Consider the following 254,394-nt stretch of genomic DNA (forward strand, 5'->3'; position numbering starts at 1 on the left):
TCTAGACTTGGTGATTAACAAACTCAAATTCTTGTTATGATTAGATCGGTACATCGTAAATAGTAATAACTGTAAGTTATAACAAACTCATATAATTCCCGTGTTGCGATATATATATAGAGACACGGCAAATCACCGATGACAATATTGGCAATTGGCGAGTAAAAAAAAAAATGTCTGCGTCACGCTGTAACGATGAAATTAATAGTAATAGCTACCTACGCACTGTGTTAATAATTGACGATAATAATAAATAATAATACGGCGTGCGTGTAATCGTCACACGCGAGTCCATGCCCTTTTCGTGTTTATTGCTGTCGACTTCTCGTTGTCAGAGGGTAACCATGTAGTCATATCTATTTACTATAATATTATAGAGACTAATATTTTATTGGATGAGGGGGGGGAGAGAGAGAGTCAGAAAGTGGTGAGCCTAGCTGAACACGGAATTACGTCATTGTGCAATCATTATAATCCACAAAAATAAAATAATAAATCATAATATACTTTTGAGTATCGAATTGATAAGACTTTAAGAGTGGGTGCTAGGTTATTTGTCGGACGCAACTTGAGCATCATATCGCGTATGCACATTTTGTTTTCGATTCTTATATTAATAACTGCAAGGATGGACGACGCGTGGACAGTGCAATTTGACGAGTTGATAAGTAGGAGTTAATTGTCCACTGTCCTAAAAAGAATTGAAGGGCTTGCGTCCGCCACCGTGTGTGTATATTGTGTATACTGTATTAAATGTGTTGTGTTCATACTTCATGTCTTCATATATACCTACAACAATAGTATTATCTTAAACCAGAGGTTTCTGGTTAAAACCTTGTAAATTCGATGTTAATATATTAACACCATCAGACTATAATTAATGAACATTAGGGCCAACTATGAATATTAACTGATAACTATTAAGTACTTAGTAGGCACTTATCAAAATATTAGGAATAATTTGCAGATTATTCTTTTGAACCATTTTATATATATAAAAAAAAAAATAGAACTAATTATAGTCAATAGATAATATTTTTTTTTTACATATATCTGCAGTACTCGTATATACAGTATGTTTAAAAAGTATGAAAAAGGTCTTCTTCCATCTTTCACATAATGAACATTTTTGATTTCTTTTTCGATATTAATGAGGAAAAATGTTTTTATTTTAAAAAGAAAACAAATTATATTTGTTAATATTTTTAAAAATCCCTCTTTCATTTAACATGTAAAAAAACAACTTGTGATTTTTAAGCGGCAATAAAATTTTTTTTTCCATATTATTATTGCTATTACTATTTGAGAAAGGAATGTATTCATTATTATAATTATATACCAGGTAAATTTTACGCGAGTGGACAAAAAAAAAAACATGCCTTTTTTATTTTGGGCGCAAATAAGCTATACACAAAACGAATTATACACATGATATAATTTCATAATATAATCTTAAAGAGGACGATATACCCGCAGTATTGCTTATCGCCTTACAAATCGATAACACATCAAAAACAGTTTTGCATGAGATAGTACCACTCAGGCTGCTCTATAGGCTGTAGTGACTCCTTTTTGTTGAAAACCATAGAACTTATACTAAAATGTCTGAGAGTGTTATTAGGATATTTGGGGGAGAACATAATTTGTTATTTAGAGGCCCTTCAAGGATCACTTATAAGTTTGGTACATGATGTGGGCCTTTTAGACTTTGCAACAACCTGCAAGCCTGGATTTAGATAATTTTGGGCCAGTTAAAAATAGTATGTAAAAAAAGCGGGTAAGTGGATATCGCTCTGCTGTACACTGGGGGTGGGGTGGACCTCTGACTAGGGTAGGTTAAATTTGAATGTAATGATAGGTATCATTGTATACGAAAAACGATTCTGAACGGAGATGGTTTATCTGTCTACGATATATTATAGATTATTAAAAATTTTCAAATCTTAGATTTAAAAAGAAAAACTTTTATGAATTTCTATCTAAGATAATTTGAACATTGCCGTAATATTTAGTCAAAATATGAATTTTAAATGCTTATAACAAAAATTTGTGACTATATATTTCTTTTATTTTTCAACTGCTATTGTAAAAATATGTTAGGAGCCTTGTATTAAATTTTCAAGTTTTTTTGGTCGTCCAATATTTTTTTACCGGCACTTCAAAAAAAAATTTAAAATTTAAATGGTCTATAAATAACTCAAAAAGAGTCAAAATTTTGTGAAAATTAAACTGTATATAGATAACACTAACATAAACATTTGGTGAAAATTTCAAGTATTTACAGTGATTAGTTTTTGAATTACAACCATATAAAAATATAGATTTGGTCGAAAACTGGTTTTGCGTAAAAATTCCCGTTTTTCTGTCATTTTTTTTTTGTTTTTCTCGATTTTTTTGAAAACTGTTGGAAAATGTTTACTTTTGACCTTTATAATTCACCATGGATATTCACTTTTACATCGGAAACCACCCCCAAAGTTTGAAATCGAAGCATTATTTCGACTAGTTATGCTGTACACAGACACACAAAAAAAAAAAAAAAAACATTATTTATATGTTTTAAAAGTATACCTATTTCCTGTCCAAAATTGTTTAATATTCATTGTGGCCCATAGGCCATGGATTCTTGGCCCCCCTTAATCAGGGCTTGACAGCAATTTTTATACAAATTATAATTTAAATACATGGTAACGTATTATAAACATCTTTAAACATAGAAACAGCAAGTTCAATATTATTATCTTTTCTTGGTTTGATGTAAAAAATAAAATAAAATTCATTAATTATATTTCTGTTTTCATAAGCCGGAATTTTTGTTTATCAAATGAATAAATGTCTAATTTTTTACAATTAAACATATAATCTATATGGTATTTTATTTAATAATAACTAAAAATAATTTAAATTTTTGGATTACATTAAGGTACATATTTAGAATTTACTATTATTTTAATAATACAGCTCACGGTGCGTTGGAAGCAAACCCTTCTCTTGAAAAAATTCAAGAGCATCTTTTTCGCTGTTTGATAAATTTCACAGATTCATAATTATTTTAAAATTTATAAATACAACAACAGGTAATCGGGCGAACTGTAGTCCGGTAATCACGGCATCGGCGTGGTAGTCGAGATAAAAAAAAGTACCTATAAAGTTATAAATGTTTAATTAAGTTACCTTTAGGTACTGAGTAGATGGCTATAATTGTTTTATATTAATTAATCATAATTATTGGCTTTGTGACTTTATGGAGACACGTAAAAGTGTAAAATACTATAAGATCAGGTGGAGTAACAAACTTACTCGATAGGTGATTACTGGAAGAATGGTGGTGCAGTTCAGTTAATCAAACCAATGTGTTTGAACGTTTTTTAAGATATATTTGTATACTAACAACTGTACAACTACAAACTATACAAGCTCCAATAAAAATGTTTTTGATAAATTCAGAATACATTTTTTCATGAGTATTTTTTCAAGCATGCGTACGTATAATCGACAATATTCTAAGACTTTTGTGAACCTTAAAAAATAAAATTGAATTTACAGCAATAACCAATAGCAATCTGATAAAAATTTTGGTTAATTTTATTACATATAAATCTAAGACCAAGTTATTACCATAAAAATACTGAACACATATCCAAATTCTGTTGCATAATAATGACTAGATATATTTAGTAAAAACAACTGAAGAATTTACCAAACATAAATTTAAAATTCAAATCTCATGAATCTTATAGTGATAAATTCAATCATGATTTTGATGTAAGAAACAAATAATGATAACAATTTGATAACAACAAATAACAATAATTTAGCAATATATTAATTGTACTAGCTGCTATCGGAAATTCGGAGGCTTGATGAACTCACTGAAAGTGGATATCGATTTTGGTGACAATGTCGTTGGAATTATTAAAGTCGAAAGTTTGTTGAGGTTATTTAGATTAGGACTTGTGATAAGAATTGGTGATAAGGCTCGGCAGTTTCGTTACGAAGGCGGGACTGTTTGAAAAACAAGTTTGAGTGTCTAAAAATCTCACATTGCTTATGAAATTGTCAATTGAATAATGCGGTCCCCCGTCGCATGTCCAGTGCTTTTTCGTAAGTACATAAATTTAAATTTGAAATTCAAGTTTGAGTGTCTATAGCAAGTGAGTCACCTCTAGTAAAATTGATAAATTTTCAAGTTAGCAAGCTAGGTAGGCAAACCGATGAAGTCGGATTGCAGACAATGTATTACAGCTAATCAGGTAGGACATCCACCTGCGGTGGATGCCGGATTCTCCGTTCTGCAGCGATAAGTAAAACTCAGCTACCTTGGTAGTGTATACCAACTTATTACACACATTTATAAATTATAATATATAAATATTATAGAATACATTTAACTGCTGTATTTTCCATGATAAACCAAAGGGCATTTTAATCATACGGACAGACAATATAATATCGCTTATAAGTGACGTACACTTATTTGTATTCATTTTGTAACATATATATTTTCTTCGTGGTAATTTGTAATAAAACAAAATCATATTTATCATACAACATACGAAAAATACATATATGAATTTATTGTATCTTAAAAATTAAAAATTCTGGTAACAACATAATCATAGAACTTTCGTAAAATTACTAACACAATTTTTAGAAAAAACACGTCATTTCGAGTAGAATTGCTGGCCAAGCCATAGTCCGCCGCAAATTTATGTACACCTGGATCGACTTTGAATCATCTATCTTAACAGCCTACTCAGAAGATTACTGATACGAAATTTTGATCATTTAAACCGTTTTTATTCAGCAATGCTTACTACATTAAACATTATTTTAACCGATTAAATTCGTATAAATTGTGTGTCAGAAAACCTTAAATCGTATATTTGTGTGTTTAATTATACTATTTGTCATTTTGTCAATCAATAATTATGTATATATATTATACTCGGTTATATTTCTATAAACTGTTAGAATGTAATTTCGTCATAAAAAATTTATGATCTGACCATTATTATTGCATGTAGGTAATCAACAAAATTTATCACAAAGATGATCAAGAAGTTATGTGAATACACTGCAATTTCTGTTTTTTTTTTGTTATAAGATGAAATATAAAATATTGCAATATATATGTGTACTAAATCGTTGTGTATAAATAAATATAAATATATAAATTAAATAAATTACATCAAATATAGGTTATTTATTTTAAATTTATATGTTTGTAGCTAAATAAATAATTTGTTAATTGTATATAATACATTAAATATGTATAACATATATATAAATAGCTTTGTATATCATTGAATTTGCTAATTAATTTATTATAATAATAATGTTGGTTATACAATTTGTGTGCTTGGTAGTTAGACCTAAATAAGCATAACATATTATGCTTGTATATTATTATAATACAAATTACATTTAGACTAATACCATTGTTGTCAATGAATTGTTCTAAAAATCTATAATACATTACATCATCGCACAATCTGTGTGCTTGATTAATAATTATTAGTTAACCACTGATATAGAATACTCATAATAGCTTTTTAACAATCATCAGCAACATTTAAAACTGTGTCTGTCGCAGTACATGCTGACTTTCATAACTAACACCGTCAATTAACTAAATTGGTAATATTATAATCACCAAAATATTCCACTCGTGGTGTAACTGAGCTGCTATTTAATTACCACAAATGTGAACAATTTTTTAGGCTAGGTACTCATAGAATCTACCTTAATTATCAACAGTAAAATTTAATACTGCATGTATCCGTAGCAGTACAAACTGACATTCATAAAGTCTTCGATGAATTAAAGCGTTATTTGATCGGACCCTAAAATTATTGCTAGGTGTAATATAATTTATTAACGACGACCAGAGAATAATCGAACTCCTTACTCCCAAGTCCTAGGTTATAACATAGTACTTCAATAATACGAGTATTATTGTTATTATCGTCAGATAACGAGAATGGGCGTCATGCCGACGATAACAATAACAACTTGGCAAATTAACAGACGTGCCGTTCTCTTATCACGTTCGAAGGTTCGCCGTCGGTGATAAACTGATAATGGCTCACGCGTTTACCTCCACGGCTCCACACGCACAGGTGTAGCAGCCGCCACCGCCGCCGACGATGGACGGGCGGACGGACGCACTCACGCACAGCAACATGGGCGCAGGGTGTCCGCGACGTCGACGGCGGTCATCGGCCGCCCGAAAAAACAGCCCCGCGCGACCTGCGAGGGTTGGCTGTACCGTGGGCGCCCGTGGTAGCATAGCGCCAGAGCGTCGTCCGCCCGCCACCGACACCGGCCACACTGTCGGGGCGATTAAATTTACCACCGCCCATGTGGTTTGTACCAGCGAAACTACTACCACTAATCGCGGGCACTTCCTTTTTCGTTGATCCTACAACTACTCGTGCAGAGGTTGTTGGATTTTATTTTCCTTCGGGTTATCGCATACATACACATATATATATAAAACATTTTTGTGCCTCCTCTCCGCACCCTCGCCCCATCGTACAGTCACGCGCGCACACGCACACGCACATACTCTGTGCGCACGCACACGTACACTCACCGCACGACCGGTGAGCTCTCTTATACGCAAATGCGCGCACACGCACGCGCGACAGTGATATTATATTATTATTATTATTATATTATATATGATTATTATTATTATTATTATTATTATTATTCGCTATTATATTGTTAAACACACACACTCGCATACACAGATACACACGCACGCGTGCGCGCGCACACACAAAAACACGTACACTCACACACGCGCGCGCACAAGACGTTATCTTCAATCGCGCATTGGGTTTTGGTTTTCGACCATTTCGTTTTTAATACCGTGTGACGTCCGGCGACGTGCTCGTACCAATAATAAAATCGTCTCGTGGTGATGTTAATTAACAACAATCGTTCGTCTTCAACCAGACACCACACACACGCTCCCTCTTGTGTCCACCATTTATAACGTTTCGCGCACGGTGTACCTAGTGTTGGGTCCCGTAAAACTATTATTATTATTATTCCGGTACGTCGCCTCTCGTGTCCGCCGAACACCGAGACGAGCAGCTCTACGCACGGCCACCTTCGATCGCGCGCGCAGCACCGTTTCGCCGAAAATGTCGTAGCTGCTCGCGCCGTCGCCACCATCACAATCGCTGCTGCACCTGTTGTAGTAGCGTGGCGATAGACAGACAACGTAGTATAGACAACTTGATCGTGTCATCTGACGGGTCATCTCTACGCTGATTCGGTTGCATGGTAAGTCTAACGATGCTTGTTACCGCCCATCACTGTTATGGTATCAAAAAAATCTACGTCGGCGAATTACCGTGTTGGACGTTCCGACAAAGGCCGCAGTTGAGCAGCGACAATCTATAATGATATTGTGTCGGGCGGTTTTAATAAATTTCTACTTGCTCATATTGCCTGCCTGCCCTGAATGTTTTTAGCTTTGCATCCAACATTTATTGTCTCGAATATTATGTTTTCAAATGTTAAGTAGTGGTCGACAGCTCTCATGTTATGCCGACGAGTTTTCAACTTCCTACTCATGATATAGATACTTGATTATTACTTTCTTAAAGATAACGTTTGCAACCTTTTAATTTGTATGTGGGTGCTTGTTGAGTTGTTATTAATCAAAGCATATATTATATCTGTAACATTCAATTAAAATTACTTGGTACTTCTCATTTAGAATTGACATAGGTTACCTAGCTATAAGTGATCCAATTTTATGCATTTAAAATTTTATTTATTTATATTACCTATATAATTATTTTGTTTGATATATCTATGATAAAAAAGTGTTTAAATTTCAATAACGATTATCCTTTGGCATTTAAAATAAAAATAAAATGACAGTTAGATATAATAGATAGTAGATACCTAATAGTACCTAATAAGTAGTAACTAAAAATTATCATATCGATTAACAGTATTGACTTTGGAAACATTCAACTTCAATGTCATTGATAAAATGTCTCGTAAAATGTTTACTCATCTGTTACCTTCATTAGGTAACTTATATTTTAAACCCGGTTTAAAACCTACAAGTCTTGAATGCTATGATTTTTTTCATATCCACATAGGTTAGGCAATTTTTTTTTGTAATTTGTTAGATAGGTATCAATAGATTTCTTATTAATTGATAAATTAAACCGTACATTTTTTTTACATTTTTTATCATTTAAATATGCCACTGAAGTGGCCACATTCTTTTAGCTATAGTTAAGGTGACCAGATATAAAAATCCAAAAAAAAGTACATTTTAAAACTTAGGTCTTCCTCTTTCATAACTCATAATTAACCAATGTGTGTACTTTTCTACCCATTTTGCCCATACCATAGCTATTAACGGCCATAGGTCATCTCCATTTATATAATTTGTTTTTTTATCTGATTACTCTTATTTTTTTCCTATAATCAACAATTAAAACTTATTATTTGAAATTATGTCAACTAATTTGGTGTGTGTCAACCTAAACTAAAGTATAAATTATTTTTTAAAGGTAAAAATACCAAGTGTAAAATTTTCTAAGATTATCTTCAATTATGTTAGTTATTTGGTATGCCCATTGTTGTAACTATCTAAACGGTCGCGGTGGTAATAATCAAAATATAAAAAACAGTAAAAACACATAAACACGTATTAGCTTATATTTTTTTTAAAAAAGAGTACAATTTCATGTACTTAACACTATTGTTAGGACACTAGAACACACATCAAAAAAAGAGTACTGTCCTGCGAAAAAGAGTACTTCTGGTCACCATATCTATAGTTGCCCTCCATCCTACTTATAGCAGGATGTGGTCACGTTGGCAGTGTGGCTTCTGCTACCATCTTGCAAACTATTCAAATCTACATATTTCTACACTTAATGGAATTCGATACCGTGATTTTCTGTCTTTATCTAACACATGCCGTGTTCTTTGCCAAATGTACTGCTGGATGTAGTGAAGCAATAAGAATTCCAAAAAACCGATTTGAATTTGTTGTCAAGTCTACTCCACATTTTTGATGTTTTGATTTTAACTTCTCCAAAAATTTAAAAACGTAAATTTTTTGAAATTTGGAAGATAGTTTTAAAAATGTGGAAAAGTCGATCTCAAGTAGTCTTGACAACAAATTCAAACCTTTTTTTAGAATTCTTATTGCTACAATAAATTAATTGGTACATTTGGCAAAGAACACAACTAAAATCCTATGTCACATGTGCATTAAACAAAGACAGATAATAACAATATTGAATCTTCTTAACTTAATATTTCTGGTAATCCAGTGAGAAGGCTTAAAAAGCGCTGCTGTTGGGACTAGGCACAATTAAATTAAAAAACAAACTTATGTGTAATAAACAATATAGTTTATCATGTAGATGATTTATATCTGAGTATAACTAATGGGTGACTTCTCTCTTCATGTCTTCAGCTTTTTGTATAATATATTATGCACTTATGCTTATCGTTAAACCATTACAGATTGCAAATATTCCAATAAATGTAAAAAAATTTAAATATGCACTTTGTAAAATTTCCTAAACATTTCTTCGAACTAAATTTGGTAAATCTTTGTCATTTTTTAAACTACCTAGTTACTTAGCTTAAAGTTATTCATATTGAAGGATTTTTATTTTAAAAAGTATCAAAACGCCTAACCAATCGCTATATTAATATTTTTATACTACTATTTATTGATTGATGGTGTTTTATGTTTACAGATTCTGCGGATTGAAAATCATAAATCAATTAAATAAATTATGTATTCAAAAAAAAATAGGCCGCCATCATTGTATTTTACGGCGGTTGAGGTTAGTACCATATCAATGGTTTATAATTAAATATATTCATAAACATAATATTATATTTAAATTACTAACATGCTAACTATCTTTCTTTTATAAAATGTTTCACTCAGTAAATTTTTTTTTAGAATTTAAATAGTACAAATAAATATATCTATTTTTATATGTGTTCTACGTTATACTGTACTTAAATTTCTATATTCTGCTCTCGTTAAGAATATACCATTTGGCTGACCAAACCTCGTCTTGTTCGTGGATTTCCACATAAACAACAAATTCATAGGTAGCATATAAAATAAAATACCATACAAAAATACCCAGCATTTATTCTTTATACATTTGACAGAATATCATAAATATTAAACATTTTAAAAACGAGAATAGCAATAATTCATGAAATCGTTTTATTACCTTGCTAAATGCTGTATTGCCACTGATACACAATGGTCGTGTTATTTTGTTTTATTATATTAGATTGGTTTTCTTAAGCTGTCAGTATATAAACATATTCAATTATGTGGAACTTATATTATGTATTAAAGTTACTTAAGTTCAATTACTTAATAAACTTAAATCTAATATTTTTATTTAATTATTAAATGTTCATATGTTACAGTTAGATTAAAAACTGTTACTCTAGCCTAACTGTATGTTAAATAATACATTTTATTTTGTAGTATAAAAATGTATTTGTATTTATTTTCAAATGTAATAAGAAACTTTTGTATGCATTTTGTTACTAATATACTATTTTTTAACATATTATTTCTAGGTTGATAATTATAATACTTTTATAGATTAAGGATTAAGTATTTATGTTATTGGTGGGTCAATAACTTGAATTAAATTAAATTTAACTAGCTGGGCTTTGGCCCAATTATAAGAAGTCTAATTATGCATGTATTATAAAAACATTGGTTTCTTGCAATATTTTGTGATCCATATCTACTGTACCTTCTACCTACAAAATACACCACTTAAGTATTTTACTACGATTGCAATAATAAAAAATTTAAAATTTAGATACCTAATACAATTAGGCCTATTTTGTTGCACTCGCCTCCAAAGCAGTCACAATTCACTTAATTCATATTAAGATTTTATTATTAAAATTAATATAATAATATATGGTTATAATACATCAATAGTAGTGCAGTGTATCCGTATTTGTCATCAATAAAAAATATTTTCAGATTTTAACTGAATTACAAATTATCGTTCTTTGCTATGATTTACAAATCATAGTATCTAGTTCTTTTGATATATTGTAATAAATGTCACTAATTGACTGAATATGATCAAAATTAATAAAAAGAAGTTCAATTTTACATGTAAAATATTATGGATAAATTTAATTATAGATAATTATCAACTACCTTGGCGTGATAGTGTAAATATGACAAGGTACCCCCAATTGTTAATATAATACTATTTTTAAACCTTACTATCTATATAGGATAAATCTACAGGGTGATTCTTTTATTTAAAAAAGTATCAACTTTTTTCAAAATATTTTTTACATAGTTTCAAGTTATTAAAAAACCAACGTTTTTATTAAATAATTATATTTTTAAATATTTTTTATCCTTATAATTTTTTAAGTTTTTTACTTTTTTGAATGACAACCTAGAGTTTTAATTTCATATTCCAAAGCAGAATATTTTTCTAAGTATTATGATGTGTAAAAATCGAATTTTGGACGAGTAGTTTATGAGTTATAAGTATTTTAAGTTTAGACAAGCGAGTAGTGGACAAACATTTTGCGGGGTAACCCTGACCACTCCACTCTGCCAATCTAAACTTTAAATACTTATAACTCTTAAACTACTAGCCCTAAATTCGATTTTTATGAATCAAAATACTTAGAAAAATATTTAATAATTATTAATTTTTTCTTCAGTTATTACGGATATCTGTAAATGTGATTTTTACTTGTCGTATTTCATAATTCATTGGAAATAGTATAGTTATTATAATAGTTACTTTAATAATAATAACCTGTTAAGGTTTTAAAAATTATTTTATTGGAATCCATCATTAATAATTAAAAATCTACTAATTCCTTTTTAAAATAATTTATTTTCTATTAGTTTATTATTACAATAAGATATAATTTTATACAGTTATTCATATTGTATTTGTACTTCTTTATTTCTAAATTTCTAAATATCTTATATAAAATTAAACAACTAATCTAGTCTTTAAAGATATTTATTTTACAAGTATTCCATTATTTATGTTAAATTATTTCTATATAAGGAATGCTTCCTTACTAACATTAAATTACTTTATAAATACATTTTCTAAACATTCTTAGTATAAAATATAATAAAATTGTAATCAACAAATAATAAAAAAAGTTCTTAATACTGGCAATGTGATTATGAATAATAAATAAATTCACTTTTAATCTGTGTAGTTTATATAGTTAATTTTGTTATTAATTTAATATTTTTTGTTAATTAGATGTTTGAGTCAGTAAATAAAGATACAAAAAAGGATTTGTTAAAAAGGGCAATTCATTTATTATTCGCATGGGAGAAGTGTAGTACTGTAATGTTTGCTGAATCCTTCATTCCTGAATTACATACTTTCATTTCTCAAGCTACCAGGTAATAAAATACAATTTAAATTTGTTTTTATATGTATAATGTACATTATATCTATATATACCTATATACTTACTTACAAAATCTAAAATTGAATTTTGCTAAGTGTATAGTCTAACATTATGTATTACATTAGAACACAGAACAGATTTTATAATACATTAAACGACATTAAATTTATGGATTTGTACTACAAAAAAATTATTTAATTCAATAACTTAAGATTTAAATTTGTAAGCTCAAAAAGCGGCTTACATATGTATATTTATGCAGTTTCCCTAAGAAATTAGTCAGTATTAAAAGTTGTCAATAATTTGTTGTCATCATATTTAATGATGAATTACATTGGGCTAATAAAAACACTACATCACGAAGTAATCCTATTTTACGGTCCATTTTTTCATTATTTTTAAGATAATATAATATATACATATCTATACGAGGTGTGGCTATTAAATTACGAGATTGCCGCCTAGAAAACGCCCTAGACGAGTGCGGAAAAAAACGAGTAGTGTGTTGGGTATCTAGATATCTTATCTATGCATGTACCAAAACATGTTTTTGTCACTATTATAATATTTGTACAGTAGCGGTTTGAAATGAAAGTGCCTTTTTTTTTTTCGTGCCGAAAGCCATGAGTAACGAAAAACAGATCTCAAATTTCTCGTTAAAGTGAATAAAACTCCGACTGAGTGCTATAAATTGTTGAAAGGGGCCTATGGGGACAATTCTTTATCTCGTGCATGTGTTTTTGAGTGGTGTAAGCGCTTCAGTAAGGGCCGAGAGAGCACTGAAGATGACCAGCAAAAAGCAAGGATGTCCAAATATAATTATTCTTAGAATATATAGGGTTTTCTAACTATTAAAAATCATTGTCATGCATTAATAAAAAAAACTTGGTCTCTATTCGTAATATTAAAACATTGTACAATTTCCAATATTTTAGGGCATATAAATGATTTATTTTTATTTAACTATTGTATTAATTCCCCAATTAATTCTATACTAGTTATTAACAAAGTACTTAAAAAATGTTTTAACAAATAAATAAAATAAATAAATTCATACTTTATTTAGGTATTTTTATTACAAAACAGTCCAACATTAATTATTTAGATAAGAAAGTAGGCAATAGAAATAATGGAAAAAAATTAAAACTAAAATTGAATGTACATATCAGATTATTAATATTATTAAGTGGACACCACATCCGCATTGTCTCTGTCTTACAAACGTAGAACATAGCAAAAACTGTACTTGATGGGGATAACTTTTCTTCCTCTGTGTTTATAGTAAAATTATTAGAATTGTACAATGCATAGGTAAGAACTTAATCTGTGTTATAGCATTGTTAATTTTTTGATGGCACAAACCAATAATTTTAAATAATTAAATGAAAAAATAAAAAATAAATGTATTTTCTTCAGAAGACGTGATACTTACATGTGTTGTGTCCTTCTTACAAGTGCGTGACATGACAAATTGTACGCTCAGCATATCACGTTTAGCTCCTTTAGTTTAAAAATTAGGGTGAATTGATCTCTTATAAAATTTAAAGGAAGAATGTTATTTAGACGATCTCATGGGCGCTTTTTACTATATTTTAATTTTTAAGCGAATTGTAAGTATTTTAAGATGTACAAAAAACACATGCAGATATCACGACCTCTTAAATTCATAACTTAAATTATATTTATGTTATCAAAAAAATAACGACACTATTACACCGATCAAGTTCTTACCTATGCATTGTGGAATTCTGATAATTCTATTATAAATACTGAGGGAATATAGTTTTACTGTGCAAAACAGTTTTTGCTATGTTTTATGTTGGAGACAGCACATACGGGTGTGTTGTCCTGTTAAGTTAAAGTAAATAAATATATCTTCAATTAATTTTTTTGTTTTTTAATGTGAGAATATTTTTGGCCATAAACTTTGATAGATTTCATACAGCTTTAGAAATCATCTAAAAATTTTGTTGATCTCTTTAGATTGGTTTCATATTTTAATTTTGTAAAACCACATACATATTTTTCCAACTAGTTCTTACTAATAGAGTAATTTCAGTAGCATTAAAAGTAAATAAATACAGAATAAATATGACTTGCTGTTTGGTTATTTTTGGGTGCTTGAAGTATTAATATCAAAACAAAATTGGATGATTTCAAGGTAAATTGTTAATATTTTTCCATACTACTATAGCATGATTTTTTCAAAAATTTAATATTTCAAACAAACATCTTATTTCACGTTAATACTTAAAAATATAAATCTGGACTTCATAGAAATTATTCATGAGTGTGAGGTTGTAATATTTTTGTGATTTAAATAGGTTGAATTTAATGGGTATTAAGTATTTGTAAAATGTTAAATAGAATTTTCATGTATTATTATACATTTTTTAACACTTATTCTAATTTTTTTTGTTAAAAATAAATAACAATTTTTAAGCATGTACCTATAGTATATTTTACCAAATATTGAATTGATTATAAAATTGTTTAAAATAAGATTTTACAAACTGATAAATATTATTTTACAGAGTTAGACAAAATCTCGGATATATTTATCTATTTTATCTATATATGTATTCAAGATAAACTGCGTCTTTTTATTTTGTGTCTAGGTACTTTTTTACGATTATATTGTATAAATCAGTAAAACATGATTGAGCATAATATATGTTTTTAGCAACTTGATGTGCATAGAATATTTAATGTGACATTGTCACATACACATTGCTAATATTTTTTTAATTATTATTTTCACATCTTATTATAATACCAAACTTAAACCAGCCGTGAGCAGTGTGCTGAGCCCCAGCTTTATCAACAATGATATTGATTAATAAATTATAGATGTATATTTTTGGTACTTTTCGGTTATCGTACCCCCAACGGTCGGCCGGCTTACTGCGGTGGCGGTCGGGATATACCGATTCCGCCATCGTACCCCATTATATTTACCTCAATGCTTTCATCATAAAAATATTTTTTATTTACAAAAATTTTTTTGGTATTAATACTTTATTATAATTTTTTCTTGTATTGATGTTTTATTATACTTTATTGGTATTCATATTTTATTATAATTTCTTTGTACTCATATAATTTCATATTATATTATTTTATTAAAATAAATTATATTTTTGGCAATTATTTATTTATTCGTATGGCAATGAAACTTGACAATATTGAGATAAATATAATGGGGTACGATGGCAGAATCGGTTCGGTATATTCCAAACGCCGCTGCAGTCGGCCGGCCGACCGTTGGGGTACGATAACCGAAAAGTACCATATTTTTTATCATTATTGTCACTAGAAACAATACAATTTGGTATTAAATTAATAAAAAATAATAATATGTAATGTTTAAAATATATATTATTGTAAAATATATCTATATCTTTATCTATATTTGACATAATAAAAATTTAGTGAAATTTCCATTTACCAAATAATATAACAATAATTTTATCAGAAAATTTAAACTCTTTACATATTTTAAAATGTTATAATTATTTTAGTAAATATTTTTGTATACCTAATATAGTTCTAAATTGAAAATGACAACATGCAGTTTTTTTGTCTATCATGTAGATGTTATTTTGTATTTCTATATAATTTGATACGTCAACAAATTTGCTCTATTGTGTCGAAAAAAAAGGTATTTTATGCTCAATAGTGTTTTAGCCATTTAAACTGTTCCTATATTTTTAATTTAAAAATGTAAAATTTATTTTTATTTTTCAACATTTTTTAATAAATCAATCAAATTGAAAAAATGTAAACTATTAAAAAAATTACTATACTTTCATTGATATAGTTATTATTCTACTACTGAGAACTTTTTAATAAGTACACAACACCATATTTTATTCTTTGGCTCTTGTGTGCATAATTTTTTTCATAGAATTGTCTTACACCTTTCTAACCGCTGCCGGGCCAGTATCAACCTGATATTTTAAGCGCAATGTTCACACACAAAAATAGAAATGGTACGCCAAATAAATTTGTGGCACTAGCTGTAGAATACCTAATGGTAGACAGATTCTCCAGCCTCACATACGTTTGGCACAGACTATAGTGTTAGATATAATGTTTGAAAAATTAAATTTTTATCATGGGTAACTTATTCTTAATTTTATTTGTGTGTAAATACTATTATTTTTTTTGACACATTAACATAAGTATTATGTGTATTTTTTATACTTTGATGACTTTTTTATAAATAAATTAAAATAAAACTTATAATCCATAAAAAAATATTGTTCACTATTTAATGTTGTATAATGTATAGTATTAAAATATCTTTTGTTTGATGTCTGTCAAATCTAACACCCAATATAGTAGATAATGTGTTATGTAAAATTGATATTTTTTAAATTATTATAAGTTGTAACATATGCTAAGAAACACTTAAATATGTATACTAATTATACTCCTTAAAAATAAATGCTCAAATATATGGTAAAAACTAAAAACCTTACACAATATATTAAAAACTCCGAATATGAAAAAAATTCATTCAACTTATTTTTTTAGTTAATAAAAACTAAATTAACATAATTGCATCTTCAAAGTTTAGGTTTCAAACTAGTTTGAATAAGTACATTTTTTGTTTTACAATTATCTCAACTATATTTCAACTTATCCAAATCAGATAATATATAGATAGATATATGATGTGTAATACTCAATGTGTTTTCTCATAAGGAAATCTCAAGAAAATATACAATTTGAAGACTTTGTATAATTCCAATATATGTTATGTTTAATTCTATTATTTTTATTTTCTAGGGTATCTGTTATAGTATTTCTGGATCCTGGCTGGAAAACTGTTGCATGGAAAATAAAAAAGCGAATATCTTCAATTTTGGCTCAAATTTTGCATGCTTTAAAACGTTTGAATCAAAAACTACCAGATGCAATTAAGAATTGTCAATTTATGTTATCTTTAATGAAAAATCCTTGGGGTTATCGTAATTTGCCAAAATTACTTTATGGAAATCCATCTCAAAAAGAAGGTAAATTTGTTAAAATAGTTCAGTAAGAAAAAAACCAACTAAATATTTAATTTTTAAAAATATATTTATTTATTTTAGTTTTAAAATTTATCAAGTATGAAAAGAGTTATATGTTTGTTCTGCGTTTGAGAATGCTTTGTGAAGGGAGGTGTGAAGATAAAGCACTCAAACTATCATCATTGGCAATGGATTTGCAAAACTCAAAATTGAATTCCAAATCTCATTTCGAAGAACATGATTATGAATTTATCAGAGATATTTATTATGCATGCCTTGATAGAACAAATAATAGAAAGGAACTTATTGGTCATGTAGGTCTTTTGATATATTTTTATTTATAGTTAACTTGTTGCACTTACTTAAAAGTTAAATTCAAATTTTTATTTTAGTTAATGAAATATTCTCCTGAAAATGATGGTAAAATCTTAATGGAAAATTATTGTAAAAAAATTCAGTCACTTAAAAATTTGCAAAAAGATATCAGACCAAGAATTTGTCAACACATTGTATTGGTTTGTGAGATGGCTGCTTGTATTATGGTTGTGAATTCATTAAAAAATTCTAATATTTTTGATAATATTGCTGACCTTATAAGGAAGTGGAGTCTTATAGTGATCACATTGATGGAATCCGATTTACGATCTGATATGAGTTACTCCAATATAAAACAAAAAATTCGTACATTTGTCAAAGTTGCACCATCAGCTAGTCATTTATATTTGATATGCGATGTTATTTATAGTGAAGTAAGTACAAATATTAAAAACCAATACATTATTTTTTTAACTTGTAAAAAACTTAAGTCTATTACTGTATTAATTTATTTTTTATTTTAGTCACCAAATTTTCAATGTGATTTTGACTTGAAGGAACACTTATATTAATATTCTTAATAACATTAACACATTTATTTTAATTATTATTTTATGGGTAAATATTTAATAAAATACTGACTATGGAACCACGAGTCACATAGATAAATACAATAATATGCCAATTTGTTTATAAATACATTTTATAACTTATAATTTTGTCGTATTTTATTGTTAAAAGTAAATATTAGTTTTTTTTTTTTAATAAGACGTGAGCCGCAAGTTGGGCATCCCTGGCCACCCCTAAAATTATTTTAAACAAGTTATTTTTTTTTATGTAATTTAGCTCGGCAATAATTAAATCTTGTATGATAGTAAAACTTAATAATAGATTATTCTTTTTCATTAAAATGACGTGTAACATAAAATGCCTTAACATTTATCACTTCATGTGAAGTAGGTATAAAATGTATTAAAACATACTAGTAATATGTCAGATAATTTAAAAATAATTATGTATCGTATCAATTTTACTGTAAAGTCTGATTTGATAGTTTACATTTTAAATTAAATTAAATTTTTTTGAAATAATTTAATAAGTTATTTCTTTACTTTGATTATAATTATATGTAACTAGAAATATGATGTCCTTTAAGTATGAATCACATTTTAAATTAATACCATTGTTGTATATAATTTACTTTAAAACCTACATCTACTTGAATTTATAACATTTATTTATGTTTTTAACAGTAGTACATTTTCTTTTTATAGTTTGGTGCTAAATTGCCTCGGACAGTGTATATAGAAATATATATCAGAGCGTTATCAACTAATATAAATGAGAAAGAAAAATGCAAACAAATGAGTGATGGAGATGGATCATTTGAATCATTAAAAAAGTTAGTCCAAGGGTATTTGAAATTGGCTAATCTACTTGAAGATGTTTTAAGCATATGTCGAGAATGTGTATTAACGGCATATTCTTTAATGCCTTCCAGTGATCTTATGATGAGAGTAGAAAGATTGGCGGTTAAAAGTGGTAAGCTTATCCCAACTAATGTTCCTGATATTTCCTGTGACAAATCCAAAAAAGGATCTACATCGAATCTTAAATCAGTTCGTAAACGTAAATCTAAAGCACATAAGTCTGATAAAAACTCAAAATCTGTTCTTGATGCTTCTGTTAGAAATTATTTTAAGATTCATTCTGACCTCAGTTCATTGAATGATCCATTAACACCTATCATGCAAGAAGACCTCATTTCAATTATCAAGTACCCTCGTTATGGAACATTCAATTGGAATCTAGAATGGCCAAGGATGAAAATTTTATGTCAACAATATTTAGAAAATTTAGATTTAGTGTTAAAGCGAAATACACTAAAGCGATCTGATTTAACATATCTTGACATTGATATTGAAGAATACAATAAGTGGACAGAAATAAATATGAGACGATTAACAAATGATAAAGGTTATTTTAGCAGTGATAATAATTATAGCGATAATGAGTCCATAGCATCAATTGCTTCATCAGGAGAAATTGTTAGTTATAGGAATAAACCATCCAAAAGTCGTTCTCGAAAACGAAAAGTTGGTTCGCGTAAACGAAAGACTGGTTCTCAAAAACGACGCAAGGTCAGTCCTAAAAATAAGCCAAAGCCAATTACTACTCAAACAATACCTAGAGTTGGTTTGCGACGAAGCTTAAGATACAATAAAAGTATTGACGAAACGGATGACTCAACTGTTGGTTCCATATTAAATGATGAAGCTCAATACAAGGATACAAATACTAACGATGAAATTGAAGATAATTCTGTTGATTCTGTTTTAGAAGAAACTGTTAAAAATGATGGATTACACAAACAATTTAAACCTCAGATTAAAAAAACACGAGAAAAGAGAATTATCAACAAAAATCAACATAAAGACTTTGACTATTCATGGTCTCTCAGAAAAAAAGGAAAATCTATTAAAAACAATTTATTGATTAAGGAGGCTCTTGAAAACAACAAAATCAACCCAGTAGAAAAACTGAGTAAAGGTGACAAACTCAAAAGCTACTCTACTAATTTTGAACTTCCACATTCCAGTAATGAACATTTACATATGCTATCAGAACGAATACCTCAACTAAGTTCATTAGATTTCATAATGCCAGCAAATACAGATCGTATTGTTAATGTAGTACAAATACAAACAACTTCAAGTACTCTTACAAATGTATCACAAACGCAAACTGAAAGAGTTTCAAATCATCATTCTAATAACGAAACAGAAAAAAAAAATAGCGAAAACCAAACTAATTCTAATTCGTTGGATAATTTTGTTTCGGTGTATCAATCTAATTCATTAAATAATAGTATGAACTCTGTTCAAAATGTTGGAATTCATCAAGGAGAATGTAGTTTCACTGGAAGTGTATCTGTAAGCAATCAAAGGGTTACCACTGATTCAATTGCAAATAGTCACAATACTGTTCAGCAAGATCAAAGTAAACCAATTGGGACACAGGAAGTGTTGTTAGATCAAAATCAAATTAACTTGGATCATCAACTGCAAAATTCTGGAGAGCGACTACAATCTACTATTGAAAGTGCTGTACATTTATCCTCGAATGTGATAGTTCGAACATCTGACGTTATAAATCCTAGTCATGTTACTCAAACTACTGGACAAATGACTTATACTACCAAAAAGCCATCTTCTTATTGTGTTAAGACACGAGACCGGTTTATTGATTTATCATTACCAGCATCAATTTCTTCTATATCAACTAACAGTAATCGTTCTACAAATATTCCACTAGCAATGAACACAATCAAATCAAACTTTGACTCAAAAGTTCAAAAAAATTCTCCAATTCAAACATCAGTAGGCTTGCAAGTCAATTTCAACAACCTACAATCTGATAGTATTCAAAGTATTATGTCTCTGAATGATCAAGGAACACAAGTAGGAACCAACATAACAGACAATTCGACTAATATGTCTTTATTAAATGATCAAATAATGAATTCAGCAAACAGTAGAACTAGTAACTCCTCAATTGTTAATACTTCATTTATAAAGGAAAATTCATTTGATAATTTAAAATCAAACAATCCTAAGATAAATCCAGTTTCAAGTATACAGACTCAAACTTGTGTTAGTTTACCAAATGAAGTTTCTCATCCTAATGCTTCAGTTATATCCTTGATGATAGTTTCAACACAAAGTCAGGTTATTAAGTCCAATGTGCAAAACTCAATGTACACATCCCCACAAAGTCAAAGAATACAGCTGAATGACTTGAGCCATATCTCTCAAACAAACAAATCTGATGAACAAAAAAAGATTGACAATTTAAAATTAATGAGCCAAACATTTACTGCTACATCAGAAGCAATTCAATTTGTTACGAGTAATACAGAATCGCAACGTCTTATTCAAAGTATAGATAAAAATAGTGCACCAAATCTTGCTGTTTTTCAAAGTTCTTCAGAAGGAATTTCACATGTCAGCCAAGAAAATGATTCAAGTTCTAAATCATCAACTAAAGGACGATGTAATATGAGAACTTACGAAAGTAAAACTAGAGCTCTTAAACAAGCTAACATGTCTGACATGTTCGTATTTGAGAAAGGAACATTGTATGCAGTTCAAGACGACATTGTTAGTCATATAGAGCCTACCAAATCAGTCATCTCTCCTAGAAATAATCTTTCAACTAATGTGAAAATGCAAAATCGACAGTCTAAAGAATGTTTAGATAAGCCAAAACTTTCCCCAAATGCATCTCCAAATATCACAATTACTGGTTCGATGTTACCAAGATTTCAACAAGTTTTTGGTAAAACAAAATTTCCAAATTCAGCTGTTATTAATGACACTTCATCTTTGTGTTCAACTAGTTTAGCAAGTAATCTCTCTTCAAATCTTGGGCCAATTATTAATCGGACCAATATATCAACGCCAAGAGTGTATTCGTCGTCAAAAGGTGTACAGACTAATCATGATGATGACACTATTAGCTCTAATATGAATCGTATACCACCTAAAGCAGTAGAAAATAAGCTACAGCATGCTGTTAATATGTCAAAGTCTAGTAATGTTACGGGGATTGGAAACAATAAGAACAATGTTATAATGACATGTAAAGCCGTTACTTCTGCGAACAATATTCCACAAGTTTCAGCCTCGTCTACGCATCAAGTTCTTACCAGCAACATTGAAATTAAAAAAGGACTCAATAATATGCCTATTTCAAAAGTTCCGAGTACATTTACCACCAGTTGTATAAATTCATCAATAGCATCATCTAGTTCTAATTTAATATATTCAATTCCTATATTAAATGACTCAAAATCTACTAATTGTAATATAGATAAACCTTTACAAGGTGTAACACAACTCCAAAGACAACTTAAGATGTCACCATCAATAATTCAAACAGTGTTACGAAAACATCCTACTTGGCAACAAAATAGTTTTCGTCAGGGTAAACAAAGTACAGAAGTACAAACATCTTCAATAGAAAGGATTTTACCTGCAAATGTGCCAAATATTGTCAAAACTTCTGTAGAGTCTTCAAATAATAAAATATCGATAAATACTATTAAACCAAATCTTCCAGAAACCAATGTTAGCACTTTGATGATGGAACAAGTGAGAGAGTTTGAATCAGTATTAGAAGAAGTAAGAAAAACTTCATTGATGAATGAAATGAGCACAGCCAGCATGTTACCACAAATAAATCATGAAATAATACAAATTCCTTCTCCTACAGAAAATGTTGATTTGCTTAATACTGATAGCAACCAAACATTATTTCCCTTGAATAAAAAATCAAATGTAAATAGTGAACGAGATCGTTGTTCATTTTCATTTTTGAACCAAACATTGTCAAATGTAAATGATTTGACTAGTGATGATAAAGAACTCGTAACAATACAACCAGCTATAATTTCAGTTCGTAGTGTTACTCCTACTCCCCCATTAACATCACCTAATAACAATGTGTCTGTTAATCTAGTTGATTCACAGTGTGCTAAGCAGCAGATTGCAAATAAGGTAAAACCTGTTATTAAGACACCAGCAAGTTCTCCATCTACTTCAGCTGTAAAAGTTCCAGTTTTGCAAAAACCTTTGCCTAAATTACAAGAAGATGAACAAACTACTCAACGAATTTATGCAATACTCGATAAATATGCTGAACAACTTCGTAATTCACCAGAGTTGAAAAATAAGCCAGCTCCAAGACGTAGAACTAACCCACCTACAAATCCAAGCCTGAATGCCAAACGTAAAAAGACAAATCAATTAAATTTAAAAACATGTTCTCAACAAACATCTTGCTCATCATCTGGTATGGAAATGAGCCCCACATCTGACATGCAAGCTATTGACAGTGAGGATAGTTCTAATGCTGTAAGTCATTTTTCACATATTATCAACTCTCCATCCAGAAATTCAGATGAACAATCTACGGTGGTTTCAGAAACACCGTTAATTGAAAATTCATTAATTAATGTTAATGATGTTATTAAAAAAATCAATATTGAAGCTGAAATGAAATCTAAAGTTTCTCAATCCACCCAAATTGTTGTAAGTGGTACATCCGGATCTTTTTTATCTATACCTGATGGCAATGCAGCAAATGTTAGACTTCTTGTTGCATCGGGGAGTAATCAAAAGATGTACAGGCTCCACTGTCCTGTAACTGGACCTGGGCCTGTAGTTTTTCATCAAATTACTGCTAAAGATTCTTGCTCAAACGATGTTAAAATGGCTTCTAATATATTAGGACAGAATATTAATGAATCAACTATTTTATCTGCTTTATCTGCTGATAATTTACAAATTGCCAATACAAGTTTAGGAAGTGAAATTTTGCATAATACTTTACAAAACTTTGATCATAAAACAAATAAACTTGATATTCTTTTGGAATCAATGGAAAAAGCTCAAGTACTTGATAATAATCAAAAACAATTGTCATTTCCAGTAATGAAAAAAAATCAAGCATCTCAAAGCACATTTAGTGTCATACATACTCTTCCATGTACACCTAAATTAGAACCAAATGAAAATAATGAATTATTATCTGAAGCTCAAAATAATATTTCAGAAAGTATTCATAAAGATTATTGTGATAATGAACAAAATACTAACATGAACCAAGAACAAATTAATAACTCTAATATGGATCAATTAGTTAATAAACAAGAAAAATTAAGTACAGCTCTTAAAAAAGAGCCACCATTTATTCCACCTGAATCTTTAGAAAGCAGTGGCCTTTCTTATGAAGATATGGAGTTTCCATCATTTGACCTTCATGAAGAAGAAGAAGAAACTAATGAAAACTTGACCAATATTAATAATAAAAGTAGCCAACAAAACACATCAAATGAAAATGAAAATAAATTTGAGAATACAAATGTTAAACAAACATTGGTTGATTGTTTGAGCGATAATAAAGTATCTAATAATGGAAATGATGGGCATATTGTGAAGTGTGAGGATGGTCCGATAGTTAAGCAAGAAAACGACACATGTGATATTACTATTGGGAAAAGACCTAATATTTTAGAACTTGCAAGTCCTATAAAAAAAGATGACAAATCAAATATAGTGATAGACAATGTTGCTGCTGCCTCAACTGCTGAAATACCTTCAACCATCACTCAAACTTGTAAGTAAAATTGTTTATTATTGTTTCCTAAAATCGTGAATTTTTTAGTCAGTTAAAAAAAATAATTATAGATTAGTATAAATTTTCTATTTTTATTTTTAATGTGGCTTAAGTTCTGTACTTTATATTCTTAAACTAAGTGATTTCAGTACTGTGTGAATCATATTAATTACCTTTTAGTAATTTTAACTTTATACTGGAACTGAACGAATAATATTATTCAAGTTTAAATATCTTCTTTTACTAACAAACTAATATAGATAGGAATAAGGTGGACAGGTGGATAGTGCTCTGAGGTACAGTAATTGTTGAGTATAATATCATTGTAATGGATGTGTTAAATATGAATTCAATGATAAATTATTGTTTACAAAAACGATTTTAAATGGAGACTTGATGCTTCAGGCTTGCATACTTGAATGAATAAACAAATTTAATTGTTTAAAAAGAAAATTAAATAAAAATTACTTTACGGTAAACTTTTTTTTTAATTTAAGAGGACACCACAACCGCATGTGTTGTCTTCGTCTTTCAAGTGCGTAACATGGCAAATTTTATGCCCAGCTGTTCCAATTTAGCTCCGTTAGTTAACAACTTAGAGTAAATTGACCTTTTATAAGAATTAAAGGTAACTTTATTATCTAGGTTTTCACTGAGGCTTTTTATTATATTTCAATTTTGAAGCGAGTTATGAGTATTTTAAGATATACAAGCAATTCACAGTTTTAAAAATACTCATAAGTTGCTTTAAAATTAAAATATAATAAAAAGCCTCTGTGAAAACCTAGATGATAATGTTACCTTTAATTCTTGTAAGAGGTCAATTTACTCTAAGTTGTTAACTAACGGAGCTAAATTGGAACTGCTGGGCATAAAATTTGCCATGTTACGCACTTGAAAGACGAAGACAACACATGCGGGTGTGGCGTGCTCTTAAGGTAGATAAACTTATTAAGAATCTTTTATTTATAGGATGCTATACCCATTACCTGCATGTGTGGTTTCTGCCTAACAAATGTATAACATATTAAAAACTGTTGGGTGGGATAGAACCACTCTGGCAGGAGTGACTCCAAATTATACAATCTCTTATTGTTACAAAATCCATTATTTTAATATTTTTCAAACTTGAATAACTTTTTATACTTTTGATATTAAAAAAAGGAAAACGATATTTCTCAGCCAAATTTCTCCTTTTTATGTTGTGAACGTTTTGTTTCTTATTTATGAATGTAGCCTTGATTATTTCTTACGCAAAACAGTTTTTACCATGATTTCAATTTGTAAGTTGGAGACAACACATCAGAGTGTAGCATCCTATCCAGTTTCAAATGTTTGTCAAGTAAAGACATTTTGAATTTTTAATTGAAAAATAATTTTGCAAAATTGGTGTTTTTTATAAATTTTGTCGAAATTTAAATTTCAGACTAAAAAAATATTGTGAATCTGTGCTCATTTTCTTCTTTCTCTAACCTTCTTTTTTGATTTACACTTATGTGGATTCTTGTGTTGTATTTTCAAGTTTTTTAATCAAATGAAAAATTATTTATTAATAATTGAAAAAATGTTAAACATTATTTCTCATGACCATAAATAACTCAAAAAAAGTCAAACTATTTTGAAGATGTTATTGTACATGGAAAATGGGCATATTAAAACTGTTGAAAATGTAAAGGATCTTCAGTTATTACTTTATTAGTAAGTTTTTGAGTGAATCATAAAATTAAGTTGAAACTTGTCAAAAATTGGATTTGTGTATAAATTACCATTTCTTCTAACATTTTTTTTTGTTTTTTTCCAACTTTTTTGAAACTAAAAGAATTTTTAATTTTGATATATTATATGCACCAACTAAAAGTGCTGTAGCCTGGTAACACTTAGGGCACATGGCTCACTTTCCCCCCCTGCATTTTTTTTAAATATTATGTTTGATAAAAATTAAATGTTAATATGGTACGTAGTTTGTATTCTTGTTAGTAAATTTTAATAATATTCAACAAAAATAAAAATTTGTGTTAACAACATATATTGATGTAATTATATTAATATACTTGTATAAAGGATACATTAATTTATGGTTCACAATCATTATACTAATACATTGTCATGGTAAATGTATAGGTATCATAGTTAACATAATTATAGTCATAAAAAAGGTAGATGTGTAGTAAATACTTTATGAAGAGCTCATAAATTTTTATTCTAGCATTGCAAAAACGATAAAAAACATTTTAACATCCCCTCTCTCCCAAAAACAAAGCCCTTTAGAGTGGTCGATGGAAAAAAATTACATCAATGTAAAATCAATACAATTTTTCGGTATAATCAGTATCCAAAATTATTTTTATGATCTATATATTCGATGCGTACCTATTTTGTTTAATTTCTTATTAAAAAATTGCAAAGATTATTGAACAAAATATAAAATGATTTATTTGGCTTATTCATTATTATATTAATTGCAGTTAGTGTAGACAAAAATGTATACCAATACCTACCTAACATTCTTATTATATATATATATATTTTTTTTTTATTGACAACATTAAACACAATTTAATTGATTTGTTGTTTGATTGAAAATACTATTAAACCAATCTGTTGCCTTCATATTATGATTAAATCGATACTTTTTTGTAACCAATCATAATATTATAAGTTAAAATTGTTTTTGATGAACTCAGTTCTGTATTTTTTTGTTCTCAGATAAACAAAAAGACAAATTATCACCAACAGTTGTTAAGATAGAGCTTGAATCAGAAAATGAAAACGAAAGTACATTAAGTAATACTGTATATAATATGCTTGATAATCAGTCTGCTAACAGTACTCATACAAAAATTGGATCATTGACTCTCTGTTTAAAAAATGACAAATCGGCGAAGAATTGGATTAATTGTTTATCTAAAATTATGCTACCAGGAACTGAAAAAATGTTGGAAGGTGAAAATTTAAAACGATTACAGGAATCATTTCAAGGTACCAAAATTAAAACATTTAAAGATTTGAAAGTATTTGTATATGAGCAATGTAAAATATTTGACAATAATGTTGAAACACCTAAAGAATATGATTTATATGAAGATATTGATGGTCTTGGTGTTGATAAGCCAAGCACTAATGAACTTTTTCCTGATGTGGCCATATTAAATGATTTAGACAAATCTCTAAGTCCTACCCTCTGTCTATTACAAGCATCTACATCAAAGTCAAATGATACTAGTCCTTTACAAGCTAGACGTAAATCGGTTTTATCTCATACAACTACCACTACAGTTATTCCAACTGCTGGGGAACAGACAACTGTTGTTTGTAAGAAAAACAAAACAAAAGTATCATTTTTAAAACAAGCTTTGTATAATGAAATGAATCAAGACTCTAATGATAGTGAGACAAAACCATTTATAAATGGTATCAAGACTGTTTTAGATTCAATTGAACAAATTGATTCATGTCCAGAATCACCATCAAATACTACTGCCATGGATTCAGAAACATGCATGTCGGAAGATAGTACTTCAACAATTAGCAGTGGCACACCACATTATAACTTTCGCAAAAGTAAACGCAAAAATGTTGAAGAAGATGGATTTATCGAATCTCAGGTAATAAAACGAATGTATAGAGGTCGCACGTCAGAAGAAAATGAAGAAAAATCTGAACTCCCTAAACTGAACAACATAAAAACCCAGACACCTGAACAAAAGCCAATAGTTGAAAAAAAAGAATGCAATAATAGAAGAATATCGAGTCGCCTTAAAAACAATGTCAAGAATAATCAGCAAGTATCAAGTAAATCTCCACAGCTAGATATTCCATCTTGTAAGTTAACATCAACACGAGCATCCCTCAGGAGAGTTTCTAGGAAAACTAATTAATTAATTTCAGAGTTTAAATATACAAATATGTTATTTATTAAATGCTACTTAAGTTACCATTAATAATGCTGGAGGATTATCTAGTTCAAAAATCAGAAAATATGTACTTGTTAATTTATAATATCAATATTTATTTATGTGTATATATATATACATAAAAAAAAAATCAAAATTGTACAATGTCATTGAGTATTGCCATTATTTACACTCAATTTGGTTTTACTTGTTACTAAAAATTATACAAATTTTTAAATTTTTTTTAACCCAATTATATTTGTTTTTTTTTTTTAAGTGTTGAAAAAGTACTTATTAGTATAATAATATATATTTTTTCTGTTAATTTGAATTTCGATTTTAGTTTATCTTATTTAGTTCAACTACTTATACCGTTAATTGAATACTTAATCAAATATTAGAAAATAATCATTCTTATGCATGATAAAATAAATATTTTATTATCATACAATAATTTATAATGAGTAGCATTGTACATATACATAAATAATTTAGTATTATATCTGATATATTTTTTAAACACAAGTCTTATATTTATCTTGTTCACTTGTGTATTAAAAGTATAAAAATTATTGTAACTATACCATTATTAATTATTATTAAATTATTCATGATATATTTTAATTTCATCTTTAATTCTATGATTACAATTTTTATCATAAAACATAAAGAGATAATTAAATTTTTTTTCCAATATTTTTCCATGTAAGTAAGTAAAAGGGAATAAGGAAAATTGAATCTATATATTAATCTTAATTTCCAATAGGAATCTGATACCTTTGAGCTACATATATTATGCAATACTCATCAATAATAATTAACTGTAAAAAAAATTGTATTATTCATTTAAGAAGTGTATACATATTTTATTTATCATGAAAAATTTAAACCAATATTTTATGATTAATAAAGCTTTTTAAAATTAAATTTCAATATTTTCTTACTTGTACCCTTTGCTTATATGTTAATAATTTTTTTCTAATTTGATTGTAATGTACTATGTATTATTCATACTTTTTAACAGAAAACTTCTAGTAATATCTGGTTTTAATTTATTTTCAGTCAGCTTACAAAACATTTAGTTTTTATTCATTATTTTAAATTTTAACTAAATTATTAAATTATATATATTAAAAATTGTATTGTTTGTATTAATTTTTTCTGGTTTTGAGTGCATTTTGATTTATTATGATTCAAATATATGATTAAATAAGTAAAATATGATCGTATTTTGTTTTATTACACATTTTCTGGTGAATTTATTAATTTGTTATCTTATTAAAATAATTATAACTTAAATATTTTCAGTGAGGTTATAGACATTTAAATTTGCTTCAAAATTTAACAGATATGATGAAATGTATATTTTATTAAATCAGTATTTGTAAAAATTTATTTGCTTCCCAGATAATGTACTTAAATTGTTATCATAACCATGTACAAATATTTGTTATATTTAAGACAAATAAATATTTACTTTTCAAATAGAAATTCAGTCAAATATGTTATTTAATAAGTATATATATTTTTCTTTTTTTGAGAACAATAAACGAAGAGTTATTTTCAATTATGTATATAGGTTTAGTAATATAAGGCGTACAACTTTATTATTAACCAAACATTGTTTTGTTTAATTTGTAAATCTGTTTGTAAAGATTACAATAGTGTACTATTATAATAGATAATTGTTTTTGTTTATTATTTATTTATATATTATACTATTTTGTTTTTGAAAATTACCAAAGAAATTGAATACATGAAAATGTTTATTGAAAAGTTAAAATTAAGTAACTAATTGTATAAATATAATTTTAAAATGCAACATTTTAAGAAAATAATGTATTGTTCATGAAAAAGACTTAATGTATTTATAATATATATTATAATTATTTAAAGAAAAATCCCTCGTCTTTCCAATATGTGTTGTTATTTTATTAATTGAATTTGTAAAAAACTTAAGTTCGACAAAATGACGAACTACTTAAATTTAAACTAAAATAAATCTTAATGTTATTAATTTGTAATAGAACGATTTTAACACTTAATTATTTAATTTAATTTGCTATTACACAGAATTTCCATTTGTAGCTTTATTTTATATTAATTCTATTTATTCATATCTTAGTATTTTCATTGAATAGATGGAATTGTTTAATTTTAATTTTCACTGTTAATATGGTAATCTGTAGTGAGATTTTGTTTTAATTGATTTTATTTTTGACCACATCCCATTTTATATTGTATTAAAATCTATTGTTTTAAAAGTGATTGGTCATTGACAACATTAAACTAATGTTATTTCATTCTAAATAAATAAAATGACTTAGGGATTTTTAAATATTATAAAAATATAAATCTTATTTGCTTCAGTAGATAAGTAATGTGATAGTTTTAAGGATTTATCGACTGCTGTTCATGTTAAACACAAGCTGATTTTTATTTAGTTTACTTTGTCTTTGATTTAATACACTAAATTTGATTTTGAAAATTTTGTTTTGTTTTTTCTTTGTTTTAAGTTAATGAGTTTAATTTTTCCTATTGTAGATTGCATGAATCATTTTTATAATAATTATACTTAAACCTTATACAGTTACAGGGTTATAAATAACCAAACTTAAATTTATCATATAACTGGATATTTAAATTAAGTATTAGTATGTTTTTAATCTAAAAATCTAGTGTTTTTATGTGGACTAAAAATATTCTGTAACTTTCAATTTCAAATTTTACAAAAAAATAAATTACAATATAGGCAACAAGTTAGCAAATATTTGCACATTTAGTGCAATTAGCCAAGTAGCTTTTATATTTTTTTTTATTTTTTTATTCAATTTCTTAAACGTATTAGAGATATTTATCTATTGCCTATTAGGTGTATTCAGAATATTCAGATAGTATTAATAAATTTATTCATGTTTTAAAAAAAATTAAAATTATTTATATTGATAAATTTATATGCATAAACAAAATTAAATGGGTAAATATAAGGTAGCTAACCTTACACGATTTAATCATGGTATTACAAAAAAATAAAAAACCAATTAAACTTATTTTTCAAAAGTTAAAAGATTTGAAAAGTAAATTGTGCACTATATACCTACCAAATATAAAATCAACTTCTTGATTTCTTAAATATTGCGCTAAGATTTTGAATGAATAAAACTTTTAAAATAACACCATGCAATTTTTAATTTCAACTTTTTAGCAGTAATACAGTATCTATTATACATTGTAATAAAAATAATTTGAAATTTTAACAAGGAGAGGATCATGAAGGGATTTTGGTGTACAAAAATATTAAAGTAAACGCCACTTACAATTTACTAAACATTGTATTTTAATCAATAATTCAATAGGTATGTATTATTATTATTTAAAAATAACTGCAATTTTTCCACACATACAGGAACATATGCACTAACAAAACTTTAATAGGTAGCATACATTGGTATAATTTATTTTTTAACAGCTTATGTTAAAAACAAGCTAAGTATCAGTAAAACTTGGGTTTGGCATTAATGAGCTTAAAAGTTATTCTTAAGTTATCTGTTAATCATAATTATTTTTTTTATAGAAGTCGCTTCTTAATGATTTCAATTTTTCCATAATATTTCAAATACTTAATAAAATTCTATTGTCTCTTAAATTAATTTTTTTTTACTAAAAACTACAGACTCAAAATGTATACTATTTTGTAAAATAACTGACATGTATAGTAATAATCAGAAATATCAAATATTATTTATTAGCTGAACCCGTTCACTTCGTAGTAGCCCGTTAAAAATGCTACCTCTTATATGTCTCAAACTGTGTGTTAATTTCATTACCTGTGGGCTGTGATTATGCTAGCAGTATATTTTTTATACATATAGATTATAGATAGGTAACGGTTAAAATATACTAGGTAATAATCTTACTATAATATTCAATTTAGTTTATCATAATATAAATTTTATTCGGTTTATCGAAAAAAGTCTAAAATAAAATGCCTTGTACAGTGAAACCTCCTTTAACGGACACCTCTCAATAGCGGACACCTCCAAATAACGGACACCTCTCAATAGCGGACACCTCCAAATAACGGACGGAATTTTGGGAACGGTGAAATGTGTACTCACTGTATTTCCTCTCTAAATATCGGACACCTCCAAATAGCGGGGACGACGTCTAAGAGACCAAGAGTGTCCGGTATTTAGAGGTTTCACTGTATTCAATTGAATGATATTTATTGAAGTGCGTTTGGATACACAATGATTTTTGTTCTTCCTTCTGGTCCATACACAAATGAATCAGAAGGGTTTACGACGCGGGAGCATACCTGTGAAAATCGTGGATTTTTCATATGTAGTTCACACACTTATGTAGCGATTGTCCTTGTGCTTATTGTTGATCATCATTGCAAAGATAAGTTGCACGCACCGGAAACTGCAAAGTTTGAATTCGAAAGGCATATCTGTTGGAACCATTGGGATGCGTAGTAACAACTAACAGTACATCTTCGCCTTTCTGTTTCCTAACTTTCCGTTTAAAATTATAGCTTCGATAATGTTGTTCATTAACTTTTTCACTGAAAGCCTGGTACTGTTGCAGAGTCGCGGTAAATTGATTTTTCGTAGAAAAATGATGGGTACGCCAAATTTCAATGTTAGAAACTTAGAAAATGCGATGGCATAATATCTAGAAAATCAAATGAATTTAAGAATTAATTTGGATGTTTGACAACTTCGTCTTGATTCATTACGGTGCGATGGACTGATACGATGTCATATCGCCTGGAATTTCGTTTAGAATAGTGATTTTGATAGTGTACAACGTACGTCATAGTTTTTTACTGCCAATATAGCCCGTGCACTGAGCCATCACTGACGGTTTCCGTAATTTTCGTAGATTTGGGAAAACGTTGTCAATTATTAACTCAATGGTCGATACTCGTTGTTGTTATTTTACAGAAATTTGTCGGCAGTGTGATGCATTGTGTTGATTCGTCGATAGCTAGTTTCCCATCCCCTATTTCCAGCAATTGCATGTTTTGCGAAATCATCGGCTGATACATCATTTTTTAGGTGTACACTCATATTTGTCTTCAATTTCAATTTATATACATGTTGCCATAAAACTAATGATTTGAGACATGAATTTAGCTCATCAGCTGGTGTTGAACGTGGCATAACTGGTAAAGTTTGTTGAAATCACCAGACAAAGCTCGTATTGTCATTTTCTTTCGTGCTTGAGGCGTAGAACTACCGACCGATCTTTTTTTGGGAGGCATGGTTGTATAGAAATGGCGTTATTATACAAACAACAACAACAAAAACATAAAATATCAATAAAAACTTTTAATGCTATAGATGCACGTGCGATGAAAACAAATAATTGTTAGGGATAAGAATATCTTTTTATTTTTATTTAATCGCAACGCGATTTTTGTTCAAAAATGTCGGAGCATCTCCCGGAGTTGGGCCTATCTTTGTACCAAATTTAGTCGCAATCGATCCAACTGTTTAGGAATTTATAAAGGACAGATGGATAGAAATCCATTTATACATATTTATATGATATAATAGGTAATAAATTATAATTTATAATAATGGTTGTAATATTGCATATTCAGAGACTATAATATAATATAGGTAATATTGTAATGTCCGACGCTGCCTTAGCACGAGTCATAGATATTATTACCATAACTAATGTTTAACTATTATAAATTAAAAAATAACGAACAGACATGTCATTATTATTCTCTTTATTATTATAAGGCAAAACAACAAAATTAAAAATAGTGGTTAAATAGATACTGTTGCCAACACTACAAATATTATAAACAGAAAACTTATTAATATAACCGTGTCATTAATAAAAAGAAAAATATTACTATTTGTAGGTATCTATTTAGTATCCCACACAATATGTTTGTATCTACTCCCATTAAATATTATTAATATTATTTTTTACCTATCTTATTCATTTATAGTATTACAAAGGGTATTACAGCTGTATTGAATACACTATTGGATTATCTTTAGGTGATTATTTATATTCTAACAATTAATTTAGTAAAGTTTTAGAACATAAAAAGATAAACAATTAATACATAAAAGTAATTAGATTTTTTGTTGAATTTTGTCTTTGTATTTGTTTAGTCTAATTATTGAAATAGATTGTTCGGTAATTTATAAGAAATTTATTATAAAAACCTAAAAGAACCAGGGAACCTATTGCACATTAAAATAGTGAATAGATTAAGATTATAATTCCTATAATAGAGCATGGTGCCATATGGTTCCACTAATGATTTCGGTTCTTAGAATTTCTATTCTCTGAGCCACTTAAGAATTATAAATGTAATGTACTAATGTGGTACTAAGGTATTATAAAAACCTTTAAGAAAATCAGAAAAAGCCCTCACCTTAAAAAATGTTAAAACTTTTTACTGTTACATATTATTTGAAGACATAAAAATAATAATAATAACATTTATCTCTGCATAAAATCATTACATTAATGTATTTGTTCAAAATCTAAAATGATAAAAATTTTATTTTATCACAAAATCTTGGTTTAAAAGTAAAACAAAAAAAGCGGGTAAGTCGTGGATGTCGCTCATCTGCTGTACAGTAGGTTACAATAGTGGGTTACTGTAATGGATTGAATTAAATTTGAATCCAATGATATTATATCATTGTATACGAAAAACGATTATGAGCGGAGACGGTTTATCTGTCTAGGATATATTATAGATTATTAAAAATTTTTAAATCTTAGATTTCAAAAGAAAAATGTTTATAAATTTCTAGCATAAAATAATTTACAAATTTTCGTGATTTTTGCGTATGTTGTCAAAATTCAAACTTTGAATGCTTGTAAAAAAAAATTGTGACTGCATTTCTTTTATTTTTCAACTGTTATTGTAAAAATATGTTAGGAGCCTCTTGTATTTAATTTTAAAATCTTAGATCTAAAAAGAAAAACTTTTATGAATTTATATCTAAGATAATTTGAACATTGCCGTAATTTTTACGTATTTAGTCAAAATTTTAACTTTAAATGCTTATAAAAAAAACCAAGCCTATGTATTTTTAATATTTTTCAACTGCTATATTGTTACAATGTGTTAGAAGCCTTGTATTAATTTTTTAAGCTTTTCTATCCAACAAATAAATTTAATAAATTATTATCGATATTAATTTAAAAAAAACCAAATATGATCGAAAATTGCAAATAGTTACCTATGAATAGTTCAACTTAATGAAAACGTGAAAATTTCATGAATTTCATGTATCTATGGTAATTTGTTTTAAAGTTACAACAAAAACTAAAATCGATTTTTTCGAAAACTGATTGTGCGTAAAATTTCCCGTTTTCCCTTTAATTTTCAGTTTGATAATCCAATTATTTAGAAAAATACTAAGAATTTTTTACTTTTGACCTCCCAAAATACCAACTAGATTCACTTTTTGATCGAACGAGGTACTGAAGTCAAAAATTGAAGCACTTTTACTGCCCCTGCAAAACGTGATGAACTGATGACAGACAAAAAAAAATTTTAAAAATACACATCATGGTAAAATCAATGCATTTTTAAACTGTATTGCAAAAATATACAATTTATATTTAAATGGCCAAATATTTATTATTTTTAATTCATAATATTTAAACACAACATTTTTAATAATATGTGCCTCTGAAACCTTCTTTACTTTCATATTGTTATGAATGTAATATATATAGATATGATAAAAATATAGATAACGAATATTTTAGTTATAAATTATTATATTTTCGTTATAACGTATATTATAATATATTCATTATTCATAAATATACAATAGCGTATTTTTCAAAAATCCATAATATAGTGTGCTAAATATTGAACATTAATAGTCATTAATGGTTACCTAAAAATAGTTGTATTTAATTCAGTTATATATTATAATATGAAAAAATGATTTCATTTGTATTATGGTAATTAATTTAAATATGTACCAACGTTTAAGCCTCTCATATTCGGTACACGCAACCTTCACTTATAAATTATAATTAAAACCATATAAAATAATAGTATAGGCCATCTACCTATCAATTGAAATTATATACATCAATATTATCAAGAAATCATCTGCTTCGAAATACTTAGAAATATATAAATTCGTTTACTTTTGAAAGAAATGCGTGTTTTGCTAAATTAGACATTCTTAAAAAAAAAAAATCACAATCCGGAGTATTTAAAAATCTGATATACGAGCCGATGTGATCAAATTTTTTATAAATTCGTCATAATATGAAAAAATGTAGTTGAGCATGGTTGGCTAATAGTTCTATATATGTAATATAAAAATAACGACGTAGACAGAATGTGTTCACAGGAGATTCCACGTAAAATTACATTATTGGGATTTAATAGTTTTATACTTTTATATAGGTATAGGTACCTACTTGTATATTTATCATACATTTTATAATACGTAATAACGTAAAAATAATTAGTTTAAATATTACGTTAAATTACAAATTTTGTAAATCTAATCTTTGTGTTTATGTTAGGGCAAAGTGGAAAATTCGGACAATGTATACAATGTCCGAGGTATATTGGGCAATGTAAATTGTTAAGTATTTATACAAAATAATCTGCATAATATATTATGTTTAATCATCAAATGATAAATTAGCTTAAATTATACATTTAAAATATTGTAAAGTTAAAAGTACATTTATTCTAACAATTACCTACATAATTAATAATCATTATATGCTACGCCTATTCTCTGATTAAACACACTATATTATAATCAATTATTATCATATATATCATAATTTATTTATTTTTATATTATTATTATTTTTATTTATACTAATTTATTTCAAATCATTTTATTTATTTTTTACTAATTATACTATTTATTACTGCATAATATATTAATATATTATGTTTTATCAAATAATTTTTATATACAATTTTTTTTCTTATAAAGTATAAATAGTTATATAAATATGCTACGTCTATCTTTTGGTTAAACACTAATGACATTTTGTGAATGTACTATATATCCCGATAGTGCTTAAACAAACATTTATTTATTTTCTACATTTTATTTAAAATGGAAAAATTTAATGCGTAAGTAATTGAATATTGTGTTAAATTAAAAAAATGTGAATAATGTGTACCTATTTAAGCAAATTAAAATACGACGAATTAATAAGTTAGAAGTTAGAATAAATGTACTTCACAATATTTTAAATGTATAATTTAAGCTAATTTATCATTTGATGATTAAACATAAAATATTATGCAGACTATTTTGTATAAATACTTAACAATTTACATTGCCCAATATACCTAGGACATTGTATACAATGCCCGAATTTTCCACTTTGCCCGTAACATATATATTTATATAAAAAAAGTAGCCCCACCTAAAAATGCCTATAGTTATACCAATGGTGGGGTGCATGGACGTTACCGAGGGGGGGGGGCAAGACGGGGCATTTGCCCCCCCCCCCTGGAATAATGTTATTTCTACAACAATTGGTAAAAAAATAAAAATAGGTCTACATATATGTTGCCATATATGCCAACACACGGCTATCTATGGAAACTATCCATTAATAACGGTAAAATACGATTGAGAACGTTATTTTGGGGAAAACGATTAAAAATGCTCGATATTTTTATTTTTTTTCCCAACGTTACCAAATTTAATCGAACAATAATTTTAGCACGATAATCGGCTATCGAACGATTTAGAAATTAGAACTTTATACATTTTTGACTGAACAATTGATACGAATATACGATTGATTTTTAATATTTATCGGACGTTTATCGGATTAACCGGATGTTATTTTTAACTTAGATACCAGATAATATACAAGATAATGACTTAATAGACGCGTTGTAGTCGTCGCACAAACGTCAACGAACTATTCGCATGATAGTCAGTATAATTGTCAGTATAAAATATTCTATTACATAGCACATTTATTCGTCAAATAATGGAAAATAATTAAATTAAAATTATACAAAGTGAACGAGGTGAAGATCTAAATATTGCTTTATTCGGAAAAGTGAAGACACACTGATGAAATGGAAGTGTTCAAATAATAAATGTAAGTACTGCAAGAATTCTAACAGACTCGAGAAAAAATCATTGATTCAAAGGCTCGGCACTCGTCGGTAGGTAAGTATTATAATCATTCTGATATCCATATCTCTAAAAAAGGAAAAATTAATTAATATTCATAATAAATATATGTGATATGTAGCAAATAAAAGTTCTAATAATTTATTAAAATATCTAGAGTATGTTGGACTAGATTACACTATACCGCTATAGCTAATTTATAGGTACCTAACTCATTTGTTATTACTAGGGCTAGGATTTTAATGACCCAAAAAACCTAAAAAAATGACATTAAAATAACCTAAAAATGACCTTAAAAAATGCCGAAAAAAAAGATAAAAAATGATTTTAAAATGTTATAAAAATGCATTATAATTATTAATTAATATTTCGGTAAAAAATTATTTAAATTATAATATTATAAAAAAATAGCAAAAAAATGTTAATTTAGGATTTTCTTGATATGAATAATAAAGTTTGAAGTTTGGAATTATCATGCAACGGCCAGCTTAAAATTTTCTGAAAAAAACAACAAAAATACTATAAAATAAAAAATATATACGTATATTTTTTTTATTCTGAAAATTACGAAATATTGAATATGGTATTATTTCTGTTACAAATTCAAAACTTTTATCGAGAACATCTAGTGTAAATGAAAATGTATAAAAATATTACCTAGCTAGATTTCAAAAAAGTATAAAAAATGCCCGTAAAATTGAAAAAATGACCTAAAAATGACCCTAAATCCACAAAAAATGCAAAAAAAGCAAAATAAAAACTATAAATTTGGACTCGTATATGACCAAATCACATTTTGTGCTTGAAAAGCTATGTCTTGTAAATCCTAAAAAAAAATGCAAAATCCTATACTATCCTAGCCTTAGTTATTACATATTTATTACATTTTTGTAATATTCTCCATATTTTACTTTTTTTTTTACATATTTAATACATTTTTTTATAATTTAAAAATTTTAGTCAAATAATAATTTATGGAAATTAAATATATATAAATTAAATAAGTATACCTATATCATTTTTTTAATCGATAAATTTAATTTATAGAAATAGAAATATAATTAATTCACAAATATAAGTATTATTAAGAAACACAAATTTAAGAAGTATATATATTAATTTTAATAGGTAATACCAAATACAATTTTAGAAGTTTTAATAAAAAATAAATGTTATTAATAGGGCCAACAATTATAATTATGCCCTAAAAATCTATAAAATATGCATGTAGTTATGCTCTAAAAAATTACCAAAATATGCTCTAAAACTTTTTATTGTTAGTAATATTCTATTTTTAATTAAATAATTTATTTTTATATATATTATTCAGTATTCTATAATACAATTATTGCCAATGATTTACAAAAATGTGTGATATTTATAAAGTTTTCACTTTCAGCATTTTATAACGATTAATTAAATAACAACGCACCGCACGAGTATTATAAGCCACGACTGACGATTACGATATTATATTATTATGTAGGCTAAAATATAACGGCATACTGGCATAAAATTGTTGACCCCAATGATAAGCGACTAAGGTTAGTAGGTATACTATAATATGAGTGAACAAATTAATTTTTGTGATTCCCGAGTCTTTAAGATCTTAAATAAACTGCAAAGATATACAAAATACTAAAAAATGCAAAACATGCTAAAAAAAATGTCATATAGATTAGATACAGCATCGTTAGGTTATGAAGCAAATTTTAGAATAAACTAGCTATTTTTTGAACCAATCAATAAAAATATACAAATTCATACAATTGTTGGCCCTATTAATTAATAATTAAAAAAAAAACGGTAAGTGGATGTCGCTCTGATGTACAGTAGTTTACAAGTGGGTTAATGTAATAGGTAGATGGTATTAAATTTTTCAATGTTTTAATATCGTTGTATACGAAAAACGGTTCTAAACGAGGATGGTTTTTCAGTCAAGGATATTTTATACTGTATAAATTATATTGTTATTTTTTAAAACAAAAATGTAAGTACCTATAAAATAATTTCCAAATTAATCAAATCAGATTCATTATGTACCCGGCTCACTCAATCGTTCGTAGTATTTACAATTTATTATAAATTATTAATATAAGTCATTAACAACATTAGCTGTTAAAATTAGAATATAAATTTCAAGTACCCACGAATCATATTTTTAAATTACAACAATATAACAAGGTAGTTCTGGCGAGTAACCGTAGTAGCTTGGATTCGGATAGACCAACTGAATAATTTTTGAATTTGTGCACAAATACGGATCCAAGGTCTTGGCTGATACTTGGAATACAGACCGAAATAACCAGCCCTGACTACAGCAGAAAAATAGGGTGGCTATCCTATATACCAGGGGCGTAGGTATAGATTATTAATGGGAGGGGGTTCGACTTAAATTATTAGTAATAGGCTAACGTGAAAAAAACCAAAATACAAATATAGGCATATATTAATAAAATACGTTTAATATTATTTTTTTGAACATTATACAATTAAATTTATAAAATTCGATAATTAATTCTGATTGTATTTATATAACATAAATTATAAAAATTAATAAATAACCTGCTTTGGCTGGAAAATTGTATTTAGTTTACGTGCAAACTGAGATCTGAGACAACTGCAATGCGTTACAGGAGAGACGGATTTAAACAATTGCCGCCCCTAAACAAATTTTTTTTTTTGCCGCCCCATTACGACTTAGTAAAAAAACAAAATAACGAAATATATAATCTATGTTTGGTATTTAGATAATAGATAATATATGTTCCGGCAGTCGTTCGATTATTTACTTGGACGTTTATTGTTATGTATTAGTATTATAAAATAATGAAAAAATTATATTAGCAAGAATATTATGTTATACAAATATTAAACATTTTCATTTTCCATCCTTCAAAGTAATCACCGTACAAAAGAAAATCAAAAAGAAACCTAGAGTATATTTTCAATAAAATATTGGCCTAAAATTGCCGCCTCTAAAAATTTGCCGCCCTAGGCAACTGCCTATACTTTTCCTGACGCTAAATCCGTCACTCGTCGGCCGCCGTCGGGCACGCAATTTTATGTATAGCTATTACAATATTGAATATAACATTAGATATCTATCTAGATAATCATTATTTTTCGTAACAAACGCGTACTTGTAAAATTGTATTACAAAAATATTCATCTTTGTTCTTGATTATACTTTAGCAATATTATTATAGTATTAATTGTTTTCTTATATTTAACTAAAAAGTAATTTTTGTTGTTTGTAGTATCTCATGCAATTTTTTCTTGATTATTATTATTATATATTAACCGATTGGGATTTTTTAATGGGGGAGATTTGAATCCCCCCCTTACCTACGCCCCTGCTATATACATATAAGTAAATTGTTATTTTTAACTGCAAAACTATTGATAGTTATAGTTAGTTCCTAACTTATTTATGTTAAAGAAAACAAAACAATAACAATACGTATAATTTAATATTAAAAAAAAGAATGCATTTGTTTGCCTTGACACAAACTACATTCGGAACCTAGATGAAAACTTTTAATTAGTATTTTTAATAAATTAATATGTGTACACATTTTTCTGCCACTTAATTGGTGACAACTTATAAAGTCATCTAATAGACGAATAAATTAAAACAATTGTATGTGTATATTTGATTGTTTAAAATAAGGTAATTATTTACATAAGTATTTTTCAACGCATAATAATATCCAATTAAATTGAAGTTTGCTTGTTTGCCCTCTTTTTTATTTTTATCGAAATTTTGATGTATAGGAAAATTAAATGTTATATCTGGTGTCCATATATTATTTATAACTGTATGAATTTCACTTTGAGACAATATAAGGTTAAACATATAATATGTCTTTAATTCTTATACTAAATTATTAACTGAAGTAAAATATCAAGAAGGTATACAGGTTTCAAGAGTCTTAATGTCTAGCTCATTTTTAGATGGTGATGCATTTTCTATAGCATAATCTATTATAGTTTCGTTTTCTAAAACATAAGAATATACCTTAATAGAAGCTAGTATTATGTAGTGTAAAATAAACATTAAATACTAAACCACTTAATTATTTTAATTACTGTATCTAATGTACTAACATGGCAGTAATAATAAATAATAATAATATAAATTTGTTGTAATTATATATATGTATAGCAATACTATAAATTGTGTGTTTAATAAACCAGTCTTTGATATAGTAAATACCTAATATACATCAACAATAATAATTATTTATAACAAATGCCGGACTTTAACAAACACTAATCGTTTATCTTCAGATTTAACAAATTCCATTTGTAAAAGTCCAAACTATAATAATCATTTGGATTTTGACCAAATAATTTTGAGTTTCATAGGTTTAACCGAAATCAAAGGTTAACCTATATTCGTACTTTAAACGTAGGTAACATACATATAGATAGGTATATATATTTAGTTCATAATTTGTAACTTGTGGTGTATGTGCTGATATCACATCAAACATTTATCTTAACAAAAATCATTATCCTTTGCTTAATGAATTCGTAGAAATCATACATACATCTACATCATAGACAAATGTAAAATTTCAATAATTTGCTAACTACAGAATATCATACAATCGACTATTGATAATTCAAAGTTGACGGGACTGTTGAAAAACTTATAATATTATCGAGAGTTCGAATTGTTGAGTAGTTCAATGTAACGAGAGAGCAAAAAAAAAAAATTTCGAATTACTGAGTTTAGGAAAAACAATTTTTTTTTAATTTTGTAAATAATTATTAATTATTTCTACAAATCAGATGGTACATATTATATATTATACATGTAAGTATATATACAGGGTGATTCTTTTATCATGAACCACTCATTATTTCAAAAAGTATCAATGTTTTTGAAAATATTTTTTTACAAAGTTTCATGTTGTTAAAAAACAACATTTTTATTAAAAAATTATATTTTTAAATATTTTTATCCTTATAATTTTTAAGTTTTATACTTTTTTGAATGACAACCTAGAGTTTTAATTCCATATTCCAAAGCAGAATATTTTTCTAAGTATTTTAATACGTAAAAATCGAATTTTGGACGAGTAGTTTATGAGTTATATATATTTAAAGTTTAGATTGGCAGAGTGGAGTGGTACGGGGTTACCACGCAAAATGTTTGTCCTCTACTCCTCTTCTCTAAACTTTAAATACTTATAAAGTTATAACTCATAAAATACTCGTCCAAAATTCGATTTATACGTATCAAAATACTTATATTCTTTGTCTGTTGTTTTCTGAAGAGCATATGAAACATCTAAAATCAAATTGAAAATTAGAAAATAATAATAAATAACAATATTAAATACATAAATATAAATAATAAATACATAATATAATGACTGATTTCCATACATTAATAAAATTAAACAATTTGGTAAAATATTTATTTTAGATAGAACTAAATTGTACCTACTATATTGTAAAAACATCTGTACCTACATTTTACTACTATATTATACATTTTCTGGGCTTTAGGCACTAATTACACACATTCAAATAAATAAATTATGCATTAAAATATCAGCTAATTCACCTCTTATGATATTGGATATTTTGTTATGTATGAACCCTTATTTTGTTCCTTTTCCCTCAACATTAAAATATGTAGCCACACTGTTCGTCATTATTGAGGCTAACCAGCGATTAATTGACTTTCCTTTGCTATTATCAGTAATACCAGTTTTTACTAAATAAAATTCCTAGAATCATGATTTAAACCATATATATCTTATAGTAGGTACTAGGTATATAGTTATAATTTAATTTAACAGAATATTTAGTGAGGGAAAGGGAATGTTGAAGAAAACTGCCATACAACAAGTTATCTAGTACCTATGGGAACTTCAGAAAAATAAATTACACATTACAATATGTTAAAATAACAAGTAAACCAATTATTTTAATAATTTAAAAAATCTAGATTTATTTGAACATATTATTTATGATTTTATTTATAATTTTATTTAATCCAGTATATTAATCCGAGGTAGGCACTAGCATAGATAATATATATTATCTATGGGCACTAGTCTAGGCACACGATATATCCGGACATGATAAGATACGATTATTAAATAATGATAACAAATCCAGACATGATAACAAAAACGTCAAAAACATGATTTTGCGTGTGCGCGCACTGAATGTCCGTGTCGTCTCCGTGAACGCATTATATTCACGTTGTGATGGAAGAAGTTATGATGGATAAACAAAAAATATCTTTTTCTTTTAAAAACAAAACAACAGCAATTAATTTAAATCCACAACAAAAGCCAGAGGAAGGTACTGTGGCGGAAGATTTAGTCATTAATTTTCCAAAACAAAAATCTCAGGAAGGGAAGGAGACAAACGCTGAAGATTATAATACTATACCGATCGATAAATTTGGATTAGCTATGCTTCGAGGTATGGGTTGGAAACCTACTAAAGGTGTTGGTAAGAATTCTCAAATAACTTCTGCTAGTCTGCCAAAGATTAGGCCCAAAAGATTGGGTTTAGGCGCTAATAAATCTGTACATAATATGTAATAAACTTATACATTTACTTACACTAATATTTGGACTTTCATTCATATACCTAAGTACACTGTACTCACATAATGATGATACTACAAGTATCTGATATAAATATTCTGCATAACATATATACATTAAAAAACAAATAAACATGTAAGTTATATAGTACATTACTTTTATTTGTTAACAAAACACATCAGAAATTGCAATGTATTTGCATTTGGTATGTTTTGACGTGACTATGATCACTTTTATTATTTATAAATGCAATATTTATAAATATTAAATCATATTCAAACTGTCTGATATTCTTGATTGGAGTACATAAATATATATATTATATAAAAATTGATGAAAAGAATGGTGAATACACCGGAGAGGTATGAATATGCGATTTAAGGTTTTAACGCATACAATTCAATACAAATTTAATGAATTAAACAATATTTGGTCCATAATTCGTTACAGAAAAAAACAGCTTAATTGTTATAATTTTCGCGTCATCTGACGTCTGAAGTAGTGAGTACGCCCTTAGGCGTAAGGTATAGAATCTGTTGGCGTGTAGAACGAATTTGTAGCCGTCAGATTTACGGCGGCCATAAAGAACAGTACGGCTACCCTTTTTTTGCTATTTATTTTTCGATATTTTTAAGTACCCAAATTATTATCAAACAATTGTGTAATTAAAAACGATATAACCTCAAAAACATTTGTCTACGTTGTTCTAATAACTAAAGTTAAATCATATAATATAATATATTGATTTTAATATGATATATACACATTATTACGTGAATAGTTTTACTTTTATTATGAGGTTAATTTTTTTTTTATATAATAGAAAAATACAGTGAGAAGAAGACACTTAAATTGTGATAAAAGTTGAAATTTTTATGTTTGCTTTGTAACTATTATTTTAAAAATGGTTTTTAGATAAATTTTAAATTCTAATGTTTTTGTTATTAGTTTAATAATATACAAGGTGTAACAGAAAGAACTGACTAAAAAAATAAAATAAAAGAATATACTAACCTAACCTAACCGCACCGACCTGTCTACTACCTTATAAACAACCACCACGAATGACTACGATGCGACACCGTCGACTCTTACCCCCATGCCAAAGTGCCTAGGCGGGACGGGAAGACAGGTAGCGCCGGACGAGTACCGGCCGCCGGCGATCTGGCATCTTATGTACGACCGTGACCAGTGGTAATATGTAAACGTGTACAAGTACATTTGCACTACCTATCCAAACTCAAGAAAAATTGAAAACATAAATCATAATAACACAACTATGTACCTGTAATAATTTTCTAACTACACAATATCATACAATCGACTATTGATAATTCGAAGTTGACGGGACTGTTGAAAAACTTTATACTACCGAGAGTTCGAATTGTTGAGTAGTTGAACGTACCGAGAGAGCAAAAAAAAAAATTCTAATTACTGAGAGTTTAGAAAAATTTTTTTTTTAGTTTTGTAAATAATTAGTAATTATTTCTGCAAATCAGATGGTACATATTATATACATATACAGGGTGGTTCTTTTATCAAACAAAACTCATTATTTAAAAAAGTATTGACTTTTTTTTTTCAAAATTGCAGATTTACACTCTTCTTGAATTGTTTATTTTTTTTATATTTTTCACCCTTATATTTATTAGATAAACGACTATCAACTTTTGATTTTCAAATTGTAACCTATACTTAAAATTTCATAAATTAATAAAGCTATTTTTTTAATTAATCATTACCTTAAAATTTCGAATTTAGCGCTAGTAGTTTATGAGTTATAGGTATTTGAAGTTTAGATTGGCAGAATCGAGTGGGGTACGGAGTTACCCCGCAAAATGTTTGTCCACTACTCCGATTGTCATAACTTTAAATACTTATAACTCATAAATTAATCCTCCTAAATTCGATTTTTATGTATCAACATTTTTAGAAAAATATTCTGCTTTGGAATATGAAATTAAAAAACTGTGTTGCCATTCAAAAAAGTAAAAAACTTAAAAAATTATAAGGATAAAAAATATTTAAAAAAAATAATATTTTTTTAATAAAAGCGTTGGTTTTTAATAACTTAAAAATATGTAAAAAAATATTTTGAAAAAGTCAATACTTTTTTGAATAATGAGTGTTTGATATAAAAATCACCCAGTATATATATTGTTTTTAAATGGTAAAATAAATTATTATCGCTCAGTGACTAAAAAACATTGCTTAGATCTATATATAAATAGGTAAAAAGCAAAAATATTCAACTAATGGTGAAACTATGCTATCTAATTGATTATAAAATATAAGAAAACTTTTAATTCTTATAAACTATTACTGTTGTTTTATTGACATTAAACACTATACCTAATTAAATAGTTACATAAATATTATTAATATTTTGTATGATGTCATTTTCGAAATGTATTGACTATTTCTAACCACTGATTGATGTCGATTTTCGGAATTAATTGGGAATCACAACGTATCAAATCATCCACTGTAGGTACTAAAAATACCCGTTTCTGCATTGTTGCGACATTATTGCTGTTATCGCAAAAGACTCTGGCAAGGGTCACTTTTCTGATTTCTGTCAGTTGATCTTGAATTTAAAAACATAGTTTAATTAAAAATAATTCATTCAAAATATTTCAAATGCACTAACATTCATTGAACGCTTTTGGCAAATCGTAAAAATATCTATCTGCAATTCTCGTCCTTACGAACTGTTCTCTGATGATACACCTCATCGTTGGACCAACCATTGCGTCGTCTTCGTGTTTCTCGAATAATGCACCTACCAATAACTCTATTTTTTTCCAATGTTTGTATTGCTTCAATAATTTTTCAGATGCCTATATATAATATTATACAGGAATAAAGTAAGAAGTATCAGACGATTACATATTTCAAATACGTTTGAACTTACACCTTCCACCATGATTTTGGCTAAATCTTGTACATTTCTTATTGCTTTTAGTCCACAGTATTCTCTAAAGTTTGTGTAACTTGGAATACCATGATCGCGGTTTCTTTGTAAATCCAAACTGACAACATCCATCCCAAACAAATTTTCTGGATGAACAGTGTATAAGTAGTTTGTAAGCTAAACAAAATATTTAAACATAATATTATACATAAGGTAGTTAAATATTTTTAATACAATCTATTCTATGTACATCTTCATTATTTATCTGTAAAAAAAATAAATAAATAAGAAATTACGTTATTTTGATCGTATTTTAAGTACCAACCGTTTTTGTAAATAGCATATCGACTTTTTGTGTCTTCTGTGTAGATAGCCCTCTGACAAGTTGATCCATGTGATTCAATACTAAATCAGTCGGTCGGTTATAATGTTCCTTTAGCGAAATACTTCCGTTGAACTCTCGATCTTCCGTATACAAACTAAACAACGATATCAATACAAATTAATAAATTTGATGATTAATTTTCCGTACAAATACACATCAATGGACATGTCAATATATTTTTATGTTTTTTATAATCGAATTTCAGGTTTGCACAATCTTAGTGTCATAGGCATTTGTAAATGAAATTTAAATCAATATTGTTTATGTAGTAACCTATGATTGGGAATATATTCAAACGACTTCTTAATGAAGAGAAGTAAAAGCCGGTAAAGCAGTATGGAGTTTACTTAAATCAAATATATCAAATACACAGCTATTATGGCATCATGAGTCATTTTTATAATATTTACAAAGAACGAACTGATAAATGTTCAAGCATGTGCCATCGTGCCTCGGCATACATTACAGCGATAAATTAATATATTGTACAACGGCCTAGTTTTTCTATTATTATAAAATTATTTTAAAAATACGCATTGAAAAATTATTACATTGTTTGGAGTTCATATGAATTCATTATGTAAATTAATAAATATTTATGCAAAACTAACATTACAAATGCCATTGGTAAAAAAAATATAGCTTGGAATCTACAGGCTGATTCTTTTATCAAACAACACTTATTATTTCAAAAACTATTGACTTTTTTTTTTTAAATTTTAGACCCATCTTGTTCTAGAGCTATATGTTTTTTTTAAATATTTTCACCTTTATATTTATCAGGTAAACCATTATCAACTTTTGATTTTAAAATGACAACCTATACTTAAAATTTCATAAATTAATAAAGCTATTTTTTTAATTAATCATTACCTTAAAATTTCGAATTTAGAGCTAGTAGTTTATGAGTTATAGGTATTTAAAGTTTAGATTGGCAGAATCGAGTGGGGTACGGAGTTACCCCGCATAATGTTTGTCCACTACTCCGATTGTCATAACTTTAAATACTTATAACTCATAAATTAATCCTCCTAAATTCGATTTTTATGTATCAACATTTTTAGAAAAATATTCTGCTTTGGAATATGAAATTAAAAAACTGTGTTGCCATTCAAAAAAGTAAAAAACTTAAAAATTATAAGGATAAAAAATATTTAAAAAAAATATTTTTTTAATAAAAGCGTTGGTTTTTAATAACTTAAAAATATGTAAAAAAATATTTTGAAAAAGTCAATACTTTTTTGAATAATGAGTGTTTGATATAAAAATCACCCAGTATATATATTGTTTTTAAATGGTAAAATAAATTATTATCGCTCAGTGACTAAAAAACATTGCTTAGATCTATATATAAATAAGTAAAAAGCAAAAATATTCAACTAATGGTGAAACTATGCTATCTAATTGATTATTAAATATAAGAAAACTTTTAATTCTTATAAACTATTACTGTTGTTTTATTGACATTAAACACTATACCTAATTAAATAGTTACATAAATATTATTAATATTTTGTATGATGTCATTTTCGAAATGTATTGACTATTTCTGACCACTGATTGATGTCGATTTTCGGAATTAATTGGGAATCACAACGTATCAAATCATCCACTGTAGGTACTAAAAATACCCGTTTCTGCATTGTTGTGACATTATTGCTGTTATCGCAAAAGACTCTGGCAAGGGTCACTTTTCTGATTTCTGTCAGTTGATCTTGAATTTAAAAACATAGTTTAATTAAAAATAATTCATTCGAAATATTTCAAATGCACTAACATTCATTGAACGCTTTTGGCAAATCGTAAAAATATCTATCTGCAATTCTCGTCCTTACGAACTGTTCTCTGATGATACACCTCATCGTTGGACCAACCATTGCGTCGTCTTCGTGTTTCTCGAATAATGCACCTACCAATAACTCTATTTTTTTCCAATGTTTGTATTGCTTCAATAATTTTTCAGATGCCTATATATAATATTATACAGGAATAAAGTAAGAAGTATCAGACGATTACATATTTCAAATACGTTTGAACTTACACCTTCCACCATGATTTTGGCTAAATCTTGTACATTTCTTATTGCTTTTAGTCCACAATATTCTCTAAAGTTTGTGTAACTTGGAATACCATGATCGCGGTTTCTTTGTAAATCCAAACTGACAACATCCATCCCAAACAAATTTTCTGGATGAACAGTGTATAAGTAGTTTGTAAGCTAAACAAAATATTTAAACATAATATTATACATAAGGTAGTTAAATAGTTTTAATACAATCTATTCTATGTACATCTTCATTATTTATCTGTAAAAAAAATAAATAAATAAGAAATTACGTCATTTTGATCGTATTTTAAGTACCAACCGTTTTTGTAAATAGCATATCGACTTTTTGTGTCTTCTGTGTAGATAGCCCTCTGACAAGTTGATCCATGTGATTCAATACTAAATAAGTCGGTCGGTTATAATGTTCCTTTAGCGAAATACTTCCGTTGAACTCTCGATCTTCCGCATACAAACTAAACAACGATATCAATACAAATTAATAAATTTGATAATTAATTTTCCGTACAAATACACATCAATGGACATCTCAATATATTTTTATGTTTTTTATAATCGAATTTCAGGTTTGCACAATCTTAGTGTCATAGGCATTTGTAAATGAAATTTAAATCAATATTGTTTATGTAGTAACCTATGATTGGGAATATATTCAAACGACTTCTTAATGAGGAGAAGTAAAAGCCGGTAAAGCAGTATGGAGTTTACTTAAATCAAATATATCAAATACACAGCTATTATGGCATCATTAGTCATTTTTATAATATTTACAAAGAACGAACTGATAAATGTTCAAGCATGTGCCATCGTGCCTCGGCATACATTACAGCGATAAATTAATATATTGTACAACGGCCTAGTTTTTCTATTATTATAAAATTATTTTAAAAATACGCATTGAAAAATTATTACATTGTTTGGAGTTCATATGAATTCATTATGTAAATTAATAAATATTTATGCAAAACTAACATTACAAATGCCATTGGTAAAAAAAATATAGCTTGGAATCTACAGGCTGATTCTTTTATCAAACAACACTTATTATTTCAAAAACTATTGACTTTTTTTTTTTAAATTTTAGACCCATCTTGTTCTAGAGCTATATGTTTTTTTTAAATATTTTCACCTTTATATTTATCAGGTAAACCATTATCAACTTTTGATTTTAAAATGACAACCTATACTTAAAATTTCATAAACTTAAAAGGCTATTTCTTCAATGAATTTTTACGTTTAAATTTTTATTTTTCGTTAATCCGTTTACAAGATATAGCCTCCCAAAGTTGGGTGGTGTTAGTGTGTAATAGGTGTATGTTAGGTGGTATTTACACACAAACACCATATGAGTGTTGTTTGATAAAAGAATCCCTCTCTATATTATATTATATTAGATTTGTATTTAATGACTAGGGTATTCAAAATTCCTAGTTTCCTACCAATTTTTAATAACAGCGTAACTCGTATATGAATTATATATATATATATATATATATGTATCAATGTATAATACAAAAGCTATAGATAGTTTTGAATGTATAATTTGTTTTTTATACGATTATGATATGCAAATCGAAATTTTCACATAAATACATTTTTGTTGGATACTATGCATTTAAAAAATTAATTTATCAACCAAATGGGAATAATCAAAATGGTATAAGTCGATTTTATGTTAACAAAGATATGAACGAGTTAAGTTAATTAAAACAATGAACTAAAAATTTAAGTTAAAAAAACTAAACTTTTTACATATTAACTCGTTAATCCTCTGCCTTTTAAAAATTAACAAATTATATGATTGTTTATGTTGGCTTTAGAAGTGAGCCGATAAAGTACAAAAAACTCAGTATGGCACATTTGTCCAATCCAGCATTAACTAAATTTGTTCATATTTTAATTATTAAAATCATCACCACAATATAACCAACAAAAACACAAAAACATTGACAATAATATTCTAAAATACTGTTTACACAAACCTAATGGATTCGCTAATCATGGAATTAGCGAACGGTAATATAGCGGTCGCGAAACTGTTGCTAACGCTTGGGTCAGTGCTCTCGTTGTACGCGTTACTGTACCCATTCGTCGACAGTTCAAGTCCGTATCGCCTAATAAAGTTTTGACCTAGCAGCGCTGGCAACCATTCGGCGTACGTGAAGTGCTGTATGCACGCTATCACAATTTTCCTAGCCTCTTGAAAAATACGTTCGTCGTCCCAATGCGGGTTGACTTGGGACAGCAGTTTGGCCAACCGATTATGTTCCCTCATCCACAAAGTGTACATCACCGTCATTTGGGGCAGCTCGTTTGCCCGATTATCGCCAGTCTTATAGCACGTGCCACTGCCAAACTGGCACGCGTTCGAATCGACAACTTCCAGTGGCAAATACTGCGGCTGTAACGTGTCACATTGTTTTTTGTTATAGCACCCCATGTTCGTCAACAATTGTCCATCCGACTTGGTCCTCAACGACCACGTCCGTTTCGCCGACGTACCGTATACCATCGACCCATCTAAATAATGAGTAGCTTGATTCATCTGCGAAAAATTGGTTACAAATATAATTTGTATGATTTATTTTAAATCCGGAAGGTCTGTTGTGAATATTTAATAATGTTATAAAATTGTGCACCTCACCATTTACATAATTTTAGTTATTGAAATAAACATAATATAATATACGTTCATCGTTATAGGATTATCTTATACAATTCTTACTTGTTCCCTGGGACCAAAAGTACAATCGGACCGTACTGCTGGCACCGAGCGCACGTAGTTCATGCACCGAATTATAGTGTTTGGCGTAAGATTCTTCATGTTATAAAATGGATCACCGTCCTCTACCACTATTTGCATGCACAATTCGTTAGTGTCTCGAGGAGATAGATTCAGTCCGTTACGATCACAACAGTTCACTGATTTGTCGCTTTTCACTATACATTTAATATTCGTAAGCATGCATTAATTACTGCAATTAATCAATGTATATGGTTATGTAGTAATAATCTTACTCGTGCCAGAAATTGCTGTATGTGACAGATCGTGGCCTATAAAAATCGTCCAGTACGCCATCGTCATTGTTTTGAAGTCATCTGGTGAATTATCATCGTTGACTAGTGCTACACTAAGCTTTCTTGCATTGGGCGGTGAATGAATTGAATAATGATCCGAAACACCTGTGTAAACAATTAATAAAATCTTAGAATAAAATCGACATATGTAAATCTTAAAACAATATTATTAAGAAATATTACTATATAAACTATTAGCATAGGCGGGAAACAGCAAACGTTTATAAGGTGTAGTCGCCTTTCCTGAAGAGGAACGTTTTAAATTGTTACAAGAACCATCAGGACTACGGTAGTTCATGTTCATTCTTATACACGCAGTTGCATTGTAATACATGGCCAAACACTTGTGACCCGAGGAAGTCTTGTCTAGTTTCACTTTCGATATGTCTTTGGCACATTGTTCTTGACTACCAACATAGTAACTGAAATGATCATTTAATTTATTCATATTAAATTTTTTTTTTTTTACAGATTTATAATATGTATGTATTGTGTGATTATACTTAGGACAGTAGCTTCTAATTATATAGTCCGAAGCTTTGGTAATAATTTCGGCATTCCAATAAACTGAATATCCTTCTTCGGAAAGCTGAGAATTGATCAGTTGTCCATGAGGCGGGCTTCCTATATCCATACCAATATATTGACCAAGATCATGATTTCCGAAACTGCTGGCTTGATCAATATATTTTTCTAATTCTCCGATTTTAATATTTTGGTACCAGTTTCCTAAGGTTATCAAATTCAAAATATGTAAATGTACAAAACAACAACTAAAATTACTATTCATACCTTTACAAAACGACGGTGAGAATACCAACAAACAGATTAACAGATTTATAGATATCGAGGAATTCATTCTGCTAATAATTATCAGCTGTAATCATCAAAGCAATATGTATTATTTTATTAATCATAATTATAATTTTGAATATTAAATACAAATTATTATATTATTAAATTAAATAAATAATATTGATTGCATTAAAATACATTTACCAATTATCATCTACTTCTCATGAACTAATCACTATAACATATCAGCTTGTTAAATGTTTGAGAATTTTTTTTTTTTCAAATGATTTTAATATAATAAACACTAATCATTATTATTTATATGTCATATTAAGAACTAATTACTTTCGTTTATTAAATTTAGTGAATATTTGCGTCTGATAAAATGTATTAATATAGCTGAATTGATGCTATTAACCATGACAAAATAGGTAGGTATGTCAGCAACTTTTTGATACGCATCGTGTTCGCCAACCACTCCACCCCCCGTCTCTTAGCTGGTTCGCCTCTTCTCATTGGTGAATATAATATTCTAGGTCGTTTCATGTTATCACATGTTATCAATAAATATTAAATTCCGTATGGTCGGGTACTGGTAAATACTATTTAAAAAACTTACTTCAAAGGAATAGCATTTGGTTTTAATATTTTTCTACACTTTACTCCGGAAGACATGACATAACTATCATTTGCAAAATGCAAAGAACAAACAACCGCTAAATATAATTATTTAATGTTGAATAAATATGGAAGTCAAGTAGGATACTAAAGTAAATATTATTACTAAAAGTTATTTGTTTTTACCAGAATTAAAATTTATGGATTTCCTATCTGCATCTGTTTGGCCATATTGGTGTATTTGTTTTTCCCAGCAATCCCTTAAAATTGGGTCTTTTGGGAATCGATGTAACATAATTTTAGGATTTTTCACCAAACTTTTTCTTTTGCTACCATTATCACATCCAAAAAACTCACAAATTGGCATTTTGTGTGTAAAAATGTAAATATTATATGTATATATATATATATATATATATATATATATATATATAGGAGTATTTTACTTATTCTATGTAAATCGTTTTATGCAGAATAAAATAAACACAATCAACTTATATAATCTAATATAAACAATTAACAACAAATAATTCGCAAATTGATTGTATTTGTTTATATTAAAATATCATAATACATTGATATCGACGAATAACATAAAAAGAAATTACGTCAGACGTCATACAAGAAAATGATAAAATGTAATTTGTCATAGTAAAAAGCTCGTATTATTCATAAATCATAATTATTATCTCGTCATGATTTTAATATTACAAAATTGTATTTTTGGCGGGTAATTTAACGGCCAATGAAATGAGGCGAACCACGACTATGGCTGGGAACTATATGGGACTATGGTGGGATGCGCTAACAGGACCAAAACTCGTATCGTTGCTGACATACCTATCTATTTTGTCATGCTATTAACTATGATTCTATGTTTTGAATAATGAGATTCCTATGAATATTTTAATACACAATACAACTAATATAGTAATATAAATAAGTATAAATAATATACTATAATAAAAAATAAAAATTGATATTATTTTCTGTTTTTACAATCTTTATTCATCGACTTTAGTTTTAATTTAGTTTCATTAGTCCTATAGGCATAAACAATGCAAATATCCTTCGCGTATACAATATTATCTTTTTACCATTTCAGCTGTTTACAAAAATTTAATTTAAAATTGATGTGTTTTAATTATATAATAACATGACATGATATTCACAACAATTTACACGTTTAATTAATAATGTTGGGTATGTTTAATTTTTGGGCTCTGTAAAAATTTTTAAATCTATCAACTGCTGTATTGTTCGTTCGGTCTTGAAGTATGGTACAGTAGACTGGTAACCATTTATTAATTCTGACAGTTAAAAACTCGAATTAATTTTGGAAATATTTCAATAACCACCACACGAACATACTCCTGTTGTACAACTGTTGTGATATTAATCTTTTCTTCCTGTCTAAATTTATCGAATTTAACCAAGATAGGCGGATGATCCAATATTATTTGGTAATATCAATTCCTTATACATCCTCAGACCTTTAACCATTTTCATTCCTTTTCTATTCTAATTTTTCTAATAGTTTATTAAAAAAAAAAATCTTTTGTACTAGAAGTGAAGCTCGCTAACGAAAACGTCGAAAACCTATCACGCGTATTTTGAATATTCATTATACACTCTATTTGTGTTAAAAATGATTTGTTTAGTTAATGAATACAATTATTTTTATTATTATCCTATGTCATCTTTACTATTTTCTATTTGAATTGGTTAAATTTTTTGATTGCCTGTTTTAACGTATTCATATTTGAATTGGGGCCATCTGTATACCTAAATAGTATTGTTGTATATAAATCATCAAATCATATGTATAAATTTACATTTATTTATGTTAATAAATGTTTAAGTTTCTACGCCCCTCCCCCCCAAAACAACACTATACCACACTACTATATTATTACAATAAGTTCAATGTAAACTTTTTTTTTTTTAGTAATAATTCTCTAATGTTAATCGAATTCGCACATTTTTATTTGGTATCTAACTACCAATCCGTTATTATTGTATAAACTATACTATAAACTACTTATGTGTCTGGCATAAATCTGAAAACTATTAACAAATTATTTATTTTAATGTGGGATATTTAATTTTAAATTTAATAGATATATTTAAGGCCTCGTCTGCTGTTTGTCCTACCATAACTGATATCAAATTCTGGACAGTCAATATTACTTATTATTCTATAAATGAACGTTTGGTACTCACCGTAAATAAAATTGTTTTGTTTAATATACGAATTTTATTCTGTTCTATTCTTTCCGTTGGCTGCTATCGTGCGATTGAATTTGTATTGATTGTATCGTTAAGGCACTAAAAGTACTCGGCTAATAACTGAAATATTTTAACACCTCGAGTTTATCGATTCGTTATCGAGGTATGGCCGAGATTTCAGAGTGCATTTTAATAACTGGTTTTGTTTCTTACTGACTTCGGCCCAGTGGTAGCGGCGGCGCGACGATCCGACGTCGATAATCTGATGCTTGTGGTCATACGAGTGGTTGGCCATGCCTGGGCGCGTATTATCGAATCATCAGTTATGTATTGTAGTGAACAGACACACTACAGAGGCTAACCAGTTTCGGACACTATCAGTTAGTATTCTGAAATACGCTGCCGGGGCATCGGCGAACAAAGAGCATATTGTGTTCAAACCCACCCTACTACAGGTAACCAATACTACCACTACATTTTCCAAACAAACACATATAAGTGTATAAATGAATCACATATTTTATAAGAATTTCGTTCGTTCGGTTCACGAAACTGACACGGTACGCATAGGGTTGCCAACAGTCCAGGTTTCGATTGGAAAGTTTAGATTTTCTGGTTCCTGTTCAGTGTATGACTGTACTGTAACAAAGAGTAGTACTTAATTAATATACAATAACTTTATTTATTATATATTTATTCAATTAATTTACATGTTTTATATACTTTTACTTATACATTCTACTATCAGAAATATAGTAAAAAAAAAAAAAAAAAAAATATAATTAAAAAAAAATTATTTATAATTATTATTTATTTTATCATAAATAAGTTTATGACAATTATAAAGGTTAGGTTTTCGGTAGGTGTCCAGTTTTTGAGATTATAAAAGTTGGCAACCCTAGGTACCACACCGACCTGTCTACTACCTTATAAACAACCACCACGAATGACTACGATGCGACACCGTCGACTCTTACCGCCATGCCCAAGTGCCTAGGCGGGACGGGAAGACAGGTAGCGCCGGACGAGTACCGGCCGCCGGCGATCTGGCATCTTATGTACGACCGTGACCAGTGGTAATATGTAAACGTGTACAAGTACATTTGCACTACCTATCCAAACTCAAGAAAAATTGAAAACATAAATCATAATAACACAACTATGTACCTGTAGTGTTATTAAGATTGTTTTTCAAAATATAAATTCAGAATATTATGAAAATAATAAAATATTTGGATTGGTTTTTTTTTCGAAGGCCAAACAATTGGACAGTTTTCCGCGACGGAACGTTATCGCCGTGTATTATAATGGTGCAGTAGTGCACGCAATCGCTGTGCACATTTGTACAGTATACAAATTAAAACAAGTCCGAAACACGCATCCCGCCTTATAATGGAATCGATTTGCACATTACAAAACTATAATTACATCATAGACAAATGTAAAATGTCAATAATTTTCTAACTACACAATATCATACAATCGACTATTGATAATTCGAAGTTGACGGGACTGTTGAAAAACTTTATACTACCGAGAGTTCGAATTGTTGAGTAGTTGAACTTACCGAGAGAGCAAAAAAAAAAATTCTAATTACTGAGAGTTTAGAAAAAATTTTTTTTTTAGTTTTGTAAATAATTATTAATTATTTCTGCAAATCAGATGGTACACATTATATACATATACAGGGTGATTCTTTTATCAAACAACATTCATTATTTAAAAAAGTATTGACTTTTTTTTTTCAAAATTGCAGATTTACACTCTTCTTGAATTGTTTATTTTTTTTATATTTTTCACCCTTATATTTATTAGATAAACGACTATCAACTTTTGATTTTCAAATTGTAACCTAAACTTAAAATTTCATAAATTAATAAAGCTATTTTTTTAATTAATCATTACCTTAAAATTTCGAATTTAGAGCTAGTAGTTTATGAGTTATAGGTATTTAAAGTTTAGATTGGCAGAATCGAGTGGGGTACGGAGTTACCCCGCAAAATGTTTGTCCACTACTCCGCTTGTCATAAACTTTAAATACTTATAACTCATAAATTAATCCTCCTAAATTCGATTTTTATGTATCAACATTTTTAGAAAAATATTTTGCTTTGGAATATGAAATTAAAAAACTGTGTTGCCATTCAAAAAAGTAAAAAACTTAAAAAATTATAAGGATAAAAAATATTTTAAAAAAAAATATTTTTTTAATAAAAGCGTTGGTTTTGAATAACCTAAAAATATGTAAAAAAATATTTTGAAAAAGTCAATACTTTTTTGAATAATGAGTGTTTGATATAAAAATCACCCAGTATATATATTGTTTTTAAATGGTAAAATAAATTATTATCGCTCAGTGACTAAAAAACATTGCTTAGATCTATATATAAATAGGTAAAAAGCAAAAATATTCAACTAATGGTGAAACTATGCTATCTAATTGATTATTAAATATAAGAAAACTTTTAATTCTTATAAACTATTACTGTTGTTTTATTGACATTAAACACTATACCTAATTAAATAGTTACATAAATATTATTAATATTTTGTATGATGTCATTTTCGAAATGTATTGACTATTTCTGACCACTGATTGATGTCGATTTTCGGAATTAATTGGGAATCACAACGTATCAAATCATCCACTGTAGGTACTAAAAATACCCGTTTCTGCATTGTTGTGACATTATTGCTGTTATCGCAAAAGACTCTGGCAAGGGTCACTTTTCTGATTTCTGTCAGTTGATCTTGAATTTAAAAACATAGTTTAATTAAAAATAATTCATTCAAAATATTTCAAATGCACTAACATTCATTGAACGCTTTTGGCAAATCGTAAAAATATCTATCTCCAATTCTCGTCCTTACGAACTGTTCTCTGATGATACACCTCATCGTTGGACCAACCATTGCGTCGTCTTCGTGTTTCTCGAATAATGCACCTACCAATAACTCTATTTTTTTCCAATGTTTGTATTGCTTCAATAATTTTTCAGATGCCTATATATAATATTATACAGGAATAAAGTAAGAAGTATCAGACGATTACATATTTCAAATACGTTTGAACTTACACCTTCCACCATGATTTTGGCTAAATCTTGTACATTTCTTATTGCTTTTAGTCCACAATATTCTCTAAAGTTTGTGTAACTTGGAATACCATGATCGCGGTTTCTTTGTAAATCCAAACTGACAACATCCATCCCAAACAAATTTTCTGGATGAACAGTGTATAAGTAGTTTGTAAGCTAAACAAAATATTTAAACATAATATTATACATAAGGTAGTTAAATATTTTTAATACAATCTATTCTATGTACATCTTCATTATTTATCTGTAAAAAAAATAAATAAATAAGAAATTACGTTATTTTGATCGTATTTTAAGTACCAACCGTTTTTGTAAATAGCATATCGACTTTTTGTGTCTTCTGTGTAGATAGCCCTCTGACAAGTTGATCCATGTGATTCAATACTAAATCAGTCGGTCGGTTATAATGTTCCTTTAGCGAAATACTTCCGTTGAACTCTCGATCTTCCGTATACAAACTAAACAACGATATCAATACAAATTAATAAATTTGATGATTAATTTTCCGTACAAATACACATCAATGGACATCTCAATATATTTTTATGTTTTTTATAATCGAATTTCAGGTTTGCACAATCTTAGTGTCATAGGCATTTGTAAATGAAATTTAAATCAATATTGTTTATGTAGTAACCTATGATTGGGAATATATTCAAACGACTTCTTAATGAAGAGATGTAAAAGCCGGTAAAGCAGTATGGAGTTTACTTAAATCAAATATATCAAATACACAGCTATTATGGCATCATGAGTCATTTTTATAATATTTACAAAGAACGAACTGATAAATGTTCAAGCATGTGCCATCGTGCCTCGGCATACATTACAGCGATAAATTAATATATTGTACAACGGCCTAGTTTTTCTATTATTATAAAATTATTTTAAAAATACGCATTGAAAAATTATTACATTGTTTGGAGTTCATATGAATTCATTATGTAAATTAATAAATATTTATGCAAAACTAACATTACAAATGCCATTGGTAAAAAAAATATAGCTTGGAATCTACAGGCTGATTCTTTTATCAAACAACACTTATTATTTCAAAAACTATTGACTTTTTTTTTTAAATTTTAGACCCATCTTGTTCTAGAGCTATATGTTTTTTTTTAAATATTTTCACCTTTATATTTATCAGGTAAACCATTATCAACTTTTGATTTTAAAATGACAACCTATACTTAAAATTTCATAAACTTAAAAGGCTATTTCTTCAATGAATTTTCACGTTTAAATTTTTATTTTTCGTTAATCCGTTTACAAGATATAGCCTCCCAAAGTTGGGTGGTGTTAGTGTGTAATAGGTGTATGTTAGGTGGTATTTACACACAAACACCATATGAGTGTTGTTTGATAAAAGAATCCCTCTCTATATTATATTATATTAGATTTGTATTTAATGACTAGGGTATTCAAAATTCCTAGTTTCCTACCAATTTTTAATAACAGCGTAACTCGTATATGAATTATATATATATATATATATATATGTATCAATGTATAATACAAAAGCTATAGATAGGTTTGAATGTATAATTTGTTTTTTATACGATTATAATATGCAAATCGAAATTTTCACATAAATACATTTTTGTTGGATACTATGCATTTAAAAAATTAATTTATCAACCAAATGGGAATAATCAAAATGGTATAAGTCGATTTTATGTTAACAAAGATATGAACGAGTTAAGTTAATTAAAACAATGAACTAAAAATTTAAGTTAAAATAACTAAACTTTTTACATATTAACTCGTTAATCCTCTGCCTTTCAAAAATTAACAAATTATATGATTGTTTATGTTGGCTTTAGAAGTGAGTCGATAAAGTACAAAAAACTCAGTATGGCACATTTGTCCAATCCAGCATTAACTAAATTTGTTCATATTTTAATTATTAAAATCATCACCACAATATAACCAACAAAAACACAAAAACATTGACAATAATATTCTAAAATACTGTTTACACAAACCTAATGGATTCTCTAATCATGGAATTAGCGAACGGTAATATAGCGGTCGCGAAACTGTTGCTAACGCTTGGGTCAGTGCTCTCGTTGTACGCGTTACTGTACCCATTCGTCGACAGTTCAAGTCCGTATCGCCTAATAAAGTTTTGACCTAGCAGCGCTGGCAACCATTCGGCGTACGTGATGTGCTGTATGCACGCTATCACAATTTTCCTAGCCTCTTGAAAAATACGTTCGTCGTCCCAATGCGGGTTGACTTGGGACAGCAGTTTGGCCAACCGATTATGTTCCCTCATCCACAAAGTGTACATCACCGTCATTTGGGGCAGCTCGTTTGCCCGAGTATCGCCAGTCTTATAGCACGTGCCACTGCCAAACTGGCACGCGTTCGAATCGACAACTTCCAGTGGCAAATACTGCGGCTGTAACGTGTCACATTGTTTTTTGTTATAGCACCCCATGTTCGTCAACAATTGTCCATCCGACTTGGTCCTCAACGACCACGTCCGTTTCGCCGACGTACCGTATACCATCGACCCATCTAAATAATGAGTAGCTTGATTCATCTGCGAAAAATTGGTTACAAATATAATTTGTATGATTTATTTTAAATCCGGAAGATCTGTTGTGAATATTTAATAATGTTATAAAATTGTGCACCTCACCATTTACATAATTTTAGTTATTGAAATAAACATAATATAATATACGTTCATCGTTATAGGATTATCTTATACAATTCTTACTTGTTCCCTGGGACCAAAAGTACAATCGGACCGTACTGCTGGCACCGAGCGCACGTAGTTCATGCACCGAATTATAGTGTTTGGCGTAAGATTCTTCATGTTATAAAATGGATCACCGTCCTCTACCACTATTTGCATGCACAATTCGTTAGTGTCTCGAGGAGATAGATTCAGTCCGTTACGATCACAACAGTTCACTGATTTGTCGCTTTTCACTATACATTTAATATTCGTAAGCATGCATTAATTACTGCAATTAATCAATGTATATGGTTATGTAGTAATAATCTTACTCGTGCCAGAAATTGCTGTATGTGACAGATCGTGGCCTATAAAAATCGTCCAGTACGCAATCGTCATTGTTTTGAAGTCATCTGGTGAATTATCATCGTTGACTAGTGCTACACTAAGCTTTCTTGCATTGGGCGGTGAATGAAATGAATAATGATCCGAAACACCTGTGTAAACAATTAATAAAATCTTAGAATAAAATCGACATATGTAAATCTTAAAACAATATTATTAAGAAATATTACTATATAAACTATTAGCATAGGCGGGAAACAGCAAACGTTTATAAGGTGTAGTCGCCTTTCCTGAAGAGGAACGTTTTAAATTGTTACAAGAACCATCAGGACTACGGTAGTTCATGTTCATTCTTATACACGCAGTTGCATTGTAATACATGGCCAAACACTTGTGACCCGAGGAAGTCTTGTCTAGTTTCACTTTCGATATGTCTTTGGCACATTGTTCTTGACTACCAACATAGTAACTGAAATGATCATTTAATTTATTCATATTAAATTTTTTTTTTTTTACAGATTTATAATATGTATGTATTGTGTGATTATACTTAGGACAGTAGCTTCTAATTATATAGTCCGAAGCTTTGGTAATAATTTCGGCATTCCAATAAACTGAATATCCTTCTTCGGAAAGCTGAGAATTGATCAGTTGTCCATGAGGCGGGCTTCCTATATCCATACCAATATATTGACCAAGATCATGATTTCCGAAACTGCTGGCTTGATCAATATATTTTTCTAATTCTCCGATTTTGATATTTTGGTACCAGTTTCCTAAGGTTATCAAATTCAAAATATGTAAATGTACAAAACAACAACTAAAATTACTATTCATACCTTTACAAAACGACGGTGAGAATACCAACAAACAGATTAACAGATTTATAGATATCGAGGAATTCATTCTGCTAATAATTATCAGCTGTAATCATCAAAGCAATATGTATTATTTTATTAATCATAATTATAATTTTGAATATTAAATACAAATTATTATATTATTAAATTAAATAAATAATATTGATTGCATTAAAATACATTTACCAATTATCATCTACTTCTCATGAACTAATCACTATAACATATCAGCTTGTTAAATTTTTGAGAATTTTTTTTTTTCAAATGATTTTAATATAATAAACACTAATCATTATTATTTATATGTCATATTAAGAACTAATTACTTTCGTTTATTAAATTTAGTGAATATTTGCGTCTGATAAAATGTATTTGTTTGGACTGCCAGCTATTCACTCAGCATTTGGCTGGGCAGCCACTAGAATAAAGGAAAATGGTGTTCGACTTTGGACGGGATAGGTGACCAATAAATATAAATAATAGCACGTCGTATATAAATGACAATAATATATTATAAGGCACGAAAAATGTGCATATGTTGGCCAGGAAAACGTCTTTTCCCGGGCGCAACTCAAAATAATAATAAACAATAAATATCAAATAATGATAGGGCAATAACGACAATTTACAATAATAATGATGATTTGATTACCGGTCGGCACATGCGCCGCGGTGGAGTGGTGTATCGGCGGCGGCGACTGGAACAGCTGTTGCGATGGTGCGGTGACACGCAGGTGAACGGGGAGCGGTGGCTGTTGGCGGCGGCGAATGACCGATTACGTGATGTGCAACTTACGTAATCACGGCACTGAAATAGCGTCGCACGACGGATACACACACAATAATAATAATGCCGGGGAACGATGTACCGGGTACGAATTATAGCCCGTCGGAATCAGACGAATGTGATGTACCGGCACGAATAAATAAATAATAATATGTGCGCGAATATCGGCGGCACCCACGCGACGGCAAATAACGGTCGCGCAACGGACAACCGGTCGACGAAAATCGGTACGACGTCGAGAACGACGACAACGGCGTCGAACGGCGCGACAGCGAAATAACACAAATCGCGGAACAATATAATTACGACCAAGTGCGGATAAGTCGCACCCACGAGGTTGTCGCAAAACGGCACCGAATAACGGCCGGACGCGATACACGCACGGTCCGCTCAAGTCGAGCGTACGAAAAAGACAAGTTTTAGTCGCCGGCGGCGACTTGGCCGAAGCCCGGTGTCCGCGGGCCGCGCGACGCGCTGTCTCGCGGACCGGTTGCCGAATGTTGCGCTGGAAGCGGCGGGAAGTTCAAACATACTCCCCCATGGGAGGCGCAGCTTCACATCCCTCTTTGAACGCCGCCGATACTGAGACCTAGTTTATACATATTAAAAGGCCGGAAGGAAAAAAAAATATAAATGTAAATAAAAAATAGACAGATTAAGTATATCATAAAATAACAATTATCTCAAAATGTGAGAAGGGACACAATAGATAATATAATAATAATAGATAACGCTAAATACGTTGACAAGTGACAAGAGGGTCACGAATAAATATTACAAAAAAATAAATAACGCTAACCAACAGGTAAGGTGAATAATAATTTGACATAATAATATAATAATAAATGGTTAATAATTCAATAGAATGCAATGAGTAATAATTGCAAAAAAAATACAAAATAATAGGCCATATGGCAATTAAACATAATTAAATAAGGGGACCTGTACCATTACCAGGTAATAAAACGAGCTTCGCTGCAGGACGGGTGAGTATACCGCGCGAAGTCAGAACGCGCACAACTCTCACCACACCATCCGTACCCGGTAACACCTCGAGCACCCGCCCAAGTCGCCACTCCAAGGGAGGGGCTAGGCTGTCCCTAATGGTGACCATCTGTCCGACTTCAATATTTGGTTGATCGCGTGTCCACTTTCCTCGTTCTTGTAACGTATGAAGGTACTCCGTCGACCAACGGCGCCAGAAGTGCTGGTGACAGTGGTCCAACAGCTTCCAACGGTCCGTGATCGAACGTTCCGGACACTCAGTAGTACGCGGCGGGAGCGCTAACAGCGGCTGGCCGATCAAAAAATGGCCGGGCGTTAGACAGTCGAGGTCGTGAGGGTCGGTCGATGCTGGAGTGAGGGGGCGTGAGTTCAGCACGGCTTCAACTCGACACAATAAGGTTGTAAATTCTTCGTACGTGAACGCGTGAGCACCCATGATTCGGACGAGCAGTCGTTTACACGAGCGTACTGCGGCCTCCCACAACCCACCAAAATGTGGTGCACTGGGGGGATTAAACTTCCAGTCGCAGTAGGACTTCCCGGACGTAATAATCGATTGTGCGGCTGGGCTATTAATCAGCTGACGCAATTGTCTGTCGGCACCAACAAAATTTGTTCCACAGTCGGAATAGACCGTCGTAGGTAGGCCGCGCCGAGCGACGAACCGGTCGAAGGCGGCGAGGAAGGCCGGAGTGGACAAATCTGATACTAATTCCAAATGGACGGCCTTGACGCTCATACATACGAATACTGCTATATACGCCTTGTACGTCCTAGATTTTCGTAATTTATTGTCACGCATGGGTATAGGCCCGGCGTAGTCAACACCGACGCAAGAAAACGGACGACATTGCAACACCCGCGATTCTGGTAGATCCGCCATGACCGGCGTGGGGACGGACGCGCGGAGACGCACGCACCGTGTGCATTGACTAACGACAGAATGGATAACGGAACGCAGCGATACAATCCAATATTGCCGATGTATCAAAGAGGTCATTACCCGTGGTCCCGAGTGACCAGTGATTTTGTGCCAGTGACGACATACCAGTAGCGCGAGGTACGACCCTTTTGCCAACAAAATTGGATGTCGACAATCGTACGGTAACTCTGAATGACGTAAGCGTCCACCGACGCGGATTATACCTTCGGAATCGACAAAAGGGCACAGCCGTGCCAACGGCTTGGATGCTAAGCGGTGTAATTTTTGCAGGTCGCTGACCAATGTCGGAAATGTGACACGTTGAGACGCAGCGATCACCGCGCGAGTTGCACCGTCGAGCTCGACTCGAGTAAGCGCATTCGATCTCACGACAGGACGTCGGCGGCAAATATCGATAAACCGGCGCACACGCGCGACCACACGGATGAGTGCGTCGTAAGACGAGAAACGCGTGAACCATTCGACCGTGGGGGCAGCTAAACAAACTGCAGGTGACACAGATTTAACTTCAGGGAGTTCCTCAACGGGCAAACGCGCGATGTCACTCCCCCATTCTTGCGGAGGGTCACGGAGAAAGTCGGGGCTCTGCCAATATAACTTATGGTGCGGCAACTCAGACGGCATCAACCCACGGGACGCACAGTCCGCCGGGTTCATCTCCGAACTGACGTGGCGCCATTGACAACTCGGCAACAACGTCCGTACCTGGTGAACACGGTTTGATACATATTGCTTGAATGTGTCATGGGGCACAGTTAACCATGACAATACAATCGACGAATCCGTCCAGGCCCACATGTCAACGATATCGATGTGCGTATTTAATAATAAAGATATTCGGCTCATCCAGCGCGACAATAACACTGCGGCATTCAGCTCGAGCCTCGGAATCGATAACGGTTTAATCGGCGCTAACTTGGTCTTTGAACCGACCAACATGACCGACGTCGCGCGAGGAGCATCGTGGATGCGCAAAAACACTACCGCGGCGTAGCCGCGTTGCGACGCGTCGCAAAATCCATACAACGAACACGGAGCTCTTACAGTTGTATTGAAATAACGCGGAACATGCACGGAGGCTAGCGCGGGCAATTCGTCGACGAACCGCGACCAATCTGAGTGAATCTCGGTAGGCAACCGTTGATCCCACGTACAATTGGACTGCCAGGTGCGTTGCATAATGTGCTTGGCAAGAAAAATTGTCGGCGCGAATAAACCTAACGGATCGAAAAAACGTGCGGTAAGTGACAATATACCACGTTTGGTAAATACCGGGGCTGAGTCGAGGTGAGCTTCGCATCCGAAATAATCGCCACCGGTATGCCAAGACAATCCGAGTACCTTCGTGTCACCACCCTCATCACCGGCAAACGTTGTAGATTTAATCACCCGGAATTCTTCCGGAACAGCATGCACGACCGCTACGGTGTTGCTCGCCCATTTTCGCAGTTCAAAACCCGCGCCGTTAAGGACAGCCGTTAACTCTACTTGAATACTGAGCGCGTCGTCCACAGTGTCGGCGCCGTAACAAATATCGTCTACATACGTCTGGTGGCGCAACGCGTCGCACACGCGGGCGGAACCGCGGCAGTCGACATCAGCGACCTCTTGCAAAACCCGTAGCGCGAGGAACGGCGCACAATTTACGCCATACGTCACGGTATTTAGCTCGTATTCGACGAGCTCCATGTGCGGGGACGGTCGCCATAGAATATGCTGATACGCACGATATTGCGGAAGGACCGTAATTTGTCTGTACATTTTACAAATATCGGTGGTAAATGCGTGACGGAACAAACGAAACCGCGTGAGCACATCTACGATGTCCTGTTGTAGCTTTGGACCCGGGAATAACGAAGTGTTCAATGACGAACCATCAGCGACCGGAGCGGACGCGTCGAACACTACGCGGAATTTTTCATCGGCGCCACACACAGCATGATGCGGAATAAAATACCGGCCAGGATTGGACGCCACTGACATGTGTCCGAGTGACAAATATTCCGACATAAAATCGTTATACTTGGTGCGCATTCGATCGTTCGAGCTTAGCTTTCGCTCGAGATGATCGAACCGTTTGGCTGCGACCGCCCGAGACCCAGGAAATAAATTATCATGCAACGGTACACGAAACGGCAATGGAACCAAAAAACGGCCGGACTCGTCACGGACAACATTATCACGGAATACGGCTTCGCATTTGCCGGCGTCGGTAAACTTCAACGGGGCTACGTCGGGCTCTTCGATGTGCCAAAACCGGTCGATTAATTGCTCCACGGACGTGAGTAGAGACACGGCGGGTGGTTGCGGGATCGATATATCTGACGGCGACACTGACCCAATAAGGATCCACCCGAAACATGAACTGAACGCGGCTGGCAACGACTTATCCACAACAACCTGACGCCCGTCAATAATAGATGAAAACAGGTCTGCGCCTAATAATAGATCAACCGGCGCGGCGGTATGGAAATCCGGGTCCGCCAACGCCAAGTGCGAAAACTTATCCCGTACAGACGGTTCCAACGAATGCCGCGGGAGGTCACCGGTTATAGACGGTAGAACCCATGACTCGAACGCTAAAACTGGATCGGACGCGTAGCGCGGCACAACATGGCAATCGACTCGTCCTTGTACCGTGACTACCGGCACGCCGGCTAAACCCGAAATTGGTGCCGACCAAGTTGACCAACGGAGACCTAACCGTTTCGCGCATGGCAGTGAGATCGCGTTTATTTGTGACGCTGAATCGATCAACGCGTGGGCCACTTGGAAACTCCCAGAACGATCGCGGATATGTACCAACGCCGTGCCAAGCACGACGGACGGCGACCCGAGCCCGGATAATAGCGATGTGGGGATGGCAGCTGACTCCGCCTCCGATGACGGCGCAACGTCCGTAGCCGTCGGATGCAACAAACTATGATGACGGCGTGAACAAATTGCACATTTGGCGGGCGCCTTACAATTAGGTGACCAGTGATCGGGGCTGAGACACGAGAAACAGATACGTTGAGCACGCGCCCATTTCGTGCGTTCATCCGCGGGTAGTGAACTAAATTTACGGCACACATCGAGCGCGTGTGAATTATTGCAGTATTGACACGACAATGTGCGCGGTGGTTGCGGCGGTACTGGCACAGCTGAGACTAATGATGTCGGCGATGGTCGATCCACTTTACGTGACCACTTCGACGGCGCAGACGGTCGGTCCTTAGGACGGGACGCGAGCACGGCCTGTTTACCGGCGGCGCCCTGTACGCGCTCGAGTATAGCGATACGGTTTTTGATAAATGTGAACAAATCATCCACCGTGGGAAAGTCACTTGTCGTTTCCGACTCAAACAACGTGCGACACGACGACGAAAGGCACCGTGACGCCAGTGAAAATAAAATGAAATCGCCTAAGTCTGGAACCTGTAATGCGGTGAGGACTGAAATACCTTCACCGAACACCGACATAAATTTATTCAAGTCCGACAAACTGTCCACGGACGCCACGGGCACTTGCAATAATTGGTCGACAAAAGATCCCGCGACTAAACGCGGCTTGTCGTAACGCGATACCAATGCGGCCCAGGCTACGGCGAAGGTGGCTCCCGAAACCAATATACCACGGATGACGTCGGCGGCACTTCCCTGAATACAGCTACGCAAATGATAAAACCGCTCGATGTCGGGTATGTCCGGAAATTGAGACACTACCGCGAGGAACTGATCACGGAATGCGGGCCACTTGTGAATATCGCCATCGAATTGCGGTAATGGAATTTCAGGTAGTCTACGGAAAACGCGGGGTTGTGCCACGTGAGGGTCTCCCCCGGCGACGGGTTGAACACGATAGCGAGAAGCAATAGTCTGGATATCATAAACCCACTCGTTTACTTCAACAAGAAGGTCCGTCGTATACTCGCCCAACATATCGAGAGCACAATAAGCTTCGAACACAGCATTGTCCTCAATCTCGAACCCAGTCACTAGATTATCCAGCTTGGCGGATGCCGCGAGTAATCGCGGCGCCTTGGTCGCATCATCGCTGGCCGATAAAGCAGCCGCGTGGATAGCCTTAATGCGAGCGACGTACGAATCCCGTTTAGCCAATGCCCGATCCTTCGCGCGTTTATCCCGCTCCAATTCCTCGTCAGCAGCCATGGCGACTGGTTACGAGTTCGGAAAGATGCAGGAAAAAGGTGCGCGCACGTAACCCCGGGACAATCACTCAATCTAGCAGCGCTCAACTACAATAAAAACGGGGCAATGGTCCTATCTAAACTGTCACGAACCCAATCCAAACGTGAACACCACAATTAAGTAATAAAAGAACCACGCTCTGCTACCAAATGTTTGGACTGCCAGCTATTCACTCAGCATTTGGCTGGGCAGCCACTAGAATAAAGGAAAATGGTGTTCGACTTTGGACGGGATAGGTGACCAATAAATATAAATAATAGCACGTCGTATATAAATGACAATAATATATTATAAGGCACGAAAAATGTGCATATGTTGGCCAGGAAAACGTCTTTTCCCGGGCGCAACTCAAAATAATAATAAACAATAAATATCAAATAATGATAGGGCAATAACGACAATTTACAATAATAATGAAGATTTGATTACCGGTCGGCACATGCGCCGCGGTGCATATTAACATTCCGCACATCAAATAAAACCCATAGGGAAATACGGCATTCTCATTGGTCTGAAATGTTTAGCGCCAAATTCAAATTTAAATTACGATATACTATATACCTATACTACTATATATTATTTACTATTTAAAAAATATAAAATATATTGAATATATTATATTAACAAACAATACAAATAAATACAATACATAAATATAATAATAATAATAAAAATGAATATTTTTTTTATAATATTTTATAATATATTAACTTTATATTATTTTGAATGATGTAATGATTGTCCGTGATTGTCCGTTTTACAATCTGCATACTTTCTGTTGAACTCTTTTTATTTGAATCTTGATGAATGTCATGAGATATAGGTGACTGTGTATGAACTACTTCTGCAGGTAATAAGCCCTCGTAAAATGTCTTATTTGGTACTTTTTCACCTAATGCCAGTTTTGCTATTAAGTATTTGTCTTCTATGGTTACTGGAGGAAAGTTAACTCCAATTTTATTAAAATATTTGTAAACTATACCTTGATGTTTACAAAATTTCCTATGTATTCCAACTTTACATGAACAAATACAAATAGTAGGTTCAACGCAATACATGAGCCGTTTGTTTTCTTCACTCGGTACATAATACTCTTCATTTTCAACATATATTTTGTCTTTTGAAGCATAGTCACAAATAACACAATTTCTAATGTTAATAAATTTACATTAATTAATTTTATTAACATAATAACAAAGTTAGTTGGACATATAATGATTAATATTAATAGTTATAACATATTATATATATATATATATATATATATATATATATATATATGTTAATAGTAATAATAATAGTATATTCATATTTAAATAATAATATAATAAATAATAAACTTTTATTAATGTGATTTTGCATTAATAACACAATTAATTAATTTTATTTACATAATAACAAACAAAGTTAGTTAGAAATGAATAGATAATTTTTATAAATTTATTATTTCTATTTTTAGTCACATAAACACTCTAATATGATTAGAGAGTTTTTGTTTTCTAAGTTATGTTATCTTCAATTGTCTGTAAATGCTTATGAGTAGTCGACAAGTTGTCCAATATTCTTTTATTCTTGAAGTTTTTTGAACTTCTGTGAAAATGAATCTTAAACTAAACTCAAGTAATCTTCCTACTTCTTTTAACAACGTAATTATTGAAACAAATGACGAAGTAACCAAGGTACGTTCAAATTTAGTAGATTTATGCAGTATAGGTAAGTGGATGGAAGAATTTTCAATTCTTACAGCCACTAAGTGGAATGTTCGTTCGTCAGTTCCAAATGGAAAATACATTCAATGCAAGTTAGTGAATGTTATAATATATTTATTTTTTGGTTTTGTATTTAATTGAACTTGGTAAATTTTTAAATATGTAGAAAACATTTTGTGTGCCATCATAGTTCATATCATAAGGTTGATAAAGAAAGTAACAAAAGAGGACTGTCTAAAAACACAAGTTGCAAAGCTCAAGTCAAATTTGTGATTAAAGTAGATACTGTATCTACAAGAAAAACTGATCCATTTGTGAAAGTAAAATATGTGTATTCTGATTTTTTGTGACAATTACCTATATAAATTTTGTATAAATCTATATTAATCATGAGTTGTTTTAAGGTCTGTAATAAATGCAGACATATTAAGTACTAAATTATAGTTCTATTTTTATGTATAATTATTTATACTTGCAACGTTGCAACTTTAGCCTTATAACATTTTTGAGCTTCTTTTTTAGTAGATATTCTTCTTTTTGACCTATTTTTTATAATTTTTTTTTAATTTTTAGTTACAAAAATGTGTATAATTTCATATTTCACCATATTAAAGAGAATATTTTATTTCTTGTAGTTAAAATACTAATTCTTTCGAACTAAAAAGAATTAGGATACGCTTTATAATATAATTTGTTGTTAGGGTTATTTTTTTTATAATATGTTAATATATGTTAATTGTGTTCCATGTGCCTATGGTTACATAATTTACAGAATAAATTGTTTGGTGTTATTACAATTTGGAATGAACACAACCATAGCATTAACACAGCAGAAGCCCTTAGATATTTGAAAGCAACAGATGATTTAAGACAAACTTTTGAGGAATATATGAATGATGGAATGACAATGACAGAAGCCATTCGGTAAGAATCATACATACAAATGATTTTACTTCTTAATTAAATTGAGAACAATAATAAAATAACATAAATAATTCATATACTTATCTGTTTTATATGTATATAAATGTGAAAATATTAAAAGTACTTATAATTATAATTATAGTCTTATTTAAATATGACCAGATGTTTTATTATATTAATTTTATATTTAAATATGAATTAAAACTCGGTATAATTTCATAATTTACAGTTATCATGAAAGTGTGATGACTATGATGAATTGTTCAGTTGAAGATTTTGCTAATGCTAGACTAAATCCTACTTATAGAACTGTACAAAACTGGCATGAAAAATGGAGATCTACACATTTAGGCCCTCGTACTGGTCAAGGTGTAATCATGGTATGTTATTAGTTGTTACCATTAATCTACTAAAAATAGAGTATTTTTAAAATGTTAAATAATCATCACAATTCAATGCATGTAATTTATATAAATTAAAATGTACTTTTTTTATTTATTTAATTAATTTTTAATATTTTAATGTATTAGAAACTTAAAGAAAAGAAAGAAACATATAATGAAAATGGAGTATCTATTTTTATTCAAGATAATCCTTTTTCAGTACTTATACTTACACCAATTATGTCAAGAGCCCATGATTTACCACTTGCTAAAGATATAGTTTTTGTTGATTCTACTAGTTCTTGTGACCCAGAAAACCATTGTATCACTTTTTTATTAACACCGTGTGCAGCTGGTGCTGCACCATTGGGTGTTCTTATAACAAAAGGTCAAAGTGAAGAATCATATAAAGCTGGATTTCTATTGATTAAAAATAATGTACAGAATGCCTTTGGTGGGAAAGGTTTTCCTACCATATTTTTAACAGACAATTCAGATGCAGAAATTAATGCTTTGAAAGCAGTTTGGCCAAACTCAAAATCTCTTCTTTGCATATTTCATGTTTTACAAGCTGTTTGGAGGTGGCTTTGGGATGGTAAAAATAATATAAACAAAGAAGACCGTCAACCTATGATGCAATCATTTAGAAAAATGCTGTATGCTGAAACAGTTGAAGAAGCTTATACCGCATTTGAAGTTACTTTAGAAATTGGAAGTATGTATAGTAAATGGTGCAGATATGTTACTGTAGAACATTGGACTTATAAAGAACGCTGGTGTTTAGCCTGGAGAGATCACACAAATAGAGGCCATCACACTAACAATTTTAGTGAAGTTTCTGTAAGAATATTTAAAGAAAATGTGCTGTGTAGAGTTAAGGCTTATAATGTTGTTTCAATTGTTGATTTTTGCTGCACCAAACTAGAAGATTACTATAGAAGGAAGTTTCAAGAATTTTCAAATGATAGAAACCCCACAGCACGTAAATATTTTGAAAAAATTATTAAACTTTGTGACTATGCTTCAAAAGACAAAATATATGTTGAAAATGAAGAGTATTATGTACCGAGTGAAGAAAACAAACAGCTCATGTATTGCGTTGAACCTACTATTGGTATTTGTTCATGTAAAGTTGGAATACATGGAAAATTTTGTAAACATCAAGGTATAGTTTACAAATATTTTAATAAAATTGGAGTTAACTTTCCTCCAGTAACCATAGAAGACAAATACTTAATAGCAAAACTGGCATTAGGTGAAAAAGTACCAAATAAGACGTTTTACGAGGGCTTATTACCTGCAGAAGTAGTTCATACACAGTCACCTATATCTCATGACATTCATCAAGATTCAAATAAAAAGAGTTCAACGGAAAGTATGCAGATTGTAAAAGAACACAATCCCAATTTAGAAAAACAAGATTGTTTATCCATATTAGATGATATTACTCAGAAATTGTCAAATAATATAATAAAGTATGGTGAATCAACTTATGATAATTTGTTAAAATTCAAAAAAAGATTAGATAAAATACACACAGAAGGCCAGTTTAATACTTTTTTAGCAACAGCAGGTACATCCTCGTTATCTCTTAGACATAGAGACGGAGCATCAATAAAAGTACAACCAACTACAATAGCTAGGAGAAGACCAGGAATTACTAGAGGAAGTAAACGTTTGCTTGCAGGTAAAATTAAGATACACAATACAAATATAACAATTACAATTTTAACAATAGCATTTTTTACTTTAGGTAGACCAGCAACAAGTGATAGTAACCGTCCCAAAAAGAAACCCAGAAATTTACTGCATAACATTAAAAATTGTGTTACTAATGCAAAATCACATTAATAAAAGTATATCATATTACCTATACAAATTCACAAATAAAAGTAATAATATTAAATATATTTATTAATACCTATTAATCATTATATTTCCAACTAACTTTGTTATTATGTTAATAAAATTAATTAATGTAAATATATTAACATTAGAAATTGTGTTATTAATGCAAAATCACATTAATAAAAGTTTATTATTTATTATATTATTATTTAAATATGAACATACTATTATTATTACTATTAACATATATATATGTTATAACTAAATCTTAACTAATAGTTATAACTAATTCCACAAACCTACAAATTGATATATATATATATATTATGTACCTACATAATATGACTAATGTATTTTATAGATGTATGTATATACATAATAGTAGAGTTATATTATATGCATGGACATGAATTAATAGTGAAATAAAATTAGTAAATAAAGTAGTTGGATATAGGTACTCCAATGGGCTTCGGTATAAAATATACTATGTAGTAGGTAGGTACTTAATGTATTACAGTTTTAAGGTGAGTCAAATTATGTATATCAATAAACAAAATATAACTTAATGTATTTAATTAAATTGTATAATGATATGACTAAACTATATTATACTAATTAAACAATTTAATAAATAATAATAGTAAATACTTGAATTTATCTACACATTTAACATGACCAACGCACCTAAATTTCTCTGTTATACCTGAAAATAAAAAATAGTACAAGTACAATATAACTAACCATCTTGCAGTAGGTAATTGATATATTACAGTTTTTATATTACATTTTATATTACATTTTACAAGCATATTATTGAAATTATTGAAATTAGTACATATTTTGGTCCATTGATCTAAAAGTTTAAATGAAGTACTATTTATTATCTATATTATTGATGTACCGGCACGAATAAATAAATAATAATATGTGCACGAATATCGGCGGCACCCACGCGACGGCAAATAACGGTCGCGCAACGGACAACCGGTCGACGAAAATCGGTACGACGTCGAGAACGACGACAACGGCGTCGAACGGCGCGACAGCGAAATAACACAAATCGCGGAACAATATAATTACGACCAAGTGCGGATAAGTCGCACCCACGAGGTTGTCGCAAAACGGCACCGAATAACGGCCGGACGCGATACACGCACGGTCCGCTCAAGTCGAGCGTACGAAAAAGACAAGTTTTAGTCGCCGGCGGCGACTTGGCCGAAGCCCGGTGTCCGCGGGCCGCGCGACGCGCTGACTCGCGGACCGGTTGCCGAATGTTGCGCTGGAAGCGGCGGGAAGTTCAAACAGTATTAATATAGCTGAATTGATGCTATTAACTATGATTCTATGTTTTGAATAATGAGATTCCTATGAATATTTTAATACACAATACAACTAATATAGTAATATAAATAAGTATGAATAATATACTATAATAAAAAATAAAAATTGATATTATTTTCTGTTTTTACAATCTTTATTCATCGACTTTAGTTTTAATTTAGTTTCATTAGTCCTATAGGCATAAACAATGCAAATATCCTTCGCGTATACAATATTATCTTTTTACCATTTCAGCTGTTTACAAAAATTTAATTTAAAATTGATGTGTTTTAATTATATAATAACATGACATGATATTAACATAAATAAATGTTTAAGTTTCTACGCCCCTCCCCCCCAAAGCAACACTATACCACACTACTATATTATTACAATAAGTTCAATGTAAACTTTTTTTTTTTTTAGTAATAATTCTCTAATGTTAATCGAATTCGCACATTTTTATTTGGTATCTAACTACCAATCCGTTATTATTGTATAAACTATACTATAATGTTGGATATTTAATTTTAAATTTAATAGATATATTTAAGGCCTCGTCTGCTGTTTGTCCTACCATAACTGATATCAAATTCTGGACAGTCAATATTACTTATTATTCTATAAATGAACGTTTGGTACTCACCGTAAATAAAATTGTTTTGTTTAATATACGAATTTTATTCTGTTCTATTCTTTCCGTTGGCTGCTATCGTGCGATTGAATTTGTATTGATTGTATCGTTAAGGCACTAAAAGTACTCGGCTAATAACTGAAATATTTTAACACCTCGGGTTTATCGATTCGTTATCGAGGTATGACCGAGATTTCAGAGTGCGTTTTAATAACTGGTTTTGTTTCTTACTGACTTCGGCCCAGTGGTAGCGGCGGCGCGACGATCCGACGTCGATAATCTGATGCTTGTGGTCATACGAGTGGTTGGCCATGCCTGGGCGCGTATTATCGAATCATCAGTTAAGTATTGTAGTGAACAGACACACTACAGAGGCTAACCAGTTTCGGACACTATCAGTTAGTATTCTGAAATACGCTGCCGGGGCATCGGCGAACAAAGAGCATATTGTGTTCAAACCCACCCTACTACAGGTAACCAATACTACCACTACATTTTCCAAACAAACACATATAAGTGTATAAATGAATCACATATTTTATAAGAATTTCGTTCGTTCGGTTCACGAAACTGACACGGTACGCATAGGGTTGCCAACAGTCCAGGTTTCGATTGGAAAGTTTAGATTTTCTGGTTCCTGTTCAGTGTATGACTGTACTGTAACAAAGAGTAGTACTTAATTAATATACAATAACTTTATTTATTATATATTTATTCAATTAATTTACATGTTTTATATACTTTTACTTATACATTCTACTATCAGAAATATAGTAAAAAAAAAAAAAAAAAAAATATAATTAAAAAAAAATTATTTATAATTATTATTTATTTTATCATAAATAAGTTTATGACAATCATAAAGGTTAGGTTTTCGGTAGGTGTCCAGTTTTTGAGATTATAAAAGTTGGCAACCCTAGGTACCGCACCGACCTGTCTACTACCTTATAAACAACCATCACGAATGACTACGATGCGACACCGTCGACTCTTACCCCCATGCCCAAGTGGACGAGTACCGGCCGCCGGCGATCTGGCATCTTATATGTACGACCGTGACCAGTGGTAATATGTAAACGTGTACAAGTACATTTGCACTACCTATCCAAACTCAAGAAAAATTGAAAACATAAATCATAATAACACAACTATGTATCTGTAGTGTTATTAAGATTATTTTTCAAAATATAAATTCAGAATATTATGAAAATAATAAAATATTTGGATTGGTTTTTTTTTCGAAGGCCAAACAATTGGACAGTTTTCCGCGACGGAACGTTATCGCCGTGTATTATAATGGTGCAGTAGTGCACGCAATCGCTGTGCACATTTGTACAGTATACAAATTAAAACAAGTCCGAAACACGCATCCCGCGTTATAATGGAATCGATTTGCACATTACAAAACTATAATTACATCATAGACAAATGTAAAATGTCAATAATTTTCTAACTACACAATATCATACAATCGACTATTGATAATTCGAAGTTGACGGGACTGTTGAAAAACTTTATACTACCGAGAGTTCGAATTGTTGAGTAGTTGAACGTACCGAGAGAGCAAAAAAAAAAATTCTAATTACTGAGAGTTTAGAAAAAATTTTTTTTTTAGTTTTGTAAATAATTATTAATTATTTCTGCAAATCAGATGGTACATATTATATACATATACAGGGTGGTTCTTTTATCAAACAAAACTCATTATTTAAAAAAGTATTGACTTTTTTTTTTCAAAATTGCAGATTTACACTCTTCTTGAATTGTTTATTTTTTTTATATTTTTCACCCTTATATTTATTAGATAAACGACTATCAACTTTTGATTTTCAAATTGTAACCTATACTTAAAATTTCATAAATTAATAAAGCTATTTTTTTAATTAATCATTACCTTAAAATTTCGAATTTAGCGCTAGTAGTTTATGAGTTATAGGTATTTGAAGTTTAGATTGGCAGAATCGAGTGGGGTACGGAGTTACCCCGCAAAATGTTTGTCCACTACTCCGCTTGTCATAACTTTAAATACTTATAACTCATAAATTAATCCTCCTAAATTCGATTTTTATGTATCAACATTTTTAGAAAAATATTCTGCTTTGGAATATGAAATTAAAAAACTGTGTTGCCATTCAAAAAAGTAAAAAACTTAAAAAATTATAAGGATAAAAAAATATTTAAAAAAATAATATTTTTTTAATAAAAGCGTTGGTTTTTAATAACTTAAAAATATGTAAAAAAATATTTTGAAAAAGTCAATACTTTTTTGAATAATGAGTGTTTGATATAAAAATCACCCAGTATATATATTGTTTTTAAATGGTAAAATAAATTATTATCGCTCAGTGACTAAAAAACATTGCTTAGATCTATATATAAATAAGTAAAAAGCAAAAATATTCAACTAATGGTGAAACTATGCTATCTAATTGATTATTAAATATAAGAAAACTTTTAATTCTTATAAACTATTACTGTTGTTTTATTGACATTAAACACTATACCTAATTAAATAGTTACATAAATATTATTAATATTTTGTATGATGTCATTTTCGAAATGTATTGACTATTTCTGACCACTGATTGATGTCGATTTTCGGAATTAATTGGGAATCACAACGTATCAAATCATCCACTGTAGGTACTAAAAATACCCGTTTCTGCATTGTTGTGACATTATTGCTGTTATCGCAAAAGACTCTGGCAAGGGTCACTTTTCTGATTTCTGTCAGTTGATCTTGAATTTAAAAACATAGTTTAATTAAAAATAATTCATTCGAAATATTTCAAATGCACTAACATTCATTGAACGCTTTTGGCAAATCGTAAAAATATCTATCTGCAATTCTCGTCCTTACGAACTGTTCTCTGATGATACACCTCATCGTTGGACCAACCATTGCGTCGTCTTCGTGTTTCTCGAATAATGCACCTACCAATAACTCTATTTTTTTCCAATGTTTGTATTGCTTCAATAATTTTTCAGATGCCTATATATAATATTATACAGGAATAAAGTAAGAAGTATCAGACGATTACATATTTCAAATACGTTTGAACTTACACCTTCCACCATGATTTTGGCTAAATCTTGTACATTTCTTATTGCTTTTAGTCCACAATATTCTCTAAAGTTTGTGTAACTTGGAATACCATGATCGCGGTTTCTTTGTAAATCCAAACTGACAACATCCATCCCAAACAAATTTTCTGGATGAACAGTGTATAAGTAGTTTGTAAGCTAAACAAAATATTTAAACATAATATTATACATAAGGTAGTTAAATATTTTTAATACAATCTATTCTATGTACATCTTCATTATTTATCTGTAAAAAAAATAAATAAATAAGAAATTACGTCATTTTGATCGTATTTTAAGTACCAACCGTTTTTGTAAATAGCATATCGACTTTTTGTGTCTTCTGTGTAGATAGCCCTCTGACAAGTTGATCCATGTGATTCAATACTAAATAAGTCGGTCGGTTATAATGTTCCTTTAGCGAAATACTTCCGTTGAACTCTCGATCTTCCGCATACAAACTAAACAACGATATCAATACAAATTAATAAATTTGATAATTAATTTTCCGTACAAATACACATCAATGGACATCTCAATATATTTTTATGTTTTTTATAATCGAATTTCAGGTTTGCACAATCTTAGTGTCATAGGCATTTGTAAATGAAATTTAAATCAATATTGTTTATGTAGTAACCTATGATTGGGAATATATTCAAACGACTTCTTAATGAGGAGAAGTAAAAGCCAGTAAAGCAGTATGGGGTTTACTTAAATCAAATATATCAAATACACAGCTATTATGGCATCATGAGTCATTTTTATAATATTTACAAAGAACGAACTGATAAATGTTCAAGCATGTGCCATCGTGCCTCGGCATACATTACAGCGATAAATTAATATATTGTACAACGGCCTAGTTTTTCTATTATTATAAAATTATTTTAAAAATACGCATTGAAAAATTATTACATTGTTTGGAGTTCATATGAATTCATTATGTAAATTAATAAATATTTATGCAAAACTAACATTACAAATGCCATTGGTAAAAAAAATATAGCTTGGAATCTACAGGCTGATTCTTTTATCAAACAACACTTATTATTTCAAAAACTATTGACTTTTTTTTTTTAAATTTTAGACCCATCTTGTTCTAGAGCTATATGTTTTTTTTAAATATTTTCACCTTTATATTTATCAGGTAAACCATTATCAACTTTTGATTTTAAAATGACAACCTATACTTAAAATTTCATAAATTAATAAAGCTATTTTTTTAATTAATCATTACCTTAAAATTTTGAATTTAGAGCTAGTAGTTTATGAGTTATAGGTATTTAAAGTTTAGATTGGCAGAATCGAGTGGGGTACGTAGTTACCCCGCATAATGTTTGTCCACTACTCCGATTGTCATAACTTTAAATACTTATAACTCATAAATTAATCCTCCTAAATTCGATTTTTATGTATCAACATTTTTAGAAAAATATTCTGCTTTGGAATATGAAATTAAAAAACTGTGTTGCCATTCAAAAAAGTAAAAAACTTAAAAATTATAAGGATAAAAAATATTTAAAAAAAATATTTTTTTAATAAAAGCGTTGGTTTTTAATAACTTAAAAATATGTAAAAAAATATTTTGAAAAAGTCAATACTTTTTTGAATAATGAGTGTTTGATATAAAAATCACCCAGTATATATATTGTTTTTAAATGGTAAAATAAATTATTATCGCTCAGTGACTAAAAAACATTGCTTAGATCTATATATAAATAAGTAAAAAGCAAAAATATTCAACTAATGGTGAAACTATGCTATCTAATTGATTATTAAATATAAGAAAACTTTTAATTCTTATAAACTATTACTGTTGTTTTATTGACATTAAACACTATACCTAATTAAATAGTTACATAAATATTATTAATATTTTGTATGATGTCATTTTCGAAATGTATTGACTATTTCTGACCACTGATTGATGTCGATTTTCGGAATTAATTGGGAATCACAACGTATCAAATCATCCACTGTAGGTACTAAAAATACCCGTTTCTGCATTGTTGTGACATTATTGCTGTTATCGCAAAAGACTCTGGCAAGGGTCACTTTTCTGATTTCTGTCAGTTGATCTTGAATTTAAAAACATAGTTTAATTAAAAATAATTCATTCGAAATATTTCAAATGCACTAACATTCATTGAACGCTTTTGGCAAATCGTAAAAATATCTATCTGCAATTCTCGTCCTTACGAACTGTTCTCTGATGATACACCTCATCGTTGGACCAACCATTGCGTCGTCTTCGTGTTTCTCGAATAATGCACCTACCAATAACTCTATTTTTTTCCAATGTTTGTATTGCTTCAATAATTTTTCAGATGCCTATATATAATATTATACAGGAATAAAGTAAGAAGTATCAGACGATTACATATTTCAAATACGTTTGAACTTACACCTTCCACCATGATTTTGGCTAAATCTTGTACATTTCTTATTGCTTTTAGTCCACAATATTCTCTAAAGTTTGTGTAACTTGGAATACCATGATCGCGGTTTCTTTGTAAATCCAAACTGACAACATCCATCCCAAACAAAATTTTCTGGATGAACAGTGTATAAGTAGTTTGTAAGCTAAACAAAATATTTAAACATAATATTATACATAAGGTAGTTAAATATTTTTAATACAATCTATTCTATGTACATCTTCATTATTTATCTGTAAAAAAAATAAATAAATAAGAAATTACGTCATTTTGATCGTATTTTAAGTACCAACCGTTTTTGTAAATAGCATATCGACTTTTTGTGTCTTCTGTGTAGATAGCCCTCTGACAAGTTGATCCATGTGATTCAATACTAAATAAGTCGGTCGGTTATAATGTTCCTTTAGCGAAATACTTCCGTTGAACTCTCGATCTTCCGCATACAAACTAAACAACGATATCAATACAAATTAATAAATTTGATAATTAATTTTCCGTACAAATACACATCAATGGACATCTCAATATATTTTTATGTTTTTTATAATCGAATTACAGGTTTGCACAATCTTAGTGTCATAGGCATTTGTAAATGAAATTTAAATCAATAGTGTTTATGTAGTAACCTATGATTGGGAATATATTCAAACGACTTCTTAATGAGGAGAAGTAAAAGCCGGTAAAGCAGTATGGAGTTTACTTAAATCAAATATATCAAATACACAGCTATTATGGCATCATGAGTCATTTTTATAATATTTACAAAGAACGAACTGATAAATGTTCAAGCATGTGCCATCGTGCCTCGGCATACATTACAGCGATAAATTAATATATTGTATAACGGCCTAGTTTTTCTATTATTATAAAATTATTTTAAAAATACGCATTGAAAAATTATTACATTGTTTGGAGTTCATATGAATTCATTATGTAAATTAATAAATATTTATGCAAAACTAACATTACAAATGCCATTGGTAAAAAAAATATAGCTTGGAATCTACAGGCTGATTCTTTTATCAAACAACACTTATTATTTCAAAAACTATTGACTTTTTTTTTTTAAATTTTAGACCCATCTTGTTCTAGAGCTATATGTTTTTTTTAAATATTTTCACCTTTATATTTATCAGGTAAACCATTATCAACTTTTGATTTTAAAATGACAACCTATACTTAAAATTTCATAAATTAATAAAGCTATTTTTTTAATTAATCATTACCTTAAAATTTCGAATTTAGAGCTAGTAGTTTATGAGTTATAGGTATTTAAAGTTTAGATTGGCAGAATCGAGTGGGGTACGTAGTTACCCCGCATAATGTTTGTCCACTACTCCGATTGTCATAACTTTAAATACTTATAACTCATAAATTAATCCTCCTAAATTCGATTTTTATGTATCAACATTTTTAGAAAAATATTCTGCTTTGGAATATGAAATTAAAAAACTGTGTTGCCATTCAAAAAAGTAAAAAACTTAAAAATTATAAGGATAAAAAATATTTAAAAAAAATATTTTTTTAATAAAAGCGTTGGTTTTTAATAACTTAAAAATATGTAAAAAAATATTTTGAAAAAGTCAATACTTTTTTGAATAATGAGTGTTTGATATAAAAATCACCCAGTATATATATTGTTTTTAAATGGTAAAATAAATTATTATCGCTCAGTGACTAAAAAACATTGCTTAGATCTATATATAAATAAGTAAAAAGCAAAAATATTCAACTAATGGTGAAACTATGCTATCTAATTGATTATTAAATATAAGAAAACTTTTAATTCTTATAAACTATTACTGTTGTTTTATTGACATTAAACACTATACCTAATTAAATAGTTACATAAATATTATTAATATTTTGTATGATGTCATTTTCGAAATGTATTGACTATTTCTGACCACTGATTGATGTCGATTTTCGGAATTAATTGGGAATCACAACGTATCAAATCATCCACTGTAGGTACTAAAAATACCCGTTTCTGCATTGTTGTGACATTATTGCTGTTATCGCAAAAGACTCTGGCAAGGGTCACTTTTCTGATTTCTGTCAGTTGATCTTGAATTTAAAAACATAGTTTAATTAAAAATAATTCATTCGAAATATTTCAAATGCACTAACATTCATTGAACGCTTTTGGCAAATCGTAAAAATATCTATCTGCAATTCTCGTCCTTACGAACTGTTCTCTGATGATACACCTCATCGTTGGACCAACCATTGCGTCGTCTTCGTGTTTCTCGAATAATGCACCTACCAATAACTCTATTTTTTTCCAATGTTTGTATTGCTTCAATAATTTTTCAGATGCCTATATATAATATTATACAGGAATAAAGTAAGAAGTATCAGACGATTACATATTTCAAATACGTTTGAACTTACACCTTCCACCATGATTTTGGCTAAATCTTGTACATTTCTTATTGCTTTTAGTCCACAATATTCTCTAAAGTTTGTGTAACTTGGAATACCATGATCGCGGTTTCTTTGTAAATCCAAACTGACAACATCCATCCCAAACAAAATTTTCTGGATGAACAGTGTATAAGTAGTTTGTAAGCTAAACAAAATATTTAAACATAATATTATACATAAGGTAGTTAAATATTTTTAATACAATCTATTCTATGTACATCTTCATTATTTATCTGTAAAAAAAATAAATAAATAAGAAATTACGTCATTTTGATCGTATTTTAAGTACCAACCGTTTTTGTAAATAGCATATCGACTTTTTGTGTCTTCTGTGTAGATAGCCCTCTGACAAGTTGATCCATGTGATTCAATACTAAATAAGTCGGTCGGTTATAATGTTCCTTTAGCGAAATACTTCCGTTGAACTCTCGATCTTCCGCATACAAACTAAACAACGATATCAATACAAATTAATAAATTTGATAATTAATTTTCCGTACAAATACACATCAATGGACATCTCAATATATTTTTATGTTTTTTATAATCGAATTACAGGTTTGCACAATCTTAGTGTCATAGGCATTTGTAAATGAAATTTAAATCAATAGTGTTTATGTAGTAACCTATGATTGGGAATATATTCAAACGACTTCTTAATGAGGAGAAGTAAAAGCCGGTAAAGCAGTATGGAGTTTACTTAAATCAAATATATCAAATACACAGCTATTATGGCATCATGAGTCATTTTTATAATATTTACAAAGAACGAACTGATAAATGTTCAAGCATGTGCCATCGTGCCTCGGCATACATTACAGCGATAAATTAATATATTGTATAACGGCCTAGTTTTTCTATTATTATAAAATTATTTTAAAAATACGCATTGAAAAATTATTACATTGTTTGGAGTTCATATGAATTCATTATGTAAATTAATAAATATTTATGCAAAACTAACATTACAAATGCCATTGGTAAAAAAAATATAGCTTGGAATCTACAGGCTGATTCTTTTATCAAACAACACTTATTATTTCAAAAACTATTGACTTTTTTTTTTAAATTTTAGACCCATCTTGTTCTAGAGCTATATGTTTTTTTTAAAATATTTTCACCTTTATATTTATCAGGTAAACCTTTATCAACTTTTGATTTTAAAATGACAACCTATACTTAAAATTTCATAAATTAATAAAGCTATTTTTTTAATTATCATTACCTTAAAATTTCGAATTTAGAGCTAGTAGTTTATGAGTTATAGGTATTTAAAGTTTAGATTGGCAGAATCGAGTGGGGTACGGAGTTATCCCGCATAATGTTTGTCCACTACTCCGATTGTCATAACTTTAAATACTTATAACTCATAAATTAATCCTCCTAAATTCGATTTTTATGTATCAACATTTTTAGAAAAATATTCTGCTTTGGAATATGAAATTAAAAAACTGTGTTGCCATTCAAAAAAGTAAAAAACTTAAAAATTATAAGGATAAAAAATATTTAAAAAAAATATTTTTTTAATAAAAGCGTTGGTTTTTAATAACTTAAAAATATGTAAAAAAATATTTTGAAAAAGTCAATACTTTTTTGAATAATGAGTGTTTGATATAAAAATCACCCAGTATATATATTGTTTTTAAATGGTAAAATAAATTATTATCGCTCAGTGACTAAAAAACATTGCTTAGATCTATATATAAATAAGTAAAAAGCAAAAATATTCAACTAATGGTGAAACTATGCTATCTAATTGATTATTAAATATAAGAAAACTTTTAATTCTTATAAACTATTACTGTTGTTTTATTGACATTAAACACTATACCTAATTAAATAGTTACATAAATATTATTAATATTTTGTATGATGTCATTTTCGAAATGTATTGACTATTTCTGACCACTGATTGATGTCGATTTTCGGAATTAATTGGGAATCACAACGTATCAAATCATCCACTGTAGGTACTAAAAATACCCGTTTCTGCATTGTTGTGACATTATTGCTGTTATCGCAAAAGACTCTGGCAAGGGTCACTTTTCTGATTTCTGTCAGTTGATCTTGAATTTAAAAACATAGTTTAATTAAAAATAATTCATTCGAAATATTTCAAATGCACTAACATTCATTGAACGCTTTTGGCAAATCGTAAAAATATCTATCTGCAATTCTCGTCCTTACGAACTGTTCTCTGATGATACACCTCATCGTTGGACCAACCATTGCGTCGTCTTCGTGTTTCTCGAATAATGCACCTACCAATAACTCTATTTTTTTCCAATGTTTGTATTGCTTCAATAATTTTTCAGATGCCTATATATAATATTATACAGGAATAAAGTAAGAAGTATCAGACGATTACATATTTCAAATACGTTTGAACTTACACCTTCCACCATGATTTTGGCTAAATCTTGTACATTTCTTATTGCTTTTAGTCCACAATATTCTCTAAAGTTTGTGTAACTTGGAATACCATGATCGCGGTTTCTTTGTAAATCCAAACTGACAACATCCATCCCAAACAAAATTTTCTGGATGAACAGTGTATAAGTAGTTTGTAAGCTAAACAAAATATTTAAACATAATATTATACATAAGGTAGTTAAATATTTTTAATACAATCTATTCTATGTACATCTTCATTATTTATCTGTAAAAAAAATAAATAAATAAGAAATTACGTCATTTTGATCGTATTTTAAGTACCAACCGTTTTTGTAAATAGCATATCGACTTTTTGTGTCTTCTGTGTAGATAGCCCTCTGACAAGTTGATCCATGTGATTCAATACTAAATAAGTCGGTCGGTTATAATGTTCCTTTAGCGAAATACTTCCGTTGAACTCTCGATCTTCCGCATACAAACTAAACAACGATATCAATACAAATTAATAAATTTGATAATTAATTTTCCGTACAAATACACATCAATGGACATCTCAATATATTTTTATGTTTTTTATAATCGAATTACAGGTTTGCACAATCTTAGTGTCATAGGCATTTGTAAATGAAATTTAAATCAATAGTGTTTATGTAGTAACCTATGATTGGGAATATATTCAAACGACTTCTTAATGAGGAGAAGTAAAAGCCGGTAAAGCAGTATGGAGTTTACTTAAATCAAATATATCAAATACACAGCTATTATGGCATCATGAGTCATTTTTATAATATTTACAAAGAACGAACTGATAAATGTTCAAGCATGTGCCATCGTGCCTCGGCATACATTACAGCGATAAATTAATATATTGTATAACGGCCTAGTTTTTCTATTATTATAAAATTATTTTAAAAATACGCATTGAAAAATTATTACATTGTTTGGAGTTCATATGAATTCATTATGTAAATTAATAAATATTTATGCAAAACTAACATTACAAATGCCATTGGTAAAAAAAATATAGCTTGGAATCTACAGGCTGATTCTTTTATCAAACAACACTTATTATTTCAAAAACTATTGACTTTTTTTTTTAAATTTTAGACCCATCTTGTTCTAGAGCTATATGTTTTTTTTAAAATATTTTCACCTTTATATTTATCAGGTAAACCTTTATCAACTTTTGATTTTAAAATGACAACCTATACTTAAAATTTCATAAATTAATAAAGCTATTTTTTTAATTATCATTACCTTAAAATTTCGAATTTAGAGCTAGTAGTTTATGAGTTATAGGTATTTAAAGTTTAGATTGGCAGAATCGAGTGGGGTACGGAGTTATCCCGCATAATGTTTGTCCACTACTCCGATTGTCATAACTTTAAATACTTATAACTCATAAATTAATCCTCCTAAATTCGATTTTTATGTATCAACATTTTTAGAAAAATATTCTGCTTTGGAATATGAAATTAAAAAACTGTGTTGCCATTCAAAAAAGTAAAAAACTTAAAAATTATAAGGATAAAAAATATTTAAAAAAAATATTTTTTTAATAAAAGCGTTGGTTTTTAATAACTTAAAAATATGTAAAAAAATATTTTGAAAAAGTCAATACTTTTTTGAATAATGAGTGTTTGATATAAAAATCACCCAGTATATATATTGTTTTTAAATGGTAAAATAAATTATTATCGCTCAGTGACTAAAAAACATTGCTTAGATCTATATATAAATAAGTAAAAAGCAAAAATATTCAACTAATGGTGAAACTATGCTATCTAATTGATTATTAAATATAAGAAAACTTTTAATTCTTATAAACTATTACTGTTGTTTTATTGACATTAAACACTATACCTAATTAAATAGTTACATAAATATTATTAATATTTTGTATGATGTCATTTTCGAAATGTATTGACTATTTCTGACCACTGATTGATGTCGATTTTCGGAATTAATTGGGAATCACAACGTATCAAATCATCCACTGTAGGTACTAAAAATACCCGTTTCTGCATTGTTGTGACATTATTGCTGTTATCGCAAAAGACTCTGGCAAGGGTCACTTTTCTGATTTCTGTCAGTTGATCTTGAATTTAAAAACATAGTTTAATTAAAAATAATTCATTCGAAATATTTCAAATGCACTAACATTCATTGAACGCTTTTGGCAAATCGTAAAAATATCTATCTGCAATTCTCGTCCTTACGAACTGTTCTCTGATGATACACCTCATCGTTGGACCAACCATTGCGTCGTCTTCGTGTTTCTCGAATAATGCACCTACCAATAACTCTATTTTTTTCCAATGTTTGTATTGCTTCAATAATTTTTCAGATGCCTATATATAATATTATACAGGAATAAAGTAAGAAGTATCAGACGATTACATATTTCAAATACGTTTGAACTTACACCTTCCACCATGATTTTGGCTAAATCTTGTACATTTCTTATTGCTTTTAGTCCACAATATTCTCTAAAGTTTGTGTAACTTGGAATACCATGATCGCGGTTTCTTTGTAAATCCAAACTGACAACATCCATCCCAAACAAATTTTCTGGATGAACAGTGTATAAGTAGTTTGTAAGCTAAACAAAATATTTAAACATAATATTATACATAAGGTAGTTAAATAGTTTTAATACAATCTATTCTATGTACATCTTCATTATTTATCTGTAAAAAAAATAAATAAATAAGAAATTACGTCATTTTGATCGTATTTTAAGTACCAACCGTTTTTGTAAATAGCATATCGACTTTTTGTGTCTTCTGTGTAGATAGCCCTCTGACAAGTTGATCCATGTGATTCAATACTAAATAAGTCGGTCGGTTATAATGTTCCTATTAGCGAAATACTTCCGTTGAACTCTCGATCTTCCGCATACAAACTAAACAACGATATCAATACAAATTAATAAATTTGATAATTAATTTTCCGTACAAATACACATCAATGGACATGTCAATATATTTTTATGTTTTTTATAATCGAATTTCAGGTTTGCACAATCTTAGTGTCATAGGCATTTGTAAATGAAATTTAAATCAATATTGTTTATGTAGTAACCTATGATTGGGAATATATTCAAACGACTTCTTAATGAGGAGAAGTAAAAGCCAGTAAAGCAGTATGGGGTTTACTTAAATCAAATATATCAAATACACAGCTATTATGGCATCATGAGTCATTTTTATAATATTTACAAAGAACGAACTGATAAATGTTCAAGCATGTGCCATCGTGCCTCGGCATACATTACAGCGATAAATTAATATATTGTACAACGGCCTAGTTTTTCTATTATTATAAAATTATTTTAAAAATACGCATTGAAAAATTATTACATTGTTTGGAGTTCATATGAATTCATTATGTAAATTAATAAATATTTATGCAAAACTAACATTACAAATGCCATTGGTAAAAAAAATATAGCTTGGAATCTACAGGCTGATTCTTTTATCAAACAACACTTATTATTTCAAAAACTATTGACTTTTTTTTTTTAAATTTTAGACCCATCTTGTTCTAGAGCTATATGTTTTTTTTAAATATTTTCACCTTTATATTTATCAGGTAAACCATTATCAACTTTTGATTTTAAAATGACAACCTATACTTAAAATTTCATAAATTAATAAAGCTATTTTTTTAATTAATCATTACCTTAAAATTTCGAATTTAGAGCTAGTAGTTTATGAGTTATAGGTATTTAAAGTTTAGATTGGCAGAATCGAGTGGGGTACGGAGTTACCCCGCATAATGTTTGTCCACTACTCCGATTGTCATAACTTTAAATACTTATAACTCATAAATTAATCCTCCTAAATTCGATTTTTATGTATCAACATTTTTAGAAAAATATTCTGCTTTGGAATATGAAATTAAAAAACTGTGTTGCCATTCAAAAAAGTAAAAAACTTAAAAATTATAAGGATAAAAAATATTTAAAAAAAATATTTTTTTAATAAAAGCGTTGGTTTTTAATAACTTAAAAATATGTAAAAAAATATTTTGAAAAAGTCAATACTTTTTTGAATAATGAGTGTTTGATATAAAAATCACCCAGTATATATATTGTTTTTAAATGGTAAAATAAATTATTATCGCTCAGTGACTAAAAAACATTGCTTAGATCTATATATAAATAAGTAAAAAGCAAAAATATTCAACTAATGGTGAAACTATGCTATCTAATTGATTATTAAATATAAGAAAACTTTTAATTCTTATAAACTATTACTGTTGTTTTATTGACATTAAACACTATACCTAATTAAATAGTTACATAAATATTATTAATATTTTGTATGATGTCATTTTCGAAATGTATTGACTATTTCTTACCACTGATTGATGTCGATTTTCGGAATTAATTGGGAATCACAACGTATCAAATCATCCACTGTAGGTACTAAAAATACCCGTTTCTGCATTGTTGTGACATTATTGCTGTTATCGCAAAAGACTCTGGCAAGGGTCACTTTTCTGATTTCTGTCAGTTGATCTTGAATTTAAAAACATAGTTTAATTAAAAATAATTCATTCGAAATATTTCAAATGCACTAACATTCATTGAACGCTTTTGGCAAATCGTAAAAATATCTATCTGCAATTCTCGTCCTTACGAACTGTTCTCTGATGATACACCTCATCGTTGGACCAACCATTGCGTCGTCTTCGTGTTTCTCGAATAAAGCACCTACCAATAACTCTATTTTTTTCCAATGTTTGTATTGCTTCAATAATTTTTCAGATGCTTATATATAATATTATACAGGAATAAAGTAAGAATTATCAGACGATTACATATTTCAAATACGTTTGAACTTACACCTTCCACCATGATTTTGGCTAAATCTTGTACATTTCTTATTGCTTTTAGTCCACAATATTCTCTAAAGTTTGTGTAACTTGGAATACCATGATCGCGGTTTCTTTGTAAATCCAAACTGACAACATCCATCCCAAACAAATTTTCTGGATGAACAGTGTATAAGTAGTTTGTAAGCTAAACAAAATATTTAAACATAATATTATACATAAGGTAGTTAAATATTTTTAATACAATCTATTCTATGTACATCTTCATTATTTATCTGTAAAAAAAATAAATAAATAAGAAATTACGTCATTTTGATCGTATTTTAAGTACCAACCGTTTTTGTAAATAGCATATCGACTTTTTGTGTCTTCTGTGTAGATAGCCCTCTGACAAGTTGATCCATGTGATTCAATACTAAATAAGTCGGTCGGTTATAATGTTCCTTTAGCGAAATACTTCCGTTGAACTCTCGATCTTCCGCATACAAACTAAACAACGATATCAATACAAATTAATAAATTTGATAATTAATTTTCCGTACAAATACACATCAATGGACATCTCAATATATTTTTATGTTTTTTATAATCGAATTTCAGGTTTGCACAATCTTAGTGTCATAGGCATTTGTAAATGAAATTTAAATCAATATTGTTTATGTAGTAACCTATGATTGGGAATATATTCAAACGACTTCTTAATGAGGAGAAGTAAAAGCCGGTAAAGCAGTATGGAGTTTACTTAAATCAAATATATCAAATACACAGCTATTATGGCATCATGAGTCATTTTTATAATATTTACAAAGAACGAACTGATAAATGTTCAAGCATGTGCCATCGTGCCTCGGCATACATTACAGCGATAAATTAATATATTGTACAACGGCCTAGTTTTTCTATTATTATAAAATTATTTTAAAAATACGCATTGAAAAATTATTACATTGTTTGGAGTTCATATGAATTCATTATGTAAATTAATAAATATTTATGCAAAACTAACATTACAAATGCCATTGGTAAAAAAAATATAGCTTGGAATCTACAGGCTGATTCTTTTATCAAACAACACTTATTATTTCAAAAACTATTGACTTTTTTTTTTTAAATTTTAGACCCATCTTGTTCTAGAGCTATATGTTTTTTTTAAATATTTTCACCTTTATATTTATCAGGTAAACCATTATCAACTTTTGATTTTAAAATGACAACCTATACTTAAAATTTCATAAATTAATAAAGCTATTTTTTTAATTAATCATTACCTTAAAATTTCGAATTTAGAGCTAGTAGTTTATGAGTTATAGGTATTTAAAGTTTAGATTGGCAGAATCGAGTGGGGTACGGAGTTACCCCGCATAATGTTTGTCCACTACTCCGATTGTCATAACTTTAAATACTTATAACTCATAAATTAATCCTCCTAAATTCGATTTTTATGTATCAACATTTTTAGAAAAATATTCTGCTTTGGAATATGAAATTAAAAAACTGTGTTGCCATTCAAAAAAGTAAAAAACTTAAAAATTATAAGGATAAAAAATATTTAAAAAAAATATTTTTTTAATAAAAGCGTTGGTTTTTAATAACTTAAAAATATGTAAAAAAATATTTTGAAAAAGTCAATACTTTTTTGAATAATGAGTGTTTGATATAAAAATCACCCAGTATATATATTGTTTTTAAATGGTAAAATAAATTATTATCGCTCAGTGACTAAAAAACATTGCTTAGATCTATATATAAATAAGTAAAAAGCAAAAATATTCAACTAATGGTGAAACTATGCTATCTAATTGATTATTAAATATAAGAAAACTTTTAATTCTTATAAACTATTACTGTTGTTTTATTGACATTAAACACTATACCTAATTAAATAGTTACATAAATATTATTAATATTTTGTATGATGTCATTTTCGAAATGTATTGACTATTTCTGACCACTGATTGATGTCGATTTTCGGAATTAATTGGGAATCACAACGTATCAAATCATCCACTGTAGGTACTAAAAATACCCGTTTCTGCATTGTTGTGACATTATTGCTGTTATCGCAAAAGACTCTGGCAAGGGTCACTTTTCTGATTTCTGTCAGTTGATCTTGAATTTAAAAACATAGTTTAATTAAAAATAATTCATTCGAAATATTTCAAATGCACTAACATTCATTGAACGCTTTTGGCAAATCGTAAAAATATCTATCTGCAATTCTCGTCCTTACGAACTGTTCTCTGATGATACACCTCATCGTTGGACCAACCATTGCGTCGTCTTCGTGTTTCTCGAATAATGCACCTACCAATAACTCTATTTTTTTCCAATGTTTGTATTGCTTCAATAATTTTTCAGATGCCTATATATAATATTATACAGGAATAAAGTAAGAAGTATCAGACGATTACATATTTCAAATACGTTTGAACTTACACCTTCCACCATGATTTTGGCTAAATCTTGTACATTTCTTATTGCTTTTAGTCCACAATATTCTCTAAAGTTTGTGTAACTTGGAATACCATGATCGCGGTTTCTTTGTAAATCCAAACTGACAACATCCATCCCAAACAAAATTTTCTGGATGAACAGTGTATAAGTAGTTTGTAAGCTAAACAAAATATTTAAACATAATATTATACATAAGGTAGTTAAATATTTTTAATACAATCTATTCTATGTACATCTTCATTATTTATCTGTAAAAAAAATAAATAAATAAGAAATTACGTCATTTTGATCGTATTTTAAGTACCAACCGTTTTTGTAAATAGCATATCGACTTTTTGTGTCTTCTGTGTAGATAGCCCTCTGACAAGTTGATCCATGTGATTCAATACTAAATAAGTCGGTCGGTTATAATGTTCCTTTAGCGAAATACTTCCGTTGAACTCTCGATCTTCCGCATACAAACTAAACAACGATATCAATACAAATTAATAAATTTGATAATTAATTTTCCGTACAAATACACATCAATGGACATCTCAATATATTTTTATGTTTTTTATAATCGAATTACAGGTTTGCACAATCTTAGTGTCATAGGCATTTGTAAATGAAATTTAAATCAATATTGTTTATGTAGTAACCTATGATTGGGAATATATTCAAACGACTTCTTAATGAGGAGAAGTAAAAGCCGGTAAAGCAGTATGGAGTTTACTTAAATCAAATATATCAAATACACAGCTATTATGGCATCATGAGTCATTTTTATAATATTTACAAAGAACGAACTGATAAATGTTCAAGCATGTGCCATCGTGCCTCGGCATACATTACAGCGATAAATTAATATATTGTATAACGGCCTAGTTTTTCTATTATTATAAAATTATTTTAAAAATACGCATTGAAAAATTATTACATTGTTTGGAGTTCATATGAATTCATTATGTAAATTAATAAATATTTATGCAAAACTAACATTACAAATGCCATTGGTAAAAAAAATATAGCTTGGAATCTACAGGCTGATTCTTTTATCAAACAACACTTATTATTTCAAAAACTATTGACTTTTTTTTTTTAAATTTTAGACCCATCTTGTTCTAGAGCTATATGTTTTTTTTAAATATTTTCACCTTTATATTTATCAGGTAAACCATTATCAACTTTTGATTTTAAAATGACAACCTATACTTAAAATTTCATAAATTAATAAAGCTATTTTTTTAATTAATCATTACCTTAAAATTTCGAATTTAGAGCTAGTAGTTTATGAGTTATAGGTATTTAAAGTTTAGATTGGCAGAATCGAGTGGGGTACGGAGTTACCCCGCATAATGTTTGTCCACTACTCCGATTGTCATAACTTTAAATACTTATAACTCATAAATTAATCCTCCTAAATTCGATTTTTATGTATCAACATTTTTAGAAAAATATTCTGCTTTGGAATATGAAATTAAAAAACTGTGTTGCCATTCAAAAAAGTAAAAAACTTAAAAATTATAAGGATAAAAAATATTTAAAAAAAATATTTTTTTAATAAAAGCGTTGGTTTTTAATAACTTAAAAATATGTAAAAAAATATTTTGAAAAAGTCAATACTTTTTTGAATAATGAGTGTTTGATATAAAAATCACCCAGTATATATATTGTTTTTAAATGGTAAAATAAATTATTATCGCTCAGTGACTAAAAAACATTGCTTAGATCTATATATAAATAAGTAAAAAGCAAAAATATTCAACTAATGGTGAAACTATGCTATCTAATTGATTATTAAATATAAGAAAACTTTTAATTCTTATAAACTATTACTGTTGTTTTATTGACATTAAACACTATACCTAATTAAATAGTTACATAAATATTATTAATATTTTGTATGATGTCATTTTCGAAATGTATTGACTATTTCTGACCACTGATTGATGTCGATTTTCGGAATTAATTGGGAATCACAACGTATCAAATCATCCACTGTAGGTACTAAAAATACCCGTTTCTGCATTGTTGTGACATTATTGCTGTTATCGCAAAAGACTCTGGCAAGGGTCACTTTTCTGATTTCTGTCAGTTGATCTTGAATTTAAAAACATAGTTTAATTAAAAATAATTCATTCGAAATATTTCAAATGCACTAACATTCATTGAACGCTTTTGGCAAATCGTAAAAATATCTATCTGCAATTCTCGTCCTTACGAACTGTTCTCTGATGATACACCTCATCGTTGGACCAACCATTGCGTCGTCTTCGTGTTTCTCGAATAATGCACCTACCAATAACTCTATTTTTTTCCAATGTTTGTATTGCTTCAATAATTTTTCAGATGCCTATATATAATATTATACAGGAATAAAGTAAGAAGTATCAGACGATTACATATTTCAAATACGTTTGAACTTACACCTTCCACCATGATTTTGGCTAAATCTTGTACATTTCTTATTGCTTTTAGTCCACAATATTCTCTAAAGTTTGTGTAACTTGGAATACCATGATCGCGGTTTCTTTGTAAATCCAAACTGACAACATCCATCCCAAACAAAATTTTCTGGATGAACAGTGTATAAGTAGTTTGTAAGCTAAACAAAATATTTAAACATAATATTATACATAAGGTAGTTAAATATTTTTAATACAATCTATTCTATGTACATCTTCATTATTTATCTGTAAAAAAAATAAATAAATAAGAAATTACGTCATTTTGATCGTATTTTAAGTACCAACCGTTTTTGTAAATAGCATATCGACTTTTTGTGTCTTCTGTGTAGATAGCCCTCTGACAAGTTGATCCATGTGATTCAATACTAAATAAGTCGGTCGGTTATAATGTTCCTTTAGCGAAATACTTCCGTTGAACTCTCGATCTTCCGCATACAAACTAAACAACGATATCAATACAAATTAATAAATTTGATAATTAATTTTCCGTACAAATACACATCAATGGACATCTCAATATATTTTTATGTTTTTTATAATCGAATTACAGGTTTGCACAATCTTAGTGTCATAGGCATTTGTAAATGAAATTTAAATCAATATTGTTTATGTAGTAACCTATGATTGGGAATATATTCAAACGACTTCTTAATGAGGAGAAGTAAAAGCCGGTAAAGCAGTATGGAGTTTACTTAAATCAAATATATCAAATACACAGCTATTATGGCATCATGAGTCATTTTTATAATATTTACAAAGAACGAACTGATAAATGTTCAAGCATGTGCCATCGTGCCTCGGCATACATTACAGCGATAAATTAATATATTGTATAACGGCCTAGTTTTTCTATTATTATAAAATTATTTTAAAAATACGCATTGAAAAATTATTACATTGTTTGGAGTTCATATGAATTCATTATGTAAATTAATAAATATTTATGCAAAACTAACATTACAAATGCCATTGGTAAAAAAAATATAGCTTGGAATCTACAGGCTGATTCTTTTATCAAACAACACTTATTATTTCAAAAACTATTGACTTTTTTTTTTTAAATTTTAGACCCATCTTGTTCTAGAGCTATATGTTTTTTTTAAATATTTTCACCTTTATATTTATCAGGTAAACCATTATCAACTTTTGATTTTAAAATGACAACCTATACTTAAAATTTCATAAATTAATAAAGCTATTTTTTTAATTAATCATTACCTTAAAATTTCGAATTTAGAGCTAGTAGTTTATGAGTTATAGGTATTTAAAGTTTAGATTGGCAGAATCGAGTGGGGTACGGAGTTACCCCGCATAATGTTTGTCCACTACTCCGATTGTCATAACTTTAAATACTTATAACTCATAAATTAATCCTCCTAAATTCGATTTTTATGTATCAACATTTTTAGAAAAATATTCTGCTTTGGAATATGAAATTAAAAAACTGTGTTGCCATTCAAAAAAGTAAAAAACTTAAAAATTATAAGGATAAAAAATATTTAAAAAAAATATTTTTTTAATAAAAGCGTTGGTTTTTAATAACTTAAAAATATGTAAAAAAATATTTTGAAAAAGTCAATACTTTTTTGAATAATGAGTGTTTGATATAAAAATCACCCAGTATATATATTGTTTTTAAATGGTAAAATAAATTATTATCGCTCAGTGACTAAAAAACATTGCTTAGATCTATATATAAATAAGTAAAAAGCAAAAATATTCAACTAATGGTGAAACTATGCTATCTAATTGATTATTAAATATAAGAAAACTTTTAATTCTTATAAACTATTACTGTTGTTTTATTGACATTAAACACTATACCTAATTAAATAGTTACATAAATATTATTAATATTTTGTATGATGTCATTTTCGAAATGTATTGACTATTTCTTACCACTGATTGATGTCGATTTTCGGAATTAATTGGGAATCACAACGTATCAAATCATCCACTGTAGGTACTAAAAATACCCGTTTCTGCATTGTTGTGACATTATTGCTGTTATCGCAAAAGACTCTGGCAAGGGTCACTTTTCTGATTTCTGTCAGTTGATCTTGAATTTAAAAACATAGTTTAATTAAAAATAATTCATTCGAAATATTTCAAATGCACTAACATTCATTGAACGCTTTTGGCAAATCGTAAAAATATCTATCTGCAATTCTCGTCCTTACGAACTGTTCTCTGATGATACACCTCATCGTTGGACCAACCATTGCGTCGTCTTCGTGTTTCTCGAATAATGCACCTACCAATAACTCTATTTTTTTCCAATGTTTGTATTGCTTCAATAATTTTTCAGATGCTTATATATAATATTATACAGGAATAAAGTAAGAATTATCAGACGATTACATATTTCAAATACGTTTGAACTTACACCTTCCACCATGATTTTGGCTAAATCTTGTACATTTCTTATTGCTTTTAGTCCACAATATTCTCTAAAGTTTGTGTAACTTGGAATACCATGATCGCGGTTTCTTTGTAAATCCAAACTGACAACATCCATCCCAAACAAATTTTCTGGATGAACAGTGTATAAGTAGTTTGTAAGCTAAACAAAATATTTAAACATAATATTATACATAAGGTAGTTAAATATTTTTAATACAATCTATTCTATGTACATCTTCATTATTTATCTGTAAAAAAAATAAATAAATAAGAAATTACGTCATTTTGATCGTATTTTAAGTACCAACCGTTTTTGTAAATAGCATATCGACTTTTTGTGTCTTCTGTGTAGATAGCCCTCTGACAAGTTGATCCATGTGATTCAATACTAAATAAGTCGGTCGGTTATAATGTTCCTTTAGCGAAATACTTCCGTTGAACTCTCGATCTTCCGCATACAAACTAAACAACGATATCAATACAAATTAATAAATTTGATAATTAATTTTCCGTACAAATACACATCAATGGACATCTCAATATATTTTTATGTTTTTTATAATCGAATTACAGGTTTGCACAATCTTAGTGTCATAGGCATTTGTAAATGAAATTTAAATCAATATTGTTTATGTAGTAACCTATGATTGGGAATATATTCAAACGACTTCTTAATGAGGAGAAGTAAAAGCCGGTAAAGCAGTATGGAGTTTACTTAAATCAAATATATCAAATACACAGCTATTATGGCATCATGAGTCATTTTTATAATATTTACAAAGAACGAACTGATAAATGTTCAAGCATGTGCCATCGTGCCTCGGCATACATTACAGCGATAAATTAATATATTGTATAACGGCCTAGTTTTTCTATTATTATAAAATTATTTTAAAAATACGCATTGAAAAATTATTACATTGTTTGGAGTTCATATGAATTCATTATGTAAATTAATAAATATTTATGCAAAACTAACATTACAAATGCCATTGGTAAAAAAAATATAGCTTGGAATCTACAGGCTGATTCTTTTATCAAACAACACTTATTATTTCAAAAACTATTGACTTTTTTTTTTTAAATTTTAGACCCATCTTGTTCTAGAGCTATATGTTTTTTTTAAATATTTTCACCTTTATATTTATCAGGTAAACCATTATCAACTTTTGATTTTAAAATGACAACCTATACTTAAAATTTCATAAATTAATAAAGCTATTTTTTTAATTAATCATTACCTTAAAATTTCGAATTTAGAGCTAGTAGTTTATGAGTTATAGGTATTTAAAGTTTAGATTGGCAGAATCGAGTGGGGTACGGAGTTACCCCGCATAATGTTTGTCCACTACTCCGATTGTCATAACTTTAAATACTTATAACTCATAAATTAATCCTCCTAAATTCGATTTTTATGTATCAACATTTTTAGAAAAATATTCTGCTTTGGAATATGAAATTAAAAAACTGTGTTGCCATTCAAAAAAGTAAAAAACTTAAAAATTATAAGGATAAAAAATATTTAAAAAAAATATTTTTTTAATAAAAGCGTTGGTTTTTAATAACTTAAAAATATGTAAAAAAATATTTTGAAAAAGTCAATACTTTTTTGAATAATGAGTGTTTGATATAAAAATCACCCAGTATATATATTGTTTTTAAATGGTAAAATAAATTATTATCGCTCAGTGACTAAAAAACATTGCTTAGATCTATATATAAATAAGTAAAAAGCAAAAATATTCAACTAATGGTGAAACTATGCTATCTAATTGATTATTAAATATAAGAAAACTTTTAATTCTTATAAACTATTACTGTTGTTTTATTGACATTAAACACTATACCTAATTAAATAGTTACATAAATATTATTAATATTTTGTATGATGTCATTTTCGAAATGTATTGACTATTTCTTACCACTGATTGATGTCGATTTTCGGAATTAATTGGGAATCACAACGTATCAAATCATCCACTGTAGGTACTAAAAATACCCGTTTCTGCATTGTTGTGACATTATTGCTGTTATCGCAAAAGACTCTGGCAAGGGTCACTTTTCTGATTTCTGTCAGTTGATCTTGAATTTAAAAACATAGTTTAATTAAAAATAATTCATTCGAAATATTTCAAATGCACTAACATTCATTGAACGCTTTTGGCAAATCGTAAAAATATCTATCTGCAATTCTCGTCCTTACGAACTGTTCTCTGATGATACACCTCATCGTTGGACCAACCATTGCGTCGTCTTCGTGTTTCTCGAATAATGCACCTACCAATAACTCTATTTTTTTCCAATGTTTGTATTGCTTCAATAATTTTTCAGATGCTTATATATAATATTATACAGGAATAAAGTAAGAATTATCAGACGATTACATATTTCAAATACGTTTGAACTTACACCTTCCACCATGATTTTGGCTAAATCTTGTACATTTCTTATTGCTTTTAGTCCACAATATTCTCTAAAGTTTGTGTAACTTGGAATACCATGATCGCGGTTTCTTTGTAAATCCAAACTGACAACATCCATCCCAAACAAATTTTCTGGATGAACAGTGTATAAGTAGTTTGTAAGCTAAACAAAATATTTAAACATAATATTATACATAAGGTAGTTAAATATTTTTAATACAATCTATTCTATGTACATCTTCATTATTTATCTGTAAAAAAAATAAATAAATAAGAAATTACGTCATTTTGATCGTATTTTAAGTACCAACCGTTTTTGTAAATAGCATATCGACTTTTTGTGTCTTCTGTGTAGATAGCCCTCTGACAAGTTGATCCATGTGATTCAATACTAAATAAGTCGGTCGGTTATAATGTTCCTTTAGCGAAATACTTCCGTTGAACTCTCGATCTTCCGCATACAAACTAAACAACGATATCAATACAAATTAATAAATTTGATAATTAATTTTCCGTACAAATACACATCAATGGACATCTCAATATATTTTTATGTTTTTTATAATCGAATTTCAGGTTTGCACAATCTTAGTGTCATAGGCATTTGTAAATGAAATTTAAATCAATATTGTTTATGTAGTAACCTATGATTGGGAATATATTCAAACGACTTCTTAATGAGGAGAAGTAAAAGCCGGTAAAGCAGTATGGAGTTTACTTAAATCAAATATATCAAATACACAGCTATTATGGCATCATGAGTCATTTTTATAATATTTACAAAGAACGAACTGATAAATGTTCAAGCATGTGCCATCGTGCCTCGGCATACATTACAGCGATAAATTAATATATTGTACAACGGCCTAGTTTTTCTATTATTATAAAATTATTTTAAAAATACGCATTGAAAAATTATTACATTGTTTGGAGTTCATATGAATTCATTATGTAAATTAATAAATATTTATGCAAAACTAACATTACAAATGCCATTGGTAAAAAAAATATAGCTTGGAATCTACAGGCTGATTCTTTTATCAAACAACACTTATTATTTCAAAAACTATTGACTTTTTTTTTTAAATTTTAGACCCATCTTGTTCTAGAGCTATATGTTTTTTTTAAATATTTTCACCTTTATATTTATCAGGTAAACCATTATCAACTTTTGATTTTAAAATGACAACCTATACTTAAAATTTCATAAATTAATAAAGCTATTTTTTTAATTAATCATTACCTTAAAATTTCGAATTTAGAGCTAGTAGTTTATGAGTTATAGGTATTTAAAGTTTAGATTGGCAGAATCGAGTGGGGTACGGAGTTACCCCGCATAATGTTTGTCCACTACTCCGATTGTCATAACTTTAAATACTTATAACTCATAAATTAATCCTCCTAAATTCGATTTTTATGTATCAACATTTTTAGAAAAATATTCTGCTTTGGAATATGAAATTAAAAAACTGTGTTGCCATTCAAAAAAGTAAAAAACTTAAAAATTATAAGGATAAAAAATATTTAAAAAAAATATTTTTTTAATAAAAGCGTTGGTTTTTAATAACTTAAAAATATGTAAAAAAATATTTTGAAAAAGTCAATACTTTTTTGAATAATGAGTGTTTGATATAAAAATCACCCAGTATATATATTGTTTTTAAATGGTAAAATAAATTATTATCGCTCAGTGACTAAAAAACATTGCTTAGATCTATATATAAATAAGTAAAAAGCAAAAATATTCAACTAATGGTGAAACTATGCTATCTAATTGATTATTAAATATAAGAAAACTTTTAATTCTTATAAACTATTACTGTTGTTTTATTGACATTAAACACTATACCTAATTAAATAGTTACATAAATATTATTAATATTTTGTATGATGTCATTTTCGAAATGTATTGACTATTTCTTACCACTGATTGATGTCGATTTTCGGAATTAATTGGGAATCACAACGTATCAAATCATCCACTGTAGGTACTAAAAATACCCGTTTCTGCATTGTTGTGACATTATTGCTGTTATCGCAAAAGACTCTGGCAAGGGTCACTTTTCTGATTTCTGTCAGTTGATCTTGAATTTAAAAACATAGTTTAATTAAAAATAATTCATTCGAAATATTTCAAATGCACTAACATTCATTGAACGCTTTTGGCAAATCGTAAAAATATCTATCTGCAATTCTCGTCCTTACGAACTGTTCTCTGATGATACACCTCATCGTTGGACCAACCATTGCGTCGTCTTCGTGTTTCTCGAATAATGCACCTACCAATAACTCTATTTTTTTCCAATGTTTGTATTGCTTCAATAATTTTTCAGATGCCTATATATAATATTATACAGGAATAAAGTAAGAATTATCAGACGATTACATATTTCAAATACGTTTGAACTTACACCTTCCACCATGATTTTGGCTAAATCTTGTACATTTCTTATTGCTTTTAGTCCACAATATTCTCTAAAGTTTGTGTAACTTGGAATACCATGATCGCGGTTTCTTTGTAAATCCAAACTGACAACATCCATCCCAAACAAATTTTCTGGATGAACAGTGTATAAGTAGTTTGTAAGCTAAACAAAATATTTAAACATAATATTATACATAAGGTAGTTAAATAGTTTTAATACAATCTATTCTATGTACATCTTCATTATTTATCTGTAAAAAAAATAAATAAATAAGAAATTACGTCATTTTGATCGTATTTTAAGTACCAACCGTTTTTGTAAATAGCATATCGACTTTTTGTGTCTTCTGTGTAGATAGCCCTCTGACAAGTTGATCCATGTGATTCAATACTAAATAAGTCGGTCGGTTATAATGTTCCTTTAGCGAAATACTTCCGTTGAACTCTCGATCTTCCGCATACAAACTAAACAACGATATCAATACAAATTAATAAATTTGATAATTAATTTTCCGTACAAATACACATCAATGGACATCTCAATATATTTTTATGTTTTTTATAATCGAATTTCAGGTTTGCACAATCTTAGTGTCATAGGCATTTGTAAATGAAATTTAAATCAATATTGTTTATGTAGTAACCTATGATTGGGAATATATTCAAACGACTTCTTAATGAGGAGAAGTAAAAGCCGGTAAAGCAGTATGGAGTTTACTTAAATCAAATATATCAAATACACAGCTATTATGGCATCATGAGTCATTTTTATAATATTTACAAAGAACGAACTGATAAATGTTCAAGCATGTGCCATCGTGCCTCGGCATACATTACAGCGATAAATTAATATATTGTACAACGGCCTAGTTTTTCTATTATTATAAAATTATTTTAAAAATACGCATTGAAAAATTATTACATTGTTTGGAGTTCATATGAATTCATTATGTAAATTAATAAATATTTATGCAAAACTAACATTACAAATGCCATTGGTAAAAAAAATATAGCTTGGAATCTACAGGCTGATTCTTTTATCAAACAACACTTATTATTTCAAAAACTATTGACTTTTTTTTTTAAATTTTAGACCCATCTTGTTCTAGAGCTATATGTTTTTTTTAAATATTTTCACCTTTATATTTATCAGGTAAACCATTATCAACTTTTGATTTTAAAATGACAACCTATACTTAAAATTTCATAAATTAATAAAGCTATTTTTTTAATTAATCATTACCTTAAAATTTCGAATTTAGAGCTAGTAGTTTATGAGTTATAGGTATTTAAAGTTTAGATTGGCAGAATCGAGTGGGGTACGGAGTTACCCCGCATAATGTTTGTCCACTACTCCGATTGTCATAACTTTAAATACTTATAACTCATAAATTAATCCTCCTAAATTCGATTTTTATGTATCAACATTTTTAGAAAAATATTCTGCTTTGGAATATGAAATTAAAAAACTGTGTTGCCATTCAAAAAAGTAAAAAACTTAAAAATTATAAGGATAAAAAATATTTAAAAAAAATATTTTTTTAATAAAAGCGTTGGTTTTTAATAACTTAAAAATATGTAAAAAAATATTTTGAAAAAGTCAATACTTTTTTGAATAATGAGTGTTTGATATAAAAATCACCCAGTATATATATTGTTTTTAAATGGTAAAATAAATTATTATCGCTCAGTGACTAAAAAACATTGCTTAGATCTATATATAAATAAGTAAAAAGCAAAAATATTCAACTAATGGTGAAACTATGCTATCTAATTGATTATTAAATATAAGAAAACTTTTAATTCTTATAAACTATTACTGTTGTTTTATTGACATTAAACACTATACCTAATTAAATAGTTACATAAATATTATTAATATTTTGTATGATGTCATTTTCGAAATGTATTGACTATTTCTTACCACTGATTGATGTCGATTTTCGGAATTAATTGGGAATCACAACGTATCAAATCATCCACTGTAGGTACTAAAAATACCCGTTTCTGCATTGTTGTGACATTATTGCTGTTATCGCAAAAGACTCTGGCAAGGGTCACTTTTCTGATTTCTGTCAGTTGATCTTGAATTTAAAAACATAGTTTAATTAAAAATAATTCATTCGAAATATTTCAAATGCACTAACATTCATTGAACGCTTTTGGCAAATCGTAAAAATATCTATCTGCAATTCTCGTCCTTACGAACTGTTCTCTGATGATACACCTCATCGTTGGACCAACCATTGCGTCGTCTTCGTGTTTCTCGAATAATGCACCTACCAATAACTCTATTTTTTTCCAATGTTTGTATTGCTTCAATAATTTTTCAGATGCCTATATATAATATTATACAGGAATAAAGTAAGAATTATCAGACGATTACATATTTCAAATACGTTTGAACTTACACCTTCCACCATGATTTTGGCTAAATCTTGTACATTTCTTATTGCTTTTAGTCCACAATATTCTCTAAAGTTTGTGTAACTTGGAATACCATGATCGCGGTTTCTTTGTAAATCCAAACTGACAACATCCATCCCAAACAAATTTTCTGGATGAACAGTGTATAAGTAGTTTGTAAGCTAAACAAAATATTTAAACATAATATTATACATAAGGTAGTTAAATAGTTTTAATACAATCTATTCTATGTACATCTTCATTATTTATCTGTAAAAAAAATAAATAAATAAGAAATTACGTCATTTTGATCGTATTTTAAGTACCAACCGTTTTTGTAAATAGCATATCGACTTTTTGTGTCTTCTGTGTAGATAGCCCTCTGACAAGTTGATCCATGTGATTCAATACTAAATAAGTCGGTCGGTTATAATGTTCCTTTAGCGAAATACTTCCGTTGAACTCTCGATCTTCCGCATACAAACTAAACAACGATATCAATACAAATTAATAAATTTGATAATTAATTTTCCGTACAAATACACATCAATGGACATCTCAATATATTTTTATGTTTTTTATAATCGAATTTCAGGTTTGCACAATCTTAGTGTCATAGGCATTTGTAAATGAAATTTAAATCAATATTGTTTATGTAGTAACCTATGATTGGGAATATATTCAAACGACTTCTTAATGAGGAGAAGTAAAAGCCGGTAAAGCAGTATGGAGTTTACTTAAATCAAATATATCAAATACACAGCTATTATGGCATCATGAGTCATTTTTATAATATTTACAAAGAACGAACTGATAAATGTTCAAGCATGTGCCATCGTGCCTCGGCATACATTACAGCGATAAATTAATATATTGTATAACGGCCTAGTTTTTCTATTATTATAAAATTATTTTAAAAATACGCATTGAAAAATTATTACATTGTTTAGAGTTCATATGAATTCATTATGTAAATTAATAAATATTTATGCAAAACTAACATTACAAATGCCATTGGTAAAAAAAATATAGCTTGGAATCTACAGGCTGATTCTTTTATCAAACAACACTTATTATTTCAAAAACTATTGACTTTTTTTTTTAAATTTTAGACCCATCTTGTTCTAGAGCTATATGTTTTTTTTAAAATATTTTCACCTTTATATTTATCAGGTAAACCTTTATCAACTTTTGATTTTAAAATGACAACCTATACTTAAAATTTCATAAATTAATAAAGCTATTTTTTTAATTATCATTACCTTAAAATTTCGAATTTAGAGCTAGTAGTTTATGAGTTATAGGTATTTAAAGTTTAGATTGGCAGAATCGAGTGGGGTACGGAGTTATCCCGCATAATGTTTGTCCACTACTCCGATTGTCATAACTTTAAATACTTATAACTCATAAATTAATCCTCCTAAATTCGATTTTTATGTATCAACATTTTTAGAAAAATATTCTGCTTTGGAATATGAAATTAAAAAACTGTGTTGCCATTCAAAAAAGTAAAAAACTTAAAAATTATAAGGATAAAAAATATTTAAAAAAAATATTTTTTTAATAAAAGCGTTGGTTTTTAATAACTTAAAAATATGTAAAAAAATATTTTGAAAAAGTCAATACTTTTTTGAATAATGAGTGTTTGATATAAAAATCACCCAGTATATATATTGTTTTTAAATGGTAAAATAAATTATTATCGCTCAGTGACTAAAAAACATTGCTTAGATCTATATATAAATAAGTAAAAAGCAAAAATATTCAACTAATGGTGAAACTATGCTATCTAATTGATTATTAAATATAAGAAAACTTTTAATTCTTATAAACTATTACTGTTGTTTTATTGACATTAAACACTATACCTAATTAAATAGTTACATAAATATTATTAATATTTTGTATGATGTCATTTTCGAAATGTATTGACTATTTCTGACCACTGATTGATGTCGATTTTCGGAATTAATTGGGAATCACAACGTATCAAATCATCCACTGTAGGTACTAAAAATACCCGTTTCTGCATTGTTGTGACATTATTGCTGTTATCGCAAAAGACTCTGGCAAGGGTCACTTTTCTGATTTCTGTCAGTTGATCTTGAATTTAAAAACATAGTTTAATTAAAAATAATTCATTCGAAATATTTCAAATGCACTAACATTCATTGAACGCTTTTGGCAAATCGTAAAAATATCTATCTGCAATTCTCGTCCTTACGAACTGTTCTCTGATGATACACCTCATCGTTGGACCAACCATTGCGTCGTCTTCGTGTTTCTCGAATAATGCACCTACCAATAACTCTATTTTTTTCCAATGTTTGTATTGCTTCAATAATTTTTCAGATGCCTATATATAATATTATACAGGAATAAAGTAAGAAGTATCAGACGATTACATATTTCAAATACGTTTGAACTTACACCTTCCACCATGATTTTGGCTAAATCTTGTACATTTCTTATTGCTTTTAGTCCACAATATTCTCTAAAGTTTGTGTAACTTGGAATACCATGATCGCGGTTTCTTTGTAAATCCAAACTGACAACATCCATCCCAAACAAATTTTCTGGATGAACAGTGTATAAGTAGTTTGTAAGCTAAACAAAATATTTAAACATAATATTATACATAAGGTAGTTAAATAGTTTTAATACAATCTATTCTATGTACATCTTCATTATTTATCTGTAAAAAAAATAAATAAATAAGAAATTACGTCATTTTGATCGTATTTTAAGTACCAACCGTTTTTGTAAATAGCATATCGACTTTTTGTGTCTTCTGTGTAGATAGCCCTCTGACAAGTTGATCCATGTGATTCAATACTAAATAAGTCGGTCGGTTATAATGTTCCTATTAGCGAAATACTTCCGTTGAACTCTCGATCTTCCGCATACAAACTAAACAACGATATCAATACAAATTAATAAATTTGATAATTAATTTTCCGTACAAATACACATCAATGGACATCTCAATATATTTTTATGTTTTTTATAATCGAATTTCAGGTTTGCACAATCTTAGTGTCATAGGCATTTGTAAATGAAATTTAAATCAATATTGTTTATGTAGTAACCTATGATTGGGAATATATTCAAACGACTTCTTAATGAGGAGAAGTAAAAGCCGGTAAAGCAGTATGGAGTTTACTTAAATCAAATATATCAAATACACAGCTATTATGGCATCATGAGTCATTTTTATAATATTTACAAAGAACGAACTGATAAATGTTCAAGCATGTGCCATCGTGCCTCGGCATACATTACAGCGATAAATTAATATATTGTACAACGGCCTAGTTTTTCTATTATTATAAAATTATTTTAAAAATACGCATTGAAAAATTATTACATTGTTTGGAGTTCATATGAATTCATTATGTAAATTAATAAATATTTATGCAAAACTAACATTACAAATGCCATTGGTAAAAAAAATATAGCTTGGAATCTACAGGCTGATTCTTTTATCAAACAACACTTATTATTTCAAAAACTATTGACTTTTTTTTTTTAAATTTTAGACCCATCTTGTTCTAGAGCTATATGTTTTTTTTAAATATTTTCACCTTTATATTTATCAGGTAAACCATTATCAACTTTTGATTTTAAAATGACAACCTATACTTAAAATTTCATAAATTAATAAAGCTATTTTTTTAATTAATCATTACCTTAAAATTTCGAATTTAGAGCTAGTAGTTTATGAGTTATAGGTATTTAAAGTTTAGATTGGCAGAATCGAGTGGGGTACGGAGTTACCCCGCATAATGTTTGTCCACTACTCCGATTGTCATAACTTTAAATACTTATAACTCATAAATTAATCCTCCTAAATTCGATTTTTATGTATCAACATTTTTAGAAAAATATTCTGCTTTGGAATATGAAATTAAAAAACTGTGTTGCCATTCAAAAAAGTAAAAAACTTAAAAATTATAAGGATAAAAAATATTTAAAAAAAATATTTTTTTAATAAAAGCGTTGGTTTTTAATAACTTAAAAATATGTAAAAAAATATTTTGAAAAAGTCAATACTTTTTTGAATAATGAGTGTTTGATATAAAAATCACCCAGTATATATATTGTTTTTAAATGGTAAAATAAATTATTATCGCTCAGTGACTAAAAAACATTGCTTAGATCTATATATAAATAAGTAAAAAGCAAAAATATTCAACTAATGGTGAAACTATGCTATCTAATTGATTATTAAATATAAGAAAACTTTTAATTCTTATAAACTATTACTGTTGTTTTATTGACATTAAACACTATACCTAATTAAATAGTTACATAAATATTATTAATATTTTGTATGATGTCATTTTCGAAATGTATTGACTATTTCTTACCACTGATTGATGTCGATTTTCGGAATTAATTGGGAATCACAACGTATCAAATCATCCACTGTAGGTACTAAAAATACCCGTTTCTGCATTGTTGTGACATTATTGCTGTTATCGCAAAAGACTCTGGCAAGGGTCACTTTTCTGATTTCTGTCAGTTGATCTTGAATTTAAAAACATAGTTTAATTAAAAATAATTCATTCGAAATATTTCAAATGCACTAACATTCATTGAACGCTTTTGGCAAATCGTAAAAATATCTATCTGCAATTCTCGTCCTTACGAACTGTTCTCTGATGATACACCTCATCGTTGGACCAACCATTGCGTCGTCTTCGTGTTTCTCGAATAATGCACCTACCAATAACTCTATTTTTTTCCAATGTTTGTATTGCTTCAATAATTTTTCAGATGCCTATATATAATATTATACAGGAATAAAGTAAGAATTATCAGACGATTACATATTTCAAATACGTTTGAACTTACACCTTCCACCATGATTTTGGCTAAATCTTGTACATTTCTTATTGCTTTTAGTCCACAATATTCTCTAAAGTTTGTGTAACTTGGAATACCATGATCGCGGTTTCTTTGTAAATCCAAACTGACAACATCCATCCCAAACAAATTTTCTGGATGAACAGTGTATAAGTAGTTTGTAAGCTAAACAAAATATTTAAACATAATATTATACATAAGGTAGTTAAATAGTTTTAATACAATCTATTCTATGTACATCTTCATTATTTATCTGTAAAAAAAATAAATAAATAAGAAATTACGTCATTTTGATCGTATTTTAAGTACCAACCGTTTTTGTAAATAGCATATCGACTTTTTGTGTCTTCTGTGTAGATAGCCCTCTGACAAGTTGATCCATGTGATTCAATACTAAATAAGTCGGTCGGTTATAATGTTCCTTTAGCGAAATACTTCCGTTGAACTCTCGATCTTCCGCATACAAACTAAACAACGATATCAATACAAATTAATAAATTTGATAATTAATTTTCCGTACAAATACACATCAATGGACATCTCAATATATTTTTATGTTTTTTATAATCGAATTTCAGGTTTGCACAATCTTAGTGTCATAGGCATTTGTAAATGAAATTTAAATCAATATTGTTTATGTAGTAACCTATGATTGGGAATATATTCAAACGACTTCTTAATGAGGAGAAGTAAAAGCCGGTAAAGCAGTATGGAGTTTACTTAAATCAAATATATCAAATACACAGCTATTATGGCATCATGAGTCATTTTTATAATATTTACAAAGAACGAACTGATAAATGTTCAAGCATGTGCCATCGTGCCTCGGCATACATTACAGCGATAAATTAATATATTGTACAACGGCCTAGTTTTTCTATTATTATAAAATTATTTTAAAAATACGCATTGAAAAATTATTACATTGTTTGGAGTTCATATGAATTCATTATGTAAATTAATAAATATTTATGCAAAACTAACATTACAAATGCCATTGGTAAAAAAAATATAGCTTGGAATCTACAGGCTGATTCTTTTATCAAACAACACTTATTATTTCAAAAACTATTGACTTTTTTTTTTTAAATTTTAGACCCATCTTGTTCTAGAGCTATATGTTTTTTTTAAATATTTTCACCTTTATATTTATCAGGTAAACCATTATCAACTTTTGATTTTAAAATGACAACCTATACTTAAAATTTCATAAATTAATAAAGCTATTTTTTTAATTAATCATTACCTTAAAATTTCGAATTTAGAGCTAGTAGTTTATGAGTTATAGGTATTTAAAGTTTAGATTGGCAGAATCGAGTGGGGTACGGAGTTACCCCGCATAATGTTTGTCCACTACTCCGATTGTCATAACTTTAAATACTTATAACTCATAAATTAATCCTCCTAAATTCGATTTTTATGTATCAACATTTTTAGAAAAATATTCTGCTTTGGAATATGAAATTAAAAAACTGTGTTGCCATTCAAAAAAGTAAAAAACTTAAAAATTATAAGGATAAAAAATATTTAAAAAAAATATTTTTTTAATAAAAGCGTTGGTTTTTAATAACTTAAAAATATGTAAAAAAATATTTTGAAAAAGTCAATACTTTTTTGAATAATGAGTGTTTGATATAAAAATCACCCAGTATATATATTGTTTTTAAATGGTAAAATAAATTATTATCGCTCAGTGACTAAAAAACATTGCTTAGATCTATATATAAATAAGTAAAAAGCAAAAATATTCAACTAATGGTGAAACTATGCTATCTAATTGATTATTAAATATAAGAAAACTTTTAATTCTTATAAACTATTACTGTTGTTTTATTGACATTAAACACTATACCTAATTAAATAGTTACATAAATATTATTAATATTTTGTATGATGTCATTTTCGAAATGTATTGACTATTTCTTACCACTGATTGATGTCGATTTTCGGAATTAATTGGGAATCACAACGTATCAAATCATCCACTGTAGGTACTAAAAATACCCGTTTCTGCATTGTTGTGACATTATTGCTGTTATCGCAAAAGACTCTGGCAAGGGTCACTTTTCTGATTTCTGTCAGTTGATCTTGAATTTAAAAACATAGTTTAATTAAAAATAATTCATTCGAAATATTTCAAATGCACTAACATTCATTGAACGCTTTTGGCAAATCGTAAAAATATCTATCTGCAATTCTCGTCCTTACGAACTGTTCTCTGATGATACACCTCATCGTTGGACCAACCATTGCGTCGTCTTCGTGTTTCTCGAATAATGCACCTACCAATAACTCTATTTTTTTCCAATGTTTGTATTGCTTCAATAATTTTTCAGATGCCTATATATAATATTATACAGGAATAAAGTAAGAATTATCAGACGATTACATATTTCAAATACGTTTGAACTTACACCTTCCACCATGATTTTGGCTAAATCTTGTACATTTCTTATTGCTTTTAGTCCACAATATTCTCTAAAGTTTGTGTAACTTGGAATACCATGATCGCGGTTTCTTTGTAAATCCAAACTGACAACATCCATCCCAAACAAATTTTCTGGATGAACAGTGTATAAGTAGTTTGTAAGCTAAACAAAATATTTAAACATAATATTATACATAAGGTAGTTAAATAGTTTTAATACAATCTATTCTATGTACATCTTCATTATTTATCTGTAAAAAAAATAAATAAATAAGAAATTACGTCATTTTGATCGTATTTTAAGTACCAACCGTTTTTGTAAATAGCATATCGACTTTTTGTGTCTTCTGTGTAGATAGCCCTCTGACAAGTTGATCCATGTGATTCAATACTAAATAAGTCGGTCGGTTATAATGTTCCTTTAGCGAAATACTTCCGTTGAACTCTCGATCTTCCGCATACAAACTAAACAACGATATCAATACAAATTAATAAATTTGATAATTAATTTTCCGTACAAATACACATCAATGGACATCTCAATATATTTTTATGTTTTTTATAATCGAATTTCAGGTTTGCACAATCTTAGTGTCATAGGCATTTGTAAATGAAATTTAAATCAATATTGTTTATGTAGTAACCTATGATTGGGAATATATTCAAACGACTTCTTAATGAGGAGAAGTAAAAGCCGGTAAAGCAGTATGGAGTTTACTTAAATCAAATATATCAAATACACAGCTATTATGGCATCATGAGTCATTTTTATAATATTTACAAAGAACGAACTGATAAATGTTCAAGCATGTGCCATCGTGCCTCGGCATACATTACAGCGATAAATTAATATATTGTACAACGGCCTAGTTTTTCTATTATTATAAAATTATTTTAAAAATACGCATTGAAAAATTATTACATTGTTTGGAGTTCATATGAATTCATTATGTAAATTAATAAATATTTATGCAAAACTAACATTACAAATGCCATTGGTAAAAAAAATATAGCTTGGAATCTACAGGCTGATTCTTTTATCAAACAACACTTATTATTTCAAAAACTATTGACTTTTTTTTTTTAAATTTTAGACCCATCTTGTTCTAGAGCTATATGTTTTTTTTAAATATTTTCACCTTTATATTTATCAGGTAAACCATTATCAACTTTTGATTTTAAAATGACAACCTATACTTAAAATTTCATAAATTAATAAAGCTATTTTTTTAATTAATCATTACCTTAAAATTTCGAATTTAGAGCTAGTAGTTTATGAGTTATAGGTATTTAAAGTTTAGATTGGCAGAATCGAGTGGGGTACGGAGTTACCCCGCATAATGTTTGTCCACTACTCCGATTGTCATAACTTTAAATACTTATAACTCATAAATTAATCCTCCTAAATTCGATTTTTATGTATCAACATTTTTAGAAAAATATTCTGCTTTGGAATATGAAATTAAAAAACTGTGTTGCCATTCAAAAAAGTAAAAAACTTAAAAATTATAAGGATAAAAAATATTTAAAAAAAATATTTTTTTAATAAAAGCGTTGGTTTTTAATAACTTAAAAATATGTAAAAAAATATTTTGAAAAAGTCAATACTTTTTTGAATAATGAGTGTTTGATATAAAAATCACCCAGTATATATATTGTTTTTAAATGGTAAAATAAATTATTATCGCTCAGTGACTAAAAAACATTGCTTAGATCTATATATAAATAAGTAAAAAGCAAAAATATTCAACTAATGGTGAAACTATGCTATCTAATTGATTATTAAATATAAGAAAACTTTTAATTCTTATAAACTATTACTGTTGTTTTATTGACATTAAACACTATACCTAATTAAATAGTTACATAAATATTATTAATATTTTGTATGATGTCATTTTCGAAATGTATTGACTATTTCTTACCACTGATTGATGTCGATTTTCGGAATTAATTGGGAATCACAACGTATCAAATCATCCACTGTAGGTACTAAAAATACCCGTTTCTGCATTGTTGTGACATTATTGCTGTTATCGCAAAAGACTCTGGCAAGGGTCACTTTTCTGATTTCTGTCAGTTGATCTTGAATTTAAAAACATAGTTTAATTAAAAATAATTCATTCGAAATATTTCAAATGCACTAACATTCATTGAACGCTTTTGGCAAATCGTAAAAATATCTATCTGCAATTCTCGTCCTTACGAACTGTTCTCTGATGATACACCTCATCGTTGGACCAACCATTGCGTCGTCTTCGTGTTTCTCGAATAATGCACCTACCAATAACTCTATTTTTTTCCAATGTTTGTATTGCTTCAATAATTTTTCAGATGCCTATATATAATATTATACAGGAATAAAGTAAGAATTATCAGACGATTACATATTTCAAATACGTTTGAACTTACACCTTCCACCATGATTTTGGCTAAATCTTGTACATTTCTTATTGCTTTTAGTCCACAATATTCTCTAAAGTTTGTGTAACTTGGAATACCATGATCGCGGTTTCTTTGTAAATCCAAACTGACAACATCCATCCCAAACAAATTTTCTGGATGAACAGTGTATAAGTAGTTTGTAAGCTAAACAAAATATTTAAACATAATATTATACATAAGGTAGTTAAATAGTTTTAATACAATCTATTCTATGTACATCTTCATTATTTATCTGTAAAAAAAATAAATAAATAAGAAATTACGTCATTTTGATCGTATTTTAAGTACCAACCGTTTTTGTAAATAGCATATCGACTTTTTGTGTCTTCTGTGTAGATAGCCCTCTGACAAGTTGATCCATGTGATTCAATACTAAATAAGTCGGTCGGTTATAATGTTCCTTTAGCGAAATACTTCCGTTGAACTCTCGATCTTCCGCATACAAACTAAACAACGATATCAATACAAATTAATAAATTTGATAATTAATTTTCCGTACAAATACACATCAATGGACATCTCAATATATTTTTATGTTTTTTATAATCGAATTTCAGGTTTGCACAATCTTAGTGTCATAGGCATTTGTAAATGAAATTTAAATCAATATTGTTTATGTAGTAACCTATGATTGGGAATATATTCAAACGACTTCTTAATGAGGAGAAGTAAAAGCCGGTAAAGCAGTATGGAGTTTACTTAAATCAAATATATCAAATACACAGCTATTATGGCATCATGAGTCATTTTTATAATATTTACAAAGAACGAACTGATAAATGTTCAAGCATGTGCCATCGTGCCTCGGCATACATTACAGCGATAAATTAATATATTGTATAACGGCCTAGTTTTTCTATTATTATAAAATTATTTTAAAAATACGCATTGAAAAATTATTACATTGTTTAGAGTTCATATGAATTCATTATGTAAATTAATAAATATTTATGCAAAACTAACATTACAAATGCCATTGGTAAAAAAAATATAGCTTGGAATCTACAGGCTGATTCTTTTATCAAACAACACTTATTATTTCAAAAACTATTGACTTTTTTTTTTAAATTTTAGACCCATCTTGTTCTAGAGCTATATGTTTTTTTTTAAATATTTTCACCTTTATATTTATCAGGTAAACCTTTATCAACTTTTGATTTTAAAATGACAACCTATACTTAAAATTTCATAAATTAATAAAGCTATTTTTTTAATTATCATTACCTTAAAATTTCGAATTTAGAGCTAGTAGTTTATGAGTTATAGGTATTTAAAGTTTAGATTGGCAGAATCGAGTGGGGTACGGAGTTACCCCGCATAATGTTTGTCCACTACTCCGATTGTCATAACTTTAAATACTTATAACTCATAAATTAATCCTCCTAAATTCGATTTTTATGTATCAACATTTTTAGAAAAATATTCTGCTTTGGAATATGAAATTAAAAAACTGTGTTGCCATTCAAAAAAGTAAAAAACTTAAAAATTATAAGGATAAAAAATATTTAAAAAAAATATTTTTTTAATAAAAGCGTTGGTTTTTAATAACTTAAAAATATGTAAAAAAATATTTTGAAAAAGTCAATACTTTTTTGAATAATGAGTGTTTGATATAAAAATCACCCAGTATATATATTGTTTTTAAATGGTAAAATAAATTATTATCGCTCAGTGACTAAAAAACATTGCTTAGATCTATATATAAATAAGTAAAAAGCAAAAATATTCAACTAATGGTGAAACTATGCTATCTAATTGATTATTAAATATAAGAAAACTTTTAATTCTTATAAACTATTACTGTTGTTTTATTGACATTAAACACTATACCTAATTAAATAGTTACATAAATATTATTAATATTTTGTATGATGTCATTTTCGAAATGTATTGACTATTTCTTACCACTGATTGATGTCGATTTTCGGAATTAATTGGGAATCACAACGTATCAAATCATCCACTGTAGGTACTAAAAATACCCGTTTCTGCATTGTTGTGACATTATTGCTGTTATCGCAAAAGACTCTGGCAAGGGTCACTTTTCTGATTTCTGTCAGTTGATCTTGAATTTAAAAACATAGTTTAATTAAAAATAATTCATTCGAAATATTTCAAATGCACTAACATTCATTGAACGCTTTTGGCAAATCGTAAAAATATCTATCTGCAATTCTCGTCCTTACGAACTGTTCTCTGATGATACACCTCATCGTTGGACCAACCATTGCGTCGTCTTCGTGTTTCTCGAATAATGCACCTACCAATAACTCTATTTTTTTCCAATGTTTGTATTGCTTCAATAATTTTTCAGATGCCTATATATAATATTATACAGGAATAAAGTAAGAAGTATCAGACGATTACATATTTCAAATACGTTTGAACTTACACCTTCCACCATGATTTTGGCTAAATCTTGTACATTTCTTATTGCTTTTAGTCCACAATATTCTCTAAAGTTTGTGTAACTTGGAATACCATGATCGCGGTTTCTTTGTAAATCCAAACTGACAACATCCATCCCAAACAAATTTTCTGGATGAACAGTGTATAAGTAGTTTGTAAGCTAAACAAAATATTTAAACATAATATTATACATAAGGTAGTTAAATATTTTTAATACAATCTATTCTATGTACATCTTCATTATTTATCTGTAAAAAAAATAAATAAATAAGAAATTACGTCATTTTGATCGTATTTTAAGTACCAACCGTTTTTGTAAATAGCATATCGACTTTTTGTGTCTTCTGTGTAGATAGCCCTCTGACAAGTTGATCCATGTGATTCAATACTAAATAAGTCGGTCGGTTATAATGTTCCTTTAGCGAAATACTTCCGTTGAACTCTCGATCTTCCGCATACAAACTAAACAACGATATCAATACAAATTAATAAATTTGATAATTAATTTTCCGTACAAATACACATCAATGGACATCTCAATATATTTTTATGTTTTTTATAATCGAATTTCAGGTTTGCACAATCTTAGTGTCATAGGCATTTGTAAATGAAATTTAAATCAATATTGTTTATGTAGTAACCTATGATTGGGAATATATTCAAACGACTTCTTAATGAGGAGAAGTAAAAGCCGGTAAAGCAGTATGGAGTTTACTTAAATCAAATATATCAAATACACAGCTATTATGGCATCATGAGTCATTTTTATAATATTTACAAAGAACGAACTGATAAATGTTCAAGCATGTGCCATCGTGCCTCGGCATACATTACAGCGATAAATTAATATATTGTACAACGGCCTAGTTTTTCTATTATTATAAAATTATTTTAAAAATACGCATTGAAAAATTATTACATTGTTTGGAGTTCATATGAATTCATTATGTAAATTAATAAATATTTATGCAAAACTAACATTACAAATGCCATTGGTAAAAAAAATATAGCTTGGAATCTACAGGCTGATTCTTTTATCAAACAACACTTATTATTTCAAAAACTATTGACTTTTTTTTTTTAAATTTTAGACCCATCTTGTTCTAGAGCTATATGTTTTTTTTAAATATTTTCACCTTTATATTTATCAGGTAAACCATTATCAACTTTTGATTTTAAAATGACAACCTATACTTAAAATTTCATAAACTTAAAAGGCTATTTCTTCAATGAATTTTTACGTTTAAATTTTTATTTTTCGTTAATCCGTTTACAAGATATAGCCTCCCAAAGTTGGGTGGTGTTAGTGTGTAATAGGTGTATGTTAGGTGGTATTTACACACAAACACCATATGAGTGTTGTTTGATAAAAGAATCCCTCTCTATATTATATTATATTAGATTTGTATTTAATGACTAGGGTATTCAAAATTCCTAGTTTCCTACCAATTTTTAATAACAGCGTAACTCGTATATGAATTATATATATATATATATATATGTATCAATGTATAATACAAAAGCTATAGATAGTTTTGAATGTATAATTTGTTTTTTATACGATTATGATATGCAAATCGAAATTTTCACATAAATACATTTTTGTTGGATACTATGCATTTAAAAAATTAATTTATCAACCAAATGGGAATAATCAAAATGGTATAAGTCGATTTTATGTTAACAAAGATATGAACGAGTTAAGTTAATTAAAACAATGAACTAAAAATTTAAGTTAAAATAACTAAACTTTTTACATATTAACTCGTTAATCCTCTGCCTTTTAAAAATTAACAAATTATATGATTGTTTATGTTGGCTTTAGAAGTGAGCCGATAAAGTACAAAAAACTCAGTATGGCACATTTGTCCAATCCAGCATTAACTAAATTTGTTCATATTTTAATTATTAAAATCATCACCACAATATAACCAACAAAAACACAAAAACATTGACAATAATATTCTAAAATACTGTTTACACAAACCTAATGGATTCGCTAATCATGGAATTAGCGAACGGTAATATAGCGGTCGCGAAACTGTTGCTAACGCTTGGGTCAGTGCTCTCGTTGTACGCGTTACTGTACCCATTCGTCGACAGTTCAAGTCCGTATCGCCTAATAAAGTTTTGACCTAGCAGCGCTGGCAACCATTCGGCGTACGTGATGTGCTGTATGCACGCTATCACAATTTTCCTAGCCTCTTGAAAAATACGTTCGTCGTCCCAATGCGGGTTGACTTGGGACAGCAGTTTGGCCAACCGATTATGTTCCCTCATCCACAAAGTGTACATCACCGTCATTTGGGGCAGCTCGTTTGCCCGATTATCGCCAGTCTTATAGCACGTGCCACTGCCAAACTGGCACGCGTTCGAATCGACAACTTCCAGTGGCAAATACTGCGGCTGTAACGTGTCACATTGTTTTTTGTTATAGCACCCCATGTTCGTCAACAATTGTCCATCCGACTTGGTCCTCAACGACCACGTCCGTTTCGCCGACGTACCGTATACCATCGACCCATCTAAATAATGAGTAGCTTGATTCATCTGCGAAAAATTGGTTACAAATATAATTTGTATGATTTATTTTAAATCCGGAAGGTCTGTTGTGAATATTTAATAATGTTATAAAATTGTGCACCTCACCATTTACATAATTTTAGTTATTGAAATAAACATAATATAATATACGTTCATCGTTATAGGATTATCTTATACAATTCTTACTTGTTCCCTGGGACCAAAAGTACAATCGGACCGTACTGCTGGCACCGAGCGCACGTAGTTCATGCACCGAATTATAGTGTTTGGCGTAAGATTCTTCATGTTATAAAATGGATCACCGTCCTCTACCACTATTTGCATGCACAATTCGTTAGTGTCTCGAGGAGATAGATTCAGTCCGTTACGATCACAACAGTTCACTGATTTGTCGCTTTTCACTATACATTTAATATTCGTAAGCATGCATTAATTACTGCAATTAATCAATGTATATGGTTATGTAGTAATAATCTTACTCGTGCCAGAAATTGCTGTATGTGACAGATCGTGGCCTATAAAAATCGTCCAGTACGCCATCGTCATTGTTTTGAAGTCATCTGGTGAATTATCATCGTTGACTAGTGCTACACTAAGCTTTCTTGCATTGGGCGGTGAATGAATTGAATAATGATCCGAAACACCTGTGTAAACAATTAATAAAATCTTAGAATAAAATCGACATATGTAAATCTTAAAACAATATTATTAAGAAATATTACTATATAAACTATTAGCATAGGCGGGAAACAGCAAACGTTTATAAGGTGTAGTCGCCTTTCCTGAAGAGGAACGTTTTAAATTGTTACAAGAACCATCAGGACTACGGTAGTTCATGTTCATTCTTATACACGCAGTTGCATTGTAATACATGGCCAAACACTTGTGACCCGAGGAAGTCTTGTCTAGTTTCACTTTCGATATGTCTTTGGCACATTGTTCTTGACTACCAACATAGTAACTGAAATGATCATTTAATTTATTCATATTAAATTTATTTTTTTTTACAGATTTATAATATGTATGTATTGTGTGATTATACTTAGGACAGTAGCTTCTAATTATATAGTCCGAAGCTTTGGTAATAATTTCGGCATTCCAATAAACTGAATATCCTTCTTCGGAAAGCTGAGAATTGATCAGTTGTCCATGAGGCGGGCTTCCTATATCCATACCAATATATTGACCAAGATCATGATTTCCGAAACTGCTGGCTTGATCAATATATTTTTCTAATTCTCCGATTTTGATATTTTGGTACCAGTTTCCTAAGGTTATCAAATTCAAAATATGTAAATGTACAAAACAACAACTAAAATTACTATTCATACCTTTACAAAACGAAGGTGAGAATACCAACAAACAGATTAACAGATTTATAGATATCGAGGAATTCATTCTGCTAATAATTATCAGCTGTAATCATCAAAGCAATATGTATTATTTTATTAATCATAATTATAATTTTGAATATTAAATACAAATTATTATATTATTAAATTAAATAAATAATATTGATTGCATTAAAATACATTTACCAATTATCATCTACTTCTCATGAACTAATCACTATAACATATCAGCTTGTTAAATTTTTTAGAATTTTTTTTTATTCAAATGATTTTAATATAATAAACACTAATCATTATTATTTATATGTCATATTAAGAACTAATTACTTTCGTTTATTAAATTTAGTGAATATTTGCGTCTGATAAAATGTATTAATATAGCTGAATTGATGCTATTAACTATGATTCTATGTTTTGAATAATGAGATTCCTATGAATATTTTAATACACAATACAACTAATATAGTAATATAAATAAGTATGAATAATATACTATAATAAAAAATAAAAATTGATATTATTTTCTGTTTTTACAATCTTTATTCATCGACTTTAGTTTTAATTTAGTTTCATTAGTCCTATAGGCATAAACAATGCAAATATCCTTCGCGTATACAATATTATCTTTTTACCATTTCAGCTGTTTACAAAAATTTAATTTAATATTGATGTGTTTTAATTATATAATAACATGACATGATATTAACATAAATAAATGTTTAAGTTTCTACGCCCCTCCCCCCCAAAGCAACACTATACCACACTACTATATTATTACAATAAGTTCAATGTAAACTTTTTTTTTTTTTAGTAATAATTCTCTAATGTTAATCGAATTCGCACATTTTTATTTGGTATCTAACTACCAATCCGTTATTATTGTATAAACTATACTATAATGTTGGATATTTAATTTTAAATTTAATAGATATATTTAAGGCCTCGTCTGCTGTTTGTCCTACCATAACTGATATCAAATTCTGGACAGTCAATATTACTTATTATTCTATAAATGAACGTTTGGTACTCACCGTAAATAAAATTGTTTTGTTTAATATACGAATTTTATTCTGTTCTATTCTTTCCGTTGGCTGCTATCGTGCGATTGAATTTGTATTGATTGTATCGTTAAGGCACTAAAAGTACTCGGCTAATAACTGAAATATTTTAACACCTCGGGTTTATCGATTCGTTATCGAGGTATGACCGAGATTTCAGAGTGCGTTTTAATAACTGGTTTTGTTTCTTACTGACTTCGGCCCAGTGGTAGCGGCGGCGCGACGATCCGACGCAGGGGGGTATAACTCTATACGGTGGGTCTGATATACACTTTTAAGACACGCGCCATACCAACGTAATATATGTCGCGTACAATTATAAATATTTGCGTGACGGGTCATTCTGTTTTTGCCGTTCCAGCACTCGGCAGTAATTTTGTTTACATCTAGTGACGCGTCATCGAGTATCGACATAACCACATAACGCAACGCCATAACGGTTTTACTAATTTTTCAAAACTGTTCCGTTTTAACGATTTTCAATTTAACTTGCTTTTGTTTTTAATTGTTAAATTAATAGTTTTGGTGAATAATTGTTACTGTTTCGCCATGCCGTCAAATAGTTGTGTTGTGATTGGTTGTGACACCAAATACACTGACAAAACTGTTCTTCGTCATAGGTTTCCAAAAGAAAAAAACACATTTGACGCTTGGGTGAAGAGATCAGGAAATAACAAATTATTAAATAAACCAATTGACATAGTTTATAAATCTTTTGTTATGTGTGATAAGCATTTTGAAGAAACTTGTAAAAGTCCTGGATTTAAAAAGTTGATTACTAATTCATTGCCAACTCTGAATTTACCAGGTAAATATATTATTTTAAGTTTATATAATATGTTGAAATTTTCAATATTTTGTAATATTTGTTTTTTTGTTTATATGTTCTATAGTGATATATGTTTTGTCAGCCTAAATGTTCTTACTTCTTAGTTATTCCTATAACTTAAGATAATAAGATATCTACGTATTGGGTGCATATAGCCAATACTTGACATCAGTTTTAATCAAACGGTTGAAATCAAGTATAAAAATTAAAAAAATGAAGGTATCAATTGCAGCCCAAGTCTTCAGTCAGCGTGTTGGAGCAATCATGAAGAGAATGGCCATAATGACAAACAACTCTAACTTCACTGGTAAGCTATATATATATTTGTAACAAACCATTTAAAAACATGAAACAATATTATTTTCAACTTATGTTATTGCTTGAACAATTAATGTTATTTTTCATTTTATACAGTACTTATAGTTTTTATTAATTGTTATAGAATACAAAGGCATTGACTCTGGGGCAGAAGATACTGGCCAATTATGCCTATTTATTGACAACCTTTTTGACAGTGCCAACGGAAATGTGATCAAGCCTAGCCCAGGTAAAGAGCTTAGTAGTGCAGTAACATTAAATTCACCTCATTGGAAGTTTTGGCCAAAATGTCTTGATGTCCTAAGTACCATGAAGTATGAAACAAATAAATCAATTCCATCAGTTTCAAATTGGACAAGAACTATTAAAGGAATGCAGTTAATTTGTAAAAGACTATTGAAAGATGGTTTCAAGTATGTTTTACTTAGAAATTTCAACCAGGACCCTATTGAAAACTTTTTTGGTTCAATAAGAAGTCATGGAATACGAAATATTAACCCAACCCCTGCGAACTTCATTTCTTCTTTTAAAGCTCTTGTTATTAATAATTTTACATCTAATCATTCCGTTGGTGCAAACTGTGAAGACGACGACTGCGATGGAGTCTTAGATAATTTAAAAGAATTTTTATTCAATGAAATACCAATTGAATCTGTTGTTGAAGAAGCTGATTGTAATGACCAATTACAAACTACTTTAGTGTCAATGCCACCCAATAACGATAATATTATAACCTCTGGCAGTAGAGCTTATGTTAGTGGGTGGATTATTAAAAAAGTAAAGCAATTGACTAAAAATTGTTCTACCTGCATTTCAAAACTTTGTGCTACTTATCCTTTGGATGAACATTTTTTAATTCAAGAACGCCAATATTCACAATGTCACTTATTTTACCCGGATAAAGAAACAATAGATGTGTACAGTTTGATAATAAATCTGTTTAATTCTAATTTCCATAAGTATGTATATAAAAATAATGCATTTGGTGAATTGTATTCATTTGTTTCTCAGAATGTGCCTATCCAAAATTTAGTTTGCAGTGAACATGATTTATTTAAAATTTTTCTCAAAACAGCTTGTAAACTATTAATTTATTCCTATGTAAACCATATAAATCGTATTTTGAGTAAAGGAGAAAAAAACAACTGCACTTCTGATCCTATAAAACTTGCTGCTATTTCTTATCATGATAAATATTCAAAAAAAAAAAGGGTTTTGTTACGGCAAAATGTTAATTATGTATAGACAAAATTATTGCATTAATTTACCTTTAGCAAATACCTCTGTATTAAATTAATTGTATTTTATGATAACAATGACACAATGTAAAAAAATAGTAAATAATTAGTTGTATTTTGAACTAATATTTTGATGTTTTTAATTAAATATTTACGTAGATATTATTATGTATAAATCTATAACCCTGACAAAAATTATGTTTGTACTTTGTAAATAATTGTATATATTCTAATATTTTATGACAAAAATTATGTTTGTACTATGTAAATAATTGTATACATTTTATGTTTTATGACTTAATAAATATTTATTGACATAATGAATTGAGTATATTATTTTATTTTATTTAGAATATTTGAAAATTTTATTCTTAATTTTTAAAATAATTTCCATAGCAATTATATCGATACAATAGTATAAATATCGATATTCTATCAGTAATATCGATGGTTGACAATCGATTGTTTAGTAATTAAGACAACCGTCGGGAGCGCTAGTATCGAACTTAGTATCAAAACGTTTCACGGGAGTCGCCTTTCTATTTAATCTCTTTTCTATGATCCGACGTCGATAATCTGATGCTTGTGGTCATACGAGTGGTTGGCCATGCCTGGGCGCGTATTATCGAATCATCAGTTAAGTATTGTAGTGAACAGACACACTACAGAGGCTAACCAGTTTCGGACACTATCAGTTAGTATTCTGAAATACGCTGCCGGGGCATCGGCGAACAAAGAGCATATTGTGTTCAAACCCACCCTACTACAGGTAACCAATACTACCACTACATTTTCCAAACAAACACATATAAGTGTATAAATGAATCACATATTTTATAAGAATTTCGTTCGTTCGGTTCACGAAACTGACACGGTACGCATAGGGTTGCCAACAGTCCAGGTTTCGATTGGAAAGTTTAGATTTTCTGGTTCCTGTTCAGTGTATGACTGTACTGTAACAAAGAGTAGTACTTAATTAATATACAATAACTTTATTTATTATATATTTATTCAATTAATTTACATGTTTTATATACTTTTACTTATACATTCTACTATCAGAAATATAGTAAAAAAAAAAAAAAAAAATATAATTAAAAAAAAATTATTTATAATTATTATTTATTTTATCATAAATAAGTTTATGACAATCATAAAGGTTAGGTTTTCGGTAGGTGTCCAGTTTTTGAGATTATAAAAGTTGGCAACCCTAGGTACCGCACCGACCTGTCTACTACCTTATAAACAACCATCACGAATGACTACAATGCGACACCGTCGACTCTTACCCCCATGCCCAAGTGGACGAGTACCGGCCGCCGGCGACCTGGCATCTTATGTACGACCGTGACCAGTGGTTTGAAAATATATTATGAAAATAATAAAATATTTGGATTGGTTTTTTTTTCGAAGGCCAAACAATTGGACAGTTTTCCGCGACGGAACGTTATCGCCGTGTATAATAATGGTGCAGTAGTGCACGCAATCGCTGTGCACATTTGTACAGTATACAAATTAAAACAAGTCCGAAACACGCATCCCGCGTTATAATGGAATCGATTTGCACATTACAAAACTATAATTACATCATAGACAAATGTAAAATGTCAATAATTTTCTAACTACACAATATCATACAATCGACTATTGATAATTCGAAGTTGACGGGACTGTTGAAAAACTTTATACTACCGAGAGTTCGAATTGTTGAGTAGTTGAACGTACCGAGAGAGCAAAAAAAAAATTCTAATTACTGAGAGTTTAGAAAAAAATTTTTTTTTAGTTTTGTAAATAATTATTAATTATTTCTGCAAATCAGATGGTACATATTATATACATATACAGGGTGGTTCTTTTATCAAACAAAACTCATTATTTAAAAAAGTATTGACTTTTTTTTGTCAAAATTGCAGATTTACACTCTTCTTGAATTGTTTATTTTTTTTATATTTTCCACCCTTATATTTATTAGATAAACCTAACCTATCAACTTTTGATTTTCAAATTGTAACCTATACTTAAAATTTCATAAATTAATAAAGCTATTTTTTTAATTAATCATTACCTTAAAATTTCGAATTTAGCGCTAGTAGTTTATGAGTTATAGGTATTTGAAGTTTAGATTGGCAGAATCGAGTGGGGTACGGAGTTACCCCGCAAAATGTTTGTCCACTACTCCGCTTGTCATAACTTTAAATACTTATAACTCATAAATTAATCCTCCTAAATTCGATTTTTATATATCAACATTTTTAGAAAAATATTCTGCTTTGGAATATGAAATTAAAAAACTGTGTTGCCATTCAAAAAAGTAAAAAACTTAAAAAATTGTAAGGATAAAAAATATTTAAAAAAATAATATTTTTTTAATAAAAGCGTTGGTTTTTAATAACTTAAAAATATGTAAAAAAATATTTTGAAAAAGTCAATACTTTTTTGAATAATGAGTGTTTGATATAAAAATCACCCAGTATATATATTGTTTTTAAATGGTAAAATAAATTATTATCGCTCAGTGACTAAAAAACATTGCTTAGATCTATATATAAATAGGTAAAAAGCAAAAATATTCAACTAATGGTGAAACTATGCTATCTAATTGATTATTAAATATAAGAAAACTTTTAATTCTTATAAACTATTACTGTTGTTTTATTGACATTAAACACTATACCTAATTAAATAGTTACATAAATATTATTAATATTTTGTATGATGTCATTTTCGAAATGTATTGACTATTTCTGACCACTGATTGATGTCGATTTTCGGAATTAATTGGGAATCACAACGTATCAAATCATCCACTGTAGGTACTAAAAATACCCGTTTCTGCATTGTTGTGACATTATTGCTGTTATCGCAAAAGACTCTGGCAAGGGTCACTTTTCTGATTTCTGTCAGTTGATCTTGAATTTAAAAACATAGTTTAATTAAAAATAATTCATTCAAAATATTTCAAATGCACTAACATTCATTGAACGCTTTTGGCAAATCGTAAAAATATCTATCTCCAATTCTCGTCCTTACGAACTGTTCTCTGATGATACACCTCATCGTTGGACCAACCATTGCGTCGTCTTCGTGTTTCTCGAATAATGCACCTACCAATAACTCTATTTTTTTCCAATGTTTGTATTGCTTCAATAATTTTTCAGATGCCTATATATAATATTATACAGGAATAAAGTAAGAAGTATCAGACGATTACATATTTCAAATACGTTTGAACTTACACCTTCCACCATGATTTTGGCTAAATCTTGTACATTTCTTATTGCTTTTAGTCCACATTATTCTCTAAAGTTTGTGTAACTTGGAATACCATGATCGCGGTTTCTTTGTAAATCCAAACTGACAACATCCATCCCAAACAAATTTTCTGGATGAACAGTGTATAAGTAGTTTGTAAGCTAAACAAAATATTTAAACATAATATTATACATAAGGTAGTTAAATATTTTTAATACAATCTATTCTATGTACATCTTCATTATTTATCTGTAAAAAAAATAAATAAATAAGAAATTACGTCATTTTGATCGTATTTTAAGTACCAACCGTTTTTGTAAATAGCATATCGACTTTTTGTGTCTTCTGTGTAGATAGCCCTCTGACAAGTTGATCCATGCGATTCAATACTAAATCAGTCGGTCGGTTATAATGTTCCTTTAGCGAAATACTTCCGTTGAACTCTCGATCTTCCGTATACAAACTAAACAACGATATCAATACAAATTAATAAATTTGATGATTAATTTTCCGTACAAATACACATCAATGGACATCTCAATATATTTTTATGTTTTTTATAATCGAATTTCAGGTTTGCACAATCTTAGTGTCATAGGCATTTGTAAATGAAATTTAAATCAATATTGTTTATGTAGTAACCTATGATTGGGAATATATTCAAACGACTTCTTAATGAAGAGAAGTAAAAGCCGGTAAAGCAGTATGGAGTTTACTTAAATCAAATATATCAAATACACAGCTATTATGGCATCATGAGTCATTTTTATAATATTTACAAAGAACGAACTGATAAATGTTCAAGCATGTGCCATCGTGCCTCGGCATACATTACAGCTATAAATTAATATATTGTACAACGGCCTAGTTTTTCTATTATTATAAAATTATTTTAAAAATACGCATTGAAAAATTATCACATTGTTTGGAGTTCATATGAATTCATTATGTAAATTAATAAATATTTATGCAAAACTAACATTACAAATGCCATTGGTAAAAAAAATATAGCTTGGAATCTACAGGCTGATTCTTTTATCAAACAACACTTATTATTTCAAAAACTATTGACTTTTTTTTTTAAATTTTAGACCCATCTTGTTCTAGAGCTATATGTTTTTTTTTAAATATTTTCACCTTTATATTTATCAGGTAAACCATTATCAACTTTTGATTTTAAAATGACAACCTATACTTAAAATTTCATAAACTTAAAAGGCTATTTCTTCAATGAATTTTCACGTTTAAATTTTTATTTTTCGTTAATCCGTTTACAAGATATAGCCTCCCAAAGTTGGGTGGTGTTAGTGTGTAATAGGTGTATGTTAGGTGGTATTTACACACAAACACCATATGAGTGTTGTTTGATAAAAGAATCCCTCTCTATATTATATTATATTAGATTTGTATTTAATGACTAGGGTATTCAAAATTCCTAGTTTCCTACCAATTTTTAATAACAGCGTAACTCGTATATGAATTATATATATATATATATATATATGTATCAATGTATAATACAAAAGCTATAGATAGGTTTGAATGTATAATTTGTTTTTTATACGATTATAATATGCAAATCGAAATTTTCACATAAATACATTTTTGTTGGATACTATGCATTTAAAAAATTAATTTATCAACCAAATGGGAATAATCAAAATGGTATAAGTCGATTTTATGTTAACAAAGATATGAACGAGTTAAGTTAATTAAAACAATGAACTAAAAATTTAAGTTAAAATAACTAAACTTTTTACATATTAACTCGTTAATCCTCTGCCTTTCAAAAATTAACAAATTATATGATTGTTTATGTTGGCTTTAGAAGTGAGCCGATAAAGTACAAAAAACTCAGTATGGCACATTTGTCCAATCCAGCATTAACTAAATTTGTTCATATTTTAATTATTAAAATCATCACCACAATATAACCAACAAAAACACAAAAACATTGACAATAATATTCTAAAATACTGTTTACACAAACCTAATGGATTCGCTAATCATGGAATTAGCGAACGGTAATATAGCGGTCGCGAAACTGTTGCTAACGCTTGGGTCAGTGCTCTCGTTGTACGCGTTACTGTACCCATTCGTCGACAGTTCAAGTCCGTATCGCCTAATAAAGTTTTGACCTAGCAGCGCTGGCAACCATTCGGCGTACGTGATGTGCTGTATGCACGCTATCACAATTTTCCTAGCCTCTTGAAAAATACGTTCGTCGTCCCAATGCGGGTTGACTTGGGACAGCAGTTTGGCCAACCGATTATGTTCCCTCATCCACAAAGTGTACATCACCGTCATTTGGGGCAGCTCGTTTGCCCGAGTATCGCCAGTCTTATAGCACGTGCCACTGCCAAACTGGCACGCGTTCGAATCGACAACTTCCAGTGGCAAATACTGCGGCTGTAACGTGTCACATTGTTTTTTGTTATAGCACCCCATGTTCGTCAACAATTGTCCATCCGACTTGGTCCTCAACGACCACGTCCGTTTCGCCGACGTACCGTATACCATCGACCCATCTAAATAATGAGTAGCTTGATTCATCTGCGAAAAATTGGTTACAAATATAATTTGTATGATTTATTTTAAATCCGGAAGATCTGTTGTGAATATTTAATAATGTTATAAAATTGTGCACCTCACCATTTACATAATTTTAGTTATTGAAATAAACATAATATAATATACGTTCATCCTTATAGGATTATCTTATACAATTCTTACTTGTTCCCTGGGACCAAAAGTACAATCGGACCGTACTGCTGGCACCGAGCGCACGTAGTTCATGCACCGAATTATAGTGTTTGGCGTAAGATTCTTCATGTTATAAAATGGATCACCGTCCTCTACCACTATTTGCATGCACAATTCGTTAGTGTCTCGAGGAGATAGATTCAGTCCGTTACGATCACAACAGTTCACTGATTTGTCGCTTTTCACTATACATTTAATATTCGTAAGCATGCATTAATTACTGCAATTAATCAATGTATATGGTTATGTAGTAATAATCTTACTCGTGCCAGAAATTGCTGTATGTGACAGATCGTGGCCTATAAAAATCGTCCAGTACGCAATCGTCATTGTTTTGAAGTCATCTGGTGAATTATCATCGTTGACTAGTGCTACACTAAGCTTTCTTGCATTGGGCGGTGAATGAAATGAATAATGATCCGAAACACCTGTGTAAACAATTAATAAAACCTTAGAATAAAATCGACATATGTAAATCTTAAAACAATATTATTAAGAAATATTACTATATAAACTATTAGCATAGGCGGGAAACAGCAAACGTTTATAAGGTGTAGTCGCCTTTCCTGAAGAGGAACGTTTTAAATTGTTACAAGAACCATCAGGACTACGGTAGTTCATGTTCATTCTTATACACGCAGTTGCATTGTAATACATGGCCAAACACTTGTGACCCGAGGAAGTCTTGTCTAGTTTCACTTTCGATATGTCTTTGGCACATTGTTCTTGACTACCAACATAGTAACTGAAATGATCATTTAATTTATTCATATTAAATTTATTTTTTTTTACAGATTTATAATATGTATGTATTGTGTGATTATACTTAGGACAGTAGCTTCTAATTATATAGTCCGAAGCTTTGGTAATAATTTCGGCATTCCAATAAACTGAATATCCTTCTTCGGAAAGCTGAGAATTGATCAGTTGTCCATGAGGCGGGCTTCCTATATCCATACCAATATATTGACCAAGATCATGATTTCCGAAACTGCTGGCTTGATCAATATATTTTTCTAATTCTCCGATTTTGATATTTTGGTACCAGTTTCCTAAGGTTATCAAATTCAAAATATGTAAATGTACAAAACAACAACTAAAATTACTATTCATACCTTTACAAAACGACGGTGAGAATACCAACAAACAGATTAACAGATTTATAGATATCGAGGAATTCATTCTGCTAATAATTATCAGCTGTAATCATCAAAGCAATATGTATTATTTTATTAATCATAATTATAATTTTGAATATTAAATACAAATTATTATATTATTAAATTAAATAAATAATATTGATTGCACTAAAATACATTTACCAATTATCATCTACTTCTCATGAACTAATCACTATAACATATCAGCTTGTTAAATTTTTGAGAATTTTTTTTTTTCAAATGATTTTAATATAATAAACACTAATCATTATTATTTATATGTCATATTAAGAACTAATTACTTTCGTTTATTAAATTTAGTGAATATTTGCGTCTGATAAAATGTATTTGTTTGGACTGCCAGCTATTCACTCAGCATTTGGCTGGGCAGCCACTAGAATAAAGGAAAATGGTGTTCGACTTTGGACGGGATAGGTGACCAATAAATATAAATAATAGCACGTCGTATATAAATGACAATAATATATTATAAGGCACGAAAAATGTGCATATGTTGGCCAGGAAAACGTCTTTTCCCGGGCGCAACTCAAAATAATAATAAACAATAAATATCAAATAATGATAGGGCAATAACGACAATTTACAATAATAATGATGATTTGATTACCGGTCGGCACATGCGCCGCGGTGGAGTGGTGTATCGGCGGCGGCGACTGGAACAGCTGTTGCGATGGTGCGGTGACACGCAGGTGAACGGGGAGCGGTGGCTGTTGGCGGCGGCGAATGACCGATTACGTGATGTGCAACTTACGTAATCACGGCACTGAAATAGCGTCGCACGACGGATACACACACAATAATAATAATGCCGGGGAACGATGTACCGGGTACGAATTATAGCCCGTCGGAATCAGACGAATGTGATGTACCGGCACGAATAAATAAATAATAATATGTGCGCGAATATCGGCGGCACCCACGCGACGGCAAATAACGGTCGCGCAACGGACAACCGGTCGACGAAAATCGGTACGACGTCGAGAACGACGACAACGGCGTCGAACGGCGCGACAGCGAAATAACACAAATCGCGGAACAATATAATTACGACCAAGTGCGGATAAGTCGCACCCACGAGGTTGTCGCAAAACGGCACCGAATAACGGCCGGACGCGATACACGCACGGTCCGCTCAAGTCGAGCGTACGAAAAAGACAAGTTTTAGTCGCCGGCGGCGACTTGGCCGAAGCCCGGTGTCCGCGGGCCGCGCGACGCGCTGTCTCGCGGACCGGTTGCCGAATGTTGCGCTGGAAGCGGCGGGAAGTTCAAACATACTCCCCCATGGGAGGCGCAGCTTCACATCCCTCTTTGAACGCCGCCGATACTGAGACCTAGTTTATACATATTAAAAGGCCGGAAGGAAAAAAAAATATAAATGTAAATAAAAAATAGACAGATTAAGTATATCATAAAATAACAATTATCTCAAAATGTGAGAAGGGACACAATAGATAATATAATAATAATAGATAACGCTAAATACGTTGACAAGTGACAAGAGGGTCACGAATAAATATTACAAAAAAATAAATAACGCTAACCAACAGGTAAGGTGAATAATAATTTGACATAATAATATAATAATAAATGGTTAATAATTCAATAGAATGCAATGAGTAATAATTGCAAAAAAAATACAAAATAATAGGCCATATGGCAATTAAACATAATTAAATAAGGGGACCTGTACCATTACCAGGTAATAAAACGAGCTTCGCTGCAGGACGGGTGAGTATACCGCGCGAAGTCAGAACGCGCACAACTCTCACCACACCATCCGTACCCGGTAACACCTCGAGCACCCGCCCAAGTCGCCACTCCAAGGGAGGGGCTAGGCTGTCCCTAATGGTGACCATCTGTCCGACTTCAATATTTGGTTGATCGCGTGTCCACTTTCCTCGTTCTTGTAACGTATGAAGGTACTCCGTCGACCAACGGCGCCAGAAGTGCTGGTGACAGTGGTCCAACAGCTTCCAACGGTCCGTGATCGAACGTTCCGGACACTCAGTAGTACGCGGCGGGAGCGCTAACAGCGGCTGGCCGATCAAAAAATGGCCGGGCGTTAGACAGTCGAGGTCGTGAGGGTCGGTCGATGCTGGAGTGAGGGGGCGTGAGTTCAGCACGGCTTCAACTCGACACAATAAGGTTGTAAATTCTTCGTACGTGAACGCGTGAGCACCCATGATTCGGACGAGCAGTCGTTTACACGAGCGTACTGCGGCCTCCCACAACCCACCAAAATGTGGTGCACTGGGGGGATTAAACTTCCAGTCGCAGTAGGACTTCCCGGACGTAATAATCGATTGTGCGGCTGGGCTATTAATCAGCTGACGCAATTGTCTGTCGGCACCAACAAAATTTGTTCCACAGTCGGAATAGACCGTCGTAGGTAGGCCGCGCCGAGCGACGAACCGGTCGAAGGCGGCGAGGAAGGCCGGAGTGGACAAATCTGATACTAATTCCAAATGGACGGCCTTGACGCTCATACATACGAATACTGCTATATACGCCTTGTACGTCCTAGATTTTCGTAATTTATTGTCACGCATGGGTATAGGCCCGGCGTAGTCAACACCGACGCAAGAAAACGGACGACATTGCAACACCCGCGATTCTGGTAGATCCGCCATGACCGGCGTGGGGACGGACGCGCGGAGACGCACGCACCGTGTGCATTGACTAACGACAGAATGGATAACGGAACGCAGCGATACAATCCAATATTGCCGATGTATCAAAGAGGTCATTACCCGTGGTCCCGAGTGACCAGTGATTTTGTGCCAGTGACGACATACCAGTAGCGCGAGGTACGACCCTTTTGCCAACAAAATTGGATGTCGACAATCGTACGGTAACTCTGAATGACGTAAGCGTCCACCGACGCGGATTATACCTTCGGAATCGACAAAAGGGCACAGCCGTGCCAACGGCTTGGATGCTAAGCGGTGTAATTTTTGCAGGTCGCTGACCAATGTCGGAAATGTGACACGTTGAGACGCAGCGATCACCGCGCGAGTTGCACCGTCGAGCTCGACTCGAGTAAGCGCATTCGATCTCACGACAGGACGTCGGCGGCAAATATCGATAAACCGGCGCACACGCGCGACCACACGGATGAGTGCGTCGTAAGACGAGAAACGCGTGAACCATTCGACCGTGGGGGCAGCTAAACAAACTGCAGGTGACACAGATTTAACTTCAGGGAGTTCCTCAACGGGCAAACGCGCGATGTCACTCCCCCATTCTTGCGGAGGGTCACGGAGAAAGTCGGGGCTCTGCCAATATAACTTATGGTGCGGCAACTCAGACGGCATCAACCCACGGGACGCACAGTCCGCCGGGTTCATCTCCGAACTGACGTGGCGCCATTGACAACTCGGCAACAACGTCCGTACCTGGTGAACACGGTTTGATACATATTGCTTGAATGTGTCATGGGGCACAGTTAACCATGACAATACAATCGACGAATCCGTCCAGGCCCACATGTCAACGATATCGATGTGCGTATTTAATAATAAAGATATTCGGCTCATCCAGCGCGACAATAACACTGCGGCATTCAGCTCGAGCCTCGGAATCGATAACGGTTTAATCGGCGCTAACTTGGTCTTTGAACCGACCAACATGACCGACGTCGCGCGAGGAGCATCGTGGATGCGCAAAAACACTACCGCGGCGTAGCCGCGTTGCGACGCGTCGCAAAATCCATACAACGAACACGGAGCTCTTACAGTTGTATTGAAATAACGCGGAACATGCACGGAGGCTAGCGCGGGCAATTCGTCGACGAACCGCGACCAATCTGAGTGAATCTCGGTAGGCAACCGTTGATCCCACGTACAATTGGACTGCCAGGTGCGTTGCATAATGTGCTTGGCAAGAAAAATTGTCGGCGCGAATAAACCTAACGGATCGAAAAAACGTGCGGTAAGTGACAATATACCACGTTTGGTAAATACCGGGGCTGAGTCGAGGTGAGCTTCGCATCCGAAATAATCGCCACCGGTATGCCAAGACAATCCGAGTACCTTCGTGTCACCACCCTCATCACCGGCAAACGTTGTAGATTTAATCACCCGGAATTCTTCCGGAACAGCATGCACGACCGCTACGGTGTTGCTCGCCCATTTTCGCAGTTCAAAACCCGCGCCGTTAAGGACAGCCGTTAACTCTACTTGAATACTGAGCGCGTCGTCCACAGTGTCGGCGCCGTAACAAATATCGTCTACATACGTCTGGTGGCGCAACGCGTCGCACACGCGGGCGGAACCGCGGCAGTCGACATCAGCGACCTCTTGCAAAACCCGTAGCGCGAGGAACGGCGCACAATTTACGCCATACGTCACGGTATTTAGCTCGTATTCGACGAGCTCCATGTGCGGGGACGGTCGCCATAGAATATGCTGATACGCACGATATTGCGGAAGGACCGTAATTTGTCTGTACATTTTACAAATATCGGTGGTAAATGCGTGACGGAACAAACGAAACCGCGTGAGCACATCTACGATGTCCTGTTGTAGCTTTGGACCCGGGAATAACGAAGTGTTCAATGACGAACCATCAGCGACCGGAGCGGACGCGTCGAACACTACGCGGAATTTTTCATCGGCGCCACACACAGCATGATGCGGAATAAAATACCGGCCAGGATTGGACGCCACTGACATGTGTCCGAGTGACAAATATTCCGACATAAAATCGTTATACTTGGTGCGCATTCGATCGTTCGAGCTTAGCTTTCGCTCGAGATGATCGAACCGTTTGGCTGCGACCGCCCGAGACCCAGGAAATAAATTATCATGCAACGGTACACGAAACGGCAATGGAACCAAAAAACGGCCGGACTCGTCACGGACAACATTATCACGGAATACGGCTTCGCATTTGCCGGCGTCGGTAAACTTCAACGGGGCTACGTCGGGCTCTTCGATGTGCCAAAACCGGTCGATTAATTGCTCCACGGACGTGAGTAGAGACACGGCGGGTGGTTGCGGGATCGATATATCTGACGGCGACACTGACCCAATAAGGATCCACCCGAAACATGAACTGAACGCGGCTGGCAACGACTTATCCACAACAACCTGACGCCCGTCAATAATAGATGAAAACAGGTCTGCGCCTAATAATAGATCAACCGGCGCGGCGGTATGGAAATCCGGGTCCGCCAACGCCAAGTGCGAAAACTTATCCCGTACAGACGGTTCCAACGAATGCCGCGGGAGGTCACCGGTTATAGACGGTAGAACCCATGACTCGAACGCTAAAACTGGATCGGACGCGTAGCGCGGCACAACATGGCAATCGACTCGTCCTTGTACCGTGACTACCGGCACGCCGGCTAAACCCGAAATTGGTGCCGACCAAGTTGACCAACGGAGACCTAACCGTTTCGCGCATGGCAGTGAGATCGCGTTTATTTGTGACGCTGAATCGATCAACGCGTGGGCCACTTGGAAACTCCCAGAACGATCGCGGATATGTACCAACGCCGTGCCAAGCACGACGGACGGCGACCCGAGCCCGGATAATAGCGATGTGGGGATGGCAGCTGACTCCGCCTCCGATGACGGCGCAACGTCCGTAGCCGTCGGATGCAACAAACTATGATGACGGCGTGAACAAATTGCACATTTGGCGGGCGCCTTACAATTAGGTGACCAGTGATCGGGGCTGAGACACGAGAAACAGATACGTTGAGCACGCGCCCATTTCGTGCGTTCATCCGCGGGTAGTGAACTAAATTTACGGCACACATCGAGCGCGTGTGAATTATTGCAGTATTGACACGACAATGTGCGCGGTGGTTGCGGCGGTACTGGCACAGCTGAGACTAATGATGTCGGCGATGGTCGATCCACTTTACGTGACCACTTCGACGGCGCAGACGGTCGGTCCTTAGGACGGGACGCGAGCACGGCCTGTTTACCGGCGGCGCCCTGTACGCGCTCGAGTATAGCGATACGGTTTTTGATAAATGTGAACAAATCATCCACCGTGGGAAAGTCACTTGTCGTTTCCGACTCAAACAACGTGCGACACGACGACGAAAGGCACCGTGACGCCAGTGAAAATAAAATGAAATCGCCTAAGTCTGGAACCTGTAATGTGGTGAGGACTGAAATACCTTCACCGAACACCGACATAAATTTATTCAAGTCCGACAAACTGTCCACGGACGCCACGGGCACTTGCAATAATTGGTCGACAAAAGATCCCGCGACTAAACGCGGCTTGTCGTAACGCGATACCAATGCGGCCCAGGCTACGGCGAAGGTGGCTCCCGAAACCAATATACCACGGATGACGTCGGCGGCACTTCCCTGAATACAGCTACGCAAATGATAAAACCGCTCGATGTCGGGTATGTCCGGAAATTGAGACACTACCGCGAGGAACTGATCACGGAATGCGGGCCACTTGTGAATATCGCCATCGAATTGCGGTAATGGAATTTCAGGTAGTCTACGGAAAACGCGGGGTTGTGCCACGTGAGGGTCTCCCCCGGCGACGGGTTGAACACGATAGCGAGAAGCAATAGTCTGGATATCATAAACCCACTCGTTTACTTCAACAAGAAGGTCCGTCGTATACTCGCCCAACATATCGAGAGCACAATAAGCTTCGAACACAGCATTGTCCTCAATCTCGAACCCAGTCACTAGATTATCCAGCTTGGCGGATGCCGCGAGTAATCGCGGCGCCTTGGTCGCATCATCGCTGGCCGATAAAGCAGCCGCGTGGATAGCCTTAATGCGAGCGACGTACGAATCCCGTTTAGCCAATGCCCGATCCTTCGCGCGTTTATCCCGCTCCAATTCCTCGTCAGCAGCCATGGCGACTGGTTACGAGTTCGGAAAGATGCAGGAAAAAGGTGCGCGCACGTAACCCCGGGACAATCACTCAATCTAGCAGCGCTCAACTACAATAAAAACGGGGCAATGGTCCTATCTAAACTGTCACGAACCCAATCCAAACGTGAACACCACAATTAAGTAATAAAAGAACCACGCTCTGCTACCAAATGTTTGGACTGCCAGCTATTCACTCAGCATTTGGCTGGGCAGCCACTAGAATAAAGGAAAATGGTGTTCGACTTTGGACGGGATAGGTGACCAATAAATATAAATAATAGCACGTCGTATATAAATGACAATAATATATTATAAGGCACGAAAAATGTGCATATGTTGGCCAGGAAAACGTCTTTTCCCGGGCGCAACTCAAAATAATAATAAACAATAAATATCAAATAATGATAGGGCAATAACGACAATTTACAATAATAATGAAGATTTGATTACCGGTCGGCACATGCGCCGCGGTGCATATTAACATTCCGCACATCAAATAAAACCCATAGGGAAATACGGCATTCTCATTGGTCTGAAATGTTTAGCGCCAAATTCAAATTTAAATTACGATATACTATATACCTATACTACTATATATTATTTACTATTTAAAAAATATAAAATATATTGAATATATTATATTAACAAACAATACAAATAAATACAATACATAAATATAATAATAATAATAAAAATGAATATTTTTTTTATAATATTTTATAATATATTAACTTTATATTATTTTGAATGATGTAATGATTGTCCGTGATTGTCCGTTTTACAATCTGCATACTTTCTGTTGAACTCTTTTTATTTGAATCTTGATGAATGTCATGAGATATAGGTGACTGTGTATGAACTACTTCTGCAGGTAATAAGCCCTCGTAAAATGTCTTATTTGGTACTTTTTCACCTAATGCCAGTTTTGCTATTAAGTATTTGTCTTCTATGGTTACTGGAGGAAAGTTAACTCCAATTTTATTAAAATATTTGTAAACTATACCTTGATGTTTACAAAATTTCCTATGTATTCCAACTTTACATGAACAAATACAAATAGTAGGTTCAACGCAATACATGAGCCGTTTGTTTTCTTCACTCGGTACATAATACTCTTCATTTTCAACATATATTTTGTCTTTTGAAGCATAGTCACAAATAACACAATTTCTAATGTTAATAAATTTACATTAATTAATTTTATTAACATAATAACAAAGTTAGTTGGACATATAATGATTAATATTAATAGTTATAACATATTATATATATATATATATATATATATATATATATATATATGTTAATAGTAATAATAATAGTATATTCATATTTAAATAATAATATAATAAATAATAAACTTTTATTAATGTGATTTTGCATTAATAACACAATTAATTAATTTTATTTACATAATAACAAACAAAGTTAGTTAGAAATGAATAGATAATTTTTATAAATTTATTATTTCTATTTTTAGTCACATAAACACTCTAATATGATTAGAGAGTTTTTGTTTTCTAAGTTATGTTATCTTCAATTGTCTGTAAATGCTTATGAGTAGTCGACAAGTTGTCCAATATTCTTTTATTCTTGAAGTTTTTTGAACTTCTGTGAAAATGAATCTTAAACTAAACTCAAGTAATCTTCCTACTTCTTTTAACAACGTAATTATTGAAACAAATGACGAAGTAACCAAGGTACGTTCAAATTTAGTAGATTTATGCAGTATAGGTAAGTGGATGGAAGAATTTTCAATTCTTACAGCCACTAAGTGGAATGTTCGTTCGTCAGTTCCAAATGGAAAATACATTCAATGCAAGTTAGTGAATGTTATAATATATTTATTTTTTGGTTTTGTATTTAATTGAACTTGGTAAATTTTTAAATATGTAGAAAACATTTTGTGTGCCATCATAGTTCATATCATAAGGTTGATAAAGAAAGTAACAAAAGAGGACTGTCTAAAAACACAAGTTGCAAAGCTCAAGTCAAATTTGTGATTAAAGTAGATACTGTATCTACAAGAAAAACTGATCCATTTGTGAAAGTAAAATATGTGTATTCTGATTTTTTGTGACAATTACCTATATAAATTTTGTATAAATCTATATTAATCATGAGTTGTTTTAAGGTCTGTAATAAATGCAGACATATTAAGTACTAAATTATAGTTCTATTTTTATGTATAATTATTTATACTTGCAACGTTGCAACTTTAGCCTTATAACATTTTTGAGCTTCTTTTTTAGTAGATATTCTTCTTTTTGACCTATTTTTTATAATTTTTTTTTAATTTTTAGTTACAAAAATGTGTATAATTTCATATTTCACCATATTAAAGAGAATATTTTATTTCTTGTAGTTAAAATACTAATTCTTTCGAACTAAAAAGAATTAGGATACGCTTTATAATATAATTTGTTGTTAGGGTTATTTTTTTTATAATATGTTAATATATGTTAATTGTGTTCCATGTGCCTATGGTTACATAATTTACAGAATAAATTGTTTGGTGTTATTACAATTTGGAATGAACACAACCATAGCATTAACACAGCAGAAGCCCTTAGATATTTGAAAGCAACAGATGATTTAAGACAAACTTTTGAGGAATATATGAATGATGGAATGACAATGACAGAAGCCATTCGGTAAGAATCATACATACAAATGATTTTACTTCTTAATTAAATTGAGAACAATAATAAAATAACATAAATAATTCATATACTTATCTGTTTTATATGTATATAAATGTGAAAATATTAAAAGTACTTATAATTATAATTATAGTCTTATTTAAATATGACCAGATGTTTTATTATATTAATTTTATATTTAAATATGAATTAAAACTCGGTATAATTTCATAATTTACAGTTATCATGAAAGTGTGATGACTATGATGAATTGTTCAGTTGAAGATTTTGCTAATGCTAGACTAAATCCTACTTATAGAACTGTACAAAACTGGCATGAAAAATGGAGATCTACACATTTAGGCCCTCGTACTGGTCAAGGTGTAATCATGGTATGTTATTAGTTGTTACCATTAATCTACTAAAAATAGAGTATTTTTAAAATGTTAAATAATCATCACAATTCAATGCATGTAATTTATATAAATTAAAATGTACTTTTTTTATTTATTTAATTAATTTTTAATATTTTAATGTATTAGAAACTTAAAGAAAAGAAAGAAACATATAATGAAAATGGAGTATCTATTTTTATTCAAGATAATCCTTTTTCAGTACTTATACTTACACCAATTATGTCAAGAGCCCATGATTTACCACTTGCTAAAGATATAGTTTTTGTTGATTCTACTAGTTCTTGTGACCCAGAAAACCATTGTATCACTTTTTTATTAACACCGTGTGCAGCTGGTGCTGCACCATTGGGTGTTCTTATAACAAAAGGTCAAAGTGAAGAATCATATAAAGCTGGATTTCTATTGATTAAAAATAATGTACAGAATGCCTTTGGTGGGAAAGGTTTTCCTACCATATTTTTAACAGACAATTCAGATGCAGAAATTAATGCTTTGAAAGCAGTTTGGCCAAACTCAAAATCTCTTCTTTGCATATTTCATGTTTTACAAGCTGTTTGGAGGTGGCTTTGGGATGGTAAAAATAATATAAACAAAGAAGACCGTCAACCTATGATGCAATCATTTAGAAAAATGCTGTATGCTGAAACAGTTGAAGAAGCTTATACCGCATTTGAAGTTACTTTAGAAATTGGAAGTATGTATAGTAAATGGTGCAGATATGTTACTGTAGAACATTGGACTTATAAAGAACGCTGGTGTTTAGCCTGGAGAGATCACACAAATAGAGGCCATCACACTAACAATTTTAGTGAAGTTTCTGTAAGAATATTTAAAGAAAATGTGCTGTGTAGAGTTAAGGCTTATAATGTTGTTTCAATTGTTGATTTTTGCTGCACCAAACTAGAAGATTACTATAGAAGGAAGTTTCAAGAATTTTCAAATGATAGAAACCCCACAGCACGTAAATATTTTGAAAAAATTATTAAACTTTGTGACTATGCTTCAAAAGACAAAATATATGTTGAAAATGAAGAGTATTATGTACCGAGTGAAGAAAACAAACAGCTCATGTATTGCGTTGAACCTACTATTGGTATTTGTTCATGTAAAGTTGGAATACATGGAAAATTTTGTAAACATCAAGGTATAGTTTACAAATATTTTAATAAAATTGGAGTTAACTTTCCTCCAGTAACCATAGAAGACAAATACTTAATAGCAAAACTGGCATTAGGTGAAAAAGTACCAAATAAGACGTTTTACGAGGGCTTATTACCTGCAGAAGTAGTTCATACACAGTCACCTATATCTCATGACATTCATCAAGATTCAAATAAAAAGAGTTCAACGGAAAGTATGCAGATTGTAAAAGAACACAATCCCAATTTAGAAAAACAAGATTGTTTATCCATATTAGATGATATTACTCAGAAATTGTCAAATAATATAATAAAGTATGGTGAATCAACTTATGATAATTTGTTAAAATTCAAAAAAAGATTAGATAAAATACACACAGAAGGCCAGTTTAATACTTTTTTAGCAACAGCAGGTACATCCTCGTTATCTCTTAGACATAGAGACGGAGCATCAATAAAAGTACAACCAACTACAATAGCTAGGAGAAGACCAGGAATTACTAGAGGAAGTAAACGTTTGCTTGCAGGTAAAATTAAGATACACAATACAAATATAACAATTACAATTTTAACAATAGCATTTTTTACTTTAGGTAGACCAGCAACAAGTGATAGTAACCGTCCCAAAAAGAAACCCAGAAATTTACTGCATAACATTAAAAATTGTGTTACTAATGCAAAATCACATTAATAAAAGTATATCATATTACCTATACAAATTCACAAATAAAAGTAATAATATTAAATATATTTATTAATACCTATTAATCATTATATTTCCAACTAACTTTGTTATTATGTTAATAAAATTAATTAATGTAAATATATTAACATTAGAAATTGTGTTATTAATGCAAAATCACATTAATAAAAGTTTATTATTTATTATATTATTATTTAAATATGAACATACTATTATTATTACTATTAACATATATATATGTTATAACTAAATCTTAACTAATAGTTATAACTAATTCCACAAACCTATACTAAAGTATTACTACCATAGGTGTTTAGTTTTCTTTTGAGTTGGTTCTCATATTTAATTTTTAAAAAAAGATTAGACAATCATTACATCATTCAAAATAATATAAAGTTAATATATTATAAAATATTATAAAAAAAATATTCATTTTTATTATTATTATTATATTTATGTATTATATTTATTTGTATTGTTTGTTAATAATATAATATATTCTATATATTTTATATCGTAATTGATATATTACAGTTTTTATATTATATTTATTTTATTGCATTTTATTAATATTTTACATTTTACAAGCCTATTATGTATGTTCATGAATTAATAGTGAAATTAGTACATATTTTGGTCCATTGGTCTAAAATTATAAATTTACTATTTATATTTTTGGTATTGGTATACCTACCATATAAAATATGTTTTTTTGTAACAGTTTGCATTGTGTGTAAACAGTAGATCTAATAGAACTGATTGAATTCTGGCAGTTAAATTGTACAATTATATGACTACTCTATTACTTATATTATAGGTAGGTTTGATCGTTTGATGGGATCGATATATAATAAACAATGTAGTAGGTACTTGGTATATTACAGTTTTTAGGTGAGTCAAATTATGTAGGTATATTAAAAATATAACTTGATGGATTTAATCATATTATATGACTATACTATAACTATTTAATAAATAATAATAATAATAATAATAATAATAATTAATACTTGATTTTATTATCTACACATTTACCATGACCAACGGACCTATATTTTTTAAAAGGGATTCATTGTATATTTATTTTATTATTTGAATAGACAATAGTACAATATAACTAACCTACATGTATACTTTGTAGTACCTACTACCTACTTAATTAGTATATTACAGTTTTTAGGCGAGTCAAATTAAACAAAATATAACTTAATGTGTTTAATTAATTTCTGGCAGGTAAATTGCATAATTATATGACTATACTATACTATACTTATTAAACTATTTAATAAATGATAATAATAACTAACCTACATGTATACTTTGTCGTAGGTACCTATTAAATGTATCACAGTTTGGTTGAGGTTGAGTTATTGGTAATTACTAATTATGAATAACAAATTGATATATTATATATATTATGTACTATTTATTATATACATGCATCTTTATACCTAATGATATATTTATATAATTTAAGCATATTATGTATGTACATGAATTAATAGTGAAATTAGTACATATTTTGGTCCATTGGTCTAAAAGTTTAAATTAAGTACTATTTACTATCTATATTATTGGTATTGGTTGGTATATGAAATAGGTTTTTTTTTGTAATAGTTTGCATTGTGTGTTTAACAGTATAGTGTCATAATATATGAACTAGGCATATTGTAATATGTATACATTAAATAAATGAATTAACATTGAAATTGGTAAATAAGGTAGTTGGACATAGGTGAGTAGGTACTCCAAGAGTAGGTACATAACATTAATAGACTAATAGAGAGTAACTAGGTATTGGAAACAGGTTATTTCACATTAAGTATACAATAACATATTATAATATGCTATGTAGTAGGTACTCAATTTTTATTTGAGTCAAATTATGTATATTAAAAATATAACTCGATGAATTTAATCATATTATATGACTATACTATAACTAATTATATGAATATACTATAAGTATTTTTAATAAATAATAATAATAATTAATATTTAGTTAATACTTGACACATTTACCATGATCAACGCACCTATATTTTTCAAATAGTATAATATAATACTCTGATGGTTCAATTGTATAATGATATGACATAATTTGATATTACTCAATATATAGGTCTATGGTCTATCACGTATATTTATTTATTTAATATCAAATGTAATAAACAAATTGATATATATATATATATTATGTACCTACATAATATGACTAATGTATTTTATAGATGTATGTATATACATAATAGTAGAGTTATATTATATGCATGGACATGAATTAATAGTGAAATAAAATTAGTAAATAAAGTAGTTGGATATAGGTACTCCAATGGGCTTCGGTATAAAATATACTATGTAGTAGGTAGGTACTTAATGTATTACAGTTTTAAGGTGAGTCAAATTATGTATATCAATAAACAAAATATAACTTAATGTATTTAATTAAATTGTATAATGATATGACTAAACTATATTATACTAATTAAACAATTTAATAAATAATAATAGTAAATACTTGAATTTATCTACACATTTAACATGACCAACGCACCTAAATTTCTCTGTTATACCTGAAAATAAAAAATAGTACAAGTACAATATAACTAACCATCTTGCAGTAGGTAATTGATATATTACAGTTTTTATATTACATTTTATATTACATTTTACAAGCATATTATTGAAATTATTGAAATTAGTACATATTTTGGTCCATTGATCTAAAAGTTTAAATGAAGTACTATTTATTATCTATATTATTGATGTACCGGCACGAATAAATAAATAATAATATGTGCGCGAATATCGGCGGCACCCACGCGACGGCAAATAACGGTCGCGCAACGGACAACCGGTCGACGAAAATCGGTACGACGTCGAGAACGACGACAACGGCGTCGAACGGCGCGACAGCGAAATAACACAAATCGCGGAACAATATAATTACGACCAAGTGCGGATAAGTCGCACCCACGAGGTTGTCGCAAAACGGCACCGAATAACGGCCGGACGCGATACACGCACGGTCCGCTCAAGTCGAGCGTACGAAAAAGACAAGTTTTAGTCGCCGGCGGCGACTTGGCCGAAGCCCGGTGTCCGCGGGCCGCGCGACGCGCTGACTCGCGGACCGGTTGCCGAATGTTGCGCTGGAAGCGGCGGGAAGTTCAAACAGTATTAATATAGCTGAATTGATGCTATTAACTATGATTCTATGTTTTGAATAATGAGATTCCTATGAATATTTTAATACACAATACAACTAATATAGTAATATAAATAAGTATGAATAATATACTATAATAAAAAATAAAAATTGATATTATTTTCTGTTTTTACAATCTTTATTCATCGACTTTAGTTTTAATTTAGTTTCATTAGTCCTATAGGCATAAACAATGCAAATATCCTTCGCGTATACAATATTATCTTTTTACCATTTCAGCTGTTTACAAAAATTTAATTTAAAATTGATGTGTTTTAATTATATAATAACATGACATGATATTAACATAAATAAATGTTTAAGTTTCTACGCCCCTCCCCCCCAAAGCAACACTATACCACACTACTATATTATTACAATAAGTTCAATGTAAACTTTTTTTTTTTTTAGTAATAATTCTCTAATGTTAATCGAATTCGCACATTTTTATTTGGTATCTAACTACCAATCCGTTATTATTGTATAAACTATACTATAATGTTGGATATTTAATTTTAAATTTAATAGATATATTTAAGGCCTCGTCTGCTGTTTGTCCTACCATAACTGATATCAAATTCTGGACAGTCAATATTACTTATTATTCTATAAATGAACGTTTGGTACTCACCGTAAATAAAATTGTTTTGTTTAATATACGAATTTTATTCTGTTCTATTCTTTCCGTTGGCTGCTATCGTGCGATTGAATTTGTATTGATTGTATCGTTAAGGCACTAAAAGTACTCGGCTAATAACTGAAATATTTTAACACCTCGGGTTTATCGATTCGTTATCGAGGTATGACCGAGATTTCAGAGTGCGTTTTAATAACTGGTTTTGTTTCTTACTGACTTCGGCCCAGTGGTAGCGGCGGCGCGACGATCCGACGTCGATAATCTGATGCTTGTGGTCATACGAGTGGTTGGCCATGCCTGGGCGCGTATTATCGAATCATCAGTTAAGTATTGTAGTGAACAGACACACTACAGAGGCTAACCAGTTTCGGACACTATCAGTTAGTATTCTGAAATACGCTGCCGGGGCATCGGCGAACAAAGAGCATATTGTGTTCAAACCCACCCTACTACAGGTAACCAATACTACCACTACATTTTCCAAACAAACACATATAAGTGTATAAATGAATCACATATTTTATAAGAATTTCGTTCGTTCGGTTCACGAAACTGACACGGTACGCATAGGGTTGCCAACAGTCCAGGTTTCGATTGGAAAGTTTAGATTTTCTGGTTCCTGTTCAGTGTATGACTGTACTGTAACAAAGAGTAGTACTTAATTAATATACAATAACTTTATTTATTATATATTTATTCAATTAATTTACATGTTTTATATACTTTTACTTATACATTCTACTATCAGAAATATAGTAAAAAAAAAAAAAAAAAAAATATAATTAAAAAAAAATTATTTATAATTATTATTTATTTTATCATAAATAAGTTTATGACAATCATAAAGGTTAGGTTTTCGGTAGGTGTCCAGTTTTTGAGATTATAAAAGTTGGCAACCCTAGGTACCGCACCGACCTGTCTACTACCTTATAAACAACCATCACGAATGACTACGATGCGACACCGTCGACTCTTACCCCCATGCCCAAGTGGACGAGTACCGGCCGCCGGCGATCTGGCATCTTATATGTACGACCGTGACCAGTGGTAATATGTAAACGTGTACAAGTACATTTGCACTACCTATCCAAACTCAAGAAAAATTGAAAACATAAATCATAATAACACAACTATGTATCTGTAGTGTTATTAAGATTATTTTTCAAAATATAAATTCAGAATATTATGAAAATAATAAAATATTTGGATTGGTTTTTTTTTCGAAGGCCAAACAATTGGACAGTTTTCCGCGACGGAACGTTATCGCCGTGTATTATAATGGTGCAGTAGTGCACGCAATCGCTGTGCACATTTGTACAGTATACAAATTAAAACAAGTCCGAAACACGCATCCCGCGTTATAATGGAATCGATTTGCACATTACAAAACTATAATTACATCATAGACAAATGTAAAATGTCAATAATTTTCTAACTACACAATATCATACAATCGACTATTGATAATTCGAAGTTGACGGGACTGTTGAAAAACTTTATACTACCGAGAGTTCGAATTGTTGAGTAGTTGAACGTACCGAGAGAGCAAAAAAAAAAATTCTAATTACTGAGAGTTTAGAAAAAATTTTTTTTTTAGTTTTGTAAATAATTATTAATTATTTCTGCAAATCAGATGGTACATATTATATACATATACAGGGTGGTTCTTTTATCAAACAAAACTCATTATTTAAAAAAGTATTGACTTTTTTTTTTCAAAATTGCAGATTTACACTCTTCTTGAATTGTTTATTTTTTTTATATTTTTCACCCTTATATTTATTAGATAAACGACTATCAACTTTTGATTTTCAAATTGTAACCTATACTTAAAATTTCATAAATTAATAAAGCTATTTTTTTAATTAATCATTACCTTAAAATTTCGAATTTAGCGCTAGTAGTTTATGAGTTATAGGTATTTGAAGTTTAGATTGGCAGAATCGAGTGGGGTACGGAGTTACCCCGCAAAATGTTTGTCCACTACTCCGCTTGTCATAACTTTAAATACTTATAACTCATAAATTAATCCTCCTAAATTCGATTTTTATGTATCAACATTTTTAGAAAAATATTCTGCTTTGGAATATGAAATTAAAAAACTGTGTTGCCATTCAAAAAAGTAAAAAACTTAAAAAATTATAAGGATAAAAAAATATTTAAAAAAATAATATTTTTTTAATAAAAGCGTTGGTTTTTAATAACTTAAAAATATGTAAAAAAATATTTTGAAAAAGTCAATACTTTTTTGAATAATGAGTGTTTGATATAAAAATCACCCAGTATATATATTGTTTTTAAATGGTAAAATAAATTATTATCGCTCAGTGACTAAAAAACATTGCTTAGATCTATATATAAATAAGTAAAAAGCAAAAATATTCAACTAATGGTGAAACTATGCTATCTAATTGATTATTAAATATAAGAAAACTTTTAATTCTTATAAACTATTACTGTTGTTTTATTGACATTAAACACTATACCTAATTAAATAGTTACATAAATATTATTAATATTTTGTATGATGTCATTTTCGAAATGTATTGACTATTTCTGACCACTGATTGATGTCGATTTTCGGAATTAATTGGGAATCACAACGTATCAAATCATCCACTGTAGGTACTAAAAATACCCGTTTCTGCATTGTTGTGACATTATTGCTGTTATCGCAAAAGACTCTGGCAAGGGTCACTTTTCTGATTTCTGTCAGTTGATCTTGAATTTAAAAACATAGTTTAATTAAAAATAATTCATTCGAAATATTTCAAATGCACTAACATTCATTGAACGCTTTTGGCAAATCGTAAAAATATCTATCTGCAATTCTCGTCCTTATGAACTGTTCTCTGATGATACACCTCATCGTTGGACCAACCATTGCGTCGTCTTCGTGTTTCTCGAATAATGCACCTACCAATAACTCTATTTTTTTCCAATGTTTGTATTGCTTCAATAATTTTTCAGATGCCTATATATAATATTATACAGGAATAAAGTAAGAAGTATCAGACGATTACATATTTCAAATACGTTTGAACTTACACCTTCCACCATGATTTTGGCTAAATCTTGTACATTTCTTATTGCTTTTAGTCCACATTATTCTCTTAAGTTTGTGTAACTTGGAATACCATGATCGCGGTTTCTTTGTAAATCCAAACTGACAACATCCATCCCAAACAAATTTTCTGGATGAACAGTGTATAAGTAGTTTGTAAGCTAAACAAAATATTTAAACATAATATTATACATAAGGTAGTTAAATATTTTTAATACAATCTATTCTATGTACATCTTCATTATTAATCTGTAAAAAAAATAAATAAATAAGAAATTACGTCATTTTGATCGTATTTTAAGTACCAACCGTTTTTGTAAATAGCATATCGACTTTTTGTGTCTTCTGTGTAGATAGCCCTCTGAAGAGTTGATCCATGTGATTCAGTACTAAATCAGTCGGTCGGTTATAATGTTCCTTTAGCGAAATACTTCCGTTGAACTCTCGATCTTCCGCATACAAACTAAACAACGATATCAATACAAATTAATAAATTTGATAATTAATTTTCCGTACAAATACACATCAATGGACATCTCAATATATTTTTATGTTTTTTATAATCGAATTTCAGGTTTGCACAATCTTAGTGTCATAGGCATTTGTAAATGAAATTTAAATCAATATTGTTTATGTAGTAACCTATGATTGGGAATATATTCAAACGACTTCTTAATGAGGAGAAGTAAAAGCCGGTAAAGCAGTATGGAGTTTACTTAAATCAAATATATCAAATACACAGCTATTATGGCATCATGAGTCATTTTTATAATATTTACAAAGAACGAACTGATAAATGTTCAAGCATGTGCCATCGTGCCTCGGCATACATTACAGCGATAAATTAATATATTGTACAACGGCCTAGTTTTTCTATTATTATAAAATTATTTTAAAAATACGCATTGAAAAATTATTACATTGTTTGGAGTTCATATGAATTCATTATGTAAATTAATAAATATTTATGCAAAACTAACATTACAAATGCCATTGGTAAAAAAAATATAGCTTGGAATCTACAGGCTGATTCTATTATCAAACAACACTTATTATTTCAAAAACTATTGACTTTTTTTTTTTAAATTTTAGACCCATCTTGTTCTAGAGCTATATGTTTTTTTTAAATATTTTCACCTTTATATTTATCAGGTAAACCATTATCAACTTTTGATTTTAAAATGACAACCTATACTTAAAATTTCATAAATTAATAAAGCTATTTTTTTAATTAATCATTACCTTAAAATTTCGAATTTAGAGCTAGTAGTTTATGAGTTATAGGTATTTAAAGTTTAGATTGGCAGAATCGAGTGGGGTACGGAGTTACCCCGCATAATGTTTGTCCACTACTCCGATTGTCATAACTTTAAATACTTATAACTCATAAATTAATCCTCCTAAATTCGATTTTTATGTATCAACATTTTTAGAAAAATATTCTGCTTTGGAATATGAAATTAAAAAACTGTGTTGCCATTCAAAAAAGTAAAAAACTTAAAAATTATAAGGATAAAAAATATTTAAAAAAAATATTTTTTTAATAAAAGCGTTGGTTTTTAATAACTTAAAAATATGTAAAAAAATATTTTGAAAAAGTCAATACTTTTTTGAATAATGAGTGTTTGATATAAAAATCACCCAGTATATATATTGTTTCTAAATGGTAAAATAAATTATTATCGCTCAGTGACTAAAAAACATTGCTTAGATCTATATATAAATAAGTAAAAAGCAAAAATATTCAACTAATGGTGAAACTATGCTATCTAATTGATTATTAAATATAAGAAAACTTTTAATTCTTATAAACTATTACTGTTGTTTTATTGACATTAAACACTATACCTAATTAAATAGTTACATAAATATTATTAATATTTTGTATGATGTCATTTTCGAAATGTATTGACTATTTCTGACCACTGATTGATGTCGATTTTCGGAATTAATTGGGAATCACAACGTATCAAATCATCCACTGTAGGTACTAAAAATACCCGTTTCTGCATTGTTGTGACATTATTGCTGTTATCGCAAAAGACTCTGGCAAGGGTCACTTTTCTGATTTCTGTCAGTTGATCTTGAATTTAAAAACATAGTTTAATCAAAAATAATTCATTCGAAATATTTCAAATGCACTAACATTCATTGAACGCTTTTGGCAAATCGTAAAAATATCTATCTGCAATTCTCGTCCTTACGAACTGTTCTCTGATGATACACCTCATCGTTGGACCAACCATTGCGTCGTCTTCGTGTTTCTCGAATAATGCACCTACCAATAACTCTATTTTTTTCCAATGTTTGTATTGCTTCAATAATTTTTCAGATGCCTATATATAATATTATACAGGAATAAAGTAAGAAGTATCAGACGATTACATATTTCAAATACGTTTGAACTTACACCTTCCACCATGATTTTGGCTAAATCTTGTACATTTCTTATTGCTTTTAGTCCACAATATTCTCTAAAGTTTGTGTAACTTGGAATACCATGATCGCGGTTTCTTTGTAAATCCAAACTGACAACATCCATCCCAAACAAATTTTCTGGATGAACAGTGTATAAGTAGTTTGTAAGCTAAACAAAATATTTAAACATAATATTATACATAAGGTAGTTAAATATTTTTAATACAATCTATTCTATGTACATCTTCATTATTTATCTGTAAAAAAAATAAATAAATAAGAAATTACGTCATTTTGATCGTATTTTAAGTACCAACCGTTTTTGTAAATAGCATATCGACTTTTTGTGTCTTCTGTGTAGATAGCCCTCTGACAAGTTGATCCATGTGATTCAATACTAAATAAGTCGGTCGGTTATAATGTTCCTTTAGCGAAATACTTCCGTTGAACTCTCGATCTTCCGCATACAAACTAAACAACGATATCAATACAAATTAATAAATTTGATAATTAATTTTCCGTACAAATACACATCAATGGACATCTCAATATATTTTTATGTTTTTTATAATCGAATTTCAGGTTTGCACAATCTTAGTGTCATAGTTATTTGTAAATGAAATTTAAATCAATATTGTTTATGTAGTAACCTATGATTGGGAATATATTCAAACGACTTCTTAATGAGGAGAAGTAAAAGCCGGTAAAGCAGTATGGAGTTTACTTAAATCAAATATATCAAATACACAGCTATTATGGCATCATGAGTCATTTTTATAATATTTACAAAGAACGAACTGATAAATGTTCAAGCATGTGCCATCGTGCCTCGGCATACATTACAGCGATAAATTAATATATTGTACAACGGCCTAGTTTTTCTATTATTATAAAATTATTTTAAAAATACGCATTGAAAAATTATTACATTGTTTGGAGTTCATATGAATTCATTATGTAAATTAATAAATATTTATGCAAAACTAACATTACAAATGCCATTGGTAAAAAAAATATAGCTTGGAATCTACAGGCTGATTCTTTTATCAAACAACACTTATTATTTCAAAAACTATTGACTTTTTTTTTTTAAATTTTAGACCCATCTTGTTCTAGAGCTATATGTTTTTTTTAAATATTTTCACCTTTATATTTATCAGGTAAACCATTATCAACTTTTGATTTTAAAATGACAACCTATACTTAAAATTTCATAAATTAATAAAGCTATTTTTTTAATTAATCATTACCTTAAAATTTCGAATTTAGAGCTAGTAGTTTATGAGTTATAGGTATTTAAAGTTTAGATTGGCAGAATCGAGTGGGGTACGGAGTTACCCCGCATAATGTTTGTCCACTACTCCGATTGTCATAACTTTAAATACTTATAACTCATAAATTAATCCTCCTAAATTCGATTTTTATGTATCAACATTTTTAGAAAAATATTCTGCTTTGGAATATGAAATTAAAAAACTGTGTTGCCATTCAAAAAAGTAAAAAACTTAAAAATTATAAGGATAAAAAATATTTAAAAAAAATATTTTTTTAATAAAAGCGTTGGTTTTTAATAACTTAAAAATATGTAAAAAAATATTTTGAAAAAGTCAATACTTTTTTGAATAATGAGTGTTTGATATAAAAATCACCCAGTATATATATTGTTTTTAAATGGTAAAATAAATTATTATCGCTCAGTGACTAAAAAACATTGCTTAGATCTATATATAAATAAGTAAAAAGCAAAAATATTCAACTAATGGTGAAACTATGCTATCTAATTGATTATTAAATATAAGAAAACTTTTAATTCTTATAAACTATTACTGTTGTTTTATTGACATTAAACACTATACCTAATTAAATAGTTACATAAATATTATTAATATTTTGTATGATGTCATTTTCGAAATGTATTGACTATTTCTGACCACTGATTGATGTCGATTTTCGGAATTAATTGGGAATCACAACGTATCAAATCATCCACTGTAGGTACTAAAAATACCCGTTTCTGCATTGTTGTGACATTATTGCTGTTATCGCAAAAGACTCTGGCAAGGGTCACTTTTCTGATTTCTGTCAGTTGATCTTGAATTTAAAAACATAGTTTAATTAAAAATAATTCATTCGAAATATTTCAAATGCACTAACATTCATTGAACGCTTTTGGCAAATCGTAAAAATATCTATCTGCAATTCTCGTCCTTACGAACTGTTCTCTGATGATACACCTCATCGTTGGACCAACCATTGCGTCGTCTTCGTGTTTCTCGAATAATGCACCTACCAATAACTCTATTTTTTTCCAATGTTTGTATTGCTTCAATAATTTTTCAGATGCCTATATATAATATTATACAGGAATAAAGTAAGAAGTATCAGACGATTACATATTTCAAATACGTTTGAACTTACACCTTCCACCATGATTTTGGCTAAATCTTGTACATTTCTTATTGCTTTTAGTCCACAATATTCTCTAAAGTTTGTGTAACTTGGAATACCATGATCGCGGTTTCTTTGTAAATCCAAACTGACAACATCCATCCCAAACAAAATTTTCTGGATGAACAGTGTATAAGTAGTTTGTAAGCTAAACAAAATATTTAAACATAATATTATACATAAGGTAGTTAAATATTTTTAATACAATCTATTCTATGTACATCTTCATTATTTATCTGTAAAAAAAATAAATAAATAAGAAATTACGTCATTTTGATCGTATTTTAAGTACCAACCGTTTTTGTAAATAGCATATCGACTTTTTGTGTCTTCTGTGTAGATAGCCCTCTGACAAGTTGATCCATGTGATTCAATACTAAATAAGTCGGTCGGTTATAATGTTCCTTTAGCGAAATACTTCCGTTGAACTCTCGATCTTCCGCATACAAACTAAACAACGATATCAATACAAATTAATAAATTTGATAATTAATTTTCCGTACAAATACACATCAATGGACATCTCAATATATTTTTATGTTTTTTATAATCGAATTACAGGTTTGCACAATCTTAGTGTCATAGGCATTTGTAAATGAAATTTAAATCAATATTGTTTATGTAGTAACCTATGATTGGGAATATATTCAAACGACTTCTTAATGAGGAGAAGTAAAAGCCGGTAAAGCAGTATGGAGTTTACTTAAATCAAATATATCAAATACACAGCTATTATGGCATCATGAGTCATTTTTATAATATTTACAAAGAACGAACTGATAAATGTTCAAGCATGTGCCATCGTGCCTCGGCATACATTACAGCGATAAATTAATATATTGTATAACGGCCTAGTTTTTCTATTATTATAAAATTATTTTAAAAATACGCATTGAAAAATTATTACATTGTTTGGAGTTCATATGAATTCATTATGTAAATTAATAAATATTTATGCAAAACTAACATTACAAATGCCATTGGTAAAAAAAATATAGCTTGGAATCTACAGGCTGATTCTTTTATCAAACAACACTTATTATTTCAAAAACTATTGACTTTTTTTTTTAAATTTTAGACCCATCTTGTTCTAGAGCTATATGTTTTTTTTAAAATATTTTCACCTTTATATTTATCAGGTAAACCTTTATCAACTTTTGATTTTAAAATGACAACCTATACTTAAAATTTCATAAATTAATAAAGCTATTTTTTTAATTATCATTACCTTAAAATTTCGAATTTAGAGCTAGTAGTTTATGAGTTATAGGTATTTAAAGTTTAGATTGGCAGAATCGAGTGGGGTACGGAGTTATCCCGCATAATGTTTGTCCACTACTCCGATTGTCATAACTTTAAATACTTATAACTCATAAATTAATCCTCCTAAATTCGATTTTTATGTATCAACATTTTTAGAAAAATATTCTGCTTTGGAATATGAAATTAAAAAACTGTGTTGCCATTCAAAAAAGTAAAAAACTTAAAAATTATAAGGATAAAAAATATTTAAAAAAAATATTTTTTTAATAAAAGCGTTGGTTTTTAATAACTTAAAAATATGTAAAAAAATATTTTGAAAAAGTCAATACTTTTTTGAATAATGAGTGTTTGATATAAAAATCACCCAGTATATATATTGTTTTTAAATGGTAAAATAAATTATTATCGCTCAGTGACTAAAAAACATTGCTTAGATCTATATATAAATAAGTAAAAAGCAAAAATATTCAACTAATGGTGAAACTATGCTATCTAATTGATTATTAAATATAAGAAAACTTTTAATTCTTATAAACTATTACTGTTGTTTTATTGACATTAAACACTATACCTAATTAAATAGTTACATAAATATTATTAATATTTTGTATGATGTCATTTTCGAAATGTATTGACTATTTCTGACCACTGATTGATGTCGATTTTCGGAATTAATTGGGAATCACAACGTATCAAATCATCCACTGTAGGTACTAAAAATACCCGTTTCTGCATTGTTGTGACATTATTGCTGTTATCGCAAAAGACTCTGGCAAGGGTCACTTTTCTGATTTCTGTCAGTTGATCTTGAATTTAAAAACATAGTTTAATTAAAAATAATTCATTCGAAATATTTCAAATGCACTAACATTCATTGAACGCTTTTGGCAAATCGTAAAAATATCTATCTGCAATTCTCGTCCTTACGAACTGTTCTCTGATGATACACCTCATCGTTGGACCAACCATTGCGTCGTCTTCGTGTTTCTCGAATAATGCACCTACCAATAACTCTATTTTTTTCCAATGTTTGTATTGCTTCAATAATTTTTCAGATGCCTATATATAATATTATACAGGAATAAAGTAAGAAGTATCAGACGATTACATATTTCAAATACGTTTGAACTTACACCTTCCACCATGATTTTGGCTAAATCTTGTACATTTCTTATTGCTTTTAGTCCACAATATTCTCTAAAGTTTGTGTAACTTGGAATACCATGATCGCGGTTTCTTTGTAAATCCAAACTGACAACATCCATCCCAAACAAATTTTCTGGATGAACAGTGTATAAGTAGTTTGTAAGCTAAACAAAATATTTAAACATAATATTATACATAAGGTAGTTAAATAGTTTTAATACAATCTATTCTATGTACATCTTCATTATTTATCTGTAAAAAAAATAAATAAATAAGAAATTACGTCATTTTGATCGTATTTTAAGTACCAACCGTTTTTGTAAATAGCATATCGACTTTTTGTGTCTTCTGTGTAGATAGCCCTCTGACAAGTTGATCCATGTGATTCAATACTAAATAAGTCGGTCGGTTATAATGTTCCTATTAGCGAAATACTTCCGTTGAACTCTCGATCTTCCGCATACAAACTAAACAACGATATCAATACAAATTAATAAATTTGATAATTAATTTTCCGTACAAATACACATCAATGGACATGTCAATATATTTTTATGTTTTTTATAATCGAATTTCAGGTTTGCACAATCTTAGTGTCATAGGCATTTGTAAATGAAATTTAAATCAATATTGTTTATGTAGTAACCTATGATTGGGAATATATTCAAACGACTTCTTAATGAGGAGAAGTAAAAGCCAGTAAAGCAGTATGGAGTTTACTTAAATCAAATATATCAAATACACAGCTATTATGGCATCATGAGTCATTTTTATAATATTTACAAAGAACGAACTGATAAATGTTCAAGCATGTGCCATCGTGCCTCGGCATACATTACAGCGATAAATTAATATATTGTACAACGGCCTAGTTTTTCTATTATTATAAAATTATTTTAAAAATACGCATTGAAAAATTATTACATTGTTTGGAGTTCATATGAATTCATTATGTAAATTAATAAATATTTATGCAAAACTAACATTACAAATGCCATTGGTAAAAAAAATATAGCTTGGAATCTACAGGCTGATTCTTTTATCAAACAACACTTATTATTTCAAAAACTATTGACTTTTTTTTTTTAAATTTTAGACCCATCTTGTTCTAGAGCTATATGTTTTTTTTAAATATTTTCACCTTTATATTTATCAGGTAAACCATTATCAACTTTTGATTTTAAAATGACAACCTATACTTAAAATTTCATAAATTAATAAAGCTATTTTTTTAATTAATCATTACCTTAAAATTTCGAATTTAGAGCTAGTAGTTTATGAGTTATAGGTATTTAAAGTTTAGATTGGCAGAATCGAGTGGGGTACGGAGTTACCCCGCATAATGTTTGTCCACTACTCCGATTGTCATAACTTTAAATACTTATAAATCATAAATTAATCCTCCTAAATTCGATTTTTATGTATCAACATTTTTAGAAAAATATTCTGCTTTGGAATATGAAATTAAAAAACTGTGTTGCCATTCAAAAAAGTAAAAAACTTAAAAATTATAAGGATAAAAAATATTTAAAAAAAATATTTTTTTAATAAAAGCGTTGGTTTTTAATAACTTAAAAATATGTAAAAAAATATTTTGAAAAAGTCAATACTTTTTTGAATAATGAGTGTTTGATATAAAAATCACCCAGTATATATATTGTTTTTAAATGGTAAAATAAATTATTATCGCTCAGTGACTAAAAAACATTGCTTAGATCTATATATAAATAAGTAAAAAGCAAAAATATTCAACTAATGGTGAAACTATGCTATCTAATTGATTATTAAATATAAGAAAACTTTTAATTCTTATAAACTATTACTGTTGTTTTATTGACATTAAACACTATACCTAATTAAATAGTTACATAAATATTATTAATATTTTGTATGATGTCATTTTCGAAATGTATTGACTATTTCTTACCACTGATTGATGTCGATTTTCGAAATTAATTGGGAATCACAACGTATCAAATCATCCACTGTAGGTACTAAAAATACCCGTTTCTGCATTGTTGTGACATTATTGCTGTTATCGCAAAAGACTCTGGCAAGGGTCACTTTTCTGATTTCTGTCAGTTGATCTTGAATTTAAAAACATAGTTTAATTAAAAATAATTCATTCGAAATATTTCAAATGCACTAACATTCATTGAACGCTTTTGGCAAATCGTAAAAATATCTATCTGCAATTCTCGTCCTTACGAACTGTTCTCTGATGATACACCTCATCGTTGGACCAACCATTGCGTCGTCTTCGTGTTTCTCGAATAATGCACCTACCAATAACTCTATTTTTTTCCAATGTTTGTATTGCTTCAATAATTTTTCAGATGCTTATATATAATATTATACAGGAATAAAGTAAGAATTATCAGACGATTACATATTTCAAATACGTTTGAACTTACACCTTCCACCATGATTTTGGCTAAATCTTGTACATTTCTTATTGCTTTTAGTCCACAATATTCTCTAAAGTTTGTGTAACTTGGAATACCATGATCGCGGTTTCTTTGTAAATCCAAACTGACAACATCCATCCCAAACAAATTTTCTGGATGAACAGTGTATAAGTAGTTTGTAAGCTAAACAAAATATTTAAACATAATATTATACATAAGGTAGTTAAATATTTTTAATACAATCTATTCTATGTACATCTTCATTATTTATCTGTAAAAAAAATAAATAAATAAGAAATTACGTCATTTTGATCGTATTTTAAGTACCAACCGTTTTTGTAAATAGCATATCGACTTTTTGTGTCTTCTGTGTAGATAGCCCTCTGACAAGTTGATCCATGTGATTCAATTCTAAATAAGTCGGTCGGTTATAATGTTCCTTTAGCGAAATACTTCCGTTGAACTCTCGATCTTCCGCATACAAACTAAACAACGATATCAATACAAATTAATAAATTTGATAATTAATTTTCCGTACAAATACACATCAATGGACATCTCAATATATTTTTATGTTTTTTATAATCGAATTTCAGGTTTGCACAATCTTAGTGTCATAGGCATTTGTAAATGAAATTTAAATCAATATTGTTTATGTAGTAACCTATGATTGGGAATATATTCAAACGACTTCTTAATGAGGAGAAGTAAAAGCCGGTAAAGCAGTATGGAGTTTACTTAAATCAAATATATCAAATACACAGCTATTATGGCATCATGAGTCATTTTTATAATATTTACAAAGAACGAACTGATAAATGTTCAAGCATGTGCCATCGTGCCTCGGCATACATTACAGCGATAAATTAATATATTGTACAACGGCCTAGTTTTTCTATTATTATAAAATTATTTTAAAAATACGCATTGAAAAATTATTACATTGTTTGGAGTTCATATGAATTCATTATGTAAATTAATAAATATTTATGCAAAACTAACATTACAAATGCCATTGGTAAAAAAAATATAGCTTGGAATCTACAGGCTGATTCTTTTATCAAACAACACTTATTATTTCAAAAACTATTGACTTTTTTTTTTTAAATTTTAGACCCATCTTGTTCTAGAGCTATATGTTTTTTTTAAATATTTTCACCTTTATATTTATCAGGTAAACCATTATCAACTTTTGATTTTAAAATGACAACCTATACTTAAAATTTCATAAATTAATAAAGCTATTTTTTTAATTAATCATTACCTTAAAATTTCGAATTTAGAGCTAGTAGTTTATGAGTTATAGGTATTTAAAGTTTAGATTGGCAGAATCGAGTGGGGTACGGAGTTACCCCGCATAATGTTTGTCCACTACTCCGATTGTCATAACTTTAAATACTTATAACTCATAAATTAATCCTCCTAAATTCGATTTTTATGTATCAACATTTTTAGAAAAATATTCTGCTTTGGAATATGAAATTAAAAAACTGTGTTGCCATTCAAAAAAGTAAAAAACTTAAAAATTATAAGGATAAAAAATATTTAAAAAAAATATTTTTTTAATAAAAGCGTTGGTTTTTAATAACTTAAAAATATGTAAAAAAATATTTTGAAAAAGTCAATACTTTTTTGAATAATGAGTGTTTGATATAAAAATCACCCAGTATATATATTGTTTTTAAATGGTAAAATAAATTATTATCGCTCAGTGACTAAAAAACATTGCTTAGATCTATATATAAATAAGTAAAAAGCAAAAATATTCAACTAATGGTGAAACTATGCTATCTAATTGATTATTAAATATAAGAAAACTTTTAATTCTTATAAACTATTACTGTTGTTTTATTGACATTAAACACTATACCTAATTAAATAGTTACATAAATATTATTAATATTTTGTATGATGTCATTTTCGAAATGTATTGACTATTTCTGACCACTGATTGATGTCGATTTTCGGAATTAATTGGGAATCACAACGTATCAAATCATCCACTGTAGGTACTAAAAATACCCGTTTCTGCATTGTTGTGACATTATTGCTGTTATCGCAAAAGACTCTGGCAAGGGTCACTTTTCTGATTTCTGTCAGTTGATCTTGAATTTAAAAACATAGTTTAATTAAAAATAATTCATTCGAAATATTTCAAATGCACTAACATTCATTGAACGCTTTTGGCAAATCGTAAAAATATCTATCTGCAATTCTCGTCCTTACGAACTGTTCTCTGATGATACACCTCATCGTTGGACCAACCATTGCGTCGTCTTCGTGTTTCTCGAATAATGCACCTACCAATAACTCTATTTTTTTCCAATGTTTGTATTGCTTCAATAATTTTTCAGATGCCTATATATAATATTATACAGGAATAAAGTAAGAAGTATCAGACGATTACATATTTCAAATACGTTTGAACTTACACCTTCCACCATGATTTTGGCTAAATCTTGTACATTTCTTATTGCTTTTAGTCCACAATATTCTCTAAAGTTTGTGTAACTTGGAATACCATGATCGCGGTTTCTTTGTAAATCCAAACTGACAACATCCATCCCAAACAAAATTTTCTGGATGAACAGTGTATAAGTAGTTTGTAAGCTAAACAAAATATTTAAACATAATATTATACATAAGGTAGTTAAATATTTTTAATACAATCTATTCTATGTACATCTTCATTATTTATCTGTAAAAAAAATAAATAAATAAGAAATTACGTCATTTTGATCGTATTTTAAGTACCAACCGTTTTTGTAAATAGCATATCGACTTTTTGTGTCTTCTGTGTAGATAGCCCTCTGACAAGTTGATCCATGTGATTCAATACTAAATAAGTCGGTCGGTTATAATGTTCCTTTAGCGAAATACTTCCGTTGAACTCTCGATCTTCCGCATACAAACTAAACAACGATATCAATACAAATTAATAAATTTGATAATTAATTTTCCGTACAAATACACATCAATGGACATCTCAATATATTTTTATGTTTTTTATAATCGAATTACAGGTTTGCACAATCTTAGTGTCATAGGCATTTGTAAATGAAATTTAAATCAATATTGTTTATGTAGTAACCTATGATTGGGAATATATTCAAACGACTTCTTAATGAGGAGAAGTAAAAGCCGGTAAAGCAGTATGGAGTTTACTTAAATCAAATATATCAAATACACAGCTATTATGGCATCATGAGTCATTTTTATAATATTTACAAAGAACGAACTGATAAATGTTCAAGCATGTGCCATCGTGCCTCGGCATACATTACAGCGATAAATTAATATATTGTATAACGGCCTAGTTTTTCTATTATTATAAAATTATTTTAAAAATACGCATTGAAAAATTATTACATTGTTTGGAGTTCATATGAATTCATTATGTAAATTAATAAATATTTATGCAAAACTAACATTACAAATGCCATTGGTAAAAAAAATATAGCTTGGAATCTACAGGCTGATTCTTTTATCAAACAACACTTATTATTTCAAAAACTATTGACTTTTTTTTTTTAAATTTTAGACCCATCTTGTTCTAGAGCTATATGTTTTTTTTAAATATTTTCACCTTTATATTTATCAGGTAAACCATTATCAACTTTTGATTTTAAAATGACAACCTATACTTAAAATTTCATAAATTAATAAAGCTATTTTTTTAATTAATCATTACCTTAAAATTTCGAATTTAGAGCTAGTAGTTTATGAGTTATAGGTATTTAAAGTTTAGATTGGCAGAATCGAGTGGGGTACGGAGTTACCCCGCATAATGTTTGTCCACTACTCCGATTGTCATAACTTTAAATACTTATAACTCATAAATTAATCCTCCTAAATTCGATTTTTATGTATCAACATTTTTAGAAAAATATTCTGCTTTGGAATATGAAATTAAAAAACTGTGTTGCCATTCAAAAAAGTAAAAAACTTAAAAATTATAAGGATAAAAAATATTTAAAAAAAATATTTTTTTAATAAAAGCGTTGGTTTTTAATAACTTAAAAATATGTAAAAAAATATTTTGAAAAAGTCAATACTTTTTTGAATAATGAGTGTTTGATATAAAAATCACCCAGTATATATATTGTTTTTAAATGGTAAAATAAATTATTATCGCTCAGTGACTAAAAAACATTGCTTAGATCTATATATAAATAAGTAAAAAGCAAAAATATTCAACTAATGGTGAAACTATGCTATCTAATTGATTATTAAATATAAGAAAACTTTTAATTCTTATAAACTATTACTGTTGTTTTATTGACATTAAACACTATACCTAATTAAATAGTTACATAAATATTATTAATATTTTGTATGATGTCATTTTCGAAATGTATTGACTATTTCTTACCACTGATTGATGTCGATTTTCGGAATTAATTGGGAATCACAACGTATCAAATCATCCACTGTAGGTACTAAAAATACCCGTTTCTGCATTGTTGTGACATTATTGCTGTTATCGCAAAAGACTCTGGCAAGGGTCACTTTTCTGATTTCTGTCAGTTGATCTTGAATTTAAAAACATAGTTTAATTAAAAATAATTCATTCGAAATATTTCAAATGCACTAACATTCATTGAACGCTTTTGGCAAATCGTAAAAATATCTATCTGCAATTCTCGTCCTTACGAACTGTTCTCTGATGATACACCTCATCGTTGGACCAACCATTGCGTCGTCTTCGTGTTTCTCGAATAATGCACCTACCAATAACTCTATTTTTTTCCAATGTTTGTATTGCTTCAATAATTTTTCAGATGCTTATATATAATATTATACAGGAATAAAGTAAGAATTATCAGACGATTACATATTTCAAATACGTTTGAACTTACACCTTCCACCATGATTTTGGCTAAATCTTGTACATTTCTTATTGCTTTTAGTCCACAATATTCTCTAAAGTTTGTGTAACTTGGAATACCATGATCGCGGTTTCTTTGTAAATCCAAACTGACAACATCCATCCCAAACAAATTTTCTGGATGAACAGTGTATAAGTAGTTTGTAAGCTAAACAAAATATTTAAACATAATATTATACATAAGGTAGTTAAATATTTTTAATACAATCTATTCTATGTACATCTTCATTATTTATCTGTAAAAAAAATAAATAAATAAGAAATTACGTCATTTTGATCGTATTTTAAGTACCAACCGTTTTTGTAAATAGCATATCGACTTTTTGTGTCTTCTGTGTAGATAGCCCTCTGACAAGTTGATCCATGTGATTCAATACTAAATAAGTCGGTCGGTTATAATGTTCCTTTAGCGAAATACTTCCGTTGAACTCTCGATCTTCCGCATACAAACTAAACAACGATATCAATACAAATTAATAAATTTGATAATTAATTTTCCGTACAAATACACATCAATGGACATCTCAATATATTTTTATGTTTTTTATAATCGAATTTCAGGTTTGCACAATCTTAGTGTCATAGGCATTTGTAAATGAAATTTAAATCAATATTGTTTATGTAGTAACCTATGATTGGGAATATATTCAAACGACTTCTTAATGAGGAGAAGTAAAAGCCGGTAAAGCAGTATGGAGTTTACTTAAATCAAATATATCAAATACACAGCTATTATGGCATCATGAGTCATTTTTATAATATTTACAAAGAACGAACTGATAAATGTTCAAGCATGTGCCATCGTGCCTCGGCATACATTACAGCGATAAATTAATATATTGTACAACGGCCTAGTTTTTCTATTATTATAAAATTATTTTAAAAATACGCATTGAAAAATTATTACATTGTTTGGAGTTCATATGAATTCATTATGTAAATTAATAAATATTTATGCAAAACTAACATTACAAATGCCATTGGTAAAAAAAATATAGCTTGGAATCTACAGGCTGATTCTTTTATCAAACAACACTTATTATTTCAAAAACTATTGACTTTTTTTTTTTAAATTTTAGACCCATCTTGTTCTAGAGCTATATGTTTTTTTTAAATATTTTCACCTTTATATTTATCAGGTAAACCATTATCAACTTTTGATTTTAAAATGACAACCTATACTTAAAATTTCATAAATTAATAAAGCTATTTTTTTAATTAATCATTACCTTAAAATTTCGAATTTAGAGCTAGTAGTTTATGAGTTATAGGTATTTAAAGTTTAGATTGGCAGAATCGAGTGGGGTACGGAGTTACCCCGCATAATGTTTGTCCACTACTCCGATTGTCATAACTTTAAATACTTATAACTCATAAATTAATCCTCCTAAATTCGATTTTTATGTATCAACATTTTTAGAAAAATATTCTGCTTTGGAATATGAAATTAAAAAACTGTGTTGCCATTCAAAAAAGTAAAAAACTTAAAAATTATAAGGATAAAAAATATTTAAAAAAAATATTTTTTTAATAAAAGCGTTGGTTTTTAATAACTTAAAAATATGTAAAAAAATATTTTGAAAAAGTCAATACTTTTTTGAATAATGAGTGTTTGATATAAAAATCACCCAGTATATATATTGTTTTTAAATGGTAAAATAAATTATTATCGCTCAGTGACTAAAAAACATTGCTTAGATCTATATATAAATAAGTAAAAAGCAAAAATATTCAACTAATGGTGAAACTATGCTATCTAATTGATTATTAAATATAAGAAAACTTTTAATTCTTATAAACTATTACTGTTGTTTTATTGACATTAAACACTATACCTAATTAAATAGTTACATAAATATTATTAATATTTTGTATGATGTCATTTTCGAAATGTATTGACTATTTCTGACCACTGATTGATGTCGATTTTCGGAATTAATTGGGAATCACAACGTATCAAATCATCCACTGTAGGTACTAAAAATACCCGTTTCTGCATTGTTGTGACATTATTGCTGTTATCGCAAAAGACTCTGGCAAGGGTCACTTTTCTGATTTCTGTCAGTTGATCTTGAATTTAAAAACATAGTTTAATTAAAAATAATTCATTCGAAATATTTCAAATGCACTAACATTCATTGAACGCTTTTGGCAAATCGTAAAAATATCTATCTGCAATTCTCGTCCTTACGAACTGTTCTCTGATGATACACCTCATCGTTGGACCAACCATTGCGTCGTCTTCGTGTTTCTCGAATAATGCACCTACCAATAACTCTATTTTTTTCCAATGTTTGTATTGCTTCAATAATTTTTCAGATGCCTATATATAATATTATACAGGAATAAAGTAAGAAGTATCAGACGATTACATATTTCAAATACGTTTGAACTTACACCTTCCACCATGATTTTGGCTAAATCTTGTACATTTCTTATTGCTTTTAGTCCACAATATTCTCTAAAGTTTGTGTAACTTGGAATACCATGATCGCGGTTTCTTTGTAAATCCAAACTGACAACATCCATCCCAAACAAAATTTTCTGGATGAACAGTGTATAAGTAGTTTGTAAGCTAAACAAAATATTTAAACATAATATTATACATAAGGTAGTTAAATATTTTTAATACAATCTATTCTATGTACATCTTCATTATTTATCTGTAAAAAAAATAAATAAATAAGAAATTACGTCATTTTGATCGTATTTTAAGTACCAACCGTTTTTGTAAATAGCATATCGACTTTTTGTGTCTTCTGTGTAGATAGCCCTCTGACAAGTTGATCCATGTGATTCAATACTAAATAAGTCGGTCGGTTATAATGTTCCTTTAGCGAAATACTTCCGTTGAACTCTCGATCTTCCGCATACAAACTAAACAACGATATCAATACAAATTAATAAATTTGATAATTAATTTTCCGTACAAATACACATCAATGGACATCTCAATATATTTTTATGTTTTTTATAATCGAATTTCAGGTTTGCACAATCTTAGTGTCATAGGCATTTGTAAATGAAATTTAAATCAATATTGTTTATGTAGTAACCTATGATTGGGAATATATTCAAACGACTTCTTAATGAGGAGAAGTAAAAGCCGGTAAAGCAGTATGGAGTTTACTTAAATCAAATATATCAAATACACAGCTATTATGGCATCATGAGTCATTTTTATAATATTTACAAAGAACGAACTGATAAATGTTCAAGCATGTGCCATCGTGCCTCGGCATACATTACAGCGATAAATTAATATATTGTACAACGGCCTAGTTTTTCTATTATTATAAAATTATTTTAAAAATACGCATTGAAAAATTATTACATTGTTTGGAGTTCATATGAATTCATTATGTAAATTAATAAATATTTATGCAAAACTAACATTACAAATGCCATTGGTAAAAAAAATATAGCTTGGAATCTACAGGCTGATTCTTTTATCAAACAACACTTATTATTTCAAAAACTATTGACTTTTTTTTTTTAAATTTTAGACCCATCTTGTTCTAGAGCTATATGTTTTTTTTAAATATTTTCACCTTTATATTTATCAGGTAAACCATTATCAACTTTTGATTTTAAAATGACAACCTATACTTAAAATTTCATAAATTAATAAAGCTATTTTTTTAATTAATCATTACCTTAAAATTTCGAATTTAGAGCTAGTAGTTTATGAGTTATAGGTATTTAAAGTTTAGATTGGCAGAATCGAGTGGGGTACGGAGTTACCCCGCATAATGTTTGTCCACTACTCCGATTGTCATAACTTTAAATACTTATAACTCATAAATTAATCCTCCTAAATTCGATTTTTATGTATCAACATTTTTAGAAAAATATTCTGCTTTGGAATATGAAATTAAAAAACTGTGTTGCCATTCAAAAAAGTAAAAAACTTAAAAATTATAAGGATAAAAAATATTTAAAAAAAATATTTTTTTAATAAAAGCGTTGGTTTTTAATAACTTAAAAATATGTAAAAAAATATTTTGAAAAAGTCAATACTTTTTTGAATAATGAGTGTTTGATATAAAAATCACCCAGTATATATATTGTTTTTAAATGGTAAAATAAATTATTATCGCTCAGTGACTAAAAAACATTGCTTAGATCTATATATAAATAAGTAAAAAGCAAAAATATTCAACTAATGGTGAAACTATGCTATCTAATTGATTATTAAATATAAGAAAACTTTTAATTCTTATAAACTATTACTGTTGTTTTATTGACATTAAACACTATACCTAATTAAATAGTTACATAAATATTATTAATATTTTGTATGATGTCATTTTCGAAATGTATTGACTATTTCTGACCACTGATTGATGTCGATTTTCGGAATTAATTGGGAATCACAACGTATCAAATCATCCACTGTAGGTACTAAAAATACCCGTTTCTGCATTGTTGTGACATTATTGCTGTTATCGCAAAAGACTCTGGCAAGGGTCACTTTTCTGATTTCTGTCAGTTGATCTTGAATTTAAAAACATAGTTTAATTAAAAATAATTCATTCGAAATATTTCAAATGCACTAACATTCATTGAACGCTTTTGGCAAATCGTAAAAATATCTATCTGCAATTCTCGTCCTTACGAACTGTTCTCTGATGATACACCTCATCGTTGGACCAACCATTGCGTCGTCTTCGTGTTTCTCGAATAATGCACCTACCAATAACTCTATTTTTTTCCAATGTTTGTATTGCTTCAATAATTTTTCAGATGCCTATATATAATATTATACAGGAATAAAGTAAGAAGTATCAGACGATTACATATTTCAAATACGTTTGAACTTACACCTTCCACCATGATTTTGGCTAAATCTTGTACATTTCTTATTGCTTTTAGTCCACAATATTCTCTAAAGTTTGTGTAACTTGGAATACCATGATCGCGGTTTCTTTGTAAATCCAAACTGACAACATCCATCCCAAACAAAATTTTCTGGATGAACAGTGTATAAGTAGTTTGTAAGCTAAACAAAATATTTAAACATAATATTATACATAAGGTAGTTAAATATTTTTAATACAATCTATTCTATGTACATCTTCATTATTTATCTGTAAAAAAAATAAATAAATAAGAAATTACGTCATTTTGATCGTATTTTAAGTACCAACCGTTTTTGTAAATAGCATATCGACTTTTTGTGTCTTCTGTGTAGATAGCCCTCTGACAAGTTGATCCATGTGATTCAATACTAAATAAGTCGGTCGGTTATAATGTTCCTTTAGCGAAATACTTCCGTTGAACTCTCGATCTTCCGCATACAAACTAAACAACGATATCAATACAAATTAATAAATTTGATAATTAATTTTCCGTACAAATACACATCAATGGACATCTCAATATATTTTTATGTTTTTTATAATCGAATTACAGGTTTGCACAATCTTAGTGTCATAGGCATTTGTAAATGAAATTTAAATCAATATTGTTTATGTAGTAACCTATGATTGGGAATATATTCAAACGACTTCTTAATGAGGAGAAGTAAAAGCCGGTAAAGCAGTATGGAGTTTACTTAAATCAAATATATCAAATACACAGCTATTATGGCATCATGAGTCATTTTTATAATATTTACAAAGAACGAACTGATAAATGTTCAAGCATGTGCCATCGTGCCTCGGCATACATTACAGCGATAAATTAATATATTGTATAACGGCCTAGTTTTTCTATTATTATAAAATTATTTTAAAAATACGCATTGAAAAATTATTACATTGTTTGGAGTTCATATGAATTCATTATGTAAATTAATAAATATTTATGCAAAACTAACATTACAAATGCCATTGGTAAAAAAAATATAGCTTGGAATCTACAGGCTGATTCTTTTATCAAACAACACTTATTATATCAAAAACTATTGACTTTTTTTTTTAAATTTTAGACCCATCTTGTTCTAGAGCTATATGTTTTTTTAAAAATATTTTCACCTTTATATTTATCAGGTAAACCTTTATCAACTTTTGATTTTAAAATGACAACCTATACTTAAAATTTCATAAATTAATAAAGCTATTTTTTTAATTATCATTACCTTAAAATTTCGAATTTAGAGCTAGTAGTTTATGAGTTATAGGTATTTAAAGTTTAGATTGGCAGAATCGAGTGGGGTACGGAGTTATCCCGCATAATGTTTGTCCACTACTCCGATTGTCATAACTTTAAATACTTATAACTCATAAATTAATCCTCCTAAATTCGATTTTTATGTATCAACATTTTTAGAAAAATATTCTGCTTTGGAATATGAAATTAAAAAACTGTGTTGCCATTCAAAAAAGTAAAAAACTTAAAAATTATAAGGATAAAAAATATTTAAAAAAAATATTTTTTTAATAAAAGCGTTGGTTTTTAATAACTTAAAAATATGTAAAAAAATATTTTGAAAAAGTCAATACTTTTTTGAATAATGAGTGTTTGATATAAAAATCACCCAGTATATATATTGTTTTTAAATGGTAAAATAAATTATTATCGCTCAGTGACTAAAAAACATTGCTTAGATCTATATATAAATAAGTAAAAAGCAAAAATATTCAACTAATGGTGAAACTATGCTATCTAATTGATTATTAAATATAAGAAAACTTTTAATTCTTATAAACTATTACTGTTGTTTTATTGACATTAAACACTATACCTAATTAAATAGTTACATAAATATTATTAATATTTTGTATGATGTCATTTTCGAAATGTATTGACTATTTCTTACCACTGATTGATGTCGATTTTCGGAATTAATTGGGAATCACAACGTATCAAATCATCCACTGTAGGTACTAAAAATACCCGTTTCTGCATTGTTGTGACATTATTGCTGTTATCGCAAAAGACTCTGGCAAGGGTCACTTTTCTGATTTCTGTCAGTTGATCTTGAATTTAAAAACATAGTTTAATTAAAAATAATTCATTCGAAATATTTCAAATGCACTAACATTCATTGAACGCTTTTGGCAAATCGTAAAAATATCTATCTGCAATTCTCGTCCTTACGAACTGTTCTCTGATGATACACCTCATCGTTGGACCAACCATTGCGTCGTCTTCGTGTTTCTCGAATAATGCACCTACCAATAACTCTATTTTTTTCCAATGTTTGTATTGCTTCAATAATTTTTCAGATGCCTATATATAATATTATACAGGAATAAAGTAAGAAGTATCAGACGATTACATATTTCAAATACGTTTGAACTTACACCTTCCACCATGATTTTGGCTAAATCTTGTACATTTCTTATTGCTTTTAGTCCACAATATTCTCTAAAGTTTGTGTAACTTGGAATACCATGATCGCGGTTTCTTTGTAAATCCAAACTGACAACATCCATCCCAAACAAATTTTCTGGATGAACAGTGTATAAGTAGTTTGTAAGCTAAACAAAATATTTAAACATAATATTATACATAAGGTAGTTAAATATTTTTAATACAATCTATTCTATGTACATCTTCATTATTTATCTGTAAAAAAAATAAATAAATAAGAAATTACGTCATTTTGATCGTATTTTAAGTACCAACCGTTTTTGTAAATAGCATATCGACTTTTTGTGTCTTCTGTGTAGATAGCCCTCTGACAAGTTGATCCATGTGATTCAATACTAAATAAGTCGGTCGGTTATAATGTTCCTTTAGCGAAATACTTCCGTTGAACTCTCGATCTTCCGCATACAAACTAAACAACGATATCAATACAAATTAATAAATTTGATAATTAATTTTCCGTACAAATACACATCAATGGACATCTCAATATATTTTTATGTTTTTTATAATCGAATTTCAGGTTTGCACAATCTTAGTGTCATAGGCATTTGTAAATGAAATTTAAATCAATATTGTTTATGTAGTAACCTATGATTGGGAATATATTCAAACGACTTCTTAATGAGGATAAGTAAAAGCCGGTAAAGCAGTATGGAGTTTACTTAAATCAAATATATCAAATACACAGCTATTATGGCATCATGAGTCATTTTTATAATATTTACAAAGAACGAACTGATAAATGTTCAAGCATGTGCCATCGTGCCTCGGCATACATTACAGCGATAAATTAATATATTGTACAACGGCCTAGTTTTTCTATTATTATAAAATTATTTTAAAAATACGCATTGAAAAATTATTACATTGTTTGGAGTTCATATGAATTCATTATGTAAATTAATAAATATTTATGCAAAACTAACATTACAAATGCCATTGGTAAAAAAAATATAGCTTGGAATCTACAGGCTGATTCTTTTTTCAAACAACACTTATTATTTCAAAAACTATTGACTTTTTTTTTTAAATTTTAGACCCATCTTGTTCTAGAGCTATATGTTTTTTTTAAATATTTTCACCTTTATATTTATCAGGTAAACCATTATCTACTTTTGATTTTAAAATGACAACCTATACTTAAAATTTCATAAATTAATAAAGCTATTTTTTTAATTAATCATTACCTTAAAATTTCGAATTTAGAGCTAGTAGTTTATGAGTTATAGGTTTTTAAAGTTTAGATTGGCAGAATCGAGTGGGGTACGGAGTTACCCCGCATAATGTTTGTCCACTACTCCGATTGTCATAACTTTAAATACTTATAACTCATAAATTAATCCTCCTAAATTCGATTTTTATGTATCAACATTTTTAGAAAAATATTCTGCTTTGGAATATGAAATTAAAAAACTGTGTTGCCATTCAAAAAAGTAAAAAACTTAAAAATTATAAGGATAAAAAATATTTAAAAAAAATATTTTTTTAATAAAAGCGTTGGTTTTTAATAACTTAAAAATATGTAAAAAAATATTTTGAAAAAGTCAATACTTTTTTGAATAATGAGTGTTTGATATAAAAATCACCCAGTATATATATTGTTTTTAAATGGTAAAATAAATTATTATCGCTCAGTGACTAAAAAACATTGCTTAGATCTATATATAAATAAGTAAAAAGCAAAAATATTCAACTAATGGTGAAACTATGCTATCTAATTGATTATTAAATATAAGAAAACTTTTAATTCTTATAAACTATTACTGTTGTTTTATTGACATTAAACACTATACCTAATTAAATAGTTACATAAATATTATTAATATTTTGTATGATGTCATTTTCGAAATGTATTGACTATTTCTTACCACTGATTGATGTCGATTTTCGGAATTAATTGGGAATCACAACGTATCAAATCATCCACTGTAGGTACTAAAAATACCCGTTTCTGCATTGTTGTGACATTATTGCTGTTATCGCAAAAGACTCTGGCAAGGGTCACTTTTCTGATTTCTGTCAGTTGATCTTGAATTTAAAAACATAATTTAATTAAAAATAATTCATTCGAAATATTTCAAATGCACTAACATTCATTGAACGCTTTTGGCAAATCGTAAAAATATCTATCTGCAATTCTCGTCCTTACGAACTGTTCTCTGATGATACACCTCATCGTTGGACCAACCATTGCGTCGTCTTCGTGTTTCTCGAATAATGCACCTACCAATAACTCTATTTTTTTCCAATGTTTGTATTGCTTCAATAATTTTTCAGATGCCTATATATAATATTATACAGGAATAAAGTAAGAAGTATCAGACGATTACATATTTCAAATACGTTTGAACTTACACCTTCCACCATGATTTTGGCTAAATCTTGTACATTTCTTATTGCTTTTAGTCCACAATATTCTCTAAAGTTTGTGTAACTTGGAATACCATGATCGCGGTTTCTTTGTAAATCCAAACTGACAACATCCATCCCAAACAAATTTTCTGGATGAACAGTGTATAAGTAGTTTGTAAGCTAAACAAAATATTTAAACATAATATTATACATAAGGTAGTTAAATATTTTTAATACAATCTATTCTATGTACATCTTCATTATTTATCTGTAAAAAAAATAAATAAATAAGAAATTACGTCATTTTGATCGTATTTTAAGTACCAACCGTTTTTGTAAATAGCATATCGACTTTTTGTGTCTTCTGTGTAGATAGCCCTCTGACAAGTTGATCCATGTGATTCAATACTAAATAAGTCGGTCGGTTATAATGTTCCTTTAGCGAAATACTTCCGTTGAACTCTCGATCTTCCGCATACAAACTAAACAACGATATCAATACAAATTAATAAATTTGATAATTAATTTTCCGTACAAATACACATCAATGGACATCTCAATATATTTTTATGTTTTTTATAATCGAATTTCAGGTTTGCACAATCTTAGTGTCATAGGCATTTGTAAATGAAATTTAAATCAATATTGTTTATGTAGTAACCTATGATTGGGAATATATTCAAACGACTTCTTAATGAGGATAAGTAAAAGCCGGTAAAGCAGTATGGAGTTTACTTAAATCAAATATATCAAATACACAGCTATTATGGCATCATGAGTCATTTTTATAATATTTACAAAGAACGAACTGATAAATGTTCAAGCATGTGCCATCGTGCCTCGGCATACATTACAGCGATAAATTAATATATTGTACAACGGCCTAGTTTTTCTATTATTATAAAATTATTTTAAAAATACGCATTGAAAAATTATTACATTGTTTGGAGTTCATATGAATTCATTATGTAAATTAATAAATATTTATGCAAAACTAACATTACAAATGCCATTGGTAAAAAAAATATAGCTTGGAATCTACAGGCTGATTCTTTTTTCAAACAACACTTATTATTTCAAAAACTATTGACTTTTTTTTTTAAATTTTAGACCCATCTTGTTCTAGAGCTATATGTTTTTTTTAAATATTTTCACCTTTATATTTATCAGGTAAACCATTATCTACTTTTGATTTTAAAATGACAACCTATACTTAAAATTTCATAAATTAATAAAGCTATTTTTTTAATTAATCATTACCTTAAAATTTCGAATTTAGAGCTAGTAGTTTATGAGTTATAGGTTTTTAAAGTTTAGATTGGCAGAATCGAGTGGGGTACGGAGTTACCCCGCATAATGTTTGTCCACTACTCCGATTGTCATAACTTTAAATACTTATAACTCATAAATTAATCCTCCTAAATTCGATTTTTATGTATCAACATTTTTAGAAAAATATTCTGCTTTGGAATATGAAATTAAAAAACTGTGTTGCCATTCAAAAAAGTAAAAAACTTAAAAATTATAAGGATAAAAAATATTTAAAAAAAATATTTTTTTAATAAAAGCGTTGGTTTTTAATAACTTAAAAATATGTAAAAAAATATTTTGAAAAAGTCAATACTTTTTTGAATAATGAGTGTTTGATATAAAAATCACCCAGTATATATATTGTTTTTAAATGGTAAAATAAATTATTATCGCTCAGTGACTAAAAAACATTGCTTAGATCTATATATAAATAAGTAAAAAGCAAAAATATTCAACTAATGGTGAAACTATGCTATCTAATTGATTATTAAATATAAGAAAACTTTTAATTCTTATAAACTATTACTGTTGTTTTATTGACATTAAACACTATACCTAATTAAATAGTTACATAAATATTATTAATATTTTGTATGATGTCATTTTCGAAATGTATTGACTATTTCTTACCACTGATTGATGTCGATTTTCGGAATTAATTGGGAATCACAACGTATCAAATCATCCACTGTAGGTACTAAAAATACCCGTTTCTGCATTGTTGTGACATTATTGCTGTTATCGCAAAAGACTCTGGCAAGGGTCACTTTTCTGATTTCTGTCAGTTGATCTTGAATTTAAAAACATAATTTAATTAAAAATAATTCATTCGAAATATTTCAAATGCACTAACATTCATTGAACGCTTTTGGCAAATCGTAAAAATATCTATCTGCAATTCTCGTCCTTACGAACTGTTCTCTGATGATACACCTCATCGTTGGACCAACCATTGCGTCGTCTTCGTGTTTCTCGAATAATGCACCTACCAATAACTCTATTTTTTTCCAATGTTTGTATTGCTTCAATAATTTTTCAGATGCCTATATATAATATTATACAGGAATAAAGTAAGAAGTATCAGACGATTACATATTTCAAATACGTTTGAACTTACACCTTCCACCATGATTTTGGCTAAATCTTGTACATTTCTTATTGCTTTTAGTCCACAATATTCTCTAAAGTTTGTGTAACTTGGAATACCATGATCGCGGTTTCTTTGTAAATCCAAACTGACAACATCCATCCCAAACAAATTTTCTGGATGAACAGTGTATAAGTAGTTTGTAAGCTAAACAAAATATTTAAACATAATATTATACATAAGGTAGTTAAATATTTTTAATACAATCTATTCTATGTACATCTTCATTATTTATCTGTAAAAAAAATAAATAAATAAGAAATTACGTCATTTTGATCGTATTTTAAGTACCAACCGTTTTTGTAAATAGCATATCGACTTTTTGTGTCTTCTGTGTAGATAGCCCTCTGACAAGTTGATCCATGTGATTCAATACTAAATAAGTCGGTCGGTTATAATGTTCCTTTAGCGAAATACTTCCGTTGAACTCTCGATCTTCCGCATACAAACTAAACAACGATATCAATACAAATTAATAAATTTGATAATTAATTTTCCGTACAAATACACATCAATGGACATCTCAATATATTTTTATGTTTTTTATAATCGAATTTCAGGTTTGCACAATCTTAGTGTCATAGGCATTTGTAAATGAAATTTAAATCAATATTGTTTATGTAGTAACCTATGATTGGGAATATATTCAAACGACTTCTTAATGAGGATAAGTAAAAGCCGGTAAAGCAGTATGGAGTTTACTTAAATCAAATATATCAAATACACAGCTATTATGGCATCATGAGTCATTTTTATAATATTTACAAAGAACGAACTGATAAATGTTCAAGCATGTGCCATCGTGCCTCGGCATACATTACAGCGATAAATTAATATATTGTACAACGGCCTAGTTTTTCTATTATTATAAAATTATTTTAAAAATACGCATTGAAAAATTATTACATTGTTTGGAGTTCATATGAATTCATTATGTAAATTAATAAATATTTATGCAAAACTAACATTACAAATGCCATTGGTAAAAAAAATATAGCTTGGAATCTACAGGCTGATTCTTTTATCAAACAACACTTATTATTTCAAAAACTATTGACTTTTTTTTTTTAAATTTTAGACCCATCTTGTTCTAGAGCTATATGTTTTTTTTAAATATTTTCACCTTTATATTTATCAGGTAAACCATTATCAACTTTTGATTTTAAAATGACAACCTATACTTAAAATTTCATAAATTAATAAAGCTATTTTTTTAATTAATCATTACCTTAAAATTTCGAATTTAGAGCTAGTAGTTTATGAGTTATAGGTATTTAAAGTTTAGATTGGCAGAATCGAGTGGGGTACGGAGTTACCCCGCATAATGTTTGTCCACTACTCCGATTGTCATAACTTTAAATACTTATAACTCATAAATTAATCCTCCTAAATTCGATTTTTATGTATCAACATTTTTAGAAAAATATTCTGCTTTGGAATATGAAATTAAAAAACTGTGTTGCCATTCAAAAAAGTAAAAAACTTAAAAATTATAAGGATAAAAAATATTTAAAAAAAATATTTTTTTAATAAAAGCGTTGGTTTTTAATAACTTAAAAATATGTAAAAAAATATTTTGAAAAAGTCAATACTTTTTTGAATAATGAGTGTTTGATATAAAAATCACCCAGTATATATATTGTTTTTAAATGGTAAAATAAATTATTATCGCTCAGTGACTAAAAAACATTGCTTAGATCTATATATAAATAAGTAAAAAGCAAAAATATTCAACTAATGGTGAAACTATGCTATCTAATTGATTATTAAATATAAGAAAACTTTTAATTCTTATAAACTATTACTGTTGTTTTATTGACATTAAACACTATACCTAATTAAATAGTTACATAAATATTATTAATATTTTGTATGATGTCATTTTCGAAATGTATTGACTATTTCTTACCACTGATTGATGTCGATTTTCGGAATTAATTGGGAATCACAACGTATCAAATCATCCACTGTAGGTACTAAAAATACCCGTTTCTGCATTGTTGTGACATTATTGCTGTTATCGCAAAAGACTCTGGCAAGGGTCACTTTTCTGATTTCTGTCAGTTGATCTTGAATTTAAAAACATAGTTTAATTAAAAATAATTCATTCGAAATATTTCAAATGCACTAACATTCATTGAACGCTTTTGGCAAATCGTAAAAATATCTATCTGCAATTCTCGTCCTTACGAACTGTTCTCTGATGATACACCTCATCGTTGGACCAACCATTGCGTCGTCTTCGTGTTTCTCGAATAATGCACCTACCAATAACTCTATTTTTTTCCAATGTTTGTATTGCTTCAATAATTTTTCAGATGCCTATATATAATATTATACAGGAATAAAGTAAGAAGTATCAGACGATTACATATTTCAAATACGTTTGAACTTACACCTTCCACCATGATTTTGGCTAAATCTTGTACATTTCTTATTGCTTTTAGTCCACAATATTCTCTAAAGTTTGTGTAACTTGGAATACCATGATCGCGGTTTCTTTGTAAATCCAAACTGACAACATCCATCCCAAACAAATTTTCTGGATGAACAGTGTATAAGTAGTTTGTAAGCTAAACAAAATATTTAAACATAATATTATACATAAGGTAGTTAAATATTTTTAATACAATCTATTCTATGTACATCTTCATTATTTATCTGTAAAAAAAATAAATAAATAAGAAATTACGTCATTTTGATCGTATTTTAAGTACCAACCGTTTTTGTAAATAGCATATCGACTTTTTGTGTCTTCTGTGTAGATAGCCCTCTGACAAGTTGATCCATGTGATTCAATACTAAATAAGTCGGTCGGTTATAATGTTCCTTTAGCGAAATACTTCCGTTGAACTCTCGATCTTCCGCATACAAACTAAACAACGATATCAATACAAATTAATAAATTTGATAATTAATTTTCCGTACAAATACACATCAATGGACATCTCAATATATTTTTATGTTTTTTATAATCGAATTTCAGGTTTGCACAATCTTAGTGTCATAGGCATTTGTAAATGAAATTTAAATCAATATTGTTTATGTAGTAACCTATGATTGGGAATATATTCAAACGACTTCTTAATGAGGAGAAGTAAAAGCCGGTAAAGCAGTATGGAGTTTACTTAAATCAAATATATCAAATACACAGCTATTATGGCATCATGAGTCATTTTTATAATATTTACAAAGAACGAACTGATAAATGTTCAAGCATGTGCCATCGTGCCTCGGCATACATTACAGCGATAAATTAATATATTGTACAACGGCCTAGTTTTTCTATTATTATAAAATTATTTTAAAAATACGCATTGAAAAATTATTACATTGTTTGGAGTTCATATGAATTCATTATGTAAATTAATAAATATTTATGCAAAACTAACATTACAAATGCCATTGGTAAAAAAAATATAGCTTGGAATCTACAGGCTGATTCTTTTATCAAACAACACTTATTATTTCAAAAACTATTGACTTTTTTTTTTTAAATTTTAGACCCATCTTGTTCTAGAGCTATATGTTTTTTTTAAATATTTTCACCTTTATATTTATCAGGTAAACCATTATCAACTTTTGATTTTAAAATGACAACCTATACTTAAAATTTCATAAACTTAAAAGGCTATTTCTTCAATGAATTTTTACGTTTAAATTTTTATTTTTCGTTAATCCGTTTACAAGATATAGCCTCCCAAAGTTGGGTGGTGTTAGTGTGTAATAGGTGTATGTTAGGTGGTATTTACACACAAACACCATATGAGTGTTGTTTGATAAAAGAATCCCTCTCTATATTATATTATATTAGATTTGTATTTAATGACTAGGGTATTCAAAATTCCTAGTTTCCTACCAATTTTTAATAACAGCGTAACTCGTATATGAATTATATATATATATATATATATATGTATCAATGTATAATACAAAAGCTATAGATAGTTTTGAATGTATAATTTGTTTTTTATACGATTATGATATGCAAATCGAAATTTTCACATAAATACATTTTTGTTGGATACTATGCATTTAAAAAATTAATTTATCAACCAAATGGGAATAATCAAAATGGTATAAGTCGATTTTATGTTAACAAAGATATGAACGAGTTAAGTTAATTAAAACAATGAACTAAAAATTTAAGTTAAAATAACTAAACTTTTTACATATTAACTCGTTAATCCTCTGCCTTTTAAAAATTAACAAATTATATGATTGTTTATGTTGGCTTTAGAAGTGAGCCGATAAAGTACAAAAAACTCAGTATGGCACATTTGTCCAATCCAGCATTAACTAAATTTGTTCATATTTTAATTATTAAAATCATCACCACAATATAACCAACAAAAACACAAAAACATTGACAATAATATTCTAAAATACTGTTTACACAAACCTAATGGATTCGCTAATCATGGAATTAGCGAACGGTAATATAGCGGTCGCGAAACTGTTGCTAACGCTTGGGTCAGTGCTCTCGTTGTACGCGTTACTGTACCCATTCGTCGACAGTTCAAGTCCGTATCGCCTAATAAAGTTTTGACCTAGCAGCGCTGGCAACCATTCGGCGTACGTGATGTGCTGTATGCACGCTATCACAATTTTCCTAGCCTCTTGAAAAATACGTTCGTCGTCCCAATGCGGGTTGACTTGGGACAGCAGTTTGGCCAACCGATTATGTTCCCTCATCCACAAAGTGTACATCACCGTCATTTGGGGCAGCTCGTTTGCCCGATTATCGCCAGTCTTATAGCACGTGCCACTGCCAAACTGGCACGCGTTCGAATCGACAACTTCCAGTGGCAAATACTGCGGCTGTAACGTGTCACATTGTTTTTTGTTATAGCACCCCATGTTCGTCAACAATTGTCCATCCGACTTGGTCCTCAACGACCACGTCCGTTTCGCCGACGTACCGTATACCATCGACCCATCTAAATAATGAGTAGCTTGATTCATCTGCGAAAAATTGGTTACAAATATAATTTGTATGATTTATTTTAAATCCGGAAGGTCTGTTGTGAATATTTAATAATGTTATAAAATTGTGCACCTCACCATTTACATAATTTTAGTTATTGAAATAAACATAATATAATATACGTTCATCGTTATAGGATTATCTTATACAATTCTTACTTGTTCCCTGGGACCAAAAGTACAATCGGACCGTACTGCTGGCACCGAGCGCACGTAGTTCATGCACCGAATTATAGTGTTTGGCGTAAGATTCTTCATGTTATAAAATGGATCACCGTCCTCTACCACTATTTGCATGCACAATTCGTTAGTGTCTCGAGGAGATAGATTCAGTCCGTTACGATCACAACAGTTCACTGATTTGTCGCTTTTCACTATACATTTAATATTCGTAAGCATGCATTAATTACTGCAATTAATCAATGTATATGGTTATGTAGTAATAATCTTACTCGTGCCAGAAATTGCTGTATGTGACAGATCGTGGCCTATAAAAATCGTCCAGTACGCCATCGTCATTGTTTTGAAGTCATCTGGTGAATTATCATCGTTGACTAGTGCTACACTAAGCTTTCTTGCATTGGGCGGTGAATGAATTGAATAATGATCCGAAACACCTGTGTAAACAATTAATAAAATCTTAGAATAAAATCGACATATGTAAATCTTAAAACAATATTATTAAGAAATATTACTATATAAACTATTAGCATAGGCGGGAAACAGCAAACGTTTATAAGGTGTAGTCGCCTTTCCTGAAGAGGAACGTTTTAAATTGTTACAAGAACCATCAGGACTACGGTAGTTCATGTTCATTCTTATACACGCAGTTGCATTGTAATACATGGCCAAACACTTGTGACCCGAGGAAGTCTTGTCTAGTTTCACTTTCGATATGTCTTTGGCACATTGTTCTTGACTACCAACATAGTAACTGAAATGATCATTTAATTTATTCATATTAAATTTATTTTTTTTTACAGATTTATAATATGTATGTATTGTGTGATTATACTTAGGACAGTAGCTTCTAATTATATAGTCCGAAGCTTTGGTAATAATTTCGGCATTCCAATAAACTGAATATCCTTCTTCGGAAAGCTGAGAATTGATCAGTTGTCCATGAGGCGGGCTTCCTATATCCATACCAATATATTGACCAAGATCATGATTTCCGAAACTGCTGGCTTGATCAATATATTTTTCTAATTCTCCGATTTTGATATTTTGGTACCAGTTTCCTAAGGTTATCAAATTCAAAATATGTAAATGTACAAAACAACAACTAAAATTACTATTCATACCTTTACAAAACGAAGGTGAGAATACCAACAAACAGATTAACAGATTTATAGATATCGAGGAATTCATTCTGCTAATAATTATCAGCTGTAATCATCAAAGCAATATGTATTATTTTATTAATCATAATTATAATTTTGAATATTAAATACAAATTATTATATTATTAAATTAAATAAATAATATTGATTGCATTAAAATACATTTACCAATTATCATCTACTTCTCATGAACTAATCACTATAACATATCAGCTTGTTAAATTTTTTAGAATTTTTTTTTATTCAAATGATTTTAATATAATAAACACTAATCATTATTATTTATATGTCATATTAAGAACTAATTACTTTCGTTTATTAAATTTAGTGAATATTTGCGTCTGATAAAATGTATTAATATAGCTGAATTGATGCTATTAACTATGATTCTATGTTTTGAATAATGAGATTCCTATGAATATTTTAATACACAATACAACTAATATAGTAATATAAATAAGTATGAATAATATACTATAATAAAAAATAAAAATTGATATTATTTTCTGTTTTTACAATCTTTATTCATCGACTTTAGTTTTAATTTAGTTTCATTAGTCCTATAGGCATAAACAATGCAAATATCCTTCGCGTATACAATATTATCTTTTTACCATTTCAGCTGTTTACAAAAATTTAATTTAATATTGATGTGTTTTAATTATATAATAACATGACATGATATTAACATAAATAAATGTTTAAGTTTCTACGCCCCTCCCCCCCAAAGCAACACTATACCACACTACTATATTATTACAATAAGTTCAATGTAAACTTTTTTTTTTTTTAGTAATAATTCTCTAATGTTAATCGAATTCGCACATTTTTATTTGGTATCTAACTACCAATCCGTTATTATTGTATAAACTATACTATAATGTTGGATATTTAATTTTAAATTTAATAGATATATTTAAGGCCTCGTCTGCTGTTTGTCCTACCATAACTGATATCAAATTCTGGACAGTCAATATTACTTATTATTCTATAAATGAACGTTTGGTACTCACCGTAAATAAAATTGTTTTGTTTAATATACGAATTTTATTCTGTTCTATTCTTTCCGTTGGCTGCTATCGTGCGATTGAATTTGTATTGATTGTATCGTTAAGGCACTAAAAGTACTCGGCTAATAACTGAAATATTTTAACACCTCGGGTTTATCGATTCGTTATCGAGGTATGACCGAGATTTCAGAGTGCGTTTTAATAACTGGTTTTGTTTCTTACTGACTTCGGCCCAGTGGTAGCGGCGGCGCGACGATCCGACGCAGGGGGGTATAACTCTATACGGTGGGTCTGATATACACTTTTAAGACACGCGCCATACCAACGTAATATATGTCGCGTACAATTATAAATATTTGCGTGACGGGTCATTCTGTTTTTGCCGTTCCAGCACTCGGCAGTAATTTTGTTTACATCTAGTGACGCGTCATCGAGTATCGACATAACCACATAACGCAACGCCATAACGGTTTTACTAATTTTTCAAAACTGTTCCGTTTTAACGATTTTCAATTTAACTTGCTTTTGTTTTTAATTGTTAAATTAATAGTTTTGGTGAATAATTGTTACTGTTTCGCCATGCCGTCAAATAGTTGTGTTGTGATTGGTTGTGACACCAAATACACTGACAAAACTGTTCTTCGTCATAGGTTTCCAAAAGAAAAAAACACATTTGACGCTTGGGTGAAGAGATCAGGAAATAACAAATTATTAAATAAACCAATTGACATAGTTTATAAATCTTTTGTTATGTGTGATAAGCATTTTGAAGAAACTTGTAAAAGTCCTGGATTTAAAAAGTTGATTACTAATTCATTGCCAACTCTGAATTTACCAGGTAAATATATTATTTTAAGTTTATATAATATGTTGAAATTTTCAATATTTTGTAATATTTGTTTTTTTGTTTATATGTTCTATAGTGATATATGTTTTGTCAGCCTAAATGTTCTTACTTCTTAGTTATTCCTATAACTTAAGATAATAAGATATCTACGTATTGGGTGCATATAGCCAATACTTGACATCAGTTTTAATCAAACGGTTGAAATCAAGTATAAAAATTAAAAAAATGAAGGTATCAATTGCAGCCCAAGTCTTCAGTCAGCGTGTTGGAGCAATCATGAAGAGAATGGCCATAATGACAAACAACTCTAACTTCACTGGTAAGCTATATATATATTTGTAACAAACCATTTAAAAACATGAAACAATATTATTTTCAACTTATGTTATTGCTTGAACAATTAATGTTATTTTTCATTTTATACAGTACTTATAGTTTTTATTAATTGTTATAGAATACAAAGGCATTGACTCTGGGGCAGAAGATACTGGCCAATTATGCCTATTTATTGACAACCTTTTTGACAGTGCCAACGGAAATGTGATCAAGCCTAGCCCAGGTAAAGAGCTTAGTAGTGCAGTAACATTAAATTCACCTCATTGGAAGTTTTGGCCAAAATGTCTTGATGTCCTAAGTACCATGAAGTATGAAACAAATAAATCAATTCCATCAGTTTCAAATTGGACAAGAACTATTAAAGGAATGCAGTTAATTTGTAAAAGACTATTGAAAGATGGTTTCAAGTATGTTTTACTTAGAAATTTCAACCAGGACCCTATTGAAAACTTTTTTGGTTCAATAAGAAGTCATGGAATACGAAATATTAACCCAACCCCTGCGAACTTCATTTCTTCTTTTAAAGCTCTTGTTATTAATAATTTTACATCTAATCATTCCGTTGGTGCAAACTGTGAAGACGACGACTGCGATGGAGTCTTAGATAATTTAAAAGAATTTTTATTCAATGAAATACCAATTGAATCTGTTGTTGAAGAAGCTGATTGTAATGACCAATTACAAACTACTTTAGTGTCAATGCCACCCAATAACGATAATATTATAACCTCTGGCAGTAGAGCTTATGTTAGTGGGTGGATTATTAAAAAAGTAAAGCAATTGACTAAAAATTGTTCTACCTGCATTTCAAAACTTTGTGCTACTTATCCTTTGGATGAACATTTTTTAATTCAAGAACGCCAATATTCACAATGTCACTTATTTTACCCGGATAAAGAAACAATAGATGTGTACAGTTTGATAATAAATCTGTTTAATTCTAATTTCCATAAGTATGTATATAAAAATAATGCATTTGGTGAATTGTATTCATTTGTTTCTCAGAATGTGCCTATCCAAAATTTAGTTTGCAGTGAACATGATTTATTTAAAATTTTTCTCAAAACAGCTTGTAAACTATTAATTTATTCCTATGTAAACCATATAAATCGTATTTTGAGTAAAGGAGAAAAAAACAACTGCACTTCTGATCCTATAAAACTTGCTGCTATTTCTTATCATGATACTCGTAAATATTCAAAAAAAAAAAGGGTTTTGTTACGGCAAAATGTTAATTATGTATAGACAAAATTATTGCATTAATTTACCTTTAGCAAATACCTCTGTATTAAATTAATTGTATTTTATGATAACAATGACACAATGTAAAAAAATAGTAAATAATTAGTTGTATTTTGAACTAATATTTTGATGTTTTTAATTAAATATTTACGTAGATATTATTATGTATAAATCTATAACCCTGACAAAAATTATGTTTGTACTTTGTAAATAATTGTATATATTCTAATATTTTATGACAAAAATTATGTTTGTACTATGTAAATAATTGTATACATTTTATGTTTTATGACTTAATAAATATTTATTGACATAATGAATTGAGTATATTATTTTATTTTATTTAGAATATTTGAAAATTTTATTCTTAATTTTTAAAATAATTTCCATAGCAATTATATCGATACAATAGTATAAATATCGATATTCTATCAGTAATATCGATGGTTGACAATCGATTGTTTAGTAATTAAGACAACCGTCGGGAGCGCTAGTATCGAACTTAGTATCAAAACGTTTCACGGGAGTCGCCTTTCTATTTAATCTCTTTTCTATGATCCGACGTCGATAATCTGATGCTTGTGGTCATACGAGTGGTTGGCCATGCCTGGGCGCGTATTATCGAATCATCAGTTAAGTATTGTAGTGAACAGACACACTACAGAGGCTAACCAGTTTCGGACACTATCAGTTAGTATTCTGAAATACGCTGCCGGGGCATCGGCGAACAAAGAGCATATTGTGTTCAAACCCACCCTACTACAGGTAACCAATACTACCACTACATTTTCCAAACAAACACATATAAGTGTATAAATGAATCACATATTTTATAAGAATTTCGTTCGTTCGGTTCACGAAACTGACACGGTACGCATAGGGTTGCCAACAGTCCAGGTTTCGATTGGAAAGTTTAGATTTTCTGGTTCCTGTTCAGTGTATGACTGTACTGTAACAAAGAGTAGTACTTAATTAATATACAATAACTTTATTTATTATATATTTATTCAATTAATTTACATGTTTTATATACTTTTACTTATACATTCTACTATCAGAAATATAGTAAAAAAAAAAAAAAAAAAATATAATTAAAAAAAAATTATTTATAATTATTATTTATTTTATCATAAATAAGTTTATGACAATCATAAAGGTTAGGTTTTCGGTAGGTGTCCAGTTTTTGAGATTATAAAAGTTGGCAACCCTAGGTACCGCACCGACCTGTCTACTACCTTATAAACAACCATCACGAATGACTACAATGCGACACCGTCGACTCTTACCCCCATGCCCAAGTGGACGAGTACCGGCCGCCGGCGACCTGGCATCTTATGTACGACCGTGACCAGTGGTTTGAAAATATATTATGAAAATAATAAAATATTTGGATTGGTTTTTTTTTCGAAGGCCAAACAATTGGACAGTTTTCCGCGACGGAACGTTATCGCCGTGTATAATAATGGTGCAGTAGTGCACGCAATCGCTGTGCACATTTGTACAGTATACAAATTAAAACAAGTCCGAAACACGCATCCCGCGTTATAATGGAATCGATTTGCACATTACAAAACTATAATTACATCATAGACAAATGTAAAATGTCAATAATTTTCTAACTACACAATATCATACAATCGACTATTGATAATTCGAAGTTGACGGGACTGTTGAAAAACTTTATACTACCGAGAGTTCGAATTGTTGAGTAGTTGAACGTACCGAGAGAGCAAAAAAAAAATTCTAATTACTGAGAGTTTAGAAAAAAATTTTTTTTTAGTTTTGTAAATAATTATTAATTATTTCTGCAAATCAGATGGTACATATTATATACATATACAGGGTGGTTCTTTTATCAAACAAAACTCATTATTTAAAAAAGTATTGACTTTTTTTTGTCAAAATTGCAGATTTACACTCTTCTTGAATTGTTTATTTTTTTTATATTTTCCACCCTTATATTTATTAGATAAACCTAACCTATCAACTTTTGATTTTCAAATTGTAACCTATACTTAAAATTTCATAAATTAATAAAGCTATTTTTTTAATTATCATTACCTTAAAATTTCGAATTTAGAGCTAGTAGTTTATGAGTTATAGGTATTTAAAGTTTAGATTGGCAGAATCGAGTGGGGTACGGAGTTATCCCGCATAATGTTTGTCCACTACTCCGATTGTCATAACTTTAAATACTTATAACTCATAAATTAATCCTCCTAAATTCGATTTTTATGTATCAACATTTTTAGAAAAATATTCTGCTTTGGAATATGAAATTAAAAAACTGTGTTGCCATTCAAAAAAGTAAAAAACTTAAAAATTATAAGGATAAAAAATATTTAAAAAAAATATTTTTTTAATAAAAGCGTTGGTTTTTAATAACTTAAAAATATGTAAAAAAATATTTTGAAAAAGTCAATACTTTTTTGAATAATGAGTGTTTGATATAAAAATCACCCAGTATATATATTGTTTTTAAATGGTAAAATAAATTATTATCGCTCAGTGACTAAAAAACATTGCTTAGATCTATATATAAATAGGTAAAAAGCAAAAATATTCAACTAATGGTGAAACTATGCTATCTAATTGATTATTAAATATAAGAAAACTTTTAATTCTTATAAACTATTACTGTTGTTTTATTGACATTAAACACTATACCTAATTAAATAGTTACATAAATATTATTAATATTTTGTATGATGTCATTTTCGAAATGTATTGACTATTTCTGACCACTGATTGATGTCGATTTTCGGAATTAATTGGGAATCACAACGTATCAAATCATCCACTGTAGGTACTAAAAATACCCGTTTCTGCATTGTTGTGACATTATTGCTGTTATCGCAAAAGACTCTGGCAAGGGTCACTTTTCTGATTTCTGTCAGTTGATCTTGAATTTAAAAACATAGTTTAATTAAAAATAATTCATTCAAAATATTTCAAATGCACTAACATTCATTGAACGCTTTTGGCAAATCGTAAAAATATCTATCTCCAATTCTCGTCCTTACGAACTGTTCTCTGATGATACACCTCATCGTTGGACCAACCATTGCGTCGTCTTCGTGTTTCTCGAATAATGCACCTACCAATAACTCTATTTTTTTCCAATGTTTGTATTGCTTCAATAATTTTTCAGATGCCTATATATAATATTATACAGGAATAAAGTAAGAAGTATCAGACGATTACATATTTCAAATACGTTTGAACTTACACCTTCCACCATGATTTTGGCTAAATCTTGTACATTTCTTATTGCTTTTAGTCCACATTATTCTCTAAAGTTTGTGTAACTTGGAATACCATGATCGCGGTTTCTTTGTAAATCCAAACTGACAACATCCATCCCAAACAAATTTTCTGGATGAACAGTGTATAAGTAGTTTGTAAGCTAAACAAAATATTTAAACATAATATTATACATAAGGTAGTTAAATATTTTTAATACAATCTATTCTATGTACATCTTCATTATTTATCTGTAAAAAAAATAAATAAATAAGAAATTACGTCATTTTGATCGTATTTTAAGTACCAACCGTTTTTGTAAATAGCATATCGAATTTTTGTGTCTTCTGTGTAGATAGCCCTCTGACAAGTTGATCCATGCGATTCAATACTAAATCAGTCGGTCGGTTATAATGTTCCTTTAGCGAAATACTTCCGTTGAACTCTCGATCTTCCGTATACAAACTAAACAACGATATCAATACAAATTAATAAATTTGATGATTAATTTTCCGTACAAATACACATCAATGGACATCTCAATATATTTTTATGTTTTTTATAATCGAATTTCAGGTTTGCACAATCTTAGTGTCATAGGCATTTGTAAATGAAATTTAAATCAATATTGTTTATGTAGTAACCTATGATTGGGAATATATTCAAACGACTTCTTAATGAAGAGAAGTAAAAGCCGGTAAAGCAGTATGGAGTTTACTTAAATCAAATATATCAAATACACAGCTATTATGGCATCATGAGTCATTTTTATAATATTTACAAAGAACGAACTGATAAATGTTCAAGCATGTGCCATCGTGCCTCGGCATACATTACAGCGATAAATTAATATATTGTACAACGGCCTAGTTTTTCTATTATTATAAAATTATTTTAAAAATACGCATTGAAAAATTATTACATTGTTTGGAGTTCATATGAATTCATTATGTAAATTAATAAATATTTATGCAAAACTAACATTACAAATGCCATTGGTAAAAAAAATATAGCTTGGAATCTACAGGCTGATTCTTTTATCAAACAACACTTATTATTTCAAAAACTATTGACTTTTTTTTTTAAATTTTAGACCCATCTTGTTCTAGAGCTATATGTTTTTTTTTAAATATTTTCACCTTTATATTTATCAGGTAAACCATTATCAACTTTTGATTTTAAAATGACAACCTATACTTAAAATTTCATAAACTTAAAAGGCTATTTCTTCAATGAATTTTCACGTTTAAATTTTTATTTTTCGTTAATCCGTTTACAAGATATAGCCTCCCAAAGTTGGGTGGTGTTAGTGTGTAATAGGTGTATGTTAGGTGGTATTTACACACAAACACCATATGAGTGTTGTTTGATAAAAGAATCCCTCTCTATATTATATTATATTAGATTTGTATTTAATGACTAGGGTATTCAAAATTCCTAGTTTCCTACCAATTTTTAATAACAGCGTAACTCGTATATGAATTATATATATATATATATATATATATGTATCAATGTATAATACAAAAGCTATAGATAGGTTTGAATGTATAATTTGTTTTTTATACGATTATAATATGCAAATCGAAATTTTCACATAAATACATTTTTGTTGGATACTATGCATTTAAAAAATTAATTTATCAACCAAATGGGAATAATCAAAATGGTATAAGTCGATTTTATGTTAACAAAGATATGAACGAGTTAAGTTAATTAAAACAATGAACTAAAAATTTAAGTTAAAATAACTAAACTTTTTACATATTAACTCGTTAATCCTCTGCCTTTCAAAAATTAACAAATTATATGATTGTTTATGTTGGCTTTAGAAGTGAGCCGATAAAGTACAAAAAACTCAGTATGGCACATTTGTCCAATCCAGCATTAACTAAATTTGTTCATATTTTAATTATTAAAATCATCACCACAATATAACCAACAAAAACACAAAAACATTGACAATAATATTCTAAAATACTGTTTACACAAACCTAATGGATTCGCTAATCATGGAATTAGCGAACGGTAATATAGCGGTCGCGAAACTGTTGCTAACGCTTGGGTCAGTGCTCTCGTTGTACGCGTTACTGTACCCATTCGTCGACAGTTCAAGTCCGTATCGCCTAATAAAGTTTTGACCTAGCAGCGCTGGCAACCATTCGGCGTACGTGATGTGCTGTATGCACGCTATCACAATTTTCCTAGCCTCTTGAAAAATACGTTCGTCGTCCCAATGCGGGTTGACTTGGGACAGCAGTTTGGCCAACCGATTATGTTCCCTCATCCACAAAGTGTACATCACCGTCATTTGGGGCAGCTCGTTTGCCCGAGTATCGCCAGTCTTATAGCACGTGCCACTGCCAAACTGGCACGCGTTCGAATCGACAACTTCCAGTGGCAAATACTGCGGCTGTAACGTGTCACATTGTTTTTTGTTATAGCACCCCATGTTCGTCAACAATTGTCCATCCGACTTGGTCCTCAACGACCACGTCCGTTTCGCCGACGTACCGTATACCATCGACCCATCTAAATAATGAGTAGCTTGATTCATCTGCGAAAAATTGGTTACAAATATAATTTGTATGATTTATTTTAAATCCGGAAGATCTGTTGTGAATATTTAATAATGTTATAAAATTGTGCACCTCACCATTTACATAATTTTAGTTATTGAAATAAACATAATATAATATACGTTCATCGTTATAGGATTATCTTATACAATTCTTACTTGTTCCCTGGGACCAAAAGTACAATCGGACCGTACTGCTGGCACCGAGCGCACGTAGTTCATGCACCGAATTATAGTGTTTGGCGTAAGATTCTTCATGTTATAAAATGGATCACCGTCCTCTACCACTATTTGCATGCACAATTCGTTAGTGTCTCGAGGAGATAGATTCAGTCCGTTACGATCACAACAGTTCACTGATTTGTCGCTTTTCACTATACATTTAATATTCGTAAGCATGCATTAATTACTGCAATTAATCAATGTATATGGTTATGTAGTAATAATCTTACTCGTGCCAGAAATTGCTGTATGTGACAGATCGTGGCCTATAAAAATCGTCCAGTACGCAATCGTCATTGTTTTGAAGTCATCTGGTGAATTATCATCGTTGACTAGTGCTACACTAAGCTTTCTTGCATTGGGCGGTGAATGAAATGAATAATGATCCGAAACACCTGTGTAAACAATTAATAAAATCTTAGAATAAAATCGACATATGTAAATCTTAAAACAATATTATTAAGAAATATTACTATATAAACTATTAGCATAGGCGGGAAACAGCAAACGTTTATAAGGTGTAGTCGCCTTTCCTGAAGAGGAACGTTTTAAATTGTTACAAGAACCATCAGGACTACGGTAGTTCATGTTCATTCTTATACACGCAGTTGCATTGTAATACATGGCCAAACACTTGTGACCCGAGGAAGTCTTGTCTAGTTTCACTTTCGATATGTCTTTGGCACATTGTTCTTGACTACCAACATAGTAACTGAAATGATCATTTAATTTATTCATATTAAATTTATTTTTTTTTACAGATTTATAATATGTATGTATTGTGTGATTATACTTAGGACAGTAGCTTCTAATTATATAGTCCGAAGCTTTGGTAATAATTTCGGCATTCCAATAAACTGAATATCCTTCTTCGGAAAGCTGAGAATTGATCAGTTGTCCATGAGGCGGGCTTCCTATATCCATACCAATATATTGACCAAGATCATGATTTCCGAAACTGCTGGCTTGATCAATATATTTTTCTAATTCTCCGATTTTGATATTTTGGTACCAGTTTCCTAAGGTTATCAAATTCAAAATATGTAAATGTACAAAACAACAACTAAAATTACTATTCATACCTTTACAAAACGACGGTGAGAATACCAACAAACAGATTAACAGATTTATAGATATCGAGGAATTCATTCTGCTAATAATTATCAGCTGTAATCATCAAAGCAATATGTATTATTTTATTAATCATAATTATAATTTTGAATATTAAATACAAATTATTATATTATTAAATTAAATAAATAATATTGATTGCATTAAAATACATTTACCAATTATCATCTACTTCTCATGAACTAATCACTATAACATATCAGCTTGTTAAATTTTTGAGAATTTTTTTTTTTCAAATGATTTTAATATAATAAACACTAATCATTATTATTTATATGTCATATTAAGAACTAATTACTTTCGTTTATTAAATTTAGTGAATATTTGCGTCTGATAAAATGTATTAATATAGCTGAATTGATGCTATTAACTATGATTCTATGTTTTGAATAATGAGATTCCTATGAATATTTTAATACACAATACAACTAATATAGTAATATAAATAAGTATGAATAATATACTATAATAAAAAATAAAAATTGATATTATTTTCTGTTTTTACAATCTTTATTCATCGACTTTAGTTTTAATTTAGTTTCATTAGTCCTATAGGCATAAACAATGCAAATATCCTTCGCGTATACAATATTATCTTTTTACCATTTCAGCTGTTTACAAAAATTTAATTTAAAATTGATGTGTTTTAATTATATAATAACATGACATGATATTAACATAAATAAATGTTTAAGTTTCTACGCCCCTCCCCCCCAAAGCAACACTATACCACACTACTATATTATTACAATAAGTTCAATGTAAACTTTTTTTTTTTTTAGTAATAATTCTCTAATGTTAATCGAATTCGCACATTTTTATTTGGTATCTAACTACCAATCCGTTATTATTGTATAAACTATACTATAATGTTGGATATTTAATTTTAAATTTAATAGATATATTTAAGGCCTCGTCTGCTGTTTGTCCTACCATAACTGATATCAAATTCTGGACAGTCAATATTACTTATTATTCTATAAATGAACGTTTGGTACTCACCGTAAATAAAATTGTTTTGTTTAATATACGAATTTTATTCTGTTCTATTCTTTCCGTTGGCTGCTATCGTGCGATTGAATTTGTATTGATTGTATCGTTAAGGCACTAAAAGTACTCGGCTAATAACTGAAATATTTTAACACCTCGGGTTTATCGATTCGTTATCGAGGTATGACCGAGATTTCAGAGTGCGTTTTAATAACTGGTTTTGTTTCTTACTGACTTCGGCCCAGTGGTAGCGGCGGCGCGACGATCCGACGTCGATAATCTGATGCTTGTGGTCATACGAGTGGTTGGCCATGCCTGGGCGCGTATTATCGAATCATCAGTTAAGTATTGTAGTGAACAGACACACTACAGAGGCTAACCAGTTTCGGACACTATCAGTTAGTATTCTGAAATACGCTGCCGGGGCATCGGCGAACAAAGAGCATATTGTGTTCAAACCCACCCTACTACAGGTAACCAATACTACCACTACATTTTCCAAACAAACACATATAAGTGTATAAATGAATCACATATTTTATAAGAATTTCGTTCGTTCGGTTCACGAAACTGACACGGTACGCATAGGGTTGCCAACAGTCCAGGTTTCGATTGGAAAGTTTAGATTTTCTGGTTCCTGTTCAGTGTATGACTGTACTGTAACAAAGAGTAGTACTTAATTAATATACAATAACTTTATTTATTATATATTTATTCAATTAATTTACATGTTTTATATACTTTTACTTATACATTCTACTATCAGAAATATAGTAAAAAAAAAAAAAAAAAAAATATAATTAAAAAAAAATTATTTATAATTATTATTTATTTTATCATAAATAAGTTTATGACAATCATAAAGGTTAGGTTTTCGGTAGGTGTCCAGTTTTTGAGATTATAAAAGTTGGCAACCCTAGGTACCGCACCGACCTGTCTACTACCTTATAAACAACCATCACGAATGACTACAATGCGACACCGTCGACTCTTACCCCCATGCCCAAGTGGACGAGTACCGGCCGCCGGCGACCTGGCATCTTATGTACGACCGTGACCAGTGGTTTGAAAATATATTATGAAAATAATAAAATATTTGGATTGGTTTTTTTTTCGAAGGCCAAACAATTGGACAGTTTTCCGCGACGGAACGTTATCGCCGTGTATTATAATGGTGCAGTAGTGCACGCAATCGCTGTGCACATTTGTACAGTATACAAATTAAAACAAGTCCGAAACACGCATCCCGCGTTATAATGGAATCGATTTGCACATTACAAAACTATAATTACATCATAGACAAATGTAAAATGTCAATAATTTTCTAACTACACAATATCATACAATCGACTATTGATAATTCGAAGTTGACGGGACTGTTGAAAAACTTTATACTACCGAGAGTTCGAATTGTTGAGTAGTTGAACGTACCGAGAGAGCAAAAAAAAAAATTCTAATTACTGAGAGTTTAGAAAAAATTTTTTTTTTAGTTTTGTAAATAATTATTAATTATTTCTGCAAATCAGATGGTACATATTATATACATATACAGGGTGGTTCTTTTATCAAACAAAACTCATAATTTAAAAAAGTATTGACTTTTTTTTGTCAAAATTGCAGATTTACACTCTTCTTGAATTGTTTATTTTTTTTATATTTTCCACCCTTATATTTATTAGATAAACGACTATCAACTTTTGATTTTCAAATTGTAACCTATACTTAAAATTTCATAAATTAATAAAGCTATTTTTTTAATTAATCATTACCTTAAAATTTCGAATTTAGCGCTAGTAGTTTATGAGTTATAGGTATTTGAAGTTTAGATTGGCAGAATCGAGTGGGGTACGGAGTTACCCCGCAAAATGTTTGTCCACTACTCCGCTTGTCATAACTTTAAATACTTATAACTCATAAATTAATCCTCCTAAATACGATTTTTATGTATCAACATTTTTAGAAAAATATTCTGCTTTGGAATATGAAATTAAAAAACTGTGTTGCCATTCAAAAAAGTAAAAAACTTAAAAAATTGTAAGGATAAAAAATATTTAAAAAAATAATATTTTTTTAATAAAAGCGTTGGTTTTTAATAACTTAAAAATATGTAAAAAAATATTTTGAAAAAGTCAATACTTTTTTGAATAATGAGTGTTTGATATAAAAATCACCCAGTATATATATTGTTTTTAAATGGTAAAATAAATTATTATCGCTCAGTGACTAAAAAACATTGCTTAGATCTATATATAAATAGGTAAAAAGCAAAAATATTCAACTAATGGTGAAACTATGCTATCTAATTGATTATTAAATATAAGAAAACTTTTAATTCTTATAAACTATTACTGTTGTTTTATTGACATTAAACACTATACCTAATTAAATAGTTACATAAATATTATTAATATTTTGTATGATGTCATTTTCGAAATGTATTGACTATTTCTGACCACTGATTGATGTCGATTTTCGGAATTAATTGGGAATCACAACGTATCAAATCATCCACTGTAGGTACTAAAAATACCCGTTTCTGCATTGTTGTGACATTATTGCTGTTATCGCAAAAGACTCTGGCAAGGGTCACTTTTCTGATTTCTGTCAGTTGATCTTGAATTTAAAAACATAGTTTAATTAAAAATAATTCATTCAAAATATTTCAAATGCACTAACATTCATTGAACGCTTTTGGCAAATCGTAAAAATATCTATCTCCAATTCTCGTCCTTACGAACTGTTCTCTGATGATACACCTCATCGTTGGACCAACCATTGCGTCGTCTTCGTGTTTCTCGAATAATGCACCTACCAATAACTCTATTTTTTTCCAATGTTTGTATTGCTTCAATAATTTTTCAGATGCCTATATATAATATTATACAGGAATAAAGTAAGAAGTATCAGACGATTACATATTTCAAATACGTTTGAACTTACACCTTCCACCATGATTTTGGCTAAATCTTGTACATTTCTTATTGCTTTTAGTCCACAATATTCTCTAAAGTTTGTGTAACTTGGAATACCATGATCGCGGTTTCTTTGTAAATCCAAACTGACAACATCCATCCCAAACAAATTTTCTGGATGAACAGTGTATAAGTAGTTTGTAAGCTAAACAAAATATTTAAACATAATATTATACATAAGGTAGTTAAATATTTTTAATACAATCTATTCTATGTACATCTTCATTATTTATCTGTAAAAAAAATAAATAAATAAGAAATTACGTTATTTTGATCGTATTTTAAGTACCAACCGTTTTTGTAAATAGCATATCGACTTTTTGTGTCTTCTGTGTAGATAGCCCTCTGACAAGTTGATCCATGCGATTCAATACTAAATCAGTCGGTCGGTTATAATGTTCCTTTAGCGAAATACTTCCGTTGAACTCTCGATCTTCCGTATACAAACTAAACAACGATATCAATACAAATTAATAAATTTGATGATTAATTTTCCGTACAAATACACATCAATGGACATCTCAATATATTTTTATGTTTTTTATAATCGAATTTCAGGTTTGCACAATCTTAGTGTCATAGGCATTTGTAAATGAAATTTAAATCAATATTGTTTATGTAGTAACCTATGATTGGGAATATATTCAAACGACTTCTTAATGAAGAGAAGTAAAAGCCGGTAAAGCAGTATGGAGTTTACTTAAATCAAATATATCAAATACACAGCTATTATGGCATCATGAGTCATTTTTATAATATTTACAAAGAACGAACTGATAAATGTTCAAGCATGTGCCATCGTGCCTCGGCATACATTACAGCGATAAATTAATATATTGTACAACGGCCTAGTTTTTCTATTATTATAAAATTATTTTAAAAATACGCATTGAAAAATTATCACATTGTTTGGAGTTCATATGAATTCATTATGTAAATTAATAAATATTTATGCAAAACTAACATTACAAATGCCATTGGTAAAAAAAATATAGCTTGGAATCTACAGGCTGATTCTTTTATCAAACAACACTTATTATTTCAAAAACTATTGACTTTTTTTTTTAAATTTTAGACCCATCTTGTTCTAGAGCTATATGTTTTTTTTTAAATATTTTCACCTTTATATTTATCAGGTAAACCATTATCAACTTTTGATTTTAAAATGACAACCTATACTTAAAATTTCATAAACTTAAAAGGCTATTTCTTCAATGAATTTTCACGTTTAAATTTTTATTTTTCGTTAATCCGTTTACAAGATATAGCCTCCCAAAGTTGGGTGGTGTTAGTGTGTAATAGGTGTATGTTAGGTGGTATTTACACACAAACACCATATGAGTGTTGTTTGATAAAAGAATCCCTCTCTATATTATATTATATTAGATTTGTATTTAATGACTAGGGTATTCAAAATTCCTAGTTTCCTACCAATTTTTAATAACAGCGTAACTCGTATATGAATTATATATATATATATATATATATGTATCAATGTATAATACAAAAGCTATAGATAGGTTTGAATGTATAATTTGTTTTTTATACGATTATAATATGCAAATCGAAATTTTCACATAAATACATTTTTGTTGGATACTATGCATTTAAAAAATTAATTTATCAACCAAATGGGAATAATCAAAATGGTATAAGTCGATTTTATGTTAACAAAGATATGAACGAGTTAAGTTAATTAAAACAATGAACTAAAAATTTAAGTTAAAATAACTAAACTTTTTACATATTAACTCGTTAATCCTCTGCCTTTCAAAAATTAACAAATTATATGATTGTTTATGTTGGCTTTAGAAGTGAGCCGATAAAGTACAAAAAACTCAGTATGGCACATTTGTCCAATCCAGCATTAACTAAATTTGTTCATATTTTAATTATTAAAATCATCACCACAATATAACCAACAAAAACACAAAAACATTGACAATAATATTCTAAAATACTGTTTACACAAACCTAATGGATTCGCTAATCATGGAATTAGCGAACGGTAATATAGCGGTCGCGAAACTGTTGCTAACGCTTGGGTCAGTGCTCTCGTTGTACGCGTTACTGTACCCATTCGTCGACAGTTCAAGTCCGTATCGCCTAATAAAGTTTTGACCTAGCAGCGCTGGCAACCATTCGGCGTACGTGATGTGCTGTATGCACGCTATCACAATTTTCCTAGCCTCTTGAAAAATACGTTCGTCGTCCCAATGCGGGTTGACTTGGGACAGCAGTTTGGCCAACCGATTATGTTCCCTCATCCACAAAGTGTACATCACCGTCATTTGGGGCAGCTCGTTTGCCCGAGTATCGCCAGTCTTATAGCACGTGCCACTGCCAAACTGGCACGCGTTCGAATCGACAACTTCCAGTGGCAAATACTGCGGCTGTAACGTGTCACATTGTTTTTTGTTATAGCACCCCATGTTCGTCAACAATTGTCCATCCGACTTGGTCCTCAACGACCACGTCCGTTTCGCCGACGTACCGTATACCATCGACCCATCTAAATAATGAGTAGCTTGATTCATCTGCGAAAAATTGGTTACAAATATAATTTGTATGATTTATTTTAAATCCGGAAGATCTGTTGTGAATATTTAATAATGTTATAAAATTGTGCACCTCACCATTTACATAATTTTAGTTATTGAAATAAACATAATATAATATACGTTCATCGTTATAGGATTATCTTATACAATTCTTACTTGTTCCCTGGGACCAAAAGTACAATCGGACCGTACTGCTGGCACCGAGCGCACGTAGTTCATGCACCGAATTATAGTGTTTGGCGTAAGATTCTTCATGTTATAAAATGGATCACCGTCCTCTACCACTATTTGCATGCACAATTCGTTAGTGTCTCGAGGAGATAGATTCAGTCCGTTACGATCACAACAGTTCACTGATTTGTCGCTTTTCACTATACATTTAATATTCGTAAGCATGCATTAATTACTGCAATTAATCAATGTATATGGTTATGTAGTAATAATCTTACTCGTGCCAGAAATTGCTGTATGTGACAGATCGTGGCCTATAAAAATCGTCCAGTACGCAATCGTCATTGTTTTGAAGTCATCTGGTGAATTATCATCGTTGACTAGTGCTACACTAAGCTTTCTTGCATTGGGCGGTGAATGAAATGAATAATGATCCGAAACACCTGTGTAAACAATTAATAAAATCTTAGAATAAAATCGACATATGTAAATCTTAAAACAATATTATTAAGAAATATTACTATATAAACTATTAGCATAGGCGGGAAACAGCAAACGTTTATAAGGTGTAGTCGCCTTTCCTGAAGAGGAACGTTTTAAATTGTTACAAGAACCATCAGGACTACGGTAGTTCATGTTCATTCTTATACACGCAGTTGCATTGTAATACATGGCCAAACACTTGTGACCCGAGGAAGTCTTGTCTAGTTTCACTTTCGATATGTCTTTGGCACATTGTTCTTGACTACCAACATAGTAACTGAAATGATCATTTAATTTATTCATATTAAATTTATTTTTTTTTACAGATTTATAATATGTATGTATTGTGTGATTATACTTAGGACAGTAGCTTCTAATTATATAGTCCGAAGCTTTGGTAATAATTTCGGCATTCCAATAAACTGAATATCCTTCTTCGGAAAGCTGAGAATTGATCAGTTGTCCATGAGGCGGGCTTCCTATATCCATACCAATATATTGACCAAGATCATGATTTCCGAAACTGCTGGCTTGATCAATATATTTTTCTAATTCTCCGATTTTGATATTTTGGTACCAGTTTCCTAAGGTTATCAAATTCAAAATATGTAAATGTACAAAACAACAACTAAAATTACTATTCATACCTTTACAAAACGACGGTGAGAATACCAACAAACAGATTAACAGATTTATAGATATCGAGGAATTCATTCTGCTAATAATTATCAGCTGTAATCATCAAAGCAATATGTATTATTTTATTAATCATAATTATAATTTTGAATATTAAATACAAATTATTATATTATTAAATTAAATAAATAATATTGATTGCATTAAAATACATTTACCAATTATCATCTACTTCTCATGAACTAATCACTATAACATATCAGCTTGTTAAATTTTTGAGAATTTTTTTTTTTCAAATGATTTTAATATAATAAACACTAATCATTATTATTTATATGTCATATTAAGAACTAATTACTTTCGTTTATTAAATTTAGTGAATATTTGCGTCTGATAAAATGTATTAATATAGCTGAATTGATGCTATTAACTATGATTCTATGTTTTGAATAATGAGATTCCTATGAATATTTTAATACACAATACAACTAATATAGTAATATAAATAAGTATGAATAATATACTATAATAAAAAATAAAAATTGATATTATTTTCTGTTTTTACAATCTTTATTCATCGACTTTAGTTTTAATTTAGTTTCATTAGTCCTATAGGCATAAACAATGCAAATATCCTTCGCGTATACAATATTATCTTTTTACCATTTCAGCTGTTTACAAAAATTTAATTTAAAATTGATGTGTTTTAATTATATAATAACATGACATGATATTAACATAAATAAATGTTTAAGTTTCTACGCCCCTCCCCCCCAAAGCAACACTATACCACACTACTATATTATTACAATAAGTTCAATGTAAACTTTTTTTTTTTTTAGTAATAATTCTCTAATGTTAATCGAATTCGCACATTTTTATTTGGTATCTAACTACCAATCCGTTATTATTGTATAAACTATACTATAATGTTGGATATTTAATTTTAAATTTAATAGATATATTTAAGGCCTCGTCTGCTGTTTGTCCTACCATAACTGATATCAAATTCTGGACAGTCAATATTACTTATTATTCTATAAATGAACGTTTGGTACTCACCGTAAATAAAATTGTTTTGTTTAATATACGAATTTTATTCTGTTCTATTCTTTCCGTTGGCTGCTATCGTGCGATTGAATTTGTATTGATTGTATCGTTAAGGCACTAAAAGTACTCGGCTAATAACTGAAATATTTTAACACCTCGGGTTTATCGATTCGTTATCGAGGTATGACCGAGATTTCAGAGTGCGTTTTAATAACTGGTTTTGTTTCTTACTGACTTCGGCCCAGTGGTAGCGGCGGCGCGACGATCCGACGTCGATAATCTGATGCTTGTGGTCATACGAGTGGTTGGCCATGCCTGGGCGCGTATTATCGAATCATCAGTTAAGTATTGTAGTGAACAGACACACTACAGAGGCTAACCAGTTTCGGACACTATCAGTTAGTATTCTGAAATACGCTGCCGGGGCATCGGCGAACAAAGAGCATATTGTGTTCAAACCCACCCTACTACAGGTAACCAATACTACCACTACATTTTCCAAACAAACACATATAAGTGTATAAATGAATCACATATTTTATAAGAATTTCGTTCGTTCGGTTCACGAAACTGACACGGTACGCATAGGGTTGCCAACAGTCCAGGTTTCGATTGGAAAGTTTAGATTTTCTGGTTCCTGTTCAGTGTATGACTGTACTGTAACAAAGAGTAGTACTTAATTAATATACAATAACTTTATTTATTATATATTTATTCAATTAATTTACATGTTTTATATACTTTTACTTATACATTCTACTATCAGAAATATAGTAAAAAAAAAAAAAAAAAAAATATAATTAAAAAAAAATTATTTATAATTATTATTTATTTTATCATAAATAAGTTTATGACAATCATAAAGGTTAGGTTTTCGGTAGGTGTCCAGTTTTTGAGATTATAAAAGTTGGCAACCCTAGGTACCGCACCGACCTGTCTACTACCTTATAAACAACCATCACGAATGACTACAATGCGACACCGTCGACTCTTACCCCCATGCCCAAGTGGACGAGTACCGGCCGCCGGCGACCTGGCATCTTATGTACGACCGTGACCAGTGGTTTGAAAATATATTATGAAAATAATAAAATATTTGGATTGGTTTTTTTTTCGAAGGCCAAACAATTGGACAGTTTTCCGCGACGGAACGTTATCGCCGTGTATTATAATGGTGCAGTAGTGCACGCAATCGCTGTGCACATTTGTACAGTATACAAATTAAAACAAGTCCGAAACACGCATCCCGCGTTATAATGGAATCGATTTGCACATTACAAAACTATAATTACATCATAGACAAATGTAAAATGTCAATAATTTTCTAACTACACAATATCATACAATCGACTATTGATAATTCGAAGTTGACGGGACTGTTGAAAAACTTTATACTACCGAGAGTTCGAATTGTTGAGTAGTTGAACGTACCGAGAGAGCAAAAAAAAAAATTCTAATTACTGAGAGTTTAGAAAAAATTTTTTTTTTAGTTTTGTAAATAATTATTAATTATTTCTGCAAATCAGATGGTACATATTATATACATATACAGGGTGGTTCTTTTATCAAACAAAACTCATAATTTAAAAAAGTATTGACTTTTTTTTGTCAAAATTGCAGATTTACACTCTTCTTGAATTGTTTATTTTTTTTATATTTTCCACCCTTATATTTATTAGATAAACGACTATCAACTTTTGATTTTCAAATTGTAACCTATACTTAAAATTTCATAAATTAATAAAGCTATTTTTTTAATTAATCATTACCTTAAAATTTCGAATTTAGCGCTAGTAGTTTATGAGTTATAGGTATTTGAAGTTTAGATTGGCAGAATCGAGTGGGGTACGGAGTTACCCCGCAAAATGTTTGTCCACTACTCCGCTTGTCATAACTTTAAATACTTATAACTCATAAATTAATCCTCCTAAATACGATTTTTATGTATCAACATTTTTAGAAAAATATTCTGCTTTGGAATATGAAATTAAAAAACTGTGTTGCCATTCAAAAAAGTAAAAAACTTAAAAAATTGTAAGGATAAAAAATATTTAAAAAAATAATATTTTTTTAATAAAAGCGTTGGTTTTTAATAACTTAAAAATATGTAAAAAAATATTTTGAAAAAGTCAATACTTTTTTGAATAATGAGTGTTTGATATAAAAATCACCCAGTATATATATTGTTTTTAAATGGTAAAATAAATTATTATCGCTCAGTGACTAAAAAACATTGCTTAGATCTATATATAAATAGGTAAAAAGCAAAAATATTCAACTAATGGTGAAACTATGCTATCTAATTGATTATTAAATATAAGAAAACTTTTAATTCTTATAAACTATTACTGTTGTTTTATTGACATTAAACACTATACCTAATTAAATAGTTACATAAATATTATTAATATTTTGTATGATGTCATTTTCGAAATGTATTGACTATTTCTGACCACTGATTGATGTCGATTTTCGGAATTAATTGGGAATCACAACGTATCAAATCATCCACTGTAGGTACTAAAAATACCCGTTTCTGCATTGTTGTGACATTATTGCTGTTATCGCAAAAGACTCTGGCAAGGGTCACTTTTCTGATTTCTGTCAGTTGATCTTGAATTTAAAAACATAGTTTAATTAAAAATAATTCATTCAAAATATTTCAAATGCACTAACATTCATTGAACGCTTTTGGCAAATCGTAAAAATATCTATCTCCAATTCTCGTCCTTACGAACTGTTCTCTGATGATACACCTCATCGTTGGACCAACCATTGCGTCGTCTTCGTGTTTCTCGAATAATGCACCTACCAATAACTCTATTTTTTTCCAATGTTTGTATTGCTTCAATAATTTTTCAGATGCCTATATATAATATTATACAGGAATAAAGTAAGAAGTATCAGACGATTACATATTTCAAATACGTTTGAACTTACACCTTCCACCATGATTTTGGCTAAATCTTGTACATTTCTTATTGCTTTTAGTCCACAATATTCTCTAAAGTTTGTGTAACTTGGAATACCATGATCGCGGTTTCTTTGTAAATCCAAACTGACAACATCCATCCCAAACAAATTTTCTGGATGAACAGTGTATAAGTAGTTTGTAAGCTAAACAAAATATTTAAACATAATATTATACATAAGGTAGTTAAATATTTTTAATACAATCTATTCTATGTACATCTTCATTATTTATCTGTAAAAAAAATAAATAAATAAGAAATTACGTTATTTTGATCGTATTTTAAGTACCAACCGTTTTTGTAAATAGCATATCGACTTTTTGTGTCTTCTGTGTAGATAGCCCTCTGACAAGTTGATCCATGCGATTCAATACTAAATCAGTCGGTCGGTTATAATGTTCCTTTAGCGAAATACTTCCGTTGAACTCTCGATCTTCCGTATACAAACTAAACAACGATATCAATACAAATTAATAAATTTGATGATTAATTTTCCGTACAAATACACATCAATGGACATCTCAATATATTTTTATGTTTTTTATAATCGAATTTCAGGTTTGCACAATCTTAGTGTCATAGGCATTTGTAAATGAAATTTAAATCAATATTGTTTATGTAGTAACCTATGATTGGGAATATATTCAAACGACTTCTTAATGAAGAGAAGTAAAAGCCGGTAAAGCAGTATGGAGTTTACTTAAATCAAATATATCAAATACACAGCTATTATGGCATCATGAGTCATTTTTATAATATTTACAAAGAACGAACTGATAAATGTTCAAGCATGTGCCATCGTGCCTCGGCATACATTACAGCGATAAATTAATATATTGTACAACGGCCTAGTTTTTCTATTATTATAAAATTATTTTAAAAATACGCATTGAAAAATTATCACATTGTTTGGAGTTCATATGAATTCATTATGTAAATTAATAAATATTTATGCAAAACTAACATTACAAATGCCATTGGTAAAAAAAATATAGCTTGGAATCTACAGGCTGATTCTTTTATCAAACAACACTTATTATTTCAAAAACTATTGACTTTTTTTTTTAAATTTTAGACCCATCTTGTTCTAGAGCTATATGTTTTTTTTTAAATATTTTCACCTTTATATTTATCAGGTAAACCATTATCAACTTTTGATTTTAAAATGACAACCTATACTTAAAATTTCATAAACTTAAAAGGCTATTTCTTCAATGAATTTTCACGTTTAAATTTTTATTTTTCGTTAATCCGTTTACAAGATATAGCCTCCCAAAGTTGGGTGGTGTTAGTGTGTAATAGGTGTATGTTAGGTGGTATTTACACACAAACACCATATGAGTGTTGTTTGATAAAAGAATCCCTCTCTATATTATATTATATTAGATTTGTATTTAATGACTAGGGTATTCAAAATTCCTAGTTTCCTACCAATTTTTAATAACAGCGTAACTCGTATATGAATTATATATATATATATATATATATATGTATCAATGTATAATACAAAAGCTATAGATAGGTTTGAATGTATAATTTGTTTTTTATACGATTATAATATGCAAATCGAAATTTTCACATAAATACATTTTTGTTGGATACTATGCATTTAAAAAATTAATTTATCAACCAAATGGGAATAATCAAAATGGTATAAGTCGATTTTATGTTAACAAAGATATGAACGAGTTAAGTTAATTAAAACAATGAACTAAAAATTTAAGTTAAAATAACTAAACTTTTTACATATTAACTCGTTAATCCTCTGCCTTTCAAAAATTAACAAATTATATGATTGTTTATGTTGGCTTTAGAAGTGAGCCGATAAAGTACAAAAAACTCAGTATGGCACATTTGTCCAATCCAGCATTAACTAAATTTGTTCATATTTTAATTATTAAAATCATCACCACAATATAACCAACAAAAACACAAAAACATTGACAATAATATTCTAAAATACTGTTTACACAAACCTAATGGATTCGCTAATCATGGAATTAGCGAACGGTAATATAGCGGTCGCGAAACTGTTGCTAACGCTTGGGTCAGTGCTCTCGTTGTACGCGTTACTGTACCCATTCGTCGACAGTTCAAGTCCGTATCGCCTAATAAAGTTTTGACCTAGCAGCGCTGGCAACCATTCGGCGTACGTGATGTGCTGTATGCACGCTATCACAATTTTCCTAGCCTCTTGAAAAATACGTTCGTCGTCCCAATGCGGGTTGACTTGGGACAGCAGTTTGGCCAACCGATTATGTTCCCTCATCCACAAAGTGTACATCACCGTCATTTGGGGCAGCTCGTTTGCCCGAGTATCGCCAGTCTTATAGCACGTGCCACTGCCAAACTGGCACGCGTTCGAATCGACAACTTCCAGTGGCAAATACTGCGGCTGTAACGTGTCACATTGTTTTTTGTTATAGCACCCCATGTTCGTCAACAATTGTCCATCCGACTTGGTCCTCAACGACCACGTCCGTTTCGCCGACGTACCGTATACCATCGACCCATCTAAATAATGAGTAGCTTGATTCATCTGCGAAAAATTGGTTACAAATATAATTTGCATGATTTATTTTAAATCCGGAAGATCTGTTGTGAATATTTAATAATGTTATAAAATTGTGCACCTCACCATTTACATAATTTTAGTTATTGAAATAAACATAATATAATATACGTTCATCGTTATAGGATTATCTTATACAATTCTTACTTGTTCCCTGGGACCAAAAGTACAATCGGACCGTACTGCTGGCACCGAGCGCACGTAGTTCATGCACCGAATTATAGTGTTTGGCGTAAGATTCTTCATGTTATAAAATGGATCACCGTCCTCTACCACTATTTGCATGCACAATTCGTTAGTGTCTCGAGGAGATAGATTCAGTCCGTTACGATCACAACAGTTCACTGATTTGTCGCTTTTCACTATACATTTAATATTCGTAAGCATGCATTAATTACTGCAATTAATCAATGTATATGGTTATGTAGTAATAATCTTACTCGTGCCAGAAATTGCTGTATGTGACAGATCGTGGCCTATAAAAATCGTCCAGTACGCAATCGTCATTGTTTTGAAGTCATCTGGTGAATTATCATCGTTGACTAGTGCTACACTAAGCTTTCTTGCATTGGGCGGTGAATGAAATGAATAATGATCCGAAACACCTGTGTAAACAATTAATAAAACCTTAGAATAAAATCGACATATGTAAATCTTAAAACAATATTATTAAGAAATATTACTATATAAACTATTAGCATAGGCGGGAAACAGCAAACGTTTATAAGGTGTAGTCGCCTTTCCTGAAGAGGAACGTTTTAAATTGTTACAAGAACCATCAGGACTACGGTAGTTCATGTTCATTCTTATACACGCAGTTGCATTGTAATACATGGCCAAACACTTGTGACCCGAGGAAGTCTTGTCTAGTTTCACTTTCGATATGTCTTTGGCACATTGTTCTTGACTACCAACATAGTAACTGAAATGATCATTTAATTTATTCATATTAAATTTATTTTTTTTTACAGATTTATAATATGTATGTATTGTGTGATTATACTTAGGACAGTAGCTTCTAATTATATAGTCCGAAGCTTTGGTAATAATTTCGGCATTCCAATAAACTGAATATCCTTCTTCGGAAAGCTGAGAATTGATCAGTTGTCCATGAGGCGGGCTTCCTATATCCATACCAATATATTGACCAAGATCATGATTTCCGAAACTGCTGGCTTGATCAATATATTTTTCTAATTCTCCGATTTTGATATTTTGGTACCAGTTTCCTAAGGTTATCAAATTCAAAATATGTAAATGTACAAAACAACAACTAAAATTACTATTCATACCTTTACAAAACGACGGTGAGAATACCAACAAACAGATTAACAGATTTATAGATATCGAGGAATTCATTCTGCTAATAATTATCAGCTGTAATCATCAAAGCAATATGTATTATTTTATTAATCATAATTATAATTTTGAATATTAAATACAAATTATTATATTATTAAATTAAATAAATAATATTGATTGCATTAAAATACATTTACCAATTATCATCTACTTCTCATGAACTAATCACTATAACATATCAGCTTGTTAAATTTTTGAGAATTTTTTTTTTTCAAATGATTTTAATATAATAAACACTAATCATTATTATTTATATGTCATATTAAGAACTAATTACTTTCGTTTATTAAATTTAGTGAATATTTGCGTCTGATAAAATGTATTTGTTTGGACTGCCAGCTATTCACTCAGCATTTGGCTGGGCAGCCACTAGAATAAAGGAAAATGGTGTTCGACTTTGGACGGGATAGGTGACCAATAAATATAAATAATAGCACGTCGTATATAAATGACAATAATATATTATAAGGCACGAAAAATGTGCATATGTTGGCCAGGAAAACGTCTTTTCCCGGGCGCAACTCAAAATAATAATAAACAATAAATATCAAATAATGATAGGGCAATAACGACAATTTACAATAATAATGATGATTTGATTACCGGTCGGCACATGCGCCGCGGTGGAGTGGTGTATCGGCGGCGGCGACTGGAACAGCTGTTGCGATGGTGCGGTGACACGCAGGTGAACGGGGAGCGGTGGCTGTTGGCGGCGGCGAATGACCGATTACGTGATGTGCAACTTACGTAATCACGGCACTGAAATAGCGTCGCACGACGGATACACACACAATAATAATAATGCCGGGGAACGATGTACCGGGTACGAATTATAGCCCGTCGGAATCAGACGAATGTGATGTACCGGCACGAATAAATAAATAATAATATGTGCGCGAATATCGGCGGCACCCACGCGACGGCAAATAACGGTCGCGCAACGGACAACCGGTCGACGAAAATCGGTACGACGTCGAGAACGACGACAACGGCGTCGAACGGCGCGACAGCGAAATAACACAAATCGCGGAACAATATAATTACGACCAAGTGCGGATAAGTCGCACCCACGAGGTTGTCGCAAAACGGCACCGAATAACGGCCGGACGCGATACACGCACGGTCCGCTCAAGTCGAGCGTACGAAAAAGACAAGTTTTAGTCGCCGGCGGCGACTTGGCCGAAGCCCGGTGTCCGCGGGCCGCGCGACGCGCTGTCTCGCGGACCGGTTGCCGAATGTTGCGCTGGAAGCGGCGGGAAGTTCAAACATACTCCCCCATGGGAGGCGCAGCTTCACATCCCTCTTTGAACGCCGCCGATACTGAGACCTAGTTTATACATATTAAAAGGCCGGAAGGAAAAAAAAATATAAATGTAAATAAAAAATAGACAGATTAAGTATATCATAAAATAACAATTATCTCAAAATGTGAGAAGGGACACAATAGATAATATAATAATAATAGATAACGCTAAATACGTTGACAAGTGACAAGAGGGTCACGAATAAATATTACAAAAAAATAAATAACGCTAACCAACAGGTAAGGTGAATAATAATTTGACATAATAATATAATAATAAATGGTTAATAATTCAATAGAATGCAATGAGTAATAATTGCAAAAAAAATACAAAATAATAGGCCATATGGCAATTAAACATAATTAAATAAGGGGACCTGTACCATTACCAGGTAATAAAACGAGCTTCGCTGCAGGACGGGTGAGTATACCGCGCGAAGTCAGAACGCGCACAACTCTCACCACACCATCCGTACCCGGTAACACCTCGAGCACCCGCCCAAGTCGCCACTCCAAGGGAGGGGCTAGGCTGTCCCTAATGGTGACCATCTGTCCGACTTCAATATTTGGTTGATCGCGTGTCCACTTTCCTCGTTCTTGTAACGTATGAAGGTACTCCGTCGACCAACGGCGCCAGAAGTGCTGGTGACAGTGGTCCAACAGCTTCCAACGGTCCGTGATCGAACGTTCCGGACACTCAGTAGTACGCGGCGGGAGCGCTAACAGCGGCTGGCCGATCAAAAAATGGCCGGGCGTTAGACAGTCGAGGTCGTGAGGGTCGGTCGATGCTGGAGTGAGGGGGCGTGAGTTCAGCACGGCTTCAACTCGACACAATAAGGTTGTAAATTCTTCGTACGTGAACGCGTGAGCACCCATGATTCGGACGAGCAGTCGTTTACACGAGCGTACTGCGGCCTCCCACAACCCACCAAAATGTGGTGCACTGGGGGGATTAAACTTCCAGTCGCAGTAGGACTTCCCGGACGTAATAATCGATTGTGCGGCTGGGCTATTAATCAGCTGACGCAATTGTCTGTCGGCACCAACAAAATTTGTTCCACAGTCGGAATAGACCGTCGTAGGTAGGCCGCGCCGAGCGACGAACCGGTCGAAGGCGGCGAGGAAGGCCGGAGTGGACAAATCTGATACTAATTCCAAATGGACGGCCTTGACGCTCATACATACGAATACTGCTATATACGCCTTGTACGTCCTAGATTTTCGTAATTTATTGTCACGCATGGGTATAGGCCCGGCGTAGTCAACACCGACGCAAGAAAACGGACGACATTGCAACACCCGCGATTCTGGTAGATCCGCCATGACCGGCGTGGGGACGGACGCGCGGAGACGCACGCACCGTGTGCATTGACTAACGACAGAATGGATAACGGAACGCAGCGATACAATCCAATATTGCCGATGTATCAAAGAGGTCATTACCCGTGGTCCCGAGTGACCAGTGATTTTGTGCCAGTGACGACATACCAGTAGCGCGAGGTACGACCCTTTTGCCAACAAAATTGGATGTCGACAATCGTACGGTAACTCTGAATGACGTAAGCGTCCACCGACGCGGATTATACCTTCGGAATCGACAAAAGGGCACAGCCGTGCCAACGGCTTGGATGCTAAGCGGTGTAATTTTTGCAGGTCGCTGACCAATGTCGGAAATGTGACACGTTGAGACGCAGCGATCACCGCGCGAGTTGCACCGTCGAGCTCGACTCGAGTAAGCGCATTCGATCTCACGACAGGACGTCGGCGGCAAATATCGATAAACCGGCGCACACGCGCGACCACACGGATGAGTGCGTCGTAAGACGAGAAACGCGTGAACCATTCGACCGTGGGGGCAGCTAAACAAACTGCAGGTGACACAGATTTAACTTCAGGGAGTTCCTCAACGGGCAAACGCGCGATGTCACTCCCCCATTCTTGCGGAGGGTCACGGAGAAAGTCGGGGCTCTGCCAATATAACTTATGGTGCGGCAACTCAGACGGCATCAACCCACGGGACGCACAGTCCGCCGGGTTCATCTCCGAACTGACGTGGCGCCATTGACAACTCGGCAACAACGTCCGTACCTGGTGAACACGGTTTGATACATATTGCTTGAATGTGTCATGGGGCACAGTTAACCATGACAATACAATCGACGAATCCGTCCAGGCCCACATGTCAACGATATCGATGTGCGTATTTAATAATAAAGATATTCGGCTCATCCAGCGCGACAATAACACTGCGGCATTCAGCTCGAGCCTCGGAATCGATAACGGTTTAATCGGCGCTAACTTGGTCTTTGAACCGACCAACATGACCGACGTCGCGCGAGGAGCATCGTGGATGCGCAAAAACACTACCGCGGCGTAGCCGCGTTGCGACGCGTCGCAAAATCCATACAACGAACACGGAGCTCTTACAGTTGTATTGAAATAACGCGGAACATGCACGGAGGCTAGCGCGGGCAATTCGTCGACGAACCGCGACCAATCTGAGTGAATCTCGGTAGGCAACCGTTGATCCCACGTACAATTGGACTGCCAGGTGCGTTGCATAATGTGCTTGGCAAGAAAAATTGTCGGCGCGAATAAACCTAACGGATCGAAAAAACGTGCGGTAAGTGACAATATACCACGTTTGGTAAATACCGGGGCTGAGTCGAGGTGAGCTTCGCATCCGAAATAATCGCCACCGGTATGCCAAGACAATCCGAGTACCTTCGTGTCACCACCCTCATCACCGGCAAACGTTGTAGATTTAATCACCCGGAATTCTTCCGGAACAGCATGCACGACCGCTACGGTGTTGCTCGCCCATTTTCGCAGTTCAAAACCCGCGCCGTTAAGGACAGCCGTTAACTCTACTTGAATACTGAGCGCGTCGTCCACAGTGTCGGCGCCGTAACAAATATCGTCTACATACGTCTGGTGGCGCAACGCGTCGCACACGCGGGCGGAACCGCGGCAGTCGACATCAGCGACCTCTTGCAAAACCCGTAGCGCGAGGAACGGCGCACAATTTACGCCATACGTCACGGTATTTAGCTCGTATTCGACGAGCTCCATGTGCGGGGACGGTCGCCATAGAATATGCTGATACGCACGATATTGCGGAAGGACCGTAATTTGTCTGTACATTTTACAAATATCGGTGGTAAATGCGTGACGGAACAAACGAAACCGCGTGAGCACATCTACGATGTCCTGTTGTAGCTTTGGACCCGGGAATAACGAAGTGTTCAATGACGAACCATCAGCGACCGGAGCGGACGCGTCGAACACTACGCGGAATTTTTCATCGGCGCCACACACAGCATGATGCGGAATAAAATACCGGCCAGGATTGGACGCCACTGACATGTGTCCGAGTGACAAATATTCCGACATAAAATCGTTATACTTGGTGCGCATTCGATCGTTCGAGCTTAGCTTTCGCTCGAGATGATCGAACCGTTTGGCTGCGACCGCCCGAGACCCAGGAAATAAATTATCATGCAACGGTACACGAAACGGCAATGGAACCAAAAAACGGCCGGACTCGTCACGGACAACATTATCACGGAATACGGCTTCGCATTTGCCGGCGTCGGTAAACTTCAACGGGGCTACGTCGGGCTCTTCGATGTGCCAAAACCGGTCGATTAATTGCTCCACGGACGTGAGTAGAGACACGGCGGGTGGTTGCGGGATCGATATATCTGACGGCGACACTGACCCAATAAGGATCCACCCGAAACATGAACTGAACGCGGCTGGCAACGACTTATCCACAACAACCTGACGCCCGTCAATAATAGATGAAAACAGGTCTGCGCCTAATAATAGATCAACCGGCGCGGCGGTATGGAAATCCGGGTCCGCCAACGCCAAGTGCGAAAACTTATCCCGTACAGACGGTTCCAACGAATGCCGCGGGAGGTCACCGGTTATAGACGGTAGAACCCATGACTCGAACGCTAAAACTGGATCGGACGCGTAGCGCGGCACAACATGGCAATCGACTCGTCCTTGTACCGTGACTACCGGCACGCCGGCTAAACCCGAAATTGGTGCCGACCAAGTTGACCAACGGAGACCTAACCGTTTCGCGCATGGCAGTGAGATCGCGTTTATTTGTGACGCTGAATCGATCAACGCGTGGGCCACTTGGAAACTCCCAGAACGATCGCGGATATGTACCAACGCCGTGCCAAGCACGACGGACGGCGACCCGAGCCCGGATAATAGCGATGTGGGGATGGCAGCTGACTCCGCCTCCGATGACGGCGCAACGTCCGTAGCCGTCGGATGCAACAAACTATGATGACGGCGTGAACAAATTGCACATTTGGCGGGCGCCTTACAATTAGGTGACCAGTGATCGGGGCTGAGACACGAGAAACAGATACGTTGAGCACGCGCCCATTTCGTGCGTTCATCCGCGGGTAGTGAACTAAATTTACGGCACACATCGAGCGCGTGTGAATTATTGCAGTATTGACACGACAATGTGCGCGGTGGTTGCGGCGGTACTGGCACAGCTGAGACTAATGATGTCGGCGATGGTCGATCCACTTTACGTGACCACTTCGACGGCGCAGACGGTCGGTCCTTAGGACGGGACGCGAGCACGGCCTGTTTACCGGCGGCGCCCTGTACGCGCTCGAGTATAGCGATACGGTTTTTGATAAATGTGAACAAATCATCCACCGTGGGAAAGTCACTTGTCGTTTCCGACTCAAACAACGTGCGACACGACGACGAAAGGCACCGTGACGCCAGTGAAAATAAAATGAAATCGCCTAAGTCTGGAACCTGTAATGCGGTGAGGACTGAAATACCTTCACCGAACACCGACATAAATTTATTCAAGTCCGACAAACTGTCCACGGACGCCACGGGCACTTGCAATAATTGGTCGACAAAAGATCCCGCGACTAAACGCGGCTTGTCGTAACGCGATACCAATGCGGCCCAGGCTACGGCGAAGGTGGCTCCCGAAACCAATATACCACGGATGACGTCGGCGGCACTTCCCTGAATACAGCTACGCAAATGATAAAACCGCTCGATGTCGGGTATGTCCGGAAATTGAGACACTACCGCGAGGAACTGATCACGGAATGCGGGCCACTTGTGAATATCGCCATCGAATTGCGGTAATGGAATTTCAGGTAGTCTACGGAAAACGCGGGGTTGTGCCACGTGAGGGTCTCCCCCGGCGACGGGTTGAACACGATAGCGAGAAGCAATAGTCTGGATATCATAAACCCACTCGTTTACTTCAACAAGAAGGTCCGTCGTATACTCGCCCAACATATCGAGAGCACAATAAGCTTCGAACACAGCATTGTCCTCAATCTCGAACCCAGTCACTAGATTATCCAGCTTGGCGGATGCCGCGAGTAATCGCGGCGCCTTGGTCGCATCATCGCTGGCCGATAAAGCAGCCGCGTGGATAGCCTTAATGCGAGCGACGTACGAATCCCGTTTAGCCAATGCCCGATCCTTCGCGCGTTTATCCCGCTCCAATTCCTCGTCAGCAGCCATGGCGACTGGTTACGAGTTCGGAAAGATGCAGGAAAAAGGTGCGCGCACGTAACCCCGGGACAATCACTCAATCTAGCAGCGCTCAACTACAATAAAAACGGGGCAATGGTCCTATCTAAACTGTCACGAACCCAATCCAAACGTGAACACCACAATTAAGTAATAAAAGAACCACGCTCTGCTACCAAATGTTTGGACTGCCAGCTATTCGCTCAGCATTTGGCTGGGCAGCCACTAGAATAAAGGAAAATGGTGTTCGACTTTGGACGGGATAGGTGACCAATAAATATAAATAATAGCACGTCGTATATAAATGACAATAATATATTATAAGGCACGAAAAATGTGCATATGTTGGCCAGGAAAACGTCTTTTCCCGGGCGCAACTCAAAATAATAATAAACAATAAATATCAAATAATGATAGGGCAATAACGACAATTTACAATAATAATGAAGATTTGATTACCGGTCGGCACATGCGCCGCGGTGCATATTAACATTCCGCACATCAAATAAAACCCATAGGGAAATACGGCATTCTCATTGGTCTGAAATGTTTAGCGCCAAATTCAAATTTAAATTACGATATACTATATACCTATACTACTATATATTATTTACTATTTAAAAAATATAAAATATATTGAATATATTATATTAACAAACAATACAAATAAATACAATACATAAATATAATAATAATAATAAAAATGAATATTTTTTTTATAATATTTTATAATATATTAACTTTATATTATTTTGAATGATGTAATGATTGTCCGTGATTGTCCGTTTTACAATCTGCATACTTTCTGTTGAACTCTTTTTATTTGAATCTTGATGAATGTCATGAGATATAGGTGACTGTGTATGAACTACTTCTGCAGGTAATAAGCCCTCGTAAAATGTCTTATTTGGTACTTTTTCACCTAATGCCAGTTTTGCTATTAAGTATTTGTCTTCTATGGTTACTGGAGGAAAGTTAACTCCAATTTTATTAAAATATTTGTAAACTATACCTTGATGTTTACAAAATTTCCTATGTATTCCAACTTTACATGAACAAATACAAATAGTAGGTTCAACGCAATACATGAGCCGTTTGTTTTCTTCACTCGGTACATAATACTCTTCATTTTCAACATATATTTTGTCTTTTGAAGCATAGTCACAAATAACACAATTTCTAATGTTAATAAATTTACATTAATTAATTTTATTAACATAATAACAAAGTTAGTTGGACATATAATGATTAATATTAATAGTTATAACATATTATATATATATATATATATATATATATATATATGTTAATAGTAATAATAATAGTATATTCATATTTAAATAATAATATAATAAATAATAAACTTTTATTAATGTGATTTTGCATTAATAACACAATTAATTAATTTTATTTACATAATAACAAACAAAGTTAGTTAGAAATGAATAGATAATTTTTATAAATTTATTATTTCTATTTTTAGTCACATAAACACTCTAATATGATTAGAGAGTTTTTGTTTTCTAAGTTATGTTATCTTCAATTGTCTGTAAATGCTTATGAGTAGTCGACAAGTTGTCCAATATTCTTTTATTCTTGAAGTTTTTTGAACTTCTGTGAAAATGAATCTTAAACTAAACTCAAGTAATCTTCCTACTTCTTTTAACAACGTAATTATTGAAACAAATGACGAAGTAACCAAGGTACGTTCAAATTTAGTAGATTTATGCAGTATAGGTAAGTGGATGGAAGAATTTTCAATTCTTACAGCCACTAAGTGGAATGTTCGTTCGTCAGTTCCAAATGGAAAATACATTCAATGCAAGTTAGTGAATGTTATAATATATTTATTTTTTGGTTTTGTATTTAATTGAACTTGGTAAATTTTTAAATATGTAGAAAACATTTTGTGTGCCATCATAGTTCATATCATAAGGTTGATAAAGAAAGTAACAAAAGAGGACTGTCTAAAAACACAAGTTGCAAAGCTCAAGTCAAATTTGTGATTAAAGTAGATACTGTATCTACAAGAAAAACTGATCCATTTGTGAAAGTAAAATATGTGTATTCTGATTTTTTGTGACAATTACCTATATAAATTTTGTATAAATCTATATTAATCATGAGTTGTTTTAAGGTCTGTAATAAATGCAGACATATTAAGTACTAAATTATAGTTCTATTTTTATGTATAATTATTTATACTTGCAACGTTGCAACTTTAGCCTTATAACATTTTTGAGCTTCTTTTTTAGTAGATATTCTTCTTTTTGACCTATTTTTTATAATTTTTTTTTAATTTTTAGTTACAAAAATGTGTATAATTTCATATTTCACCATATTAAAGAGAATATTTTATTTCTTGTAGTTAAAATACTAATTCTTTCGAACTAAAAAGAATTAGGATACGCTTTATAATATAATTTGTTGTTAGGGTTATTTTTTTTATAATATGTTAATATATGTTAATTGTGTTCCATGTGCCTATGGTTACATAATTTACAGAATAAATTGTTTGGTGTTATTACAATTTGGAATGAACACAACCATAGCATTAACACAGCAGAAGCCCTTAGATATTTGAAAGCAACAGATGATTTAAGACAAACTTTTGAGGAATATATGAATGATGGAATGACAATGACAGAAGCCATTCGGTAAGAATCATACATACAAATGATTTTACTTCTTAATTAAATTGAGAACAATAATAAAATAACATAAATAATTCATATACTTATCTGTTTTATATGTATATAAATGTGAAAATATTAAAAGTACTTATAATTATAATTATAGTCTTATTTAAATATGACCAGATGTTTTATTATATTAATTTTATATTTAAATATGAATTAAAACTCGGTATAATTTCATAATTTACAGTTATCATGAAAGTGTGATGACTATGATGAATTGTTCAGTTGAAGATTTTGCTAATGCTAGACTAAATCCTACTTATAGAACTGTACAAAACTGGCATGAAAAATGGAGATCTACACATTTAGGCCCTCGTACTGGTCAAGGTGTAATCATGGTATGTTATTAGTTGTTACCATTAATCTACTAAAAATAGAGTATTTTTAAAATGTTAAATAATCATCACAATTCAATGCATGTAATTTATATAAATTAAAATGTACTTTTTTTATTTATTTAATTAATTTTTAATATTTTAATGTATTAGAAACTTAAAGAAAAGAAAGAAACATATAATGAAAATGGAGTATCTATTTTTATTCAAGATAATCCTTTTTCAGTACTTATACTTACACCAATTATGTCAAGAGCCCATGATTTACCACTTGCTAAAGATATAGTTTTTGTTGATTCTACTAGTTCTTGTGACCCAGAAAACCATTGTATCACTTTTTTATTAACACCGTGTGCAGCTGGTGCTGCACCATTGGGTGTTCTTATAACAAAAGGTCAAAGTGAAGAATCATATAAAGCTGGATTTCTATTGATTAAAAATAATGTACAGAATGCCTTTGGTGGGAAAGGTTTTCCTACCATATTTTTAACAGACAATTCAGATGCAGAAATTAATGCTTTGAAAGCAGTTTGGCCAAACTCAAAATCTCTTCTTTGCATATTTCATGTTTTACAAGCTGTTTGGAGGTGGCTTTGGGATGGTAAAAATAATATAAACAAAGAAGACCGTCAACCTATGATGCAATCATTTAGAAAAATGCTGTATGCTGAAACAGTTGAAGAAGCTTATACCGCATTTGAAGTTACTTTAGAAATTGGAAGTATGTATAGTAAATGGTGCAGATATGTTACTGTAGAACATTGGACTTATAAAGAACGCTGGTGTTTAGCCTGGAGAGATCACACAAATAGAGGCCATCACACTAACAATTTTAGTGAAGTTTCTGTAAGAATATTTAAAGAAAATGTGCTGTGTAGAGTTAAGGCTTATAATGTTGTTTCAATTGTTGATTTTTGCTGCACCAAACTAGAAGATTACTATAGAAGGAAGTTTCAAGAATTTTCAAATGATAGAAACCCCACAGCACGTAAATATTTTGAAAAAATTATTAAACTTTGTGACTATGCTTCAAAAGACAAAATATATGTTGAAAATGAAGAGTATTATGTACCGAGTGAAGAAAACAAACAGCTCATGTATTGCGTTGAACCTACTATTGGTATTTGTTCATGTAAAGTTGGAATACATGGAAAATTTTGTAAACATCAAGGTATAGTTTACAAATATTTTAATAAAATTGGAGTTAACTTTCCTCCAGTAACCATAGAAGACAAATACTTAATAGCAAAACTGGCATTAGGTGAAAAAGTACCAAATAAGACGTTTTACGAGGGCTTATTACCTGCAGAAGTAGTTCATACACAGTCACCTATATCTCATGACATTCATCAAGATTCAAATAAAAAGAGTTCAACGGAAAGTATGCAGATTGTAAAAGAACACAATCCCAATTTAGAAAAACAAGATTGTTTATCCATATTAGATGATATTACTCAGAAATTGTCAAATAATATAATAAAGTATGGTGAATCAACTTATGATAATTTGTTAAAATTCAAAAAAAGATTAGATAAAATACACACAGAAGGCCAGTTTAATACTTTTTTAGCAACAGCAGGTACATCCTCGTTATCTCTTAGACATAGAGACGGAGCATCAATAAAAGTACAACCAACTACAATAGCTAGGAGAAGACCAGGAATTACTAGAGGAAGTAAACGTTTGCTTGCAGGTAAAATTAAGATACACAATACAAATATAACAATTACAATTTTAACAATAGCATTTTTTACTTTAGGTAGACCAGCAACAAGTGATAGTAACCGTCCCAAAAAGAAACCCAGAAATTTACTGCATAACATTAAAAATTGTGTTACTAATGCAAAATCACATTAATAAAAGTATATCATATTACCTATACAAATTCACAAATAAAAGTAATAATATTAAATATATTTATTAATACCTATTAATCATTATATTTCCAACTAACTTTGTTATTATGTTAATAAAATTAATTAATGTAAATATATTAACATTAGAAATTGTGTTATTAATGCAAAATCACATTAATAAAAGTTTATTATTTATTATATTATTATTTAAATATGAACATACTATTATTATTACTATTAACATATATATATGTTATAACTAAATCTTAACTAATAGTTATAACTAATTCCACAAACCTATACTAAAGTATTACTACCATAGGTGTTTAGTTTTCTTTTGAGTTGGTTCTCATATTTAATTTTTAAAAAAAGATTAGACAATCATTACATCATTCAAAATAATATAAAGTTAATATATTATAAAATATTATAAAAAAAATATTCATTTTTATTATTATTATTATATTTATGTATTATATTTATTTGTATTGTTTGTTAATAATATAATATATTCTATATATTTTATATCGTAATTGATATATTACAGTTTTTATATTATATTTATTTTATTGCATTTTATTAATATTTTACATTTTACAAGCCTATTATGTATGTTCATGAATTAATAGTGAAATTAGTACATATTTTGGTCCATTGGTCTAAAATTATAAATTTACTATTTATATTTTTGGTATTGGTATACCTACCATATAAAATATGTTTTTTTGTAACAGTTTGCATTGTGTGTAAACAGTAGATCTAATAGAACTGATTGAATTCTGGCAGTTAAATTGTACAATTATATGACTACTCTATTACTTATATTATAGGTAGGTTTGATCGTTTGATGGGATCGATATATAATAAACAATGTAGTAGGTACTTGGTATATTACAGTTTTTAGGTGAGTCAAATTATGTAGGTATATTAAAAATATAACTTGATGGATTTAATCATATTATATGACTATACTATAACTATTTAATAAATAATAATAATAATAATAATAATAATTAATACTTGATTTTATTATCTACACATTTACCATGACCAACGGACCTATATTTTTTAAAAGGGATTCATTGTATATTTATTTTATTATTTGAATAGACAATAGTACAATATAACTAACCTACATGTATACTTTGTAGTACCTACTACCTACTTAATTAGTATATTACAGTTTTTAGGCGAGTCAAATTAAACAAAATATAACTTAATGTGTTTAATTAATTTCTGGCAGGTAAATTGCATAATTATATGACTATACTATACTATACTTATTAAACTATTTAATAAATGATAATAATAACTAACCTACATGTATACTTTGTCGTAGGTACCTATTAAATGTATCACAGTTTGGTTGAGGTTGAGTTATTGGTAATTACTAATTATGAATAACAAATTGATATATTATATATATTATGTACTATTTATTATATACATGCATCTTTATACCTAATGATATATTTATATAATTTAAGCATATTATGTATGTACATGAATTAATAGTGAAATTAGTACATATTTTGGTCCATTGGTCTAAAAGTTTAAATTAAGTACTATTTACTATCTATATTATTGGTATTGGTTGGTATATGAAATAGGTTTTTTTTTGTAATAGTTTGCATTGTGTGTTTAACAGTATAGTGTCATAATATATGAACTAGGCATATTGTAATATGTATACATTAAATAAATGAATTAACATTGAAATTGGTAAATAAGGTAGTTGGACATAGGTGAGTAGGTACTCCAAGAGTAGGTACATAACATTAATAGACTAATAGAGAGTAACTAGGTATTGGAAACAGGTTATTTCACATTAAGTATACAATAACATATTATAATATGCTATGTAGTAGGTACTCAATTTTTATTTGAGTCAAATTATGTATATTAAAAATATAACTCGATGAATTTAATCATATTATATGACTATACTATAACTAATTATATGAATATACTATAAGTATTTTTAATAAATAATAATAATAATTAATATTTAGTTAATACTTGACACATTTACCATGATCAACGCACCTATATTTTTCAAATAGTATAATATAATACTCTGATGGTTCAATTGTATAATGATATGACATAATTTGATATTACTCAATATATAGGTCTATGGTCTATCACGTATATTTATTTATTTAATATCAAATGTAATAAACAAATTGATATATATATATATATTATGTACCTACATAATATGACTAATGTATTTTATAGATGTATGTATATACATAATAGTAGAGTTATATTATATGCATGGACATGAATTAATAGTGAAATAAAATTAGTAAATAAAGTAGTTGGATATAGGTACTCCAATGGGCTTCGGTATAAAATATACTATGTAGTAGGTAGGTACTTAATGTATTACAGTTTTAAGGTGAGTCAAATTATGTATATCAATAAACAAAATATAACTTAATGTATTTAATTAAATTGTATAATGATATGACTAAACTATATTATACTAATTAAACAATTTAATAAATAATAATAGTAAATACTTGAATTTATCTACACATTTAACATGACCAACGCACCTAAATTTCTCTGTTATACCTGAAAATAAAAAATAGTACAAGTACAATATAACTAACCATCTTGCAGTAGGTAATTGATATATTACAGTTTTTATATTACATTTTATATTACATTTTACAAGCATATTATTGAAATTATTGAAATTAGTACATATTTTGGTCCATTGATCTAAAAGTTTAAATGAAGTACTATTTATTATCTATATTATTGATGTACCGGCACGAATAAATAAATAATAATATGTGCGCGAATATCGGCGGCACCCACGCGACGGCAAATAACGGTCGCGCAACGGACAACCGGTCGACGAAAATCGGTACGACGTCGAGAACGACGACAACGGCGTCGAACGGCGCGACAGCGAAATAACACAAATCGCGGAACAATATAATTACGACCAAGTGCGGATAAGTCGCACCCACGAGGTTGTCGCAAAACGGCACCGAATAACGGCCGGACGCGATACACGCACGGTCCGCTCAAGTCGAGCGTACGAAAAAGACAAGTTTTAGTCGCCGGCGGCGACTTGGCCGAAGCCCGGTGTCCGCGGGCCGCGCGACGCGCTGACTCGCGGACCGGTTGCCGAATGTTGCGCTGGAAGCGGCGGGAAGTTCAAACAGTATTAATATAGCTGAATTGATGCTATTAACTATGATTCTATGTTTTGAATAATGAGATTCCTATGAATATTTTAATACACAATACAACTAATATAGTAATATAAATAAGTATGAATAATATACTATAATAAAAAATAAAAATTGATATTATTTTCTGTTTTTACAATCTTTATTCATCGACTTTAGTTTTAATTTAGTTTCATTAGTCCTATAGGCATAAACAATGCAAATATCCTTCGCGTATACAATATTATCTTTTTACCATTTCAGCTGTTTACAAAAATTTAATTTAAAATTGATGTGTTTTAATTATATAATAACATGACATGATATTAACATAAATAAATGTTTAAGTTTCTACGCCCCTCCCCCCCAAAGCAACACTATACCACACTACTATATTATTACAATAAGTTCAATGTAAACTTTTTTTTTTTTTAGTAATAATTCTCTAATGTTAATCGAATTCGCACATTTTTATTTGGTATCTAACTACCAATCCGTTATTATTGTATAAACTATACTATAATGTTGGATATTTAATTTTAAATTTAATAGATATATTTAAGGCCTCGTCTGCTGTTTGTCCTACCATAACTGATATCAAATTCTGGACAGTCAATATTACTTATTATTCTATAAATGAACGTTTGGTACTCACCGTAAATAAAATTGTTTTGTTTAATATACGAATTTTATTCTGTTCTATTCTTTCCGTTGGCTGCTATCGTGCGATTGAATTTGTATTGATTGTATCGTTAAGGCACTAAAAGTACTCGGCTAATAACTGAAATATTTTAACACCTCGGGTTTATCGATTCGTTATCGAGGTATGACCGAGATTTCAGAGTGCGTTTTAATAACTGGTTTTGTTTCTTACTGACTTCGGCCCAGTGGTAGCGGCGGCGCGACGATCCGACGTCGATAATCTGATGCTTGTGGTCATACGAGTGGTTGGCCATGCCTGGGCGCGTATTATCGAATCATCAGTTAAGTATTGTAGTGAACAGACACACTACAGAGGCTAACCAGTTTCGGACACTATCAGTTAGTATTCTGAAATACGCTGCCGGGGCATCGGCGAACAAAGAGCATATTGTGTTCAAACCCACCCTACTACAGGTAACCAATACTACCACTACATTTTCCAAACAAACACATATAAGTGTATAAATGAATCACATATTTTATAAGAATTTCGTTCGTTCGGTTCACGAAACTGACACGGTACGCATAGGGTTGCCAACAGTCCAGGTTTCGATTGGAAAGTTTAGATTTTCTGGTTCCTGTTCAGTGTATGACTGTACTGTAACAAAGAGTAGTACTTAATTAATATACAATAACTTTATTTATTATATATTTATTCAATTAATTTACATGTTTTATATACTTTTACTTATACATTCTACTATCAGAAATATAGTAAAAAAAAAAAAAAAAAAAATATAATTAAAAAAAAATTATTTATAATTATTATTTATTTTATCATAAATAAGTTTATGACAATCATAAAGGTTAGGTTTTCGGTAGGTGTCCAGTTTTTGAGATTATAAAAGTTGGCAACCCTAGGTACCGCACCGACCTGTCTACTACCTTATAAACAACCATCACGAATGACTACGATGCGACACCGTCGACTCTTACCCCCATGCCCAAGTGGACGAGTACCGGCCGCCGGCGATCTGGCATCTTATATGTACGACCGTGACCAGTGGTAATATGTAAACGTGTACAAGTACATTTGCACTACCTATCCAAACTCAAGAAAAATTGAAAACATAAATCATAATAACACAACTATGTACCTGTAGTGTTATTAAGATTATTTTTCAAAATATAAATTCAGAATATTATGAAAATAATAAAATATTTGGATTGGTTTTTTTTTCGAAGGCCAAACAATTGGACAGTTTTCCGCGACGGAACGTTATCGCCGTGTATTATAATGGTGCAGTAGTGCACGCAATCGCTGTGCACATTTGTACAGTATACAAATTAAAACAAGTCCGAAACACGCATCCCGCGTTATAATGGAATCGATTTGCACATTACAAAACTATAATTACATCATAGACAAATGTAAAATGTCAATAATTTTCTAACTACACAATATCATACAATCGACTATTGATAATTCGAAGTTGACGGGACTGTTGAAAAACTTTATAATACCGAGAGTTCGAATTGTTGAGTAGTTGAACGTACCGAGAGAGCAAAAAAAAAAATTCTAATTACTGAGAGTTTAGAAAAAATTTTTTTTTTAGTTTTGTAAATAATTATTAATTATTTCTGCAAATCAGATGGTACATATTATATACATATACAGGGTGGTTCTTTTATCAAACAAAACTCATTATTTAAAAAAGTATTGACTTTTTTTTTTCAAAATTGCAGATTTACACTCTTCTTGAATTGTTTATTTTTTTTATATTTTTCACCCTTATATTTATTAGATAAACGACTATCAACTTTTGATTTTCAAATTGTAACCTATACTTAAAATTTCATAAATTAATAAAGCTATTTTTTTAATTAATCATTACCTTAAAATTTCGAATTTAGCGCTAGTAGTTTATGAGTTATAGGTATTTGAAGTTTAGATTGGCAGAATCGAGTGGGGTACGGAGTTACCCCGCAAAATGTTTGTCCACTACTCCGCTTGTCATAACTTTAAATACTTATAACTCATAAATTAATCCTCCTAAATTCGATTTTTATGTATCAACATTTTTAGAAAAATATTCTGCTTTGGAATATGAAATTAAAAAACTGTGTTGCCATTCAAAAAAGTAAAAAACTTAAAAAATTATAAGGATAAAAAATATTTAAAAAAATAATATTTTTTTAATAAAAGCGTTGGTTTTTAATAACTTAAAAATATGTAAAAAAATATTTTGAAAAAGTCAATACTTTTTTGAATAATGAGTGTTTGATATAAAAATCACCCAGTATATATATTGTTTTTAAATGGTAAAATAAATTATTATCGCTCAGTGACTAAAAAACATTGCTTAGATCTATATATAAATAGGTAAAAAGCAAAAATATTCAACTAATGGTGAAACTATGCTATCTAATTGATTATAAAATATAAGAAAACTTTTAATTCTTATAAACTATTACTGTTGTTTTATTGACATTAAACACTATACCTAATTAAATAGTTACATAAATATTATTAATATTTTGTATGATGTCATTTTCGAAATGTATTGACTATTTCTGACCACTGATTGATGTCGATTTTCGGAATTAATTGGGAATCACAACGTATCAAATCATCCACTGTAGGTACTAAAAATACCCGTTTCTGCATTGTTGTGACATTATTGCTGTTATCGCAAAAGACTCTGGCAAGGGTCACTTTTCTGATTTCTGTCAGTTGATCTTGAATTTAAAAATATAGTTTAATTAAAAATAATTCATTCAAAATATTTCAAATGCACTAACATTCATTGAACGCTTTTGGCAAATCGTAAAAATATCTATCTGCAATTCTCGTCCTTACGAACTGTTCTCTGATGATACACCTCATCGTTGGACCAACCATTGCGTCGTCTTCGTGTTTCTCGAATAATGCACCTACCAATAACTCTATTTTTTTCCAATGTTTGTATTGCTTCAATAATTTTTCAGATGCCTATATATAATATTATACAGGAATAAAGTAAGAAGTATCAGACGATTACATATTTCAAATACGTTTGAACTTACACCTTCCACCATGATTTTGGCTAAATCTTGTACATTTCTTATTGCTTTTAGTCCACAATATTCTCTAAAGTTTGTGTAACTTGGAATACCATGATCGCGGTTTCTTTGTAAATCCAAACTGACAACATCCATCCCAAACAAATTTTCTGGATGAACAGTGTATAAGTAGTTTGTAAGCTAAACAAAATATTTAAACATAATATTATACATAAGGTAGTTAAATATTTTTAATACAATCTATTCTATGTACATCTTCATTATTTATCTGTAAAAAAAATAAATAAATAAGAAATTACGTTATTTTGATCCTATTTTAAGTACCAACCGTTTTTGTAAATAGCATATCGACTTTTTGTGTCTTCTGTGTAGATAGCCCTCTGACAAGTTGATCCATGTGATTCAATACTAAATCAGTCGGTCGGTTATAATGTTCCTTTAGCGAAATACTTCCGTTGAACTCTCGATCTTCCGTATACAAACTAAACAACGATATCAATACAAATTAATAAATTTGATGATTAATTTTCCGTACAAATACACATCAATGGACATCTCAATATATTTTTATGTTTTTTATAATCGAATTTCAGGTTTGCACAATCTTAGTGTCATAGGCATTTGTAAATGAAATTTAAATCAATATTGTTTATGTAGTAACCTATGATTGGGAATATATTCAAACGACTTCTTAATGAAGAGAAGTAAAAGCCGGTAAAGCAGTATGGAGTTTACTTAAATCAAATATATCAAATACACAGCTATTATGGCGTTATACGAATTTGTATGGGTATGCTATATTGTACAACAAAATAATTAACTGGTGTGAGATATCCTTTTCGTATTGTACGCAGCGCACACTCGTCCTTAACTTGTTCAGTGTTCCTGTTTCCTATAGTTTTTATAGTTTTGTCTATGACTTAATTTTATTGGAGAAATATTTTATATTTTGTAATGGATCGTTTCTTGATTCAATCATTACCCAACACTAAAAGAATTCGTCTACAAACGGATGAAAACGTTGATGATCCGATAACTGGTACAGACGTTTCACCAACATCGTCGACCGAAAATGTACCGCATCATTCAAAATTTCAATATTTATTTGTTGAATTTTACAAATTGGTGTCGATCAATGGTGATAAAATAATAGCATCTTGTGTTAACTGTCATAAAAACATAAGTGCGTCAACTAAGTCGAGAGGCAATTTGTTAAGTCATATTAAAGTAAGTTTTTTAAACAATTTCTTTTAAATCCAAACATTGTGGTTAATTTTTTATTGGTAACTATAATAAATAATAAAATATCACAATTTACAAGGAGTCAAGGTATATCTAAATATTAAGAACAAAATGTCAAAGTGTATCATAATATTTTAGGGCCTTTTCACACACACACGGTTTCCGTGTAAACGGTTTTTCGACGGTTCACTAATGTATGGCTATTTATAGAAGGTTTCACACGTTATCTCGACCGTGCCGTGTCCGTGTTGCGTCCGTGCGAGTCCACACTACGGTTCAAAGTTCCGTCACGGCTCAGTAATGCATTGCATATTACGATACCATTCACACATACACGGCACAGTCAATTCATTTTTTTCTGTCATTCTGCATGTTGTACGATTACATACAATACTAACAATTATTATGGATGTCGATTTATTAATCTCACTTGTAGAAGTTCGTCCAGTATTGTGGGATAAAACATCTAATATATATAAAGACAGGATTGAAACAAAAAATGCCTGGAAAGAAGTGTGTATGGAATTGAATAGTGATTTCAGTAATTACGACGATGAGCAAAAAAATAATTTTGGTAAGTTTACTTATTTAATTTATTTTATATAATCAAAAATATCAGTTTTAAGTAGTATAAAGTAAATATGGTATCTCCAGGTACAATATTAAATGAGTTATACAAGGTTTTACTCTCGAAAATGTACAAGTTATTTAGGAGTTAAGTACAAAGTATTTGATATTTATATGTTAGTTATTTTATTAATATCTAAAACAAAAAATATTTTGCATTATAGTTATGTACTATATACAAACAGTATTAATTATATTTAAGTATAATGTCTATATTTTTAACATTTGCCATTTCAAAGCCCCTGCATTTGATGTAAAATAATCACATAACACATTGCGGACATTATTAGCTGCTAATCCTCCTCGTGTCTCCTGTTCTCTTTGTAATTCATCAAGACCTATTATTACTTCTGTGTCCTCAACTTGATATCCGTCCCTGTCTCGAACAAAATTATGAAGAATGACACAAGCTTTGACAATTATAACTGCAAAGTCGGGTTCCAAGTTAATTGGTCTTTGAAATATCCTCCACTTGTTGCTCAAAATTCCGAAAGTACACTCTGCATATCTCCGAGCCCTACTTAGGCGATAATTAAAAATCCTTTTTTTCTCTGTAAGTTGCGATCCACCAAAAGGGCGAAGTAAATGTTTGTGGAGCGCAAATGCCTCATCTCCAACGAAGAAATAAGGTAACTTGTGATTTTCTATTCCGGTTACATTTGTTTCAATAAGTATTTCTAGCTTATTATTTATAACTGATGTCCATAATGATGACCTTTTGAATACAGACGAGTCACAATCTTTTCCATAACTCCCGATGTCGACATATACAAAGCGATAATTAGCATCAGCTACGGCCATTAAAACTACAGATGAATAGCCTTTGTAATTATAATACATGGAACCTAGGGGATTAATAATTCTGATGTGTTTTCCATCGACCGCTCCTAGGCAATGTGGAAAATTGGCTCGTGTCTCAAATTCTTTAGTAATCGATTCCCATTTTTCTTTATTAAGGAGAGGTATACACTCCGTTAACATTACTTCCCAGATACTTATACATACATTTTTAACTATGTTGCTGATGGTTGAAATGCCAAGTCTGTAATTAAGATGTAAATATGTAAAAGTACACCCACTTGCTAAATACCTGAAACGAAAATAAATTATTTATAATTTGTTTAGGCAAGGAAGTTGTAAAGCGATGGGTGAATATTCGAGATGCGTTTAATAAATCTACGAAAAAAGAAAAATCACTAAATAAATCTGGTGCTGGTGCTTCAGTAATAAAAAAATATGTCTACGCAGAACAGCTGAAATTTTTATCAAAAGTATTTTGTCCACGCTCAACTGAAGATAGTTTATCTATCAACTCGGGTAATGAAGATACTGAACCAACTGTTTCAGAAAATGACAACAGAAACGAAAGTGGGCAATTTAAAATACCACCTAGAAAGCAACTTGGATCTCGTAAAAGAAAGATGGATGAGGTTGACATGAGAATGTTAAAAGCGTTGGAAGAACCAGAAGATCGTCATATTTCATTTTTTAAAGGCATTGTTCCAACTTTGCATACATTCACAGAGGATGAAACGGTAAATTTCCAGATGGGTGTACTACAATTATTGACCAATATTAAGCAGAGACGATTTCAAACACAAAACCCATACATGGATTTCAATACTAATATCAATTATAATCGCTGTATTCCTACTCAAAAAAATATGCAAAATTATGATCTGCAACTACCCATAAATCAATCAGGATCATCTTCTATTCGTTTCCAAACTACAGAGAATCACCCCACACATACAGACGTTCATCACCAATATAACCATATTGACGACAATCCGTCTTCAGTTGATAGCAATACAGACGAGTCATTCTTAGATTTAGATTTTTCATAATAATTCAGATAATATATTAAAAACTGTAATTATAATACTATTTGTATAATGCATTAATATTTTTTTCTTAAACACTAATAAATCATTTTATTTATCTATTATGTATTATTATTTTAATTATGTATTCACTTACCTTAGAGTTACAGCTAACATTTGCATAGGTTCGATGCAGTCTCTCATAAACGTATTCTGACGTTGCAATGTATTTTTCAGTCGGTCGTGTAATTCGTCAAAAGATTTCATTGACATTCGAAAATACATAAAAAACTTATCTTCGTGTTCTCGGAGGTCATTAAACAAGGTATAAAAGTCACCTATTTCTTTCCTATTAGAAATATATGGATGAATCCAATAGATTCTTTCTCGTATATTTCTGACACGACGACGACGGCGTCTATTAAAAAGTATTAGAGCTATTTTTTTTTTATCCATTTGGACAATCGTTTATAACTACAACAAATAAAAAATAGAATCGAATAAACAAATAGACCTCGACAGCAAATTACAACTGACAACGGGCAGGTTGTATCAACTACTACGGTTCTACCACGGCTATTCTGTGCGGAAACCGCAAGAAAACCGTGTATGTGTGAAACGTCTACATCCGTGTAAACGGTTGCCGTGTACACGGAAACCGTCTGTGTGTGAAAAGGGCCTTATGTTTATGATTTAGGTACCTAGTTCCCACCTATAATTATAACAATTACCTACATAAAATTATGAATTAATGTTCTTAAAATTACTTGTTTATAGCTTCAACATCCATTATTAATTCCAAAAGTTGAAATAGCCAGAAGTAAGAAAAATTCAAATTTTATTCAAACCAAACTTGTTGATGTTCGTCCAAAAAAAATTAATAAAGACATGGTAATTATTAATTCAGATTTTTTCTAATTTATTTGTCCTAAAATAATCAACAGTATCAAACCAATAGGAATTTGTGGTTATTTTTACTGTAGTTCACTAGGCTAGGCATTAACGAATTAAAAGTTAAAACGTTAAGTTAATTAACTCGTTCCTTTTTTTCAAATTAACTTTTAACTTAATAAGTTATTTTATTTTAAGATTAACATGTTAACATCAAGTTAATTTTATTCAAAAACATCTAAATTAAGTTAATTTTTGTCCAAAGAATAATGCAAATTTTTTAATAAGGGTTTTAGAAAAGTAGGTTTTTTGATAGTTAATAATTTGATGTATCATTTTAAATTTCTCCAGGAATTTTCATGAGCGTAAAGAAAAACTATCTATCTAATAAACATTGTTATGTCGGGAATTTTTTATTTTGCAAATTAGAAAATTTTAACTTAAAACTAAGTTAAGTTACTTTTCTTTCAAAGTTAATGTTTAACTTAACAAGTTGACAAAAACAAATAGGAGTAATTTGTAACTTAATGAGTTAAAAAGAAACGTGAACTTGCCCAGCCTTGGTAGTTTAATACTCAGGCAGGCACTACCTATATCACAGAATACAGATTACAAAAAACAAATTTTAATTTTATCTAATCTGTGATAATATTTTATTAACCTTACTTAATTACTTAATTAGTTACCTAATACCTCAGTTTTTAAAGATGCATTTTAATACATTTTTTTCTATGTCATATCATAATTATTAAATCAATATACTAGTCTTTTTAATTACTTTAAAGAATATTATACATATTTTATTTATTATTTTGATATAATTTTTATTGTACTAGTTGAATGATGAATAGAAACAAAAAAATTAACTAATTAAATTATGTTTACAAATAGAATTCTTTAAAATTTAAAATAATACAATACACACACCACTATGAGACATTTTCTAATAATTATAGTTTTTATTTTATACTGTGCTTTAGACATTAGATTTATTTTATAGAACTACTACAATATTTGTAAAATTTTTAGTATCCCTGACTATCAATTGTTTTTTGGTATAAGTTTTATAATATATTAGGTACTGGAATAATTATAAAATATTTAATAAGTAATCATTTTATATATGTAACCAACTAATAACTCAAGTTAAAATGAATAATTATCGATAATAAATTATATTCCTCCTAACCTAACTCATAATATATGAACAAATAGCCTTTATTTTTAGTAATTTAACAAATAATATAATTCCTATTATCATTCATATTCACTTATTCATTTATTGGAATATTATTTAATTATTATTTATTATATACATTTAAAATTACCTTTATTTTAATAAGAAAAACAATTTTTTTGTATTATTTAATTTTTATCTAAAGTTATGCTCAAAGTACTTATATTATTAACTAATATACTTCCTGAATTTTACACTGTATTTGAAAAATAGATTTTTTTTTTATAGTTTTATTCCATAAAACATATCATTATAAAGATTATGCTCTTTTTACAAAATACCTCCAATATGTAAACCATTTAAGTGTTAGATAACACTTTTTTAGTGTGTTAATTGTTGTTATTTCATTTTTAGGTGAAGGATTTAGTGTTTGAATATATTGTAAATGAAATGCGCCCATTAAGAACTTGTGAAAAAAAAAGTTTCAAAAGATTAATTGTAGGACTTACTGGATCAAATGATGATACTGTTCCAAGTAGAAAACAGTTATCAAAACAATTGGATTTAAAATATGAACTATACGTTTCAATGCTAACCAATTTAGTTGCAAAACATGACTATATTTGTGCAACAGCTGATATATGGAGTGCCAATAATCGAAGTTACATGGGTATATACTATTTCTTATGGACATTATTAATATTGATTATTTTATAATTTATTATAGTTTATTTGTAGGAATGACTTGTCACGTCATAGACGAAGAAACATATTTTCGCCAATCATATGTCATTGGTTGTATACGCATAAAAGGAAGCCACAACTATCAAAATATTACTGAGGTTATGATAGAAATTACAAAAACTTACAAAATTGATCTATCAAAAGTAACACATATTGTCACAGATAATGCTTCTAACTTTGGTAAGGCATTCAGAGTATTCTCTTCTCTTCCACCTCATGAAGAAGCAAGTACAAGTGATGTGGGAAATTTTGATGAAAATAGTTCAGAGAGTTCAAATTTTGATAGTGAATCTGACTGCTCAGACTTGGATTCAGAAAGAGTTAATTTGAATAATTTGTTAAATTTGGAATCAAACCTAGCCAACAATGGTAGTTTTTTTTTACCTCAGCATATGCTATGTTGTGCACATACTTTAAACTTGATTGCAGCCAGCGATATATCTAAAATTTCTAATAATGATTACAACAAAATTTCTAAGTCAACTTTTAATAAATTAACACACTTCTGGAATTTAGATAGTAGAAGTACAGCAGCATCAGACACAATATATGACATTTGCAAGTGTAAGTTCCCAGTTCCTGTGGTAACTAGATGGAATTCATTGTATGAAGCAACACAAAAAATTTCTAATCATAAAACTAATGTATGTATATTATTTGAAAAATTACATTTGCCTAAATTAAAAGTTAGTGAGTGCGGGCATTCATTGAAGAATATTGCAACGTAATGAAACCATTAGCTTTTTCCTTGGATAAATTACAGGGTGAAAAGAACAGCTTCTTAGGTTATGTTGCCCCCACGCTTTTAGTTTTAAGAAAATTGTTAATACAGTCAAACCAGTTAACATATTGTAAACCGTTAAGCCTCGCAATTGTGTCTATGTAGTCTCGAAAAACGATTTAGTTTTTTATATAACTTAAGTGAACCAAAAAGTAAAAGTTTTATAATAGCATCAATCAGTCATCCAAAATTCAAAATGGATTGGGTACCTGTTCGGTATAAAGATCTTTGTAAAAAAGTATTTAACGATGAATGCAATTTGATGTCTTCTTTAGTTACTACAAATTCTGACTCTGCAGATGACAGTGATAATATGAGTGATAAAGAGTTTTATAGTAATGTATGTGATCAAAGTTCAAATAATTATTCTCCAGATGAAGAAATAAATGTACAAGTATTAAAATATTTAAATTCACAAAAAAAAGAACTACAAATGTTAAATAATTATCCTATAGTTAAAAAAATATTTTTGAAGTACAACACAACCCTTCCATCATCAGCACCTGTAGAAAGATTATTTAGTGGTGCTGTTCAAGTTTTGACTTCAAGGAGAAATCGTCTTGGTGATATAACATTTAATAAATTATTGTGTTGCCGATCTAAACAATAAATTTATTATTATTTTTAATATGTTTATGTATATTCGCAAAAGAAAGCATTTTTATACTTTGTTAATATGTTATTTTAATCTTACTATAAAATAATTCATACATTTTTTTTAATATAATATATTAATATGTTTGTATACTGTTTTTATATTTATATAAATAAATTATAATGTTATAAACACCTATGTTGTTTAACAATATTTTTATATTTGTACACAAGACAGGAAAATCCCAATAAAAACTAATTTCAAGTCTTAAAAAACTTATCTTAAACTAAAGTTGGTATAATATTATATTATAACTAGAACTGAGTATGAGTATGAGCACAAGGTGGTGTATTAATTTTTAAAATTTATAAATATGTATTATTATTTATTACATTCAATAATTAATAATTATAGTGAATTTGAATTTACTTCAACTTCGTAGAAAATATGGATATATTAAAACATTTCACCTATCTATTAATTAGGTAGATATCACTTCACATAATCACATGTATTGTTTTATATTTATTATTTATATAATTATATTAAGTTTAATGGGAGTGAAAATAAAGAGTATTAAAATTAAATACAGATGCGTGTAACAAGATACTTTTTTTTGCATTATTGAGAATATATATATATATATATATTTTTAATTGTTTGGAATATTGTAATAAAAATACAGTCATTTTAATTTTCAAATAATATTATAAATTTAAATATTGAGATAATACTAAGTAATTGTATACCAAGGTAACTAGATAAAAATTATTTCATCTATCTATATCTAGATAAATTCAATTTCTACAGTATCTATCTATAGCTAGATAAATTTAAGTTTAGATATCTTATCTATATCTAGATATTTAACTTTTATCTAAGCACAACACTGCTCCTATCGTGGCAGTAACGTTGCGTCAAGACGCTAGACGCACGACGTCTGACGCATCTAGGAAAGCAGTTCAGAAAAATACACGTCGTCAGTTATTTGCGTCTGACGCAGTTTCTAGACGCACCTAAGAACGCGTACCTTAAACCCATAGATTGAATTCAGAAATACATATATTATTTATAAAAATAATCAACAATACTAAGAAGCGATAAAGATTAGGATAAATGACAAAACAAAATGTCATGAATACATACGAAAAATTGATGACTAATGCATCACTAAAAGTAAGTATATTTGAATCAAAATTTATATCCTTTACGTTGAATGTTGTCTTGTTCACAACTACCAAATCATTTGTTTTGTATAACCTGTTAAAATTTATCTTAATTGTATTATATTGTGTTTATTGTAGATATAAATTATAAGTGGTTATTTGAATGGCTTACATATCAAATTTAAAATTTCCATCTAGTATTAAATAGTTTTGAAAATACTTAAGTGTCGAGGAGAATTCATAAAAATGAATTTTGAGTTTCCTATAATATATAATACCATTTGAACTGAGAACACTTGGTTTAAGAGTTTTTAAAACATTTATAAATAAAAATTTATCTATACTATCAACATGATTTTTTTCAATATAATTAAAAATTATGTATGGTAAAACCTTATTAGTTATTGTCCAGTTGTTGTAGCATAAATTCTATTCTAACAGACTTGCTGTAAATTATTTTTACATCTTGAACGACATCAAGGTCTTTGCCACAATAACTATTTAATATGATTAAGTAATGAATTAATAGTGTACAGAGAATTAATTTACAAGGCTGGGCAAGTTAACGATTTTTTTTAACTCGTTAAGTTAAGTTATTTTAAAATAATAAAGATAAGTTAAATTAAAAGTTAATCATAGTTTTTTCGTTATCTCGTTAAGTTAAAAGTTAACTTTGAAATAAAAGTAACTTAACTTAGTTTAAAGTTAAAAATTTCTAAATTGCAAAAATAAAAAAATGTACACATAATATTAGTTAAAATCTTACGACATCGAAAATATTTTTGTAACTTTTAACATCATATTTGTCGACGCCATATAACACTATATAGCCACCGACCGGCTCACCACACACACACACCCACATCACATATCTGTTACCTGTTTGTACCTATATATTTATATTTTGTATTATTGTTTTTATTTCTGTTTTAATTGTCCGTATCAACTGTGAATTATTATATAATACGTAAATAGGTATCTCGCCGCCGATCAGCACGCACACACACAAGACATCTCAATTTATTTTTGTATTATTATTTCTGTTTTAATTATCGTATATTATATAATATGAAGATTACGTGCGATCGCCCGCCGCTGTTAAGCGAATATACTTAGCACGGCCGCCCAACCAAACCAGTCTAGTTTCGGAGTATAAACGACAAATACGCGAATATTACGTGCGCAAATCGCCGCTTTTTTATATTATTATATAGTTTTTGTTTATTGGCACGAATTGCCAAGTGCTATATTGTGTCTAGTTGGCGCGAATCGCCACAAGAATATTATACTATTATTGTATACTTATACTTCGGGTGAGCGCGAATCGCCACCTTTTTATTATATTTTGTACGGGCGCGAATCGCCACCTGTTACCATTTTTTGTGCGCGCGCGAATCGCCGTATCAATTATATCTTGTTAAGACGCTAATCGTCCCAATTATTTATTTGATTTTTATATTATTATTTTTTGTTGTGCGTGTTTGATTATATATAGCTGTATAGGTAGCGGCTGGCCAGCAGTGCTCCACAAATTGTGAGTTTTATTTATTGTTATTCAAAATATTATTTATCATAAATTTATTATACAATACTGCATATTATTTAGCTGTATAATATTATTATTATTTATTTGGTTGTGCCAAACCGGCAATTTAATTTATTATATATTTATATTGTTGAGCCACAAGGGCTATATTATTATTATATTCTACATTTTTACCTGTTGGGCCAAAAGGGCCGTAGTATCATTATTACCGTTTATTATATATTTATCAGCATTTAAATTGAGTTACCATTTTTACTTAGAGTTACCCATCTCCTTTATCAGTTAAGAACACACACACACAAATATACACATCTACACACACCACCACACACTAGCACTCTCTGGTCTTGCTCGGCGACCCCGTCCACTTCCCTTGAGTCGCTATATACACGTATACACATTTACACAGGTCGGTCGGTGTGTGCGTGCGCTACGAAGTAGTTGGGTAGCCGGGCGCGCGTATTATTATCTTACGCTCCCGGCCCGTTCAGTACATGGCTAAATAACTAGGTATGATCACATAATTCAGGCCCGTGCGCAGGATTTTAGAATGGGGGGTGTTTTGAAAAAAAAAAAATGTATAACATAGATACATCAATAATCAGCAAATAGTATTATAACATATTTATATTTATTATTAATTTTGTAAGTACCTATGTTAAATGTGTTTTTTTAACAATACCTACCATAAAATACAAATCATTTTTTTAATAAATTAACTCGACGAGGGACAGAAAAGAATTGATTCAGTGCTTGATTTATGTCCACGTTTATATCACGATGTATATTCAATGATGCCAGTCCATTTAAGCGATCTTCGCCCATTGTTGATCGTAGGTAAGTTTTCAGCCGACGTAATGTAGAAAACGACCTTTCATTAGTCGTTGTAGTCACAGGCAAAACTGACATTACACGTAACATTTTATGGACATTTGGAAATGCATCTGCATTACAAATATCAAGGGCATCAAGGGCGTTTCGAATATTTTTACCAACTAGTCGTCTTTGCCAAATTTCTACCTCACTTATCCAAATTTCTGGGGAATCGTCGTGTAAAATTGAACTGTAGGTTTCAAACAACGTTTTACAAGCAACTTTGTCTAAAGATTTAGTTTCAATAGGAAAAAGACATGAGAAGTTGGACAAAATATTTCGATGTTTGAGGAAGCGATCTTGAAGATGAGTGATAAATAAATCATGATATGGTATGTAAATAATAATTTTATAATAATCTGCTACGGAGTCTGTTATAATGTTAGAACGGTTAGTTTGGCGTGATACGAGTCTTGGTTTAGTCACAGGTATATTGTACTTCTTACAAATATCTTCTACAGTCACAAAAATTTTGTTGAAGTTTTCTGTAGAATATTGTCTTCTTTCTTCAAGTTCGTGTTTTGCTGCATCTGCTAACTTAACAGCCTAACGGCAACGATTACGAAAGTCGATAAACAGCAAACATGAAGACAACACTATATTATATTATTATAGTATTGTACTATTATGTTATGCATTATTATTTATTACAAATAAGATTGGAAAATATGATATATAGGTAATAGATCAAAAATGAAAAACACGATTTTTTCGGCCATGGGGGGGGGGTTGAACCCCCAAACCCCCCTTGCGCACGGGCCTGACATAATTACCAAATTTGGTTCAATTAGCGCATTCATGGAAGAAACAGCTAATTTATCTTTCTTTCCATTGAATTATGACGTCAACCGGCAGTAAACTTTTAGGGCACTGCCAGCCGTTTTGGCGGGTTAGGTCTCCGTTTAAAACAGGTGTCACAGGACCACAGGCGCAAATAACGTTTGGGATTTTGGGGGGAAAGCCTTACTTTGATAATATTGAACAAGCTTAAAACTAAATGTAGGAAATGTTTGGGGGGCTATGGAAATTTTTGGGAGGGCTTAGTCCCTAAAGGCCCCCCTATTTGCGCCTATGCATATGACATATTCACATCATAATATCGACAGTGTGTTCCTTGACTTAATATTAGCTTAATAGGTTGCTCATATTGTATTATTATGTATCTAATTTTTTATATATGTATATGTAATTTATATAATATGTACTAATTAGCAATTATTCATATAAATAAACAAAGTAACAATTTGTAAGTCATTATTGTTCTTGCTTTCTTGGTCTTGTATTGTTGTATATTTGAACCTTGCAGTCCTTGTAGTATTAATAATTTATTAATATGTCTTGGTGTTCAGTAAAATACTGTGAAATAAATAAAAAAAAGAGCCACAAAGATTCTAATGTACGGTTTCATAGATTCCCAAAAAATCCGGTTTTTGAGAATAAATGGATTTTAGCATGTGGCAAATCAAATGTGAATGCAAAGTCTGGTAAATAATACATATTGTTAACTATTTATTGTTTATAGTTTATAATGTTTATACAAATATATATTAAACTTTTAAATACATAATATAGTCTTTAGTAGGTAGTATTTATTATAATATATAAATTTTCTGCTTTTATAAATAGTAAGAAAATAATTGAAAAAAAAAAAAAGAATATTAAGGCTAAATCATAATTTTATTGTTCCTAAATTCTAGCTAGAATCTGTTCAACTCATTTTGAGGATAACTGTTATGTAAAACCGTTAATTGAAAAATTGTTGGAATATTCTCCCCGTCATAAACGAAAATTAAAACAAGATGCGATTCCAACAATAAATGTACATGGTCCAAATCCAAAAATCAATAATCTTGATTTTAAAGTTCAATTAGATACTGGTAAATTAATTTTTTTTTTTTAAATTAAGAATTTTTTATTTAAAAATACCTATATTTGTTTATAGAAATTTGTGATGACAGTTTAAAGGACCCAAAACTTACTGAGATTGAAACTCTATTAGATTCTGGTAATTTGTAATTATTTTAATTTAGTATTTTTTTATTTTGGAAGTAAATTTTTTTTATAGAAATTAATGAAGACCAAGACCTTTTAGATGATAGTGGGTAAGTAAATAAATATTCACATAAAATTATTTTTAATGAATTATATTCTAACCCTAATGCCAAACAAAATTAAATAAACTAATTATTCTTATAAACAATATAAAATATTCCTTCAGAAATAATGACCAAGTAAAATAATAGCCTAATAAAGTTATTAATAATTTAATACAGATATAAATGGTAATTTTTTTTTTAATTATTTAGGTATAACGAGACTGAAAAAGAAATTTCAAGGTATAATGTATATTATTAATAACCAAAAATAGTTGTTAGCTTTGTGTGTTTTTACTACAAATATTAATTGTTGGAATTTTTGTTGTTGTGACCTATACATAGATGAAATTAGTATTCAAATATAAATATTATAGGCAGCATTTATTGTCAGGCACTCAGGCAAATGTGTTATAATGTTAAATTATATTATATATTTATGTGTGCATGTGTGCTAACTACTAAGAAACTAATAATATATTATATTAATATAGTTCAATTTGGTGGCCAACTGGTGTCATATTAAAATATAATTGAAGTTAACTCCTTTACTTTTTTAATAAATATTTGATAAACTAAATTAAGTACCTACTAAATATATATTATCTTAAAAAAATTACAATTTTAAATTTATTTTGTCTTTTTATTTTGAAGCCAATTTATGTTGATATCAAAAAACATACATAATTAAACAAAATAATTAAAAATAATTAGTACATTTCTAGCACAATAAAATTAGCTTCAAGATAACTTATTAAAATTTATTAAATTAATCATAAACAAAATAGTTAGACCCTGCCTTTAAAGGGGTTTATTTTCATAACTCCAGGTATATTTTTATGTGACATATGCTGGTCAATTATCTCTGGGGCATTGTATATAATATTATGTAGTACTGTAGTAGAGTAAATTTAATATAATTTTTGTGATTAATACTTGGATATTGTTATATTATGTATATCATACACATATTTGGAAATGGATGTGAGAAATAAACACATAAAATGAAGGTAAATATATATACAATAATATAAATGGTATAAATAAATAATATAAATTGTTATAATAGATTACAACAGTTGCTTGAAACCTCTAATTCAGAAACTAAGAATTTAAAAATTGAACAAAAAAACTTAAAAAATATAATTTCCATGCAACAAAGAGACATTATTTTGGCAAAGGATGAATCAGAAATAAATTTTGAACATAAATTTAAAGAAAAACTTTGCCACTTATTTACTGAAACACAGATAAGTCAACTTTTGAACAAGAAAAAAAAAGTGGCAAAGTGGAATTCTGAAGATATATCTTCAGCAATATCGCTTAGAAGTGTGTCACCTAAAGCGTACCGCTATTTACGGGATAAAAAGCAATATCCTTTACCAGGTGCTGAATAAATAGATTAAGATAAAAGTAGTATATTTTATTAAATTATTTATAAATATACCTAGGTCTTTCAACCTTGAGACGGTGGGCAGCTACTTTTTCTGTCGATAGAGGCTTATTGTCAAATGTTTTTACATTGCTAAAGTCTAAAGGTTAGATATTATAATTATGATATGTAATTTGTTTTATAATAATACTTAATTAATGATATAAATATTTATTAACAGGTGAATCAATGAATCGAAATGAAAAAATAACAGTTTTGTCATTCGATGAGACCTACGTTTCTCATAAAATTTGTTATGATAAGCAAACACAACAAATTATTGGGCCTCATAAGAGTGTGCAAATAGTTATGGCAAGGGGTGTGTACTTCATTATTTTACACATCAACAATGTATTATGTAACACAATTGTATTAATTTTTTTTAAAGGGCTTTTAAGTCAGTGGAAACAACCACTATTCTATGATTTTGACACACCAATGACCAAGGATATTTTATTTAATATAATATCAGAAATGCATAGAGTTGGATTTGAGGTGGCCGCTATTGTTAGTGACATGGGACCCACTAACATAGGGCTATGGAAAACCTTAAAGATAAGTCCATCTTCTTCTGGTTTTAATAATCCTGTAACAGATAAAAAGATTTATGTTTTTGCTGATGTTCCACAATTAATCATTATATCCAGATACATATTCTGAAGCCAAACGCAGACTTATCAAGTTCTGTGAAACTAGTAGTACTGAAACTGAAGAATTATTAACGTCTAAGCCAAGAGTTCGTGTTCCAAAACGCAAATATTCATCTTCTGAAGAGGAGACTTCTGTCATTAGTACTTTGAATAATCAAAATTTGTCCAGAAATGTTAAAGGTGTGTACTATGTCATAAGATTTGTTTTACTTTAATTTAGTATTTACTTATATTAGACAGCAATTTTTCATAGATATATTGATATTATTTGAAATTTATATTAATAAAATTTACTTATATATATTTTTGTAATAGTCACTCAAAAAACGCACACTGAAATCCAGAAAGGTTTAATGAACATTCCAAAACCAAAAAGTAAGACATTCACGTGTAAAAACTATATAAAATATATTTTAATTTTTAATACTATAAAGATATTATTTAAAATAATACGCTTTAAAAAACAATATATTTACTGTTGTAGAACTGATCGATTTTTTTAATGATAATGATGATGAAAACCTGCAGATTAATATAACTGAAGATTGTACTGTATCTAGTCCAGAAATGTTTACAGAAAAAAACACTACAACAGGTATATAATATACTCTAATGCAATAGTATACATAATATACATTTTTTTTTTAGATCAGATTTTATTATTTTTGAATATAATTTGTGCTTAACATTTGAAAAACAATGAATAGTTAAATATATAAACAAAAAAATAAAATGTATATTATGTTCCAATACCTCATTAAGTTTAAATTGATCATTTATATTTTGTATTTATTATAGACTACAGTCAAGGTCATGATGAACACATTATAAGCAGTCCTGTAAAGTATTTGAGTAAAAGTATTTGAGTAAAAGTATTCAAATACTTTTTTAAGTATTGAATAACTTTTTAAATACTTTCAGCATAAAGTATTTTGAATGGTATTTTAAATACTTTTTTTTGTATTGAGTACTTATTTGTATTGAATACTTTGGTTTTTTTCCGAACAATTTATTTTTATTCGAAATATTTGGCTGAAAAAATATTATTGCCAACTACAATGAAGATAATACATTTGAGATTGAAACTGTTGAAAAGAATTTAGAAGATCCTTCTTCTACATTTTTTCAGTTTTGGTCTCAAACTTCTGATGACTATGACACTAATTTAAATAAAGAAATAGATCAATATTTGGGAACATCTCCAACTAAAGATATAAACATTTTAAATCTTTTACCGACAATTAAAAAAGTAAGAACTATTTCTGATTTTTTAATGATAGTTTTATTTTTTATATAGGTATTATTTATTGATTTTAGTATTAGTGTTTAATATTAACATTATTTTACATTATTTAAATAGGTTTTCATCAAATTCAATACTCCATTGCCAAGCAGCGCTTCAGTGAAGCGGGTATTTAGTGTGGGTGGAGCAACCATGACAAAAAAAAGAAGCAGTATGACGGACCAACATTTTGAATACATAATGTTTTTAAAATGTAATAAACATTTATTTAATTGATTAATAAAATTAAATTGATTATTAACTTACTTTGTGTTTATATTACGTTAATTAGAAATCTAATTTAAAAACAAAAAGTATTTGAAAAGTATTCCAAATACTTTAAAAAAGTATTTGAGTAGTATTTGAAATACTATACAACTGAAGTATTTGAGTAGTATTTTAAATACTTTAAAAAAAATGTATTTGAGTATTTACTCAAATACTTTTTAAAAGTATTTTTTACAGGTCTGATTATAAGTGTTAATAACATGTTGAATAACCTTGGTCATGCTGTTATGGATGGTACTATAACCCTTTTACTTACCTATGTATCATAATAATACATTATTATTATGTTTTTAGTTTCAAAGGAGCTTAAAACATTAAAAAAAGAAATCCATGTTATTAAAGTTGATGTAATCAAAAATCAGGAAATATTAAATAGTTTGGCTGAGAATGACCGTCGTACAGTGTCTTCTGTAGACACTAGATAAGCTATAAACAGAGCAAGCTTAAAAATTCCTGTTCAAACAGTTACTGAATTAAATGAAATTGAAGAAGATGAGGACAAACTCAGCTTATTGGTTAACTATTATAGTTGATTTTGTTAAATATTATTAACTTTTCCAGTATTTGATTATTATTAGGTCCGTATGTTACAAAGAGATGCCAGATCATTCGATGCTAAACGAACCACTTACATGGCCATGAAACTCATTATGCAGAATCGAGTGGCTGAGTTTTTGAATATGGAGGGAAGGCGAGGAGAAAAAACAGCATTTGTCAAATTCAAAATATATACTTGTGTTATAGGTAGATATTCATATTTTTGTCCCTTTAATTTTATCTTCTCTTATAACTAAATATTTCTATTCATTAAAAATTAATTGTCAAAAACATAATTAAGTACCTATTTGAATAATATTTAAACAATATATCTATTTGATTCAGAACTACATTTAATCATGAGGTATGATTAGAGAACTTAGAATAATTTGGTTATTTGTGTTGTAGATTGCGTCAAAGATATTTTTCCAACAGTTTCACTAATTGAAATAAAGGGCCATATTAGTGATTGGTTGAAACAAGCTCCAAGAAGGAAATAAATTTATAAGATTCTGAAGACTAATTCGTTATTATTGTTATTTTCTTTTTTATATTGTGCAGTATACAACTAATATTTTATTTAGTATTGTTTAAAAATAAATAATTTTATATACTGATAACTGGTATACCCAAAATATACAGTGCACATTACTATACCTATTTAAACATTTGTCTAAATGACTAAATGAATACCTATAATATAAATATGTATCCTTGATTAAACATCTATCATAGGTACAAGAAAAATATACTATATCAACACTGAATCTTATCATACACAATAATACTACACCACATAATATGAACTTAGTATGTACACTAAGCATGTACCAAATCTATACCTTTAAGTTGTGCAAGTGAATAATTTTTTTCAACTAGTTTAAGTTAAGTACTTAAATTATTTAAACAAACTATTAAAGTTGGAATATAGGTTAGTTTATCAAATTTTCAAAATGTCTAACTTAAGTTGGAGTAAAAGTTAGAAATTAGTTTTATAGTTTAAAATATAAATTTATAAACCCATTAATTTATATTATGTAAAGTATTAAAATAAATTAATAATAAGATATCTTACTAAATTATAAATAAATCACAAAATACTAATATTTATTAGTAATAGTAAATAGTAAAAATAAATATTAATTATCCAATAATTATTATGTCAAAACATTTACGGAACAAGGATTTTTGTAGTGAAAAAAAAACAACAAAAATAACACTATATAGTAACTTTGTTTCAAATAACGAGTTCAGTTAGATTATTTTACACATTCAATATGACTATAGTTAACCTTTTAACTAGTTAGTGCCTAGTGCCCAGCTATTCATATAACCTATTAGATGAAGCATTAATCATGAATACACTGACTATATACATATTATACACCACATATAAACTTAATGTATACCTTTTATACACAAAGCATATACCAAATCTAAACTTTGTATATACCTATTATACACTAAGCCTAAACCAAATATACACTGACTTTATACCTATTATACATCACATATAAACTTAATTTATACCTTTTATACACAAAGCATATACCAAATCTAAACTTTGTATATACCTATTATACACTAAGCCTAAACCAAATATACTACACTGACTTTATACCTATTATACATCACATATAAACTTAATTTATACCTTTTATACACAAAGCATATACCAAATCTAAACTTTTTATATACCTATTATACACTAGTCATATACAACATTTATACTGATCAGTGGCGTAGCCAGGGGGGGGGGGGGTTTTGGGTGTTATAACCCTCCCCCTCAGCCGTATTTATATCAAAAATATAATGTTTATAATATAGGAATACAATCATTTGGTCGTGGTAAAATGTATTCTGTTATTAAAACCCCCCCCTAAAAAAAATCCTGGCTACGCCACTGTCACTGATCATACACGTAATTTATTTGTATTTATACTACTACTGAGAATATTAGCTACGAAATATATTTCCATTTTTTCACCAACTCTACATCTATAATAGATGAAAAATATTCCATTTTTACACTGACATTAAACATGTCGCGGCAATGAATTCAACTGATATTAAACGGATTTTATATGAAAAATATACCACGATTGTACGTTGAATATTAGTGAAATAGTTCCCTTTTGACCCACAAATATACTTATATTATCGGTTAAATAATCTAAATCTCTAGGTATATTATACGTACTTAAGTGTCAGTATATACGTTTAATATACGTAGAATATTCGTAGATTTGTCTACTGGGTATAGTCTATATCATAATTATTATAATTGTTGGATCATTTCCAACGCAATATTTTATTTATTTTGCATTATTTTATCATTCATAAATTGTTAATAAATCTAGGCCGAGATGAAATATATAAATCTAAATGGTTTGGATACGAACATATGCAGTTTTTAAATGATAAAGATGAACCAAGGAAAACCATAAACGCGAGTTTAAAGTTAATGTTGAATATTGAAAAAATGAGGAAATTGTAGTTGAGGATATACAAAACGTGTCAAATTGATATTGTTTCAAATAAATAAAAAAAAAAAAATTATCAAGAGATGATACACGGATTGAAGAGGCCATGAACATTAGAGGAAGGACGCCGAACTGTGCATATAAAAGTGGTCCGAAATTATCGCATTCCGCCAGAATGCGCGTCGGACAGTAGTGATGTCGTTTTTACATGTACAGCATAGGGAAATTATTGGTTTTTTAATATTATAATCTAAATAACGAAACTTATGAATAATTACTATGGAACGTTATTTTAAGACCAAATGGTCCTCGATCAAATATATGTGTTTCTAGTAATATATGACTTCTATAAAAAGAGATATAGTTGTTTTAAAACATGCATTCAAATTTTGTAATATATATTATATCTATTTATAGACAATATAATATCAATGATTGCGTCTTATCACAACTCGCAAGAATAAAATTGTAGCGGGATATTTCCCGAACGGCCACTACTATTATTATTATTTCTATCATTATTATTATTTTATCGGACGCCTAGCCGACAGCCGTTAGTAGTAGTCCAGCGACATTCGGCGATATTGTAGGCCGTGGCGCTCGTCGCTTTTTATTTGTATTTGAGCACTAATTATTATTTTTTATTTTACGCCAGGCGGTCCCGATAGTGGCGGGATACTGGCGAAGTGTTGTGTATTAATTATTTATTATATATATATATATATATATATATATAAGTGTAATAATTTTTCATAATAATATGCAATAAATGTCAACGCGTATAAATATATTTTTGTTGTTCCTGACTTAAGTGCCCTCTGACCTACAAATTCAGAAGTGGAATTCGTTTGGGTATACCTATTATAGGTACATTAATAAATAAATATCTGAAAAAAAAAACTGCTTACAATATTATTGAATAAAAATCTTTAAAAATATACTATCCGTGATCCGTCCTATATACTTATAACTCATATCGTACAATTCGTACATCATTAAAAAAAATTGATGTAATATTATAATTTATAATACTCTTGTCGCACAATTATCAACAATAATGATTTGTCGCACAATTATCAACAGGAATGATGTTGTAAGCTTGGCGGTAGAACAAGAAGTTGCGAACAATTTCAAGGTCAAGAAATATTCTAGACCCATTAACATTGGCCACCCGAGAGTGTCGCTTCTATAATATTCTATGATATTATCGTGATCGCAGCGCTGATATTATTTAGTATTTACCATGGTTATCTACACGTTATAACCGTGGTACTCTGAGTATTTACCTTGGATCGCAATCACCAGCAGCTGTGCTGCTGTCTTGTACGATTTTTTTTTGTGATACGATAATTTCATAGGAAATACGATAGTTTTTGAAGACCTATGCAATAATCATACATAAAGAGTCTGGCAACACTGAATAGCATTATAAATCATAAAAATAAATATTTTCAATAATATTTTTACTTAATATATTTTATTTTATTTAAACATTAAACTATAATACATTTTTTTTAAATAGAAGCACTGCACGTCGGGGCCCCTTGAGCCAACGATTAGCGGCCCTCTCAGTGGCGTAATTACATGGTTGCATAGGTGTGCATTGCACTGGGGCCCGGGGCCTAGGAGGTCCAAAAAGGGGCCCTAGAATTTTAATATTTTGTTTAAAATATATTAAAATTGTAAATGTTGTTAATAATTTTAAACTATTTTATAATAAATTATATACTACGATAAAACCATACAATTTTATATTACGAAGAGTATAAAAATAAATTGTCCATGAAACAGGTAGAAATATTGTCATTAGAACATATTATATCATTTATCGGCTTATGCTTATCGTAAATATCTTGATTGATGATTATACGTAAAAATTATTTGAGATCCACACAACAACAAGAACGCTTCAGTGAATTAGCAATTTTAGCCATTGAAGCTAAAGAAGCTGAACAAATGGATATACAGGAACTTATAAGACAATTTGCTGATTTAAAGGCAAGAAAAAAACCATTTACGTCATAAATATATTTAAACACAATGACAACGTAATTTATAAATTATTTCATGTTAATACATATTATTATGTCATTTATTTCATGTATAAGTATAGTTTAATTATAATTATGGTTTATTTTATGAATTATATATATTATAATACATAATATAATTATACATTTTTTATATATATATACGTGTAATTGTGTAATTTTATTCATATAACGATTTTTAGGGGCCATAAAATAATATTGCACATGGGCTAGAATTTTATAGTTACGCCACTGGGCCCTCTGCAGGGGCATTGCCCCGGCTGCCCCTGTGGTTGTTGCGGCACTGGTCGCAATACGATGCGTCCGATGCGACAAAATACAAACTGTTTTGTTTTTCGTCGCGTAAGACACGGCGTAAGTCTCAAAACGAACGCGAAAGACGTATAGTGTAGGTATGATTTATGTACACACTACACAGTCCGCCAGTTCACAGTATACGTAGCCGAGGATATGAGTAATAATAGCAATAGTACCGAATTATTAAAAATAATATATTATTATGATATACTCGTATTATATTATATTATAATACGATGATGGAAAACTCTACGTAAACTCATA

General features: G+C 29.9%; 19 protein-coding genes, 1 long non-coding RNA gene and 24 pseudogenes across 22 annotated transcripts; 6 read left to right on the forward strand and 38 right to left on the reverse strand.

Annotated features, from left to right (window-relative positions):
* Positions 1 to 6,758: 6,758 nt before the first annotated feature.
* Positions 6,759 to 31,355, forward strand: LOC107166210 (uncharacterized). Its single transcript, XM_015514781.2, has 8 exons — positions 6,759 to 7,299; positions 9,759 to 9,848; positions 12,309 to 12,454; positions 17,257 to 17,483; positions 17,562 to 17,794; positions 17,873 to 18,229; positions 19,070 to 24,974; positions 27,681 to 31,355. The coding sequence occupies exons 2-8, from the start codon at positions 9,798 to 9,800 to the stop codon at positions 28,850 to 28,852; spliced, it is 8,091 nt and encodes a 2,696-aa protein (XP_015370267.2). The 5' UTR covers positions 6,759 to 7,299; positions 9,759 to 9,797; the 3' UTR covers positions 28,853 to 31,355.
* Positions 31,356 to 50,412: 19,057 nt separating this feature from the next.
* LOC149062781 (immunomodulatory peroxidase-like) lies at positions 50,413 to 58,294 on the reverse strand. The gene is made up of 10 exons (XM_089215754.1): positions 57,669 to 58,294; positions 54,536 to 54,909; positions 54,216 to 54,439; positions 53,973 to 54,137; positions 53,680 to 53,894; positions 52,937 to 53,499; positions 51,256 to 51,409; positions 50,931 to 51,107; positions 50,667 to 50,856; positions 50,413 to 50,603 (listed from the first exon to the last, which is right to left on the reverse strand). The coding sequence occupies exons 2-10, from the start codon at positions 54,889 to 54,891 to the stop codon at positions 50,413 to 50,415; spliced, it is 2,235 nt and encodes a 744-aa protein (XP_089071880.1). The 5' UTR covers positions 54,892 to 54,909; positions 57,669 to 58,294.
* A 1,939-nt stretch (positions 58,295 to 60,233) lies between these two features.
* On the reverse strand, positions 60,234 to 65,884 carry LOC149062782 (immunomodulatory peroxidase-like). Its single transcript, XM_089217644.1, has 10 exons — positions 65,319 to 65,884; positions 64,357 to 64,730; positions 64,037 to 64,275; positions 63,794 to 63,958; positions 63,501 to 63,715; positions 62,758 to 63,320; positions 61,077 to 61,230; positions 60,752 to 60,928; positions 60,488 to 60,677; positions 60,234 to 60,424 (listed from the first exon to the last, which is right to left on the reverse strand). The coding sequence occupies exons 1-10, from the start codon at positions 65,328 to 65,330 to the stop codon at positions 60,234 to 60,236; spliced, it is 2,280 nt and encodes a 759-aa protein (XP_089073770.1). The 5' UTR covers positions 65,331 to 65,884.
* A 497-nt stretch (positions 65,885 to 66,381) lies between these two features.
* Positions 66,382 to 71,553, reverse strand: LOC149062783 (uncharacterized). Its single transcript, XM_089215411.1, has one exon. The coding sequence runs from the start codon at positions 71,551 to 71,553 to the stop codon at positions 66,382 to 66,384; it is 5,172 nt and encodes a 1,723-aa protein (XP_089071537.1).
* Positions 71,554 to 73,190: 1,637 nt separating this feature from the next.
* Positions 73,191 to 76,459, forward strand: LOC107172764 (uncharacterized). The gene is made up of 6 exons (XM_089215412.1): positions 73,191 to 73,393; positions 73,468 to 73,621; positions 74,074 to 74,225; positions 74,455 to 74,605; positions 74,756 to 76,295; positions 76,362 to 76,459. The coding sequence occupies exons 1-6, from the start codon at positions 73,191 to 73,193 to the stop codon at positions 76,457 to 76,459; spliced, it is 2,298 nt and encodes a 765-aa protein (XP_089071538.1).
* Positions 76,460 to 80,958: 4,499 nt separating this feature from the next.
* Positions 80,959 to 81,972, reverse strand: LOC149062784 (peroxidase-like). The gene is made up of 4 exons (XM_089217969.1): positions 81,802 to 81,972; positions 81,477 to 81,653; positions 81,213 to 81,402; positions 80,959 to 81,149 (listed from the first exon to the last, which is right to left on the reverse strand). Exons 1-4 carry the CDS (start codon positions 81,868 to 81,870, stop codon positions 80,959 to 80,961), a joined length of 627 nt encoding a protein of 208 aa, XP_089074095.1. The 5' UTR covers positions 81,871 to 81,972.
* Positions 81,973 to 83,384: 1,412 nt separating this feature from the next.
* LOC149062785 (peroxidase-like) lies at positions 83,385 to 84,246 on the reverse strand (annotated as a pseudogene).
* Positions 84,247 to 85,811: 1,565 nt separating this feature from the next.
* LOC149062786 (peroxidase-like) lies at positions 85,812 to 86,673 on the reverse strand (annotated as a pseudogene).
* A 1,564-nt stretch (positions 86,674 to 88,237) lies between these two features.
* LOC149062787 (peroxidase-like) lies at positions 88,238 to 89,099 on the reverse strand (annotated as a pseudogene).
* A 1,564-nt stretch (positions 89,100 to 90,663) lies between these two features.
* LOC149062788 (peroxidase-like) lies at positions 90,664 to 91,678 on the reverse strand. Its single transcript, XM_089218078.1, has 4 exons — positions 91,507 to 91,678; positions 91,182 to 91,358; positions 90,918 to 91,107; positions 90,664 to 90,854 (listed from the first exon to the last, which is right to left on the reverse strand). Exons 1-4 carry the CDS (start codon positions 91,573 to 91,575, stop codon positions 90,664 to 90,666), a joined length of 627 nt encoding a protein of 208 aa, XP_089074204.1. The 5' UTR covers positions 91,576 to 91,678.
* Positions 91,679 to 93,090: 1,412 nt separating this feature from the next.
* LOC149062789 (peroxidase-like) lies at positions 93,091 to 94,104 on the reverse strand (annotated as a pseudogene).
* Positions 94,105 to 95,516: 1,412 nt separating this feature from the next.
* Positions 95,517 to 96,378, reverse strand: LOC149062790 (peroxidase-like; annotated as a pseudogene).
* Positions 96,379 to 97,943: 1,565 nt separating this feature from the next.
* LOC149062791 (peroxidase-like) lies at positions 97,944 to 98,805 on the reverse strand (annotated as a pseudogene).
* Positions 98,806 to 100,370: 1,565 nt separating this feature from the next.
* On the reverse strand, positions 100,371 to 101,384 carry LOC149062792 (peroxidase-like; annotated as a pseudogene).
* A 1,412-nt stretch (positions 101,385 to 102,796) lies between these two features.
* On the reverse strand, positions 102,797 to 103,810 carry LOC149062793 (peroxidase-like; annotated as a pseudogene).
* A 1,411-nt stretch (positions 103,811 to 105,221) lies between these two features.
* Positions 105,222 to 106,235, reverse strand: LOC149062794 (peroxidase-like; annotated as a pseudogene).
* Positions 106,236 to 107,646: 1,411 nt separating this feature from the next.
* LOC149062795 (peroxidase-like) lies at positions 107,647 to 108,660 on the reverse strand (annotated as a pseudogene).
* A 1,411-nt stretch (positions 108,661 to 110,071) lies between these two features.
* LOC149062796 (immunomodulatory peroxidase-like) lies at positions 110,072 to 125,418 on the reverse strand. Its single transcript, XM_089215886.1, has 10 exons — positions 125,238 to 125,418; positions 123,897 to 124,270; positions 123,577 to 123,800; positions 123,334 to 123,498; positions 123,041 to 123,255; positions 122,298 to 122,860; positions 120,619 to 120,772; positions 120,294 to 120,470; positions 120,030 to 120,219; positions 110,072 to 110,262 (listed from the first exon to the last, which is right to left on the reverse strand). Exons 2-10 carry the CDS (start codon positions 124,250 to 124,252, stop codon positions 110,072 to 110,074), a joined length of 2,235 nt encoding a protein of 744 aa, XP_089072012.1. The 5' UTR covers positions 124,253 to 124,270; positions 125,238 to 125,418.
* LOC149062797 (peroxidase-like) lies at positions 112,499 to 113,512 on the reverse strand (annotated as a pseudogene).
* LOC149062798 (peroxidase-like) lies at positions 114,925 to 115,938 on the reverse strand (annotated as a pseudogene).
* On the reverse strand, positions 117,351 to 118,364 carry LOC149062799 (peroxidase-like; annotated as a pseudogene).
* A 4,949-nt stretch (positions 125,419 to 130,367) lies between the features above and the next one.
* Positions 130,368 to 136,018, reverse strand: LOC149062800 (immunomodulatory peroxidase-like; annotated as a pseudogene).
* Positions 136,019 to 136,515: 497 nt separating this feature from the next.
* LOC149062801 (uncharacterized) lies at positions 136,516 to 141,687 on the reverse strand. Its single transcript, XM_089215413.1, has one exon. The coding sequence runs from the start codon at positions 141,685 to 141,687 to the stop codon at positions 136,516 to 136,518; it is 5,172 nt and encodes a 1,723-aa protein (XP_089071539.1).
* Positions 141,688 to 143,324: 1,637 nt separating this feature from the next.
* LOC149062802 (uncharacterized) lies at positions 143,325 to 146,593 on the forward strand. Its single transcript, XM_089215414.1, has 6 exons — positions 143,325 to 143,527; positions 143,602 to 143,755; positions 144,208 to 144,359; positions 144,589 to 144,739; positions 144,890 to 146,429; positions 146,496 to 146,593. Exons 1-6 carry the CDS (start codon positions 143,325 to 143,327, stop codon positions 146,591 to 146,593), a joined length of 2,298 nt encoding a protein of 765 aa, XP_089071540.1.
* Positions 146,594 to 149,024: 2,431 nt separating this feature from the next.
* Positions 149,025 to 151,077, reverse strand: LOC149062803 (uncharacterized). The gene is made up of 2 exons (XR_016189385.1): positions 150,442 to 151,077; positions 149,025 to 149,178 (listed from the first exon to the last, which is right to left on the reverse strand). It is a non-coding gene; the product is annotated as an uncharacterized LOC149062803 (long non-coding RNA).
* A 4,326-nt stretch (positions 151,078 to 155,403) lies between these two features.
* On the reverse strand, positions 155,404 to 156,417 carry LOC149062804 (peroxidase-like). Its single transcript, XM_089217968.1, has 4 exons — positions 156,247 to 156,417; positions 155,922 to 156,098; positions 155,658 to 155,847; positions 155,404 to 155,594 (listed from the first exon to the last, which is right to left on the reverse strand). Exons 1-4 carry the CDS (start codon positions 156,313 to 156,315, stop codon positions 155,404 to 155,406), a joined length of 627 nt encoding a protein of 208 aa, XP_089074094.1. The 5' UTR covers positions 156,316 to 156,417.
* Positions 156,418 to 157,829: 1,412 nt separating this feature from the next.
* LOC149062805 (peroxidase-like) lies at positions 157,830 to 158,691 on the reverse strand (annotated as a pseudogene).
* A 1,564-nt stretch (positions 158,692 to 160,255) lies between these two features.
* On the reverse strand, positions 160,256 to 161,270 carry LOC149062806 (peroxidase-like). Its single transcript, XM_089218077.1, has 4 exons — positions 161,099 to 161,270; positions 160,774 to 160,950; positions 160,510 to 160,699; positions 160,256 to 160,446 (listed from the first exon to the last, which is right to left on the reverse strand). Exons 1-4 carry the CDS (start codon positions 161,165 to 161,167, stop codon positions 160,256 to 160,258), a joined length of 627 nt encoding a protein of 208 aa, XP_089074203.1. The 5' UTR covers positions 161,168 to 161,270.
* Positions 161,196 to 164,048, reverse strand: LOC149062807 (peroxidase-like). The gene is made up of 7 exons (XM_089215415.1): positions 163,996 to 164,048; positions 163,526 to 163,679; positions 163,451 to 163,465; positions 163,203 to 163,377; positions 162,937 to 163,080; positions 162,714 to 162,873; positions 161,196 to 161,253 (listed from the first exon to the last, which is right to left on the reverse strand). Exons 1-7 carry the CDS (start codon positions 164,046 to 164,048, stop codon positions 161,196 to 161,198), a joined length of 759 nt encoding a protein of 252 aa, XP_089071541.1.
* A 1,060-nt stretch (positions 164,049 to 165,108) lies between these two features.
* LOC149062808 (peroxidase-like) lies at positions 165,109 to 165,970 on the reverse strand (annotated as a pseudogene).
* Positions 165,971 to 167,535: 1,565 nt separating this feature from the next.
* On the reverse strand, positions 167,536 to 168,549 carry LOC149062809 (peroxidase-like; annotated as a pseudogene).
* Positions 168,550 to 169,961: 1,412 nt separating this feature from the next.
* On the reverse strand, positions 169,962 to 170,823 carry LOC149062810 (peroxidase-like; annotated as a pseudogene).
* A 1,565-nt stretch (positions 170,824 to 172,388) lies between these two features.
* Positions 172,389 to 187,735, reverse strand: LOC149062811 (immunomodulatory peroxidase-like). The gene is made up of 10 exons (XM_089216107.1): positions 187,555 to 187,735; positions 186,214 to 186,587; positions 185,894 to 186,117; positions 185,651 to 185,815; positions 185,358 to 185,572; positions 184,615 to 185,177; positions 182,934 to 183,087; positions 182,609 to 182,785; positions 182,345 to 182,534; positions 172,389 to 172,579 (listed from the first exon to the last, which is right to left on the reverse strand). Exons 2-10 carry the CDS (start codon positions 186,567 to 186,569, stop codon positions 172,389 to 172,391), a joined length of 2,235 nt encoding a protein of 744 aa, XP_089072233.1. The 5' UTR covers positions 186,570 to 186,587; positions 187,555 to 187,735.
* On the reverse strand, positions 174,815 to 175,828 carry LOC149062812 (peroxidase-like; annotated as a pseudogene).
* On the reverse strand, positions 177,240 to 178,253 carry LOC149062813 (peroxidase-like; annotated as a pseudogene).
* Positions 179,665 to 180,678, reverse strand: LOC149062814 (peroxidase-like; annotated as a pseudogene).
* A 4,952-nt stretch (positions 187,736 to 192,687) lies between the features above and the next one.
* LOC149062815 (immunomodulatory peroxidase-like) lies at positions 192,688 to 198,788 on the reverse strand (annotated as a pseudogene).
* A 1,774-nt stretch (positions 198,789 to 200,562) lies between these two features.
* LOC149062816 (immunomodulatory peroxidase-like) lies at positions 200,563 to 206,661 on the reverse strand. Its single transcript, XM_089215749.1, has 10 exons — positions 206,026 to 206,661; positions 204,686 to 205,059; positions 204,366 to 204,604; positions 204,123 to 204,287; positions 203,830 to 204,044; positions 203,087 to 203,649; positions 201,406 to 201,559; positions 201,081 to 201,257; positions 200,817 to 201,006; positions 200,563 to 200,753 (listed from the first exon to the last, which is right to left on the reverse strand). Exons 2-10 carry the CDS (start codon positions 205,039 to 205,041, stop codon positions 200,563 to 200,565), a joined length of 2,250 nt encoding a protein of 749 aa, XP_089071875.1. The 5' UTR covers positions 205,042 to 205,059; positions 206,026 to 206,661.
* A 1,774-nt stretch (positions 206,662 to 208,435) lies between these two features.
* Positions 208,436 to 214,088, reverse strand: LOC149062817 (immunomodulatory peroxidase-like). Its single transcript, XM_089215709.1, has 10 exons — positions 213,523 to 214,088; positions 212,561 to 212,934; positions 212,241 to 212,479; positions 211,998 to 212,162; positions 211,705 to 211,919; positions 210,962 to 211,524; positions 209,279 to 209,432; positions 208,954 to 209,130; positions 208,690 to 208,879; positions 208,436 to 208,626 (listed from the first exon to the last, which is right to left on the reverse strand). The coding sequence occupies exons 1-10, from the start codon at positions 213,532 to 213,534 to the stop codon at positions 208,436 to 208,438; spliced, it is 2,280 nt and encodes a 759-aa protein (XP_089071835.1). The 5' UTR covers positions 213,535 to 214,088.
* Positions 214,089 to 214,585: 497 nt separating this feature from the next.
* On the reverse strand, positions 214,586 to 219,757 carry LOC149062818 (uncharacterized). Its single transcript, XM_089215416.1, has one exon. It carries the CDS (start codon positions 219,755 to 219,757, stop codon positions 214,586 to 214,588), a length of 5,172 nt encoding a protein of 1,723 aa, XP_089071542.1.
* A 1,631-nt stretch (positions 219,758 to 221,388) lies between these two features.
* Positions 221,389 to 224,657, forward strand: LOC149062819 (uncharacterized). The gene is made up of 6 exons (XM_089215417.1): positions 221,389 to 221,591; positions 221,666 to 221,819; positions 222,272 to 222,423; positions 222,653 to 222,803; positions 222,954 to 224,493; positions 224,560 to 224,657. The coding sequence occupies exons 1-6, from the start codon at positions 221,389 to 221,391 to the stop codon at positions 224,655 to 224,657; spliced, it is 2,298 nt and encodes a 765-aa protein (XP_089071543.1).
* A 6,380-nt stretch (positions 224,658 to 231,037) lies between these two features.
* On the reverse strand, positions 231,038 to 232,051 carry LOC149062820 (peroxidase-like). The gene is made up of 4 exons (XM_089217967.1): positions 231,881 to 232,051; positions 231,556 to 231,732; positions 231,292 to 231,481; positions 231,038 to 231,228 (listed from the first exon to the last, which is right to left on the reverse strand). Exons 1-4 carry the CDS (start codon positions 231,947 to 231,949, stop codon positions 231,038 to 231,040), a joined length of 627 nt encoding a protein of 208 aa, XP_089074093.1. The 5' UTR covers positions 231,950 to 232,051.
* A 446-nt stretch (positions 232,052 to 232,497) lies between these two features.
* On the forward strand, positions 232,498 to 249,938 carry LOC149062821 (uncharacterized; annotated as a pseudogene). Its single transcript, XR_016189334.1, has 15 exons — positions 232,498 to 232,779; positions 236,022 to 236,135; positions 237,727 to 237,982; positions 238,051 to 239,438; positions 240,315 to 240,411; positions 247,205 to 247,372; positions 247,508 to 247,567; positions 247,677 to 247,787; positions 247,991 to 248,050; positions 248,236 to 248,441; positions 248,553 to 248,688; positions 248,940 to 248,996; positions 249,057 to 249,277; positions 249,341 to 249,506; positions 249,708 to 249,938. The product of XR_016189334.1 is annotated as an uncharacterized LOC149062821 (transcript).
* On the forward strand, positions 244,351 to 245,745 carry LOC149062822 (uncharacterized; annotated as a pseudogene). The gene is made up of 5 exons (XR_016189837.1): positions 244,351 to 244,501; positions 244,715 to 244,894; positions 244,960 to 245,022; positions 245,083 to 245,248; positions 245,324 to 245,745. The product of XR_016189837.1 is annotated as an uncharacterized LOC149062822 (transcript).
* Positions 249,939 to 254,394: the final 4,456 nt, after the last annotated feature.

The sequence above is a fragment of the Diuraphis noxia genome, unplaced genomic scaffold (genome assembly GCF_037042655.1).
Source record: "Diuraphis noxia isolate RWA-SAM2 unplaced genomic scaffold, SU_Dnox_SAM2 contig0001, whole genome shotgun sequence".
Classification (NCBI taxonomy): domain Eukaryota; kingdom Metazoa; phylum Arthropoda; class Insecta; order Hemiptera; family Aphididae; genus Diuraphis; species Diuraphis noxia.

Excerpts from the sequence above, each read along its gene's own strand:
- LOC149062801 (XM_089215413.1), bottom strand. The coding sequence starts at position 141,687 with ATGGCTGCTGACGAGGAATTGGAGCGGGATAAACGCGCGAAGGATCGG.
- LOC149062807 (XM_089215415.1), bottom strand. The coding sequence starts at position 164,048 with ATGTATGCCGAGGCACGATGGCACATGCTTGAACATTTATCAGTTCGT. Across the intron at positions 163,680-163,995 it reads CATTTATCAGTTCGTTCTTT|TTTGTATGCGGAAGATCGAG; the intron begins GTAAATATTATA and ends ATCGTTGTTTAG. Across the intron at positions 161,254-162,713 it reads AAAATCGACATCAATCAGTG|TTTGTATGCGGAAGATCGAG; the intron begins GTAAGAAATAGT and ends ATCGTTGTTTAG.
- LOC149062788 (XM_089218078.1), bottom strand. The coding sequence starts at position 91,575 with ATGGATCAACTTGTCAGAGGGCTATCTACACAGAAGACACAAAAAGTC. Across the intron at positions 91,359-91,506 it reads ATATGCTATTTACAAAAACG|CTTACAAACTACTTATACAC; the intron begins GTTGGTACTTAA and ends TATTTTGTTTAG. Across the intron at positions 91,108-91,181 it reads CCAAAATCATGGTGGAAGGT|GCATCTGAAAAATTATTGAA; the intron begins GTAAGTTCAAAC and ends TATTATATATAG.
- LOC149062820 (XM_089217967.1), bottom strand. The coding sequence starts at position 231,949 with ATGGATCAACTTGTCAGAGGGCTATCTACACAGAAGACACAAAAAGTC. Across the intron at positions 231,482-231,555 it reads CCAAAATCATGGTGGAAGGT|GCATCTGAAAAATTATTGAA; the intron begins GTAAGTTCAAAC and ends TATTATATATAG. Across the intron at positions 231,229-231,291 it reads GCCAAAAGCGTTCAATGAAT|ATCAACTGACAGAAATCAGA; the intron begins GTTAGTGCATTT and ends TTTAAATTCAAG.
- LOC149062782 (XM_089217644.1), bottom strand. Across the intron at positions 63,321-63,500 it reads CTTTTGGTCCCAGGGAACAA|ATGAATCAAGCTACTCATTA; the intron begins GTAAGAATTGTA and ends AATTTTTCGCAG. Across the intron at positions 60,678-60,751 it reads CCAAAATCATGGTGGAAGGT|GCATCTGAAAAATTATTGAA; the intron begins GTAAGTTCAAAC and ends TATTATATATAG.
- LOC149062819 (XM_089215417.1), top strand. The coding sequence starts at position 221,389 with ATGAATCTTAAACTAAACTCAAGTAATCTTCCTACTTCTTTTAACAAC. Across the intron at positions 222,424-222,652 it reads ACAATGACAGAAGCCATTCG|TTATCATGAAAGTGTGATGA; the intron begins GTAAGAATCATA and ends CATAATTTACAG. Across the intron at positions 222,804-222,953 it reads CTGGTCAAGGTGTAATCATG|AAACTTAAAGAAAAGAAAGA; the intron begins GTATGTTATTAG and ends TTAATGTATTAG.
- LOC149062784 (XM_089217969.1), bottom strand. The coding sequence starts at position 81,870 with ATGGATCAACTTGTCAGAGGGCTATCTACACAGAAGACACAAAAAGTC. Across the intron at positions 81,403-81,476 it reads CCAAAATCATGGTGGAAGGT|GCATCTGAAAAATTATTGAA; the intron begins GTAAGTTCAAAC and ends TATTATATATAG. Across the intron at positions 81,150-81,212 it reads GCCAAAAGCGTTCAATGAAT|ATCAACTGACAGAAATCAGA; the intron begins GTTAGTGCATTT and ends TTTAAATTCAAG.
- LOC149062811 (XM_089216107.1), bottom strand. The coding sequence starts at position 186,569 with ATGAATTCCTCGATATCTATAAATCTGTTAATCTGTTTGTTGGTATTC. Across the intron at positions 183,088-184,614 it reads ATGATTAGCGAATCCATTAG|TTTGTATGCGGAAGATCGAG; the intron begins GTTTGTGTAAAC and ends ATCGTTGTTTAG. Across the intron at positions 182,535-182,608 it reads CCAAAATCATGGTGGAAGGT|GCATCTGAAAAATTATTGAA; the intron begins GTAAGTTCAAAC and ends TATTATATATAG.
- LOC149062802 (XM_089215414.1), top strand. The coding sequence starts at position 143,325 with ATGAATCTTAAACTAAACTCAAGTAATCTTCCTACTTCTTTTAACAAC. Across the intron at positions 143,756-144,207 it reads AAACTGATCCATTTGTGAAA|AATAAATTGTTTGGTGTTAT; the intron begins GTAAAATATGTG and ends CATAATTTACAG. Across the intron at positions 144,740-144,889 it reads CTGGTCAAGGTGTAATCATG|AAACTTAAAGAAAAGAAAGA; the intron begins GTATGTTATTAG and ends TTAATGTATTAG.
- LOC107166210 (XM_015514781.2), top strand. The coding sequence starts at position 9,798 with ATGTATTCAAAAAAAAATAGGCCGCCATCATTGTATTTTACGGCGGTT. Across the intron at positions 17,484-17,561 it reads AAATCCATCTCAAAAAGAAG|TTTTAAAATTTATCAAGTAT; the intron begins GTAAATTTGTTA and ends TATTTATTTTAG. Across the intron at positions 24,975-27,680 it reads TTCAACCATCACTCAAACTT|ATAAACAAAAAGACAAATTA; the intron begins GTAAGTAAAATT and ends TTTTGTTCTCAG.
- LOC149062796 (XM_089215886.1), bottom strand. The coding sequence starts at position 124,252 with ATGAATTCCTCGATATCTATAAATCTGTTAATCTGTTTGTTGGTATTC. Across the intron at positions 123,801-123,896 it reads ATTAGAAGCTACTGTCCTAA|TCAAGAACAATGTGCCAAAG; the intron begins GTATAATCACAC and ends CTATGTTGGTAG. Across the intron at positions 120,773-122,297 it reads ATGATTAGCGAATCCATTAG|TTTGTATGCGGAAGATCGAG; the intron begins GTTTGTGTAAAC and ends ATCGTTGTTTAG.
- LOC149062816 (XM_089215749.1), bottom strand. The coding sequence starts at position 205,041 with ATGAATTCCTCGATATCTATAAATCTGTTAATCTGTTTGTTGGTATTC. Across the intron at positions 201,560-203,086 it reads ATGATTAGCGAATCCATTAG|TTTGTATACGGAAGATCGAG; the intron begins GTTTGTGTAAAC and ends ATCGTTGTTTAG. Across the intron at positions 200,754-200,816 it reads GCCAAAAGCGTTCAATGAAT|ATCAACTGACAGAAATCAGA; the intron begins GTTAGTGCATTT and ends TTTAAATTCAAG.
- LOC149062818 (XM_089215416.1), bottom strand. The coding sequence starts at position 219,757 with ATGGCTGCTGACGAGGAATTGGAGCGGGATAAACGCGCGAAGGATCGG.
- LOC149062804 (XM_089217968.1), bottom strand. The coding sequence starts at position 156,315 with ATGGATCAACTTGTCAGAGGGCTATCTACACAGAAGACACAAAAAGTC. Across the intron at positions 156,099-156,246 it reads ATATGCTATTTACAAAAACG|CTTACAAACTACTTATACAC; the intron begins GTTGGTACTTAA and ends TATTTTGTTTAG. Across the intron at positions 155,595-155,657 it reads GCCAAAAGCGTTCAATGAAT|ATCAACTGACAGAAATCAGA; the intron begins GTTAGTGCATTT and ends TTTAAATTCAAG.
- LOC149062781 (XM_089215754.1), bottom strand. The coding sequence starts at position 54,891 with ATGAATTCCTCGATATCTATAAATCTGTTAATCTGTTTGTTGGTATTC. Across the intron at positions 53,895-53,972 it reads TACAGCAATTTCTGGCACGA|TGAAAAGCGACAAATCAGTG; the intron begins GTAAGATTATTA and ends TTAAATGTATAG. Across the intron at positions 53,500-53,679 it reads CTTTTGGTCCCAGGGAACAA|ATGAATCAAGCTACTCATTA; the intron begins GTAAGAATTGTA and ends AATTTTTCGCAG.
- LOC107172764 (XM_089215412.1), top strand. The coding sequence starts at position 73,191 with ATGAATCTTAAACTAAACTCAAGTAATCTTCCTACTTCTTTTAACAAC. Across the intron at positions 73,394-73,467 it reads GGAAAATACATTCAATGCAA|AAAACATTTTGTGTGCCATC; the intron begins GTTAGTGAATGT and ends TTAAATATGTAG. Across the intron at positions 76,296-76,361 it reads AAGTAAACGTTTGCTTGCAG|GTAGACCAGCAACAAGTGAT; the intron begins GTAAAATTAAGA and ends TTTTTACTTTAG.
- LOC149062783 (XM_089215411.1), bottom strand. The coding sequence starts at position 71,553 with ATGGCTGCTGACGAGGAATTGGAGCGGGATAAACGCGCGAAGGATCGG.
- LOC149062817 (XM_089215709.1), bottom strand. Across the intron at positions 212,480-212,560 it reads ATTAGAAGCTACTGTCCTAA|TTACTATGTTGGTAGTCAAG; the intron begins GTATAATCACAC and ends TGATCATTTCAG. Across the intron at positions 209,433-210,961 it reads ATGATTAGCGAATCCATTAG|TTTGTATACGGAAGATCGAG; the intron begins GTTTGTGTAAAC and ends ATCGTTGTTTAG.
- LOC149062806 (XM_089218077.1), bottom strand. The coding sequence starts at position 161,167 with ATGGATCAACTTGTCAGAGGGCTATCTACACAGAAGACACAAAAAGTC. Across the intron at positions 160,951-161,098 it reads ATATGCTATTTACAAAAACG|CTTACAAACTACTTATACAC; the intron begins GTTGGTACTTAA and ends TATTTTGTTTAG. Across the intron at positions 160,700-160,773 it reads CCAAAATCATGGTGGAAGGT|GCATCTGAAAAATTATTGAA; the intron begins GTAAGTTCAAAC and ends TATTATATATAG.